Raw genomic sequence first — 288,358 nt, forward strand, 5'->3', positions numbered from 1 at the left:
TTTGTTTGTTTCTGTTTTTTAACTTATGGTCACACAGAAAATAAAGAACAGAGCTACAATTAAAACTCAGGTCCATCAGAGTTCAAAACCCATGCCATTCACTATGATGTCCTACAGTACATGGTGGCGGCAGCCATTCATGCTGGCGGCAGCCATTCATGCTGGCATCCTATACAGAAGATTTCCTCTCTAAAACTCTAGGTTATAAAACCAGTCAGTAAAATGCAAAGTCAAAGTCAGAGGACCTTCTTTCTTATTGTGTCAACTCTGCCCACCACTCCTACCCTAATGACCTCACACCAGCCTTCTCTGTCTCATGCTGTATGTAACATAATGCCTGGGGCAGGATAGCCTACAAAGTAAAGAGGTTTGACTTAGGATTCCAGTGGCTGGAGAGTCCCAACAATGTGGCCCCTGCATCCTGGCAAAAGCCTGATGTCTGCTCCTATCATGGAGAAATGGGAAGGAATGAACCAGAAGCAGAGGGGCTAGATCATAGGGTGGCTCTGCTTGGCAGTGACTCACTCAAGGCTAGTTACCCCAGGAGACCAGCACTGATTTATTTGGAGGGCAGGGGCTCATGACCTAATTATTTTGCATTAGGCCCCACCCCCTACAGTTTCCATGGTCCAAATGCCACCATCACCCTGGGGACGGAGCTTCCAGTGCTTGAGCCTGCAGGGTTGCATACATTCAGCTGTATACAGACAGACCACAGCTTTCCTTCAGGATATGTAAACCTGGGTATCCTGTATGAAGTTCCAGTTTAATCTCACTACTTTGGACTTACTTGGGATGGGCCTTTTGGTTGAGGTGGAGCCCTGTAAGTCTTCGAGTTTCTGCCTCAGGGTGGCAAGCAGAGATCTGAGCAAGAAGATGGAAATATCCAGGAAGAAAGGAATGCCACAAGATGCAGCTGGGAACCCCTCTGAGTTGGCCCCTCTAAGGCTGAGGCCATCTTCCCAGCTGACTCCCTGTGGCCGCCTGTCTGGTCAGCAATTTTGGCAGCAGCCATGGCCATCAGCCAATCGGGTTCTGCCCAGCCCTTGGTGGGCTCCCCAACTCCACCTCAGAATTCCTGGGTCATAGCAATTATGACAATGTATTGCAGTATTGCTGGGTCTTCCCTGCTATATGGCCGATATGAGACCATGGGCCATGTTTCCTTCCTCTCTGTATTCTCTGCATTCTTGTGAGCAGGGGCCCAATAAAGATCCTTAGCATGAAAGAAGGAAAGTCTGTAGTCCTGCCAGCAAGCACTCTGTGTCCCCATTTTATAGACATCAGCTTGTCAAATGACTTAGTGATAATCAGACAATCTAGAAATATGTGGCATATGTGACAGGTGCAGGCATCACGTGTCACTAGGCTGAGCTGTGCCCTCTCAAATCTGTGTCACTAGAAGAAGGGACCCAAGGAGTTCAACCCAGGAAACTGCAGAGAAAGCATTAACCTTTTAGCCTGAGAAGAGACAGCTCTTAGTGAGGAGGGGATGCATCGTTTCCTCTTTTCTTTCTGGTCTCTGGTCTCAGACGGAGATGGCTCAAGGATAGATGAAGAAAGAATGTGCTAATTCACTGAAAATGCCACATCCTCGCAGCTGCTGATGTTTGTGAGGCCCTGAGATGTGAGAGGGGACCTGCTCATCTGCGGGAAAAGCTGGGTTCCTTAGTGGAAGAGCTGTGGAAACACAGGCTGAGCCCTAACAGCCAGCACTGGGGACAGAGGACTTGGGACAGCAACCCGATGATGCTGTATGCTCTTGGCACGAGATGGAAGAGGACACAGTGTATTCAGAAACATCTAATTTGCTCAATAGATGCCTTTAGGACCAGTGGGTTCAACTGGACTCTGAGAGGCCCAAACACTGCCCTTACAGGACACGTTCCTAGTGCATGCCAGGCTACAGGGGTGCCATGTCTCCTCCATACCCAGAAAACATTTGGAAAGGTATAAATTGTTGGCAGCGCTCACAGGTGAGGTGTGGGGAACTGGGCCCTTCCAGTCACATCCTCTCCTTACTAGAAACCACTGGCCACTGTAGAAACAGTCCCAGGCAATTCTGGATTGCCTCAGCACTGCAGTCATTTAGACAGCTTCTTGCAGCACCAAGATGTCACCAGCTCCATGGCAGACTCTGGAGACAGACAGGACAACCAGTCTCAGCATGCAGTGACCCAAACCAGACTCCCAGAAAGAAGGTCTCCAGAACCCTGCTGCAGGTACGCATAGTGGCACCAGTTTCTGGAAGGGGCTCGGACTCCTTTAATGCTGGCCTAAAGAATGCTTGATCCCGAGACAGACAGAAACACTCGGAACTGTTCCGTATGTGCCTGTGTCTAAATATGTCCCAGATAGTAAAAGAGAAATATGGCTGTGGGGTTTGAGAGCAGGGACAGCCTCGCTCTGTGTGGCCCTGGGTGCTGGCTTCATGCAGGGCCCCTATGCCGCTTCGTTGTCCCGTCCTTCTTTCTGGATGTCCGGGGCTGCTTTGCTCTGCCTCCCTGTCCTCGGCTGGGAGCTCTCTGCACCGGGTACACCTGAGACGCGCTTCGCTTGAGTTGGAAGTCAACCTGCAAAGGCAAGGCAGAAGCTAAGCTCCTGTTCGGACTTTCCCCCATTGCCCTGCGTTCTAATCGTGCTGCAGACTTGGCAATTGTTTCCCAAAACAGTGGCACAGAATTAATCACTGGTGACAAGAAGTGTGTGGGGGCAGATGGATAAATGTATGGTTTTATTTTTTAAATTGTATTTATTGTATGTATATAAGTACACTGTCTTCAGGCACACCAGGAAAGACATCTGATCCCATTACAGATGGTTGTGAGCCACCATACATGGTTGCTGGGAATTGAGTCATGACCACTGGAAGAGCAGTCGGTGCTCTTATCTGCTGAGTCATCTCTCCAGTCCATGTATGGTTTTTTTTTTTTAAATACATGTATTAGCATAAAATTCTATTTACATCTCCAATCGAATTTCTACTTTCACCGTGCTTAGAGCAAGTGTGCTGATTGAAAGGGTAAATAAATGAACTTAATCTTTTCCCCTGCTGCTGGCTGTGAGTCACCGTACAAGCCAATGGGTGTCTCTCGACCTTCTGCCACCCAGCATGGCAACAGAGATGACAGAGACCGTCTGGTTCGATTTTTTCTTTTTCTGAGACAGGGTCTCACTACATAGCCCTGGCTACTTCCAGGTTGCTTTGTAGACCAGGCTGGCCTTGAACTCACAGACATCCACCTACCTCTGTCTCCAGAGTGCTAGGATTAAAGGTGTGTGCCATCACATCCCCCTAAATTCTTAAAGCCCAAGATTTCAGGGGTGTCCGTGTGGTCTTCCAAGGGCTGTGCACAACTCTCCTCCAGTAGGGGAATGCTAGTGGAAAGATGTTGTGAACTGGGCGTGGCACACTGGGTGTGGAGCCATCATAAACAGCCAAGGAGGAGGGAGTGACACCAAGTCCCCTGGGGTTTCCCTGGCAACCCCTCCCTGGAATAGCTGGAACCACGGAAGCACGGGGAGTTGAAAACACACTGCTGAGTTCGCTGCCTCTTCCATATAAAGCCATAGCCAGATTTTCTGCCATGTTCTGTAAAGGGAGGGGAGTCAGAGCCAACTGGAGACCATTCCCTACTTCCCAGTTAGTAAACACCTAAGCCTGGGAAAGGAACCAAAGAGACGGGATGGGCAAGAGGAGGAGGAGCAAAGGGAAGAGGAAAAAGAAAAACCCCAACATCCGAGGGAGGTGGGGAAAGCAGAGAAAGTTGGAAGACCTTTTAATCCTCTTCATTGTAACGACAGCAACAAACCCCTTTAGTAAACATCTCTTTTCTTCCCTCAAGCAAGTAGCTAACAGCTCTAAAATTAACACGGAAGGGAAGTAGATGGTCATGCAATCAATAAACAGACTGGTAGCTGTTACTATCTTGGAATACTACATCCAAATGACAGATTGTGCCTCTGGGTTATATTTGACACAATGAGTGGTTATGCTAGTTTATTTAAAGGAAGTGTTGTGTGGGGGGGGGGCGGGGGGAGAGTGAGCTACTTCAAAATAGGCATACCTCAATATGACGTGGAGCTGTTTACCTCTGCCAGGGAACGGGCTTGCCCACGGTAGAGGGCTTGCCCATCGTATGCTATTTACATACGAGGCTGCTGCTGAGCTTTCGATTTTAGGGTGGGACAGGGAAGAAAGAGGAGTGGCTGGATGGAAAATTGGGTTCTGCGTAATGGAAGGGTGTCTTCTCCTCCCCCGGTGGGTCACATAAAGCACTTGTCATACAAGTGCGAAGACCTGAGTTTGAGCCCCGAGACCCCTTAAAGCAAGGCACCACAGGGTGTTTCTATCATCCCAGTGACCCTCCATGGAGACTGGAGGCAGAGATGGAGAATCCCTGGCAGCTCTCAGACCAGCAGGCCTAGAGCACACACAGGGTGCAGCAACAGACAGCAAAGAGACACTGCCTCAAATAAGGTGGCAGGCAAGGATTGACAACTGAAATTGTCCTTTGACCTCCGTCATGGTAGGTCTACACCCTATTCTCCCAACACATGTTCACATATCGCACGCGCACACACACACACGCGCACACACACACACACACACACGGATGGACAGATAGACAGACAGACAGACAGACAGAGATAGGAATAGGGGTGGGGTGGTGATGACTCTAAGTTTCCGAGGAATTTTTAAAAGACCCAAAGCTCTCTTTGTGCCTTGGCTTTACAGGGTTCTGTGAACAGGCTGAGAACATGGTGAGAGTCCCTGACACACATTAGGTGGTGAACAGCACTCCCACCATCCACTCATTGTGTGATACCTACGAGTGGTTGTGAAGTTTAAAATGGGTAATTCTGGAAAGTTCTCCTGCAGTATCTGACGCCCAACAGCTACTCAAAACTTACTGAGTACTGCATATAAAAAGACACATTGAGTTCCTGGAGGGCTGACATCCATGCCCCGTTAGACTCTGAGGTTCTAACCTAATATGATCTAAAGTGAAAGTTCCAGGCTGTAAATCAATTTTTTCTTTGCTCCTCTTTGCTCCTCACCCTGTCTATAAGGAGCGTTGTGGACACTTGTGGACTGGGGGTGGCTAGTCCTTGGTGGCAGCCACGGGAAAGTAAGCCTGAGACTACAGGGTACAGTTGACTTGCAGAGCGCCACCTAGTGGTGGTTCCAGTTTATGGCCTTGAATAACAACCAGTGCTGTCTGGGGGAATTGCCAGGGCTTACTAACCTCTATGGAGCTGTGTTTTGTCTTTGCAATCCTTGAGGAGGAAGTGTGTACTGGCTGGGTTTGTGTGTCAACTTGACATATGCTAGCAGAGAGGAAGGAGCCTCAGTTGAGAAAATACCTTCATGAGCTCCAGCTGTGAGGCATTTTCTCCATTAGTGATTGATAGGGGAGGGCCCAGCCCATGGTGGGTGGTGCCATCCATGGGCTGGTGGTCCTGGGTTCTATAAGAAAGCAGGCTGAGCAGGCCAGTCAGCAGCACCCCTCCATGGCTTCTGCTTCAGCTCCTGCCTCCAGGATCCTGCCCTGTTTAGTTCCCGTCTTGACTTCCTTCAATGATGAACCTTTTTCTCCCCAACTTGCTTTTTGGTCCTGGTGTTTCAATCACAGCAATAGAAACCGTGACTAAGACGAAGTGTTAGCACCAATTTACAGAGGAAGAAGCAGGGTGAGAGAGACAGGCAGTGCCAAAGAGATGAGCCAGGAGACGTCGAGAGGGAACAACCTAGCAATGGGCCGTTTAAGACAAAGCATGACATCTGCGGATCAGGTTAAGACTTACCAGTGTTGGTCCCGCAGGCCCCACTGTCACAGTCACTGTTTTGGGGTCGTACCCCGGTGCCTTGGCAGTGACAGAGTAAGTGCCCGGAAGCAGCAGCCGGAAATAATCCCCATGTTCACCTAAACATCAGAAGGATGTAAATCAGTCAGCTGACTTCAAACATACTTCAGACCAAACCTGTCCATCAAAGTTTGAGCTGACCACCAGCCTGTTTTTTTTTCCCTCCCAGTGTGACAGCTAAACCATTCAGAAGAATGTTCCTCAGGAGGAGTCTCTCCTGGGAAGATTTCACTGTGCTGTGCCTCACACTACAGTTCATTCTGTATACTAGGTCTAATACAGACTCATGCCCAGTAAAAAGTCACTAGGTAAGAGAAAAGGTGGAAATGTCTGTTAATATTTTGCCTGAGAAACGGCGAGCCTGCTGACATTTGAGAAGCCATTTAGAAGAAAAGAACGCTTGAAGAAATAAAGATGAGTACCCTCATATCAAGGGCATGGAGGCAGATTATGCCAGAGAGAAGTAGAAACTGCTCTGATAAACAGCTGTCTTTTGGTTCCGTTTTGTTTTTCAAGACAGGGTTTCTCTGTGTAAGCCTGGCTGTCCTGGAACTCACTCTGTAGACCAGGCTGGCCTTGAACTCAGAAATCCGATAAACAGCTGTCAAAGGAAGAAAATGAACTATTGTACAGATGAATTGGTGCTCAAGAGCTGAGTTGAGACCCTGGAAAAGCTACTCAGTGCACAATCGATACTAACAACCCTGGCATCCGGGTTGGACACCCACCACCCAGGGGTGTTACACATGGAGAGTCAGACAGAATGATCACTAACCATCTGGCTTAAGACTCTTACTTTTCTCACCCCATCCCCATCTTCCCTCTTTTGAGACAACAGGGTCTTCTGAGACCCAAGCTAGTGCCAAAGTCATGATGCAGGCTGGCTTAAACCCTTAAATTCATGATTTTCCTACCTCAGCCTTCTGAGTGCTGGGATTACAAGGTGTGCTACCATGCCAGCCTGAGAATATTTTTAAGACAGGGTCTTATACAGCCCCAAACTAGTTATTTTGTCTGAAGGTGGCCTCAAATGTATCATCTTTCTGCCTTAACCTCCCCAGTTCTGGGATAATATGGATTTCAAGCCTGATTTCTACGGTGCTGGGACTGAGCCCGGGGCTTCCCGCAGACTAGGTAAGCCCACTCTCAACAGTCACGTTTCCAGCCCTTACTGATAACAATTTCTCCCATCACCTTCAGAAGAAAGTTAAAGAAAATAAAAATGAAAAGAAGCCTATTATTTTCGGGCAGGGTTGTAGAAGTTTGGTTAATGATCCTTCGTCTCTTGAGAATCAGTTGTGAAGGTGCCTAGAAAGATGGCTCAGCAATGAAGAGCACTGGCTGTTCTTGCAGAGGACCTGGGTTTGGTTTCCAGCTCCCACATGGTGGCTCACAACTGTCTGTAACTCCAGTTCTAGGGGTTCAGATGCCCCCTTCTGGCCTCCTTGGGTACTGCATGTACATGGTACAATTACATACATGTAGGTGAGACACCCATACACACAGACCAAAATGTAAATAAAATCTTTAAAAATAGATAAGCAAAAGTTGAGCATGTTGGACCCACCAGGGGAGTCAGGGGTTCAAAGCCAGTCTCAGTCAGACCCAACCTCAGAGAACAAACAAACAAACAAACAAACAAACAGACAATCTGGTTGGCTCAGTGGGTAAAGGCACTTGCCACGAAGCTGAGGGTCTGGGTTGGGTTCCTGGAACTCACACTCACTGTGGCTCACGTGTGCCCATAGAGATCCATGCCAAAATAAATTAATTAATGAAAAAGTAATGAGTACTAGAAATAAATTCAGTAAGGAATGATACTGGCAACCAGGTGTGACGGTGCACATCTTTAATACCAACATTCACTTCTGAGGCTAAGGCTCCGATCTCTGTGAGTTCAAGGCCAGCCTGGTCTGAATTGTGAGTTCCAGGCCAGCCAGCACTACATAGTGAGAAACAAAGAATGATACTGGTAGTCGTGAGGACATTTTTTTTTTTTTCTGATACTATTAAATGTCTGAAATTTATCTCTCTCCTTCCTTCCTTTCTTTTTCTTTTGTTCTTTCTTACTTTTTTTTTTGGACAGGATTTCATGTGTCTGGTCTCAACCTCATAATGTAGCCACTTGCCAGTCTTAGAAATTCCAAGAATGAGCTTGAGTCTCCCGAATGCTGGGATCATAGGATGACCCACCCCGCTGAGCTGAGTCACTGCTGGGATTGAGCCCAGAGCTTTCTGCACGGTAGGCAGGTGAGTGCTTTACCAAGCTACAGCCCCAGCCCTGTAATTTACTTTCAAATACTTTAGCAATGCAGGGTGTTATTATGTACATATTGGACAGTTTAGGTTATATCCAGAAACTGTTATTGTCTTAATTGGGGGCTCTCGCTCAGGGGTGATTAGCAATTGTGTTACAAAAGCTCCATTTCTAGGTGTTTTCTCAAAGAGGGCTTTGGCTGTCTCCGCCTGTAACCAACGCCAGGTGCTTCGTTAAGTAGCACAGTCAATGTCACTAGAGTCTAATCCTCTTAATGGATCCTGAAAATGGGGCCTAACTGTGGTATTCACTCTTACTGGTTCTGACATTTCAGAGACCTTCCTTGCCCTTGCTTAAACGAGGAAAAACCAAGCCCAGCAGCCGGTGTTCTTGGGGATGGCGCTGAAGTTTGACCCCTCCTGTGTGCAGCTGCTGGGTGGGAAGAGTCCTCATCCTGCCAGACTGAGGTGACAGAACTCTTTTAAAACTCTGCCTTTTCCTTAAACAAGCCTGTCTCTGAGGGCTCTGGGACCACCTCTAAGGACATGAAGCAGACACTTCTTCCAGCCTGGACAGACAGTGTCAGTTGTGAGATGCCTGCTTGGTAGCAAACAAGGTTGTTTTGGGAGGTGAGTAGCTACTGGCATCCATGAAAAATCAAGCCAGAGAAACTCCTAAGACTGGCAGGTGATCGATTCAGCTGGGACAGTCATCGAGGAGACAAGCCAGGCATGCCTGAGAGGCTGACTAGCTGGGCACGCCTGAGAGGCTGAGGAGCTGAGCATGCTTGTGAGGTGTCCTGACCGTGTTAGCTGAGGTGAGAGCACCTGCTATTGGGCACTATTGGGTGACCACTCTCAGCTGGGATCCTGGTCTGCGTAAGTGAAGAAAAGGCGCCTAGCATGCACACACTCATAGCTCTGTCTCCTGACTGTGGCGTGAGTTTGCTAGAAGCTTCAAGTTCCTGCCTCCCTAACCCCCCAACTATGATGGTCTAGACCCTGGAGCTAGGAGCCACAATAAGCCCTTTTTCCCCTAAGCTGGTTTGTTTGTTTGTTTCAGAGTACTTTATCATAGCAACAGCAGAAGAAACCCAGCCCATGCCCTTCCAGCATGTTCTAGGTAGCTCCAAGATTATCCACCTTGCCTCAGATCCAGCCTGGAGGAGGAATCTATTAGCTCTGCCTGAATGGACACGTTGGAAATGCCAGAGCCAGAGGAGAGAATAAACATGAGAATCATAGTCCTTCTTGGCCTCTTCCACTCCACTGTTACTAATGGTGTCTAACCCAGACACTCTCCCAACCAGGCTGTCTCCACAGCGACCCCTGGGCTCTGACCAGAGGCTCCATTCGCTGCAAGCCTACTTGCTCTCTGCTCTCCGAGCCTGCTCACTCCAGAAGTAGAAGAATTTCCTCACCCACATTTTAGCTGCTTGACACAGCGCTTGCTTTTTGCTCCCATTCGGGGCACCCACCCTCCTCTCCGTGTCCATGATGGCTGGTCTTTCTGGCTTACAAACTGGTCCCCAGTTCTACTGAAGGGGCAGAAACTCCCTTCCTACCTGAAGTGACATCGTGGTTGATGCCGGTGACGGAAATGACAGCCCCTGTGAGGTTGTTGTAGTTCTCATCAAGTACCATTCCCTTGATGCCCTGGTGAACCTGCAGGAGAGAGCGGCCACTGAGCGTCAGAGTCACAGGGCAGGGGTACAGTGGGGGAGGCTCCGGCCTTGCTCCTTTCTCACCGGTCCTCACAGTCCATGTTCATTAACACCGTGACGACACCCCGTAAACTAGCTCTTCACTGCTCCTCCTGCCCCATAATCCCTCCTCAGTAGACAGAGTGACCCTGTGACTCAGTCACGTCATGCTGCCTTTCTTCTCAAAGCTCCTATGTGACCGGGCTTGTGAGGCCACAGTCCCCATTAGCAGCCCAGCCTCAAGTGTATGGAGTATTTTGCCTGAATTGGAGTATTTTGCCTGAATGTGTGTCTTTGCACCATGAGCATGCCTGGTGCTGGGAGAGGCCAGCAGAGGGCCTCAGAGTCCCCGGGACTAATGCCAGGAGTGTTTGCGAGCCACCATGAGGCTACTGGGACTCTAACTCAGGTCTTCTGAAAGAGGAGCCAGTACTCTCAACTGCTAAGCCGTCTCTCCAGCTCCTGCTGGTCTAACCTTGGAATTTTGTTTTAATTAAGAAACTTTAGGGGCTGGAGAGATGGCTCAGCTGTTAAGAGCACTGACTGCTCTTCCAGAGGTTCAATTCCCAGCAACCACATGGTGGCTCACATCCATCTGTAATGGGATCAGATGCCCTCTTCTGGTGTGTCTGAAGGCAGCGACAGTGTACTCAGTGCATTCACATACATAAAATAAATAAATAAATCCTAAGGAAAAAAAGAAAGAAAGAAGGAAAGGAAAAAAGGAAGAAACTTACTTTAGACTGTGATCTATCGAGATGGCTCAGTGGTTAAAGGCATTTGCAGCTGATTCTGACAACCCAAGTTTGATCTCAGGATCCAGATGGTGGAAGGAGAGAACAGACTCCCTTCCACAAGTTGCTTTCTGATTTCCACACACACACATCATGGCATGGATGCACGTGTTGTCACACACGCACACACACGCACTGAATTTAAAATAAACTGTGATAAAATACTCACACTGTGAATGGTACAACCCAGTTTGTCACGCACTTTGGAACGTGTGCGTAGGATAGTGACTCACTTCTAGAACTCTCTTCATCTGCTGACACTGAAACTGCTCTCCCTAAATTGAAAGTCTCCATCTCTCCCACTCTTTACCCCATCTCTTGCTCTCCCAGGCCCCACTCTGCATTCTGTCTGTGCGACTGTAGGAATCCTATCTAAACAGAGTCATGGCTTATTGCCCTGTAACTGGCTTACTGCCCTTAGCATAAGTCCTCAGGGTCCAGCCTTGCTAAGGTATGTGCCAGAGCTTACCTGGTTTTGAAAGCTAAATAATCCCCCTTCCTGTCTGCCTGTCTTCACTTCTTTGGGATTTAATCATTCTGTCTGTCTGTCTGTCTGTCTGTCTTTACTTCTGTGGGATTTAAGAGTGCCAAATAACATGACAATTTCATTCTAATTGTGGTTACTTTTGTGGGTCTGGAAACCCAACTTTGGGTCTCTCACATGCTAAGCAGGAGCTTTATCACTGAGCTAAACATCAGCCTGGTTTTGAATTTTCCGGAAGTTCTGTCATACTGCTTGGCTTAGAAGCAACATCACTTTCTGCTCTCGGTGCTTAAGGAGTCCAGTTTCTCCGCCTCCTCCGAAGCCTCGTCTTTCCTGTTTCTGACAGAAGGTACTGCAGTACACTTGAGGCAACAGCTCCCTGTGTGGTGATGCTGAGCAGATCTCAGATGTGGCGCTTGGCTTGTTCCCACTAAATCCATTCTGGAGGACCCCCGCCCCTGTTCTAGACACCTGGCTTACCTGAGCCCCTCTGCTCCTCAGACTCCGTTTGAGAGTCACTTTCTCTGGGAACTTTCTTCACAGCACTTCTCTGTTTACTGAGTCACAGAATTCTCTTCCTTATTTTGTTTACTGTCTGTTCTGGTTAGAATGTCAGTTCATATAGACAGGGATATTTGCTCGTTTACCCAGAGTCCCCAGCTTATAGTAAAGTTTTGGACAGACAGTTGTGCTCCAGGACATTGAAGGAAAAACAATCCCAGGAGTAAAGTGCTGGTTGTGGGGAGTCAGAGCTGGGGCCGGCCCCGAGCCCAGCCCGAGCCCATGACAACCCCAGCCGCCATTGTAAGCTCCTCTCTTGCAACCAGGAGAGTTTTCAAACAGCGAGATCTTACCTGTTCCAAGAACTGGATTAAGGCTTCCCGGTTACCCAGCCACTCTCTTTGCAGCTCCTCTTGTCGGGGAAACTTGTTGCAACTCAGCTCTAGCGTGATCTCAAAGCAGTTGGTGTGGAGATAATTGAAGTCTTGCATTCCTAGGGAAAGAGACAGCGGCTGGTCTTTGTGGCGAGGGACCCGCCATCGCCACAGCCCATCTTTCTCGTCACTCACAATTTCTCCACTATATCTTTATCAGCTTCTCTTCAACCTCTTGACATCTGCTAACTTTTATTCTACATAGAGTTGTTCCTGAGTCTCAGGCTGTGTGCTTTCTCTCTAGTCAATGGTCATCCCAATCCTTTATGTCTCTCCCATTTTGTGATTTAATCCCCCCTTCAAGTGTGTGTGCTCAAGGAAGCATCTGGGGCCCCACCCTGTTAGTCTCTGACTTATTCCCTTGAGAGAGGCTCTTTCACCTGAACCTGGAGTTAAGCTCACACCTAGCAAGTATAATAAGTCTCCTGTCTTCTCTCCTCAAATGCCAAGGTGAATTTGAACTCATGGCAATTTGAACTCGGGTCGTCATGCTTGTGTGACAAGGGCTGTTACCCATTGGCCACCTCTACAACCCCTGATTTTCTTGCACCTCTTATTCCTGTCTGCCTTAGTTGAGTGCAGACATGTGCTGCTTTCAGGGGAATGGCATTTCTCTTTGAACTCTGATGTTCCGCAGACCTCAGAGGCAGATGGATGTTTGCTTTGTCTCACTGCTAGGCACACAACCATAATCTGAAAATGGCCCAGAAACTCTGACTTATGGAAAAGTGGTAGACATCTGTATTTTAGTTTTTCCCTACCATATACTGGCTTCTGCACATTCATGTTATTCAATTATGTAATTGAATCAATTGTTTCAGTATATTTCTGATTATTAGAATAACAGTTATGTTGTACATTCATGTATATTAAAATTCATCAATTCAAGGACATCTATTCAACATAAAGTGACCAACCAAATCACTGCCATTTCTGATTATTTTTATAGCGTATATAGTCTCTTAAATTTACATATGAAGTGGCTAAGATAAGACCATCTTGTCCAAACCTAATTTGGTCTGCTCAAATGTTTCTCAGTCCTCTACTGCAAATACCTGTTGTTATATCTGAAATAACTACTATGTTATTTCAAAAAGCAGATGTTGTAAGTTTACTCTGACCTTCATCTAACATTGATGCAACAATGTAGCCCTGTCTGTCTGGATCTTACTCTGTTGACAAGGCTGGCCTCAAACTCACATAAATCTGCCTGCCTCTGTCTGTGGTTTTTGTCTTTTAAAATGCCATATCTGGCCTGGAGAGATGGCTCAGCTGTTAAAGACTAGGCTCATGATCAAAAAAATGTCGTACCCTGAGCTCTGGAACCAAGAGACTTTGAGATGTGAGCTGGCTCTTGGTTGCCAGCCCAAATTAAAGGATTTTTATTCTCTTAATTGGCTTAATCAGCATGGCTGCCTGTATCTTTCTCACATGGAATTATTAGACATATAAATCTTAAAATGATATGAAATCACAAAGGACCCATCACAAAGGGACAATAACCCTGGGGGCTGGGGGGGGGGGGGGGACAAAGCTGGAGACTTCGCTTCTGATATCAAAGGTTCACTAATCAAAATAATACATACTGCTGTAAAGACAGAGTTAGGCCATAAGCTAGAAGGCAGAGCCCAGAAACTCTTGTATATATACTCAAATAATTTTTGATAAGGGTGAGAAATTGTTTACCAAATGGTGCTAGTAAAACTTGTATCCCACACACAAAAACTAAATAAAAATAAAGTTAGTTCCATGTGTAATATTACACACAAAGATGTCCATGGTGGTTCACAGCTGTGATTCCCAGCCCTCAGGAGGCCGGAGAATGAAACAGGACTCAAGTTTCAGGTCAGCCTGAGCTACAGAGCAAGACTCCGTATAAAAAAATAAGTGTCCAGCATGGTGGTATATCCCTTTAAGCACAGCACCTGAGAGGCAGAGGCAGGAGGCTCTCTATGGGTTCAAGGTTAGACTAGTCTACATAGTAAGATAAAGGTGTAGAGAAACCGGAACCTATGCACTGTTGATAAGATTATAATGATAAGGGCTGGTGAGATGGCTCAGCAGCTAAGAGCACTGACTGCTCTTCCAGAGATCATGAGTTCAATTCCCAGCAACCACATGGTGGCTCACAACCATCTGTAATGGGATTTGATGCCCTCTTCAGGCAGGCAGATGTATATGCAACAGAGCACTCATACATTAAATAAATAAAAATGAAAAAAATTATGATACACCCATATATGTGTGTGTACCATACATATACACACACACAAAACCTTGATGAGCCATGAGAACACCACATTAAGTGCGATAAACCAGCCCAGAGTCAAAAGACAAATTCTGCATGATTTCAGTATTATGAAATACCCAGACTGGTGAAGAGCATAGCGACAGCACGAGCACTGGGGCCTGATGCTCAGACTCTGGAGATGGGTGGTGCCAGCCACACAATGTTAAGAGTGTGACTGGGAAGCTTGCTGTGGTGGTGCATGCCTGGAACATCTATCCTTTAGAACCAAAGACTGGAGGCATGATATGAGTTCAAGGTTAGCCAGGTCTATAGAGTGAATGCTAGGTCAGCTAGGGCTACACAAAGAGTGAGACCCTGTCTCAAAAGACCGAACAGGAAAAAGGAACACATATTAGTCACTGAAAACCTCATGTACTGTGTACGTACGCACACACTAAATAAATAATGTTGTGAGGGTTAAGATGGAGCTGGACAGAATGTTCCTGTAGACCCAGTTGCTGAGGTAAGAGAATCCATTGAGCCCAAGGGTTCAGGATCAGATTGGGCAGCAGAGATATCTTACCATAAGAAAAACAAAGGAAGCCAGGCAGTGGTGGCCCAAGCCTTTAATCCCAGCACTTGGGAGGCAAAGGCAGGTAGATCTCTATAAGTTCGAGGGTGGACTATAGAGAGAGTTATAGGATAGCCAAGAATACACAGAGAATCTCTGTCTCAAAAAACAACAAACAACAACCAAAACAATAACAACAACACATTATGCAGGGGGCTGGAGAGATGGCTCAACAGTTAAAAGCACTGACTGCTCCTCCAGAGGACTCAGGTTAGATTCCAACACCCATATGGTGGCTCTCAGCCTTCTGTTACTCCAGTTCTAGGGAATCTGATGCCCTCTTCTGGCCTCCTTGGGCACCAGTCTCTTAAGGGTGCAAACATGCAGGCAAAAACACAGCACACACATAAACTTAGAAAGAATGGAGAAAGTTGGAGACTGCTGGTTAATCTTGGTTGAGAGTTCAACTGGACCTGGACTCAACAAAGAGACAGGCTGCTAGGCACATCTACGGGGACTCTCAGTCATCCAATGTGGAAAAGCCCACCCTAAATGGAGGCAACATCCTCTGGCAGAAACCCAGATAAAAGGAGGTTCAAGGAAAATTGTTGCATGTTGCCTGCTTGCCTTTGTGTCTTGCGGGCGTGTTCATCTACTTTGCTCTTGAGTTCACCTACTCTCTTGCTGCCACTGTCACCACCGCTGCTGGAGACCCCTGACACTAGAACCCAGCTTCTCTGGTCTTACAACATGGACCAAAACTGCCTTCAGCACCAGACTGGAAGTGCGGAGCAAACCAGGTTTGTGGGCTGAGGAGGAGATGCCAGGTCCTCCATGTCTTAAGTGTGAAGATAGCCACTGTTGGACTACCCAGACTATCCTTTAAGTGATTCTAATAAGTTCCCTTTTAACACATATTCATTCTATGGGCTCTATTCTTTTAGAGAGCCCTGACTACTCCAGAGACCAGCAACCATAACTGGACAACTGGTTTCCTCCCATGCACTAAAGGCCCCTAAAAGGCTGGAGCATCCAGCTAAACACAGATCACTGGGTGGTACTTGTGGAGTTTTTGACTCAGGAAGCACAGGGCACAGGGCAAGGGCCCCAAGTTTCTATGTCTAACAACTCCCAGGATACTGTGGTCAGAGACCACATTGCTGAGACAATCACTGTGATTGACCTAATTAATTGTTGTTAATCTTGAGGTTGTGCCAGTTTGGTTTAGGGTGGAGATTCTCTGCGGGGACATGGGCCATGCATTCTCAGAGGACAGGGATGGAGGGAGGGAGGGAGGGAGAGAGGGAGGAGGGGAGGAAGAGAGGAAGAGAAAAAAAAACCAAACAAGCATGATTTGAAAAGGCCTATCTGATGCTGCCATTCCAGAGGATGAGGAGTTGGCTTCCTAGCACAAAGGTAAAGGAATGAAAATCTACCGGAATTTTCTCCTGTGTTCAAGTAGGTTTGGAGCACAAGCCTAACTTCTCAGTACACAATGACTCCTTGGCTTCTCTCCTCTCCACTCTCCCCAGGACCAAACATCAACTCAGCCTCATCAATACGGATGGCACAGACGTGAAAGAAGATAGCCATGAACAGTGCCTGAAAGAGCCCAGCTCCGTGCTCTAGCCTCTTCTCTCCCCTTACAGCAAGAGGTTCACCGCAGACGTGTGGCCCGAGCCTATCCCAGGCAAGATAGCGTGCATAGGTGCGTGAGTGCGTGGGTACGTGCGTGAGTGCGTAACAGGGCGGGGTTCACCCACTGCTAGAGCTCCCCAAGCTTTAATTCTGAATGGCCAATGCCCATGGCACGCCCTGCTGTGGGAAGTTGGCAGTCAGGACATAGAGCCATCAGGGACCCGCCCCTCTGCTCACGTGTTGTTGCCTGAAGCCCACCTCTGTGCTGCTTTAGAAAACAGCATTTAGAAGCCAGGTGTTCCTAACTGCTTTACTTAAAGTGTCAAAATTACGAGGCGAGTGTGTTATTAGGCTTAGTTAGAGATGGGGAAGTCGGAGCACAGGGAGGATATGCAATCAGCCTGAAGCCATACAGCTGGTACACCCGCAAGATGACTCTCTAGCCAATTTAATCTCAGAGGCCACACCCTTCGCTGGGCCTCATTATTTTTCTCCTATGCTCCAGCAGATTAGGGCATAAAACACAGGTTTTATAAAACCACATCCTACGCCCTCCCTGGTCTTTCAGGATCACGAACAGGCTATAAAATGACAGCTTGGAAGCTCTCTTTCTCTAATCCCCAACCCAAGTGCAAAATTCTGGAGTATTCCCCATTGTGTCCCTGAGAAGCAGTCTCCCCCTCAGCCAGGCCATTCCCAAGACTGCTCACCCTTGCTGAGAGAATACCAGGACGCCCCGTTAGTGATGCCGTCTGGAAAGTAGTCCCCACAGTTCCAACCTTGGTGCATCCATCCGTGGGCATAGGAGTAGACCTTGGCCAGCTAGAGGGAAAGCAGAAAATGCCTGAGGGCAATCCCAACCCCAACAGGGCTCAGGCCCGAGCAGGAGAAGCCAAGAGGCCATAACGGCACACACAGTGCCTTCTATGCTTCAATGCAAGGGTCAGAGAGGTGATGAGGTGATTGTGGTGGTGGTGATGGTGGTATGCATGCGCTCACATCGAGTGTGCAAGCATCCATGTAAGTGAGCATGACTCAGAACACAGGTGGAAATTCTGGATCCATTCTTGACCTCTGCCTCCCCCCATCCCTCTCTCTGTCAGCTATCTTGAGACAGGGTCTCACTCTGTTGTCCAGGCTGGTTTTGAACTCAGTCCTCCTACTTCAGCTTTCCAGATGCTAAAGTTGCTCCTGGGAGCCCCGTATTCTAGTGTTTCCACTTTCTCCAGATAAATCTGTCATGTTGCAAAGGGAGGGATGACAGCAGACTGTCCCCTATGTGTCACACAGGGGGTCCTTTTCAGTTGGACCATTTTCTAGCTGAATTTAATGAAAGAAATCAAAGATTGCATAAAGTCGAAAACCTGTGTGTTCTGACAGACAAAAGATATGTGTTGGAAAGAGAGGTGCACGTGTAGACTTTCTGTAACTATAACCCCTATTACTTTTTAATAATGTTTAAAATTTTTGTTTGTTTGTTTTTTGAGACAGCTTGCCCTGGCTGTCCTGGAACTCACTCTGTAGACTGGGCTGGCCTCAAACTCAGAAAGAACTACCTGCCTCTGCCTCCTGAGTGCTGGGATTAAAGGCATGCACCGCCACAGCCTGGCTCTATAGTCATCTTTTAAAATAAGATTTATATGTGTGTTTCTGTGCATCTGTTGTGTGGGTGCAGCTGTCCCTGGAGCCCAGATGTCTCAGATCCTGGGAGCTGTCACTATAAGTGGTTTTGAGCTGACAAACATGAATGCTGGGAACAGAACCGGAGGTCTCTACAAGAGCAGCAAGCAACTCCTAGCTGCTGGGCCATCTCTCCAGCCCCTGCTCCACTGTTCGGTATTATTATTTAAATCTTAATTTGCACAGTCTATTTCTCATTAAGATAGACATATCATCATAAAACCGTCAATTAGATTCAAAATTCACATTTCACTGCACTGACTCTAGGACAGCATGATCAACTTTCAGGGTTGTTCTCATTGGTCACCAGCTGTAGAGTTCTGGTCATTGTAGCAATTATAAAATGTTTTGATTTAATCATTCATGGATTTACAGCTCATCATCAGAAATAAAATGTAACTTGCCGGACAGCCCCTCCCAGGCAGACCCTGCTTTTTGTAACTGTCTGCGGACTTGTTGCTATGAGGCCCTGTGTCTCTGACATGAATCTCATCTCTGAGCCTCATCCTCCCTGCCGGGACAAGCTGCCATTCTACCTACCGTCTGGAAGAGCTCGTCATCGGGTGTGGGGGAATTGGAGGTGCGATGGGGACTTCGGAACCTATGCTCAAGTGACTTGTCATACGGGTAATTGGCCACCACAGCCCCGCCGTGCATATTGGCGGAGAGAACAAAGTTTAAGGAGCGAATCCACTGGATCACCGCCCGGGTCTCGGGTTCCACCTGTGAAGAGACGAGAAGTTGGCAGCCGAAGTGTGGCTGAGTTGCCACGTAGCCCCTTTGAAAAACCTGTCAGGAAGGGGCCCATGGGGCCAGGGTACCCCAATAAAACAGCCTCCCAGACATGAGACCTGCAGCAACTCTGACCTCTGTGGTGATGATTTCAAACTAAGTATATGGAACCCCTTTCCAAAGTGAAATATGTGGATTACAATGTACAGAACAGATGTGCTGAGAAGCTTCTGCACTATAAGACAGTACAGAACAGATGTGCTGAGAAGCTTCTGTACCATAGGACAGAGGTGGGCACTTCCAGCATATCCACCCACACCAGTGGAAGCCATAACGCCAAGGACTCTCACTAGTGGAACTGTAGACTTTAGATTTAGAGTTTGGAGTCAGGTCAAGGCAGGCATGTTGATTGAAATTAACGTACTATTCTAGGGTACAGCATCGAAGGTGGGGTCTGTGTGTGAACAGGAAGTGTGCATGAACTCTTTGTATTTCTTGACTCAACTTTGGGGAGAAGAAGCGGGAAGACAGAGGCGGGCAGGGATAGGGGAAGGGGAGAGGGAGAGACAGAAAAAGAGGGAGAAGAAGGGAAGGAGAGAGAGAGCGAGACAGGCAGATAGACAGACGACAGACAGAAAAGTTTCCCAGTTTACCCTCTGTAGTGTAGCTGGGCTTCTAAGACAGCTCTGCAAATATTTAAGGCTCTAATAAAATGAACCACCTGCTAGAAGTGACTGCCCTCTTCCCCACCCCTCCCCTGCACTACTGTAGTGCCATGGAGCTCCTGTCTACGTTCTGTAGATTACACTAATTTCTACTGAATATCACTTTGCCAGTGAGTGGCAGTTTTGTAAAGGAAACTTTGAACCCACTGGACTTAAGCACAAATAATCCAGTTTCCAGGGCTTTCTTTCTCACACGGGGTCCTGTCTGGTGATCTCTTGGGGTCAATGAGCAAATGGCTCTTCCTGGACCAAGGGTCAGTTCTAAAGGCCCTGTCTTTCCACCCCAAAGGGGACTTTCTGAAGACAGTTTGGGTCTCACACAACCAGAACAGACACATCAGGTGCTAACGGGCATGTTCTGAGAAATGTCTGGCAATTCTCTTGTGCAGAATCAGAGGGTGAACTTACACAAACTAAGCTGGCTACATGAGGAGGGGATCATTGCTGCACACGCGATGTATGTTAGAGAAATTGTCATTTCACAGCATGAGCCTGTAGGACCAAGAGCTCAGGCCCTCTGAAGGCAAGCCCTTCTCTCTCCACATCCCGAAAGGCCAGCTTCTCACCATCCCTTTCCCTCAAAGAGAGGTTTAATCGCTATTTTTTTTCTCTTCCGGGTTAGGCAGAGGACTGAGCGAGAGGCTCATTATTTTGCTTTACACAGAGAAACAAGTTTAATGACTCAAACCACGGGGCTGGAGAGATGGCTCAGCAGTTAAGAGCACACACAGGACCCAAGTTCGGTTCTCAGCCCCCATATCAGGTGGCTCACAACCACCCTAACACCAGCTCCAGAGGATCTGCCATTCTCTTCTGGACTCTGAGAACACCTGCAACTAATGTGTACACACTCCACACAGACACACTAAGTGCCCCCCCCAATAAAAAATACAAATAGAACAAATCTTTTAAAAATTCAGAGCCCGCTCATGACTATTCAGAGCACTCTGGTGCAAGAGTTCAAGGCTATCCTCAGTAAGTAAGTTTGAGGCTAGCCTAAGCTATAAGATACCTTATGCCTCAGGAAATAAAAGATAACTCATGACATTCTTTTGGCTAGATACACTGAGTAGGCCCATGATCTGGTTTTGTTTTTAACTTACTTGAGTCCAAAGGACAGCAATAACCAGAAATCCAACATGTCCACATGACTTTTACATCATTTTCTAAAAAGATTTTGTTTTATTTTTACTTATGTGTGGGTATGTGTGTGTGCATGGGGGTGTGTCCACAAGGATGCAGGACATCAGATATTCCAGGAACTGGAGTTGCACACAGCTGTGAGCTGTCCAATGTGAGGTCTCTGTGAGAATGGTAGGCACTCTGAAACACTGAGCCATCTCTCCAGCCCCGTCATTTCAAGAGGACAATACTGACCCTATACACACAGGAATGCCCAACGTAAAGGCTTTCCCCTGCTTTGAGTTCCTCAGCCCAGCCTCTAATCTTAGACATTCACGAGTGTTTCGAACCATCAGAAAAGTCAGGGCTGCCAGGGATGCCCTGAAAATGGTGCTAGTTATTCCCTCCCTGTAGCAGGTCCACAGCAGGTTGGAACCATTCAGATCATCCAGGGCTTACGAAATGCTGTCTCCCATTGAGAGAGACTAGGAAGCAAGGCAAGCTTTAAAATGCAAAGGGCCATACAGAAGAAAAGAGGAGAAACCAGGAGTCAGACATCAGGAGCCTCAGTCTGTAGCTAATGTTGTCGAATATCCAGCTCATCACAAGTAGGAAAACCTTGTCTATAAAATGCTGGAGCCTTTTGCCAACAGGCTACCATAGTGGTTCTCAACCTGTGGGTCTCAGCCCTTTCATGGCTGAACGGACAACCCTTTTATAGCTTCCCAAGACTACTGGAAAACACAAACATTCATGATTCACAATAGCAACAAATTACAGTTACAAAGTAGCAATGAAAATAATTTTATGGTTGGGGGGTTACCATGAGGAATTGTATTAAAGGGCTACAGTATTAGGAAGGTTGAGAACCACTGATCAGCAGAAAGAATTTTGGAATATGAGTCAGAAGGTCTGTGTGTGTTCATGCATATGAGTGTGTACGGGCTGGTGTGTGTGTGCGCGCTTACACACACACACACACACACACACACACACACACACGCACGCACGCACGCACGCACACGCATGCATGCACGCAATATTGCACGCGCAATAGCCTGCTATGAAGGTCAGAGGACAACTTGCAGGTGTCAGTTCTCTCTTTCCATCATGTGGATTCTGGGACTCAAACTCGGGTCTTCAGGCTTAGCAGCAAGCACCTTTACCCACCGGGCCATCTTGCTGGCCCTGCAGCTAGACTTTGGCACTAGTCCTGGGGTTCAAACTCAGGTCCCCATCTTTACGGAATAAGGACTTTCCCAAGTGAGCCATCTCCGAGCCCATGTTTAGGTTTAAATATTAGCTATGTGAATTTAATTTGACCTATAAATGTAGTAGCTGTCAAACAGGGTCACTGATTACTGTTGCTTGCCACATTCATGGCCCAGCACTACAGTGACAACTGAAACCGGCTTGAAAAGAGCTCTGTGAAATCGCCAATTATCTGCTCTCTCCTCCTTTGCCACCATCCCTACCAGCTTAGTGAGCAACACAGACTTGCTGTTGGAATTGGTGATGACGGCTTGATGTTGCCCAGATAGAGAAGCTGGACAGCCACTTGTTCCTCTGGGTAAATTAACAAGGAGTGGTGCATACTTAATTCTTGATGGTTCTGTTGATATGAAGAATGCTTAGCAGGCTGTGAGTGACTCCAGCTGGCGATTTATTGGCTTCTGTTACCGTTTTCATCTCCTACCTGACTTTTCCAGTTATCGGGGAGGGGCAGGTGGTGGTTGGGGCCGCCATACTTTGCATTGTAGTAGAAGTAAGTGTTGAGATCCGGGAAGTTCCGGTTCAGGTCCACCCCGTTTGCATTGTTCCTACCAACCAGATACCCGGCCGTGTTTGGGCCCTAGGAGAAATGGAGAGGGGAAAGATGGGTGTTTAAGGCAGAGTCCTGTATTTCAAGAGCGTACTGTAACTTTAAAAAATACCAGTTGCACTACTTACTCTTCTACTTCTGTGATAAAATAACATGACCAAAATCAACTTAAGAAATAAAAATGGTTTATTTTAGCTTATGGTTCCAAAGTGGGAGGGAAGGAGGGAAGGACAGACAGACGGATGGACAGGGACAGACAGAAAGAGGAAAGAGTGAGTTCATAATGGCCCAGAAGGCAGGGCATGGTGACCTGTGCAGGAGGCTAGCCGATCACATTTAATACACACAGGAAGCAGTGAGAGAGAACAGAAAACAAAATGAGGTTATACATGCTCAAAGCACACCCCCAGCAATGCACTTCCCCCAGCAAGCTCCCAAAGGCTCCATAAGCGCCCCCAAAGCACCATCAATGGGGACCAAGTGTTCAAAGACATGAGCCTACGGGGGATCTTTCTCATTCAAACCAACACACTAGCCTTATTTATGAAATGGTGAGGCATTATCACCTTGAGGTTTCTGGTGTTGTAGGTGGGTAGGTCAAAGTTCTGGGGGAATCCCAGGAGAAGATCTAACAGGAGTGACTCCTAGGTTTTTAAAGAGACTGCATAGAATTTCTTGCTTAAAGACTACAATTCAATGAGTTTTAGTTTAGTCTCACAGAGTGAGACTAACATCATCACCATCACAATTGTTCTAAAATCCATCCACCAGCTGACAGTATATGTCAGGTTCTTAGGGCTTCTCTCCTCTCTGTGGCAGTCCCCCTAATTCTCTGGTACTTGAAAAACTGGGTCACATACACACAAGCAAAGAGGTGCAAAAGTCGAGGGGTGACTAGATGCCAGAGGGCGAGGACCAGCAGGAGTTACAGATGACAATGCTTTATATACACATATGAAACTACATCAAGAAACCCTTATGTTTAATTAATTGGAGTCACAGGTGTTCACCGCAATGCCTGGTTTTGATCTTATAAGGACATCAGTAATACTGGTTTTCGATTATGATTGTCTATAGATTCATGCTTTGGTCAGAGAAGTGTCTTTTTTTACTTTTTCACATACGCTAGTAAAACCAAATTACAAAACATTAGGAGCCTTTCTTCTGAGAACTCTTTAACTCCTGGATGCCCTGGTCTCTCTGTTCATGGTCCAGGTTTTATCTTCTTTTGTTCATGAATCCACTCACCCATCCAGTCAAAAACCATTCGCTTAGGCTTTGTCTATCCAAAGCCCTCAGACACTGGGAAAAGAGCTAAGTGAGACATTCTTCTAGCCTTATAGGAATTCATGGTACACACGGGGAAGCTAGACACATCCATGGATAAATACAAAGTGGTATAACACAGATGTGTGAAGAGTCCCATTAGGGCTGGGGCTTAGCTCAGTTATTAAAAGGGCTTGCCTAGCATGCACAGAGCCCTCTCTCTGTTCAGTACCCAGCACTACAGAAAACCAGCATGCTGGCATATGGTTCAGAAGTTCAAGGTCATGCTTTGCCACATAGCAAGTTCAAGGCCAGCGTAGGCTACATGAAATCCAGTTTCAGAGTGGAGTATGTGGGAGGAGGTCATTAGAATTACTTCGTGTGTCATTGGAAAAGGGGACTAGTGTCCACTACAGCCCTATGGACTGAGTGGGTACAGCTCAAATTGTTGGCCATTCCTGGAAATGACGTAAATCAATCTCATTTCCAATTGGAAACTCAGAGATGAACTGGCGTCAGATTTTCTCTAAGAATCTTTCTCATTCCCAGAGTTTCCCTTTTTACACGGCATCCCACTCATATTTTCTTCTTAGACTGAACAGGGAACATGACATTTTATAAAGTGCTCTTAAGTTACCTACACAATGTCTGCCCCAGTGCAAGCATTTAGCCAACTTCTGAGTTGGGGTTGCCCCTCCAGTGCAAGGGCTTTCTCATGTCTTCTTGTTCTTCACACTGTAGCTCTTAACTGTCAGTCTTAAGGGCAACAGGCTTTACCATTGATTTGTACAAAGCTGGCCATTGGTTAGGCTGGTAAGGAAGGGCTCTTCAGGACAGGGGCTGTGGCTTGGTGTCAGAGGGCTTGTTAGAATGAGTAAGGCTTCCAGATTTCACCTCCATCAGAGCCAAAAAAAGAAGGAGAAGAAAAAGAAAAAGAAGGAGAAGCAGGGAGAGAACAGGAGGAGGAAGAGGAGGAGGAAGAGGAGGAGGATGGAGATGAGAGGAGGGGAGGAGGGAGGGGAGGAGGAAGAAGATGAAGATATGAGAGGGGAGGAGGGAGAGGAGGAGGAGGAAGAGGAGGAATATCACCTAAATGAAGGTTCCCAGGTTCCCATAAACAGCAAATGGTGTAACAGATCCTACCACTGCTGCAACAAAGTACAACTTGTCTGTTTAAAACAATGGCAGCTTCTTAATCTGGAGTTCAGAGGACTGAAATGGATGTCACAGTGAGGTGACAGCAAGACTTAAAGGAGTCTTTCCCTGACATTCATGGCTTCTAGACATGATTCTTCCTCTAGAGAAACAGATGCTAGGCATAGTGGCACCGCTATGAACCCACCCACCCGGAAGCCTGAGTCAGGACGATACTAAACTTGAGACCTGCTTCGTGAGTTCTAGCCTAGGCAATTTTTCAAGATCCTGTCTCAGAATAAATAAATATAAAAAAGAAGGCTGGGGAATATTCAGTGGTGCAGTACTGACTAACATGTTCAAAGTCTCAACAGGCCAAAAAAGTCATCTAGAATTAATTCCCCACCCTAAGATCTGAGGAAAGTTTGTGCTCTTTGGCTAAAAGTACAGGAAGGTGGGTATATTTTCCCATTTATAAGGTGTTGCCAAGGAATTTCCACATCTGTTCTCATAACAAGATCTTAAGGTTAGCTGGGCTGGTGTAGGGATAAGAGGTTCAAATGGCGCCCACTTACCGCGCCTGGGCACTTACCGTCTGCCGGGCTAGAGCACATGGTTCTCCAGTCTTAATCCTTTGCCTCTGCCCCTTCCTGCACGCCAGCTGTTTTACCTCCCCCACCCCAAACTGATATTTACAATGGAACACAGGACACACTGTCTACTGGCACTCATTTCATAAGATCTTCCTCGGATTGCATACCTGGGCAGCAGCAACCTCGTAGCCATCAGGGTTCATGGAAGGCAGGATGTGAATGCGCGTGTCCTGGATGAGGCGCAGGATGCGCTGGTTCCGGTTCCGGAACTCCTCGCAGAGGAATTCCGACAGCTGCAGGAGCAGCTCACGGCCCAGCACCTCGTTCCCGTGCATGTTCCCCACATACTTGACTTCCGGTTCCACTGGAAACAGAAACGGAAACCCTCTTGAAGGAGCAGACAGGAGGATCATGGGTTCAAGGCCAGCTTTGTCTACATAGTGAGTTTCAGACTGACTTGGGACTCACAAGATCCTGTTTCACCCCCACTCCATCCCCACCATCCAGCTGCCCACCCTCCATAATACTTCCTCCCCCACTCCCACCCTCGAGTCCAACAATCCCATCTCTGATCCAAAAAGGAAAGAAAATCTCAGGCTTTTATTAGGTCTTTCCTAGCAATCCCCAAGCCCCTTCTTAGTAAATTGTAATTAGAAAATCTATAGAAATCCATGTCCAGGATAATAATGATCCCCCCCCATTTATTGGACCCCCCCCCAATTGTACTAGCCGTTCAGGTTCGCTACTGCTAATCTTAACAAAAAAACTTGTGGGGTAGATCCCATAGCCTCTGAGTGGAGGTGAGGGGTGGATGCTAAATAAATTGTCTGAGGCTGCCTGGCAATGTATGTAAGAGATCAAATCTCAGAAACTTACAGGGTTCATGGATCCCAGGGTAGTCGCTAAACTCCAGCACGTAGAGGTACCTCCCCTTCACGCTGCGCCCGATGTTGTAGAGCCGCGTGATGTCCGGGCATTGGTTGTGCACCTTGTACAGCGTCCGCACGAGGTCGTCGTAGCGGTGGTGACGAAAGGTCACCGGGGTAACAAACTTGGAAAGAAGGAGGAGGGGCAGGAAGGCTGAGGGCAGGTCTGGCATCTCGCGAAGCTTCTAGGCGGCTCTGAAATGTGCCCTCCCGATCTCCAAACAATCCTTTGCTAGTCGGGATCCAGATCACAGAGTAGCCAGCCTCGCACCGCCGCACCTGCAGGAGGCTGGGAACCGGCCTCTGCTACTCTGTAAATTATTTCTGTGGCCTCAGGATAGCCACGATGCCCTCTGGGCTCATTTCTCTTCCCCCTCCTAAACCTGAAAAACCTTTTGGAAGGGTTCTGCTCATCCTCACTTTGGGAGGCTCTCTGATTCTGGCTTACTGATTAACCGGACTGTAAACAGGCCTCAAGAAACAGCTGCTTCTAACCCTTTGATTCCCAGGGGCTTTTAAGAGTCTTGGCATGTGCTTGTTACAACTTACAAAAGGACCTGTCTGCCCCCTTTAACCCTGTCCCCCACCCCGTTCTGAAGCACCGCTCTGTCTTGTCTCCCCCCCTCAATGATTTTAAAGGTAAACAAAACAAACTGAGGAAATGAGGCATCTGCTTGGAGCAAACGATTAGAAATCACGTATTTGATAATGTATCTGTCAATTATAAATAATTTGTAACAAATGATAGGAAGATGATTGTATTTCGGCACCGGCGTAAGAAAATGGCTTTCTGAGTAGGACTCTAATAGCTCAGGAAATTAGCGAGAGACTCTGCAGTTGTGCTTGCAGAAACGGTTTCGTACTCTGCAGTTGTGCTTGCAGAAACGGTTTCGTTTCTGCATCACAGAGTATAGCCTGCAGAGCAGGAGAAAATGCCTGCCAGATATCCATCCAACAGAGGATTAATATCCAGAATTTAAAGAACTCACAAATTAAATCCCAGCTGGAATGCTCTGGCACCCATTTCTAATCTAGCACGAAGAGGCTGGAGGATTGCTGTAAGTTTGAAGCCAGCCTGGTCTTCCAGGCCAGCCGGGACTATCTGATTAGACCTTGTCTCAAAAACAAACAAACAAACAAAAAACCCTAATAGGAGCTAGAGAGATGCTTTAGCGGGTAAGAGCAAAGGCTACTTTCCAGAGGACCCAGGTTTGAGTTCTACACTCACAGGGCAGCTCACAACTCCCTGTAACTCCAGTTCCAAGGGACCTGATAGCCTCCTCTGGCCTCCACAGGCACCAGTGACGCACATGGTAAGCAGACAGACATGGGCACAAAACACCTGGACACAGGAAATGACAACAGCAGCAACAGCAAAACTAAGCAAAAGAACAAAGAGTCCAACCCTAGAGTAACAGAGCCCAACAGCTGCCTTTCAAGTCCAGATGGATAACATCTTTAATCATCAGGAAAATACAGATGAGAACAAGATTGGAAGTCAGTCTCACACCAGCCAGAATGACTAACAGCAAAGCAGCAAATGCTGGCGACGACACAGAAATGTGAATTAATCCCCAGATTTATGGAAGCAAGTACGTGTTGTTGTTATTGTTTTAATTAAAAATAGGACTGCCTTATGACCCGCCTGTCACACTCTTGGATGTATGCCCAAAAAGTTTGAGCATGGCTCAGTGAAACCTTAACACCTAAGTTCATGTCTCTGTTCATCATAGTCATGTCCTGGAGTTAGCCTAGGCTCTCAGCAATGAATGGATGGATAAAATGTGATATCCATACACGAGGTGGAATAGTATTCAGCCATAAAGAATAAGATGTTGTTGCTTTCAAGAAAGGAATGGCACTGGAGAGGATACGATGCTTATGTCAGAAAGTCAGTAATATGTTTCTTTTTAAATTATGTATGGAATCTCTAAAAAAGATATTAAATAGATGGAGGTCATTAAAGAATAGGAAAGTGACTAGTGGGAAGTAGGAGGTAGGTGAGTGTGGCTAGTAGGCAGCTAAATACATTTAAAATACTGTATGTATGAAAGTTTCATACTGCCCCTGTTGCTTCACACAATAAGTGCACACTAGTAAAAATAGTCAAAAGATCAGAGTAGACATTTTACCAAGGTACCAAGCATTTTCAAAATGCTCAGTATTAGTCATTAAAGTCTAAGTTAAGACCAAGTGAGACACCACTTCATCTCCCCTACAATGACCACAGTATAGAGGGATGCTCAGGGAAGCTGTCCGGGAGGGGACAGCGGTGCCCTCGAACAGTGCTCACGGGAAAATCAGATAGTACAGACATCTTAGAAAACAGTTCAACAGTCTTTACAGATTAAGTATGCAATTTCCATTTAACCCAACCCCTGGTTATTTACCCAAGAGAAATGAGACCTGGGTGAAAACGAATGGCAGCCTTGCTCAGCGGAAACTCAGTTCAACCCACCACGCTGTAGGAGGTTGTTGGACAATAGAAAGGAACAAAATGCTGACACCTAGTGTCTGTGTTAAATGCTGTGTCTCACAAGAGAGGCCAGATGAGACAAGTCTCCATTTTGTCATCTCCTTTTATGTGAGCTGTTTACAAAAGGCCAACGTCAATACAGAGGAATTGGTGGTCCATTAGAGATTGCCCATGGCTAGGCACAGGAGTGAGTGAGGAACAACTGTAACTAGACACAAGGTCGCTTTTTAGGATCATAAGAAGTTCTAAGACCAGGTATAGCAATGGTGGTGGCTGTACAACCAGACATGTTACAATATATATCTCTAAAAATATAGATGTAATTATCTATTTAGTAGAGGGTGGATGCTTGCATGTCATGGCTCACATGAGGTCACAAGGCAGTGTGTAGGAGTTGGTTCTTTCCTTTCAACACATGGATTTCAGCATCAAACTCAAATCACCAGTCTTGGTAGTAAGCATCTTCACCCACAGAGCCATCTCACTGACCTTGCCCCAACCCCACATGCACACACGCACACGCACACGCACACGCACACGCACACGCACACACACACCGAGGTCGTCTCACTGTGTAGTCCTGGCTTGCCTCAAGTGCACAGAGATCCACCTGCCTCTCTACTCCCTGAATGTTGGGATTAAAGGCATGCACCTCCATGCCTGGTTATACTAACATTTTTAAATTGTCCACTTAAACCAGTGATTTTTATAGCATGTAAATTATATCTAGCAAAGCTACTTTTACAAAGAAAATGTAAAAACAATTAAGTAAAGCTCCTCTCCCCGTAGAAATAACTGCAACTTACTTACAAATCAGGGTATCTATTCAAGAGTATAAAAACTTGAACTCAAGACTGTGTGCACTAGAATTACTCATAACTCCAAAGTGAAAATGACCCACAGGTCTATTAATAGAAAAGTAGACATGTAAAGGGTTTGCCAAACATGGTGGTACACACTCTCAGCACTTAGGAAGATAAAGCAGGGGGTTTAGAGTTTGAGGCCGTCCTGGGCCACATAGCAAGAACCCACCAGACAGAGTTGGAAATGTGAGAAAATGGAACATGAAAGGAGAGGAAGAAAGAAGAAAGAAGGGAAGGGAAGGGAAGGGAAGGGAAGGGAAGGGAAGGGAAGGGAAGGGAAGGGAAGGGAAGGGAAGGGAAGGGAAGAAGAATATGTGGGATACAAGAGCAATTGAATTCTAGCCATCAATAAAAAGGAATAAAATCCTTGGTCCAGTGTGACGGAACTCCGAAACCACGATGCAACACGAGAAGGAAGGTATACCACACCCTACAGTTCTACTTACATAAAGCGTAGCTGCAATGTTTACTAGAATCTACAATGTTTACTAGAAGCGGGAGATGGGAATGGGGGATGGGCAGGAGATCCTACTGGAGTTATGGGGTGCCCCAAAACAGGATGACCTGGATGGTTGCCTAGCTTGTTAGATCTACTAAAGTTATTGATGTGCACCTTGAAATCCTCTTCTCAGGTCTCCCATCACAAAACCTCTTCCTTCCAAACAGCCATCATAGCCCGAATGCTGCTTCCCCAGAAAGTTTAACCCCTGCTCCAGATCCAGCGGCATCAGCCCCTATTCGCAATGCACATGACTTAGCCTGGTGTCCTCACTGTGGAGCTGGAAGCACGGCACCGGCACCGGCTGGCTTGACTGGCCCACTGTTTCTGCCAGTGGCACTGTGTCCAGCTCCATTCACCTCTCCCACAGGAGCCTGTTGTACACACCTCCGTTTGTTGAGTGAACGAACAAACAGATTCCCTCACTGATTTCCCTACATCTCAACAGCAGTTAGCGTTCCCTGTCCTCTCAGCCTTCTCTCTGGATGCTTGCCTTTATCATGTAGGATGACAAGATCACACCAGAAAATCGTGACATTTCTATCAGCAGGTGGAAGGCAACATTCAGGAGTATACCTTGGGCCCTTAGCTAATACTCAAGAGCATCCCATGGTCTAGGGACGACCCACCCATAAAGATAACCCTTCCCTTTTGGATGTGTTGTGTGAACAGCACATAGCCTGACCAGTGTAGCTCAGAGAGGACCCTCAGGGTGGGCCCAAGGTGTATCCCTGAATGTTCTCTTCCACCTGCTGATAAAATGTCACAATTTTCTGGTGTGATCTTGTCATCCTACACGGTAAAGGCAAGCATCCAGAGAGAAGGCTGAGAGGACAGGGAATGCTAACTGCTGTCATACGCTGGTCCTTGGTCTATGACAGTATCTACAGTCACTAGTGAGGGTGTGGCCTAGTGGCCCCTAGATAACGCCAAATTCTTCCCCTAGGAAGACTCTCATGTCGCTGAAAAATGTGTTGGTAGTTCTTTATGAAGACTTCACTCATGTTAAGTCGATGGCCCCTGTCTATAGGAGAGGGAGCCCCCGACTTTCTGCAGGAAATATTCCTCGTTATCGGCTTATTAGGGTTGAAGTTGGGATATGTTCCACTGAATCCTACAGTACTAAAGTGTGTGCTTTGAAGCCCCTGGGCCCACAGTGTACTTCAAATCCACTAGAAGAGAAACACGAACTTTGAGGGTCAAAGTTTAGATTTGAAATCTAACTTCAGTTCCTTTCTTGGGTCATTTGACCTTAGGGAAAACTACTCTAAACTTCCATTTCCTTCTGCATAGCATGAGGAAATACAGCTCCTCCTTTATGGATTGTTCTGTCAATCATAAGAAGATGGGTGTACGGTCCTTTGCAGAGCCTGGCGTCTACCAAGTGCTCACTAAACAGCGAATGACAGCCACAGAAATGGCTACGGCAGCAAATCGCCAAGCATCTGATCTATCCTGGATCTCATACTAGATGATGGAGGAGTTCACCATGCATTCCGCAACTGTACGTGGAGACTGAACTGCTGAGCCAAAGACTACATGTGGTGCTATTCTCCCCTCTCAGACAAACTGAGAGGATACCAGAGGGCAGGTCAGCTGCAGTAGCAGAGTAAGTAAACTTTTCTAGCATAGATAAGTAAACTTTTATTATTCAGCAACCTTAAACATCTGTAAGACCAAGTCTTCCTCCCCTCTGACGCTCTTCCCCCTCTGGCTGCCTCAAGAAGAACCAAGAAGAAAGAAGACACCTCACCCACGCCAGGTCTGTCCCCTGGCAGTCCTGCTACAATGCACTAAATATATTTAAAAACACGTGAAATTCAGCACAGACTGAATAAGTCTGAATAATAAGGTGAATAAGCACCGAGGTGGGATGGGTGGATGCTAACCAGACGGAGGAGATGGACGTTGGGGTGACCTGTAAGTGGGAGGGGATTATTGCTTCTTTATTGTCACTCTGACTTTTGGAATCAGTTCTCAAATTCTCTCTCTCTCTCTCTCTGTCTCTCTCTGTGTGTCTCTCTGTGTGTCTCTCTCTGTCTCTCTCTGTCTCTCTCTGTCTCTCTCTGTGTGTCTCTGTCTCTCTCTGTGTGTCTCTCTGTGTGTCTCTCTGTGTGTCTCTCTCTGTGTCTCTCTGTGTCTCTCTCTGTGTGTCTCTGTGTGTCTCTGTCTCTGTCTCTGTCTCTCTCTCTTTCCCTGTCTCTCTCTGTGTGTGTCTCTCTCTGTCTCTCTCCAATGGTCTGGCAACTGCTGATTTTTCTCGCTTACTTCTACCTCTCTGAACTCAGAGTTGCACTTCCAACTGCCTAATCATCTCCACTAGGATTTGCAAATGGCGCCATGCCTAACTGCTACCCCAACTCCAGTCCCCAGACACAGAGTGGAACCTTATGAAACGAGGTGTGCCAGCCTCTCCTGGGAGACCATTATATCCCATTCTCTTCTGTGTGTAATGTTTCCTTAGCTTTAGCTGTCAACTTGAAACAATCTAGAATCACCTGGAAAGAGTCTGGGTGAGGGATGCCTAGATTAGTTTGGCCTGTGGATATGGCTGTGTGGGGTGTAGGGGTGGGTAAGGATGTTGTCTTGATTATATTAATCAATGTGAGAGGATTCATCCCCCAGCTGAGTGGTGCTGTTCCCTGGGTTTGGGCTCTGAGCTACATAAAAGCAGAAGTGAGCTGAGCATGGTCAACAGTGCATTCCTGGCATTCCTGTCTCTCTGTCTTGACTGTGGCTGTGATGTCAGCTGCTGTCTGAAGTTCCTGCGGCCTTGCCTTCCCTGCTGTGACAGACACTAACCTGACAGGGTAGTCCAAGTAAGCATTTCCCTCTCCATGCTGCTTTTTGTCGAGACATTTTATTTATTTAATCATTTTATTAGTTTACATTTCAAATGATATCCCCTTCCCTGTTTCCCCTACCACAACCCTCCCATTCCATTCCTCCTCTCCCTCCTCCCCTTTGCCTCTATGAGGGTGCTCCTTCATCCACTCACCCACTCCCACCTCCCTGCTCTAGCATCCCCCTATGCTGGGGCATCAAACCTCCACAGGACCAAGGACTTCCCCTCCCACTGATGTCAGATAAGGCCACCCTCTGCTACATATGGGTCCCTCCATGTGTACTCTTTGGTTGGTGGTTTAGTCCCTGGGAGCTCTGGGTGGTCCAGTTTGATATTGTTCTTCGTATGGGGTTGTAATCCCCTTATGCTCCTTTAGTCCTTCTGCTAGTTCTTCCATTGGGGACCACAGGCTCAGGCCAATGGTTGGCTGTGAGCATCTGCATCTGTATTGGTCAGGTGCTGATAGAACCTTTTAGGGAACAGGCATACCAGGCTTTTGTCAGCAAGCGCTTCTTGGTTAAGGCATTTTATTACTCTCTCTCTCTCTCTCTCTCTCTCTCTCTCTCTCTCTCTCTCTCTCTCTCTGTCTCTGTCTCTCTCTCTCTCTGTCTCTCTCTCTCTCTCTGTGTGTGTGTGTGTGTGTAGATCAGAAGACATGTGTGAGTTGTTTTTCTTCCATCATGTTGGCTCCTAGGATTGAAGTCAGGTTATCAAGCTTGGTGGCAAGAAAGTCCCCTTGAGAGGACCCCCTGAGTCCTCTCACTGGCCCCACCACTACTTCTGAAATTTAAATGATTTGCCTAGATCATATGATTTTATTTGGCAAGTCTGGAAATAGTTGGCTTTCAGACTCCAAGTCTGAGAGCTTTCTGTTGTCTTCCCTTGATACTGACTCAAACATCACATCGCGCCTATAAACATATAGAATTATTACTTGTTAATGAGAGATTTACCTGCATGGAGTCCATTCCCTCCTGGTGCCTCAAGGCTGGCTTACGTTCTTTGTAATGGTTTTATTTTTCTCCACTTTCTGCCTAAGCACTTCTAATTCAACCTCATCTCCTTTGGAAGCTATTTGTCTGAACTCCTCTCTGTTGTCTGGAATAGTTTCTCTTGGGCTGTTTGTTTCTCTGATAATCTTCACACGAACCCCCTTCTGGTTAGTGCTTACATTTCAACATGCCAGGCTATTTGAAGATAGAACAGAGAAGACTGGGGAGTGTGAGAATGTGCAGTCCCGACATCAGTTCACAGTTATGCTGAACAGCTCCCTGCACACGCCTCACGAGCCGCTGCATCTTGGGGCTCGGATGAGAGCACGGCTCAGGGTGACATAGTTTCCTCTCTTCCTTCTATTGTAACCTGGTGATCCCACAATTCCTCCTCACCCAACTCCACAAAGATAGATCTCTTAGATAAGGGTGCATCTGAGACAAGATGGATGACCCTAAGGTACAGGTCCAGCCCACATTCACTCTGTCTCTCTCTCTAATGGCCTCTCCATTGGTTCTCTCTGAGTGGCTTTCTCTACATTCTTTGGTTCTATACAAATGTCACCAAAACCCACAACAACCAAATATATCAGAATTAGATTCACTTGCAAGTGACAGGACACTTGTGACCTTTGGAGCCTCTGTTGCCCTGGCTCCAGCTGACTTGCTGTTCCTCCAGGCCCAACGTGCATTTCTCTTCTTGCTCAAGACAGTTCCAGACTTGTCTTGTGTTCACATAAGTCTTATGTTCTGACATGTCCTGCCATCAAGACGGAGGATATGCTCTCCCTTTAAGAAGGAAATACTTGCTCCTGCACAGTTAGTGCATGGGAAGAAATGGAGCAGCAGGGGTGGAGCATAGTTCTGAGAATCCCTAAGACTCCACCACAGACCATATCATTGCCCACCAACTAGCAGATTTCCTCTGGGGTATCTACCCAAGACTCATGGGAATGTGTCCACCCAAGGACTTACACATGAGCAAAGCAGAATTATTCAAAACTGTACCCAAGAACAGTTAAGATAAATATCCATTCACTACTGCATGAATAAATAGAATGTTTCCTATCCAAACAATGCATCCTTAGTGTACTGGCTGGTTTTGTGTGTCAACTTGTCACAAGCTAGAGTCATTAGAGAGGAAAGGAGCCTCAGTTGAGAAAATGCCTCCATGAGATTCAGTTGTAAGGTGTTTTCTCAATTAGGGATCAGTGGGGGAGGGTCCAGCCCATCAAGGGTGGTGCCATCCCTGAGTTGGTGGTCCTGGGTTCTCTATGAAAGGCTGAGGAAACCATAGGAAACAAGCCACTAAGCAGCACTCCTTCATGGCCTCTTCATCAGCTCCTGCCTCTGGGATCCTTCCCTGTTTGAGTTCCTGTCCTGACTTCCTTCAATAATGAACAGCAATATGGAAATGTAAGCCAAAGAAACCCCTTTCTCCCCAACTTGCTTTTTGGTCATGGTGTTTCGTTGCAACAGTAGAAACCCTGTCTAAGACAATTAGTAACAACAAAAGAAATTAACTGCAGGCAACAATGTGGGTGAACCTCAAAAACATGGTGAGTAAAGAAGCCTGACAGAGGGGAACATTAGTTAGTGACTTTATTTACCAGAAATGTTCAACATAAGCAAGTCTGTAAAGCTGGAATGCTGATTAGTGGTTATCTAGGACTTAGGGTATTGGGGGGCTGGAGAATGATAGATATGAGGGTTCAGCACTTCTTTTGTAGGTAATAGAAATGGTCTAAGATTGTGCTGATAGTTATCTAACTGTGAATCTAATTAAAGTATAATTTGTTTGTTTTGAGACAGTCTCTGGGAATCTGTAATCCTCCTGCCTCATCTTCCCAGGGGCTAGGATTTTCGGCATATCCTGCCATACCTGGTATGCCTCTCTACAATCATACTTAAGTAGCTGAATCGTATAGAAATTTTATTTCAATGAACTTTTTAAAAGAATAGACCTCACAGTTTCCACTTATATCCTATGTGCTTGAGTTTGGTCACATGGCCATGCCTATATGCAAGGAGAACAGATAAATATAGTCATGGTACTATATGGTACAGGCAACCATAATCCCAGCTAAAAATCAGAGATTCTATCATGAGGGAGGGAGCAGATACTGCAGAGCGTTACCTCCTTCTGTCCTTGGTTGAAATCTAATACCATGTCCATACCCATTCCACCCACAGAGGACCACTCCATGAATTTGTCAGAAACATGACACTTGGTGTCAGGGAAGATGGTCTGTCCTCCAGCATCTGTACTTGGACGAGCTGACTCTGTACCCCAATGTATTTGGGATCAAATGCACTTCATTTGGAAGTCATTTTCTTGTTTTTGTTTAATTACATGCTTTTGTTGTTTTATAGAAGGCAGAAACTTCTTTTCTCTTCGCGCTTCTATTTTGCTTCCAGTTGGTCTCAAGAACTGAAGGTGAATCTAAAATGCTTGTCACAGACCCTGGCCTCTGCTATTACTGCTGGCTTGTTTGTGTTCCTCAGTTGTGACATAAGGTGCTTCAGGACTTTGTTTCTGGATTCCTCACTCCCAACCTACACCTAGCATGTTAAGAGCAGAAAAAAAACCCCATAAACATAATAAGTATATTTTAGAGAATTAGTATATATATATATATTATTAGTATATATATATATATATATATATATATATATATGCACACTAATTCTCTAAAATATACTTACACCTCTTCCTCTAAATGCTTGATGTTCACTAATCTCAATGTGTGACAGCCTGGTTTGTTTTGTTTTTTCACCCAGCTCAGGCTCCATGCTGGGGTTTTCAAGGCTCTCACTAAACAGCTTGCTCCTCTTCACATAGCAGTCCCCAACACTCCGCCCCCACAGGGCCTGTGTCAGCCTGTCTCTGTTTCCACACTGGTTTTGTATAAACTGTGCAATGCTGTGTGTGCCAGTTCTGCGTCTTAATGTGGGGGCGAGATGTTTTCTCTTTTGCTTGTTCTTCCAGGACATCAGTTGGGATCTGTCGAAATTTGATCTTTCCCTCTATAGCTGCTCCTCCGGGGAAATGGCACCACCTGTTGCCAGTCAAAAACACTGGCACCATTCCAGTCCCTAAACCCTCTGTGGATTCTGTCTGGAGGTATTCGCTGGTGTCCCTTACCCTCCCCATTCCGACTATTGACTCGTTCTGATTCAGCCTTGCCAGGATCATGGCAACAACCTCCCACCTATCTTGTGTCCAGGGTTCCGCTCCCATCCACTATACCATGCTCCCTGGACATCTTTCCACTGTGTAGACCCTTAACTCTTCACTCTCCCAAGTCCAGAATCCTTTACCCGGCAGGGGCCTTATAGAACCCGAACTGTGAAGCCTTTCCACCATCAGACCTGACTCCCCTGCAATAGCCTACATCCTGCAAGCCTTTAAAATCCTCGTGTGAACTTGGATTGCTCGCCTCTCTCCTCTTGGAAGTTGGCAGACATCTATATGTTTAAAAAAAAAAAATAGTATTTTCTGAAAATGTGTCCTGTCACTTCCCTGGTCACTGTCCTTGCCTGACACATCCTTAGCACTCTCTGTGCATAGTTCACAGATCCAGTCTTTGCTATTGTCGATGGCTTGCTTGTCCCACTCAATTATGATATAAGGTGCTTCAAGACTTTGTTTCTGGATTCCTAGCTCCCAGCTAGGCAAATGCTCGTGTTGAAAAGCAATAGAAAGCAAGTAGCTTCTCCTGGCCTTTACGTTGCATTGACTTTAGAGCAGAATGGAAAACGACCATGTAGAATTTTAGAACCTGAGCTTCTTCCACCTACCTCCCCTAACCCTCCTTCCAAGATTGTGACCATTGGTTCGGTGGTGTGTGGCCTCAGACTGCTCTCTAGCCAATAGAAAGCTTGTGTGGTGTGGACTCTGAATCTGTCTGTGTACCAGGCTTACCTAATTTGTAAATAGTCTGTACTGCAGTAATCTTCTCTGCCAGGAGTAAAGTGCTTCTTTCTGACTTTGGGAAAATGCATGTGATGTATGTTTGCTGATTTGACTCTGTGAAGCTCTCAGGGTATCAGGCAGAAGGTTAATTGTAAACCGGACCACGGCTCTAAATGACCTGGCCATCTGAGCGGTAGGGGACATTGCGTGTCAGACTTTGAGTTGTACTATTAACTAAAGCAGGTAAATGTTGGTTCTAGGATGCCATGCTGTTTATCTGGTATTTTAATGTCTCTGGAGCAGAGATGTGTTTTTAAATAGTTGCCTCCCTGTGCTCAGAGAAATGTAGTTTTCTAATAAGAAAGTATAAAACAGAGATCAAAACTACTAGAAGCCTCTATTGTTAAGGAATGGGTTAAAGAGTCACATGGGTCATTGATATAAGCCATTAGCAATTTCCTAAAGAGTCCTGGCCTCTAAGGCAGGGCATCCCCCACAAGCCATATTGGATTCCGTTTACAAGCTTAGAATGAGAGAATTTGGATTCCAAGGGAACCAGGGGTTCAGGAGCAGCATGCGGCAGGAGAGCTGGAGGGGACATGTCCCTTCCACCTGACTAAACACAGCAGAACCTGGTTCAGGCCTCATACTGCTGTTCAGTCCTTTACAATTAGAGATGTAATGTCAGCTGAATGTGGTGGCATGCATCGTTAATCCCAACATCTGGAAAACTGAGGCAGGTGAATCGCATGTTTGGGATAAGCCTGGACTTTATGTTAACACACACACACACACACACACACACACACACGCACGCACGCACACACACACACACACGAGGGGTGGGGCGGAGAGAGCCAAATAACACTGTGTAACCTTGCCCCCAAGTTATTTTTGATTGATGAATAAAGATACCAACAGCCAATAGCTGGGCAGACACAAGACATAGACTGGGTTTAGGGTTCCCAGGCTCGGGAGTCAGAGGAGTACCAGGAGGAAGGGAGAAGGTGAAGGAGGAAGGAGAATCTGCCATGGGGTAGGTGAGTCATAAAAATGTGGCCCTGAGGGCTGGCCAATTGGAGAAAAGAGCAGCCCAGATGAAACATAGTAAGTGATAATTTGGGGTTATCGATAGGAAAGTAGATTCTAATAACATAAAGGATAGATATCTGTTCAGCTGTAGTGCTGATTAAGATTTATTGTAAATATGACAAGAGTGTGTGTCTTTTATCTGGGAACAGAATGATCAAGGCAGGATAGAAACCCCAGACTGGGATTAAAAATTTCTGCAGTAGAGAAGACCAGTGTCTTCTGACTTGATTGAGAAGATCTGTGGAATGGGTCTCTCATAGTTCATTCAGTGGATTAGGACCACAGTCCTTGTGGCTGTATAGATGAAATGGTTTCCTCTGTAGTGGGCTGGATGGCAGAGTGGGAAGCCCCACAGGCTTTCTTATCAGAGGCTGGGACTTAAGCCTGAGATCTGAGTAAACCAGGTCAATTCCTTATCCTTTGAGCATCTGGGTTTTCACCTGATGCATCATCTCACAGCACTGGAGGTAAAGGAGGAAGACAGCAAACTGCTTAGTGAGTGGACGATGCTATTTGTGATAGACCCACGCCTCCCTGTGGGAGAATGCTTTCAAAATCTCTTGAAGATGTCATGCCGTGTCACAGGACGTTCTTTGGAGCTAAGAGATGCTGTAAATTTATATAATAAAAGTAACTATATATAACTTCACAATTATCCCTGACTCATAGTTAGAGAGCCTGTTGTTTGAACTGCTTTGCCATTACTTCTTTATTCTGCTGTGATGTTTTCCATGAGAAGTAGGATAGAAACTACGAAACCAAAGCACCTGAACTAAAGGAGAGGAAAAAGGAGGGAAGGGACCATGGAAGAGAGTCAGCTTGGAACGGGGGAGTGCTCAGGGGAGGTTTCAAGTCAGAAAAATAAGAGAGTTCAAGGCTGGAGGGGGGCAAAGTTCTGGGCCATGAGGGATGTCCACAGGGACAGAAGTTTAGTTTCGCAAGATTTATGGCTGTTCTTCCTTTCCATATGTTCGAGGAATTTTCAATGAAAGCCTCTACTGCATGCACACACACACACACACACACACACACACACACACACACACCACATGAGAGGCTAGAGGTCTCCGTTAGGTATATTTCTTGGGTGCTCAGAGATGCACCTGCCTCTGCTTCCTGAATGCTGGGATTAAAGGTATGTGCCACCACCCCTGGATGTAAAAGTATTTTGCTTGCATGTCGATGCTGAGGTCTCGTTAAAGCAAATGAAGGACTTGATCTCAGGGAACTCAGAAGGCTGATTCCAAATGTCCAAGTGCTTGGGAAGAGAAGAATCTGTGTGAAAAGAGGCAAAATTCCCAGGAGCTGAAAAAAAACAAGGAGGGTAGGAGGAAGTTAAGAAACGCTTAATGTCAGTCACAATAATAGCCTAGCATGGTCCATTTGGGATAACCCCAAATCCCAGCATTCAGAGGGGAGTAGGGTGGGGATGGTGGGGACAGAAGGATCAGGAGTTCAAGGTCATTGTTTGCCACGTCAGTCACCAGTTTGAAGCCTAGCTGAGCTCTGTGAGATCCTATCACAACAAACAAAGCAAATACACGCAAAGCCACAGTAATCATGGGCTCCAGAGGGAGCTGTTCTGAAATCCTCATTTCTAAAGCTAAAAGTACCTCAGGTTCACACTTCCCACACAGTGCAGCGTTTACCTTCTTCACCACTGGGAAGCACCATTTCAGGGACACTGTGGCAACCCTCAGGCATCACATCCAGCTAGGACATCTTTTATCCTCCTCCATGAAACTTGATACCAGGTAAAGACCTGCTCCGTTTCCCCTTCCCACTTGGTAACCACTAGCCTGTCTGTCTACTGCCTTAAGTACCTCATGTAAGTGTAACCATGTTTGTCCTTTTGCAACTGGTTTGTTCTTTGATGTCCTCGAGGTTCTTCTGTGCTGTAGTATATATTTTAAAGACAGAAAGTAATCAATTGCATGTATGTGGCACATCGTATCCATCTGCTGATGAACATTTCTCCTTCCACCTTTTGCTATTGGGAATAAAGCTTCTGTGAGCATGGGTGTGTGTTAGCATCTCTCCACACCCTCAGGTTTAACTCCTCTGGTTATAAGCCTAGAAACTCAACTCCACTGTTAAAAATAAGCTACAAGATCGTTAAATAAGTTTTTAAGTCATTGGTTCCGTTTTAGATTTTAAGTGTACATGTGAGTACCTGCATGCACGTCTGTGTACCATGTGCGTGCCTGCTGCCCAAAGAGGCCAGACAAGGGCATCAAATCCCCTGGAATGTGAGTTACAGGCCTGAAATCTGCCTGCCTCTACCTCCAAGTGCTGGGATTAAAGGCATGCGCCACCACCATCCAGATTTATTTCAATTTCAAATTGAGTTTCAAGCATTGAATGTTTGAGGTAATCATCCTTACTGAGACACATCCTTTGAGAACATTTTCTGCAATTGGTGGCTTGTCTTTTCATTCTCCTGCCTCAGCTCTGTCTTTACAGTCCTCTCATTTCCAGTGTTGCCAGAGTGGTCAGGTCTGGATGTTGTCTTTTGACCCAGTTGGTGGCAGCTGCTGCTCACTAAATTCAGTTCAACCATCTCTAGGGCAGCCATCATTGCTGGTCTCTGGGTAGCCACTGTTCTCTTGGCAAGGTGTAGGCTTTTGGCCTCTTGCCCTCTTGCTCTTTGCCCCTGGTCCCACTCCTGTGTCTACCAAGAGGGCCCAGTGATGAACGTCTGCACCTTAGTCCTAGATGTAGTTTAACTTCTTAAGGATGCTCTTTGGACCACATGCAAACCAATGGCTGTAAATAGGTGGGGGAGCAAGGAGAACTCTGGGATGGGGAATTACCACTGGATTTTACTATTTATCTTCTTGTAGATTACAGGCCGAGGAATGGTTTTTTTTTTTTTTTTTTTTTTTTTTTTTCTTTTTTCTTTTTGACTTGAGATAAAGTCAAACATACAAAGAAACTGTTGTTGGGGTGAGAATTTATTTTGTGAATGTGACACATAAATGCTTTTAAGTGAGAATAGGAAAATGTGTGTGGGCCGTTACATTAATTTCTCTATTGAAACAATGTTAGAAAATAAATTCTATTTCTGAAGCCACAGAAGAGCGTGCATGACTACTTGCAGGCGGTGTCTGATGAGGGCCTTGTATGCCTGGTGTCAGTTGTACTTGGGGCCTGGTTTATCAAGCAGGTGAGGAACACAGACACACTGCCTGTGTCCTGGGTGCTTTCAAGACCCAGATGTTTAGGCTGAAACAAACACCCATGTGGTTTTAATGAATGATGTTTCTGGCCTAGGTAGTACTTAGCATAAAGAGACTTCTTATAGAAAAAGGAAACAATTACTTTGATTTGAATGATTAAAAGGATAAATTCTTATCTAGGAACAAGGCACAGCTTGTAAGGTGGTGGCAAGTTGATAATCCCAGTAACAACAGGCTTGATATCAAGGTCCCTTGGCTCCCCCAGAGTCTTTAGGGAAAACTTTTGCAGAATGGTGGTGAAGAACAGGAACAGCTCCATACGGGCCAGACTCTCACCAACACAGGACCGCTTCCCTGGAAGGAGAAAACACCCCATTAGCTCTCTTCATGTCCAAATGAGGCAGGAAGCCACTGAAAATGCCCATCAGCATCCTCAGGGGGACAGTAAATTAGCAGTTATCAAAGCGCTCCAGGGGCCGGAGGTGGCCCAGGGGTTCATCACTGGATGCTCCTGTAGAGGACCCAGGTTCCCAGTACCAACATGGTGGCTCACAGACAGCTCTAACTTCAGTTAAAGGGGATCTGAGGCTGCTCTTTTCTGGCCCCTGCATGCTCATATATACCTATAAACATAAAATGAAAAAAAAAAAAACTTTTAAAAATCCTCAGGAAATATTCATCTTAGTGCACTTCCCAGGGATTATCTGAAGGAGTTAGCAAGGTTTTGAGGCCAGCATTTGTTTCATTTTTTATGATATTGTGGGACTGAATGACGTCTAGACCTGACTCTATAAAGGACTGGTTAAGCAAAGTCTTATGAGTTTATTATACAATGCAACTGGAAGGTTTTCATGGAAGATTATTTAATATATTACATAATACAGCATACTATGTAAAAGCAGATTATTATAGACTGTGCAGAATAAGCCAAGTTTAATAATAATAAAAACCCAACCCATGCATTACATATATCATGTTCGAAGTATCTGTTCGAAGTATCTGTGATAAGACCATAAATAATTATTTCTAGAAGGGGAAACTGCAGGTAGTTTTATTTCCCTCTCCTCTTCTGGTTATGGAATTTTTATTTTGGATATTTGTTACCATTGTAGTTAGAAACGGTGCACATTAAACTTGCTGATTTGTTATTTGTTGATTTATTTTTGCAAGTCAAATCCGGGGCCTTATGTACTACAGGCAACTGATTTATCACTACAATCTTGAGCTCTGTAAACTGCTTATTTTTTAAAAAATGCTAATCAAGTAAACACACAGACTAACAATGAGAAGGGATGCAGGCTGATAATGCCAAGGAGTTTATGGCCTTCCAGTAAATATAACTGGAAGCCTAATTTGGAGAAGAAAGATGATGAAGGTTCTTTGATGGACCCTGGCTCTGAGAATCAGAAAATTAATATTATTCATAATAGTTAATAATATTAAATGAAGACATTTATATCTTGGAGCATTTTTGGAAAAGTTGATATTACAAAGGAAAATCAGCAGGCAAAATTTGCAATAGTGAGTTTCTTCATTGCCAGGCAATAGGTGACATCTGAATTTGATTAGTGTTTGTTTCCTTTAAAAACGTGCAATTACCAGTCACACAATAGTTCCTGGATGACTTAGCTGATGTGACTGGTATATAGGCTTAAATGTCTCTAGCTGGACTTGGGAAGTTAGGGCAGTTTGATCCATTGACTTTACATCAGTGGGTCACTTAAGGCATAATTCAGTGACGTTAAAAGTTGCCTGAAACGTGTATATTTACCAAGGGAGAAAGGAACAAAGTAGTCTGTTTTCTTGAAGTTGCCATTTTTGTCCAGAAAGTGTCCTGGGTCAAACTTCTCTGGGTTGGGAAACTCCTTTTGATCCAACAAGATAGAAGACAGTAGCGGAAAGACCGCGGTGCCCTGGAACCAAGAGATTGAGAACGTTGAGGTGCTTTGCCAGTTAGCTGTTAGCTCACAAGCCGGTCAAATGCTCCGAGTAACAGCAGATTTAACGAGGAAATACTCACGTGCTTCCCCGATGACCATCTCAGGTTATAGCTACTGCATGCTTACCTATTGCATGACAGTTCTCTGTGGTAAGAATGACAGTCAGCATTCAAGAATTAGTTGCTGAGAATCTGAGGAGGCAGCAGCTCATAGTGCCCACACATGGCTTTTTTTGGAGCTTCAGCTTCAAGCTGAAAGACTTACTTTGGCATGTTTACTTTTTTTTTTTTTTTTTTCTCCTTCCTGGATTCTGATACAAGCGGAAGGAGATGAGCCGCTGAGCCTCGGGTCTATACAACGGAACCCCGTTTCCCTCACTTATAAAATGTAATAAAAACTGGCCTTGTAGGATTTTTGTGATGCTTAGATTCCAGTTTCTTAAACTGTGAGTTTCAGTCCCACAGAGAGTCATGAGCATGGGAGTCCTAATTATCTTTTTTGTCAGCTTGTCACCTGAGCAAAAAGAACCTTAACTGAGAAAATACTCTAGTCAGATTGGCCTAGACAAGCCTATGGGGCATTTTCTTGACTGGTGATTGATGTGGAGGGGCCCAGTCCACTATAGAAGCTCCACCCTTGGGCAGATGCTCCTGGGGTATGTATAAAAGTAAACTGGAGAAGCCAGGAGGAGCAAGCCAGTAAGCAGCGTTCCTTCATGGCTTCAGTTTCTGCCCTGAGTCCCTGCCTTGGCTTCCCTCAATGAACTGTGACCTGGGATATGTAAGCTAACCGTAAATAAACTCTGTCCTCCCCAACTTGCTTTTGGTCACAATGTTATTGCAGCAATGTAAAGCGAGCTATCAGACCTGTACACGAGCTAGCAGCAGTAACAAGATTCTGAATACACAAGGACCGAAAATGTAATCAAAATCCAACATGTAAAGAACCTGAGGTGTTTCCAGCATCCTGAGGTTTCACTGCAGTCTTGTTCTGAACACAGAGTGTGCCCTGCACTGAGCATGCTGTCACACCACACAACTCCACAGAACATGGCCTGAAACACCTCAGCCGGGATGTAAGAGGACTGTATGCTATGGATTGCAACCTTCCTCCTGTATGCACAGGTTTTCTGCTCTCATAGACACAATGGTTTAACTACAGGAAACAAAGACTTTTCAGGTTTTTGCCTTCTGTCTTCCTTCAGCCTGCAAGTCTAAAATTAATGTATTTTTTAACTTGTGTTAGAAAGGATGGTTGGTTTTAAAAATTGCTGTTTGAGTCACCAACTTGAGTGCCATTAAGAAATTGTTAAAGCAGTTTTGGTAGGGTGGGGTTTTTAATAACTTCTGAAATAGCAGTAAGCATCTTGCTGCTTTTTTTTTTTTTTTTTTTTTTTTTTTGTGCTGAACACTTGTGCTAAGTGGTACTCTCAGCATTGACAATTATAAAATCAGAATACCAGTTAACTCTGAAAATCACCAGAGATGCTCTCCTGCCTACAGGATCAAATATTCAACTCATATTTCAGTCTTCATATAAAACTGAAAACACACTGAGCTCATTAGTATGCAAATTTGGCTGTCTTTAATACAGTGTAAAATTATATGTGTAGCAAAAATGGCTTTAAGTACATTTATGATTTGTCACCAGAAAAGGTTTAATGTGTATACCTATTTTGTAGACCTATATGCAAAGGTCAAAGGTTCCCTGGTGGAGAAGGGGTGTCAGTGGGGAATGTTCAAGAAGCTCCAGTTTAGATGACAAAATGCTAATGGTGGCCACTGTTTACACAGGAAGCCTCGCATCTGCCTGTGCTGAGCTGTTTATAAACCCCATTTAACTCTCATGCCAACAGAGCACAGAGGATGCTTTTCTGGCTCACATTATATAAACAGGGAAGCTGAGGATCAGAAAGGAGAAATGCTTGCTTGTGGCAAGCAGCACAGCCGGAACCTGGATCAAGCTCTATGTGGTCCTGGAGCCCCCAGCTTAGCTAAAAGCTCTTTCTACATTCACCCCATGTTTCTGTAAATGTTGGTGCAAGAATTAGAAATGGCATAGCTGTACAAAACTGTACTGTGCAGAAGACTGTAAAGTAAAAATATTTCTCTCTTGTTCTCTTAAGTTATTTTTGACATTTACTATAAAAATAACTTTTATTCACCTGATGCAATTGTCATCTTGGAGGCTTACTGCTGAATAAGCTCACCCCTTCCTAGTTCTTTCTGAACTCTTGCTGGCTGGTTCAACTCAGCTGTTCCGGCTCAAACTCCTCCCCAAGCTGACTGATTCAGTCTAGCTTCTCTCAGCTTCTCACTGAATGGCTTTGCTTGGCCTCAAACTAATTGTAGCAATTTGTTCTAATCTTCTGGATCTTTCGTATTCTCTGGCTTTAACTGCCTCTGCTGGCCTGCACTGAACTGCATGACTCACGAATGAACTCAGTTCCACTGCACTTGTTACACAGACTCCCACTCACTGACCTACCGACTGGCCTCCCATCATTCCCCCAGGGCTGACCTTAAATAGCCTTTCTTCTGAGAGTTGGGTGTATCCTATCTCTGACTCATTTTGTCAAATCTTTCTCTGATTTGTCACTTTGCTTGTCCCTTACTTAGACTCATATTTGGGGACTGAAGGTATGTACTAAGGGCCTGTCTGCATTCCAGCCAGATCACAGACCTAGAAGGTCTTTGGATGTGATAAGAGCAGCCATGTTGCTGGATTAAAATTCCTCTACAGTTTATCTGTTTGTTTACACCCTCCTGCCTTGGTGTGCATGTGGAGGTCAGAGGGCAGTTCTCTCCTTCCACCATGTGGGCTCCAGGATTGAACTCAGGTCACCACTTGGCAGCAAGCACCTTTACCTGCTGAGCCATCCCACTGGCCCCTCCTTCCTTTCCTGTACTGACTCTTTGCTGACTTCTAACTTGATATAATCACTGTTACCAGATTATAAGTATCCTCTGGAAGATACCTTATGAAATGAAAAAAGATACACAGTCCCCACTGTTTCCACACAGAACCTGTGGTATTCTATAGCTTGCACAGTATTCTACTTTATAGAAATAGCAGAATTTTAAATGTTCACTAGTGGGCATATTTTTAAATAGGAATTTTCTAACCCTCAAATATAAAATACATTCTATCAGTTTGTGCTTTGAGTCAGTCTCAAACTCATTATGTAACTGAGGCTGGCCTTGAACTCCTGATCCTCCTGTCTCTATCTGCCAACTACTGGGTTTCTAAGCATGTGCCTCAACATCTTGCTTTTAAATATATTTATATTACTATATTATATATAATATAATAATTATTAATAATTAATTCCATATCAAAATTTTAATTTCTTGGTTCCAGAAAAATATAGTTATTTTTATATATTAATATAAATGCATTTTATATATGTAATATAAAGATGTAATTTTATTTGTAGATAATTTTTTCTAGCCTAATATGTTATAAATCTTTTGATTTATTAAAAATTATAATATATAAGAAATTCTTATTTTGAGGAAAATCTACACTAAATGAAAGTTCTTAGCAATGGGGATGTTCTTCTAAAGCTGTGAACGTCTGGAGTTGTGATCACACAGCCTTCTACTGACATTATCTTTGGTACCAGCAAGAATTCCTGCCATTCCTCAGGCAGGACTCTGTCAGCTCTGCCACAGTCTGGACTACACAGTGAATTCTAGGCCAGCCAAGGCTACATGGTGAAACCCTGTCTCAAAAGAAAAGTTTTCTTAAACATCCCATCAATATAGTATGATAAGTTAAAACAAGAATCCATATAATTTTTATTTTTAGTCTATTCCATTCTGTGGGTGTATTTTATATATTCATTAACCATTCATAATAACCATACATAAAAATAAATAAAATGTGTAATTTTTTTAAAAACTGGATTTGTGTTTTATTTATTTGTTATTTATTTATTGCTGAAACAAGTTTTCTCTGTGTAGCCCTGGCTGTCCTGGAACTCACTGTGTAGATCAGGCTGGCCTCGAACTCAGAGATCCACCTGCCTCTGCCTCCTAATTGCTGGGACTAAAGGTGTGTGCCACCACTGTCCAGCTCTTAAACTTTATTTTAAATATTTAAAAAATTCCATATCAAAATTAGAATCTGCTAGTTTGGTTCCAGAAAAAATATGGTTATCAATATTAAATTTATATATTAATAAAAACATATCTTAAACATGTAATATAAACATGTAATTTTATTTGCAGATAACTTATTTTCCTAGCCTAATGCAGAATAAGTCTTTTGATTAAAAAAAAAATTGTGTAATTTAGCATTCTAAACTTGAAAGTATCTTTAAATCTTTAAAATCTTGCAAACTTCCTGCTTACCTCTGAGTACTTTTACCTTGTCCTTTTTTTAATTAATGAAAGTTTTCTTAGCTGGACTGGGGGTGAACACCTGTAATCTCAGCACACTAGGGATTACGGTTTAAGGATTGAGAGATGGGGGGCGCAGTTTAAGCAGTGTAGTGGGGACTAGTTCTATTAAAATGGAAGGAAAGGCCCAGTGACTCTCCTGTCTTTGCCTGCCACAGTGCTGGGTTACATGTGCATGCCGTGCCCAGCTTTATACGCAGGTGCCGGGATCTGAACCCAGGTCCTTGCGCTTACATACCAAGTGCCCTCCCTCGCCCACTGAGCCCCTTGGTTTTTCTTATGATGTATATCCTGATTTTAGACTGCTTAAGCGTTCCTGCTCAAGGTGCAGTCCCATGTCAGCTGTGTAGACTCACACTTCGGCAGACCAGACAGGAAGGGTGGTTTGAGTTTGGCGGTGTTTTGGGTCACATTTGCTATCCTTTCTACACGTTATGAGCTACGGGGGCCTTTAAATATAAATGCTGCAGGCTTTCTGCACCCCTGGCATGCACGGATTGACTGTGAGGGTAGCAATCGCCTGACCGAGTAACTGAATTGGGATTAAGGGCAATAATTTGGCTCAACATTAGAACCGCGGCACCTCGGGGAGGCCCCTTTAAAACCCACCGTGGAAAATCGGGTGAGCTTCGATTTTGGCATCGAAGGCACTGCATGTGACCCGAGATGCATTTAATGCATGTGACATGAGATGCATTTAATGCATGTGACATGAGAGTAGGAAGGGACCTGGAAGCTTCGGGTCAGCGTCCCACATTCTACAAAGTCAAAGACAAGGCCCAGAGGTGACAGAGTGTCTGTGGCTCTTTGTGTTCTTTTGGTGACTTTAACCTCCTTTCTCTTCCAGCCCCAGAACTGAGAGTCATTGCTCAACCCTGGCAGGTACCATGGTAGTACCCCTTCCTTCCTAGTCACCTTTGCAAACACATCTAACCTTGGGGATGACATAGTGCCTGAATGTCGTGTCCTGGACCACAGCGTGGGGCAGATTAGAAGGAAGGAGAGTGATGTATCTTTGAATCTCATGCAACACAGCGTCGGTATAGGGCAGCTTCATCTTGTCCTTCATGCTGGGGGGTTGATGGCGTCCAATCACACGGTCAAGTTCTTCATGAACTTTGGCTGCAGAGACACAGTGAAGGCTCCTCAGGCCTATATTCCCAGGAGACCTGGAAATACTCGCAAGGAGTGATAGAGAGTGACCTGGAGAAGGTTTTGGTAGGGTGAGCGGGGTTGAGGGGTTCAAAGGTGTGCTGCTAGGTAGCCCTGTTTTGCTGCAAATCCCAACGATGTGCCTGTGGGGAAGAAAGGTTGGGGCAAGAATGCACGCAGCTGCCATTGTGGTTAGGAAAAGACCTAGGCAGGCCCAACTGACCATGTGATTCCCAGCAAATCAGCCACAGAGGGAAAATGTTTGATCCTTATTCTGCTGAAGGCATCTTTCTCAGCTTCTCCCACTTTCCTACAGCTTGTGCTCTGAGAAATGGCTTGAGATTATCCTTTGAATTTCACTTTAAATTCATAATTGAGACCTACCTGGTGATCCGTAAGCAGTTAGTGATTGCTGTAGGAGGGAGAATTGCCTTCAGTGGTGTAGCTGCTGGTAGGCCAACCATTCTCCTGTCAGGAACCCCTTATGTAATTCCCTTCAGTAACCCCTCACCTGTTCCCAGATCAAGAGGAGTGGGAAGTGGGAGAAGAAAATAGATCTATATACATTATATACATGCATGCAAAATGAATAGGATCTGTATACATGCATGTAAAGGCATAACGAAATCCATCATTATATGTAGTTAGTATATGCTAAGGAAGAGAAAAAGAAAACTTCCATCAGAGCTAGGAATCCCCCTTGAGGGGTTGGTGTATTTTTAAGGTGGGAAATAGAAGCCCACAAGATGAAAGAGCTCATGTGAGGTCACACAGCCCCGTGTTAACAGGCCTGGGAGTGGTTTCAGCATGGAACCCATTGCATCATCTGCGCAGTTACGGCTTCATTTTTTTTTTGTCTCTTTTTTTCTAACATACAAGGTTTGATATCCATAACTTCTAGTTTTGAATTTAAATGAGGCATTAGTTCCTAAATGCCTCTCTTCCTTAACAGCACCATGGGGCATAATTCTCTGTTCCTCAAAGCATGAAGCATGGCAGCCCCCACCCTCCTTCCTCATTCACAGTACCTTGCACCTCTTGATGCTTCAGAAGGAGCAGAAGCCCGAATCTCAGGGTGGTGCCGGTTGTCTCGGTGCCCGCTGTAAACAAGTTAGACCCACAGATGGCCAAGTTCTCTAGATCAAAATCAGATTTCAGGTTGTGCTTCTCCTGCAGATGGTAGAGTTATGGGCTCTGTGAACTCCAGAAGAGGCAACAGTTTCTTCCGATCCCACCATACAAGATTCTACAATTTACAAGATCCCTTTTGCATCCTGTACTATCGGAATGGAGCAGTAAGTCGTTAAGCTGAATCTGCTGGGCTCAAATCTCAGGTTAGCCAAGACACAGATGTTGCCCCTGACATGTTACTTGATCTGTCTGTCCCCTTAGCCTCATAGGGCTCCAGCAGAGATTGGAGAGTTAATGGGCAGGAAGTTCTCAGAACAACGCCCCACATACACAAATACTTGGCAAAAGATAAACTCTTGTACAGTATTTAATGAAAGAGAGTAGTTTGATAAGCTCTGTTTGAGCACAGTGTAGGAAGGTCATTGGTGCGTGACTGGCCAGCTTCTCCTTTTCTACCCAGCGATGTGGCCCTTCTGTGACACTTACCATTGTTGGTAGCACTTGTCTGCTCTGTAGACCAGGCTGGCCTCAAACTCAGATTTACTCACCTTTGCCTCGTGAGTGCTGAGATTAAAGGTGTGTACACCACACCCTAACAGTTTTCTTCTTCCCAGAGATTATGGTCCCCTAACATTCACTGGAATGATTAGGCCCTTGCGGTGGACCTTCTTGGTAACTGAAGTAAATATAAATGCTTCAACTAACTCAGGGAATTCAGGGCCCGTGGAAGGTACAGCATTCTCTTCTCAGACATCTCTTCTAGGGAACCTGGCTATACATGTCAGCCCTCCCAGGGGGTAGAGCTTATTATTGTGGAAATATGTGCACTTATAAGAGTTGACTGGCAATCTCATCTTTATAACTGACTGGGGGACTTTTTTTTTTTGAGTCCAGGTTTCTCTGTATGGTCTTGGCTGCCTTGGAACTCACTTTGTAGACCAGGCTTGGCCTCTAACTCAGAGATCCACCTGCCTCTGCCTCCTAAGTGCTGGGCTTAAAGGTGTGTGCCACCACTGCTTGGCTTAGCTGGGGGACTCTTAACATGGACAGTGCTGAGTTTCAGAGCTGGTTTTCAGATCTGGAGCTCTAGATGTGACTATAGAACCATACTGTCTTCTCCAGTCACACTGTTACCTGTTCCGTAGCGTTCCAAGTATCAATAGCTGTTATTGGGTACGCATGACATCACTTACAGTTTATTTGCCGTGTATTTGTTTCAAATCCTTTATCCAGCAATCCATACAGTACCAGGATTACAACAACTACCTTCATGTGTGACTGCTTTCCTGCATCTTCACGAGGACTAAAATAAATAAAGAAAAGAGGTTCCTCGGGCCTGTACCTCCTCAATCTTGTTGAGGAAACAGTCGATGTAGTCCCGAGGGTTGGCAGGATCCAGGGACTCCTGGTGCTCCTTCACTTTTTCTAGAATGAATTTTTTAACATCATTAACTCTTTTTGAGAAATTTTTATGTTTTCCAGGGATATACTTCATTAATGTTGGCCATAGGTTGTACATCTGAAAACAAAAGTGAGCAAACACAAAGAGTGTCAGTAATTCCTGAGTGAGGAGTGGTGTGGCTAGCACACAGAAGGGGAGGGATGCAAAGAGGAGTGTCCGTCCCATCTATGGTTTGTCCTACCTCTGCTCAACCTCAGAGCCAGGGAGTGGAAATGTACCGAGTGGCTATCAATCAAAGTGAGTGGGAAAGCCCTTCTTGGATCCTTCCCTCCTTTCTGTCTTTAGTTTGCAGTGCAGGGCATCAAATCCAGGGCCTCACAAACATGAGGCAAGTCTCTATGACTGAGCCACATTCCCAACAGACCAGCAAGCAGAAAGGGCAAACTTCCCCAATCGCTGCACTAAATGTTACCCATTTACTCCACATATCCAGAGGGAAGGATGCTAAACTCATAGGTCAAGGGAACCCAGAGCCTTTTCCTGTGCAGTAGGCTTCCAGTAGACCAGTAAGAACCTGACAAACACAGGCAGAACCCAGGTCTTACCTGGCACCATATAGAGTTCACTTCATGAAAATTTTTATTTAAAAGATCCATGAGGTTGAGGAATGTCTTGTCGTTGTATTGGAATCGCTCGTTGAAAAGGATGGAACAGATCACGTTGCAGGGAGCACAGGTCAGGATGAAGGTGGGGTCGAAGGGCTGAGCTGGTGGGGGAAAGAATTTCAACACTGAGACTTGTTGTTTGCAGTGCTAAGGATTGAACTCAGGGCCTTGCCCATGCCAGGCAAGTCTCTCCCACCAAGCTCTAGTTCCAGTGCCTTAACAATGGGCTTTCTAGTCATCCTAAATTAGGAGTTCAAGAATTGGCCTTTTTCCAAATATATACATATGGGTTATTCCTCTAAACTTCCTTTATTAGGATGTAAGCATCTTTTAGCCATATTAATTAACATACATATATGAGCATATACAGAACATATGCTGTTAGTATATTCCATTGATCTTGCTATATCCTGAGCTCCTATACGCTCTATATAGTATTATACTATAATTATAACACATTTTGTTATTATATGTATATTGTAACAATGGCAACAAGCAAATTATAGAGCACTTATAACATTAGACATTATGCAAATGTTTTCCCCATATCATTAAAATCTTTCTTTTTCTTTCTTTCTTTCTTTCTTTCTTTTTTTTTTTTTTTTTTGGTTTTTTCAAGACAGGGTTTCTCTGTGTAGCCCTGGCTGTCCTGGAACTCACTCTGTAGACCAGGCTGGCCTCGAACTCAGAAATCTGCCTGCCTCTGCCTCCCAAGCGCTGGGATTACAGGCGTGTGCCACCACCGCCCGGCCATTAAAATCTTTCTATTGGGTTTGATTTGCAGTCTGATTTTTTTTCAAGTAATGAAAATATATCTTTGAAACGTAGTAATTTGTCCAAATGTACATCTAGTAAAGTGCCATGGCTAGAAGGTGAATCCATCTGAGGCACTGCAGAGCCCTAACTGACAGCTCTGGGGATGATGTTCCTGTCCTGGCCGATGTCTTCACAGACTGGGTAGCCCTTGGGCCATGGGACCCCACAAGGAGGAGCAAGGATTAGGGACAGGCTGTGGCTTTCACCTTCTGTCTTTCGTAATTCCTCCACAAGGCACTGGGCTTCCTCCTGCACCCTCTCTTCTAGGCTTCTCTTCCCCATCCCAAAGTTCTTCAGTGTCGCGAGGGAGAAACGTCGAAGGAGTTTCCACCTTTCTCCCCTACTGAAAATAAGTCCTGGGCAAAGAGACAGAACAGCAAGGGTCTTGTATCACAGAGGCCAACTTCCTTCCTCTCTTGCCTCCCCTGACTGAGTCTGTACTCCTTATCCCAACAGACAGCGGGCAGGTCAAAGCACATGGAACACAGTTCATGTACTCCAATGTACATGTACATTATTGGAGCATCTGTCAAAGAAAATGAAAATCTAAACTATGGTTAAAAGGAGGCAGAAGTGAACACAGAGGGCTGTTGGGTGGGGGAAGAACTATAAAAATAGTGGAAGGGACTTTTATCTGGCTCTTTAAAAAAAAAAAAAAACATCAAAACTGCCATGTGATCTCATGGAGTTCTGTTTTGACACTTGTCTTAGTTAGGGTTTCTATTTCGGCCATGAAACACTCTGACCAAAAAGCAAGTTGGGATGGAAAGGGCTTATGTGGCATGTACTTCCAGATCACCTAAGGAAGTCAGGACAGGAACTCAAGCAAGGCTGGAACCCGTAGGCAGGAACCGAGGCAGGTCACGGAGCGGTGCTGCTTACTGGCTTGATTTCTTATAAAACCCAGAACTACCAGCCCAGGGATGGCATCATACAGAATGGGCTGGGCCCTCCCCCACTGATCACTAATTGAGAAAATTCCTTACAGCTGGATCTCATGGAGGCGTTTCATCAACTGAGGCTTCTCCCTCTCTGATGACTCTAGCTTGTGTCAAGTTGACACAAAACCAGCCGCTACAACTAACCCCTTGTCAACTTGACACACAAGCACATCTCTATTAGACCACAAGTCTTCCTTTCTTATTCAGCTCCAAGATCTACATTTAAAAACATAAATAACTTTAAAAGTCCCACAGTCTTTACAAATTCAAACCCATTAAAATTTCTGTCTCTTTAAAATATCCAATCTCTTTAAAAAAAAAATCCAATCTCTTTAAGAAATCCAAAACCTCTTTTAAAAGTTCAAGGTCTTTCAGCTGTAAAAATCAAAATTAGATTAAATACCTTCTTCAAGAGGGAAGAGCCAGGGCACAGTCACAGTCTGAACCAAGCAAAACTAAACTCCAGTAATATAAATAACACAATATCCAGTGTCTGGGATCCACACATGATCTTTTGGGCTCCTCCAAAGGACTTGGGTCACTTCTCCAGCTCTGCACTCTGCAGCACACAGCTTGCCTTCCAGGCTCTGTCTGGCTCTACTCCACTGTTGCTGCTGTTCTTGGTGGTCATCCCATGGTACTGGCCTCTCCAAAACTGCTGGGGTCCCTCTCTGCAACTGCCCTGCCCTTCACCAATAACCTCTCATAGGCTCTCTTCATGGTGTCAAGCCTTAACTTCTCTGCACGACCCCTTCAGTCCTGAGCCTTCAACTGCAGCTGAGGCTGCACCTTTACCAATAGCCTCTCCCAGCCTCTCCCAGTGCCAAGCCTGAGCTGCTTTCCACAACCCCTTCATGCTTTCAAAATCAGTACCACCAGGACTCTTACCTGCTACTAAATCCGGCTCCCAACATGAGATACAACCATGGCTGTCTCTGGAACACAGCTTCCCTGTGCTCAGAACATACTTTCCAGATTTCAGCTCAGTGATGCTGGTCTCTTCTCTTTTTTTTTTTCTTCATAATTTTTAAAATTATTATTTTATTTATTTACATTCCAGCTGTTGCACCCCCTTCCTGGTCTCTCCTCCCATAGGTCCTCATCCCATTCCTCCTCCCCTTTGCTTCCAAGAGGGTGCTCCCCCCACCCCAAAGACCTCCCCTTTCCCTGTGGCCTCTGAGGCCAGAGCAGGCAGTCCTCTGCTGTATATGTGCCAGGGGCCTCAGACCAGCCTCTCAATCACTGCTAATTTCTTAGCTCCAGCTAACCAGCATCAACTGGCCCAGTAACACAAAGGTTTCACTTTAGAAGTTCTGGTATTCTGTTCATCACAGCTGATTCTTCAGCCAACTAATGGCAACTAATTCTGGAGAGCAAACGAAGAAACTAAAGATTTGAACGGTTGCCACTAGCAATGATATGAATGTTTAAAGATCAAAGAGGCAGGGAAAATATTGAGTTGATAACTACCAGGAAATATTTCAACAATGTGATTAGTTATGCACACACTGTAGCAATCTGTAGCAGTAGTTGCTCAAAGGCAATAGAAAGCCGGTTAGAACTTTAGCAGATATTCCATTGAGCAAAATATTATTCACTGAATGGCCCCCTTCCCCAAAAATACTTTGGTAAGCTAAGCCCCAGTATCAGTTATGTGACCTGACTTGAGCAGGGTCTTTACAGAAATAATCAAGTTAAAATGAGGTCGTTGGATAGTCCCTAACTCAGTGTGACTATCCTTATAAAATGGGGATACTTGCAGACACGAACTCGCGTACGTGCAAACACACACACACACACACACACACACACACACGATGTCACATCAACATGAATGAAGCAGTTAAGGTGATGTAGTTACAAGCCAAGGTGTATGAAAGATTGCCAGAAAACCACCAGGAGCTGGAGGGTAGGAATGGAACAGGTTCTCTTCCACAGCTCTCAAAAAGGAACCAACTTGCCAGCACCTTGATTTCACACTCCTGATCTCTCTATGGGACAAGGTTATTTTACTTTAGGCCCACCGGAATTTGGTGCTTTGTTACCGCATCGGTAGGGAACCGAGACACAAGGAAAAGGAAAACATTAATCAATGGCAGGTTTGTCAATGTTCACTGCTTCATTCCCGCTGCATGCAGGTAAGGACCAGTTGGGAAGTTTATAGGAAAATTGCAAGTTGACTTTCTCAAAGTCGCAATATTTGCACATTTTAGGCCAGTAACTTTTCCCCACCTCAGCTCAACCCAGCTCTGCGGCTTCCAGCTCTAGTCAAAATTTAACAGAGAAGCCCAGGAACTTCTGAGCTGGAACTGATTTGAAAGTTTCTTCTGAGAATTGGCTTTCATGGTACCAGAAGGCACCTTACAAGCTTCCAAAGGAGGGAGACAATCAATAAGGTACCACCTATGATGCCTGTGAACACAACAACGAATGCCATGGAAGGGTAACCCTAAAGAGTGGTAGTGGCGTGTATAACTCAATAGTAACCAATAGCTCTCTAATTGGAAGAAGATCTCCTCAGCAAGAGGGAAACCATGCTTGCTACTAGAAAGCTACCCCACTACTCAGGGCTAGAGAAGTCATGGATGTTGGAGACGGACCTACAACTGGCATCCTGCTAAACCAGCACAATCTCTAATGACAATGTAAACATTTGTTCTTACACCCAGAGAGAAGTGTAATCCTCACCTCTCAGCAAGGAAACTTCTTTGCACCAGACAGAGACCGTTACAGAAAGCCACAAGGAATGAAGACCAGAATTGTGGAGCCCAGTCCCAACTGATATACACACCTACCACACAATTCTGAACCTAAAGCTCAGGGATGGTTTTGAAGGAGGGGATGGAACAGGGAGTTTCCTGTGAGATTATATCTCTGGGATGTCAGAAGGGACACCCACAAAGTTTCAGCAACGTGGTTGATAAACACAACCTGAACAGGTGTATCCCTGTGTTAGCATCAATGAACACGCTAACATGGATGGGGTGGTGGTGGGGATGGGGCATGGGGACCATGAGGTCTTGAGCCTACAGAAAGAACTACAGGCAACTAAGGAATGCTGGGGACAGAAGAAATTGTCTTCCCCAAAGAAAAAGGTTTGGGTTATCCAATATCAAATGGTCAGCCCCGAAAATATATAGAGACAAGCAACATTATTCAGACTGAGAGGGTTGTATTTATGTGTTTAGGCACACACACACACACACACACAAACACACACACCACAAATGCAAATGAATATAACAACAATTAATGAGAAAAGAGTCCACAGATTTGAAGGAGAGTAAGGAAAAGTAATGGAAGGCTTTGGAAGGAGGGAGGGAGGAAGGGAAGAGAGAAACGATGTAAGTATATTATAGTCTCAAAGAAAATTTAAAAATATGAACAGAGAAGGACATAGCCAATGCAATCAACTTGTTTTGTCCAAAGGGAGGCTTGGCTGCTGCTTCATTTGGATGAATTTGATCGTGAGAGAGGATGACCCAAGCTCAGTCCTCTTGTGCACCAGCATCCTGTATCATTACATGTAGTTAGGGATTCGTAATACACTTTGAAAAGAATTGTTGCTCTTTATCTGGAATTCAAAGTTTACAATTTTAAATGACTTGAGAGAGACTCTTGGCTTTTCTTTTATTAAATAACATTTGATACATTTGATACATTGATTAAATACAATGAGATGAATTCTCTGTGAACCTGTATTCAACTGAGAGTGGGAATATGACTGTGATTGTCATGGTTACTCGCAGGGGGCACCCCTCATCCTCCCTTCTCCTTTACCATCCAGGCTGTTACTTAGTTCACAGTCCCTGCCCATTCTAGGCCTTGTTAGCTGCTACCACCCCTCTGCCCCCTCCACCCCCCCCAACCCCTGTAGGAAGCTACATTCCAAGTACTGCTTCTCTCCGGTCCCAGACCTCTGAGTAACGGCTCCTGTTATAAAAGCTTCTTATGTTGGTTTTAGCTCAGTCATGGTCACAGAATGAATTTACAGGTAACTTAACCTGACTTCATGTTCCTCTCAAAGGTGCTATACAATCTGTTGTTCGATAAAATCATGTTGTGGTCTTCATCCTTGTTTTGTTATTTTTGGAGTTTCTAAATCCAATGGGTTTTCTGGGTATAAGAAGCCTTTCTTTTATTCACTGTAAATATTCTAGATTATGGCCAAGTTTATACTAATGAACTGATTCTCAGTGAGCCCTGAATAATTCCAAGGTGAGGGCTAGCTATGCCAGAAGTAAGTTGAAAAGGTTGGGTCTTATGATATTACCCTGAACTTCTGACCTCAAGATGCTATAGGAGGCTCTGGGGAGTTAAGACGCAACCAAAGATTCACACGCTGGAAAGCTGGCTCTGTTGGAAACTGCTTACCCCACAAGCATGAGAATTGAGACCCTGAGCTTGGATCCCCAGTATATAAAAAGCTGGGTATGGCAATACACACTTAACGATTTCAGCACAGGAGCGGGAGGAGGCAGAGACGAGAGGATTCCTGGAGCTTGCGGAGTCGCCTAGCCTAGCCAATTGACAAGCTCCAGACTCAGCAAAAGATACTGTCTCAAAATATAAAGTAAAAAGCAAGGATGACAGAGGACTGCTACACACACACATACACACACACACATACACAAATACAAACACACACACATACAAATACATACAAACACAAACATACACAAACACATACAAATACACACACAAATACATGCAAACACACACACATACACACACATGTGCATGCACACACAACTTTATCAAGCATGCTCATATAATGAAATCTCAGGCTACACTCTGGACACCAAGGCTATCCAGATGTGATCATTCTTTAAACCCTCTGCATTCGGAATCCTCTAAGATCCGTTGACATGTCTTCTCAGTATGTAATGAAACCGTGCCTAGCACCTTCCTAAGTTCTATGATTTATTGTACAAATAATTGAACCTGAAGCAGTCATGGGAGTCCCTTAAATTTTAGCCGGTTGATAAGATGTGCTAGTGACCCAGCACCTCTAAGGGTCTGTCTGGCATTTGTCAGTCTTGTTGGAAACTATGTCCATCACCGATGGTATCTGTGATTCCACTTGTACTGGAATTCCAACACAGCATTGTAAGCATGAGGTTAGCTGCTATGTGCAAACCATACATGGAATAAGTTATTAATCAGATGTCTTTCCCCTAAATACCCAGGTGTCAAAGGAAGTTCGCCTGCATTTTGGTTTGAAACATACCGCGTCCCTTCTGGCTATCTTCGATAATGGGCAGAGGTCCTCTCCCAAGAAACTCATCACCTTGATTGAGTAGCGCTTCCTTCACCACATCATAGCCATGTAGGACCACAGTAGGCCAGGATCCAAAGTACAGAGTATAAACAGGCCCATACTCTTTGGCCAGCTGGAAGGAGACAGAAGCAGTTGCGTAAATGATGTTGGGAAATCTCTTTATTGGAAGCTTGTGAGTTTTGTACAGGGCTTGGCCTTTGCTCCATGAGTCTCGTGTTTGGAATTTAACCCTATGTACCCAGCATCTATTTTATTCCTTCATTTGTACATGTAGCCTCAGTCAGCAAATTTTTTACTGAGCATCTGGACTGCTGCAGATACCACACACCCTTGGAGTCATTGTAGAGTTTAAAGTCTACTGAAGTGAGAGGAAACAGTCACACTTGGGGTAGGATATATCCAACACACATTCTATCCATGAACGAAAATGTCCTTGTGTAGCACAGGACATATAGACAGTACATAGAGACAGTACATATAGACAGCACACATAGACAGTACATAGAGACATAGAGACAGTATATATAGACAGTACATATAGACATGGTGAGTGTACAATGACTATACATGGCGAAGGTAAAAAAAAAAAAAACCCAGCCAAATAAATAACATCTGTCATCCAAATGATGTGCAGTTCTATGGCAGCGATAAAGAATGCAGTACTGGGTGACAAAGAAGAGCTTACAGGCAAAGATATAAAAGATGGTAGCACTTATATTAAACCAAAGATGTAGTATACACACCGAATGGAATTTTTTTCTCAATTATAAGGAAGAATGGAGCTATGTCATTGCAGGAAAACCAATGCAACTAGGAATAGTTATAGTAAATTAATTGAGTCAGTGGAGGTTGGGAACCAAACCTATGGCCCTGACCTACATTCCTATTTCCCCCCAAAATTTATAGAAAACTTGAGTTCATGCAACCTCAGTCAGCATATATATGTTTGTATGATGTGTGGGCAAATATGTAGGGGACTGCATATTCCATAGCATATGTGTGGAGGTCAGAGGATAGTCTTGGGTATCAGTCTATTGCCTAATACCTTGTTTGAGACAGAGTCTTTTTGTTGTTTGCCACAGTACTGTATCTGCCACGCTATCTAAATCACAAACTTCTGGGGAGTCTCTTGTCTCCACCTTCCACCTCACTGTAGGAACATGGTGGTTACAGACACACACCAACTGTGCTCACCCTGCACCACTCTGCTCAGCCTTAAGTGGTTCTAAGGATCTGAATTCTGGACCTCATGTTTGCTTGGCAAGAGCTTTATCATTAAATCATTCCCTCAGCCCCAACAAACAGATATTTAAATGTAAGTTTGTTTTTCAATAATTCATTTAAAACTTGAGTATGTTTTCTTTCATTGATGGGTTCCATATTTTATATAGATGCATAAAACCATTTGTGTACAGATAATAACTTAGAAACTGTCCAGGGAGATAAGGGGGATTAGTGGGCGTGGGGAGGGGAAAGAGGACAGTGAGGTATGGGAGGAGTGTGTTCAAAGCATATTATATACTTGCATAGAAATGGTCTTTTAAGACCCAGAATAATATAACATTTTTGTTTTGTTTGTTTGATCGGTTGATTTGGTTTTTGTGGTGGTTTGAATGTGCTTGGCCCATGGAAAGTGGCACTATTAGGATGTGTGGCCTCGTTGGAATAGATGTGTCCTTATTGGAGGAAGTGTGTCACTGTGTAGGCAGGCTTTGAAGTCTCCTATGTTTAGACTTCACCCGATGCTGAAGCGCCCCCTTCTGGCTGTCTGTTGAAGACAGTCTCCTGACTGCCTTCAGGTCAAGATGTAGAACCCTTGGCTCCTCCAGCACCATGACTGTCTGCAGGCTGCCATGCTTCCTGCTATGATGATAATGGACTGAACCTCTGAAACTGTAAGCCAGCCCCAATTAAATGTTTACCTTTATAAGAGTTGCTTTGGTCATGGTATCTTCTTGCAGAAATAAAACACTAAATAAGTTTCGATGTTTGCCATTCCTGTTTCTAAGAGGCTCAACTCCTTGTTTTCCTCTGGCTCCCTGGGGTTTCTCTTTTGTTCTTTTTCTTTCAGCTCCCCTTTATTCCCCTTTATTCACTTCCCAGCTTTCTCTCAAATGGTGGACAATTCTGAGATCTTATATCATTCCTTTGTTCTCCCAAAGATAAAATTTGCCCGACCTAGAGAGTTCTTCTGTATTTTGGGATCCAGCCTGCCTGGCTTTCCTCTCCTAATCCCTCTTTGAGGTAATGACTCTTCTTTGTAGCTTCCAGAGATAATGGGGGGGGGGAGGGGGAGTTTTCACCTGCATCCACCACAGCAGCTCTCACTCACCTGAACCTCCGACCATGTGCATAGTTTTCTGTTACTGTAAATGACCATTTACGCTGAGAGCAGGCAATTTCCCAATGTGTGTACTGGGTTCTAATTCATTTGAGCTATAGTGCAAAGCACAGTCCCTCACAACAAAGCTCTGAAAAGTTGTCAAATCTGCTATCGTTTCTTTCCCTCCCCTACTTCTTCCTATAACCTCAACATAAACCCATCAACATCACTGTACTGAAAACTTCTTTCCTGAAGCTCCCTTGAAAGTTCTACTCCACTGTCTCATTTTATTGGGCCAGCTACTGGTGTTGACATGGTTAAAATAGTTCATTTGATGTACCCCTCCTTTGGGCTTCAGGACATCCCGCTCCTTGGTGGCTATTCTTACCTCACTGGCTCCTCCTACTTAGTTCTCCTTGAGACTTCTATCTGATTGACCCCTTTATTGTCGTGATCTTGAGAGTACATCTCAGTCTACCCATTCCTGTATGATCTCATCCAATTTCATGGCTTTAAGTACATTCTGTCTCCCAAATTTTAGAAAATTCAGCCCCCAACATTTAAGTTTCATATGTTAAATTACCTGCTCACATATTGAGTCCAGTCATCAGCAGGTCTTTGAAACAGCCTCTCTAAGACTGAGTTTTTCATACACTCTACCTCCCAAATACCAAATAAAGAAAAAAGCCTGATTCCATAGTCTCTCCCATCTTATTCTGTAGCAATCTGCTCAGCTGAAATTCAGCAACCATTCTTAATTCTTTATCTTATACCTTTCAACAAGCCTGTGAACAGACCCTGTTGATTCTGTCTCCCAGATACAGTTAGATCCAGCCACCCATCCTAACCTCCACTGTTCTTATGCTAGCCCAGGACACCACCATCTCCCCTGGACTATTGTGGCACAGATAGCCTGCCTCTTTTTAAGCATATTTACAATCTACCCCTAACTACAAGTCCATAGAGCCCTGTGGTTAAAACATGTTACTTCATCTAAAACCTCTGATGTCCTGTCTTTTGGAATAGAAGCTAACATTCTTCCAGCAGCCCTCAAAATATCACAAGACCCACTCTTCTGAACTTAGCACTATGGCCGACTCCTGCCCATTTTCTTATTTTATCTGCACTCACCTCCTTGCTATGCCTTGACTTGGCGAAGTACCCTTTGCTATAGAACGTTGGACTTTGTTCCTTTCATGTAGAATGCATTTTTCTCAGGTTAACTTTATGGCTTTAACTGTCATCTTATTGGGCAGTTTCTTACAAAACTAAGCATATGATCCAGTAACTGTGTGTCCTTGGTCTTATCTTCAAAGAGCTGATAACTTAGGACTACACAAAAGCAGACACAGGGACTTTATAGCTATTTTATGTGTAGTTGCCAAAGGTAGTAATTCAGACAGAAATCATTGCTAAGCCATGACAGACAAGGAGGAATTCCTAGATGCTTATTATTAAGCAGAAGAAAACAACTGGAAAAGGTTTCACTGGGTGTGACTCATCCATATGACATTTTAAAAAATGCACAACTATGGAGACAGCAGAGGAGCCGCGGTTGCCAAAGCAACAGAGGGAGTTCTAGGACAGTGAAACTGTTCAGACATTTTAAGGGCACATGTGTACCATTATACATGTGTCCAAGTCCAGCGAATGCACACAGGCAGCCACTCAAATGTAAACTTTGAGCTCTGGATGATAATGGTGAATTGATGCAGTTCCTCCATTATAAAAAAACAAACAAACAAAAACCATTCCACTGGTGTGGGATGTAAACAGGTGATTCTGTGCATGGGTAGGAGCAGGGGCAGTCTTTGTATCTAGGGCTCAATTACACCACAGAACTCACTGTGGGAGTAGGAGTAGGAACATCTTCTTCTATTGAGGTGAGACAAGGCAGTCCAGTTAAGGCAAAGCAATCCAAAGGCAGGCAACACAGTCAGGGACAGTCCCTGCTCCTGCTGTTAGGGGTCCCACATGAAGATCAAGCTACACGTCTGAGATATATGTGTGTGTGTAGGAGACCTAGGTCTGTCCCATGCACATAGTTGGTGGGTCCGTCTCAGTGAGCCCCTAGGGGGCCAAGTTAATTGATTCTGTTGGTGTTTGTTTGTTTGTTTGTTTGTTTTTGTGGTGTTCTTGATCTCTCTGGCTCCTTCAATCCTTCCTTCCCCTCTTCCACAAGATTCTCCAAGCTCCACCTAATGTTTGGTTGTGGGTCTCTCTGCATCTGTTTCCGTCAGCTGCTGGGTGAAGCCTCTCAAGGTGACAGTTATGTTAGGCTTCTGTCTGCAGCTATAGCAAAGTAGCATTGACAGTGCCAGGGGTTGGCTCTCTCTCATGGCACAGAGCTCACCTAATCCCACTGTAACTTGATGTGCCAAGGCAGGTTAATATCCATGGACGGCTGCCCCTTCTCTGAAAGGGAAGAGAGGGTGGAGGGAGGGGAGGGGAGAGGGAGGGACTGGGAGGAGAGGAAGGAGGGGGAAGTTGCCATTGGAATGTGAAGTAAATTAATTAATTAATAAAAACAATCATCTACCAATCCCTGGGGGTGGGGGGTGGTGGGATTAAAGTTGGACCAATTCAATGACTCAGCAGGAAAAGGTGCCTGCCACCAAGTTTGATGACCTGTGTTAGATCCTTGGTGGAAAGAGTATCAACACCTTCAAGGTGTATACTAGCTTCCACATGTGTCCATGGCATGTGCCCGCAAGCACAACACATATGCATATGCTCACAAACTAAATAAATGTAGTAAAATATAGTTTTAAATGTAGAGTATATTAAAAATCTGCTTCTTTCCATCTCTGCATTGTTGTTTGCTATAGTGAACGTGCAAAGACACAACTTTTCATCCGGTCTGAGTCTCCCTTATTAAAGCGTGCTTGCCAAAGGAGGGGATTTTTCTACTGTTATACATTAATATTCCCAGGATCAGAAAGATATCTTGTTATAAAATATGGACTAATCTGTTCATCTAATAAATTATTTAGTTCAAAGATTTATAATCAGAGAACTTTTTATGCAGTTTCTCCATGTTGAAGAGTGTATTTTCACACAGTGCACTTACGGAGCTATCACCCCAACTACAGCCGGAGGAGCTAAGCCATACTGTTACCGGAGAGTGTTAGGGAGGGGTAGGTCCTCTTTATAAGGAGAATCACAGTTTCCCACAGATAATTTAGTACAAAATAGCAATGTACATGTTTATGTTTGCTGAGCTTGCCTTTTGGTGTTACATACTAATGGGGCCAGCTTTCATTTAAAATATGTTCTGATCCCAGAATCTTCTTATTTAGAAGCCAACTATTATCTCCAGGTAGGTCGAGGCCTCTCACTATCTGCTCTGAAGTGATCCAGCTCTAAAAGGATGAGGATTATTTATATTTCTATAATACCAAAGAGAACACCCCAAAGAGCCTACATGGTAAGCAGACCTAAGGAGGCAGGGGGATAGCCAGCACCTTGTGATCTGAGCAGGACCAAGAGATGAGTGCTTAACCTGGAAGCGAACACCCTAGGATGAAAGCCCCTTACCTTGGAAAGCGATGCAGGGATGTCCTTGAGGTTCAATTGTAGTATATTCCCAATAATGGGAAGTGGAGTGGGGCCAGGAGGCAGTCTCCCCACAGTGTGCATTTTTGTCCACACTGAAAGGAGGCTGAGGCATGTCACAGAAACCACGAGAGCAAGCGTAGTGAGTCCCAGCAGCTCCATTTCAGCCCTGGGATGGTAACCAAGACTGCAAAGCTTAAGCGAGTGTGAGTAGTAGGTAGGAGTTTCCAGCCTGGGCAAAGGCTGCTTGGAGTTTTGGACTTGGGAAAAAAAAACAAAACAGAATGGGGTTGGGTTTGTTTGCTGAAGCCTGAGATCAAGGACTGCTGCTTTTCATTTTACTCAGAAAATCTGTAATTTTCTTCTTTCTCTTTGCGTGTATACAATGCGTATGCATGTGCACATGCGCACATTTTTGTGTTGGTCAGAGGACAATCTTGTAGGTTCTCGATCCCCACCTTGAGATACATTCTTTCTTGTTTGCCTTTGCATTTGCTAAGCTATCTGGCAGCTGAACTTGTGGTTCCTCTGCCCTCCACCTCCCATCTTGCCACCCAAGTACCAGGATCACAGATTCATACTACCACACCTAGCTTTACATAGATGTGGGAATTCGAACTCAGGTCACACTTGCACAAGGAATTCTTCCCCTTTGAGCCATCTCCCTAGCTCTTGTATTTTCTAAGACTCTCTACTGCATGGCCTTCTCAGCACTGAGAGCTCATTACATACAAAGCTATGTTTCACAGGTTTCTAAGACCATGAAGTAATTACGTTCACAAACTAGAAATAAGAAGTTAGGATGTGTGCTTGAGATGGTTTGGAAGAGCCTTCCTTAGAGAACAGGTCTCTCATCAGTCAAGTCTTTTGTGTCCATCAACAATTGAATAAAACGTGGCATATACCATTAAGAAGGGGTTAAAATTAAGAAGGGATGAAATTCCGACATATGCTACAAGGTAGAGGGAGCATGAAAACTCTATGCCAAGTGAAAGAGCCAGATATAAGGGAAAATTCTTGTGTGATTCCACTTGTATGGGGTATCTTGAATAGGCAAATTAGTGTGCCCAGGGAGTGAAAAGAGAGGTTACTATGGGTTGGGAGGAGGAGGGAATGGGAGGCTATTGTGTCATAGGTACAGAGTTTCTGTTTGTGATGTTGGACAGCTTCTGAAAATATTGATACCATTGTTGGTCATACAGCATAGTGCATGTACCCAATGCCACTGATTTACACACTGTAAACATGGCCAAGTGGCTTTTTTTAATTTAGATGAGGCTTTGCTATATGGACTTGGCTGCTTGAACTTGTGGTAATCCTCCTGGCTCAGACTCCTGAACAGTAGGACTACAGGTCCGTGCCATCATATCAGGCTAAAATGGTAAAATTTATGTTGTGGTAAATTTTACAACACTAGAAAAAAAGTGTTGATAGTTGAAAAGTTATCTTGTTTTGATTTGTATCTAAAATAATCAACCTCTGTTGAGGCCAGGTTGGCCTTAAACTCACCCTTTATTGTAGGCTCTGGAGCATTGGGATTACAAGCATGTATCACACTATGCTTGGTTCTTTAAAATAATAAATCTTCTGGTTATTCTTCGAGTGTATGGCTGTTTCATGGTCTGATTTACTGATTTTAAAAATCTAAAGATAAGTCTGCTGTAGAAACACAAGTTAAAGGCATATAGCACTACAAGTCTTAGGTAAATGGTTTCCTCTTCATGCTCACCTCAGAGCCAGCTCTGTGTTGGCCACAGTACATCATCACTTCCTTTCAGTAGACAAGTGTATCTTGGTTTTGTTTTTTATTGAGACAGGCGAATCCACAGAGCGGTAAGGCTGTTTTAAAGCTATCTAATTTATCAAGCCCTGACTATAATCTGGGCACTGGTGGCACACGCCTTTGATCCCAGCACTTGGGAGGCAGAGGCAGGCGGATTTCTAAGTTCAAGGCCAGCCTGGTCTACAGAGTGAGTTCCAGGACAGCCAGGGCTACACAGAGAAACCCTGTCTCAGAAAAAAAAAAAAAAAAATGCATGCATCTATTCATGCACCAAACACTCTAGGTAGGCTGTCCTCAGGAAGCAGGTGTGATCTGGGAAAGGGGACTTTTTCAGCCAACATAACTTTATACTACCAGAGCAGGAAGGCTTCCTACCTGAACACGAAAATTCACAGCAACAGAAATACAGCAAAAAATTTCTGGGCTACTCAGAGACAGAAACATACTGATTTCTATAGATTAGATAAACTAACACACCCCAGAAGTTATCATATGGAAATTACTATACTAGGTACAGCAACTGATTCTGCTGAAGAGATGCCCTAAACCATTTAGAAATGGCTGGTAATTTTCCATGGTTATTTCATAAGTCTTCATTCATATGGATTTAAATGCAGCTTCTAAGTCCTTTTGTTAGACTATCTTTTCTTGCACTTCAAATTTATCTTTTTGTTTTCATGAAACAAAACTGGTCAAGTCTCAAGGATCAAACACCATCTCAGTAGCTAGAACTATATACAGTCCCCAGGCAACAATATAGCTATGGTCACTGCCTTTATAGAGCCAAGGTTTATGTGATGATAAACTGTAGGCAGGTAATGAGACAGGGTGACTATTCATACTGGGTAAATGGAAAATGCTAACTCTAAGCACAGTTCAGGGTGAACTCTCTGAAGTGATGAGGTCTCCTTAGGAGTTGGCAAAGGAGAGCTGGTGCCACAAGAGAGAAAAGTAGGCCAGGACAGAACATTACAAAGGAAAATAGAGGGGAGAGCACATTCACAGACTTTAGAGGAGAGTGGCCGGCAAGGACAACACAGTTAGATTGTAAAGCCCCTGGGCCACAGACACTGGACTTAATCATTTTAAAGCAGGTAGGAGTCACAACTGCTAATTCACACTTTCTTACAGGACTGGGCAGAACTCATCTTAATACCAAAGCCTATAGGATAACGAGTTCAAATTAGTAGCCACAGCTCCCTGGTCTATAACAGCTAATGTGGAATAGGATGGTGGAGTCCCAGAAGCTAAACAAAGGGACTCCTTCCTGGGATCTCCTAACTACTAGCCCAATAGCAAGGTTGCAACTGTCTCCCTAAGAGAGATGTTCCCCAGGAGAGAATCTAGGTCTAATCCTGACTCTGGCAACCTCTGAATTAATGAATTAAGTCATGCCACAACATACCACTTACAATGTACACAGCTGCCCCATGCCTTCTTTAATGTAAATCTGTTTTCCTTCTAGTGAGGCTCTAAGGGGCACAGTGCCTGTCTTTCCTTCTTCAATCCCTTACCCCTGATTTATCCTGCAAACAATAACAAATTTGATAACCAATTCTAAGAGTTAGGAAAAAGTGGAAATGTTACCTTAAAAAAATTAAACCTAGTAGTCATTATTTTGGAAGAAGTACAAACTTCTACAGCTAAGTTCAATCAGCAGACATACTGACCTCTAGTTGGAATGGGCAAGGGCAGACAGCTTTAGAACAAGTTACAGTAACAAGAAAATATGAAGACATGGAGAAAACAGAACACACACAATCACTGATAGGAAAATAATTTTATTTAGGCTTTCTAAAAAAGTTAACTTTCACATATAAATTTAGACTTAAAGATTACAGTGTATATTTACCAAAAGGATCGTCCCTGAAGGATGGTCAGACTGAGTTCACTGAGTGGGCACAGGGAAGCTCACTCCATATGAGGCTCAAGTGGAAGTGCTTTCTTTAGTCTTTCACAATGGCTTCCCTGTTCCTCACCAGGGCCTATGACTGGTAAGAAAACCCACAACCATCACTTTGGGGCAACAGCATTTCACTAAATGGGAATAAGAAACATCTAGGAATGAAAGCACAAAGCTCAATGATCCAGATATCCCACAACAATCATTATTTATCTGCAGCAACAATATCACAGGAGTATTTGTATAGTTTAAAAATTCTTGTTTGTAAGACGGGCCAAAGAACACAAAATCTGTTTAAAAGTAATTTCTATAATTAAATGAAAAAAATTATTTTCTCCATATTACAAATGCCTCTACACTATAAGGCCTAGGGAAAACCCATTCAAATTTGGGCTTTCCTTTCTCAATAACATGTTTGGCACAACCCTTTAGCTGCTGTGAGATCCCCAGCCGAGAGGTTTCAGGAAGTGGCCCCATTACTTTTCTGTCTGGCTTCAACACAGTATACACACGAGCTGTCTACAAGCTGGGCAGACTCAGGTCTACCTGTGCAGCGCAATACTCCAGGAAAGTTAGTGTGATGGGCAAAAAGGTCTGGATGAGGTGAGCTCCTACAGCCACAGGCTAACTTTGTCGTCTTCTCATGGAAAATAAATGCAATGGCTGCCCAGGAAGTCAAGAGAATTCTTATCTCCTAGAGAAGGAGAAAGTTAGAAAAGCAACTCTGATATTCACACCCCAGGAAAGGAGACAAAGATGACTAAGGATACTGTCTAGGTCACTTGGTTCCACACTTTGTGAACTACTTTAAAGAGAATCAGTGTGTTAGTGACCATGGCAGCCCTAGAACCTTGGCCTTTAGACAGAAGTGTTGGGGTGAATGAATGTGCCCCAAATCCAGTTTTAAAAATAAAAACACCCTGCAATTATGATATAATACTGTGCAGTGAAGTAGGGATTGCACACTGCTCCTGTGTCTGGTTAAAGCCTTGTCCTAGCTTTGGTCAGCCAAGAGGTGACATCTAAGCAGTTGCCTGTGGCTAAAACCAGGCACTCGAGTCACAGGTGGGCTGGGGCAGTGAGGCTGATGATATCACCGACTAGAGGACACACAGGGCCCCACGGCTCTGGTGCAGTGCAGGCTTTATCTCCCTTAAATTTCAGCTGCTTTCTGTATCTCTGAGTCTACAAATGCGATAAACTAGTGACTGGGAATCTCTTCGAGGAGCCTCTGGTTGGGTGGCAAAGTGCGTGTCCCTGCAGGCCACCAACCTGACTATAGAAAAACAGAAAGGTACAATTTATATCAAGTAAATGGTTGTTCAACTGGAAGATAATTTCCTAGGAACCCAGAGGTCTGGCTGTTAATCACATGGAGGAATGCCGGGACCAGACTGTAAAGAGAGCCTGGGTCCCAAGTGTCTGATGACACCTGTCTTCCTTAACTTACCGTTTTCTGAAGGTCTTCTCTCTGGCCTCCTAGTTCTTGAATGTCTGAGCACACATGTCCCCAGGGACCAATGTAAACATTATTCAATAGACCTCAGCTTTTAAAAAACACAGCTTGTTATATAGTGTTTGACATTCCAGTGCAGGCAGTATCTTAGCATCAGACTTTCCCTCATTCATGAGTACCGGTTTACAGAGGAACACATACAGGACACTTGATAAAACTGTGTCTGCAGAGACCATTTGAGTGCCAGACAGCTGGGTCTATCCTGTAGTCAGCTGGCAAACCAGGACCATGACAAGAGAATCACAACAGAGCACAAATTCTCTGTGAATCTTAAGAGTCCACATAACCACTGTTCCCACTTAGCCCCTTGGGTCGCATCTTGATATGGGAGAACATTTCCACCTCTTGCATCAACCTGTGCTTTCCTTGTTTTGGATGGGGCTCTCTCCAGAGGGCTCAAGAGCCTCCCCAGGGGGAAGGGAGCCTTCTCTTCCAGTCCTAACATCAGAGTGTTTCAAAGCACAAGAGGAGTCCACGAACATGCTAGGGATGTCGCTGCCAAAGTAGATCTTACTGTTAGAAGCAATGGCCTGGTACTTCTTGAGCTCCAGATATTCTGGGGTCAATTTGTGCTGTGTGGGGTAAACAAGAACAGAAGAATTAGAACAGTTTAGGGCAACAGTCATCTCTTTTTCCCAAAGACTGTTTCTCCAATTGCTCTCCTGAGTAACATGACTCAACTTGGAATGTTTGCCAGTGACCCTATTTCATTTTGAAGTGTGGCTATCCTATGAACAGTTAAGTTCTTAACTAAAATTCCTTTAACAAACTCCTGTCTTAATGTAGGATAAGCCGTATTTTTTAAAAATAGATTCGGGGATCAAATAACATGGTGTTTCTTTTGTAGCTTATGAAGTAGTTTACATGCATTTTCTATTCCATGTAGCTCAGCTCAACCAGGAAATGACACAGAATTTCTGATCTCTTCAGAGAGGTATACACTTCAACAGATCAGTGTTAGGGTTTCCAAGGAAAAGCCTAGGTTCACAACTAGGTTTAACCAGGTGTCTTAGTGACTCAACTTTTTCAACCAAATTTGAGAATTGGTGTATGTCTAGAAATCACCTAAGCTGGCATCTTGCCTTTACCCAGAAGTTGGCTGTTTAACTGATTTGTGATAAAATGGATGTCTGTCAACAACTAGAATGGCTTCTACCAACAGTTAATGTTTGAAAATGGCCCTCACATATTTTAGGCTGGCCTCAAACTTACTATGTAGCAGAAGATGACCTTGAACTTTTAATTCTCCTGTTTTTACTGGGATTCTAGACATCTGTCATAACACCCACATTTACGTGGTGTTAAGAGACCAAACTGAGGACCAGCTATGCTTGCTAAGCGCTCTGTCAACTGAGCTGCATCATCAGCCTCCCTACTAGTATTTTGTGTCGATATTTTCAACCAAACTTGCTTTTGGTTTAGAATCCATTTCTGTTGTTTCTTAATTTCCCCAGGAATATCTAGTCATCCGCTCTCTGTCTTGAGTCTGTCCTGTCCTGTGCAGTGCCGATCAGTTCCTCTCTGCACTTCAGCATCTTTAGTCACTGCATCTCCACCCTCTTTCCAGCTGATTCTCATCCTCTGCCAAAACACTGCACTTAAATCTGATCACACAGTACAACTATATTCCTTCTTAAAGTCCTTTTAATACACACTGATATCTGAGTAGTACTTCTCAAGATGGTATAAAATGACTACCCTTCTCAGAATAAGTTTGATCTTAACAATAAAGCCTAAAGTCTTTTATTTTTAAAAAAGACACTTTATCTTTGTTTACATGTATGTTGTGTGTGCACATGTGGACATGGTTGTGAAGAAATGAAGATAGACTAACCCCTTAGAGTTGTGAGCCACCCAGTGTAGGTGCTGGATAGTAAACTCTGATCCCCTGAAAGTGTGGCAGTATCTCAGCCATCTCTTCAATCCCAACAGTAAGATCCTGACGTTTCTATCTGGCTAAATCTCCAACCACCAATTTGTACCAGTGGATGTGAAAAGTCCCCATCTTGCTTTTATCTGTCAAAATTCCACTGTTTCCTCTAAAGTCAAATTTGACTCTAAATTTACACTGTGGAAATATGTGTGAGAGAAGATGTTAAAACAAGTACCACAGGTGTGCTGCAGGAAGGGCTAGGGATGCAAATGCACCACAGGATGTGGACAGCCTCCACCAGTGGACACTGCAAGGATGTCTGAGAGCGAACACTACGTAAGTGCAGCCCCTGTCCTGAAAGCTGGCTGTCTGAAAAGCCACTCTAACTCAGCTTTCCTCGTTCTCCGTCACTTTCTCCAGAGACCTTCAACTTTTCAGAGCCCCTCCTTACAGGACACATGAATGGTTTTATGGCACTTGACTTGTGCTGGTCTTTAAACCTTCCTTTTATAAAAACAGACAACGTTCCTTCCCTAACAATGGGTATCAATGTGTCTTGTTACGTAATTGGTTGATGATGGGTCGGCCACTGCCCTTTCCTGACATCGAATACAACGCCTTCTACACACACTAGAATGAATGAAATCAAACGCACAGCACCAACAGTCACTAGGGAAGGGCATGAAGAACGGTCACCTTGTTTGAGGTGGCATATTTGTGTGCGGCATAATACTCGGCATCTGCTTTTGCCTTCTCTCGGGCCAGGAACGCAGCATCTGGCAAACAAACAGTACCAACATGTTTGCAATAAAAGAAAACTGCCACCTGATTCCCTCATCTGGGAAAGAGTATCTTTTTTACTGCTTAATATTTCAATTATTTGCCTTACTTTAAGTTATAACTTTAACAATTTAAAACATCTCAATCCTCAGGACAGCTCCCTTTTAAGGGGGATACATTCATCACTGTTACACAACAGCATTTTGAGTTTAACTCATTTTCTGTTCTAAGTGGTTCCTTTGTCCTCTTCCTCCCTCCAACTTCCCATCACCTAGAGCCTTACCCTGCACCCAGGCAGGGGACAGGCAAAACAACCATAGGCATAATCTAGAATCAATTAACACAAAAAGATAAGAAAAAGCTATATATAAATATAAAGACTGTGGTCTAAGAATATCCCATTAGCATATGCAAGGCCCTGGATTTAATAATGAACAGATCAATAAGTGATTACAGAGTTTTAGGTTTTTCATTACAATTGGACTGTATCTTTTCCCCAGGTAATTTGCTGTTATTGCTGTTGACATGTGATGAACTGGTGGTGGTTAAGTTATTATTTTAAACATTAAAAAATTATTTGTGTGTTTAATTTACATATTTAAATTATATGTGAGAGAGTGAGAAAGAGAGAGAGAGAGAGAGAGAGAGAGAGAGAGAGAGAGAGAGAGAGAGCGCAGTGACCCTAAAGGCATGCAGAAGGTATCTGATCATCTGGAGCTGTAGTTAAGAGACAGCTGAGGACAACCTAACATGGCTTCTTAGAAACAAACTCAGTATGTGTTCTTAAGAACTGAGCTATCTCCCCTGCCCTTTCCGAGCACATGCCTGAAAGCTTTTCATTTCATTTTTATTTTATGTATATGAGTATTTTACCTGCCATGTATTTCTGCACATCATATGTGTACAAGAGGGTGTTAGATCCCCCTGGGACTAGAATTATAGACAGTTATGAACAATCAGGTGGGTCTGCGGATTGAACCTGGTCCTCTGGAAGAGCAGCCAGTGTTCTTAACCACTGAGCCATTTCTCTAGATACTTATTTTGTTTTAACAAAAGATTTTGAGGAATTCTTATACTTCATCTGAAAATAAAGTGAGAGCTAAAAAGACCCACGGTAAGAAAGGAAATGAAAGGCTGAGCCACCAGTTACAGACTAAAGAGAGAACTAGAGTACACAGGTTTTGTTGTTTGCTTGCTTGCTTTCTTGTTCTTTGTCTAGAGCGTCAGGCTAGCTGCATCTCCAGACCAGCATGTCCTATGGCTTTCCCCCACAAGACAATCAGGAACTGGTCCTGGGTAGAGAGGCAGTTCAGGACACTCAGAACTTCAGCCTTTCACTGTTGTACCTTCAATTTCAGAAATGCGTTTTTCAGTTTCTTTCTCCATCACTTTCTGTTGAAATCGAATTTTTGCCACCTGTGCAATCTTCTCTGCTTCTATAATAACACAACAAAGAGAAACACACTTAGAATCAGCAGTACATGATGTAACATTCATTACATGTGGCTTTATGGCTAACCGCTTCTGAGATTTTATCTGTTCTAGAAACTACTTGAGAGGAAGGAAATTTCATTCTTTCTTTACTGTTCTATTTTGGCAGTGCAAGCTTTGAGGGGAGAAGGTTACAAAAGGTTAACAGTTTCATGAGACTACAGAACAATGGTTCACAGGCTAAAGGTAAAGACCGGTACAAAAGTGAAGCAATCCAAACCCAATGGCAACACAGAACAATGGCATACAGTGGCAAGGGGAATTAAACAAGAGGACATGCTATGGAACATAATGGACATGGCCTGGCAGGGAAAGGCCACTGAGCATAAAAGAAATTACATAGGGATCAATGAGAAAAGCAAAACAAAACTCCAGAGAGAGAGAGAGAAAGGGAAAGAGAGAGAGAGAGAGAGAGAGAGAGAGAGAGAGAGAGAGAGAGAGAGAGAGAGAGAGAGAGAGAGAGAGAGAAAGAGAGAGAGAGAGAGAGAGAGACAGAGAGAGAGAAAGAGAGAGAGAGAGAGAGAGAGAAAGAGAGAGAATATACAGGCAGACAAGAGAAGACAATAGAAAGCCAAAAAGCCCGTGTTTTGAGTGACAGGATCTACTATTAAGGGGCCATCAAGAATATGACATAAGGAAAAGCATATCAAAGAAGGAAATGAGTAACTTATGGAAACACATGTTCATGGTGAGCACAGTAGCTGCCACATCCAAGTGCATACAGGAAAGACTAAACACCTTTAGTAAACACCTGTTCAAACCAAAGATCTTCAGATCAAATAAGAAAGGTTCTAATTCTATCTCCATAATTCTTAAAATAACATCTCAATTTTCGTTTTCAGACGAAGGCTGAGGGCTTTGGTCCCTCTATGGTCACAGGTTTCTCATCTGAAGATTCAACCAAATACAGATGAAAAATACTCAGAAACAAAAAAAAAAAAAAAAAAAAAAAAAAAAAAAAAAAAAGTGTACTGAACACCAACATCTTTCTTGTCATCTCTCCCTGAATGGTGCAGTGTAACAACTGTTTCCAGAGAACTTCACTTAATAGGTGTAAGTAACCTAGAGGTGACGTGAAGTATAAAGGAGACTGTACCTAAGTCAGATGAAATTCATTCCATTTCTATAATGGGCTAGAACACCTGTAGACCATAGTATGAAAGGGGCCCCAAGAGACACTTTAGCATATCTTGTCTCTGGCTCCTGGGGGGAAAACATAAAACAAGAGAGAAATTTTCCAAATACTTTCTTTTTTTCAGAAGGCAGTATCCTTTATAAATTACCCCAGGACTCAATAGAGTGAAATCAATCTGTATTATACTAACTTAAAAATAAACTGGGACACACCACTCTCAATTTCACGGGAAGAAACCAATGAACAGCACAACCAGACTTGAAGTTCCAGACAAGTGAGAGTAGACAAATGAGAAAATTCCTTTCCGGTACACCCTAAACTGTCATGTAAAACAATCATTTTGCCTTAAAATGCACAGCAAGTGCATAAGCAAGAATAAAAGCCCTCAAGTGCACTAAGAGAGAGCTGAGCATTTGTATGGTGGCAGCTCAGGGGTGGTTATTTCACAAGAAAGAGAGGCATGTGGGCAATGCTCCAAACAGGGCCAGACAAGGCCTTGTACATTGAAACTGCTTCCAAATAAAATCAAGGCCTCCAGAGGCTACAACTCTAGAGCCTGGACTCAAGAACTCTACCTAAAGCCTAATGAGAGCCGGAGAACAAGTATTTTAAAAGTGGAAGAATGAGTACCCAAAAGAACCAGTGCAGTTGCTCATAATCACATACAGGAAGCCAGTCAATAGTGTAAACTTAGTGTGGTACAGAACTGTGAGCTGGAGTACCATCCGAGGATGAAATGACAGCACTTTTGACCAAGAAAGACTGAACAAGCTTTGCCTATACTAGAAAAACAAAACAAAAACCAAATAGCAGAAAAAGAGTAAACTGTCTAAAGCAGAGGGAAAGACTACTTATCACTTTTAAATGAAAGCAAATGTTACTACAGGAGTCCTTAGCAATGATGAGAGTAAGCGGCGAGAAGATAAAACAACATGGAGACAGTGACAGAGCAACCATGGCATGTGAGACTGTAGAAGACGGTGAGAGTTCCAGCACTTCAAAGGATTATTCCAGAAGAGGACAGAGAGAATGATAAACTTTAGATTTTACTGAGTCAGATACACAACATTTCACAAGTAATGACTAGTTGTGCATTCCAGACACAGAATGTAAAACTTCCAGTCAAGTAAAAGAAATAAAATAAATAAAGACAATTCACAATGGAAAAAGAAGTAGAGAAAAAAAAATATGGTAAATAGCACATAATTGAGTGATAACAAATCAAAGTACAGTAGCAACTACAATAAATATAAAAAGACTAAAACTCACCAGTTAAAAGACAGATTCTCACATTGGATAAGATAACAAAATCCAGCTATATGCTGTTTATAAGAGACACACCTAAAACACAATGACACAGAAAAGTTGAAAGTAAAAGAATGAGAAGATACACCAAGAAAACAGCCAAGAGAACCCAGCTATGTTATGAGGCATAACCATAGAGCTATCATTGGACAGCATTGAGTCTTATGCCACAAAATATGTTTAGGGATAAAGAATGTTCTTATAAACCAGTAACAAATCTCCTGAGAAATTAACAATCCCAAATGTAAATGTCCTTCATGATACAGGCTCAAAATAAAGAAAAAATTGTAAGCCAACAATGAATATAGGAGAATGTTTTAACACAATGTTCTCAGTAAACTGATAGAACCAGAAGACAAAATGAGAAGAACACAGAAGACACAATCAATTAGCACAGAAATCTGCATCCAACAAACAGAGAATACACACACACACACACACACACACACACACACACACACATACATATATACATGGGACATTTACAGAAAAGGGCTACAGAGCAAATTTCAACACACAACTCAATGACCCATACAACAAATGTTATTTTCTGACTGTAACTGACACTAACAATCAATAATAATAAAAAAATAGATTCTCAAGACTCACTGAACCAAAAACTGAAAAAAATACATATAATTCATGGATTAATGATGAAATTATAATAGAAATATCCTAAAATGAAAACTGAACACATATAAGCAAAAGAACCACTAAACAAGTCCTCCAAGACCAGAGCAGTACTCAGAAGAAAATGTACGCTCCTGCATGCTTCCACTAAAGTAAACAGAGCAAAACAAAACCAAAGAACCCAAACCAAAAAAGAAAAAGAAAAAGAAAAAACTGGAAGTCAATGGTTTTAATAAGCATCTAATTCTAGAATTTGTTTCTTAAAGAACTGATGAGTAAATGCATAGTGAAGAAGGAAAAAAAAATCATAGAAATAACACTGGAAAGAAAGCAATCAGTCAAACAAGCCAAAACCAAGCACAGTTCTACAAAAAACAATCAATAAGATGAACACTGAGCCAACAGAAAGAATGAACAAAGAAACAACATAAGGAAAGGGAGGGAATGGCAGACGCAGCGAAGCTGCAGTGAAGGTTACAAGTCAACATCCCCATCTGAAGTATTATATACAATAGATAATTTTCAACAAAAACAAAATTTCTAAGCCTTAAAAAGAAATGAATAATGGAGTAAACATATGCAATAGAGAAATGAAATCAGAATAGATCTTACCAAAGCACAAGTAAACAAAACAGCACCAACCATAGTAAAGCAGAATGTTTTCTGGGTTCCATGAAACCCATGAAAAGGAAACAATATGCACCAAACACAAAATGTTCTGGGAAATAAATGCTCTTCAATTTATTCTGCAGTTGGGAGAAACACGGCATACAACAAACAGCAAATCCCAACACCAAACAAAATACAAATAAGCAAAACATGGTAAGAGTCTATAAGAAAACGTAGGCTGATCTCATAAGAAACAAAAGTAAAAATTTTTAAAAATTATTAGTAAGTCTTACAAGAAATTATGGTGAACCTTCCACATAGTGACTGAGTAGGTTTAATCAAGTAACACAAAGCAAATCCAGTAATATAACATCTAACAATACAATCCACCATATTAGCAGCTTACAAATCAACTCAATAATTTAGTTTCAGTAATTCTCAATAAGGGCCCTTGGCAAGCAAAGAAGAGAAGGAAACTTCATTGACTAGCAGATGCTAAGACAGAAATTGTTACTGGAACTATAGCTGCAAAATGCCTGCTACTGCTACTTTTGGAGGCCGAAGCTTAAAGCAGTGAGGCAAGAGGAAATGAAAAGTGTGATGTTTCTATGCAGAAGAAAGTAGAATTACTGATATCTAAAAACAATACAATTCCTCACAGGAAAACCAAAAATATCATTATGGATACTAGCATTTTCAGCTCTGTTGCTAACTAAAAACCAATGGATATCTACACAAAAACAATGACAAGCTAGAAAAAGTTCCTTCATAGAAGAGTGCACTTATTACAGAAACAAAAAATTTTTTAAAGGGAAGACAGGAATGAACTGCTTTGTTTTTTCTTTTTTTCTTTTTTTTTTTTTTTTTTTTTGATTTTTGAGGGGATTTTCTATAGATTGGTCTATTCTGGAACTCATTCTGTAGAGCAGGCTGGCCTTGCCTCCCCAGTACTAGGACTAAAGGTGTGTATCACCACACCAGGTACTAATGGAATGAATTTCTAGCAAATATCAGGGATTTTAAGAATACTGTACTTTTTCCAGTTTTCATGTGTGTGTGGGCACACATGCATGTGGGTGCACAGCACAGGGAGGATGAGGTTGATACCAGGAGTCACCTCTGACTCTTCCCTTTTATTTGTCAACGAAACCAGAACTTGTCTATAAAGTCTTGCTGCCAGCTTGCTCTGGGGAGCCCGTCTATGCCTAGTGAGGCTGAAATTACAGGTGGGTCACCAAGCCCACTCTATGTTTTTATATGTTCCTAGTTTTCACAATTGCTTATACTTTACACCCTAAGTCATCTCCTTAATCTTTAATCACGATACTCCTTAAAACACATTTCTCATAAATAGAAGAGACTTGAAAGGCCCAGTATACTGGATGGTTTTGTGTCAACTTGACACAAGCTAGAGTTATCACAGAGAAAGGAGCTTCAGTTGAGAAAATGCTTCCATGAGATCAAGCTGTAAGGCATTTTCTCAATTAGTGATCAAGGGAGGAGGGCCCACTGTGGGTGGTGCCATCCCTGGGCTGATAGTCTTGGGTTTTATAAGAAAGCAAGCTGAGCAAGCCAGGAGAAGCGAGCCAGTAAGTAACATCCCTCCATGGCCTCTGCATCAGCTCCTGCTTCCTGAACTGCTTGAGTTCCAGTCCTGACTTCCTTTGGTGATGAACAGCAACCTGGAAGTATAAACTGAATAAACCCTTTCCTCCTCAACTTGCCTCTTGGTCATATGTTTTTGCAGGAATAGAAACCCTGACTAAGACACCCAGTATCAAAAATATTTCCATTCTCTCCAAATCAGTGCACATTCAACATAGTTCCAACAAAAATCCTGACAGTATTTTACAGAAGTGAGCTGGTCCTTATAGTCTCCTGGCTGAATACAGGGCCTAATTAGTCCAAGCTAATTTCAGAATAATTAAGAATAGTTAACAATTACAGCCAAGAGGAATAGCTAAGGAAAAGCTCCAGCAGAAGTAACTGTGAAGTCAGAACAAAGAGTTAAAACAAAACATAGATCTTAGCATCAGAACAAATGATATGTAATATCTTATTATATAACATGAATGACATTCAAAAAGAGAAATAATGAACTACTCAATAGTCTGAGATAACTGGGTTGCCATTTGGAAGAAGCCAAATCTGTCACATTAACATTAACATAAGTCCCTTGTGAATGAAAGGCCCGTATACAAAAAGCAGAACTTTAAATGTTTAGAATAAATGGTACTGGTGGAGGCAAAAGAACTGCTATACAAAGTAAGACACAAGCCACTAGATTTGTGATGAGCTGGACTATGTGAAAATCAAATATCTGTATCTTAAAGATACCTCAACTCAAAGATAAGCCACTGGTCAAGAAAAGATCATTTGCAAGGCATAAGTCTGGGGAAGGATCAAAAGTACTCAAAAAATACAACGAATACTATAATCAGTTCGAAAAAGCCATCAGAGAACCGGCATAAGATACTCAAAGGCAGGAAACCTTAAAGGGTTTACTTTAACCATTAAATCCAATAAACAATTACCAATAATCCCTCCATGGCCTCTGCATCAGCTGAAATTATGTGACCCTCTGTCCATCACTGAACTGGCTCACATGTTTGAAATCCGGCAACTCCAAGGGGCAAGTAGGACACAGAGAAAGGAGAACTCGGCATAGCAGTACAGAACCCAGAACTCAAACCCTGTTGACAACAGCTGAGGTGGAAGAACCAGGGAGGGAGCTGTTTAGCAGCAAGAGAAACCTGAACACACCCAAACACTGGACTCAGCAACTGCACCCTGAGGGACATTTTTTACAACAGTGCTTCTCAACGACCTACCCCAAAGTACTTTTTCCTTGAATTTCGTTCAATCTATTATGAACCAACAGATTACAGACTATAATAAAAATGAATTATTAGAATTGGACCATCAGAGCTCCCCGGAACTAAGCCAGCATACATGGGCCGGTCCATGGCTCCCTCTACATTTGTAGCAAAGGACTACCCTATCTGGCCTCAGTGGGAGGGGATGCACTTGGCCCCATGGAGCTTTGATGCCCCAGAGAAGTGGGATGCTAGAGAGGTGGGGTGGGAGTGGGTGGGTTGATAGGGGAGCACCCTCTCAGAGGCAAAGGGGAGGGAGTAGGGGGTGGGATGTTTGTAGAGGGAGGACCAGGAAGGGGGACAACATTTGAAAGGTAAATAAAATAATTAACAAAAAGTAAAACTTACAAAAAATTAACTGTGTGAAAATGCTTTAAGAATTTCTTAAATTCTCTCAGGAGTCGGACAGTTTCATTATGGCTTAGGAAAAAGATCTGGTACAGGCCTGTCCCACACCCTCTCTGCTGAGGCATGCTGCTCTAGGAAGCTCCTACATGTGTGCACAGACACACTGAAGTGCGGCAGTCAGCACACAGCAGCACTGTAGGAGGAACACACTAGAAAGTAACTGTTCAGCAGGTCACCAAATGAACGGATCCCTGCTCACAGAGTGACATCACACCACAGACTTCGAACAAGTTAGGCCACTTCATCACCTGCTGGCCTCGCTTACTTTAAAGGTTTAAGGACATCTGAATGTGCAATGAAAGTTCCAGAATTCTCCACTACACATAATGCTGTCTTATGTGCCCTCACTGTCCAACATGAAATTGCTGAAGAACAGTATGAAGAACAGTATAAAGTCACAACACCTATAGTCAGAGTCATTCATTTCACAAATAAAGCCAAGTACCTATAACAGCCCTTTTCCTCTCTGTTTCAGCTTCTTTCTCCACAACCTTTTGTTTCTGTGCAGCTATAAGAAGTTTTGTCTTCTCTGCCTCCCTGTGAAGTAAAACATACAAATCAGAAAAGGTTCTGCCTGTCCCTTCTTCCCACCACCTTTCCTCCTTTGTGGTCCTGGGGATACAGTACAGTAACATGCAGGTTTGAGAGTGAAACTCAAGCTTATCCTGTATATGACCCTTCTGAATAAGGAGAGAGGGGGCAGTGAGAGACGGAGGGAGGGGGACAAGGCAGTGAGAGATGGAGGGAGGAAGGAGAGAACCCATATGATTCATCTATTAGTGGAAACAATCAAATCTAAAGTTTAAGATACCTTCCTGATCCTTGAAAACATTATTTCTATTAGCAGCTCAGATTCATAATCTACCACTCAGCTTGACACTTCATGCTTTATAGTTTTAAAGCATAGCTCTACAATCAAACAGAGGAAATAAAACTCTGTACAACAAAAGATAGACTAGAAACAGAAAGGACTCAGGGTTATTACACTACAGAGCAGTAATACTATTCCCTTGGACCCCGAATCAATACACTTGCTATATTCTTATTTTCTCTCTTTCTCCCTCTCTCTCCCCTCCCGTGTGTGTGTGTGTGTGTGTGTGTGTGTGTGTGTGTGTGTGTGTACGTACTAGCCCTGTCCATGTCAGGTAAGCACTCTGCCATGAGTCATATCCCCAGCCCTCCCTTATCTACTATAGTCCTGATTTTTATAGCTACTTTTCATTTAGCATTTCTTATTTTCCTCCTAACAGCCAAAATTTCTAAACATGTTTATTCTTTTCATATGCACTTTGACAATATTGCTATTTCAAATATTTTAAGTAGTATCATAAAGGGGTCCTTTAAAACATTCAGAAAATAATCCCATGTCAGGCAAGTAACTTCTTTCTTTCCAGTTCTGGACACATTAAAAAGAAAAAGACTCAGGAGTCAACTCAAACTCAGGCAAAACTTCCCTACAATTATCACAAAACAATGAAAAAAATCTAAGTATCTACTCATTAAAAAAAAAAGATTTTTTTTTCCTTCCTTTAAAAATATATATGGGTGTTTTGCCTGCCTGCTTGTCTGTGCAGCTTGTGTTTGCAGTGGCCATGGAGGCCAGAAGAGGGCACTGAATTATTCCCTGGGACTTATCTATTCTTATCTTTATAACAAGGTAAAAAAGGGGCATTCTTTTCAACATAACAGGCTTCTCTGTTTTATTACTATCTCATTCAAGGCTCTATTTATATATAGATTATAGCTCCTTGTAGCTTCAGGAATCACTTTACAACAAACTGCATCTTTGAGTACTGATTTGGAAATGTCTGTACCTAAGAGAAATCTAGTAAAAAGTTACTGGGAATTAAGATACAAAAGGTAATATTAACGTACAGAAAACAGCTATTTATCCAATTCCAGATTAAGCATTTTCCATCTTTTCCCTCGACTGTTATATTAATATGTAAATAGTTCTAGATAGAAATATTAGGACCCCATGAGTGTTACTCACATTAACTCAAAATTTCTTCTTATGGCTTCTGGGATTTTGGGTTTTGTAACACGCACAGCCTAAAAAAAAAGTGAAAAGCCAAAATATGTATGAAAAGTAAGTATTTAAACTAGGCATACACATATATAATCTAAGCATGCAGAAGATGACAGCAGGAAGATTGGAAGAGAGTTCAAGGTCACTTTGGGCTACACAGGCAGACTTACCTAAGAACAACAAAACTCCAAATAGGAGGCAACAACAACAACAAAAGTCCTTTAACCACGCCTTCTACATCAGAGCTCCTCCAATGACTCTCATATAAATAACAACTGTAACACAGTTCCCCACTAACTTACACCAGGATCCCACCAGCAAATTTACAAAGTCTGTTGTCACACTAAGAGTGACTGACCTCAAAAGAAAACTACTTTACTGAAAGAACTTAAACTGGAAAAGTTCCCCTTAGTAAATAGTTTACAAACGTCTGTAGTTGGAGAGTTTTGCTTACCATTTCAAATTTGCAAACCAAAGAAGAGAAGTCAGTCAAAGGAACAAGGCTGAGAGATAAATTATATTAAAAGTAAATGAAAATCCTAGGCCAGTGTGTGCAACTAAATTCTGTGTCCAGTAAGCCAGCCAATGGTCACTTTCTAAAGTTATAATTTGTTGGTAGTACGTATACAAACAGCCCCACGCTTTAGGACAGTGGTTCTCAACCTATATAGTTCATGACTACCTTGGGGGTCGCCTATCAGATACCCTTTGAGTCTCACAGGGGTCATATATCAGACAATTTTTTACATTATGATTTGTAACAGTAGCAAAACTACAGTTATGAAGTAGCAATGAAACATTGTTACGGGGTGTGTGTGTGTGTGTGTGTGTGTGTGTCACTGCACGGTGAAGAAGTGTATTCAATGGTTAGGAAGGTTGAGAACCACTCCTTTAGGAAACAGCAACTCTGAGCTTGCACTCTCTTTGTCTGGAGTCCATTTAGAACAAAGTTTATCTGTATTTGTAGACATTCTTTACTGATACTTTGTTGTTCTAACCCCAGTGGACTTTGGCAGAATTAAGAGTATCTATTTGGAATCTGTTGCTTTTGAAGGCTGATTTTCCACACTAGGAACTTATCTCTGAAGCTTTTGCATTTGCTAACCAAACATCCTGCACCTATCACTGATAATGCACACACATAACTCAAGATTTGATTTCTCTTTGAAAACTGGCTAAATGTTTAAATAACAAAGGCTTTAAGCACATGAATCTTATTTAACTTTCAAAGCTTTCAATTTTTTAAAAGACATTTTATATTTATTTCTGTGTGTACATGTATGCAGAAGTTAGAGGAGAACTTTCAGATTTTCTCCTTCCCCAGGTGGGCTCCAGGCAGTAAGTGCCTTTCCTTGCTGAGCTATTTACTTCATCAGCCCATAATTTTCAACAATCCTTTCTGTCTCAGTTCACTCAGGGTTAACTTTTTAGCCCTGTCTATAGTAAAAATAACATCTCCATTGGTAGCTAAGCTGATCATACAGACCAAGTAAAGATTGTTTATTTTAAAAGACTAGGGAATATGCATATGCATTTGCTTATGGTTTTCTAAAACGAAGGAATCTCTAGCATGGTAGAAAAAAATCACAAGGGTATTTTAGACCCTAAGAAACAGCATCATGAGTTAGATTCCCAAGCATAAACACACAAGAAAGCATTTGTCAAGCTTCTGACAACTTAAAAATCTCAACCTCTGAGGGCTGGAGACATGGTTCAATGGTTAAAGAGATCCAGAGAATCTGATTCCCAGTACCACATGGATGGTTCAGAACTGGAACCAGTCCCAAGGTATCTAAAGTCCTCCCTGGCACCAGGCATTCATGTGGTGCACAGACATACTTGAAGGCAAAACACCCAAATATAGAAATGCTGCCTGCCATTGCATAGCTCTAAAGGAAAGCTGCTTGCTTCCTCATTTACAAATACAAGTAAAGAACAAACAAACAAAAATCTCTCTTCTTTGCTCAACTTCTAGCACTTGCTGGAGAGAACACCTAGAAAAGAACAGGCTGAAGGCAAGTGACTTCTTCAGTCTATCTGTGAAAACACATACCAGTTCCCTACTACTAAAGCTGGGACACAGAGATCACCAATTTCTGAGCCATATTTCCAGACATTTGTAAATATCTTCAAGTTTCAAAGTTGATAGTTGCTTTCAAAGAACAAATACAGAATCCTTTGTAACCTATAAGTTTATAATTCAACACATAAAATGAGTGGTAAACATCCAAACTATTGGCTAGACAAAAGGCTGGTGGATCTATCTTCTCTAACCTAAAGGCAGAGGTGGAAAAAAATCAAGTATTTGACTGATCTTTCTTTGGAGAAGTGCAGGTATTTTGAGTTAAGCCATGTTTGCCTTGGTTAGGCTCCTCGGAGAGAGAGAAGCAGAATCTAAGACAGTAGTTCTTAACTGTGGGTCGTAATCCCTTGGGGGGGGGGTGTCACATAGTAGATATCTGCATGTCAGATATTTATGATTCATAACAGTAGCAAAATTGCACTTATAAAGTAGCAAAGAAATAATTTTATGTTTGGGGGGGTCACCAAAATATGAGAAACTATATTAAAAGGTCACCAACATTAGAAAGGTTGAGCAGCATTGGTCTAAGGGCCTCCACACTTTCTGCCTAAAAAGGGTAGCTTGGTTCTTAGCTTTGTTTCACCAGAGCTCTCTTTCTCCTTATACAATGTACTTAAGAACAGGGAAATTTTCAATGACTTCATAATTGTCAAACATTTCAATAACAGCTCCCCAAAATAGCCCCTAGAGACCAGTGCCCCTCAGAGCCCCTCACAGCTCCTAGTAGATGGGCTTTTTGCCTGACTTCTACAGCAACTCATTTGCTTTAGAAAAATGTATACATCCAAAGAACCCAACAATAGGGAATGTATACCAACAATAGGGAATGTATACCAATAATAGGGAATGTATACCAACAATAGGGAATGTATACCAACAACAGGGAATGTATACCAACAATAGGGAATGTATACCAACAATAGGGAATGTATACCAACAACAGGGAATGTATACCAACAATAGGGAATGTATACCAACAATAGGGAATGTATACCAACAATAGGGAATGTATACCAACAATAGGGAATGTATACCAACAATAGGGAATGTATACCAACAATAGGGAATGTATACCAACAACAGGGAATATATACCAACAACAGGGAATGTATACCAACAACAGGGAAAGATGAGCAGGATGTATAATATAATGCTACTTGGATGACGCTGTTCTTCTGAGAGTAAGAGCCTCAGGCACGGCTACTCTGGCTCTTATTTAGCCAGGAAATAATGCATGGTGAACTACTCCCAAGTCTTCTTATTATTTGAGTTGGCTTGTTGAGCCTGAATAGTATGAACAGTTGGGGAGGACATCTTGTCTGGCTCATCTAGACAAGTCTCCATGGCCAAATGAACTAAACCATTTAATGTCTGTGGACAGCAAAATATTTTCCAGACTGGGCAAAGGAAGAGCCAGTCTTTGGAAGCTAAAGCAGAGCTCATAAGCTTGACTGAGACTATCACATGGATCTTGACAGAATGGCAACCACCTTAAAATCTCTTATGTCATGATTTATGTTCATGAGAAGATCTGATGCAGAGATGGGTAAGGCTGTGCAATAGTTCCTTTTTTTAAACAATAAATCTTAGTAGCTTTCCAAAATATAGTTTCTCGAACTTTCCAGTGAGATAATTCTTCTACCTCTCACCTAAGGTCCACAGGCACATTACCCACTGTGATCTTATTCCTCTGTTTGTAGAACAGCTGCTTCAGGGCTTAGTGGAGAGGAAGGTGGCATGCTAGGCCCCTCTTTAGATTGCCTGGGTCCTCTTGGCCTTGATGGACTATAAAAGCTAGGTGTGGAGGGGAACAATGAATGGCAGAAATCCTTTTTGAGGTACCCATAGGTCACCCAAACCCTTGGCAAATATGGCTGTGCTCAGCCTAGAGTTTAGTGAGGTACAAAAACTAAGGTGACCGAGATGCAGTCCTGACCCATCCTGGGAGGAGTTAATGGATTGGAGACCCTGTACCATAACACCCCACCACTCAGAGGGTCAAACACAAGGATTTTAAGACCTAGAATTCAAAACAACTTTAAGTGGACAAGGGGATATAGTTCAGTGGTAGAATGCTTGCTTAGCATGAGGGAGTCCTTGGGTTGGGGCCTTATGACCAAAAACCAAACAAAAACAAAACTTTAAGCAACACAGCATTTCCCATGTGAAAGAGAATAATCAAATCTGTAGGTAATACCGAGGACTGTCATCCTAGTATGAGGATCACAGTAGGATAGAATAAAGCTCTGCGGGACAATAGCAAAGATCAAAGTAAAGCATGCAAGGCCATAAGGACAATTCAGTGGCAAATTCAGAAGTAAAAAAATTTAGAACCATAATTTATGAGATAACAGGTTTCATGGTGTGAACACCAGATATAAAGGTAACTTCCACTCTAGATGATTGTGATTCAAAGAGAACCACAAGCATACTATATTTAAAGTCCCGTGAACTATCTTTTCAGCCTTATAAAAAGCATAAAATAAGAATACCGTGTGTGTGTGTGTGTGTGTGTGTGTATAGTAATTGTACAAATAATTGGTTTCATTCTGAGATTTTTATAGTGGACCTTTTAAAGAATCTGATGTTTGAGGCAGAACATGCTACAAGCTTGCCAATCTTGGGAGACCATCATACTCAGTATAGCAGATACCATGAGTTAATTGAATCATAAGATATTTAAGGAAAAAAGGACAATGTATCAAAAAATAATGACTAACAAACACATATACAAGGGAGCACATATGTATGCATACATGTACACATAGTGGCAGGAATGGTGAAGAAGCTGATGAAATGAATTTACCTTTTTTCAACTTAGTGTCAGAATATATCAACTCATTCTGTTAAATAGCACAGAAAGCAAGAATAACCATTTTCACTATTCTACCTTGCCACAAGAATTTTTCCAGAAGAAAGATGGGTATAATGACAGGAAACGGAAACAAGAACAGGGTGTTACAGACAGAGTTATGTGATAACAGAGATATTCACCAGGTATCTACTCCATACCAACTGTTCTTTTCTCTAGACAGTGGACACAGTAGTGAACAGCAAAGCAAGATTGCTCTTATGGAATTGAAATTTTTAAAGAGCCAGGAAACAAACAACAACAACAAAAAATGAGGGTGTTCCCTCGTGAAGGGGAACGACATTTGAAATGTGAATAAAATAACCAATGAAAAAGGAAATGAATGAGAAATTTTCAAGTAATTATGAGTACTACAAAGAGAACTTAATTAGGATGACCTGAAGATCGGGAAATCACTAAGTCTGGAGTTAAAAAAAAAAAAAAAAGAATCAAGACTTTGACATAACTATATTAACAACAACCAAAAAAATCCAATGCAAAACTTATTAGAGACAGTAAATTCAACAAGGTTGTAGATATTTTAAGTTTCATTTGGGATATGAATTTTCCCCTGCATCAGAAACTCTAAAAGAAACAAAGAATGGTGAGATCAAGCAAACCCATAACTATGCTTTATAAATTAAACACCAATTTAGGTAATAATAATGGCAGAAATATTAAAGGCCAGTTATTTCTACATACATGACATACCTTATCAAATTTTAAAATTCAATAAAAAGTTAAGTGAGCACAACCAACAAATCTGAAGGTCTAAACTGCATGCCAACTATTATAAAAAATATTTTGATAAGGAGGTAAAATTAATAAAAACAAAACATTTCAAGGCTATAGTAATTTTTATATGATTTTTTAAAAATAAAAAATAAATATAAATAAATTCAAGAAATCTTTGCCCCTGGCAGAAAATGAAGTACAAAAGTAGGGAGGGACCCAAACCCCAGAAGATCACTGTCACTGTCACCACCCAGCTGGGACAAAGAGGGACTGAAGCCCCACCTCATAATTTAATGCTAAACCAAATTTCATATGAATCAAAGACTTCCATCTTCAGTAAAATAATTTAGCTACCTTGTCAATGTGGCTATTAAACCATGCTCACTCTGGCCCATGTAACTAGCTCTTGGAAACACTGGATGCTCTAGCAGCCAAGTTGTATAAACACTGTCCTCATGGAAAAAATTAAATGATAAGAAACAAAGTACAAGCACAAATTTTAATTTTTCTGTAACTTAAAACCACTAAATACAGAACAACAAATTATCTTGCATAGATTTGGGGTAAATATTAATATAATATTGTCTCCACAAATTTTCACTCTTACTGTATATACTAAGCGTGACACTTCGTACATTTTAATTCTTTACATTTATCTGTCAGAAATTTATTGAATGAAACTCTAGAGAAAGCATAAGATTGCTTTCATCAAGAGTTAACCATCTCTGCTTTGAGACATTTCTGCTGAAGCCAAAAGTCTGGCCAGGAAAACACAAAAGAAACAGAAATGATGCTGGATGAGTTCTGTTACCTGTGCGATTTCTAGTCTTTGTCAAGGATAACGGCTGAGATGCCGTAGGCGTTCTCTAAACACTTTTCATAAAACCTTCTAGGAAATTATTACATCACACTAGCAAAATTAACATATTTCTATAATGTTTTGATATGTATTCACATCAGCATAACTTTTCATTAATTTCTGATCTTTAGACTTTAGAATGTCAAAAACAAAGCTACCTGTTATTTGAGGCTTGTGCATTTTTTCAAGTATTACCATTGGTAGACTATGTACCATTTTAAAATTAAATGTACACAATTGGGAACATCATAAAAATACTAGTGTAAAGTAATAGTTTCTTAATGTTATCTAAATTAGCCTTACTCAATGTAAGAAGTCACTAAAATGCTGTAAGACTTATCTTTGTGCTCTTTCTCTTCTGGTCCCAGGTGCTGCGGAAGCTGTGGCTTATTGTACAGACATGGCCAAGTCCAAGAACCACACCAACACACAACCAGTCCCAAAAATGGCACAGAAATGGCATCAAGAAACCCTGGACTCAAAGATACAAATCTCTTAAGGGGGTTGACCCCAAGTTCCTGAGGAACCTGCGCTTTGCCAAGAAGCACAACAAGAAAGGCCTGAAGAAGATGCAGGCCGACAATGCAAAGGCAGTGAGTGCACGCGCAGAGGCCATCAAGCCCAAGATGCCAAAGGGCCCCAGCCACAAACTCAGCCGCCTGCCTTTCATTGCTCACCCCAAGCTCTGGAAGCAGATCCGAAGCTACAAGGCCAAGGGTTGTAGACTCTGCCAACCAAAGCCCAAGGTTCAGACCGAGGCAGAGGCTGCAGTTCTAGCTAAGGCCCAGGTTCAGCTCCAGCTCAGGCTCCCAAAGGTGCCCAGGCCCCTGTGAGGGCCCCATAGAAAAGGCTCCGGCCAACATGAAGACAGATGGACCGCTGTGACACACCTACCTACACACTATTTGCAGATGACCAGTGTCCTATGCTGTTTTTACAAATAAACTCGAGGCAAGAAAAAAAAAAAAAGACTTATCTTTTGCAGCAGACAATTACAGAGAGCTACAACTGGTCAAAGGGCAAAGAGAAACTTATCATGGGTGTCCAGGCCCAATTGATACATTTACAAAGTTATTCCTACACCCAAGGCTCAGGGAACATTGCAGAAGAGGGAGCAGAAAGATGGTAGGGACCAGAGGACCAAGAAGTCTGTTGTGAGAATAGAGCAGGGAATCCAACTTCTTCACTTTTGGTAAGCGACAAAGATAAAAGGTATACCACCAGGGACAGAAGCCACCACATAGCAGCTAATATTCATCCAACTCCAGTTCTAGGGGCTTTGATGCCCTATTCTGGCCTCTGAGGGCACCAGGCAGAAACATGGTGTAGATACACATACAGACAAAACACCCATACACATTAAACCAAAACAAAAAAAGCAATGCACAGCCAATCACCTAATGGACAACTGGGCTAGTCAGCTGAACAGACAGTTCTCTAAGACATCCACCCAACAAACAGAGCAAACACACTGGGACAAGGGGACCCATGCTGTGCCTGTACTCAGTAGAGTGCTCCAAGTCATACCTTTCTTCTTAGAATTCCTTTATTAATGTGTTATCCTTAAACATATATCAACAAGAAGTCAAATACTCAACCTATATTTGAAAGATTTTAAAGACTCTCAGAAAATCTTAGGCCTTATAAATATTTTAGCAAAGTAGCAGGATACAAAACTGATATACAAGAATCATGTTTTCTATATACCAATAACGAATTTCTCAAGAAAGAAATTGGGGGAGGGGGCATGGGATAACATTTATGATAGGATAAAACAAAACAAGCCAAAATTAAGAATAAACCTAACAAAGAAGCAAAAACTTAAGACACTAAAGAAAGTCACTAAAGAACATTAGAGGGTGGAGAGACCTCCCCTGCTCATGGACTGGGAGAATTAACATTGTGGAAATGGCTGTGTCACTAAAGTAATCCACAAATTTAAATCAGTGCCTAAATCTCATATGGAAGAAATATCTCCCATCCTGCTACCATCAGCCAAAGAAATTATTAGTAGAAACAACAATGTTCAGTTTGTGTATAAAAATATCCAGAACTTATACAGAACCACTAAACATTAGTAGGCTAAAAATAAAATCTACCAGAAAATGAGTAAAGGATATGAAGCAACCACTAGCAGAAGACGAGCATTACAAAATATCAAAAGATGTTCAGCTTCATTAATAACCAAAGTAACGCAGATCAAAAAGAGAAGACTTCCATCTCTCTCCACAGGGAGGCCAGCATATATTTCACTGTATCCAATGCCAGTGATGTCATAGTGGCACTGCTAGTAAGTGTGCATGTGTGCAGTCTCCTTTAAAAACAATTTATCATGGTTCATGATACTAATGCTGGTTAATAAATAACTGGAAACAGAGAAATGGCGAATATTCTGAAGAAGGGAATTCTAAGTAGCTACTGAGATTTCAGCAGCATCTGAGTAACACATGCCTGGCATGAAATACTTTTTTCTTTTTTTTTCATAAAATTTAACAAAAATTTCCAGATTTATTCAAAATCTGAATTGGATCAAAGTCTTTAGGCATGCTTTCTTTAAATAGCCTCTTATAACACTCTTAGAGCAATCATCCCCCAATGAATTACCTGTGAACAAACACCCTGTGACATCTATTTTGTTTAGAACTGTTGTTTAACTTTTACATCTGAACTTCTTCACGATGTTATTGAAGGCATGATGTACTTTTATATTGATTAATAACTATTACTGTGTTTAAAAATAACTCATAATTGGTAGAAATACGAACTTAGTTCCTCTCCTAAGAGCCTTAAATTATCTTCCTAAAAACTTACAAGAAAATAACCACACAACATGCTTCTCTCTTCTGCAAGGAGGTAAAGCCAAATTACCACAGTGATTTGGTTAAGTAACTGCATAACTAGTCACATAAAAGCATTTAATTGGAAGCTCTAGAAGCTTCCCCAGAAAACTTAGGAAGTAGCTTACCTGGATAGTGAGACCTGGGGCCATGGTGTTTAAATCTTTTTGCAGGGCCTGCTTCAGGTTTTCATCTATTTGATCTGTTTTTGAAGCCAAGAACAACAAATCTCATGATATTTGGTTATTTTTAATTAACACCAAAACAAAACCAGTCAGGAGAAACCTGGATTCCAGTCTTACTCTTACACAGTGCTTAAGCAACTTGATAAATAAAGTATATACCATGTATAAATGAGATGAACACAAAGCATTTTTTTGAGAAATTACATACTAAAAAAGAAAGATGACAAATAGTCATTCTAAGTTTACCCTGGAAATGTTTACTTAGTAAGTTCAAATTTAACTTTGGGTCAATATTTATTGAATAATTTAACTTACACTTTTACTAGATTACTAATTATTGACTAAAGCAGTTTTGAATAACTGAAGGTGGTGAGTCTTTAGTTTCTTAATGCCTTACTCCTTTTACAGCTCAGATTGGTCTAAACTTACAATCGCCCTGCCTTAGTTTTCTAGGTGCTAGAATTATAAATGTACCACCACTTCTAGCCTATGTATATTGATTTTCATAATTTTTTAAATTAATCTTTATGCAAATAACTAGATGTCATTTCTGTTGGTTACCACCTTATTATCACTTTGAACTTAAAAAAAGAATTTAAGTACAGGCAGTGTAGTACAGGCCTTTAATCCCAGCACTTGGGAGGCAGAGGCGGCAGGTGGATCTCTGAGTTCGAGGCCAGCCCAGTCCACAGAGAGTTCCAGGTCAGCCAAGCCTATAGAAAGAAACCCTGTCTCAAAACCCCAAAATACAAACAAACAAGAGAGGCAAGTCTTTGAAGGGCAGATCAATTAGACCATAAGAAGCTATCACTTTACTTATCTCCCAATGGATGGATTTTTAATCACCTCAATGGCAATTTCACCATTATCAAAGCAACTGTGATGTGACAAGTCAGGCACTGCAGTAGTTGTCAGTCATCAAAAAGCAAGCAACTGGTTTAATTACATTTTGTTTATATTGTGTGTTATAGGCTCTCCTTCCACTGTGTGAAGTCCAGGGATTGAACTGTGGTCAGCAGGCTTGATGGCAAGCACCTTTACTCCCTGAGCAATCTTGTCAGCCCCTCAATTGGTAAACTTTAAATTGATTAACCATTCCTATACCTCACTCTGAGAAATAAACTAAAATTATATGAAGAAATGAACACCAAAGGCAATAAACATGATTCCTTGGTCAGAACTTACATAATCTCAACTGAAAACTTTTACAGAAGAAAGGTAACATAGCAGGCCTGGGAGTGTGGCCCTTTGTACTTAGAAGTCTGGAGAAGAGTCTCATAATATGACAGAGCTGGTAAAAGTGCCACGCTGTGCCTGTTTATACAAAGGAGTTTGTGCTGATCATTCTTTCCTTAGGAGCCTAGAAGTGTGTTATGTAGCTGGCAAAGGGTATCTATATGATCAACCCCAGTGAACCGCCGAGTGCTGAGTGGCTAAGGAGCTTGCCCAGCAGTCACCACTTCACACGTGCTTACACGCTATTACTAAGGGAATTAGGCACACCCTGTGACTCCACAATGAGATGATTGTTAGAAGCCACATGCAGTTTCTTTTTAAATTCACACTATACCTTTTACTTTTTGCTGGTTTTTATCTTTATCCTTTGTGTGTAATAATCTTAGTTGTGAATACAACTACATGCCAGGTCCTGGCTGTCCTAACAAATCCTGAATCCAAATTGCATGGAAGTGAATCTTAAGGAACACCTGTGTCTTAGTTCTTATTGCTGTGATAAAACACCATGACCAAAATCAACTTGAGGAGGAAAGGGTTATTTCATCTCACAGATTACAGTCCATCATGAAGAAAATCAAGGCAGGGCAAGAACCTGGAGGCAATAATGGAAGCAGAAGCCACAGGGAAACACTGCTTAAGGCTTGCTACTCTACTTTTATATAGCATTCAAGACAACGGTTAACTATAACCTCCCACATCAAGCAAGCAAGAAAAGACTCCATAGGCTTGCCCACAGGCCAATCTGGTGGGGGTATTTTAATTATTGAAGTTCTCTTTCCCAAATGACTCTAGCTGATGTCAAACTATGCAACTAGCCAGCATACTCCCAAATATATCTTTAATAAGCTATCACAGTAAAAATAGAGCATAGCATATGAATAGTCATTTTCTAATTCCTACCAAATTGTATAAGAAAGTATCACTTAAGTGGAGGCATGGTGGTCCATGTGTTTAATCCCAGCACTTGGGAGGTGGAGGCAGGCTAATCCCTGTAAGTTTGAGGTCAGTCTGGGCTATATAGTAAGATAGTGGAGAGAGAGACATGAGAGAGAGAGAGAGAGACAGAGAGAGAGAGAAACAGAGAGAGAGAGACAGAGAGAGAGAGACAGAGAGACAGAAATCATCACAAGACAAAAACAAAGGCCTTTAAAAATACTTGATCTATTAAAAATTCAGACAAAATGCTCAAACGGCCAAGGCTTACTAACATTACAGCATCAATACTTAAGTTAATAAGATTTCTAATTGTTAACTGTCTTCCTACATATTTAAAACAAATTAACACTTACCAAACAATTCTATGTAAACTTCTTGAAGTGTGTGGGCACTGCAAAACTGGTTCAGCTCATGGTGGATTTTATTAAAGATTAAAGTCTTGTCATAGTCTGCAGTATAGTTCCTCACAATGTCAAATACTGAAGGAGAATAAAATTCATGTTTGTTTCACCCAACAATGACCCAAATGTTTTCCAATTCAGTAATGAAAAAGTGGCATATTATCCATGAGGAAAAGCATCAACACAATAGTGAAGACATAAAGCACAACTCACAGACCTTATATTCTTGGGCTCAATTTAACATATTTTCTTGCATTCACAGCATTAACAGAAGACCCCAAATTCTATACTAAGGAAAAGACAGGTAGCCAACCCCAAGGAAGGGATGACAGTCGTTCAGATGTGTACTCATGCAGCAGTGTGAGGATGAACTGAGACGCAGGAAAGCATAAACAATTGCAAAGCAAAGCTCCAGTCAAGAGATAAAGACAGAACTGAAGAACATCAGGAGTGAAAGGAAGCTGCTGCAAATATAGACACATGCAACTTAAAGTATGTAAAAATATACATGTGCATAGTTAACTTTTCAAAGGTGGCTTTTACTTGAACAAACATTATGGAGATCAGTATGGAGATTTCTAACTCTCACAGAACTCAGCCATGCCACTCCTCGGGTATATTCCTGAAGGAGTCTACTTCCACATCCACGCTTACTGCTGCACCACTCACAACAGTCAGAAGATGGATCTAGCCTAGGAGTCCATCAACAGATACATGGATTCTCCAAGTGTAGTAGATATACACAATGGAATTTTATGTAGCTGTTAAATTAAAATGAAATAATGACATTTTCATGATGAATGGAACTGAAACATTGTATTAAAAGAAATAAACCAGATTCAGAAAGAAAAACTGCAATTTTTCTCTCATACTTAGAATCTAGATTAATATTGTGCATATGTGTGTGTGTGTGTGTGCGCGTGTGTGTGTATCATACAACTAGAAAAAAGCTCATGAGAGGTGAAAAAGAAATCTAAGGAAGGGGAGAAAGGTAAGAGTGATGAAATATACATGACATGAAAGGTATTATCTAGGAGGAACCAGCCGGAGGAGACAGGGCACACGGGAGGAGAGCCATGGGGGATGGGAGTTCATGAAGACAAAGTATAATGACATACATGAAAATGACATAATAAAATCCATTGCTTTATATGCTAACTTAAAAATTCGTAAGCAGGTATTTATTTATTATTTATTTCACTCCATATTTTATTTATTTATTTACTTATTTATTTCACTCCATATTTTATTTCCCACCACCCTCTCCATTCACCCTCTGATTGTTCCACATCCCATACCTCCAACCCACACCCGTCTCCATGAGGATGTTCCCACCCCCCCACCCCACCTGACCTCTAAACTCCCTGGTCTCTTGAGGGTTAGGTGCATCATCTGATTGAACACAGACCCTGCAGTCCTCTGCTGTATATATGTTGGGGGCCTCATATCAGCTGCCTTTTTGGTGGTGCAGTGTTTGAGAGAGTCATTAGCTCTTCTGTTTTTCAATTCTGAATCATATCCACTCCAGTGATTTGTGATCAGAGAACACAGTCAGTCATTGGTTGTTCTCTGTGGGGGCATTGGTTCTAAGATCCTCTGGAGATACTGTAAGTCTACAAATGTCTACGTAGCTATTAAACTGAGTAGTATCTGCATATAAACTGCACATACTCCTGTATACTTTGCCATGTCTAGGTGATTATACAATGTCTAATATAATTACCATGTAAACAGTTACTACACTGAACAGTTTGGGGAATAAAACAGGGGGAAAAGTCTACATATGTTTAGTATAGAGTTAGCTTTCCCCCCTCAATGTTTGATATGTGCTTGGTTGGACCTGTGGATGCACAAGCCACAGTCAGAGGGCTGACTGTAGATGAGAAAGCACGAGGAAAATAACCGTCAAAAATTATCATTCAAAACCACTTGACAATAATATACTTACAACTCTTTGCTCTGGAGTCTTTCCATTATCTGTGTCTGTATAAGTGATGCGAACTTTAACATAACCCTATATTTTAATACATGTTTTCCCCTTTCTATCATGTCTTCTCAAGTACAATGAAAACACCTTAAAGGCGGAGGCTACCATCCTCACTTTTTCGATGCTCTTGCAAATTACAAGGCACTGGTTTATTTGGCATGACATTTGTTCACAAGGATAGAGAGCAGATATCTTCAAAATTTGCAATTAAATTCTTGTGTTACACACACACACACACACACACACACACACACACACACCACAAATCAATCTCAGGTGTCATCCCCAAGGCTCTCACTAATTAGGGTAGAGTGGCTGGTCTCTGCACCTCAGGAATCTTCCTGACTCAGCCTCAGCACTGGGGTTACAAGTGCACACCACGATACTGAGCTCATGTGCGCTTAGGACTGACTTTTGGTCCTCAAGCTCGCACAACAAATGTTTTATTGACTGAGCCATCTCCTTCCACAGGACGTTTTAAATAACGTGGATCTACTTTATCTCTGAGGTGTCCATGCTTTACTTAGAAAATGCTTCCTTGTACTATAAACTTTCAGACTGCTTTGCAAGTTATGGCAAATCACAACTAGAAAATGACAAATGAGTGTGACCCAAGACAAGTGATCAATTATAGATCTTGAGGACAAAAAGAAATTCTTCCCCAACAAACTGGATATAATGTCTTTTTTTTTTTTTCTAGAAACATTTGCTTTCAGAAACAGTAAATTCAGGGAGGAATAGCTCACTAGTTCCTGAAAACTCATTCTGTCCGGAACTTGTGACCTGTTTATACGTCTATTTCCTCCAAATAAAAATACTTTCATGATCATTCTTCTAGAGTCATCGGTAATCAACGAGGGAGTAAAACTTTAAAAAGTACCTTACTCTACTTCCTCAGTTGTAAGTACCCTGGTTATAATTATAGAAACACAGTAGAGAGCTAATATTACCTGCATAAGGAGCCAACATATTAACCACTTCTATTCGGTCAATATAGATCATGACTCCACCACTAAAAACAAACAAACAAAAATGAAAAATGTGAGCCAGAGCCACAATAAAAATAAAGCAAACAAAGAAGCTATAGATAGACCTAGAGAGAACTTCATAATCTAACCCAAAACCTAGGGAGAACTTGACATATTAGCTTAAAATACAAGAGAGTTTTGTCCCTTGTAAAAAGCATCTGTCCCTCTATAGGTGTCAAAGGTGCCTTTGTAGGTTTGTAAAAGCAATACTTTTTAAGTCATTTAAACTAGGTAATTAAAAAACTGCCTCATATTTCACATTCCTCATTTGATACAATTTAATTCAGTAAGTATATTTTAGTGATAAACCAGCCTTGTTTCCTTTCTTGACCTCAACCTTTTTAGGACAACAATTCTTAGAGGCTTTTAGAGCAAAAGTGCAAAAGTGTAATTAGGAACTTCATTAGAAACATAAATTCTATCAAAGACCTACTTACTGACTCAGAAACTCTCAGATGTCATTTAACATTATAAAAAGAAGTGAAGTGATTTTGTTTAAAGTAATCTTTTATTGAACATCAATTCAGAGCCAAGTTCTGAGCCATATACACAAATTCTAATCCTTACAATAATTTTAACATAGGTCTTACTCCCTGACTTAAGAGACTTAAGCTTAGAGAAGCTAACTGAGGTATCAGAGGAGGGCAAAGTCTATGTGGAGCCTATACTTTCTGCTTCATTTTCCTGTCAATTAAAATAGCAACACAGGTGTGATAATGCTAATATATGAATAGTCTGCTAGCTCTGAAACTCCAATTCAATAATATCCTCAGAAGGAATGGTTTCACTTGTAGCTTCATTAAAATATCTCACAGCACATCAGTTTCTGTTGCTGTCATGTCCATACACTAGTGTCTTAGTCAGGCATAGTGACATATACCTATAATTTCAGGGTTTCAGAAGCAGAAGCAGTAGGGTTATTTCAAGTTTGATGCCAGCCTAATCTACATACTAAGTCTTAGGCCAACCAAGGCCACATGAGAGTCTATCTGATTCAAAAACAAAACAAAATGTAAACAAAGGTTTCTCAAGTGACTAGAGCTCTAAGAACTTCCTCAGAACTACAGAAAGTAAAGGGCAGCGGCTCACAGACAAGGACGCTTACCTTGTTCCACAAGGCACATTTTTAACTTCATCCGTTTGTAGTGTTGTCTGGGAAGAAAAAAACAGCTCATCAAAATTCATCTTGAAAAACAAAACAATAACAAAAAAAAAAAAAAACCCCTGCTGATCTGGCAAGGCATCATGTCGAATGACTTTAATCCCAGCACCCGGAAGGCACAGACAGGTGGCTCTCTGTGAATTCAAGGCCAGTCTGGTCTACAGAGTGAGCTCCAAAACTACGTAGAGAGACCTTGTCTCAAAAGTAAACAAAACAAATGAACAAACAAAACACACACTGCTGATCCCAGAGAACAATCTCTGGAGAGCTGCTGCCACTGAGTACAAGAAAGCCAGCCCCTCCATGATTTTAGCCTCCCTCCAAAGATCAGCTATTAAGTTAGCCATTTTTCTATGTATCTAGAAAAACTTGAGTACTACATGTCTTATAACTAAGACTGGACTAAAAAACCACTAGGAAGTATTCAATGCCCAATCTACTAGTAGGCTGAAAGTTTTTCTTAAGCATCTTTTTGTGTAGAGCTCACCCAAGATCACAAACCACACATCTCACTTTCAGCACACACTATGACCAAGATCTGTGCTCCGAACTTTGATTCCTGGCTATTACATTATTCACAATGATGATAAATGAGTATTTTTCCACACAAGTACTTTATGAACCAAAGCTATCTTTTAACTTGCGAGCACAGCTAGTCACTGTTTTGCTTCAGGACCTAGTGCTCTCACAGGTTTGGCTCAGTTTACTTTTACCAAGAGTGCCAACACCATCCCTCTTCCTTCTAGTGAACCAATAAACTGATTTTAAGTGTTCTTCATAACCTAATGTCTCAAATAGGTTAGCAGTGTATTCTGGGACAAGTTACACCTTGTTAAGGATACAAAATATGGTCCCTGTTATTTAAACATCACAATCTAGCATAGAAAATAAAATTCTTATAAAGAAACATATCAGTAGGTACAAAAATAACAGTATAAGTTGAGCTTTTAGGTATTAAGCTGAAAGGAATGAAATACTAGTCTTAAAAGCTCTCTTAGATAGTTCATCAATTAAAAGTACTCAACACTCTTTCACAGGTCTGGGTTTGGTTTCTAGCCCAAATAAAGTGGCTCACAACTGCCTGTGACTCCCATTCCAGAGCATTCACCTCCTCTTCTGGCTTCTGCAGACACTATACAGCATGTGGTACACACAGACAAGTAGGCACACACAAATACACAAATTAAAAACTAAAAAATTTAGAAGATCTCTGAAATTAAGTATTAATAGTCATATCTAGAAGAGGAGAATAAGAACTTAAGAGGGACATCTTAAGTTTAATTAATGTCCTATTCAAATACACACAGCAAAAACAAAAGTACACACCCAAAGCAGACTGGCTTGCCTAAATCAGAAGGTGCTATTCAGATGAGTGGGAAAAGAACACAGTGTTATTAGGCTGAGGGCCTTGAATATTTGCTGAACAGTTTAAGTGCTGTTTAATCCCTGTTATATATAATCATAAAATGAATCTTTCAGGAATACTGTCAGAGCTGGGAGTGGTCATGCAAACCTATAATCCCAGCTATGTGAGAGGCTGAGGTGGGAGAAGTGCAAGCTCCACACTAACCTGGGAAACAGCGAGGCCCAATCTGGGAAAAGAAAATACAAAAGGTGTAGGCTCAGTGGTGGAGACCTGCCTAGAATGCTCAAAGCTCTGGGTTTAAGCCCTAGGGTTGATCTCTTAGCACTGGAAAGAAAAAGGTATTTTCCTTAATTCCTCTGATCATGTAATACAGGTGTTATTCAATCTTGGAGACCTAACAAAGGAAGGAGGTGATCATTGGTTGAACATACTATTCCAGCACAGAAAGAATAAAGTGTGATTCTTTGGTTGAGAGATTAGCATGATGGTAATATCAGAGAAAATTCTGGATAAAGTCAGGGGAGAAGGCTGATAAATGAGTTCAGTATATTTTATTTCTTTTAAAGCATTAAACTAAGGCAATTTTCACTATTCTGTATCAACTTTCAAATCAAGAAAAACTAGGAATTAAACAATAACCTTTCAATTTAATATCCTATGTACGTGTACACACACACACACACATTTTCCAAATATGAGAAAAATATTGGCACACATGTGTAACCATAGCCTTAAGGAGACTGTGTTGCAAGTTTGGCTTTGGCCTGTACTATATAACAAATGCAAGGACAGCCTTGGCCACACAGTGGACTCTGTCTCCAAAAACTACAGAAAACAGTAAGTCTACACTTACTTTGTAAAGTATATAAAGATGGAAGGTTTTAATATAATTTCTCTAAGCAATGCTTTGTCTCTGTACTTATATACGGGATTTCACATTTATTAATATAAGTCCTTTCAAGTATTATGTTAAACCACAGAACTGTATCCTCTAATGTTCCCCAAATTCCAAAACATAAATTTATGACTCTGTTCTCAAGAAAAGTTTCTTAGAAGGGTTTGTTAAAGTAATTTTTGAATGCGACCTTTTTTTTACATAAAAAAGACATTCCTATTTGTTACACTGCCTCTAACATTTAATTTTTAATTAATAATCTAAACAGAAAATTATGATAGTTTATGTTGAAATCTTTTTATTAATTTCACTTATTTCTCATGATCACAGAGTATATTTGCTATATACATATAGTTAAAAATCTATTTATTATTATTGCCTATATCTACTTTATTTTACTGCTGCACCATACTGCTTAGCTTTGAACAACATCTAAGAAAGAGCCCAATCTCTCAATCTGATGATGCCTCCGTTAACTTGGGGATTATCAAGAACTGTTGGTGAGCTAAGGTCAAAAGAGAACCTGGGATGAGTCTGAAACAGGCCAGCAAGACATAGGCAGCACAGGAAAGGAGGAAGGCATGGTGAATGAAGAAGTGACATCAACTAAGACATAAATGAATACAAAGTACTAGTCACTGGAAACATTTGTCACACTAACCCATTTAGAAAAAGTAATATAAAATAATTGTTCTAAAGGAAGAGGTTTTATAACCTAAAATATTTCCCTTTTTTCTTTTGTTTAAAATTATACCAATTCATTTTACTACAATGCTATTTAATGTTAATTGTATTGCCATACATAAGACATGATTTTTAAGAAAACCTTCAAAAGTCTGAGTAAATATGGGAAGCCAATCTGGAAATCACTGTGACTAGAAAAAGAACACCATGTTCACCATGCTTCACTGGAATAGGCAAAATCCTTCCCTAAGCCATTATAAAGGGAGCGCAGAGAGACCTGGGAGAACTCGCTATTCATAGTTACTCTCAGCAGAAAGTTGAAGACTAAAATGATAATATTAATCCTTGTTTCCTGAAAAATCTGCATATCTTACATAAAACTGAACTCAAAGATTTATAGTTCCACTGAGTTTACAAAATTAGTTAGAGCCCAATCCTATTTTGCAATCTTGTTATATCAAAGTATATTTATTAAGTATGGCATATGGCCAAGATACTTTTTACAAGAACCAGATTCTTATTTCAAATATTCTGAAATAATGTCAAAGTACCACATTCATTCAGGTTCCTCATAAATTTGTGTTTAATGTACCAAGCAAAAAAATGTGAGTCTGAAAAGCTGTGTATAAAAATTAATTCCTCCATGTTATCAGTAGGCTGGGAGCCTGCCTCTTATAGAAACCAAACAGTTCTTACCCAAGGAATCATTGATTTGTATTCCTAATTGTGTCCTCAATTCTTACTTTGTTTTGGCTGCAGTAACAGAAAACCTGCTAATACCATTAACCAGATGGCAGAAGTCAGTCCTGACAAGTGGCACTTTTCATTTCAAGGCAAGGTGGTTTGAAATCATTACTTGTGCTATGACAGTTGTACTATGAACTTTCACTCCACATCTGAGTAAATACCAACATTTGCTTAAGCAATAAGGAAATCCATCTCCACCCACAAGTGTGGCAACTCCTGTCATACCTGTCTATCTGGGATCCCTAGGAATCACTCACCTGCACAGATCTGAATGTCGTAATGAAAGGCAACATGATATGGTAGCCTGGTCCACTGGGGCTTGTTAGTAAAGCTCCTCCCCTGCAAAAAAATGTTTCAGTTGACAAAACTGTGAAGACCTCTTATTAATTTAAAATGCTTTAATAAACATTCACTATTACTCGTGTTACTAACCTACTACCCTCACAAGAGAGTTATTCAATAACTGCTACTCAAAACATTCATCACATTTAAAAACGTGACAATTCATCCAAGTCCACTGCCAGTATTGCACCCTGTTTCATAAGCTCAACCACACCTCTGGGTCTCTAGCACTGCTCTTGGGTTCAAAAGATTCTCTCTTGTCTTTAGCTTTCCGATAAATACTTATGGAAAAATTCTAATGACTTTCAATTAAGGTTTCTTAATTGCACATAACAAGAGACAAGTCAAAACAATACATTTAATTGCTAAGTTTAAAAAAGGAAAAATCCCAAACTTTCAAGGAAGAAGAAAATTTCTGAGGCTAATGGTTCTTTCAATACATAAGTAAAATCCTGGGAACATATTCTGTATAAAGGTAACAAAACCTAGCATGGAAAGATGGATAGCAGAAGGGCTGAGATTACAGGCGAGAGATGGGTCTGTTTATCAAACTCTGAAATATGTGAACTATGAAAACACCCCCTGAAAATTAGGGACAAATACAACAAAAAGTCCTATTTTACACAACGAATAGTAAATTCACAAAACACTGATCTTTGCCCTAAATATATGAACAGGTTTGAAAGTCATAATTAAAACGATTAACATTTTCAGGTTCATTAGCCATTTTTTGGAATGGTATCTTGATATGTTCTCTTCGTGCTTTTCCTGTCAGAAGGATAATGACAAACTGGATGGAAATGTGAACCAGGCTGGCATTTCTTATGCTAGAACTCCATCTGTTAAGGCATACCACCAAAACTGTGTATTTTCTAGGATTCTGGACAGATCTAAAAGTAGAAATACCAGTTTAGGGGGGATGACAGAAATACTCAAAATCTGCTTGTTTCAGAATAAACCACTATTCCAAGTTCCCCACAAACTGGCCACTCTTACCAGTGGTAAGAGCTGGTGGTAATTTATACCGAAGAGTAGCTATGCCAAGTCAAGTGGACGGCAACTGAGTCCACACTCTTCCTCACCTTGACTTGAAAAATGGTGAGAAAGGTAACCTGCAAATGTAATTTTTGTCTCTTAAGCTTTAGGGATATGATACTGCCATGGTCATTAAGACTTTGTGGGAACATAACCAGACAATGGGAGGTTTTTAATGGAGGAGGAGGAGGAGGAGGAGGAGGAGGAGGAGGAGGAGGAGGAGAAGGAGGAGAGAAGAAAAGAAGAAACAACAACAACAACAACTTAGTGCTGGGGAGAACTGTCATAAATAAGACCAGAAAGCCTGAAAACGATCCACAGTGGCAAACTAAACACCTGCACAGTTGTACAGACTCTAAGGAGTCATCTCGGTTGCAGTGACTACTTCCGTCCCCTCTAAGGTGTCTCCACTTCTGCACAGAATGAACTTGGCACTAAACTGTCCGACACCAGAAAGGTGCTCTGCCAAAGGTTAGCTCCCAGCAGCTGGGATGAAACCACTTCCCAGGGCTGGAAGCGCTCCCCTGACACCCCGGAAAAGAGCAACTTCCCAGACTCCACTGTGACCATTGGACCCGGTCTCTGTGCTCTAGAACCATCGCTGGCTGCACAGGGCGGCGCTCACCTGTAGTACACGGCCAGGTGTCCTTCCTCGATCTTGTGGATGGAGGCGTAAAGGAGGATCGCCACCAACCCCACCACTGCAGCCACCAGAAGCCGGGCTTGAGTCATATTCATCCTTGTTCCTCCTGAACATGGGGAGAAAAGGAACCTCAGTCCCTTGAGTGACAGGCCAATCCCCACCCAGTGAAGAGCCCGCGTACGGTCGCGGGCTGAGGCGGGAAGCCCCGCGCTCCGGCCCCTGACTCTCTGTCTGAGCTAGGGCTTCCCTCACCAACCCCCTGCGCCCGCGCCCCCGGCTTGGCGTACGTCGTGACACCTCTTCCCCGGCTCCCCACGCGTTAGGTCCCAACTGAGGACGGCCTTGGTCTCAGGCACCCGGAGAACCGCGACCCCTGAGCCTCGCCTCACCGGTCAGTGACGCATCGCCCCCGCCCGCACGTGCAGCCACCACCCGGCCCCGCCAACTGCTGCCAACAGCCGGCCCCGCCCACCTGTCCGGCACTGCGGCTGCGCGGGGACGCATGCGACGCAGCCCCCGCCCGCGACTCGCGAGACGGTGCGCGGGCGGGACAAAATTGGCTCGGGTGCGCGCACAGCGTAGTGATTCCAAGCCCCAGAAGAGGACTAGGGGAGGGCTTGGGGTGGATCACTCGGACAGACTCTGGTCACGACGTGCTAGTGCACAGCCCCTCAGTGTAGGAATTGTTTCTTCATCTTTCTGTAGTTCATCACTGATCTAACTGGCAAGCGCGTTCTACAGGTACACACCCTGCACTAAGGAAACTACCAGACCAGTCTCAAGGAATGATGGGTTGAATATTTATTTTGTGCCAGAACGCTACACCAGAGGGCTTTCTGAAAGCCATGCGCAGAGACAAGATCAGAATGATATACATATGCTGATTGTGGGGTCTTGAACAGTCTTGTCAGTAAATGCTTGATTTTCCATGATGCCGGTATGGTTGAAAGGACTTCTATAGTAGGTTAGGCTAGAACCACATTTGCGAAGTCTTCGAAACAAAACAATAGAAGAAAAAGAAGCTGCAGATAGAAATCAGCCGTAGAGCTCTCGCACAGTGACATGCTGGGCTCAATGGGAGAGTTGGGGGCACAAACTTGCTTTGAATCTAGTACCCGTGCTTACCGGTTTATTCTTGATTCCTCTTAATGTTGCCTATAGAATGAAGTATATACAGTTGATAACTTTGATTTTAATTCTGAAAGTTGCTACTGAACAAAAAATGAGAGTGGTCTACTAATTCTTCAGAGTTTGGGGTGATCTTATAATATGCTCTGCCTCATTTCACCTAAGTCATGTAGACTAGAAGGTCCGAACATCATTACGATCATGCTCCATCAAAATGGACCTTGAAATATGGCAAGTCTTTGTGCTAATGATAGTTTAAAAAAAATGCATGATTTCTGGGGGGGAAAAACTGAACAATACATACATGTTAAGACTCCTTTACTGAATTGCCAGAATTTGTTTGTTTGTTTTTTGTTTTTCGAGACAGGGTTTCCTCTGTGTACAGTATTAACTTTCAAGTCAGCCAGGTGAGGTAGCACACACCTGGGAGGCAGAGGAAGGAGTGTTACTAAAGTTTGAAGCTAGCCTGGTCTACATAGGGAGTTCCAGGCTGTCCAGTGAGATCCTGTTTTAAAACAACAGAAATAAACCCAAAAGTTCTTCTGACCTTTGCATGTAGGCTCCTATCTTCTGAACAAGAAGTACCTAATAGATGTTTGCTTATTAAGAGCCTCTAGAGCTAATGAATGAAGAGTCTGCTTACCATTCAGTTGATAGGGATAGAATTACTATCTGTAAAGAAACTTTGACACCTGATAATTTAAAAGACAGAAGATAGCCACATACATAGATGTACAAGATAGCCATGTATGCAACATACCCGTAGCTAAGACTTCAGGGATAAAAGAGACATGGCAAGTTTGGACTAGACTAAGTTAATAGTGAGACCTTGTCTAAAAACCAAGACAACTCCAAGCTTTCAGATTTGGATGCTAGGAGAATGGCAGCATAAATGGGATGGGAGGGCTATACAATCAGTGTAAATGACGAGATCTTAATGCACACAGAGACACACAGAATAGTACTGGTACCTCCTAGGTAAAAATACCACCTTAAGGAAGCTCCTTAACACTTCCTAGTAAGTCTATTCAATTCCAGAAGAAAGTACATGGTTGGGGGAATGGCTTGATCAGCAGAGCATATGATTTGCAGGCAGGAGGATTTGAGTTTGGTTCCTCAGAATCCATCTAAAATGCCAGGCATGGTGGTAGGTACCTGTAGTGGCAAAAGTAGGCAGGCAAAGACAAGACCACGTGACTCACAGTCTCCCCTGTTGGGGGCTGACTTTTAGCAGAAAGCGGCTATCAGCTTTGCAGCCATCTTGAGCCATATACCCTGACATGAGACTTGGATTACAATAGCCTACAACAGCTGAGCACAGTCCGATAATCTTGGTTTAGATACCTTGAGATTAAAGGTGTGTGAGATTAAAGGTGTGTGACTTAAGAGTATGACTTAGAAGTATAGAGATCAGAGTTAGAGACAAGACCTAAGGGCATGATTAAAGGTGTAACTTAGAGGTGTGGCTTAGAAGTGAGACATATAAAAGGCAGAGACAGAACAGATCAGAATCAGACTGAGATCAGAGAATCAGACACATCAGACATTAGGAAGAAGACACTTAGCTCCAGACAGAATCAGACACAGCAGACAGAGGAGACAGAGAAGGAGACACTTAGAGGAAGAGAGACTGAAGAATAAATGGGATTGAATCACACCCTGTCTGGTCTCCATTCTTCGAGTCTGCCCTCACCCTCGATCTTGCTGAACCCCGACCCGCAGGCCAGAGCGGCAGCTTGGGCAGGGATACAGTGGCCGCCCAAACGTGGGTCAGCCCGGGCCTCAATATTTTGTCTGGGCTGTCTCCCCAACCTACCTTAGTTGATAAGCTCCAGGGAACTGGCAGACTCTCAAAAAGTAGGGCAATATTCCTGAAGATTGCACCCACAGTTGTCCTCTAGCTTCCACACACATGTGGGCACACACAAATAACAAGGTACAAAGAATCTATGTTGTTATTTGTGCTCTTAACCTATCACATGACCCTTTATATTTTCTCAAACCATATTAGCCTATGGTACCACGAACTGCATTCTGGTAAGGAGTAGAGATTCAAAAATAGTTTAAAAATCATTTAATATGCAAAGTGTAAAACTAGAATATAAAAGCATTTCACATTTTTTAAAAACAAAATAACACCTTCTAAATTATTTAACATAAGGCAGAGATCCACAATCTTTTATCTGAAACCCCTGAGTCTAGATGTTTCAGAATGAGAAATTTTCAGATTTTAGAAAGGTAATTCTATGCATACACCATACTACATTAACCCTTATAAGAGTCTGTGGCAACACACCCCAATTAAAAAAAACACAGTAATATTTATGCGGAAAAATAAAGGAATATTCACACTAAATGGGATAAGCAGATTCAGTATCAGATCAGAATAGATCCAGACGCAAATGAATTTGTTATCAAGCTTATGAAAACCTTGTTTTCAGAACTTCTTGGATTTTGAGGCTATAATTACAGATAAAGGAATGCAAACCTTTTGAAACATGTATGACAAGACATAAAAGATTATTTAAACAAGTGACCCATTTTTACAAATGCAAAAACATACAACCTTCAAATACATTATAAATTAACAGGCACCTTCTCTTTGATATTATTAAATGTACACCTTAAATACATATACACATAACACACAATTCATTACAGTCAGCTGATATCAAAGGCACATATGTCCAATCCCATACATAAGAAAAGGATTCTATTAAATGTGCAATTAAAGATGAGATTCATCTAACTCAATGTGATGCCAAGAAGAGCACTTGCTGAGAGCAACACAAGAAGGCAGGCTTAGTCTTCAGAAAGCCCAAGTTAACTTGTGAGCATTCTCTTCCACAGAAACTCCATAGACAAGCTTTACTTAAAATGAACACTGGGCTTTCTGCAAGTTCGCTGCAGCTGTGCAGGCTTGAATGGTTCTCTGTGTCCTGCTCTGAGCTCTGCTGTCGGGTGCTGTGAGGGGACTTCAGGGAAGCGGTGAAATTGAGACATGTATGCAGTGACTTTTGATGATGTGCATGTGAACTTCACTGGGGAAGAGTGGAATTTGCTGGATCCTTCCCAGAAGAGTCTCTACAAAGAGGTGATGTTGGAGACCTACTGGAACCTCACTGCTATAGGCTACAACTGGGAAGATCATTGTCATATTGAAGAACACTGTCAAAGTTCTAGAAGACATGAAAGGCAATTTTCACGTGCAAGCTGATACAAATATGTCTCTGAGGAAATTCTAATGTGTTCTGGAAGCACTAAAGAAAATGAAGTGTGTAAAGTATCAGTCCTTTAATTGTAGCTATGATTATAATATTCTCACAAAACCATGTACCTCAATGTGAGTTATCTGATTTGTTTTTGCAAGGCATTCCTCTAAGAAAGAAGACAAGGTTAACAATGCCTTAAGAGATAGACTTGATTTGTATCTTCATTAGAGCTATGCTATGGAATTACCAATCTGTATAGTCTCATAATATTTAGATGTTGCACATTGACTAGTGATAAATATATATCTAAGACCTTCTAATTAAAAAAAAATGAACACTGGGTGAAATTTTCATCTCTGTATACTAATACCATGTTGGGCCTTATGCCTAAAATTTAGACCTTTAGGTTATCTTTTTAATCAGCTAAATTGGTAGTATTTTTCCAACTTTATAAGATAAGCAGGTCACTAATGATCTCCTTAATTAGTTGCAGTGTTGAAAAGAATAATTAATTTCACTAATTTGTTATAAAATCCTATCTGTTCAGAAATCACAATTATTTACAAAAAAATAAAATAAAACAGCAAGCTACTGTGCTCGTAAAGTCATTCGTAGTTTCTGCTCACAGCCCTCTCCTCCGTGGACTGGTATGTGAAGAATGGTTTCCACAAGTAAAGATGACTTTAGAGGAAGTGCTGGGACAGCATCATAGGCTCAAGACAGTGAACAAATGTCGAGTCATTCTGCTAACCAACTCCAATCAAGACTCTAAAAGCAGGCATGCAAAGTCACAATTAGCAGTTATTCGAATGTAGAGTTCACTTTTTAAAATTGTTTTAATGTTTGGTTAAACAATTGTTTAATTGTTTTGATTATATCATCATATAATCAAAATTCAAAAAGTTAAAAACTACAGAAGTTACAGTTTGAATTTAGCTCACTTTATCTTCTGGGAATCTCAAAAATATTTTCAAGTTATCATAAAAATCTGAGTAAAATATTCTTAAGTAGAAAGACAAAGAGTTGGTATTGAAACTAAATACAGTGAATCTGCTAAGATTTTAGAGTTGCTTCTCCCAGTTTTAACAAGTCAATAGTTTAAAGCAACTTAATCTTGATACAACCACTTTTATTATTAGCTCAATCGGTCTTATATGCATTTAATACAGTAAAACTATCATCTTACTGAAAAAACCGTATTGCTGAAGCAAAAGGGTACATGCATTCACCGTGAAGAAAGCTTACTCTGACTGTAGACGCTACTGTGATGTTCACTGATGACATGATACTACTAATGCAGGATAGTAAGTTTTGTAGAGTTGACATAACCTAGAATCACCTGGGAGGAGACTCCCAAAGCCTGATTTCATTAACTGATATGAAAACACCCAGCCTAAAAGTTGGCAGCGCCATGCCAAGGGCTGAGCCCTGTACTGTATGAATATGAAAAAAGTGAGCTGAGTACTGTCAGGAATGCAGACCTTTATTTCTCTATGCTCCTGACTAGAGCTGTTACGTCTACCTATTTCAAGTTCCTGCCTTGACTTCCCTATAATAGTGGCCTGAGGCCTTTAATTATAAGCAGAATAAACCCTTCTCCCCTAAATTGCTTTTCTTAAGGCTATTTATCACAGTAACAGAAACTAGGATAAACATTCCTGCATAATAAAAAGATGGCAATTTGAGGTTCAAAATATTTCTCAAATGTTCCTTCCTCTGAGTTCTATTCATATATGTGTATATGTGTATACACATACCTACACCCCCCCCCCCTCCAATGCCAGACATGGCCAACATGGAAAATGGACCATTTGTATCCAGCGTATCTAAACACCAAACTTACCATCATACTATTGCTCTGGTCCACATTTGCTTCACGAATAATAGTACTTAAATGGCCAAGACAGTTCAGATTTTCTTCTATCATTTGTGCTAACGTCTCTCTGATGGATGAAAGAACAAAACCATTTCAAGTTCACCAGAGGAGCCCCTGAGTGTTGCTTACTTTCTGAGTTTCTAAGTCAGGATTACCACTTTCTGCAACCAAGCACTCCAGCAAAGCTGGCTGCTGCTGTCTTTAGTTTCTTTCTCCCTCTTACTCAGAGACAGTATCCCACTTCAAATAAGCTACTGCATCTGTCTATTCTGCCCACTGGAACTCTAATCAGATTTTCTTTTGAAATAAGTAATACTGGTAGCAGCCTCCCACCCTCCCTGCTGAAGAAGTAAGTACCAGATTAGGGGGAGGTCCCTTGGTATAGACAAATAGAATACATTTTTGTCTATTTGTTTTTGGATTGTTTCCTTTTTCTTTTACAGACAGTAAAATACCACCATGCTCACTTCACACACAAACATAGGGTAGAGATTCAAAGTGGAGTCTGATTCCCAGAGATCCAGGAAAGAGAAAAACTGGTTTGAAACCACAAACAGTAGCAATGAAAACAAGCAAGCCAACCAATGAAAATAGCAGATGAAAACAGAACCACAAGTGTCCCTGGGTTCTTGTATGTGAAGGTGGCTTTGACTCTAGCTTCTCCCTTCATGCTTCCTCTTCTCTATGTCCTCTGCCACCGTCCTTCACCAACCCTCAGTCCCTCCTTTATCACACTGTAGGTCATGGGTAACAGCCACTGTTGGCTTAAAACTAAGTACTGATTCAGAAACTTTCATGTTAACAATTTCCTAATCTTTGGTAATTACGTCCCAGAGGTATATTATAATCAACGTCAGCTTTCGTTTATCAGGAAATGTATTTTCTGATCAAGATATGCTGTTGGAAACAAGCACACGCTCAGACTGGAAGTCACCTATAGAGCTGCTATTTGGGATTAGCATCCTACCGAGCCTGAATGCCTTTAATGAAAACAAAGGGTTAGGATGCACTAAACTGTACTTCCTTCAGTTCTAACGGAGAATTTTCTGAAGTCTGTAAAACCACAACCTCCACTATACTTGTTTCTGTATTCATACTGGGCCACTTATCTAGTGACCCTGAGGTCTACCCTGGAACTTGCTGTCTTTCAACAAGGAAATACCTGGGATCAGCTTGCCTTCCTGCCATGTGCTTGTTCTCTCATAAAAGCAGTAGAGTATGCCACTGAGTGACCTCCTGGGCAGCCATGTAACGTGAGTGCATGTCTGCAACTCAGTTATGGGCAGACTTCCAAGAAGTGCTCGGTGCTGTGGAGGCTCCGTGCGTTGTGAGAGAAGCGACAGTACACAAGCTAGCAAAGAGCCTCCTGACCACGGCACACCTTATGCTGAGAAGGTAACAGACGGACAGACGGCACACCTTATGCTGAGAAGGTAACAGACGGACAGACGGCACACCTTATGCTGAGAAGATAACAGATGGACAGACGGCACACCTTATGCTGAGAAGGTAACAGACGGACAGACGGCACACCTTATGCTGAGAAGATAACAGATAGACAGACGGCACAACTTATGCTGAGAAGGTAACAGATGGACAGTCATCCAGCTTTTGGCAGAAGAGCAGGAACTAAAGACCAAATGCAGGGCTGCAAATCTGAGTTCTTATTTGCAAAATAATTTAAAGAACTAAAAAAATTAAATTTAAGAAATAGACCTCACTACTATATTAAAAGAGAACTTGAGTACTAAAAAATACAAACTGAAAAAAGTGTTAACTTCTTGCTGAGATAAGTGGTTAAGGAAGGAGTACAGTCTGGGTAAAGGAAATTGATATGTGGGAACAGAGATGGCTTAGAGCTTGGATTGAGTCAACACTTATTAGTAACACTTACTGAAATTCATTTCCAAGCATTTACACACAATGTTCAACTGAATTTTCACAGTAATTCTGTAATTCTCATTTTAAAGTGACAATATATGAACACTGAAAAAAACATTACTCAGCACTATTAAAGAGATAGTCAGAACTGAGCCCTGGTCTGAAGGCACTGTTAACTACCATGCTTGCTGCCCTGTCCTGCCCTTTCCCTAAAACACAACTGCCTATTGTTACAAAGTAAACCCACCCATCTTGAGGAGTTACCACACATGTCAGAGGATGTTCACGGTCTGCTAATGTGGGGGGTAGCCATGTTGATACTGGAGGGGTTACTGTGCCTTCTAGACTGGATCCTACAAGAGAGCGGGCAGAACTCTGTGTCTGAAGGAAAAAACACAAACACACACACAATAAGTTGCAGGCAAGCACCTCTTGATTCATATCATTAAAAAAAAAAAAAACATACTCTTAAGATTTATAATTCGCTTATTACTTGTACAAAAACTGGACAGTTTGTAAACAAAACTATTCTCACCTCTACTAACTATACCATCTCTGGTCCCTTTTCTTCATTGACTAAAACTGAGTGTAACTAACTACCTAGACTAAAACTAAATGAATCTAATTCCTCTAATCCAGCTTTTGTTTGGAGGAAGGGAAGAGCTGAACAAGGGCTGACCTATTAACAAGTTAGACGCATTTACTCCTAGTTGGGTTGGGCAACCATAGTGATACAGGGTAGGAAAAACTGTAAAAGAGGGGACTGAGCTGGGTGTGGTGGCTCACACTTCTAATTGCAATTGGGAGGCAGGAAAATTGCTGTGAAGTAGTTTAGCTTCTAGTCTAGGCTAGAAAGAGCTTTTGTCTCAAAAGAAACAAACAAAAGCACAGACATAGCACCAGCACCAGCACCAGCACCAGCACCAGCACCAGCACCAGCACCAGCACCAGCACCAGCACCAGCAGCAGCAGCAGCAGCAGCAGCAGCAGCACCACCACCACCACCACCACCACCACCACCACAAGCAGCACTGGCAGCAGCAGCAGCAGCACGACTGGAAAGGAGAGTGATAATACAAACACCCTATCTCTAATTACTTGGACACTGAACAAGAAATGGGTGGATCCGATATAAAGTATAAATATTCAAAGGACATACCATAAGTGATAAAAAAAAAACCCCTCTTTGACAGAAAATGACAGAAAATAACAGTAACTCAGTATTACATTCACTAATAATTACTTACACAGGCAATTTTAAGGAGGTGCCAAATTTCTTTCTGCCTCTTTCCCTGCATAAACATGACAGTATTGTCAGCTTCTTTGATGTTACTGAGGGCAACTTCCACCTTGGGGAGTAGATCAATAATCTTCTGCTTGCAGCCCAACAACTTGCTGGAAGGATTGAGTCAGTGTCAGATACTTGTCACATCCCTCAAGACTGTGTAACACATGCCACCCAAACCCAGAGGAAACAAAGCACAACCAGCATCCTATTTAATGGATGATCTCAAAAGCAACGGATGTAGGAGCCAGACAGATAGTTCAGAGGTAAAGAGCACTGGCTGATCTTCTAGAGGACCTGGGTTCAATTCCCAGCACCCAGTCACATCCATCTGTAACTCCAGCTCCAGAAGATCATATGCCCCTTTCTGGCCTCACACACATGGAGCAAACATTCAGGCAAAACACCGATACACATAAATAAAATAAAAAGTAACACATATGTTCAGGACTTACAAATCACCATGTTTTGTAAGACACTGACAAAATTATTTACCAAAGAAGAGTATTATAATTTTAAAGGAACGCAAATATACTGGCATTTAGGAGGAATAAAGCAATTTTTCTACCTCAGGTGACCAAACAGCTCCTTGAGAACACGGTCCTGACTCTGCACGGTGTGCACAATGATCTTCACCATCTCTGTGCTGTCACTGTATGAGTGATCTAGAAACAATTTCAGTTAGTAGTTTATAACCTCTCTGTTGCAGAACACATCAACTTCCAAACAGGAAGTTCCTTAAAGACTCTTAAAACACTGCAAGTAGTCTACAAAATTTCTCCATTTGTTGTAGAACACTGTTCTTGAAGTGTGACATTGCTGTTGCCTTAGCGAGCTCTCTGAAGCTGTGATTACATAGTAAGGCTAGGCTCACTAACAGTCTGCCATGAAACAGAAAGGGGTACATGAGGCCTTACCCCTTTCCAAGAACCTGAAAGAGGTTATCTCTTGCAGAGAGACAGAAAGAGGAGTGATTTTCTTCAGAAGTGTAGCTCCTGAAGCTCCTCTAAGTAATACTGATGAAACTCAGATTTGTCAAACAAGACCAGGACAAAATCATTACTTGTCTTGTCACTGGTGTCCTATTTGGGGTAAATCGACTGTTCGCATCTCTCCATGAAAAAATACACCATTTAAATTAACATGTGGCTTTAAAATTTTTTAAATTAACTATAAATTCTAAGACATTGAAGTATAGTTCAATGACAACTATACATCAAAAAGTAAAGTTACAAGGCTAGGTACAGTTGTTAAGAGTCCTTGCTGCTCAGAGGACCCAGATTTATATCCCAGCACTCAAGTTAGGTGGCTCACAAGTGCTTTTAACATCTCCAGGAGAATCTCATGTCCTCCCTCTTCCCGCTACACAAATGGGATACAGATATAAATATCTTCTAAAAAGTAAATTTATGCAAGGTTCTATGTTTAATCCTTAGAGACTTACGTTGTCTATGTTTGAAAGAATTGTCTGGTTGATTTAACCCACACTAACCCAAATTCTGACACAGATGCCCTTGGCCAAGAGACTACTTCTCTTACTATGACTAACCTGCTTACTTAGAACAGTGAGTCAGGCTTTCACTGCCCTAACAGGTTGTTCGCATTTCATGCTAATCCGTCTGTTTATAGCTCAGAAAAATTCCATCTGAAAAAATGCTGACTTAAACCAAATCTGAAGTACTAATAAAAAGGATCAGTAGACACCTGAAATTCAACTTAAAGCCAACTGGCATCTGGCAATGTCCTCAAATGGGATGGTTGTTGATTACACTGAGTTTTTAAGTGACACTATCTCAGTTTTTAAAACTACTAGCATCAGGTGTTGTTATTTCAGAAAATGGCAATTTGAGTTTAGAAGAGCAGAAAATTGCTGATGTATCATCCCAGTGTTTTCCTGAATAAGCCTGAAAACAAAAACATCACTACTGCTTATCCTTGCTACTAACTGCAAACTCTTCTCGTTCAGTGTTCTTCTGTATTACCCCGAAGAAAACTATGCAAGGAGTTTCAAAAGAGGTTTGGGAAGCTTGAGGGACTGGAGCACAGAGGAAGATCAGTACCTGCCGGGCATATACAACGCTCTGGGTTGGATCACCCACTACTGCAAGAGGGGATGGGGGAGAGAAAACAAAGAAAAAGAAAAAAAAAATCTGTCCTTTCTTAATCATTCCAGAAACTTTGACTAGCTTCATTCCCAGAAGACTCTCTCCTCTCTCTTCTTTTCTCTTCTCTCTTTCTCTCTCTCTCTCTACACACACATACAGTCTCACTGAGCAGACACAAGGTTCAGAACCTCTATATGACCACCTGTAACCAGGTCTAGTTATTCAACACTCTCTTCTGGCTTCTATGGGCACTGCACACATATGGTACACTGATATATATATACAGGTAAAAAACCCACACACAGAAAATAAAAATATAATCTCAAAAAAACAAAACAAAAAAAAAGTACACCATTCATGCATGTTGTTTTTTAAGAACAGTATAAGTATTATATAAAGTTGCTATATGTTTATAATTTTCCAAATTTAAAACCTGAAAACTTTGTTATATAAAACTTTTAAAATAATAAATATATCCCAGAGCACAGATATCCCTTATTACTTATGTAATCCTTCAAAATAAATACATTTTAAATAAAAGTGATTACCATGTATATACCACCTTATTATTTTCAAAGTATTTTCATAGATATGTTCTCAAATACACTGCCAAAGCTTACAGAGTTAGAAGGCTAGTTTTTGACTGTTTTGCACAAAAGGAGAATAGAAACATGGAGATGTACTGGAGATTAGTCAGTAAAATATCCAATTTAGAATTCAAGGCTTCTGGTTTCCAACCTACATTCCTCCCAACAATAATGGGATTTGGCAATGTTCAATATGAACTGTCCCCTGAGGATATGCGCAGTGACCAGTGCTGGTGAAGGCAAGGTTTTTTGGAACAAACTGCTTCTGCATCGACTGCAGCTTTTTCTCTTTCCATCCCACCCAGAACCCATTCTGTTGAATTCTTTCCAAGCTCTCTTAAGTTAAGCAGCATTTCCCCTGTGTGTGTATGTATGTGCGTGCGCACGCGCGCATGTACTTCTTCCTTTTTGTTGGGGAGAGAGTCACCTTCACATATCACCCTTAATGGATCTCTCTAAATCTTAAGCTTGCTGTTTCAGCTAGACTGGCTGGCCACTGAACCCAGGAACCCATCTGTCTCTGCTCTCCCAGTACTGCTGGGACCACAGGGGTGTGCTGCCATGTGTGTGTTTATGTGAGTGTCGAGAATCTAAACTCACTGATCCAGTGCCAAATTCCCTTTTTTTCTTCTCTACTTTCTTTTCACTTCATTTTAAAACTTTCCACTTCAATATCCTTATTACTTTTCCCTTCTAATCTTTTAAGATCTTATAAATATAAAGCTATTATGCCTCAAATGTTGCAAAAAGAATCCCCAAACAGGATCTTACTATGAAATTAAAGATTAGAATCCAGCCACCCTGTTCAGTGAGGGTGTTTCCTAAAACACCTTTAAATCCTGTGATTGAAGTCTTACCAGTAGGTCTGTGCTTTAGCTGCTTATAGAGATCAATGGCACGCTGTTCCCTACAAAAGAGAAAACCAAAAACCTTTCTGTATGTGGAAGTAACTTAATGATTAATAATACATGACTTGAATAATAATTGGTTATTAGGACAAGATCCAATTTTTTAGCAAGTACAGATCATCAAAGAATATTTTACAGAGCATTTCACTGAATAGTAAGAATACAAGTCCCTAAAACTTGGAGCTTTAAAACAAAACAAAACAAAACAAAACAAAACCCAATTGTGTCTCTGTATGTGGGTGTCCACTTGCATATTCCATGTGAGGAGGTCAGAAGATAACCTTGAGTGTCAGTCCTTGCTGGCTACGTGAGTCAGGTCACTGGTGTGTGCTGCTGCCTGTGCTAATCTGGCTGGACTGCAACTCTCCAGCGTGTGTCCCCCTTGCTGTAGAAGCACAAGGACTGCAGACCTGATAGCATACCCTAGCCTCACATTTGGGTTCTGGGAATTCAAACTCAGGTCCTCAAGCTTGGGCAGCAAGTGCTTTGACATGTCCCTAGTTTCCAAAACATAAAAGTTTTTATATGCTTCAGATCTGCTCTGCTCTTCCACCACAAATGTAATACCCATGCGCGAGAACATTCAAATGAGGGAAAATCATGGCTTGTGGTCAGAGAGAAAATCTGAAGTTTCTAATCTAGACACTTAGGAAAAATTAACCTCAACAGAGGAGTTAGGAGATTATACCTTGGACCAAAAGAGAAGTATATGGGGAAATCATTTGTAATTTAAATATATATTAAACACACATACACACAAAGAAGATTTTTCTTTTAAATAGTAAATAACAATCCAGAGAGTTATTTCCCAAATTACCTATGACTAAGAAATAGCTTCCTTTTAAGATATTCTAAGTGCTGGAGAGATGGCTCAGAAGGTAAAGGTGATTACAACCAAACTTACAACCTGAGTTTAATTTTTGGGCCTACTATGGTAGAAAGGGAGAACTATCATCCCACAATTTTGTCCTTTGATCTCTACATGTACACTGTGATGTGTTGCATGACACCTCTTCCCAACAAAATAAATGAGTGTTTTTAAAAAAAAAATATCATAGGAATATATTAGGGGTAAGAAAAACCCAGATATAAGTAGGAAGAACAAAACACAAATTATAGACTCAAGACCAATAGCACAGATACATTCTTACAGAGATTCCATCAAGTCTCCCTGGCGTCTTCCATAGGGGCTCTTCTGCAGCTCCATGATTTCAGTGTGCAGAGACATAATTTGATCCTCAAGGTATCCAATGACACCAACCTAAAATATGACACAAACCAAGAAAATGACAGGCTTGCTACCATATAAAACAAGGCTTGGGTCTGAAAGGGAGAGCAGGATCTGTTGCAGCAGAACTGAATATTCTACCACAAGAAATTCTGTTAAAGCTAACCATCTGTTTATTTACTGAGACAGTGGCATTACATAGCCTAGGCTGTTCTTGTAATTCTCCTGTCTTACTTTCCTCAGTGCTGGTATTACAGTATAAAGCACACTAGACTGGTTAAAAAGTATTTAAATAATAACAATAACAATAATAATGATTTAATAAATTTTTGAGAATTTCACAGGTATATATAATGCATTTTGATATTTACTCCCCACTATTTCCCCTAACTCCTCACATATCTGCCCCTCTATCCCCCCTCTCACCCTTCCCAACTTCACAGGGTCCAATATGTAATGATCATATACTAATGAATGCGAGGCCATACAATAGGACATAGTCAAACTACTAAGGACCATCTCCTTAAAGAAAACTGACTCTCCTTTCTCCAGCAGCCATTACTATTAATAGCTCCTCAGCTATGGTGGGGGCTTTGTTATGCTTTGACAATCTTTCATATAAAAAACACCTTATGCTAGGTGCAATGGTGCACATCTTTAATCCCAGCACTCAGGAGGCAGAGATAAGTGTATCTCTGTGAGTCAAAGCCAGCTTGGTCTACATAGTGAATTCCAGACCAGCTAGGGCTTGAGACCAGTGAGACTTGTCTCAAAAAAATAAATGAATGAATGAATGAATGAATGAATAAATAAAATAAAAATAATAACATTCCTACATCTTCCTTCTAACCACAGTCAACTACTACTAGCATTCACTTTGGCCTCTGGAGAAGCAAAATAACAGAAGTGCCATTCACAAGACAAACTAAGTGGTCACTGAAACCACTGCCATTTTTTACAATATCAGCTCCACAATACCAACTGCCCTATTCACATCCTCAGTGTTAAGTATGAGTTGGCACCAAGGAAAGTGAGTGCAAAAGACCATGGACATGCAGAAGAAAGGAACATGCCACCTAGAGAATGATCTATACCTCCCTTGGGAGGTGTATGTTCTCTAAACCGATACAGTTTTGAGAATGAAACAGAGTACTATTGATAAATATGAGAAGACATCAGGTATAAATAGAACTGTCCCATTTAAACTAGATGTGAAGCCATCTTACTTAAACCAGTAAGAAAAATACTAAGGATACATCTCATTACTGACTTCCATTTAATGTTCACAAGCCTATTAGAAAAGATTGCCACCCCTAATATATATATATATATATATATATATATATATATATATATATATATATATATATATATAATGTATATGTATGTATATATAGACACACATACATATATGCACATATGCATATATAAAATGGAAACTGGAGTTTAATGAAGCTAAAAAAGTTTACCCAGTGCCTTTGGATTTTGGTTTTATAGCCCACAATAACCTTCCCCTCTCTATTCAAAGCATATATAAGATATTTGTCTATATTTCAGGAATAAAAAAGATAAATACTTTTTATATGTCAAAATCAAGGATAATTTCTAATGGAGACATCAAACACACAGAATGAATTCAATGATTCTACCTCAGAATAGTGAATAGCCTTTTCTTCCATTTCTTTCCATGCTTTCAGCATTTTTTCTGAAGCTAAAAAAAGAAAAAAAAAAGAGAGAAAAAGAAAAAAAATCAAGTCTAAATTGGCTTCCCCTTAAATAATTATCCTTTTAAATATTAACCTGGCTACTTTCTTGCTGTATCTATCAACATCAAGGCTACACAATGGGCTGGAAGTGTCTTTCCCAAATAGGCATCCTATATTCCTAAGCCCAATACCTTAGAAGGTAACTTCCCTGGAAATAGGTCAATGTATAAAGTTAATCACCTATGTATGTATGCACACTAGACTAAGCTAGGCCTTCCCACAGTGTGAGTCTTTTCCAGTGTCCTTAGAGAGAACAGACTCAGGGAGGAGGGGGATACAGAAACACAAAGGAGACTGCTAGATGACAACTAAAGTGATGAGCCAATCAACAGGAAACACGGCTGGTGATCCTAGGGGATTAGGAAGTAATCATTTTTTTGCAACTTTCAAAGGAATCATGGCATTGCTAGCACCTTGATTTTTAAATTTTAGCCTTGAAATTCTGAGCTTTTATATCTATGTTGTTTTAGGCCACAGAGCTGTTATAGAAGTTCTAGGAGAATAGTATGAATTTTTCCCCTCCAAAAAAAAAAAACCAAAAAAAAACAAAAAACAAAACAAAAAAAAAACTTAGCTTAAAGCAATGCATAAACAAGTTTCAGAAAAATTACATGTTGGCTAGGAATGTAGCTTAGTAGAAGAGTAGCCTAGTATACACTAGGCTTTGAGTTTGGCTACACATGTTTTAATTCCAGATTGGGAGGCAGAAACAGACAGATCTCTGGGAGTTCAAGGCCAGCTTGGTCTATGTAGTCAGTTCCAGGCCACTCAAGGCTACATAAAACCTTGTATCAAAAATAACATAAAAGTCTAGGTTCAATTCCAGTACTGTAAAAATAAATAAAAAGGTATAAAAAGTATAAAAAGGAGAGACTACCTATCCCCTCTACTCCAAGTGTTCTCACTAACGTGACTGTTACAAGATATATTTTCTATTCTCTCACAAATAAGGAAGACAATCTCATCTGTGCATGCTTTTCCCCACCATTTAATTACCACTGTGGTTGTTTCATGAGAATGGCCCCCATAGGCTCGCATATTTGAATGTTTAGTTCCCAGAGGATAAATTGTTTCAAAATAGGAGGTATGGCCTTGCTGGAAGAATTGTCGGTAGAAGTGGACTTTGAGGTTTCAAAAGCCCATGCTAGGCCCAGTCTTGCTCTCCCTGCCTCCTGCCTCTGCATCAGAAAAGCACTCAGCTACTGATCTGGAGCCATGCCTGCCTGCCAGTCACCATGCTGGTCATGGACTCACGCTCTGAAACTGTAAACAAGCCCCCCAATTAAATGTTTTCTTTTATAAGTTGCCTTGTGCACTACAAGAGAAAAGTAACAAGACAGTCACTGTTAAATATTCTAGCACAACTAGATCTATTTTACTATGTTAATAGTTGTATAGTATGCCTAACAAGTTAAAGATGCTTTAATGAAATAGTTATGTTTTGTCATTCACAAGAATGCCTATAATATGCAAACACAGAAATAGTACTGGAGGATAAACATATTCACTAACTAGACACTTCTGACCACCAACTGGACACTAACTAGATATTCTGAGATATCCATATCTTTGTCAAATAAAAATATAAACAGAACTTACTTCCTTTAAAAAGATATGAAGTAAGCAAATTCAGTTTATTTGAATTTTAATTCTTTATAAATCCTTAACACATGAGGGAAGATAAGATTGAGTCAGAAGACTGTGTACAATAAGAAGACAGTAGCTAGAACTCCAGAGCAGATGGATTAGAAAAAAACATGACCTTGGAAATTGTATATATGTATGTATATATGTATGTATATATGTACGTATATGTATATATACATATGTATATATGTATATATGTATGTATATATGTACGTACATACATATATTTAAACAGAAAAAAATTAATTTAAGATTCCCCTGGCTGTGTTATTCCATTTGAGCTGCTACACTGCTAGAACAAAACCAAATGTACAAATATTCCACAGCGTTGGAACTTGAGAAGATTTGGCTCATAGATGGCTGCCTTTGTGTTCTCTCATGGCAGAAAGGGCAAGGGAATCTCTCTCAGCCTTTTGTTAAAGGAAACGATTCATCCATGAAGGTTCCTTTGTGACTTAATCACTTCCAAGAGTTCCCACCATTATCTGAAGGATCTTGATGTCAGTCCCCCAATTGGGGGAAGCACACATTTCAGTGCAATATTTGCTTAGAAGTCATCTTAGTATAGACGCTGTATGCCTTTTAAAATAAGACTTAAAATTCACCGTCTTAAGTCTCTTCTGTATTATTCATCTTCTCTAGAGTTAAGTAATTTTACTACAATTATGAAGTTGCTCAATTAAGGGATTAAATGAGCTAACCCTCAAAACAAAAACAGTTTGATGACTTAAGTTATCCGGCGTATTGTTCTGATGTAAATTTAAATAACTGGCTATGTGTCAACAAGACAAAAGAGCAGATGGTTTTGAGACTAGACATTCCTTAAAAAGACACTGCAGCCAGACACTTACATATCCCATAAGTCATCTGCTCACTGTATCTCTCCAAGTCAAGCTGAATGCTTTTGCGAAAAAACTCCAATTTAGCTTTGAGTTGCTGTGATGCTGAGATCAAAGTATTCTTCATTTTTGTCAAGTTAGCATTATATCTAAGAAGACTTAACCTAAGCCATAGCAAAACAGAACAAAATTAACATTCACAAACATTAAATAACAATTTGCAAACATACAGTATCCAACCTCCAAAACCTAAATTTTAATTATCAATTCATAAGAAATAGCTGACCTATTTCCTCCCTGTGATGTCTGTGATAAACAATCTTCTTCAACTGAGATCACTCAGCAACTACTACTTCCAATTTTTAAAAAAAAATTTTTAATGCTGAATATTTTAGCCTTGTCCACAATCCTGCTCAGTGAAACCTGGCAAGAATAATTCTTGAGTACATGATACACATGGCATTATGCTTAAAAAACAAACAAAAAACCAAAAAAAAAAAAAAAAAAAAAAAAAAAAACAAAAAAACAAAAAAAACCCACTTACATTGCTGCTCTTTGTCCTTGAAAGAGCCTGCTGTAGTCTTCTTTCAGCCCAGATACATAGTGCACTGCTTCAGCCCACACTTTGCGCAGCTGTATAATCGGTAGCTGTATCTTGCTGTCTTGTACTGTGAGATGGTAGTAAGGGAGGTAAGCTACTTTCAAGGACACTATATTTCATTCATTGTGAGTTCCTTTCCAAATATTAATCCCATAAATGCCAAAACGAATCTACTGCCTGACTCTAGCTCTAAGGACCATATGACTGACATAACTGCTTCTCTCAAGGAGCTTGAGATTTTTCCTGTACATTTTTATTTTAACCTTGTTTCTTTCTAGTCAAGAATATGCCTTTTCTCTCTACTAATCCTAATTCTTTACTTCTTTCAAGTTTTAAATCAAGTTCCATCTCCTCCACAGGCCACCAGGATTTTCTGATTCTGAAAAATAGCTATTATCTCCTGAACCGCTAGTTCAGCTTCATGAAATTTATAAAATAAGCTGTGTGAATACATATAATAACAGAACAATTAAAGAGTAGGCTTAACTAATAGTGGCTTTCATTGTCTCTACAAAGCCCTAGGAAGGGAGGTCTTCTACAGGAAGGAGCTATAGTGATTTAACTCTACCTTCACGCCTCCCAAACTACACTAAATCTACTTCTAACAGCATATGAAAACCTCAGATACTGACACTAAACAAAAACATTAAAAGACCATGTCTACTAATCATGTCATCTCAAGATTAAAGTTCAGCCACTAACTGGACTCTACTTACCAATATAATTTACACAATCAGATAAACTTCTGGATGCAAATGGTCCTTCATATACAGTCTTACTTTTATCAAACAAATAAACCATGTAGCTATCACAGCCTCTCTAAAAAAGAAACAAACCAAAATTTGAAGATTCTTGAAAACGCAAAATTTTATAAACCCTGAAGCACCACATTTCCTTCTTTGAAATGTAATGAACAAAGTCAATGTGCACTCACAATCATACTTTATAGACTTAGGGCCCAAGGTTTACTCTAGGGGGAAAAAAGATATATTGTCCAAAGTAAAAAATAATCACCAGACCCAAAATAACAAATACAGAAGGTATGAAAGAAGGGGGTAATGGAATTCATGTGAAGACAAAGCAGGAGGGGGACTGTTTGGGGAGAGGAAGACCAGCAAAAGAAGGGCAAGATGGATAAGGAGGTATATGAAAAATTATGGTAAATAAATATACATTAAAATGCTTAACAAACGCCATCATTTTGTTTGCTAAAAATTAAGAAAAACAGAAAATAATAAAAGTTGTTCTAGTTTTAGCAATTAAGAGCCAAAACAACAACAACAAAGGTGTGTATGCAAACAAACACAAAAGGCTATACCCATGGAATAAAACTATGTAGTAATCAAAAAGAAAAGGTTAGGTGCCAGAGTAATCTCAGTACAGGACAGGATGAGGAGACCAGCCTGGGCTACATAGCAAGACTTTTTTTAAAAAAGCCAAACAGGAATGGAATAAAATGTTTACACACACTGTACCACTGATAAAACTCAAAATATAATGCTAGTTGGGAAAACAGTTCCAGCAGTATTGTTAAACAAGCATGGAGACCGGAGTATGATCCCCAGAAGCCACGGTTTATACCAGCTTAGCCTTATCACTAAGTTGCAGCCTGTGAGAGAGCCTGATTGTTGTTGAGGAATGGCACTGAGGTTGACCTTTGTCCTCCCATAGGCACATATGTACATGTAGATACTCATAAATGTATATACCCACACAAAGACATACCCATACACATACAGACATGCAAATCTAGAGGCAGAAAGTAGGTTAATGGGATGGATAGAATGGAAATCTAACAGGTAATGAACATGAGGAATAGAAATATTTTTATACTGATTTAAATTTATTTTTATAAAGTCTGAGTTACAATTGAGATGGTTATATTATATGGCATGCAATATATACATCTATAAGAAGAAACAAAATATAAGTTACAAAAAACCTTTTTTGAAACAGTCTGTCTCCACAGCCCTGGCTGGCTTCGAAACTACTAAGTAGACCAGACTGGCTTGGACTCACGGGGATCCAGCTGGCAAATGTAGAGAATCAAAGGTGTGTACCACAACACCTAGCTATATGTGTGTGCATCACATTTTTATCCACAGTTCCTACAGGACATAAGGATAACTACAGTCTATATAATAGTTATATATTTTAATGTAAGTAAATGAAGAGTTTGCACGATCCAACACACAGAAATGGAAATAGCCAAGAAAATGAAACTGTTTCTCTTAGAGTTTAGTCACTGCAGAGTATACACATATATTGAATAACTATAGCGTAATCCATAAATAGAAACACTAGTCAACTAAAAACAAAAAAAGCCCTGTGCAGGCAGCTCAGGCCTGTGATTTCAGTTTCATGAGGCAGAAAGATTGGAAGTTAGAGGTCATTCTGGACTATGTAGCAAGACCTTGATCCCCAGCTCCCCCTACGCTCCCCAAAGAACTTACAACTCCATCTAGAACACACTGAGAGGCTGGTTTCCGAGGATCCAGAGAAATTCCTGTCTCTGACAGAAGTTCTTGAGAACCAGTATTTATTCCTGTTTCACGCTCAATTCGAGACTGTAGTGAATGAAGACTTTCATCACATGGTAACAGAAAAGAAATGATTTTTGCAGAAGTCATATTTAGGATGTGTACTATCTGTATAAATAAGAAAACATGTTTATTGACCATTTATCACATAGCAATTCTGTGAAAGATACTGAAGGGCGGATCTAAGCACAGGAATTACTTCGGGACTAGATAAGGCTCACTCCTTCTCCAAAGCAATAGAACCTTCTATACTTACAAAATGACACTTTACAAGAGCTAGGCTCAGATTTGTTTTTCTAAACAACAATATAAGGTTGTGGGTTTGGTGTTGTTTGACTGGTTGGTTGTTGTTGGTTTTTTTGGGGGGTGTGTGTGTGCATTTTGGCTTATTGATTCAGGGTTTCTCCATGTAGCCCTGGCTGTCCTGGAACTCACTCTGTAAACCAGGCTGGCATCAAACTCAGAGAAATCCTCCTGCCTCTGCCTCCCTGTCCTGGGATCAAAGGCATGTACCACCATGCCCAGCCAAATATTAGTTTTATCAAATAACATTTTGAAGTTCTAGGGATTCACAAAATAAAAAAATAGAAATTTTACTTTAAAAAACTTATTTCAAGAAACAGACCTAGAATGAAATACTCCCTCTTACAAAATATCTCATAAATGAAACCGACAGAGTAAAGAGCTCTCACTCAACAGCCCTGTGCTTAGAGCCTCGGATCTCCCTTTTAGCAAAGGAATAAGTCAGACTTCTAAGAAGGCAGGTCAGGCTTCTAAGTTTGTTAGCGATGAATGGTAGAGCTTGGATCTGAACTCTAACTGCCTCATGTTGCTTCAGGAAACAATCATCTAATAGAAGAGGCTGGTTTCTCTTTCCACAGGAATAGCAGTACTATTCTCCTGAAGCAACCAGACCTTGGGGTAATCTGCCCAAGGCCAGAGTTGGACAAGACAACAGTCTCAAGCTCACTCAAAGGCACAGTGAGAGAAACACATCAAAATTTTGGAATAATTAATGGTAATAGAAAAAAAGATATATTTGAAGAGACTGCCTAAGAATGAAAAGGTATTTCAGCTAATGTCATCTCTGTTGCATCCTGGGAGCCTCTTGCTTTCCTGGCGTCTGGGACTTTCCAGTCCCCCATTCTCCACTGCTATACCTCTGGTCAATTTCCTGACCCTCTGTCCATCTCCTCCCACACCTAATCCTGCCCCCCTCCATTTTCTTTCCCCTCTCCCTCGAAAGTCCCTCCCATCCTCTACCTCCAGTGATTATTCTGTTCCCTCTTCTAAGTAGGGATGAAACACCCACACTTTGGTCTTCCTTCTTCTTGAGCTTCATAAGGTCTGAGTTGTATTGTGGGTATTCCAAGCTTTTTGCCTAATATCCACTCATCAGTGAGTACATACCATGTGTGTTCTTTTGTGACTGGGTTACCTCACTCAGGATGATGAAAAAGTAATATACAAGCAAAATAAAGGAAGGACTCAGGACATAGTTACATTAGGACCACAAAGGGGGTAAAAAAAAATTTTTTTTTAAAAATTTATGCTAGGCATGGTAGCACACCCCTTTAATCCCAGCACCCAGAAGGTGAAGACAGACAGATGGCCTGGAACTTGCTATGTAGACCAGACTGACTTTGAATTCAAAGAGATCTGTCTGCCTCTGCCTTTTTGAGTTACAGGTGGTTTGTAAGCTCTCTGATGTAGATGCTGAAAAGAGATTTTGGGTCCTCTGTAAGAGTCACACACATTCTTTAACAGCTGAGCTATCTCTCTAGTACCTGAAGCATAAACTGTTTTAGAATCTCTAAAGTGTTTTCTTAAAGAAAAATGTTTCAACAACTATTTTATTCCTATGAAATCTGACAGCATATGCCTTCCTGGTATAGTATATCTAAAAATACCTTAGAAAAATGTCCAATCACAGTAAACTGCATTGTAGCTCATGCTCCTGTATTTTTGTTCAGTGTATCCCCTGCCTATAAATCTCTCTTCTCTTTCCATGCCTACTCTTCTCTTTCCCCTATTAATAATTCTATAAAATTTATCCTAGTTTCAGCCTAGGAAGTATGCTTAAAGCCTCCCAAATTCTATGAACAGTACTCCACAATTTCCTTACTCATCTAATGTAGCCCTGGTTGGTCTGGAACTTGGACCTGCAGACCAGACTGACTTTGAACTCACAGAGATCTGTCTGCCTCTGTCAGCCTCCTGAAATTGATGCATTGAGAAAGTATCAATTTACTCAAAATAAAGAGAAGGTAAATATTTGCTAAGATTCACAGACAGGAAAATAGTAGTGCTGTAAACTGGAAGTTTATGAACCACAAATGACATGAGATGGACTACTTCTCCATACTCTACAGCAAGCAAAGGCTCACAGACCCCTTCAGAGAGGAAGATGATGAGCACCAGGCACCATGCAGATGTTGCAGACACAGCAAAACATTCATATAAATAAAATAAAATAAGTAAGTCAACTGAATGTGGTGGTGGCACACACCTTTAATCCTAGCACTCAGGAGGCAGAGACAGGCAGATCTCTGTGAGTTTGAGGCTACCCTGTTCTACAAAGCAAGTCCAGGACAGCTATAGAGAGAGTCCAGGGCTATAGAGAGAAACCCTCTCTCAAAAAACAAACAAGCAAAACAAAACTAGAAAACAAAGACAAAAAATTAAATCTAAAAATAATTATTTTAAAAAGCAGGGGTGATGCTTTGATTAGTGTAAGCTGGGTGGTAGGAAGGGGCAGGTGTGTACAACTAAATATTTTTAATGACAATACAGAAAAAAGAGGCTAACCAAGCTCTGCACTGCTTGCACACCAAGGAATGATTTCTCTTTGGCACAGTACAAGAAGCCAGGATCAGGCTAGGCATGGTGGTGCAGACCTTTAATCACAGCACTAGGGAGATAAAGGCAGGTGGCTCTCTGAGCTCAGGCTATCCTGGTCTACAATTAATTCCAGGACAACCAGGCTACACAGAGTAATGATCTAGAAAAACAAAAACAGAAGGCAGATATCTTCAGTTTCAGCTAAGAATAGAATCAATATGTCCTACTCTGAGTTGATGTCAAGATTGGACTTCACACATTTATGAGTTCTCAATCCAATTTTAAAGCCTAACTATGGGTCTCAGCTCCTTAAACTGTGGGTTATGACACCATATATAGTAGCACATAACTGAATCTCCAGGTCACAAAGAATTTGGTACCCTAACAAGTGTTATATAATCAAATGCATAATCCTTCACAGCATTCTCAGTGGTACCCATTAATGTCACATTGTAACATCACTGGAATCTTGTTTCTGAACATAAAAACATGCAAGTTACACTGTGCCTGCCTTCCCTTGACATGAAGCCAATGACTGCTTCTTGGACTATCTGAGCTGAGATCTTAGAATACTGCATAATATGGACTGCAGCATCTTTTACTGTACATATAATCTTTTGTCCTTATAAAAACATAATGGTTTACTTAGAGAAAACAAAGATTTTTAGTATTTTCCTACCATTAGTTCTCATCCAGTATCAAATTATTATGTTTAGATTGTATTTACTATAAATTTTTGCTCTTTTAAAATTTTTAAAAATTATTAAATGAATTTTGGTTTGAGATTAGAACAGAATTTCCAATTTCTGCAATGTTCTTCAATATACGTCTGTCACTTTGTACTGAATACTTATGTGAAGAAGCATTCTCAGCAATGATCATAATAAAAGCACGGCATTAACCAACTCTAAAATTTGCTGATGATATATTCTCTCCTGTAGTATCAAATACTCAGCCAAGACTCTTTATGTAAAAATAAATAAGCACATCCGTTTCATTAATTTTCACATTTAATAAAAGGTAAAATTTATAAATGCATATCAAAGAAACATTTTAAACTAAAATTCCTTATGAGTAAATGTCTGATTTCATGTGCTGTATATACCTATATTTTCTAGCCAGGGAAAAATTTCTCAGACAAAATGGAAAAAATATTTAAAAGTTCTGTTATATAGTCAGTAATAAATGATTGCAAGTTAAGTTGTTTCCAGGCATATGGTAATAACAGAACTATCTATACCTTTCATTCACATCAGTAAGTATGTATTGAAAACTTGATACATGCCCTCTTGGTACTGAATGCCAGCATATACAACTATTAATAAAACAAATTAATCAGTAAATCATCATAAATATTTATTTATTGTATAAATATACATAATTTGTTTTAATATATATTTATATTTTGTTATAAAATTTATATACAGTATATATTGTATAATAAGCACAATAATTTATTCATATAGGTATATATTATACATATTTTATAAATGTAATATAGTTTATATACTTATATATAAATGTATATTTCTATATAGAAATGTATATACAATATATAAAATGTAATATATAATACAGAAATATGAAAATAAAAATAAACATATAAATACATTATATAAATAAAACAAAAATTAATAAAAAAAAGCATTAAGAAAGAAAAATAAAAAGCTGCAAATAGCCTAGACCCAGTCCTTCTTTAACTTTTTCAACTGATTTGAGATGGTTAGCCTATGAGTTAAGGGACTATAGCAAATTCATGGCTTGGAGTTTATTGTTAGGGTGTTTTCTATATTTTATTTAAAAATAGCTGACTGGAGTTAACAGACAACAGTCCAGATTGATTACCTTACATGGATAGTTGGTTTTCAAAATGTCAGAAGTCCACAGAATTGACATTACAAACATTTCTGTATTAATGTTCATTTTGATTAGAGACCTGTCTGCTCCTGACAGCTTCCTGTATTGGATTCTAAGAAGAAATTGAGCATCTTTGGAGTTACTCCAGTTGTGGTGAGACAGCCACTAGGCAAGAATTGCCTCTTTCCATCTACAGACAAATTACTGTCCAGAAAAGGACACACTTGCAGAATAGTCAACTGATTATATCTGCCTAGACAGAGTAATCAGCCCTTAATAATTCTGCAGCACTAAGGTCTGTCAGATGATCCTGGGCCAGAAGGCTGGGAGATGAATTCCTCAGAACATTTAAAAAGTTCCCTCATCTAAGTTTTAGAAGCTATGCTTTGTGCTTCCCACAATTTTAGTTAACTCAGTCACTCTGGATTTCTGACAGGGTTGAAAACTTATAGTCTCATAGCCAATCCTGGCTATTTACTTTGAGAGAAAAGATTTGAGTGGATGGTTTTCAGCTGACATTCATTCTAAAGCCAAGAAAAAAGCCAGGTTCAGAACTAAGTGTTTTAGTTAGGAGAGATGACAGAGGTTCTGGCTAGTCAACAAAATGATGGACTGGGTATTAGGAATATCTTGTACCTCGCTGGTACAAATTGGCATAATTATGCTCTAATTGTATTTTGAGAGAAAAGTTTTTTTTTTAACAGGAAGGGTGATATGTAGGAGGAGCTAAGGTGGGAGGGGTACAGAGAGGAAGAGAAGGAGTAAGGAGAGGAGGAGAAGAAGGAGAGGAGAAGCTAGGTGATGAGAGAGACAAAGAGAGAGAAAGAGAGCGGGGATATGGAGGCAGTTGTTCACGTGTCTCCACCAGTCAAAGATAGTTGATATATCTAGGCTGGGTATTAGGTTACACTTCTGATTGAGCAACACCAAACTTATAAAGCCTTTGATTAACATTTTAAAAAAGTGTATAAAAACAAAAAGAAAAAGGGGGCATGGGATAGGGATTTTCGGGGGGGGGGGTGTGGAATGGGGAAAGGGGATGGCATCTGAAATGTAAATAAAATATCCAATAAAAAAAGAGCTGCAAATAAAAGGTGAGAAATACTTAGAGAACATAGAAAATAATAAGTGACTAATGGTGTGACAGAGACCTCCTAAAGAAAAGTAACTGAAGATATACTGACCAACACAGGTGAAACGTGCAAAGCATAGACCATTCTGGGCAGAAGGACAGAATGTGTCAAAGCACAAATAGAGACAAAGGGTTTGATGTCATGAGCAGCAGTGAGTGACAAGATGGTCCTGACTGAGGAGGGAGAAGTTAAAAGATTCAGGTATGAGTCATGTGCTGATTACAAGCAGATCAGTTTAAATGAAACTTGTCAAGCAAAAGGGAAATGTGTTAGTTTCTTGGACATAGAAATAAAAAGACTTTTTCAGAAGAGGCAGTTATGTTGCACTGACTGTATTAATACAGATGCGAGCCAAGTGGGAGCCTTCTCACCAAGCCAAACCAAGTACAAGTAAATCTAAAGAAATGAAGTGGTAATGACACCAATCAATGTCATGAGTGGAAAATCCCAAAGACACCTGTGTAGAGAAATTTAATCCAGCAGCATTGCTGCTCTGACAAGGGATCACATACAAAGACTTTCTAGGTCTATGTGATCCAGCTGGAATGCAGACATGCTCTGGATTACAGTATGATCTGGCTGCAATACAGACATGCCCTTAGTACACACACCATTAATCCTTAACGATGTGGGTGAAGTTAGTTCGTAGATGCAAGCAGTCATGTTGAAAAGTGACAGCTAATATAGTGGCAGACAAAGTAATGAACCAGAAAAAGATTGGACAGAATGAGACAGATAGGATATGTCCAACTCTCACAAAAACAGACAGAAAAGAGAGGGAGAGAGAGAGAAAGAGGAGGAGGCAATTTTACTTGGGCAGTTTTATAAACACAGGTTGCAGGTGAAGACAGAGTGAGCCAAAGAATGAGAAGAAGATTAGAACAGATTTCCAGAGGTAGAACAATTTAGTCAGAAGTAAAAAGAAGCCAGTTTGAATTAGTCAGCTTGGAGAAGAGTTTGGGCCAGAACAGTTAAGTTCAACCAGCAAGCCAGAGTTCAGAAAAAGATACAAAGGGTGAGTTTTTCAGCAGTAAGCCTTCGAGACAACAATTATACCTGGTGAATAAAAGTTACTTTTTCAACCTGAAAAACCCGGCTAAAGAAATAAATTATCTACTTTAAGGACACAACATTCATTTTTAAATGGACACCAGGAAAAGATAGCTAAAATAAATTTATGCTCATTTTCAACCTGTTAAAGTCAATGCAGGTATTCTAAAAGGCAGCCCATTAAAACTGACCTTTAAATTGAGAATGTGATCCATTAATACAAAACATCTTGGCTGCTTCAAAGTAACATCAATAGGTCCCCCTCTCTGCTGTGGGTCCCAATTCAGCATCAACTGTAGCCAGCTTTCCATTGGCTCTACTATTAAACTGTAAAATTAATAAAAACCAGGTGAATATCATTATGTTCCAATTAATCGGACAACTTTACAGGTTGCCCATTGCCTTGCCATGACTTATCGGTATCAGTTTATATCTTACTTTCAAATAATTCATGTAATGACAAGAAACAAAATTTCTTCCATAAAAACCAGCCTCCATTCCTGCATCACTTCGTGACTGGCAAATCCAAAACCAAGTCCAGCCTTTAACCTTCAGGGAAGGCATTGAGTTCTCTATTCTGTGGACTTTCTTAGCTTCAAAGGCAATCTGCTGATTGGCAATAGTCTCAGTTCCACATCTGTTATCCAATAGAATAATCACTAATCACACTGTTATTTATATTTACTACTTACTGAAAATTCAGTTTCTCAGTCACACTAACTACTCTCCTCCACCAGCAAGGCATGTACCTCATGTGACAGACAATGCTTTCATCCCCATGAAAAGGTCTACTGGATAATGCTACCTGAAACAGACACTCTCAAAACTGTCTGTCTTCCACACTTACCTACAGAGGCTGTTTGGCTGAGGTAAGTGGCTACTAAACCGAACTTCTCCGGTCATCTCTTCACATGCAAATATACACTTTGGATCTTTCTTCTTAATCTTCTCATGCCTGTAAAACCAAGATACATTAGTTGACAACCTGATTCTCACAAATACTCTCAAAGTTTCTCACCACGTAATCTCATTCAATTCTGAATTAAAAGATAATTTCATCACTATAGAAAGAAACAGAAAAATAAATAACCAAAAATTTTCCATTACCATTAATTATGCCAAAGTTCTCATCATTTCTTACCAGGTAAATGGCTGTAGATGATGCAAAAAAGGCCTATATCCAGCAATACATTCAAACACCATAGTCCCAAAGCTCCAATAATCCACAGTGGCTGTGTATGGCTTATTTTCAAAGAGCTCTGGGGCCTTAAAATAGAAATTGCTTTAAGTGCCAACATTGTAAGAAAAGAGCTACTATTGTTTTGAACTACTTAAGAAATAACAAGGAGAATTTTAAATAATCAAATAAAAGAAATATTGTCTCACCAAATACTGTAATGTTCCCACAAAAGATGTACAGAGACTTCCTTGATCAACATCTTTGGCATAACCCAAATCAATTATTTTATGTATTATCTGTGAATAAGAAGACATACTATGAATTAAATTGCTGAGATATCTGTAACAGGATGGAAGGGCAGGGGTGTAATTTAGTGACAGACGCTCCCATTCCTTGTATAGGGGTCTAAGCACAGCAAAACAATAAAAAGGTGAACTATTGAGAGGGCTCGGCTGATAGAGGCGCCTGACATCAGGTCTGATGACCTGAGTTTGAACCCCAGGTTCCACCTGAGAGAAGAAGAACTAGCTCCTGCAGCTTGTCCTGTTATCTGAATACAAGTTACAGCACATGCATGCACGCATGCACACAAAATAAATAAAACATAATTTAAAAAAGAAAGGTACCAATATTTTTACAAACTGGAGAGAGGATGGGAAAGTACCTGCGCTCCCGAAACAACACAAGTGTTAAGTCTGACAGCCTGACCACTATTCAGATGTGTAATCTGTTGTTAATTTTTGAGACAGGGTCTCACACTTGGCCCATCAAACTTACATCAACCTTCCTGCCTCAGCCTCCCAAAAGCTGGTATCACAGTTGTCAGGCAGTATGCCTGGCTAATCATATAACCTTGATCAAATTATTTAACTTCTGGCAGTTTCCTACACAATTAGGTTAACATTCAAGTCCAGAGATGAGCAAGACAGATGCTTCTCTAAGAAGCCACTGTTCCATAGAGAAGAAAAAAATGGAACCACAAAACTACAGTTCAGGGGCTGGGCAGTTGGCCAAGCAGTTACAAGCACCTGCTACTCTTGTAGAGAACTTGAGTTCAATTCTAGTCACACAATGGTCACAGGCATCTGTAAATCTAGACCCACGGACTCTCATGCCCTTGTGTCCTCCACTAGCACCATATGTAGTACACATACACATAAAATAATAACAGCAAGAACAACAACAATATATCTAGAACAACAGCAATAATAAATCTAGAATTTAAAAAACTCTACAGTTTAATTCAGTGAAGACTGCAATAGAAAAATTATAAAGTACTATGTGTATATAATTAATAAGGACACTAAAGTCTCTAAGGACTTAATGTATCAGGGAGACTACAACAATAAGCATGAACGCTCTTCAGGTTTCACCTACCTTCCCACCAACATCTTGAAGAACTATATTTTCAGGTTTTAGATCTCGATGTATAATTTTGTTTTCATGCAAATATCGAATCCCAGATCCTAAATAAAATTTCAAGTGTATTGTGAAGTAACAGAAAATACTGTTTAAAAAAAAAAATCACACCACATTTTGTTGTCATTGCTAGTGTTTTGAGACAGTCTCATGTGCTCCGTCTGGCATGGAATCCCTATGTAGCCGAGGATCACTTCTAACTCCTCATCCTCCTGTTCTTCCTCCCAAGTGCTGGGACTGCAGCCTGGTCCTGTGCACTCAGCTTTCTCCTAGACAGGGTCTCACTGCACAGCCCTGGCTGGCCTGCTGGTCTTGATCTCACAGAGATCCTTCTTCCTCTGCCTCCCAGTGTTAGAATAAAAGGTGTGTGCCACCATGTCTAGCTACAGTCAGTTTTTAGTTTATATTTTGTATAGATCTACACTGATGCAAAAATTATGTCCAGAGCCATTATGGAGATAGCTCAGTGGATAAAAGCGAGTGCTATGAAAGTCTGAGGACCTGAGTTCAAACCCCCGACACCCACATAGAAAATCAAGGATGACTTTGTGTAACAATAACCCCAACAGGGTTAAAAGTGGGGAGAGGCAAATCTCAGGAGCTGGCTGGTCAGTCAGTCAGCTTAGTTGGAACATGGAGCTTCTAGTTCAGTTGGAGACCCTGTCTCAAAACAATCAAGTTAAAAAAAATGAGAACATCTGCCATCCTGCCCTTGCCTCCAGATGCATGCTCCTGTGAGTGTGCACCAACACTCACTCCACAACACCCTCACATACCACAACACCCCAGGTACCACACATACCACAACACCCTCACATACCACAACACCCCAGGTACTACACATACCACAACACCCCAGGTACCACACATTCCACAACACCCCCACACCCTCCTACATAAGATCTATCACAGCTGCATCACCATTAGAGTAATTCAGATTTTCTTCAACAGTTCAATAACAAGTAAACACTGAAACATAATATATAACTTAATTTATATATTTATATTTATATATTTATATTTATTGGAATCGATATTAAAAGCAAATGGAATGATTAATTTTTGTGGAAATACCTGTAACCCTTAAATCACATTCTTAAACTAGACTTTATTGCCCATGATCCAGGAAAAGAAGCAACACCAAAACACATAGGAAAATTAATTCTTGGTTTTTGAGGTTTCTCTAAAGGTCTAAATCATAGTTATTTTAGGATTTTTTTTCAGTAGTAATTTCATCCCTAGATAACTTGAGGACCTATCCCTCTGAAAGATGCAATTCTTCTATAATCGAAACTACTACTTCAGTATTGAGGGGAGGTGTGAGAGGGATGAAATAAATGCTGTTTCATACCATTTTTGTAATCATTGGACCATCTATTAGACAATGATACATATCCAAAACCAAACAACAAACAACCCCCTTCATACATAAACAAATGCCAAAATGAACTAGTTTTCATTAACATCCTAAGAAATGGATATTTCTAATTTTTTAGAGATGTTATAAATCCATGTGCTTTGTAAAGTATAAACAGTTCTCTGTCACGTCTAAGCAGTACACAGAAGTTTCTGTATACCAAAGGGGCATTAAACCACAATGGTATTTTAATATTAGTTACATACCTATGTCACTCAGTAAAGAAAGTATCTGGCTTTCTTTAAGTCCACAACAATTTTCTGGTTTGTTGAGTAGCTAAAGAAAAAAGAAAAAAGAAGTCTACTATTGCTGAGTAGCAACAGCAAAATCATCAGTCACTATACTGTTAGAGATTATTCAAGTGAAAAGAGTCACACTAAAGAAATTATAAGGACTGGGGCATAGTGGTGCATGTCTATAAAGCCAGCACATGGAAAGATGAGGCAGGACCATGAGTTCAAGACCAGTATGGGCTACACTGAAAGTCTGTTTCAAAAATTGTAACAATGACAGGAGATATAATGGTAAAAAATAACCTGAAATCCATACTGAGGCTGAATAAATTTTATGAGAAGGCTCATAAGAAGTAAAGCCGAGGGCAATAGCACCTGAAATTGAAAATACTGACGAAGAAATACATTTAAAATTAAATAGCAAGAATGATTATAATATAAAAGAAAATTTTTTAATAAGCCCCACAAATGTTAATACTTTTATTTAAAATGACCAGCATGGAAACATCAGTTAAAAAAAAAACAAAAAACAAACAAACAAAAAACCACGTCCTAGGCTAAGCATGGTGGCACATGTCTTTAATCCCTGCACTCAGGCAGAGGTAGACAGATCTCAAGGCCAGCCTGGTCTACAAAGTGAGTTTTAGGCCAACCAGGGGGTCCATAGTTAAACCCTGTCTCAAAAAAACTGAAGCCAACCAACCAAATAAAAAAAAAAAAAAAAAAAAAAAAAAAAAAAAAAAAAAAAACCATAAAACAAACAAACAAACCATAAACAAACCTAGGATGGATATAGTTATTAGGGGTTTTGTTTGTTTGTTTGGTTTTTGGTTTTTTGCCAACTTGGCACAAGGTAGAAGAAATCTCATCTGAGGCAATGCCTCTATTAGCCTGGCCAGTAGACAAGTCTGTGGGACATTTTCATGGTTAGCAGTTGATGTAGCCCTGAATTGTATAAGCAAGCAGGCTGAACAAGCCATAAAGAACAAGCCAGTAAGCAGTGTCCCTTCGTGATTGCCACTTCAGTTCCTGCCTTGCTTCTCCTCAGTGATGAATTGTGATCAGAATACGTAAAAACTTCTATTTTCCCAGGTTGCTTGTGTTTGTGGCCTTTATCACAGCAATAGAAAGCATTAAGACAAAGGTTAACAAATATTTTCTGTAAAGAGTCAAATATTAAGTACGTCAAGCCATGGAAGTCCTATAACCTCTGTTCCACTCCTCACATCTAGAGCTGATCATAGCAGCCATAAACATGTACAGTGTTGTGTTTCAATAAAGGTGTATTTACAGAACGGGTGGCAGGATCACAGTTGTCTATCTATCCTTGTTCTCAATGACCGGATCACAGATGACTCAGAAACTGCTAATGTGATTTGTGATTTACTATCTCAGTATCTCAAAACATCCACACTACCTTCCGGAGGTCCCCACCAGAACAGTACTCCATTGCTAGAAGAGGCACATCATTAATTAAAAAATTCAATTCCTCAGGAACATCACAGGCCTTTACAACATTTGCATGGTTCAACCTAACAAGGAAAAAAAGTTACAATAAAAAAATGTTTTCCAATGAAGAAGGACTGAATTTGAAACAACTATTGAGATAAGATTGGTTTTATTTATAAAATTCTAAATTCTGATTGTACTGCAGTTAATCTTAGCTAAAAGGCTATTAATTTCTGAATTGCCTGATTAAAACAAATTTATAAGGAAAATACTATTGCTGTTACATTTCTGTGTGCCAAACAGTATGTTCTTTACAATATATCAACTAATTTATGTCACAATAATCTTAATACAAGTTTAGCTGCTAACAGTATCATTCATAGCTGGGCGGTGGTGACGCATGCCTTTAATCCCAGCACTTGGGAAGCAGAGGCAGGTGTATTTCTGAGTTTGAGGCCAGCCTCGTCTACAGAATGAGTTCCAGGACAGAAAGGGCTATACAGAGAAACCCTGTCTCAACCCCCCCCCAAACAAAAACAAAAACAAAGCAGTATCATTCATGAGAAAACTGAAGCACAAATTGGTTAGGTAATATAAGATCATGTGGCAAGTGGCAAGTAGGTTGTCAATGAAGATTTAAATCTGACCCTAAGGAATACTAAAAATCTAATAAACAGATTTCATTCCAGTTTTAAATTTAAATACAAATATATTTGCTTCAATAATTATAAATCACATTATTTAATGACTTCAATAGTTCTTAATTTTTTTTTAATGTTAGCAAAAGGCATTGGATCCCCTGGAAATCGAGTTAGAGATAGCTACCGTGTGGGGACTAGAAGCTGAAAATGAACCTGGGTCCTCTACTAGAGGAATAAGTGCTCTTTACTGTTTATCTCCTTCTTTAGCCCCATTTCTTCTGTCTGTTTGTTTGTTGGTTGGTTGGCTTTTAACATAACAATCTTAATCTCTGCACTCATCATCACAATGTAATAGACCCTAAAACAGTACAGCATCTCCTGTCCCAGGAACTAAACAACTAGTGCTGATTATGGGATCTGAGAATTTACATTATTAGTTTTTCCTGGTGACCCTGCCACTTTGCCAAGCTTGAAAGTCAAAATAAAGTGAGTTGAACACAAAACTCAAGTCAGAAAATGCTTACTTCAACTCCAGTACCAGCCTACCAGCTATGTGATTGTGTCTTCCTTCTTATCTACAAAATAGGGCAATACACAAAACAGAGGTGGGCCGACAACTACAAGAATGATAGATCTGTAAAGCATATTCCTCGTGGGAGCACACTATTAAAGTTAAAATATATCCACTGTCCCTTCAAAAGCTCAATTCTTTTCTCCTTAAGCACATGCAATCTTCTTAGTGACTCATTTCTAACAATGCAGTGGGAAATGAAATCCGACTTCAAAGGCAACTTTTGAAGAAATGTCAGCTTTTTCCTTGCTCTCCTCATTCAGAGCATTGTTCTGGGGAAGCCTGTTGTCATGCTATTAAACCGTGTGCATTTCCTACAGAGGGGCACCCTTACTGAAGAACTGTTGCCTCTGGCCAGCAGCCACATAAGTGACCCTGGAAGTTAAAACTTTAGCCTTAGTCAAGCCAAGGCGATGTCTCAGGAGAGGCCCTAAGTTAGAGCCACAGTTAACTCAGCCACAAACTACAAATACTAAATATTCAGAGTTTTGTGCTATAAAATTTTGGGATAACTACAAAACTATGGATGTATTATTTAATAAAAGTTAAGTACAAAAAGAAATTTTTATATACTAATCACAAAGTTGCCCAATATTCAAAAGCAAGATTTAAAGAGCCAGGTTGAGAGTGATATCTAGCTAATGTAAACTATAATTTCCTTAGCTGTAATGTGACAGACTGTCTAAAATAGAACACACATATTTAATGACGAAATCACATTCCCAAAAAGGTCTTGAGAAAAGTGGACTCCTGACCTCTTTCCCTGCTACTGAAACTGGGCTGCAGAACTGAAGTGCCTAAGTCATAGCATACACTTACTTTTTCATGATCTGGATTTCATGGCACCATCGCTCTCTGTTTTTGGTACTTAGCTCTAAGCGACAAGACTTAATTGCTATTTTGAGATCAAGTTCCTGTCAAAGTAGAAAATATAAATAAATTAGGTTCTACAGGTTTACTTACAATCAAAAAAATGTCAACCCAGGGAAATAACACTCTTTTTAGCTTAACTAATTAAAATACTACTCATAGCTCTTTAGCCAATGTTTGATACATGAACCATAATACTATTATACCAATATTTGAAAGTGACTGTCAAATATACCATAGTATATAAGCAAAAACTGACTGAGGCAGATCCTACAACAGGTCTCTTCAGAGGATTAGATATACTACTTAATACTTTAGAATACTGTCTCCAACATACTACTAGAAATATATCAAGATCCCATTTCCTCAACAAGTCTTTTTTCAAGCTTAGTTAAAACAACAAACAAGGGCCCTAAATTCCAGATAAACAATATGAAGAAGATAATTCAGGGCTCCTTAGCCTCAAAACAAAAGAAATACTTTTCATATGACCAGATCTACTGTATAGCAAAACCAAACAAAACCCTCTAAACCTAGATCCCAATCTTTACATTTCAAATGACATGGAAAATCATCCAAAGAACAGTACATCAGTTCACACATGTATAATACAAACTAAAGACCTCTTACCTGAGACTAATAATATCACTGATTCTAACTGAAAATTAAACTATCCTATGCACACCACAGGAAGCAGCCAGACATCATATCCGGGAAACATCGACAATGTAGTCAGAAGAAAAAAGGCTATACTATGTTAAAAACTCCAAAGAGCTTCAAAGATGTGACATCTCTGACACAGCCAAAGGTGTGGTAAAAGCTGTGTGAGTAGTGAGAAAGGACCAGGGGCCAAAAGAGGAGCGGGGAAATGGGGAGCAAGGCTTAGCTTAGGTGGAATAGTCTGAACTAGGAACCAGGAAGAGGAAGAAAGCCAAAAGGTTTACAGTTTCTAGTGAAGAGTTGGGGCTGAGAGAGACTACAAGCTAGCTTTCCCACCAGGCTCACTCCTTTCAGTTTTGTTATAAGCAGACAGGTATCTGACAGTTACATCTTATATAGTGTTATCACAACAAAGACGATGAACCCTAAATTCTGATATGAATGAGGCAGAAAATTATCTATTTGATAGAGGTCCCAATCACAAGAGATCCTTCAACTCCTTAGTTTATATTTTACCTACTCCAAGAAACTCAATCTTTTCAAAGAGAATATTCTCTTGGGAAATTCATAGTTGCCAAACAACAATAAAAAGATGTTTTTTGTTTTTCAATGAGACTAAGTTGGGTATGATGACCCCCCCATAGTCTTGCATGTTTCAATGCTAAGCCACAGACAGTGGCACCATTAGGTGTAGCCTTGTTGGAGGAAGTGCATCACTCTAGGGATAAGCTTTAAGGTCTCCTAAGCTCAAGCTATGCCCACTGTGGGACACAGTTTCTCCTTGCTGCCTTTGGGTCAAAATATAGACTTCACAGCTCCTTCTCTGGCACCTTGTCTGCTTGCATGCCACCATGTTCCACCATGTGATAATTGACTAAACCTCTGAACCTGTAAGCCAGCCCCAATTAAGTGTTTTCCTTTATAAGAGCTGCCTTGGTCACACTGTCTCTTCATAGCAATAAAACCCTAACACATTAGGTATGGTAATATGAGTCTACTGTCCCTGGTATTTGAAAAAATGAGGCAGGAATAAAGTTTGAAAACGCTAATTTCTTTACTTTTTTGAGCTTTTAAATTGGATTCCTAATTTGAATAATGATCCTCCAAGCAAAAGGACTAACATATGTAGCACTATCCATGTATGTGGACAAAGTAAAGTTGCTCCTCAACACCCAGATTGCAGCTTCTAGGACCTCCAAGAGAATGCTGAAATCTGTAGAAGTTAAGTCCATTACATCAAAGACTCTGTAGTACTGAGGACAGAACCTAGGACCTTGGGCATGTATGTTACCACTGGTTATATCTCTAGTCCATATACTTTTGTTTAAAAAAGGTTCTCACTCTACGGCCCATGGTGGTTTTGAACTGAAGGCAATCCTCCTACCTCACTCTCCCAAGTGTTCCCATCATGCCTGGCTTCTATATTCTTTCTTTAATGGATTCCATGGAACTAGGTTTTTCAAACACCCCTATGCAAAGTTCTCTGATATGGTGGTTTGAATAGGTTTGGCCCCCATAGACTGATGTGCTTGAATGTTTGACCCACAGAAAGTGGCACTATTAGAGGTGTGGCCTTGTAGGAGTGCCTGTGGCCTTGTTGGAGGAAGTGTGTCAATGCGGGAGTGGGAACTGATGTCTTCTATCTCAAGCTGCATCCAATATGGGACACAGTCCCCTTCTGCTGCCTGTGGATCAAAATGTCGAACTCTTGGCTCCATGTCTGCCTGTACGGCACTACGCTTCCCTCCACGATGATAATGGACTAAATCTCTGAAACCAGCCCCAACTAAATGTTTTGCTCTATGACCAGCTTCCCTGGTCATGGTGTCTCTTTACAGCAATAAAACACCAAGACATCTTTCAGTGTCTAGGATATCAAACTGTACTTATGTTTATTTCTGAGACAGGGTCTTCTTATGTAAATGACACTGGTCTTGAGCACCATATGAAGGCCACCAAGCAGGCCTCAAACACGAAATCCTGTTGCCTCAGACCCCTTGGTACTAGAATTACAAGCGGTGCCACCACGACCAGCTGTACTTTGCTCCTATGCTCATCTCTCTCTGAAATGGAAAGCTCTTTCAGAGTAGAAAATATTATTCTTATTGATTTGGGTACCATCAGCACCCAATACACCAATCAACTAAACCATTTCCTGTTCTTTCTCCTGTCCTCAAAGGTATATATGAAATACTGAAACTACTTCTACCAGCGAGTATACTGAAAATATTACTAAGATGTCTGTACGTGGCTCATTGTTGTTCTAAACATATTTCTCATATATGATGCTCCAGAACACCATTTTTATCTTACTGCTCCTTTCGTAAAAGTCCAATTAATGAGGATTACGATAACATGACAGTAGAGAGCTATCAGTGGGCAACTATAGTACCTACCTAGTACTTACTAAAGTCTCTAGTACCATGTGACTTAACTCTCAAACAGACCCAGGATGTATGTATATTCTTCTAAACACTTTACAATCAACAAATCCCATATTGCAATGAATAGTTTTCAAAATCTATTCCTTACATCCTTCAGGAAAGCAAAACCCTCAATAATAATGCACTGGTTTGTATTGACATTATTTTTCTGGAGAAAAGATGCATAATTTTTTATTGACTAACCAAAAGACCCATGACTCAAACATGGTTAACTAGGGCAGAGGATGTAACCCAATGGTAGATCATTTGCCTAGCATGTGCAGGGTCCTGTGTTCCATTAACAACAACAACACATTAAAGTAAATAAAATTTGAAAATCTTTTAAAGGTACAAGTAACTGCTATTGCAGCGGTTTCATGGTTTTCGATAAATCAAAACGAATTTCCTGAGCCTGACGTTAGCTGTCTTCTGCAGAACAAGCCCCTCATCTTTCCGTCTAGTTCCTTTCCTCTGAAGCAAAGAGCAGCTTCCTCATCTCACTTACCTTCATCCTGGTCTTTACCTGAAACGCTCCAATTCCAAAGTCTATCAATGTTTCCAAAGACTCAATTCTGAACACCAGGAAAATTCCTCGTCTACTCCAGTCTCCAGTGGATCACACCGCTCCCGAGGGGGTGTGAGCAGCCACACACACGAAGACACACACAACACACATACACAACACACACGCACGCACCCGCACTCGACTTTCACACAGGCTCAGCATCACACACAGCGGCACCAGCTCCCTGTCACCCATTGCCCAGGGAAGTCGGACACACCTGGAACACGGCCACCCAGGCTCACAAGCACAGGATCACCCGCACTCGCTCACTGCCCCAACCCCCAGCCCAGCCCAGGGTCTCGACGACCACCCCTCCCACCTTGACTGACAGCCCGTGTTCCAGGGACGCCCAGACAGACACGGCGCCACTGCTCCCGCCCGCCGCCTCACCCGGTGCTGGTACAGACTGACGTTCCCAAAGCCGCCGGTTCCAAGCCGCTCCCGCATCTCCCAGGGGCCGCCGGCGCCTGGCCGCAGCCCCGGGGGCCGCTCCATGGAGCGGGAGCGCCAGCCGCCTCAGGCACTGCCACCGGTCCAAGGCCGGTTCCGGGCCGCCAGGTTTGTGAGTCCTTCGTCTCGCGAGACTACGTCACTTCCGCTCTTTTCCGCAGGGCAAGTCCCGCCCCGAGCTCCTCGAGTCACCCTGGGATTGGTGCTGACGAATAGGCTGAGCAAGAGCGGGTTGCCCTGTGCTGTTTTAAGTGCCCGGGGCAACTTCCAGGCTGTGACAACCATCGTGCGTTATTTTGTTTTTGTTTACATAGATAGTTTTAATTAGTTCTTTGAGGGTTTCATACAACGTGTTTTTATTTTAAAATAGATCTCTCTCCAAACCCTACATTTCGCATTGTCCCTACCTCGTACACACATTTCATCTTTTTGAGAGCCCTGCCCTCTACCCCTCGAATCCTACCACACTCGCCGGTCGGTGCCGGTTAAGGACACCATTAAGTAGGAAAGAAAACTGCGCTAACCGCCCCGTTGATTCATTAGCCTTCTAAATCAGGTCTCCTATAATCCCAAACCACCTAAAGATGTGACGTTATTCGAGTGAAAACTCTTCTTCCGGACTTTGTGAGTTTCCCTACCGACCTTATAGCTTATTAACCTTGCTCTTTCAGACTTGCCAACACAGTGGTTCTGAGTGATGGGTTGCACAGGGAAAGTCATCCCACCTAGCCATTTGATTGGGTTAACCGCTTCATGGACTCTAGCTGTCTTGTTCTGAGACAGGACCTCAATACAGTACAGCCTGGTCTAGAACTTGTTGTGGGTCACTAATAGTGAGTGGTATTCGATAAGCTGGTTTCTATTATTTTCATATCTGCCGTGGAATTGGAATATCAGACTTGAAAGTAATAGAAATGAGCCTCTGAGAGAACATCTCTCGAGCAGAGGAGACTGCCATGTAACAGTATGAAGCCTCATTTGCTGTGCATGACAAGAGCTGGGAGTGATAGGTGTTCCCGTTTCCACAGGTGGGATGTAGTTTCCAAGAGAGATGCTGAAAACTCCAGCCAAGATAATGTTGACTGGGTTAACCAATTTTTTTTTTTTAAACTGTAAAGTGGTTTATGTCAGGATCCACAATCTTCAGGTTTCCAAGACTGTTTTAGTTTTTTTGTTGTTCAGAAACAAAATGGAGGTCAAGAGATTTTTATGAGAACTAAGTGTAACTGTTCGTGGTCTATGCCAGAAGCGCCCAACAAGGACCAATTCCTTTCTTTGGCGTCCGGTAGGGAGCATTCTCCAGTGATTACAGTGGTGCTTCTCCAGTGCTGCTCACTGGAGCAGTTTCCTTAAATCATAGTCACAGAGAGAATCTTTTGTGCAGTGTATGGCAGCAGCATCTGTCAATAAAAAGCCTATGGCCAATGAGCTGAGGCAGGACTAGAGGGTGGGACATCCAGCAGAGAGAGAAAAGGGCATTGGGGGCTGGGGGAGGGAGGGAGGGAGGGAGGAGGTGCAAATAAATGAAAGAATTCTGGGAAATAGTCAGGTTGGAAAGATTGGCCCTAGAGCTGCAGCAGAGGGAAGCAACTACTTGGCAGGACTTAGGATAAACAGGTGATTAAGTTATGAGCTAGCTAGGGAACAAGCCAAAGCTTCTGGCCTAGGAATTTATTCATTAAATATTAAATCTCAGAGTCCTTACTTTGGGGAGCAGAGGCCAGGAGGAAAAGCTCTTGGTTACAGTGTTTGCCCTTTTTACTTTGTAAGTTCACTCTGGTATGTACCCTGATAATTCCCAAAGCTTAGTCACCAACCTAGATCTGCATGAGTTTGAGAATTATCTACCTGCACTCTGGATACATCTGTGAGATAACACAGGTATCTTACACTCATGAAACATGGAAAATGCAGTCAAAGCCCTGTCACCAATCCTGATCTGCATGAATCTGAGAAGCATCTAATTGCAATCTGGACACATCTACTGAGTAACTCGGGTATTTTAAACATATAAAACAACATATTCAAAATAAACTCATCTTAGTCCTTAATCTGCCATTTCCTTTCAAAATTAGACTCTAGACTCTGTAACAATAGACAACACACTGGGGCACTCACTAGCTATACTCCTGCAACTTAGAACATGCCCTAGCATACCAGAGTTAAATATCTGTGTTGGGGGCCGACTTTTAGCAGAAAGCGGCTATCAGCTTTGCAGCCATCTTGAGCCATATACCCTGACATGAGATTTAAATTACAATAGCCTACAACAGCTGAGAACACTCGGATAATCTTGGTTTAGATACCTTGAGATTAAAGGTGTGTGAGATTAAAGGTGTGTGAGATTAAAGGTGTGTAATTTAAGAGTATGATTTAGAAGTATAGAGATCAGAGTTAGAGACAAGACCTAAGGGCATGATTAAAGGTGTAACTTAGAGGTGTGGCTTAGAAGTAAGACATATAAAATGCAGAGGCAGACAGTAGGATTCAGACATTAGGGAGCCGAGAGAGATTCATACACATCAGACATTAGGTAGAATCTGCCCTCACCCTCGCTCTTGCTGAAACCCGACCTGCAGACCAGAGCAGCAGCTTGGGCCGGGATACAGTGGCTGCCCAAACGTGGGTCGGCCTGGGCCTCAACATTTTGCCTGGGCTGCAACAGATGGACTCTTATGTGAAGAAGATGCTATAAGAAAGCAATAGTAAAGGCCAGGCTGTGTCACTCTGGGATAAGTGCTGGGGATAAAACTCTGGCCTCTATCACATGTCACACGCACGTAATATCATTTCAGTGGCCATAAGCAACAGAAGACATTTGTCAACCTTAGAAAAGTGTTCCCTTTTTATTATTTACAAGATTTGGGGGATTTTTTTTTTTTTTTTTTTTTTTTTTTTTTTTTTACATTTTTGGAGGGTAGGGATGGGGAGTTGAGATGGGTCTCATGCCATAGCCCAGACTGTCCTGAAACTCACTGTGTGGTTCAGAGTAGCCTTGACTTCATAGCAATCCTCCTGCCATAACTCCTCAGTTTCTGAGATTAAAGGCATGAGCTACCATCCCCAATCTGAAAGATTTAAAAGTCTGAGGATGTGGATAAATAGAGCTGTTCTTAGAAATACCTAGCAGACATTCTTTTAAAATATCGTTGCATCTCCGAATGACTTCCTTAAAAAGGGTCAACCAGAGGCCTCCCGCTGAAGGCAGGTCCATGGGAATATATTGAAAGGGTCAGGGAGGCAGCACCCACAGGAGACCATAGTTTCACTTTAAGAACAGGCTGGAACAATCTCCTGTGCCATCAATGTGACCTGTGGTGTGCACTTCCCTCTGGCTAGTCATCCAAAGTGAAATCAAAGGGTTCAAAGTCTTTCCGGAAGCGGCGAGCCAGGGCCTCCTCCTCATCCTTACTGGTTTGACACTGCCTCCAGTCAGCCTTCTCAGGAATGTTGAGAATAGCTTCGCTGGCCAGGACCTCCCTGCAGAGAGCAGAGAGAAGAGAAAATGAGAGTAGTAACTGAAAGCCACCCTTCCTGTGCTCCTCTCCAGCCACCAGCTCTCCTCAGTGTCATCTGAAGAGTATGCAGATTGCTTACAACTCACACTGGTCTCCTATCCTACTGTGACTACATCTCTGCCATCGTATCTATTGAAATCAGATTAAGTGTGATCTCCCACCCACTTATTTCTCCTTTCCTAGAACAACTGTGAACCACAATATTAACACTTAGGGAAGAAACACTACATACAGACTAGAGGACAGCCTCTGGTGTCAGAAAAGTCAGAGACAGAGACATGAAGTACCAGAGTCCATGCTCTGGTACTTCATGTCTATGACTTCAATACTACTTCATCTCTTAGCCTTGATTTCCTCACTTACAAGATCACCTTCCTTAGAGAATTTCGCACAAAAGCTATATAATCAAAGCACATGCCCAGCTTTGATTCTATCTTGTGTTAAGCTATCGTTTCACATACTGAGTAGACTGAGTTTGCTGAGGGCATATGTTATACCCATTCTGACTTAAAGTTCTTCTACCTGTCCTCCTAGCCCCCTCATTTGTATGAGTACACGAGAGAAGTTCAATGTGAAGAAAACAACTTATTTAGGTACATAGACAAGCAGCTCTAAGTTCTATATTTTTACTTACTTTAATATATTAGAAACAATTCTATTTGGCTCATTTCAACTTTGATGGTATAATAAATAGAAAAGTCAGGAATGAATCACAGTAGTCCTCTAAAACTTAAAGGACCTAAACTCTAACTTGGGTTTGCCTGGCAAACTATGAGCATTGTTTCTTCATTTATAAAATGAAGACACAACCATTTTCTCTATTAAGTATAAAATGTATCAACTGTATATTGGTATTCTGAAAAGTTTCAGTGCTGAAACATAAACGACTACCATAGTCACAAAAAGATGTGACCTGTGCATGGCTGTGTACAGTGGCATCGCCTGCCTATGTCCTCACTGTGCATACCTACATCTGATGCTAAGGCAATAAGATTAAGAAAAGATAATAACAAGAACAGATATTATTCTCATTTATCAATTATTTATTTTTAAAAACCTGTATTTGTTGGACTTATCCAATGGGGCAACCTCTTGAAGGCTTTCTAAATTAGTCTAGGACTGGCTGAAGGCTCATTCAAAGCCCAGTGTAAACCACTGGGAGTTGTCAGAGAACAGCTGCGAGTCAGAGATCAGCACTAGACAACACTGTGTGCATTTTCTGCTTCCCTCCACACGGCCTTTCAGAATAATGCAGAATAACAAGGTTGAAGACCTCCATCTTGGTATTCACCACACTAGACTGAACCTTCAACTGTGTGACCATGGGCATGCTCCTTAACTTACCTTAAGGTACAACATCCAGTAGAAGAGCCACTAGCTAGGTGTGGCTATTTAAATTTAAGCTCACTTTCATTTTTTAATTTTTTTTTACTATATCTATTTATTTATATGTGGGTTCATGCATGCCATAGCACCTGAGAACACATGGTTGGGCATTAGTTATTTCCTACCATGTAGGTCCCAAGGATCAAACTCTGTCACCAGGTGTGACAGCAAGCCATCTCACCTCACTGTCCCTCAGTCTCATTTTCAAGTAGCCAACAGCATGTGTAGCTTGGGATTATTGGATTAGTGCAACTTTACAGTGCATTTTCATGTCTGTATGAAGTTCTACTGGGGTGACAGGATATAAACCAGACAACTGGAAGGTTGAATGGAGCAATGCCTGGGAAGCTCTTGCCAGTGTCTGACCCAGCACATGCTCAATGGCCACACTGGATTCCACCATGAGCACTCTCATGGTGTCTTTCCCACTCAGTCTCCCTTATATTCACGCTCAGCCTTTCACAGAGTCTTGAATTTGGTAGAAATGAGTCGTTCCTTCCTAATCTAAGTTTCTAAAATATAATGTTCCTCAAGATCTGTTCATGGTACATCCAATTCTCCAGCCCAAGGCTGTAGCAGTGATCTGCTCTAAGATTCTAAGCTTCTTGGGGCTGGACCATTCCCTAGTTGGTTTTCACTGACTGTCACCATGTTTATAACAGGTCGAATGAAATACACTAAATACAGCGAAAATATACAAACCTTCCAAATTGCAAAGGAAAATTCTTTTTAATTCTGTGAAAAAGCTTTTCTCCGGTGTCCAGCTCAACATAAAAATACGCTGCTCCTGGCTGTGCAATCTGAAGTAAACAGAAATGTATAAGGACAAATAAGCAAGAGTGCAACACATAGGCCAGGCGGTGGTGGCACACGCCTTTAATCCCAGCACTTGGGAGGCAGAGGCAGGTGGATCTCGAGTTCAAGGCCAGCCTGGTCTACAGAGTGAGTTCCAGGACAGCCAAGGCTACACAGAGAAACCCTGTCTCTAAAAACCAAAAAAGTGCAACACACCACAGGAACTGGTGTATAAAATGCCAATAGACTTCCAGTGGTACCCATCCTTCTAAGGTCCCATCTTAGGAAGTATCTACTTTCTTTGTTTAATTTGTACGTGTTTATATATGTGTACCTATTCTCATGTGTGAGATTACATGTACAGGTGTGTTCATGTGCCTGTGGAAAGCACAGGATGACACTGGGTGACTTTTTCAGTTCTTGCCACCTCATGTTTTGAGGCAGGGTCTCTCTCACTGAGCTTGTAGCTTTTCAATTATGCGGAGATGCTCTTGTCTCTACCTCAACAGCACATGAATCACAGACACATGCCCCAGCTTATGACCTTTACATGGCTACTGAGATCACACTGAAGTCCTCACAGCCATCTTCCCAGCTCCAGGAAAAGTCTAGTTCCTTGCTCTTCTAGGAAAGCACGGAGACTTTGCTATGATGATATCTTCACCTCTAGTCTTACCAACAATCCTATATTCTAGTACCAAATGGCCCACTATTTATTTAGTACCTCTGGCTCAAGAAGCAGATCTTAACCCCTCCCTGAACATTACCACCCCTTCCTGATTCACCTGTTTGATGTCTGAGTGTTCTGGAATTTCCAACAGCTCTATCTGCTGCTCCTGGGCCTGGGTAATGAAGGCATCTTTAATGTCATCTGTAACACAGCAGCTGAGGGGCACAGGAATGACCTGAGTTGGTGTGGGAGGAATAGAAGAAACTCTCGGTATTGGTTCCAAAGAAGTTGAGTCTTTAAAGTCTTGAGGAAGTAGCAAACCCATCACTGGGGTGGAGAGACACCCCTCAGCATAGCTTCTCCTCAGGCCAAACAGTCTCCACTGGATTGGCTGTAGGACTTAAACTTATGAGAGCTGTCACATGTGGGAGCCAATCTGTTATTAGGAAACACTCAAGAGAGACTTCTTTATCTCTAAGCCTCTGCCAGCTCCTCCATAATGTATGTGGCAGAGTCAGGCCCATTTGAACACTTAACAAATGCGCTAAGAAGACACTACCACCAAAGAGACAAATCACTCAACTTCCAAAGTACTAGCCCCATGTTAGCTAGAAACCATTTCCTGCCTTTAAGCCTTCATTCCTGCTGGGCTTCCACATGACCTAGCCACCTCTTACCAGCAAAGTCCATGCACTCATCTTCCTCAGAACCTTTCTCAACTACTCAATCTTTCTGTACAGGGCACATGCCATCCTGCTGTTCAATTACCTCCAGCATGAACTTCTCTGGGATTATCAGCAGATATTCCCAGCCCTCTAAATGACAACTATTCAAATATTATCATGAAAATAATAGTAAATGCTCTAAGTATTACATTAAAATTAATTACTAAGGTCATCATTATTTAAAATTTATCAATCTCAAGATCCCCACGGTGACTTCCAAGTTCCCGGGCAGAAAACACATACCTGAAGCTGGAGGTGATGGCTCCTATAATTTCTTTCAAATAGAACACAACGCTTCCCTCGACTCTTAAAGAAGCGTTTCAGAGTAGCCTTATACTTCTCCACTTCTTCCACCACCTCTGCCGAAAGCTCCACAACTGACTGGTAGTGTCCAATGGGCAGGATGAGGACATGGTCATCAGATAAGCCTCCTTTGGCCAGGGCAAGGTAGCACTGAAGAAGAATCACAGAAGCAAGATAGCAAGCCTATGTGTATGATCATCCAGAGAGAAAAACCTAGACACACACAGTGAGCTTAAGTACAATAGAAAATGCTTACAATGTTGCCCCATTCCATCCTGGACAGCAGGACAGGATCTTGCTATGTTGTACAGGGCAGTCTCAAATTCAATGTTCTCGGCTCAGCATCCAAGCTCTGAGACTACAGCCCTGTACCAAACCCAACCCCAAATTATCTGTTTGTTTGTTTAGTTGTTGTTTTAGTTTGGTTTTTTTGTTTGTTTGCTTGTTTTTTGTTTTTTTGTTTTTGGAGATAGGGTTTCTCTGTGTAACACCCTGGATGTCCTAAAACTTGTGTTATAGACTAGGCTGGCCTCGAACTCACAGAGATCTAACTGCCTGTCTCTGCCTCCTGAGTGCTGGGATTAAAGACATGACCCACCATACATGACACAAGATACTCTTAATAGAAACTATATTTTAAAAGATTTGATTTTAAAGGTTAGAACAGGAGCTAGAAAGATGATGGCTCAGTGGCGAAAAGCACTGGCTGTTCTTCCAAAGGATCCAGATGCAACCCCTATCATCCCCATGGTGGCTCGTAACCATTTGTAATGCCAGTTTCAGGGAATCCAATGCCCTATCTGGTCTCTGCAGGCAAAAGACATACACATGGTGCACTGACAAACCCATATACTTAACTAATACATACATACATACATACATACATACATACATACATACACATGCATGATTTTAAGAGCTAGAACAGCATTTTTAAGTATCTTCTGAAGAATAGGATCAGTTTTAACAAATTTCCATGAAAATAGCAAATGAACTAAAAGCATACAAAAAGGGTTTTGGTTTTAAATGCTAGAGTTCAAAAAGACTATTTGGGGTATCACTCCTAGGATCTAAACTTTAAAGCAATTTTCAGTTACTATCACTTTCTCTTCAACCACAAAAGGATACTATTTCTTATTTCAAAATGAGTCCTTCCTTCCTCCCCCAGGATATCCAACCCCACATCTCTATCCCCAATACACTTCTGGGCTCACAGAAAAGTTATAGTAACATGGTCAGCATGAGTTTTCTTTCTGTTATGAGGCGCTAACTAAATTCCACAAAGGAAAAGAAAAGAGGTATACAACCCAATAGTATGGAAAGAAAAACCTCAAACTCAGACATACACAAAGAGGCAGAAAACTCTGTTTTCCAACAATGATGTCAGTTTTTAATAGCAACACACATATAAGCATGCACACAAAATAAATAAATAAATAAATAAATAAATAAATAAATAAAAACCCTGTATATCAGGTGAGGAGGCTCACACTCTCACCCCAGCATTCAGCAGTGAGGTGTTCACACTCTCACCCCAGCACTCAGCAGTGAGGTGTTCACACTCTCACCCCAGCACTCAGCAGTGAGGTGTTCACACTCTCACCCCAGCACTCAGCAGTGAGGTGTTCACACTCTCACCCCAGCACTCAGCAGTGAGGTGTTCACACTTTTACCCCAGCACTCAGCAGTGAAGTGTTCACACTCTCACCCCAGCACTCAGCAGTGAGGTGTTCACACTCTCAGCCCAGCACTCAGCAGTGAGGTGTTCACACTCTCACCCCAGCACTCAGCAGTGAGGTGTTCACACTCTCACCCCAGCACTCAGCAGTGAGGTGTTCACACTCTCACCCCAGCATTCAGCAGTGAGGTGTTCACACTCTCACCCCAGCACTCAGCAGGTAGAGGATGACAGTCCAGCCTCAGCCCTGGCTAAACCAGTAACAGTAAAACAGAAACAAAACCATCCAGACACGAGGTGCTGCTCTAACCGTCATTGTATGACAGGAAGATCCTCTGACTGAGCAGGCAAAGGGCCAAGGAATATCAATACAGGCAAATACACAGGACAGTATACAAAACTACACTTTTAGTGTGGTGTCCCAAAGCTAAGACTGAATGAGAAAGTCCAATGGTAACATATACACTTGCTATAAACCAAAGCATGCTCCTCCTTGATCTACTGACAGAGAACTAAACACATCCACAGCTCATTTCCCACAGGATTTAAGTTCACCAAAACCTGGAGGACCAGGATATGGTGATACACACTTGCAGTTCTAACTACTCTGGAAGCTAAAACAGAGGAATCTCAAATTTAAGGCTAGCCTAGGAAACAGAGGAAGAGCCTCATTACCAATAACCAAACAACATCCTCCCCAAATCCTAAGAGGCATTAAAAGTTTTCATTGATATCCATTTTTATTGTATTTGTTTGACAAGGTTACTCTAGAAACCTTTATTTTCTAGCCTTTACTTTGTCACAGGCCACTGACACAGACATCAGCTTATATGGTGATGTGTATTCTTTAGCTATTTAAAGGCTAGACTAAGCATCTGCCCACACTTCTAACATACATCCAGTTCTTGTGAACCATTTCCCACTTTCCAGTTTGTCCCGCCCTTTCAAGCTCTTCTAACTGTTTTATACTTCAGTGGTCTCTAACCATGTGAATGGATAAAAGGGTCTAAATGAATGTTCCCCGTGTAGAATACATGGACTTGCCATCGGTGTTCTGGACTCAGCAGACTCTCCTCTTTACCACACCATTAACATAATCTATGTACCTTCCTAAAGGGAGGAAAGCACAGCAAAGGCAGAGAAAGCCTCGAGGAAAATATAATAAAGGAAAAGCAAGAGGAGTGGCCATGAGAAGAGACTGTGAGCCCTTTGCTAGAGACTCAGAAGCCCAGAAAAAGTGCAGTGCAGGGCACCATAGATTTGACTACTAGGCAGGTACTAGTCTAGGAGAAAATGCTCAAGGCCTTCTTCTCTGCACTTGGGAGCGCAGTCAAAAGCATGCCTGAAGACACCTTTTATTGGCCTCAAACAGAGGAACAGTTTCCTTCATCATTCCCAGGCCCATTTCCTGGAGAATAAACTGTGGCAAACAAAGAAAGAACTTTTCTCCCCAAGGCCTAGAGGAGCATGAGGCCAAGCCATCTGCTCCAACCCCTCCTCCTCTCCCATGGGCTCTTGAACCTCTTATGCATCCCAAACAAAAGGCAGCTCACAGCCTTACTCACTACAGGCTATGTCTGAGAGAAGACTGGCAAAAGGTAATCCAGTGAGAGGAGCCCAAAGCTGATCTAAAAAGAACACACCCACAGAAGTAAAAGCCTATCAAGCTTGCTCTCAGAGTTCATCCATAGCCTTACAAGCCAACTGTATGTGTCACAGGCCTTGACTCCAGAATATGTCCTGGACAGGGTGCTAATAATTAAGATGCAAAACATAAATAAGTACGTGTAGGGCTCTTTAGTTTGAAAGGAAGTGAAAATCAAGTGAGGCTCTAGTTGGTTTACAGAAGGCCACAAAAAAGGAACTCTCAGATTGTTAGGATCAAGAGGAAAGTCACCTTTAGAAAACAAAATTAGAAGAAATCAGTGAAAGCCAGATGAACACCACCAGTCTGCAGAAGTGTTACACAGGAAGTTTAGTCATGGGGGGCTAGAGTGTAACTGTAACTCTGGTGATTAGCAGCTTCACCACAAGTAAAAGAAAAAGACTTAACTTTATAAAGCCCTTTGAGAAAAGGTATAAAACTGAATGACTTCCCTGAGACACACGGTGTTTGCCATCTGAAAGGATTTCAGATTAATCTGAAGTAGAATAATCTACTTCTACTCTTTGAATTGTGAGAACCCCGCCTGTAATCTGTGCCATGCCGTCTGCTAAAAGCCTGCATAAGAATATGGAGGAAGGAAGCTTTTGCTCTTCGTTTGCTTTCACATTGATAACAAGTCTATTTCTTTACTAGCATTAAAGTCTACTTCTTTGGGATTCCAAAGTTATACTGAAGGCCACTTAAGCTGTCCAGCCTCATGGACTGAACAATGACTAGATTCTTTGACCTGCCACAGGTAGATAATTATTGTTGGATTAGATGGATAACAGCCTCTAAGTAATTTTAATCAACCCTCATTCTACATATAAAGATTTATTCTATAATGTTATTCCAGAGAACCCTCACGAGTACAATCCTTGACTGGCAAACTGAATTTTATCACTTTAATTTTTCTTATGCTTAATGAACTTCAGTTCCTAGGGGTATTTTTTATTTGTGTTTGTTTGTGTGTTTGTTTTTAAAGAAAAAAGCCTCACTCTGAAGCCCAGCCTAGCCTAGAATTCTTTAGGTAGTCCAAGCTGACCTTAAATTTGTGACAATCCTCCTGCCTCAGCTTCCTGAGTGCTGAGATTACAGGCATAAGTCACAAGACCGCACTAACAATATCAACATTTTAAATCTTAATACTTAAAACAGGGAAAACTGAGGAATATTTAAAACACTGAGAAATTAAAAGAACCAACTCAATATTTCATGAAACATAGATGAATCTAAGACATATACAGAAGATTTATCTATAGAGGGAGATAGAGAAGGAGTGCTTATAAAACTGATTCCATAAAACTATAATGCCGATAATCAGAAACGCAGACAGTAGCTAAGGATGTAACTCAATGGCAGAGTTCTTGCCCAACATGCACAAGACCCTGGCTTCAGTCTCCAACACTATTAAGAAGGGAAGAAAAGACTTTAAGCAATATTGACATGAATATGGAAAGGCAAAACTTTCATAATGTTGCTGACAAGAGCATAAAATAATGTAGTAATTTTGGAAATCAGTTTGACAATTTCTTTAAAAGTTAAAACAGAGCTGGAAAGAGAGCTGAGCAGTCAAAAGCACATACTACTCTTGTAGAGGACCTGAGTTCAGTTCCAGCACTCATGTCAGGTGGCTCACAACTTCCTATAGTCAGCCCCAGGGATCCAAGGCCTGAATCCTCAGGCTCCATCATTCACATGCATATACATATAGTAACACACAAATACACACACACACACACACACACACACACACACACGCACACGCTATTAAAAACAAAATATCTTTTCTTTGTTAAGTTTAAACACAAATTTGCCAAATTATTGGGAGACTCTATTTCTTAGTATCTATCCAAAAGAAATGAAAATGAGTTTGTTTCACAAACACATAGAAATATTATCCAGGAACATTATTCCTGAGAGATATAAAATGGTAATAAACCAACTGTTTATAAAGTAATAAATGAATAATATATCTATTTAACACTAATTAGCAATAAAACATTTATACATGAATTATAAATAAAACTTAAAAACATGATGCTAGTCAAAGCAGACAGACAAGCAGACAAACACACACACACACACACACACACACACTGCATTACATAATTTCAGTTAAATGTCTAAAACCCCACACATCTAAAAAGATTCAAAGTACGCAAGTGGTGGCCAAGGCTGAGAATGAATACTGAAATTAATATAAATGTGTTTAAGAAATTTTACTGGACTGATGGAAATTCTCTAAACCTCTATTCCATATTTTCTTTTTCTGAGACAAAGGTCTCTGGGTGGTGCTGGCTGTCCTGGAAGTTGCTATGTAGACAGACTTGTCTTGAACTCAAGAGATCACCTACCTCTGCCTCCTGAGGACTGAGATTAAAAGCGTGCAACATCACATCGGGCCTCTAAACTGCTATCATGTGATGGTTGCATAACTCAATAAGCTTACTAAGTATCCATGAACTGTGCACTTAAAATGGAAGTTTTGCTTCACACCTTTAATCCCAGCACTTGGCAAAGACAGAAATAGGAGGATCTGTGAGTTGGAGGCCAGCTTAGTCTAGTGAGCTCCAGGACAGCCATGGCTATGGAGAAAGGCCCTGACTCACCAAGAAAGGAAAGGAGGGGGCAGGGTAAATTTGATTCACAGATCATATACCATGGAAAGTTAGTAAAAACCAAGTAACAGGCATTTCCTTCTCTGCTGCCCATCTATGGGAGTAACTCACATGTGTGCCAATGTTGACCACCAGATGCTTTTCCACTTCAGGGCTGGCAAGGCAAAACCAACAAGGTCCTGGAGGCTGAGCTTCATAGAAAAGAAAGGCAAGCCTTATTATGATCCAATCACAACAGACATAATCACCCTCCACAATCTTCCTCGTGGCTGGAGAGATGGCTTAGCAGATAAAAGCAATTGCCACACAGGCCTGACAACTTGAGTTCTATACCCAAACCCACAGTGAAGGAGAACCCACTCCAGAAAGTTTCCCTCTCACTCCACAACATGCATGCATGCATGCACACAAACACACACATATATCGACAACAATGCCAACAAACACTTTCAACAGAGAATTCACTGTTATTCACTGTTGTCTCGTCTATAATCCACAAAGATGGGAAAGACTGCCACGAGGAGCTGGACTTGTGTTTCTCACTCTTGACTGCCAAAGCCTGGCACCAATGTCAATGAAACTAGACCTCCCTTTGAAGCCCCCTGAGTTGATAACCGACCCACAGGTAAGTGATCCACAAATCGATCATCTAGTGACTAAAGCAGCATACAAACTGGCAATAGGCTACAATGAGAAAACACTGACCTGAGTGGGGGGCAGTTAGGCACCCCAATTCTAGTCCTAGCTCTGACATCAGCTAGCCACATAACCGTGGGTCTACCTTCCTAAGTTCAGATTTTCCTTTTTAAAACAACAGGGTGAAGAAGATCTCAATGAAGCAGCCTGGAAGTCCTTCTCCTTAGCTTGGGTCTGCTATTACTGCATGAACTCACATCAGTTTTATACTTACCATGTTTTACATAGACAGAGAGCTTTTCTCTAGTCACTACAGGAAGAGTCTCAGCCCAGAGTCAAGCCATTTTTATACCATTCTATTCTCACTTTGCTCCTAATGGCTCCGTGAAGTTTTTCTTTGCCAGAATATGCTCGTAATAATGCAACTTTCCAAACAATTCCCCAAAGAGTTACTGCTCTCAAGGGAGACCAGAGTACTTACGAGGCTTTCGAGGCTGCTTAGCATGAGGAGGCTTGTTATCCCTGCCTGTGGATGACCGTTTCCTTCCCTGCTTCTCATTCAAATCAAAGAAGAATTGACAGGCTGACTCTTCCTGGAAGGGTCAATGGGGAGGATGTTACTCAGCAAGCCCACCGACAAGTAACCGAGCAGCAAGCAGAAGGGAACTTCCTTGCCACTCACATCTGCTTCCTCTCAGCCCTTCCTTCCTATTCTAGGGAAGACAAATATACACCCACCCTGATACCTGTGGGGCTCTCAGGCCCACATCTCAGCCATACTTATTATCCAAAACCATTACCAAATCTATAGCTTCTGAAAAATAAGTTAAACTCGAGATAAAGAGCAACATTTCCCTAGGCCGGAGCAGTATGAACCCAATTCCATTTATCTCCTTACTCTCCCAATGACATAAGCAGCCCTGAAATTTCAGAACAAAGCAAATCTGATCCAACTTCAACTGAAGAGGAGAGAAGACGAGCTACTCGGCGCAAAGGCAAAAGAGGATTCAGGAAAAGGTTTTGGAGTGGATCAAAAAGTCCAAGAAAACAGACTACAAACTCTAACAAGGAAACGTGATCGATTGGCCTTGCTTTAGTGGGGAGAAAATTATTTTCTAAAGTCTGCTATTAACAAACTTCTTCAAAGTAAATCTTCTTCATCTTCATCTTTTTTGTTTGTTTGTTTTCTTGGGACAGTTTCTCTGTGTAGCCCTGGATGTTCTGGAACTTACTCTGTAGACCCTGCTAGCCGAGAGGTCAGAGATCTGCCTGCCTCTGCTGGGACTAAAGGTGTGGGCACCCACTGCTGGGCAGGATCTTTTAAATGTTATCATGATTTGCCAAGAGGAAAAACACTAAGAGTCAAAACCTGAAGTTGTTCAGTGTATGAAACTATAAGCAGGAAAGGCACACCTACCGAGAGCAACCGGCCTGAATGCCAGCCAACAGCTGGAGCTTACCTGAGGGGCAGGAATCCGTTTTCCTGCGGCCGCTTGCTTCCCCGGTTCTCGGTAAGGGTTCTCAGTGACGTCCGGAGGCTGCTTTACCAGCTCTGCCGCAGCCATCAGCTTCATGGGAACAATACTGAAGGCATAAAGATACTGCAGGAAAAACAAGAGAGTAATGTCAGGGAGTGAAGTAAAATCACAAGCCTGTCGCAGTGACACAGCAGTGTAGCAAATGCCAGCCTGCCAGCCTCTGCAATGGCTAAGGAGGCTCACACGGTAACGAGTAACAGATCAAAGCTCCAGCCCTCAGACAGACTAGGTTCCTCACTTGGAGACGGGTACAGTGACAACCCTTACTATAAGGCTCAGGGGGACTTGCTCTGTAAGCCTTGAAGACAAAATGCTCCTGTCACTGCATCTTTCGTTTATGTGACCTTTGTCAACAGAACTGTGGAACTCCGATTCTATCTTCTGAATGACCATTCCAACTGGAAAGGTAAACCTCCCCTCTCTGACACAATTCTCACAAATGCAGATACCTTTCCTTAGGGACTAGCAGCAACCAAGAAAACAATTCATATGTATTTTATACATCGTGGGCTAATGACAATAATACATGTTTTACCTCAACAAAATAATGGAACTTGAAGTCATAAGGATAGATTTTTACGTTCTGTTTAATTGAAGGAGGGTAACATTTGGTATACCAGGTCAGAGTATAGAAAAGGGAAAAACAAAAATATTCACTGCTGAGAAGGCTGTAGATTAGAACGAAGTCTTGAGATGAATGGTGCTTGTCAGAGTAACACTGTGACTACAATGAGCTGCCTTATGCGTCTCTGAGACTGAGTAAGAAACTGAAATCACAGAACTCTGCTCAGTGAGAAAGGTCACCACAGTCTAGCCTTCAAATCTCAAAATATAGAAAAGGGGCAGGAGTTTACTTATCTCACGAACACTGTCTCTGACGTGCTCTAGAGGCGCAATCAGCCACGGAGGAAGCTCCTACCTATTCCCTCATTTCACTGCTTACTCTGTATTAGCTGTCTCACTCAACAGTCCAACTTTTAGCATTAGCAAAGCATTCCAAGGAAGTGAAAAATACATCCTATTTTTCTGGATAATTTTCTTTCACCATCTGCACTATTTTCTAGATTCCAGGTATAACTACTAATTCAAAAAGCCAAGGAAGTACTAATATACATATATATACATACATACTTGTTCTGTTTTGCTTGTTTGTTGCTGTTGTTATGGGGTCTTTTTATGTAACCTTGGCTAGCCTGGAACTCACTCTGTAGACTCTGGAACTCACAGAGATCTGCCTGTCCCCACCTCCTGAGTGCTGGGATCAAAGGCATGCCCCACTGTGCCTAGCTTGAATATTCCCGACAGGATTTTATTACTTCAGTTCAGTGACGCTGCTAGGAGGTGTGCATATCATCTGAGGCAAGCTCCCGTGCAGCAACAGAGGCAAGCACATGGATGTGGAAGGAAAGGAAGGCCATGTCCTGTACTGTCATATCCCAGGGAACCATGCCTTTCTCTAAGACCTCCTAACAAACCACTCAAGGAAACCTAACCTTTACAAGGAGTCACTGAAGCTGTTGGGACTCAGGGACTACGGAGGACTTCTGGAGGCCAGAAGCTCTGAAGGCTGAGTAACCAACCAACCCCTGAAATCTTTACCTTCTTCTTTTCTGGATTTCCAACATTCGCCAGCGCTATGAAGCGAGTGGCATGCTGCGCGCTCTCTTGTAGAACAACATGGTTTCTGAAAGGTATGTGAAGACAACACATCTCTATCACTCTCCCTCACAGATGGACGGCTCTCATTATGGCATGCTCATACAGGAATCTTTAGACTTTGCTGTAACTCCTCCCCCTCCCAGTGCCAGCAGCCCCTGGTTCTCTCCCCTTCTCCTCTTTCTTTCATGTCATCCTGATGGGACTAGAGACAGTGCTGAGGGATGGAAAGGGGACCTTTAAATGCTGCTGGTGGGAATGTGCAGCTGAGCAGCACTAAGGAGCATCTCATGTCCCAAAGTCAGAGCCAACACATGACCTGCCGCACCACCAGGCCTATGCTCAAACACCTCATCATGTTTCCTGCTACACTCTTCACTTGGAATAGTGAAACCACCTCGCTAGCCAGTACAGGAATGGGTTTTAAAAATGGTGCACAATGGGATTCCCAACCATAAATAAAAACAAAAGCATCACATTTGCAGAAAATGGGATGAACTAGAAATCATTATATAAAGAGACATAAACTTCTTAGAAAGACAAATACTACACATTTTCTCTAAAACATAGATTTAAAAGTGTGTGTGTGTGTGTGTGTGTGTGTATGTGTGTCACATGTGTGCTTATGTGAAACCAGAAAATGAGAGGGAGGGAAGACTCTTAACTGGAAAGGATGAAAGACAGAAACAAGGTCATGGACTACCATTCTACTTTTGATTTGCAACTGTAAAGTAGGTAAGATTCCACAGGGTCATGAGAAGAACGAAAGTCTTGAATTCACCACAGGTCATATGACCTTAAAGAAGTTACCCAGCATTCTGGTGGTTATGTATCCCTAACCTCAAAGGGCTCATGAAACAAAGAAATAATATTATACCTGTGAAAAGAACAAAAACATCTACATCTATTTAGAGAGTTGCAAAGTGAACAAAACGATGATTTCTGGAGCCAGATGAGGGCTCACAGATGATGATGGAGGTGTGAGGGCTCACAGATGATGATGGAGGTGTGAGGGCTCACAGATGATGACGGAGGTGTGAGGGCTCACAGATGATGACGGAGGTGTGAGGGCTCACAGATGATGACGGAGGTGTGAGGGCTCACAGATGATGACGGAGGTGTGAGGGCTCACAGATGATGACGGAGGTGTGAGGGCTCACAGATGATGACGGAGGTGTGAGGGCTCACAGATGATGACGGAGGTGTGAGGGCTCACAGATGATGACGGAGGTGTGAGGGCTCACAGATGATGACGGAGGTGTGAGGGCTCACAGATGATGATGGAGGTGTGAGGGCTCACAGATGATGATGGAGGTGTGAGGGCTCACAGATGATGATGGAGGTGTGAGGGCTCACAGATGATGGAGGTGTGAGGGCTCACAGATGATGATGGAGGTGTGAGGGCTCACAGATGATGGAGGTGTGAGGGCTCATAGATGATGGAGGTGTGAGGGCTCACAGATGATGATGGAGGTGTGAGGGCTCACAGATGATGGAGGTGTGAGGGCTCACAGATGATGATGGAGGTGTGAGGGCTCACAGATGATGATGGAGGTGTGAGGGCTCACAGATGATGATGGAGGTGTGAGGGCTCACAGATGATGGAGGTGTGAGGGCTCACAGATGATGATGGAGGTGTGAGGCTCACAGATGATGATGGAGGTATGAGGGCTCACAGATGATGGAGGTGTGAGGGCTCACAGATGATGATGGAGGTGTGAGGGCTCACAGATGATGATGGAGGTGTGAGGGCTCATAGATGATGGAGGTGTGAGGGCTCACAGATGATGATGGAGGTGTGAGGGCTCACAGATGATGATGGAGGTGTGAGGCTCACAGATGATGATGGAGGTGTGAGGGCTCACAGATGATGATGGAGGTGTGAGGGCTCACAGATGATGGAGGTGTGAGGGCTCACAGATGATGATGGAGGTGTGAGGGCTCACAGATGATGGAGGTGTGAGGGCTCACAAATGATGATGGAGGTGTGGGGGCTCACAGATGATGATGGAGGTGTGAGGGCTCACAGATGATGATGAAGGTGTGAGGGCTCATAGATGATGGAGGTGTGAGGGCTCACAGATGATGATGGAGATGTGAGGGCTCACAGATGATGATGGAGGTGTGAGGGCTCACAGATGATGATGGAGGTGTGAGGGCTCACAGATGATGATGGAGGTGTGAGGGCTCACAGATGATGATGGAGGTGTGAGGGCTCACAGATGATGATGGAGGTGTGAGGGCTCACAGATGATGGAGGTGTGAGGGCTCACAGATGATGGAGGTGTGAGGGCTCACAGATGATGATGGAGGTGTGAGGGCTCACAGATGATGATGGAGGTGTGAGGGCTCACAGATGATGATGGAGGTGTGAGGGCTCACAGATGATGGAGGTGTGAGGGCTCACAGATGATGATGGAGGTGTGAGGGCTCACAGATGATGGAGGTGTGAGGGCTCATAGATGATGGAGGTGTGAGGGCTCACAGATGATGATGGAGGTGTGAGGGCTCACAGATGATGGAGGTGTGAGGGCTCACAGATGATGGAGGTGTGAGGGCTCACAGATGATGATGGAGGTGTGAGGGCTCACAGATGATGATGGAGGTGTGAGGGCTCACAGATGATGATGGAGGTGTGAGGGCTCACAGATGATGGAGGTGTGAGGGCTCACAGATGATGATGGAGGTGTGAGGCTCACAGATGATGATGGAGGTATGAGGGCTCACAGATGATGGAGGTGTGAGGGCTCACAGATGATGATGGAGGTGTGAGGGCTCAAGATGATGATGGAGGTGTGAGGGCTCATAGATGATGGAGGTGTGAGGGCTCACAGATGATGATGGAGGTGTGAGGGCTCACAGATGATGATGGAGGTGTGAGGCTCACAGATGATGATGGAGGTGTGAGGGCTCACAGATGATGATGGAGGTGTGAGGGCTCACAGATGATGGAGGTGTGAGGGCTCACAGATGATGATGGAGGTGTGAGGGCTCACAGATGATGGAGGTGTGAGGGCTCACAAATGATGATGGAGGTGTGGGGGCTCACAGATGATGATGGAGGTGTGAGGGCTCACAGATGATGATGAAGGTGTGAGGGCTCATAGATGATGGAGGTGTGAGGGCTCACAGATGATGATGGAGATGTGAGGGCTCACAGATGATGATGGAGGTGTGAGGGCTCACAGATGATGATGGAGGTGTGAGGGCTCACAGATGATGATGGAGGTGTGAGGGCTCACAGATGATGATGGAGGTGTGAGGGCTCACAGATGATGGAGGTGTGAGGGCTCACAGATGATGGAGGTGTGAGGGCTCACAGATGATGATGGAGGTGTGAGGGCTCACAGATGATGATGGAGGTGTGAGGGCTCACAGATGATGGAGGTGTGAGGGCTCACAGATGATGGAGGTGTGAGGGCTCATTTTACTACTCTCTCTTATGTAAGTAAACATCAAAACAGTGAGACTAAAAGAAATATGTTCTACGTTGAGCAGATATGTATCAAGCACTAATACATGGTATACTTTGATTTTTAAAAAATGGTTGACATGCCATACATAAGTGGTAAAACAGTTTGTTTGTTTTTAACTTTTTCTATGTTTAAAAGTACTCTATACTAATCAACATTTATAACTAAAGGAAGGCAAATATGAGTAAAAGAAATTTTTAAGATGCTGGAGGGTGAGTATTGATACAAATTCTTGGTGAGCAGAGATAAACACAATGCCTCAGTCTATAGCCCAGGCTGGACCTGAACTCATTGAAATCCTCCTACTTCAGCCTCCAAGAGTAAGGGATTAGAGGCAACAAACACCACATACAGCTCAATACAAGTTCCTGATTCTCAGATTAAAATTTCACATTCCAAAGTGACTGTGCTAACAGTTGAGTATTCCAGACTAAAAAAGAATAAATCCTGGTTTGACCTGATGAAAGCAGGACCTAACCAGGTACAGTAGTACATGCCTTTATCCCAGAACTCTGGAGACAGAGCCAGGTGAATCTCTGCGAGTTCAAGGATAGCATGGTCTACAAAGTAAGTTCTAAAACAAGCAGGGCTACATAGAAAGGCCCTGTCTCAAAAAAGAAACAAAAAGCCAGTACCTAATACTCTATAATGATCACCCAGCACTGTAACAGTAAACTATAAACTTTTAAAGAGTCTTATAATCTATCGCCTTTATTTCAAGTTAGGAAACTTATGAGTGTGGTTCCTGAATGGGCAATGGCCTCCAGAGGATCATGTGGTTGTGAACACTTGATCTCTAGTTTGTGGCACTATTTAGGGCAGTTTCTGGAACTCCTCGGGAGGTGGAGCCTAGCTGGAGGAAATATGTCATGGGGATGGGCTTCAAAGGTTTATAGCCTTGGCCCATTTTCTGTGTTATCACAGATAAACTTCCTGCTCCTGCTGCTATGCCTTCCCTACAGGACGGGTTCTCCTGGACTTATAAACAAACCCTGTTTCCATAGGTTGATATTTACCACAGCAACAAAAATGAAACTAACATAGTGCCTTAGGACTTGAAGGAGCCAAGATACATGGCTAAAAGTGAACAAGAAGATGTGAGTTTATAGAGTCAACCCATAAGGTGTTACTCACCGGTACGGAAGTCTCTCATAATATGACTTTTCCAAAGCAGCAAAATGATACCTCGGTTTCAAGCTTACAGCAAGGCTGGAGATCAAAGCAGAGCCACATTTTTTGGTATCTACCTCGCCCTAGTAAATGGGAACTTGGTTATCCACACGGAACTCAGAAAAGATTTTGAAATATCTTTCAAATTTAAACACAGATGCAAATTTGCAGTGAACTGCAGACCCAGGGCAAACAAACATAAGAACACTGGAATATTATAATTACAGAAATGGCACAATTGTTGTAAACCAGAGTGTACAAGGTAAGACACTCCTTCCATAGGACCCTCTAAAACAAACATTAAGACTCCTTTTTGAAAAGCAGTCTCTCCCTGCAGCCTATAAACTACATCTGCATAGTACTCTTTATAGTGCACAAGTATCTGACAGTAGTAACTCATTCGCATTCTCAATGGAGAATGGAAACCTAAACACTACCACTCAGAGCACTCAGGCTTCAGGGAACATTCAAGGGCTTCATAACCACACAAGCTGTTCTTTTGTTCAGTCAAGGAAATGGCACAGCCACACCCATGTTAAAGAGCTTACAGGTGCTTTAACCCAGCACTTGGGAGGCCTAGGCAGGCAGATCTCTATAAATTCGAGGCCAGCCTACATGACAAGTTCCAGGACAGCCAGGGCTACATAGAGACCGTGTCTCAAACAAAACAAACAGAAGCTTGCAAGTAAAATATTTTGTCATGGTAGATTTGTTCACAGAACACTCCAAACTTTTGTCTTACGTGTACCTTCTTCAAGCTTTTGCTAAAGAAAGGTGACTGACCTTGAACTTAGTTGTAGTGTCACAAAGATAACTAAGTATATTATTTTCTTCCCCATAAAAATCTTCTATGATTGTTTACAAACTTTGACCAAAGTTTCCACTCTTCTACCCCTGCTGACTCCTCTCTCCCAGAATGAGGGGCTTCCTTTCTAGAAGTGGAGGAAGCACAAGTTGGTAGGCAAACTAGGCTCTTTTCTGTTTAACACTCTCCCTGATGACACTGGCATCTTGCTGACTTTTATGGTCGCAGACACTTAGTGCTGAGTCAGCAAGGACTGATCTACACACAGGACACTCTGGGACATAACTGAATTCGGGATCTAGTTGTGAGGGTTTATTCTCAAATTCAGTCTTACATTTCCCTCCAATGAGGATCAGCTGATGCTCTCTACCCTTACACAACCTTTCCCAGATCTTCTTCGGCCATGTTTACCTATGTCACAGTTTAGTGGTAACTGCCCCCTTCTCAGAACTACTTATAAAAAGACAGGGAGGCTTCCAGGGCATACCAGATTAGTGTCCATAACAGAAATTAAGTCTTAGCACCTTGTTCTCCACCTGTAAATATTTACACTACTAGACTCAATCTCACAATGACCCAATTTTAAAATATTTTGATAGTCAAACCCAATATTCTGGAACAGAAGGGGAAATAAATGCAACCGAAGGGGTGCCAACAGCTGTAGATCTTCCCACTGGGAATTAATAAACTTATAAAATATATAAAGAAGGCTAAGGGAGGATGCTTGTAGAGAACATAATTCCAGGAACCATTTGCTTATAATTAAGATTCTGCAATCTTATCTGAAAATTATATTTTTATGAGATCAACTGTTTTCGTCAGTAGATACAGCTTATAGAATCTTGAAATTTTTTCACAAAATGTTTCTAGTAAAAGGCACTAAGAGTAAAAATATTCAAAATAAAGAGAAAAACTTTAAAAAACCAACTTAAGCCAGTGAAATTTGTTTAAAAACTGCAATTGAACAAGCACTACTCACAGAGGAGTTTCCAAAGCTGCCCACAGACTTGGGCCATGGGGACGTGAGTAAGAGATCAACACCCTTGAACTGGGGTACAGAACACAGCATGGTTCTCAGGGAAGACACATGCTTGGGACTAAAACTGTAGGCTGGGACTGGTTCGTCTAAGGACTCTGTCCCACTGAGGTATACAATCTGCAGCCCCGAGCTTCCAGTGAAGACACCTTTTCGACCTAGGTTCAAAGAAAAATGAATGAGTTAGTCCAAGCTGCAGGAGGAAACTTGGCATTTCCTCTCTTTCCCCAGCCTCCATCTCCTAGCCCTCTGCCTCTTTACTTGCTTGAATGAATGTGACTCCCACAGCTCCACTCTACCTGCCAGGGAGCCAGGCTGGCTGGCTCTCACAATACTTCTGTTCTCTAAGTTTGAAGACTTCTTCTGTGACGGCTGCTGGTCACTGAATTGGAACTGCCAGTGGCCTCTTACCCCGCACTCAGATTCTATGAACTGGAACTGCCAGTGGCCTCTTACCCTGCACTAAGATTCTATGAACCGGGTGTCTACACCCTAGAGCACCTGTCTTCCTGCCCATGACAGCCTGTCACCAGAGTACTGTCACCTCCTGGCTTCCCCTCTCTACCTTCTTGGCAGCTTGACCCTCTTCTCAGCTTTATTTTTCATGGTTATGTTATCAACTCCCCAAATTTTAATCTAATCAATCTACTGTAGAAAGAACGATCAAATCATATTCAGCTGCAGTGCTTCAAGCTATCACAGTCCAACAAGACCACTGCTGAAAGATGTGACTGAGTGAAATTCACCTAATAAAATGGCTGACAAATATAGTAGTGTTCTTAATACAAACTGAAAAAACACACTGAGGATTGTGACAAGTCAGACAGATGTTCAGATTTCAAAATGTCTGTCTCACAACTGCAACTAAAAATAAATAAGCAGAAGGCATAGAAAAGGCTCAGGCATTAAGAGTACTGGCTGCATCCTTCAGAGGATCTGGGTGCAGTTCCTAGCACCAACATGGAGGCTCACAAAAGTCTGCAATTCCAGTTCCAGGAGACCTCCAAGAGAAGCAGGCACACATTTGGTACACATACGTACATATATGTAGGCACAGAAAGTAATAATAAATCATTTTTTAAAAGCAGGGCTTGTGAGATGGCTCAAGAAAAGGTGCTTGCTTTGCAATCTAGAACCTGGGTTCAATCTTTAAATCCATGTAAGGTGAAAGAAGAGAACTAACTCAAAGTTGTTCTCTGACTTCCACACTCACACTGTGGTAAATGTACACATACACACACACACACACACACACACACACACACACACACAAAACAAGCACAGAGACTAGAGATACAGTTTAGTGGCAGAAGACATATTTAGCAAATGTGTGAAGCCCTGGGTTTGATTGCCAGTAACATAAATAACAATATAATAATAAATCTTAAATCACATTACAAAAGTTTCCCTCAACATTCTGCCTAAAGGAGTCTCAAGAGTGGAGAGAGCTAAAATTGCTTCTATGAGGGCCACAACTACATAGAGGACCAGAGGCAATGCCAGACTATGGTGGGAATGGTGAAGAAGGCACTTCTAACAAAGAAAATACAGGTGCTTTCTAGAGATCAAGGACCACAAAAAAATGTGAAGGAGCCACTTTAGAACATAATGAGTTGAGTAATGATTAGGTAGACAGCAGACTAAGGCAGACAGTGGGAGGGAACAACAGCAAAACTTGACAACTGCCTTGTCCTGAAACTGAAGAAATGCAGAGGACTATGAGCAGCTTTAACCTGGAGTCAGAGTGTCCCTAAAAAATGGAAAAAAAGACAAAAGGAATGAAAAAAAAAAAAAAAAAAGGAAGAAGAAGAACCCTATAAACATGAGCTGCCAGAGCCTTAGACTAAGCCTAAAGTAAAGCTAGTTCGAAGCCAAATTATCAAGTAAGGTTTAAGTATACAGCAAGGCCAGTATAAGGGTGTCGTTTCTTTTATTTGAATGTAACATATATCTTAAGTTCTCCATATATTGTGGGCAAGGGATTGGTCACTCTAGATGGCTGAAAGAGTGGTTCAAGGTTCAGGAACACAAGGAGATTGGGGGGAAACAGAAACAATGAAGAAACATCACTGTACAAAGGGCTCTAGACACAGACTGTGAGGAAAAAATCTTTCCCAAAGAGAAAAACAAAACAAAATTCTTATTCTCTCAAGCAGTAATGGCAGAAGAATGCAGTCAAAACTTTTCCTGAGAAATTAATTTCTGAAATTGTTTTTACTAAATTCATTTAAAAAAAAATTAACTTACCTAGGTAAGTAATGTTTTCAGCCAATTCACAGCCATCAGCATCCTGGAAATAGCTTACTGTTTCCTGGTTATTGGCACCAAGCACATATGTCTGAATAGGAGCTAATGGGGAAACAGACATGCCACCACATGGTTACTGGATCTGCTCTGAAAACTGAGAAATGTTTCCTCATAGGAAAATGGTCATGGCAAAAGTAAAGAGCCTGTGCATTCCTTCCATAGCCAGCCTAAATGTGGAACACGCTCATCACTAAGGATTCCTAATCCAACCCCACGGCTTGACTACTAAGTGATGTCACCATACCAAAAAATTGTCATCTTAAATCGTCAATGTATATATAATGGAAAAAAATAGCTTAAAATAAAAGCACTTGATAAAAAAAAATTTTAAACTGAAAAAAAGAGAAAAGAAAAAAAAGAAACAACATGCTTAGCTGTACTTACTGAGTTCCTGCCACTCTAAATGAGCATCCTTTCAAAATGTCAAAACCACGGATCTCATATACATATATGCATTCTTTCAGCTCAATGCAGAGTTTAAGAGAAACATACTACTCTACATCATTTTATTTTAGACAGTCTAACCACATAGCCCAGGCTGGCTGGGTAGCCCAGGCTGGCTGGTCATGGGTGTATCACACTCCTACCTTACCCTTTCAAGAATTAGCACTGTGGGCATGTGTCACCAAGACTAAGACAGAAACTCCCCAAAAGCAGCTATGCTCACCAATGTATGAGAGAAACCTTCAGCAACTAATACGCGAAAAATGACACAACAATAACTACAGCTCCTGAGATTTTGTTAGAAATCGTACATTAAATAACAATAATTTCTGTACCTTTCTTGTTGCCAGTCTTATACTCTTCCCACTCAGCATCTTGTGTAGAGCCAAAAAAATTTCCTACACACAACAGCAGCTAAAATGAGTTTTTTAAAGATATATGAGATTAAAACAACAAAAAAAATAACTATTATATTATTTACTGTAACATTCAGCTAATTCCTCTATTTAATAGTCACAAACCAAGTATTTATTCAATAATTTAATTAACTGATAATTCTATGAATTATTAAACTTTGATGCACTCCAAAGTGAGGGTGGGAGAGGGTAAAGAAAAAGCTTTCAAAAGGCAGAATGTATATGCTTTCTAAAGGTTCCCAGGGCCTCTCTCTCCTCCTTCCTTGGAACATACAGCAATGTTGAAACAGACACTTAAGCAATCTATCCACGAAATACAAAACTTCAGTGTTAGACTTCAGAAATACGGCGAGTAAGAACACCACATTCGCTGCTCTTTTTACTTATCCCTTAACCCAACAAACAAATTCTCCCTATACCTACAATACTCACACAACATTCATTCAGCTCCTTCTTCGGTAAAGCATTTGCACATCTGTTATCTGATTTGATGCATAGAGCACACTCATGAAGCAGACCTGGGTTTATCAAACCCAGGCGTCAGAACTGGCTAGCTTTGTTCAGTTTGTTTGTTTGGTTTTGGTTCAGTAAGAAAGTAACAAGATTTCAATTCTAACAGTGAATAGTAAACAGACCTTCTCCCTCCTCCCATCAACCCGCAGCTTAGTGTTCATATTAAGGACAAAAAACCCAACCTAACAAAAAATGGAAAAGTCAATCATAAAATTAACAAAGAATCAGTACTTTAATGTTTGACTATAGTAGTAAAATTTTAATAAAAATGATCCATCTTACATCAAAGTTCCCACTTTTCTTCTGAATTGTCCGAACTCTATTGAATAAAACATCGAACTTTCCTTCAACATCTCCACAAGCCAAGCTGCAAACAAGAGATAAACAGCGATTCAGGAAACACACATGCATCTGCTAGGTAGGCTTGGTATACATGTACTTGTCTTTTGGATTAGATATATGATCCAGTCCAGCAGCTATCTTCTGACTTTTGGTCAATATCAACTAACAGGCAATATCTGCCTGCTACCAATATCTGCCACCAGGCAGACTTTTCTGAATATCTCAACAATACCCCCAACTCACCAAATCTAAAATCTAGCTCTTCATGTCTTCAAAATTGAGTCAACCTCTTTTGATTCCTACATACTGAGGGTGGGTTTATCACCAACTTGGTCACTAAGAGTCAGCTAATCCCTTGTTTAATCTAAGTCCAAGGAGTCTCCAACCATGTTTCATACCTATTCTATTTTCCTCAGTTCCACAGCCTGTGCCTTGCTACATGGCTTCAGTCACCATTCAGCAAACATCAACTGGACAACTACACTAAGCAAAGCTCAATGTGCCAAATACTACCTAAGAACATGTTAGAATCATAGAAGCATTTAGACTCATGGAAAGTCTCAGAGTTGACAATAAGGGAAGGGAGGCTCAATCCTAAGTTTATATGGAAAGGCTATGATGAGAGGCAAGCATAATGTGTTATAGAGCAGGAAGGGGAAAATGACAAGAGTGGAGGTTGATAAGGAGGTCTATCCAAGCTGTGAAGTGACTTGTTCTAACATAAGTTCTGACTTTTAAAATTCTGGTTTACATCGTTTCTGTTTGTTTTTACTTTAGGGGAGGTATTGTATTTGGGAGGGCATACATGTGCTACAGTGCTCATGTGAAGGTCAGAGAACCACCAAAGAGTGTTCTCACTCTCCACCATGTTCGTCATCAGGGACTGGACTCAGGTCACCAGGCATGGCAGGAAGTGCCTCTACCCACTGAGCCATTTCACCAGCCCTTACTTATTTTTGTAACTTCTTTTAACTCAAAATACTATAGTTTCTATTGTTTTGTCTGTATGTCTCTCTTGTGTTCTTTTATTGTTCCTATCATTAACAGTTTCAAGCAGCATAATAATATGATTGTACATGTTTCATCAATACTTCTAATAACAGAGAATGACAGACTGGAGGAATAGTCAAACTACAATCGAACTGTAAACAGAGAAAATGACCAATTGAAACAGGGACAAGAAAAGCAGGTGAGAAACTTAAGGTCTGAAGACAAGGTAAGGAGAGAAGCAGGATGGGAAGTGAGGGAGAGGTAGGAATGGAGGGAAACAAATCTGAACAACTCAAGAGGGGATGGAAGAGGTAGAGAAACCTACTTTATCTTGTTTGGGAGATAAGGTAGACTTTCTGGATCTCCTAGTGCTTTCTCTGTTTCAGTTTAATGTTCTTGCCTAAAAATATTACAAAGTGCCTCATTTCCTGCAGAAACAGTTTTCCTCCAGTCCTGACCCATCTTTCTAGTACTTTCTCTTAAGTTTTCCTAACTGAACCCTCTCAAAATGCAGACTGAGCACTCTCTTGTCTCTGCTAGGCTCTAGGAAAGTTCTCTTTCCTAACAGCCCCATTGTGATCAACCTCAAAGCTTTCCCATCCATCAAGGTCTAATAAATCTCTGTAGCTTTCCTGGTGGCCTGAGAGAGCCACTTTCTCAAAATCTCAGAAACCCATATACCATTTCTGAACAAACTCTGTCATAATTATCATTCAGTTGAATTTATTCTCTGGGAGCCTCTAATACCTTTTCAGTCCCTATTAATTATCAATTCCTGAGAGGCAAACTCAATATTCACTATCTGGTCTGGGCCCCTTTTCAGCATTTTTTGATCCCAATGACTGAGGATGGAAATCTATGACCTTACAGTGGAACTTTCTCACAATCAAAAAAATCACCAAGTCCTGCGAGTACACCCGCTTAGAAAACTATCAATTCCTGAACTTTCTCTCTCTGCCATTACTTTACCTAATCCTTATTGCCTTCTACTTTGGCTCTGATTTGTTTCCCAACTTTCAAGCAGGATCGCTTTCCATAACGAAAATTGGATTACACTAAGGAGCTTTTTAACGTTTCAATGACTTCTCTGGGTTAAATTTCCCCATTCGTTAACACTTGTTCCTCTGGTCCGGACTATCAGCTATCAAAGTAGGAACTCGTTTGTGCAACGCACGCAGGACACACTGCCGCTGCTCAATACAATAGTCTTTCTGAATGATGTCTTGTCTTCGCTAACTGACCGAGCAACAAAAGTACGCCAGGGCAGGGCAATGATTATCTTGTCTGCCAAAACCCATCAATGCACCCAATGTCTGCAAGTTATTTGGCTAATCCATACGTGCCACGAAGGGAGAAATGAAAGGGAGATGATGTGTCGCAGGCAGAATAGGCTTAAGAAAAAGGAAGTCCGTCTCAGCAAGTTTTTAGCTCTCACGAAGAGACTCTAAAGACACCAGAGCAAAACTGAACTGGGACAGGAGAGCAGGAAGCCTCCACTCGTGTTCCCAGCAGCCCAGCGGTCTCCCCTCCATCTTCCCCTTCCGGTCTGGAGAAAGACAACCCCCCACCCGCCTCTCTCCCTTTCTCCTATGTGATTAAGTCTACCGATGCAAGGCCACTCACAGACGCAGCGGCTTCTGAGCCATCGGTAATGACAACTTGTGCTGGGACGGCCACCAAAAGCAAGAAACACGAATGCGCGCTCAAGGTTGGAACGCCAGAGCGCAGAAATATGACGTCACAACTCAGCCAATAGAAATTACCTACCTACGGAGAGTGTAGAGGGATAAAAATCTACGCGGTTTGTTTGTTTTGTTTTGTTTTAGCAAAGGTAACTATAAAGAGTGAAAAGGATAGAGGAATTAAAAAGGAAAACATGTTTCTTATTTTGTTTATTTTAGAAACATTTAGAGTTACTGAACTGTACGCGTGCGTGTTTGTATTCGCGCGTGTGTGTGTGTGTGTGTGTGTGTGTGTGTGTGCGCGCGCGCGCGCGCGCGCGCGTATGTTGGAATCAGAAGCGGATGCTGATCCTTTGAAGCTGGAGTTACAGGAGTTTGTAAGGCCACTGACACGGATTCTGGGATCCAAACAATGAATCCCATGACAGCAAGCGCTCTTAAGAGCCCTGGCTGGGTTTTTTGTTTGTTTTTGTTGTTTGTGTGTGTGTGTGTGTGTGTGTGTGTGTGTGTGTGTGTGTGTGTTTACACGTGTGGACACACGCTTGTCTGCATGCAGGTTCCTGTGGAGGCCAGAGGTTGACATCAGGAGTCTTCCTCCATTGCTCCCAACCTTATTTAGTGAAATAGGGTATCATTTGAACTCAGAGCTCATTGGATTAGACTAGTCTAGAAAGCCATATTGTCCAAAAGATCCCTTCTGTTTTCTGAACGCTGGCCCTGAAACTTACCTGTCCAAATTTATATGGGTACTGGAGATCCAAACTCTAGTCTTTATATTTTGTTTTAAGGGTGACTGAGACATCTCCCTAGCCCCTAAAAAATTTTTTTAAAAACACATTTAAAGAATAACAATCATACCTTTGATTCAGCGTGTCAGCATGTTGCCAAATTTGCTGTCTTGCTCACTTCTCATCATGTACCCAAGCCCTTTAATTCTCACTGAGTTATTCGAAAGTGAAGTGTAGACTTCAGCATGCACCTCATAAATAGGTAAAAATAGCCTCCCTTGCCGGGCGGTGGTGGCACATGCCTTTAATCCCAGCACTCGGGAGGCAGAGGCAGGAGGATTTCTGAGTTCGAGGCCAGCCTGGTCTACAGAGTGAGTTCCAGGACAGCCAGGGCTATACAGAGAAACCCTGTCTCGAAAAACCAAAAAAAAAAAAAAAAAGCCTCCCTTAAGTAACCTTAGTATTAGCACACTGAAAAAAATTAATTCAGTAACAAGACACAGATTTATGTACACAGATGTTAGTTTGCTATAATTGATTGTACATGGGGACTATTTTCATTCAGGAATTACACAAATTTTACATTTTCATCTGCTCCTATCTCTAGTCTCCTTTTTGCTTTCCTTTCAGTACACTGATTTTTCTGAAGGGCCCGGGTCAATTAGCAACAGGGTGACAGGGACCTGGAAACTACTGTCTTGACAAAGGAAAGGCACCCAAGTTATCAAAAATCAAATATGTTAAGAAAGAATTGCAAGTCTGATTTTCTCACAATTTCTGCAATGCTTTTGAAAGGGATATTAAATTATTTGCTTCATATATACTAATACCTCTACTTTGTTGGTAATTTAAACCTTTTTCTTACTTTTTGGACAATATAGCACTCATTCCAGGAGTGGCTTTCAAGACTGAATCTTGAAGACAAATTTGCCAATGTGAACAGCTAATGATTTCAGAGATGATAAAACAACAGCAAAATATGAAAATTTGTCTGTGAAATTCTGTATTATTGTTGCAACTTTCCTGTAGGTTCAAATGAATTCTAAAAATGAAATTTATCCACAGGAATGGAAAATAGCTGAAAATGGCTTAATACACTGTAAGTATAGAAATTATATATATGAATATATATTATATATAGTATATATTATATATATAGACATATATATCATATATGTGCATATATAATATATATGTGTATATATATAATATATATATTATACATACACACACATCCGTGTACATTAGGTCTTGTTACTGATTCTTTTTCAGTGTGCTAATATTAAGGTCATTGAAGAGAGGATATTTCTACTTATTTTATAAAGTGCACACTGAGGTCTGCACTATATATAGTAGACCCCTTATATACATAAGAATTCTAGTTTTGGGAGGCTGGAGAGATGGCTCCATGGTTAAGAGCACTTTTGCTCTTACAAAGGATCTGGGTTCCATTCCTAGGACTCACATGGTGGTTCATGACCATCAGTAATTCCAGTTCCAGGATTCGACTCCCTCTTCTGACCTCCATAGGCACCAGGTACACACACATGATGCACATATATATGTAGACAAAACATGCATGCACATACATCTTTTCTTATTTAAATAAAAGGCCAATTACAGACCAGAGATGTAAGGATAAATGACAAAGGTCTACAGCAGCCAGGAGAGGTGGAAGGAGAAATAACCTCTCTTGGTGTCCTAGTCAGGCACTGTTCTAGTGCTGGGAAGAGACACCATGACCAAGGCAACTCTCATAAAAGATAAAGTCTTTAATCGGAGCCTACATTCAGAGGTTTAGCCCATTATCATCATGGCAGGAAGCATGGCAACCTGTAGGCAGACATGGGGCTGGAGTAGATGAGAACTACTTCCTGATCTACAGGGAGTCACTGGGCTTGGCATGGACTTTTGAAACCTTAAAAACCACCACCAGTGACACATTTCCTCCATGGCCATACCCTATAACCCTTCTAATTCTTTCAAATAGTGCTACTCCCTGGGAACTCAAATATGATCCTCTAAGGGCCATTCTTACTCAAACTACCATACTTGGGAATGGCATGGAGAACATTAAGCATCTTGCTAGGTAACAGCTTGTTACTGTAGATAAGGTTATGTTGCTTCCCAATACGAGCTTTTTATTCACCCCTACCATCTGATGTCTTTAGGCAATTGAGTTCTCCAAAATTCCTCTCACCCCATACATACTAGTAGAAAATGTTACAAAATGCTTTACATATGAATGCTACTCCCTGCCTTCCCATCTAACACACACACACAATCTTGTCTCTCACATTTCCAGAATGGGACAGACGTAAAGGCCAATGAGCTCAGCCTCCAAGAAGGCTGATGTGGGAGGGTGGCAAATTTGAAGCCTACTGAATTCCTTGGAGCGGTGGTCCTCGGCTTTCCTCACACTGAGACATTTACCACAGTTAGTTCCTAATGTGCTGACCCCCAACCATATAATTATTTCATTGCTACTTCATAAGTGTGATTTTGCTACTGTTATAAATCATAATCTGACATGCAGGATATTGACCCACAGGTTGAGGGCTACTGCCTTGGAGCTCTAGCTTAAGAATCAAAGTGAAAGGGCCGGGGAAAGAGCTCCCTGGTGGAGCCCTGTACAGGACATTCAAGGCTAAGGTTCAGTCCCTGAGTGGAGGAAGAGCTGGGTGGAGGGACACTAAGTTACTGAAATACTCCCTTCCCTCCTTCTGCTCAGCCTTTAAGACTTGGCTTGGAATTGCTTTAGGAGTTTCTGTTACTTGCAGTTACGGAAAGACAAATTACCGCCACACGGAGTAGTAAGTTGCAAAACAAAAACAACAACAAAAAACCCCCACATTTGTTTTGTTTTCCTTTTTAATTTAGAATCTTGTTAACAATACATCATCTCATCAGTAGAAAACAAAACAAACAAAACAGCCATTTTAGAAAATAACATGCCAACTGCCCAATACCAGGGGAAGCAGGTCCCCTTGCTGGACTCTACTGGCAAGCCCAGGTATGCACTGAACTCTAGAGTCTCCATCTTGGATGGATGGTGAAGCATTCAAGTAAACAGTGAGGAGTTCCAGGTGTGGGTTTCTGAGAGGTACCGCCTCAGAGGAGACTCCAGGGCAGCCACGGCCCTCCAGTTCATCCAGTATTGTGTGGCCTTGGTACTAACTAGCCATTTTCTTCTGAGGAACTGTGATGATTCGCCAGCCTCGGGATTTAGTGGTTATAAAACATCTTCCACATTAACAGACACTTGAGCCACAGGAACTCGACTCTCATCGCTTCTCCAGCTTCTTGTACTTGGCTTCTGTTTGGGAAGGACAGGAATTGTATCTTTTAACACGAGCACTCACAAAGATACCTTTTAGTTAGATTTTTCAAGCAAGTTCAAATACACCCATTATATTCTTAAGGTGGTAGCTTCAGTTTCATCATCTGTACAAATATGGAGATCGTAGGTCTGCACAACTTCAAGGAGTCAACACAAACCCTGACTGCGAGCCTAAGCCCCACACACTAAGTTCTAACTGTATCAATAACACATGTTCAGATAGCTCAGACAGAACGAAGCAGGACCCACTGGCACTGGCCCTACTGGCAGCTTTAGTAAATCTTAGAAACTAACCTTCCAGGAACAATCCCAGAGAGCCTCTGGAAACAGTCTGGAACACTCAGGAAGTATAGATGTATGCTTTTGTTTTTATGTCTGTTTCACTTCTCCTCTCCCTACCCTTACCCCGCACCCACATGGCCTACACAGGTCTCACAAACCCCAGGCTGGCTTCAAATTCACTATGCAGCCAAGGATGACCTTGACCTTCTGATTTTCCTGCCTCCACAACCTCAGTACTAGAATTACAGGCATGTACGACCATGCCCTGTTTGCCCAGTGCTGGACACATACCCAGGACTTGGAATCCTTAGTGTCCTGGTGACTAAGATTTGGTGTCCTTAATCCTAGGATGTCATGAGTGGCAAGTAGGCACTCCATCAAATTAAGCTGCATTCCCAGTCTTTCTATATTCTTATTCTTTTTTAAAAAAAGATTTATTTATTTATTTAATGCATATGAGTACACTGTCACTCTCTTCAGACACACCAGAAGAGGGCATCAAATCCCATTAATAATGGTTGTGAGCCACCATGTGGTTGCTGGAAACTGAACTCAGGACCTCTGGAAGAGCAGTCAGTGCTCTTAACCACTGAGCCATTTCTCCAGTCCCTTATGTTCTTATTGTTATATCTTACTTCAGGAAAGCAATTGGGAAAGATAGAAAAACCTAAAGAGACTTAAAATGTCATCAAATAAGCCTAGTGCTGTGACTTTGTTTGTTAACACATTTTTCAAACAGCTTGGGCTGGCGAGTCTTGAACTCCTGATCTTCCTGCCTCTACCTCCCAAGGAATTACAAGCATGTGACACCACACCCAAGCCTTTTTTGGCTTTTAGAATCTTAAAAGCCCTTGGTATGATGTCTTCTACACGGTGAGGTTCACAGTAAACACTTACTATATGTAACTGGAAATAGTGAAACTGACTCGTGATTACCCCACTAAACAGTGACTGACAACCAGGAGCAATCGCAAAAACACAAGAACCCATAAAGGCTATTGAGGAAAGAATCCCTTCACTGTGCTGTGCCCAGCAGGTAACAGGCAGAGAGGGCAAGCAGCACTAAGGGCACCTCATCGCTCGACATGGTGAAGCACAGCAAAGAGCCGGGCCCTGGTCAGACACGCACGGCTCCCCCATGCGCTTTTCCAGCTCTGTGTCTTTAAGCAAGTTACTTTGCCTCTTAAATCACAGTTACCTTCCCTAGAAAGTGGGAAGATTATAGATTTTTTTTAAAAAAAAAATTTTAAAGTTGCCTAGCATATCGATAAAGTTCTTTAACCCCAGTACTTGGGATACAGAGGCAGGTGGATATCTGTGAATTTGATGCCAGCCTGTTCTACACAGTCAGTTCTAAGATAGTTAGGGACACACAGAGAAACCCTATCTCAAAAAACCAAAACAAAAATCACCTAGTAGGGAATAAAGAATACAGTATGTGCAAATCATTCAGAACAGTGCTTTTAAATCAATGACTACAGAAAATGCTATTTATTACATATTTAATTCTTCAAGTTTTATTTATTTGTTTTTGGGTTTTTTTTTGTGATATGCTCATTGTATAACCTGACCTGAATATGAATTTACAATCCTCCTGCATCAGCTTCAGGAGTACTGGGCTTACCAATGTACATCACCATGCTTAGTGCATGGTGCTCTATAAAATCAAGGGGGCTGGAGAGGTTGCTCAGTGGTTAGGAGCACGTGCTGTTCTTCCAGAGGACCAGGGTTCAATTCCCAGTACTCACATGACAGCTCAGAACCACTTATAACTCCAATTCCAGGGGATCCGATGCCCCCTGCTGACCTCCCCAGGCATTGCATAAGTACGGGCAGAATATTTATAAGACAGCATAAACGATCAAGATAGGAGTAAAAATGATTACCCAGTTTTTTTGAATAAGCATCCAACTTGTAGGCTGCCTGCTCGAGAGCTGCCACCTGCTCCTCAATCACGTTGATCTGATCCAGATATGGCTGTAGTTCAGCATCTAGAAAAACAAACCGCCATGTCCAAATATGGTCAGCAAATATAGAGAAGGAGGAGAAAGTTAGAAGCTAAGCCTAACAAAGACCTGGGCAGATGGCAGACGCTCACCCTGGGAAGCCATAGCTGACTTATCAGAATGTCAGTGACCAGGCAAAGCATTTCCTCTTCTGGTTTTCCTTCCCAGTAAAGTTCTTATTCCTTAAGCAATCCTCCTGCTACTGAGTCTGCATCTTGGCCACGCCCACATCAAGGGTGTCCTAGTGTCAAAGGGCATTTTTCAGATCACTACAAATTAATTAAGTTAATATTTTCTTTCTTTCTTTCCTTCCTTCCTTCCTTCCTTTTTTGTTTGTTTGTTTGTTTGTTTGTTTGTTTCTCAAGATGGGACTTCACTGTGTAGCCCTGGCTGTTCTGGAACTCATTTTGTAGACCAGGCTAGCCTTAAACTCACAGATATCCACTTGCCTGTCTCCCAAGTGCTGAGATTAAAGGCCTGTGCTGCCACACCAAGCCTTAAATTAGCATTTTCAATTTGTAGATTTGGGGCTTATAAAATAGTTCTTTGTGGATTTGATTGTTAAACCAAATTCACTAGACTCTCATCTGTCCACTCTCCTTCTAGGAATATACTGACTAAAAGCAAGGTTTAGAAAAAAGTTCTAACAAAGCCACCTGCCTGCAGAATGGAAGAAATCCCCTAACTCGAGCATGCTTTCTGCAACCCGAGCTGGCTGGAGGCGGCAATACCCTGGGCCCTGTTCTTGGGCTCTAAGCACTAAGAAACATGAAGTACAAGCGGTGCCTGCTCGAGCGATGCATCTGAGTACTCACACTTCTGGTTTAAGTCCTTCAGGTTTCTGCTGATGTTTATAGCAATATCTTTCATTTCAAGGTACTTCAAGCTTGTCAGCTTATTCATATTTTCCAGGAGTTTGTAGTCTTCACTGGTGGCTTTAAAATAAACAGAAGATGGGAGACCTTTAATTTGTCAGCAGTTACTGGAATATAGAATTTCAGGTCAAAGGAGTTAAGGAAGGGAATGCAGAAGCTCAAGGGAGGACCCAGGGAATGTCAGAAGAACAAGCTGCTTCCACCTATGACGTTTACACTTGGCCTATACCCTGAATGTCTGAGTAGAAACCAAGGCAGCAATCAGCAAACTCAACTAAGAAGGTCTAGAAGAGTTTGTGTCATGGTTACAAAAGAAAATGGTAAACCCGTTTCTTAGGAAGAGAGGTGAAATCATCTTGGTACTTCTGTAGTAGAAAAAATTATATAAGCCAAGCAGTGGTGGCTCACAACTTAATCCCCAGCACTTGAGAGGCAGAAGCAAGTGAGTTTGAAGCCAGCCTGGTCTACAGAGTGAGTTCCTAGACAGGGAGGGCTACACAGAGAAACCCTATATTAAATTATAATGTGTGCATGTGTGTGTGTGTGTGTGTGGTGTGTGCGTCTGAGAGAGAGAGAGAGAGAGAGAGAGAGAGAGAGAGAGAGAGAGAGAGAGAGAATACATCAACTAGAGACAGAAACCTTCTATGTAGATATGTGTGTATGTATATATGGCATCAACTAGTGTGTGTGTGTGTGTGTGTGTGTGTGTGTGTGTGTGTGGTCAATGGGTCTTTCTCAACTACTATCTCCCTTATTTTTTTTAGACAAGATTTCTCATTGACAGTGGACCTTACCAATTTAGCTAGATTAGCCAACAAGTTCCAGGAATCCCCCTACCTCTACCTGCCCAGAGTTCAGGTCATCTTGCTTGTGCACAATCAATCTCCAGAACCCAAAGGGGAGAAACCAGTGTTATTTCTCCACTGCTGTCATGCTCACTTGTACACAAGCTTTTCGAAAAAAAAAAAAAACCAAAACTGTAATTTACTAATTGGGCACGCAGGCGCTGTGCACCTCATGCGTGGAGGTTGGAGGACAGCTTTGGGAGTCAGATCTCTCCTTTCACTGGACAAAACAATCACTTTGCCTATGCAAAGCTCTGGGTTCAGTCCCCAGCAATTCAAAATGAACTGCTCCCTTTCCTGAGATGGCAATCTAGGTCCAGAAGAGGTCCGTCCAGAAGAGGTCCGTCCATAAGCTCTTTCTTAGCAACCTTTCTGAATAGTCTCCACCTATGCCACCATGCAGGTGCCCCCTCTGCTCAGGTCAGTCTCAGCTCTGGACTGCTACTTGGGTGTTCCAGTAACGGATACAAACAGCTGAGCAGGAACTGAGTTCCCCACAGAAACACGGTTCCTCTTGTTAGCTTCCCTATTTTGGTTGTTGGTCCTGCCCACACTTAAAAGTTCCTTAGCCTGGTCAATACCAGATAAAGCCTAAGTCTGTAATGTGCTCACGTCCAGACTCTCATTCCGTTCTTCTTATCTTCACTTTGCCTCAGACTCTCAATACTTTCCGGACAACTGCATCTCTGTTTCTGGTCTCTCTCCTCCACAGTTGTTCTCGAGGCTTTCAAATAATAATCTCTCTAAAACAAGGGCCACACACTTGGAAGCCGGCTAAAGAAGGTGTATGGGCAGGGTAACAAGCGCGTATATAATAAACACACAAGGAAATCACTCTCCTCCTCAGAGAAGCATGTGCCCTCTCAGCCCAGCACTCTCTACTGGTTCTAAGGCACTGGTTCAGAAAACTACACCTCTAAACTACAACAATAAACAAACAAACAAACAAACAAACAAAAAAACCAGAAAAAGAACAGTGTTAACCTGCAAAGGCCACAAGATCATACTAAAGGATCAGCAAGTAGTGAAAGCAACCAAAGGCTGCAAAATGCTAGTCAATAGAGCCTGACAATGTAAGTCACTACAGCCAAACTTCAGACTCTTCTGGGAGAATCCACAAATCTGGATTTTGTTACTTGCTTTCTCTTGCTCAAAAATGAATGATCAGGCTGCTAAATCAGCGACTTACAACCCCCAACTTCTCTACTACGCCTTTCCTCATAGATCCCGGTTCACAAATAAGAGCTCACAGAAAAATTTCTGGGGGTGGGGGCCTGTGAGAAGGCACTTGCTACCAAGCCTGGAGATCAGAGTGTGGTCCTCGTGACCTACATGGTATAAGAAGAGAACCAACTTTCACAAGTTGTTCTAAACCTTACACACACACACACACACACACACACACACACGGACACAAAATGTATTTTTTCCCCCCATGGAGAAGTGAAATGATGTAAGTTCTTATGACACCCCACAAGGTCCAGACTATGCTTTCTGACTGTACCTCAGACACAGGTGCAGGGACACTAAAATCTACCTGTGTCCCAAGGGTAGGTCACCAAATCTTCTGACTAACCTTCTGGTGTAATCAAACGCTTGGTTATTCCAGCTCTTTTACTAACTGGCTAGTTTCCCCATTTTCCATTTTCTTCAAAATTGAGATTAAAATACAACTCCCCCAGAGAGGCACAGTGTAGAATCCTTGTTGTTGGCCTTTATTACAAGAGGCCTGCAGATTTGCGCTTCAAAAGTGGTTGGTGTGCTTCCCTAGGGAAAGAAGAAGGCGGGCGGCTCCTTTCCTCCTATTCAACCGCTGACTGACAAGAGTCTGCTAAAGCACCTCTCAGGTTTCTGAGAAGCCAAATGCAATTACACAACCGGGATCAGCCAGAAGGGGCTGCGTCTCACCTGTCAGTTCCCCAGTCAAATATGTGGCCATTTTGGAGAACATGTCCCGGCAGAGCTCACTGATGTCAGCTTCGGCAGGCTCCTTTGCTTCCTCAGCTGTCTCCACCGCAGCATCATCTGGCAAGGCGGGGGTGGGGGTTGAGGAGTAAATGTTTTACACCCAGATCTAATCCAGCCTAAGAGGACTGTTCCGATGTCCCTCCCGACTTGTGCTCCCGTTGCCTGCATTCTCCTCCTGCCATCATTCCACCACCCTCCCCTCGCACCCGCCCACCTGAACCGCCAACTCTGTTCCCTTGCTCAGGAGTAACTTTCATCTCAATGCCCTGACGCGGCAGACAGGTACACCGGCTCCCGCATACGGACCCAGCCTCCCCACCAGCCGTCGCGTCTCCATCCACGCCGGGTAATACCTCGAGGCGGCTCCTCCCGTCGCGTCGCCGGGACGCCCTCCGCAGCCGCCGCCATGCCCGACCCAAGGCTGCTTCCGGTTCTAGAGGCGTCTGCGCGTGCGCCCCGCGGGTGCCCCGCCCCGTCGCTTGCTCTCTGCTTCCTTGCTTTGATCGGCTTGACCGAGTCACACCTACAATAATGACCTTTTGTCAAAGTCCAAGCGTGAAGCCGAAACTGAAGCTAAGGCTATTGCGAATTAGCCCGTTGCTGAGATCACAGTACCTGGTGTTGGCAATGTGCTCGTCCCTGCAGCCACACTCTAGAACTTGTACCAACCACGGCCTGTCTTGGGCCCCAGAGTGGACCCATAACTTGTCAGCTGAAGTCATTGCAGAGAAGTGGCTTCCGCCCGAGACCTCAGCACTCTGACATGTTTTGTTCACCAAAGAAATGCTCAAGGATTCCACGCTTTTGCAAGCTGTCTCCTACAAGATTTCGGTCTTGATTCTTGTTCTCTCCCTTACCTTTCCCATAGGCTTTGGACTAATATCAACACTCTGACTCAGATCTCTTGAAGCACAAGCTAGCCCCTAATGTTTAATTGAAAGGACCTTTTTGAAAGGAAGCTTCCAACGTTGTTGACACATAGGTTATCTTGATTGTACTTAGTTGTTGCACATGTCTCATAGGTTTACGGGATGTTTAGGGGGGTGAGAACAGGTGGGGGTGACAGGGATGACTGAGAAAAATGTAGTGAGGAGCAATGGAAGGTACAGAGTAGGAAGGAATGAGAGTCACTGGAGAGGGGAAGGAGGTGTGTAAGAGTTTTTCAGTATGTGCATCCAAAATCTTGGTGTAAGAGTTTTGTTTTTTATTTTTATTTTTATTTTTTTTTTTACTTATTCTTAGTTATCCTCCAGCCACTTGTGCTTTTATGCTTGTGCACACACACACACACACACACACAAACACACACACCACAGCTGCCCCTACCCCCTAAGCCTTCCTAATCCAACTATCTCTTCTCTGAAGACTGATTCTCCCTAGGTGCCTTTTCTCCACTCTTTTTTATAGAATAATCATAGTATCTACCATTTCAAACGCTCCTGTGAGCCAGGGCTTCTTATTTCAAGACTCTTAGGAGAGCCAAGCTCCCTGACAGTGACATGACTCCCAGTATGTTCCAGAGAGTGCACATGAATGTCTTACATTTCTATTCTCCTGTCTTCTCTCTCTTTTCCCAGAATAAAATGCAAAGACCTGATTTTCTAAAGAGTTTTATTGATAATCATAATCTTGGAGCCTCACATTGTCCTATGATGAATAGAGCCAGAGACCATCACATATTAGTCCAAAGATCAATGAGTCCAGATACCATCTCTTGCGTGATTCCTTCAGGTTCTGTGTGATTCCAGGATTGAAGTTCCCTTGGTTCCAGGTAGTCAGTGGAACATCAGAAGCAGAAGACAGGCTCCTCCAGAAGAGCTTTCATTGATCACTCGTAACTCCTCGGTTGGAATCTCACCACACAAGAATCTTCTTTCCTCTATGGCTTCCTTTTCTCTTTTACAGGGAAACTCCATGGGATAGAGAAGACCCCCTACACACAGCCATACATGCCAATGGTAGATATTGTGACACACATGGGAGGAGGGTAAGAGTTACTGGAATGTAGGAAGAAATATCCATCAGCTACTCTTGGACTTCTACCTTTTGACTAACCGTGGCTGTCTGAAATCTTCAGGAGAGTCACTGCCATCTCCTGCTTTTTCTTATTTGTTATTGGTGTCAATCATTACAGCAGAAGTAAATGCCCAGGAAGAGAGAGGCCAGGTAGGAAATGCTACTTTACAGAACTGTGCAACTACATACAGAAACACCAAGGGACAAGCCTAAGCATGCTTGCCCAGCTACACACAAAAACATTGGCTCAAAAGGCCAGATACAGGGTGGAACTCCATAGCAGCTATCATGAGACATGCTGCCCTAGAAAGGCAGGGGGGAGGTGGAGAAGAGGCTTGTGGGAAGGCAGAGAGAGAGGAACTTGCTGTCTGTTGCTTTTGGAGCCCCCTTTCCATCCTCCAGCCCACCCTGAACTCCCAAAGGGCTGGAGTGACACCTAGGATGGATTATACGAGTTCTCCCAAACAGCTGCTCCTCCTGTTGGAAGCAAAAGGAATAGCTCATTTGAAGGAGAATTTATTTTTCTCTGAAACTTATTAACAAAGAATCTAGATTGCTATAGACTGATGTTTGTGTCTCCCCAAAGTCTTATGCTGACATCCAAATCCCCAATGTGACAGTACTAGGAAGTGAGGCCTTTGGGGAGTGATAAGGTCGTGAGTGTGGAGCCTTATAAAGGGAATTAGTGTCCCCCACTTTCCTCCCACCACACGAGACTATATCAGCTGAGTGGTCCATGAAGCAAGAAACTGGCTTTCACCAGATCCTGAATCTCTAGTAGCTTAATCTTGGACCTCCCAGCCTCCCAAACTGTGAAAAACATAATTCAGTTGTTCATAAGCAGTCTATTCTTTTATAGTGTCATAGTTGATTATAACAACTCAAAGACCCTCCTAAAATGTCAAGGTAATCTATAGGCTGGTATAAGCAACTTCTGAACCTGTCCTCCATCCTCACCTCCACAGAGAAATGACTGCCGTGAGCATTGCTCCCCACATCTTTCTAGAATGTCCTCCCTAACTGTCTAGAAAATAAGATGGATTCCAGCTGTAATGAACTCAGAGGATCCAACTGGAAGACACTCACCATTCATGGGGAGGGAGCCAGCTCCCCTTTCCTCTCCAGCATCTTCAGCTTTGAGCCCACAGCCTCAACCTGGGATACAACTCCTTCCAGAACACGCTGCAATTGCAGAACTCTCCTTGTGAGCCTGAGTAGAATTTGAGAAAGATCAGGACCAGCAAAGGGAATTAGGAATTGTGGAAAGAGTCTCAAGAGAAGATGTCACAGTCAGCCATCCCTGGGGCCCCTGCCTCCACATACATGTCGAATTCTTCTCCAGAAACCCAGTTTCGTCCTCTGGCAGCCTCTGTTCCCAATTCACCTGGGGGACTGTATCCAACAGACCGGCCTAAGTTCTCAATCTCAGCACTGAGGGTCACCTGATCGGGAAGTCAGATGTTAGAGGAAAGATGAGTCTGGAGAGTCACTTGCTTTTGTTCCAGCCTCTGCTGTGCATCACAATCTTAGTCTTGGGCTTCTGTCCTCTGTTCATCATCCTTATGTCTGATAACACTGCCCTTGAGTTTTCTGACCTCCACTTAATAGGGATGGAGCAGGCATAGTAGGATCAATTTCAAAATTCCAAGGAAACAAATCTTTATAGAGGATTATCAAGGATTATCTTGAGAACTGGTCCCTCTTGCAAAGCAATGGTTCTGAACTTTGACTGTATGCTGGAATCACGTAGGAAATTGAAGAAAGTTCTCATGTTTTAGCCCTACCACCCAGAGCATTCTGATCTGATTGATTTAGGTCATGGGAACCGAGAGTGAGGGTGTTTAAAGGCTTTCCTGAATATTTAATATGCAGCACTTTGAGAACCATTATTCTAGAGAATTTTTTCTCTTTTATGGGAGGGCATTCAACTTGGATTTGGCTTGGGTGTGGTGGGGAGGGAGGACAAGCAAGTGATGTGTGTACACCTCTTCCCCACCAAACGGTCCTGCTCACCCTCTCCTCTTCCAGCCCCTGTTGCATCTGTTCCTGCTCCTCCTCATCTAGTATGTGATCTCCATCCTGATCAAACCTGCTGAAGGCAGCCGTGATCTCGTGCTCCTCGTGCCCCAGTCTAAGAAGAGCAAGGGGATGAAGCAACTGTAACCACTCAAACCACTCCCAGCCCTTACACCAGACTCTTGATCTCTGAGTGCTGCTTTCTGGAAAAGAAGAGGACCACATAGAAAAGCCAGGATCTTCGGGGTCTTGTGATTCTACACCTCCTCCAACAAGTTCTTTCATTTCTCCTTCATGTTCTGGCTCTTACTGACTAATTTAGGACCTCAGGATCTTATACAGATATTATTCCATTTCTTTGCCCCTGGATAACCAGCTGGGTTTCCTTTTCGCTCTCTGCTCCTGAAATCTACCCTCCATAAAGAGAGTAATCAACATTTTGAATTAATAGTACCTGAGCATGGTGGAAGATGTCTATGATTCTTAGGTATTTGAGAAGCTGAGGGCAGAGGAAGAATCAAATCAAGTTTGAGGTGAACCTTGGTACTAAAGTGAGACCCAGGTCAAAACTAATAAAATGTAATAGAAAGTACACACCCAAGGTTCTCAGATTTAAAGCCCCACTAAGCATCCTGTTCCTTGGATCCAGTGGTGATGCTCCAGGCCCTTCCTAGCATGGCACTCTCACTGCCTCCTATCCCTCACCGTGAGTCACTGGATAGCTTAACAATGCTCAGCTCTCACACTGGCCTTCCTCTGCTTATCCACGTGTAAGCTAGGCATTCTCCAAACCCCTATCCAGTCAACACCTCTTCCTGGAAGCTTTCCTTTAATCTCAAAAAGGATTGATAACTTGCTTTGATCCATGCCTCCCTTTCTTCATGTCACTTCTGTTCTTGAATTTAGTCTGTGTCTTGGCTTATTTGCATACATGCCTTTAAGCTTCTAAGAGACAAAGATTTTTGTCTCATTTAATTATGTCACTCCCTACTCATGCCTGGTCCACATATGGTCCTCACAATATACTTACCCAATATTGTGGGTGGAGTATATATAATAGTAGGATAATTATACTGTTATATGGGGTGTAAGAGTTGTTCAACAAGCCCAGAATTTGTATAGACTATGGTCAGAGATCTGTAAAACAAGGTCACAATTCTGAAGGTCAGGAGTCCCTAAGTCATGATCACAGGTCTATAGACCAAGGCTTATCAGCAAAGTTGAGGATTACAAACTTTTAGACCAATTTCAAAGAAGGTTGGATCTCCATTTGCTCACTCCCTCAAGGTGTTGGTGAAATCTTCAAACTGGATCTCCGGTTCCCCACCCTTCAGGACCTTCTGCACATCTGAAACCCGCTCTTTCCTCAGGTGCAGCCTTAGTAGGGTCTTGTTGTAGCTCTGAAAGGGAGAGGAAGCTGACAGACTTGCTCACAGGGTTCTCAGCACCATTGCCCCCGCTCCCACCTCCAACTGAAGATCTCAAGCCCCCAGGTACAAGTCAAAGGCATTCAAGAACACAGGCACCTGCACCAATCAAGAATAGCCCACCATGGCACAGCACCTTAGAACCAAACCCAGACATAGAGATGCTATGCAGAGACTGTGTGGTCACCTGCTTCAGGAGGTCAGAAAGCTGAAACTGATCCTTCTGGCCAGCCAGCTCCTCTTTGACCTCTGAATATGTGTCATTGATGATGGCCAGGAACATATTCTAAAGGATAAAGTAGAGACATGGTTGCTTTTGTATTTTGACACAGATCTTTCTATATATCCTTGACTATCCTCAGACTCCCCTTGGACTCACAGAGAACTACCTGCCTCAGTCTCCCCTGCTGGGAGGGTGTACCACCATGCCCTGCTTTAGGTTTTCACCTTCAAACCCACTAAAAGCACTGAGCCCTCTTACCCAAAGTTCCACACATAAACTTTCAACTTCAGAACTCAAGTCCACCCATACCTGCCTCTCAAGAGCCTGAAAATCCTCCTTTGGGCACATATCTGTTAAGGACAGACCATGTTCACTCACTGACCTGAGATTTCTCATTCTCAGATACTACAGTAATCTTTCTAAGCATCAAGCTATCCCAGCATGTGGTATGGGCCTAACCTATAAAAGGGCCCAGCAATCACTGAAGTCGTCAGTTTTTCAATGTGAAGGTACAAACGTGCTCTCTTCTTTACCATCGACCCCAAATCCATGCCTGCGTCTCCTTCAGTTGATCAAATAAGGACACCTTCTGTTAATATTAATAAAAAATCCCTTGGAAAGGCAACTTGTCACTGAAGAGCACTTGTTGCTCTTGCAGACAGCCAGAGTTCAGTTCCCAGCACCATAGCTCACAACCATCTGTAACTCCAGATCTGTGGGATTCAACTCCCCCTTTTGACCTTTGCAGGCACCAGGTACACACGTGGTGCATACATGCAAGCAAAACACATACACGGAAATAAAATCTTAAAAAATTCAAAAAAGTAAATCCATGGCATTTCCCAGTTGGCAAGAAGAGGGAATCACCACCAAACATTGGCAGTACAAGCCATCAGAAACTCCCCAGAGGAAAGGGTCTCTTAGAAAACAGGTACGGAAGCCTCAGAGGTCTCTACTTCTCTTTATAAGGCACCCCTCCCCTTTCTTTGGAAGAGGAGGACTTGGTTTTCCCCGAAGAATCTGAAATTTCCTGTATCCACACCACCTGGCCATCTGGTATCATTGCTACATTAGCCAGCCAGCTTTCAGAAAACGCAAAAGATCACACATATGTACTTTCCCCTGTGCTGTGAGAAACCAGTTATAATCCTAAGTGGAAGACATGTGAAATCAAAACCCCACCTTGAAGATTGTCTATGTCACCAGCCCACAGAGGGACCCTCACCAGGAGCACGAAGAAGACGAAGAAGACATAGGTGACAAAGTACACAGGGCCCAGGATTCGGTTGGCGTTGTCAATTGCATTGTAGTCAAAATCTCCAAGGATTATCCGGAACTGAGTGAAACTAAGAGATGGGACCTGGGCTTCACCCAGAGCCTAGCCAATATTTGCTCCAATCCAGACCCCACCCCACTTTCCTAACCAAAACCAGACCCCTCATTGACCTTATACAATACACCCAACATAGCAGACACAGCAAGTGGAAAAATTACTTGAGAGCACACCCAAGTTTTAGGACTCGATCAGATACCTTTAAGCAGTGATACACCCTACACCTTCCCTTCTTCCCCAAGGTCACACACACCCTGGGGGCTAGAGGGTGAGGGACCCAAGGGTTGGGGCAGGGCACACACATGCACTTGACGAAAGTGCTAAAGTTTTCCACTTGGGTCCCGAAAAGCAGGTAGCCAAGCTGGGCGTAAGCGAAGAAGACAACAAAGAACATGATGGCGAAGCCCAGGATATCCTTGGCACAGCGAGCCAGGGTGGAGGAGAGCTGGGTCATGGTCTTGTTGAAGCTGATGTACTTGAATATCTGCAAGGGCCATGGTGAAACAAGTGAAGGAGAAAAGGTGAAAAGCATAGAATACTCCAGGAAAGGACGGGGACCACAGATGGTAGCAAATGAGGTGAGGAAAAGGAGATCTACCCAGGGGGAGAGCCTTGGGGGCAGAGCTGGGATGCAAGTCCCAGGTACCTTGATCCAAGCAAAGAAAAGGTTGACCGCATTCATGTTATTGTACTGAGTCTGCCAGAAGGCCAGGAACTCAAAGTCTGCATACGTGTCTGGCTGCTGCAGGAGCTTTCCCATCAGTCGGTTCACTTCCAGAGTTCGGAATATGTGGAAACCCACAGCCACGATGGAGAGCTGCCACAGAGGAGTCATGGGGAGTGTCAGAGGAGTCAGGAGGATCTTAAGGAATGTTCAAAGATGAGCTCCCAGAGGAGAGCCAGGCCAGGAGAAACCATCTGCTGGATGTTCACTAGCTGAGGTCCAGATGGAACAAAATAGAAGACCAGGGAACAGCTTTAATGTCCAACAGCCCAAGAGAAGGCTTTGGGGCCATTGGCAATATGGAGGTTGCAAAGAACTATGGGGAAGTGCTACCTAGGAAAATGATATCCTCCAACCCTCCCACTCCTAAGCCTTGTTTCCAAAGAAATACATGTGTAGGCTAGCAAGATGGCTCAGCAGGTAAAGCTTCTTGCTGCTAAGTCTGGCTACCTGGGTTTGTTTGATGTCTCTCTCTCTCTGGGACCCACATGGTGGAGAGAGAACCAACTCCCATAGGTGTCTCTGACCTCCGTAAGCACACTGTTGTATGTGCTCGTGTGCACAAGCACACACACACACACACACACACACATGTGTTCACACAAATAAATGTAAAAATAAAACGACAAAATGGATGCGTCGTGTTAGTAGAACAAGATAACAATGGAAGGAACAAGGTATTCAAACAGAGAAGAGGATGGCAGGGTTCTCAAGAGGTCAGGTCATAAAACAAAAGGCAGAAGAGACCCAGAATAGATCCAGATCTATTCTGATACAAAAGGGAAAAGGAGAGCCCATTCACAGGTGAGAAAAGAAGATGTGTAAGACAAGATTTCCCAAGGTCTGAGCCAGGAGGCTTCAACCTTTCTCTGTGGGAGACTTGGCACAGGACTTGTAGTAAATCAAAAGATGGGCTTACACCTCTAAAAGGAAGAACTCAGAACCCCCCCCCATCAAAGAAGAGTCTCTCCACCCTCCAGTATGTCCCTCATCCCTCACCAAGATGACCACCAGGTCCATAATGTTCCAGACGCTGCTGAGGTAGCGAAACCGATGCAGGTGGATTTCCAGGATTTCCTCCACCACATAGTAGAAGATGAAGACACAGAAGATGACTTCACAGCCCACAATGAAGAAGTCCCAGTTATTCACGTAGCGGATCAGCTTAACTGTGCGGATCTGCCAGGACGGGATGGTTCCTCCTGTGGCTGGAAACTCTACCACCAGTCTGTGAGGAAAGTGAGAAGGCTAGCATGCACCGTACTGAGACAGCTCCTCCTGCTTCCCTGGCTCCCACACTCAGCATAGGGTACCTGGCAGTGAAAGGTCTCAAGTACATCAGATGAGTCAGGAACCATAGACAGAGAGATGCAGTGAGGGAAGGGTACTTACCTCAAAATACAGAAAAGATTGATGTTGGCATTATACACGGAGAAGTCGATAAAGACCACCCGAGTGCCCCTGTCCAGCCATAATCCCTCCTGGAGTCCTTGGAGGGCCTCTGCACTGGCTTGTCGGGATCCTGGAAGATCTAAGTAGTAGCCACCCCCACTGTAGCTTGTGAGCTTGCCCCAGTGGGAGGAACCCCCCAGCTCATTCTGTGAATGGTATGTCCACCTGTCGGAAGAAAAAAAAAAGACCATTTGAGAAAAGAGATCAGAACTAGGCTAAACGCTCACCCTGTAAGGCAATTATGAATTGCTTGGCTTTACAGTTCCACATGCATTGAGTATCTATAGATATTTACTGTACTATGCATGTATACGTGTGCTTGTATTATATGTGGTTCATACATAATTTTGTGAGAAGCATATCTTATATGCCCTATAGGTGATATCACATATAGAGCACATAATATCACACATAATACATGCTTTACATATGTCTTTTTTTTTTCTTACTAAAACTTGTTTGGGAAGAGAGGGAAACTACTGTCCGTATTTTACAGCAGAGGAAATTAAGATTGGGGAGTTCCAAGACAGTCAGCTATTTGGCGATAGTCCCTGAAACTCAAACCTAAGTTTCTTTTTCACTAGGTAAATGCACTCTTGGCACCAGGCTGTGTAGTTACATGAAGGAAACACTTGGGCCATAAATTCAGACATGATCTTTCTAGTTCCTCTGGTTCCACCCCAGGATTCTTCCTTCTAGAGCCCCCATCATTCCTCCCCCGGATTTCTTTCCTGCCTACGCCTTCTCCTTCCCTATCCTCTCTACCCTCTTCCTCTCCTCTCTTCGTTCTTCATCTATCTTCCATCCCTTATTGCTTCCTGCATCAAGTCCCAGGAGTCAAGCTCTCCAACCAAGGACTACTCTCATGGACCACACCCACCAAGGGACTCTGCCTTCAAGAAAAGATGGGACTGTCAATTTGTGTGTGGGAACAAGGTCAGAGGCTGTCTTTTCTGCTAATCTGTCTCCTCTACACTTGAATGACACACACCAAAGTGTGTGTCACCAACGACTTACTGATGGACTTAGGAAGAGGTCCCAAGTCTCCTGAGGTGCCCACCCTTAAGGTTTTTTTTTTTTAAAGTTCAGTAGAAGTGTTTTCCACACCCTGGAGGGACTGGCAATCTCAAAGGGGTGGGGCCTGCAATTTTGGCAGGGGCTCACTCACGCTGTGCCATTGAGAGGTCCAAAGGGGAGCTGATCTTCTTTGTCCGGAGAGTAGACATCATAACAGTTCAAAATGTCCTCCCGGAAGTCTTCATGAACCACACAGGAGTCGTTGCGCACCCGCAGCTGCCGCAACCTCGGGGCCCCCAGGAGCAGGTTCTCATAGTAGATGAAGGAGTGGGAGCCATGCCCCAGGCTTTGGTTGTTGTACCACTTTGTCCAGTACAAACTGTCCAGGAGTGGGCCCTGAGCAAACTGGACCAGCAGCTGGGTTGAGCATGGTCCAGCCTCCTGCTAACCCTAATACATGACCTTTGCCCTCATTCCCTGGGCCCTCAACTTGCCTCTATTTTTTTGGATCCCCACAGTTGACCTTCCTAACTTGACCAGAATACAATTTAAAATATTGTATTTTGAGATTTAAGCTTCCCTTATGATTTAAATGCTAGTCTGGCTCCTGCTGGTCAAGCCCCAGATGGATACCCTCGTCTCTCTCCAACCTCCTCCACCTGCACTCCAGCCCTATCTGTTAATTCAGGTTTATCCTTTAATTTGTCCTGGTTTCAGACTGACCTCCCTGGACTCTACCCTGTGTCTCAGGCCATTAAGAAGGAGGGCCTATGGGTGGGGTGGGGTGGGGGTGGGGGTGGGGGTGGGGATGGGGATGGGGATGGGTTAAAAGCAAGGCCATCCGTACTCACATCCCAGAAGTCTGACATGCTGCTGATGGTCTGGAAGGAGACTCCAGAGTGCGATGGGGTTTGAAGGAACAGCTCAGACATCACTTTGGTGTAGTAATAAGCACTGGAACTTGTCATTCCGTAGGTCACTAGAACACAACCCAAGGGGCATGTTCTCAAGGTTCATCTCCCCAGAGGAGTTAGGAAAGCCCACTGCCCTGGGAAGCCATCAGAAGTTCCCTGAAAGTCTGGGGAGGGTGGTGGTACCACTGGGGTTCCAGGGGATGCTTTAGGGAAGGGTGTGGCTGCAAGGTCATTAGCTGGAATAGCTGCATCCCACTTGGTAATTCAGTTGGCATGGACATTCTGAAATCTCACTTTTCTCCCTAGACTCAGCTTAACTGCCTAGTTCTTCCATGCCAGAGCTAAAAGATGCCAGCACAGGGAAAGTTTTCTTTTATTTGTTTTTGATTTCTGCTTCTTCTAAATTCTAGAGTAAGACTCAGGCTAAATGTCTTGTAATGGAGAGGAAACCTCCTGACTTCTAGTGTCCTAAAGCCATGGGAGTAGCTGGTAGGCATAGTGGGCACCATAGTTGGTGCCAGCATCTCCTGGGCTGGACTGATGTTTCCTTGTGATTACATTCAGGTGATGGGTTTCAAGAAGATGGTCTCATGGGTGATGTTGTGTTCATCATAGTGCATCATGAAGAAGATACAGGTTGTCTGTTGATGCCTTACTACTAAAGTTAATTCTGATTCCATATTAAGATGATGCTTGCAGTGGTGGCACAAGTCTTTAATCTCAGCAATCAGGAGGCAGAGGCAGGCAGATCTCTGAGCTCAAGGCCAGCCTAGTCTACAAAGTGAGTTACAGGACAGGCAGAGCTGTTGCACAGAAAACCCTGTCTCAACAAACAAACAAACAAACAAAGATGGTGCCTACTATATTTCTTCAATGTAAAATTATAATTTTCCTTTTTAGAATTAATATACATTTTGGGATGTAGAGTCTCACACTATAAATATCTTATTCATCTTTCATCTATGAGATGCAAGTATTCATTGGTGAATTTTGTCTAATTCTTACCAAGATGATTATCAAATGGTGAGTTAGTTCTCCATCAGTTATTTAGCCAATTCTGATTGTGGTTGTTTGAATAATAATTGCTGCCGGAGGCTCATATACTTGAACAACAACAGGGAGTGGAACTGTTTGAGAAGGATTACAAGGATTAGGAGGTGTGGCCTCGTTGGAGGAAGTGTATCACTGAAGGTGGGCTTTGAAATTTCAAAGCCCATGCCAGATCCAGTTTCAGTCTCTCTTCCCCCTCCCTCCCCTTCCCCTTCCTCTTCCTCACCCTCTTTCCACCCTCTGCCTACAGATCAGGATGTAACTCTCAGCTACTGCTCCAGAGCCATACATGCCACCATGTTCTCTGCTATGACGATGGTGGACTAACTCTGAAACTGTAAGCCAGCTCCTGGTTAACTGCTTTCCTTTACAGGAGTTGCCTGAGTCATGGTGTCTCTTCACAGCATTAGGACAGTGACTAAGTCATTTGTGGTCTTTTCAGGAAGAGATTTTTTACCAGTTTGGACTCATAAATGCTTAGTTTTTCCTCCTATGGGTTCTAATTAGTAATTATTATTTATCTTATTACTCAATGGATTTTTTTGTTTGCTTGTTTTGTTTTTGAGACAGGGTCTCTCTATATAGTTCTGGCTGCCATGGAGCTTGCTATGTAGATCAGGCTAGCCATAAACTCACAGAGCTATGCCTGCCTCGACCTCCTGAGCACTGGGTCAAAAGACATGGGCCACCATACCGGCCAAGTTTTTTGTTTTTAACAAAGTGGAAACCTAAAAACAATGTGTAATCTGAGCTTCTGAGATGGGACCTGGGTTATATGCTCTCTTATGCTAGAACAGCTATTAGTAAAGTAATTGGTGAAATTGTAATAAGGGTTGTTCATCACATGGCAGTACTAGATCAATGACAATATCCTAATTTTGTCAACAAATTATTCCCCATCTTAAAAATATACACATTAAGGTATTTGGTAATAACGAGGCTTTATATCATTGTCTTTAAATTTACTTTCAAAAGACAGTGGGGAAAGGGTGGGGCTGAGGAACATCTTCATATTTAAGTATTTAAGTGAATCTATGAGTTCTTTATGTCTTTATTATAACTTCCTGTATGTGGATAATCTGGTTAGAATTTTAAAATAGGATTTCTCAGCCTCTTGTAAGCAATTCCTTTAAAAAATGTTTTTCTCCAGTGGAACTCAGATACTAATATCTGACAAAGTTGACTTTAAATCAAAATTAATTAGAAGAGATAAAGAAGTTTACTTCATATTGATTAAGGAAAGGGGTCATTAAGAGGTTATACCAAGTCTAAACATATGTGCACCAAACATTATTGCACCCAATTTCATAGAACAAACATTACTGAATATAAAAGCATAGATTGACCTTAACACAATAAAAATGTGTAGTGAGAAGCAACAATTAATGATTAAATGATTGGAGAAACAGCTTGTAGCACAGGAGGAGTCCTTACTAGCTGCACATCTAACCAAGTGCTAATACCAGGAAAATATAAAGAGGTCTTTAAATTAAATAATAAAACAGTCTCATCAATACATGTGCAAGTGAAATGGACATTTTGAAAGGTGAGGTACAAGAAGCTAGTTATATGAGACTATCCTACATGCTTTAGCATCAGAGAAATGCCAATCAGAAGGACGCTGAGATCCCCTCACACTCTAGTCTGAATGGCTCCATTAAGGAAATAACAGCAACAAATGCTGACAGGAATGCAAGCAGAAGGAACTCTCATATCCTGGGAATAGGAACATAAATTTGACCATCCACTGTAGAAATCGGTGTAGAGGCGCCTCACAAAGTCAAAACCAGAGCTACAGTGTGTCCTCGCTGCACGCGCCTAGGAATGTCTCTTAAGGAATCCAAGCTAGCGTGACAGAGTCACCTGCAGGCTCATACTCATTAGAGCAGTGTTCACAGCCAAGTTATGCAATCAGCCTGAGTGCCTATCACCTGATGAGGGAAAATACAGCACATATACTATAAAGTCAGTGGTAAAGAGGGTTGAAGTTATACCATCTGTAGGGAAAGTGATGGAATTGGTGATCATTAGATCAAGCAATTAGACCCAGAAAGAAAAATACTGAATATTTTCTCTCACATGTGGATCCAAGCTTGATTTTACACAATCACACACACACACACACACACACACACACACACACACACATGAACGCACACGCGCGTGCGACACGCACACATGCCACACACAAGCACACACACAGGGAGGTTTGTGTATAAAGGGGAGGTACAAGAAGAAGAAAGAGGAGGAGGAGGAAGAAGAGGGTAAAGGGGAAGGTTATTTTTAAGGGGTGAGTTAATCACAGTTTTTGATATACCTGAATGACTGTATCTTTATGAGGGATGGAGAAAATGTTTCAGTGGGTACAGAAACTTGAGATAAATCCTGAAGGCATGAGTTCAGTTCTCATCACCCACACAACAGATGGAGAGGACCAACTCCCCACAAGTCCTCCGACTTTCACATACATGTGATGGCATGTGTATGTATGTATATACAAAATAAATTAAATAAATAAAATACCATGATGTATATAAATATACACCAATAAAAACACTAACTTTATTTTTCTGATCCACTTTTCCCTCACATCCAAGTTAGGAAAAGCAGGATCTGGGTGAACTGGAGCTTGTTTAGAGCGATCTCTGGTTACAGCTACAGACATCTTACTTCACCGTGGATGGACATCAGCAAAGAAAGAAGCATTGGCCCTCGCATTATCCCATTCCACTCTAATAACGATGCCTAAGATATGTCCTTAGTCCTAACTTGTGTCTGTGATTACCTGTCCTCAGTATCTGGAGAAAGGCCGCAGCTGCTGAGTGAGATTTGAGTTCAGGAACTTTCCCTGCCGACCACAGGCTAAGTTGTTATACTGACGAATGGCCACTAGGTGGTACTCTTCGCCCTGGGGTTTTTCTAGTCCAGTCTAAAGCCTAGAATTGTTGTAGCTCTCAATCGCTGTCAACTCTTTATGGGAGCTTAGTAGCTTCAGTCTTTTGTCTGTTTTCTTGCTTGCTTGTTTTGATACAGAGTCTCATGTAACCCTGGTTGGCATTGGAAGTCTATGTAGATAAGGCTGATCTAGAACTCCCAAACCTCCTGCCTCTACCTCCCAGGCGCTGTGATTATAGCTGCCCCTGCATCTGGTTTTGCTTTTGTTATTTTTCAGTGCTGAGAGTTGAACGCAAGGCCTTGACTATGCTAGATGATTATCTACCATTGAGTGACTGGCCCCAATAATCTGATTATTTTCTTAGACAGTAAAAATTATGTTTTCTAAGAAAAATGCCTTCAGCAGGTGAAATGCTTATTGACACACATACATTCAGTATTCCTTCTTCTTTGTGACTCTTTAAAGTTTGTATGTGTAAAAAAGCAATAAGCTGGAGCCTTAAAATCTTTCTAGATAAAAGCCTAAGCTTGGTCTCCCCCATTCAAATGCTTTTAATTCCTGGGAGCTGGACAGATGGTTCATACTTTAGAACATTTATTTCTATATCAAGGTTCAGCATCCAAGTGGTGCCTCACAACTTTATCTTGGGGGGGATCCGACGCTCATGTTGACCTCTGAGGGTACCAGGCATGCATGTGACACACATGCACACATCCAGCCGGAACCCTCGTAAGGAAATGCTTGGTATTCCTTGTTCATTTTTATTTATGAACATTGAGTACTTTGTTCCAAAATGTACTTCAAGGTAGAAACAATAAAACATTATATCTCAGTTACTCTTCAATGTGTGTGTGTGTGTGTGTGTGTGTGTGTGTGTATAGAGGGGAAAAAGAGAAAGAATGATAAAGTGAATAAGAGGTGTTTTCTGTCACCACTTAGCCAAACGGTTTGAAATCCTATTGATTTTTGGTGTAGAGTGAACTATCAACTCAGATTATTATAAAGCTGCTTTCTATATTAATTGTACAAACACTATTTAAAGTCTGGTGTGCAAAATACTTTGCTAAGTGTCATGATTTCAAACCTCAGAAAAATTCTATTGGAGAAGATGTTCCAGAATGATACCTTCTGTCATGTAATGCCGGGGACAGCATACGGTGACATGCCAGCAGTGGGCTGGGATGGAGACATCTCAGAAGCCCGAGGCAGCTCTTTGTAGAAAAGGATGGTGTCTGGGACCCTGAGAAGCAGGAGACACATCCATCCAGGGGACCAACCATCTGAAATAAGGTACTGCCACAGCAGGCCGGGATGGAGACATCTCAGTAGTCTGTGCAGCTCTTTGTAAAAACCAGTTGTTCCCATTTCTCCTAACCTTAGCCCTGGACAATGGCTGTACAGATTTCATTTGTGTGTGACTGTTTTACAGTTGGCCTTGGTGTGCATAATTATTCTATTATATCTGACTTTTCTACTCTTTTCTCCTCCTGCTCTGGTGAGTTCTGTGAAAATTGATGTTCCTTGGTGTAATGATTCTTAAACAATTAAAAATTCAGGCATAGGGGCACAGTACAGTCCTAATGGCCCAAGTGCATGCTGTGTGCTCACGTCTTGGAAACAATGCAATAACTACACAATGGTAGTGTGGGATTAATGTTTGACTTGCAAAGAAAGTATGAAAAAATCATATTTAGAAATATTAGAAAATGAATCAGAGCCACGTACTGCTAGAGTCATACAGGGTCCATTACCAGAAAGTGAAGGAATTTACTGATATTATAAAAAAGCATTAGTACAGGAGACACAATCATGGAATAAGGGGAAAATGGAATAAGGGAACACAAACATGGGATACTTTAGTTGAGAAAGGAAAAAAAAACTATTGATGTCATGAAATGAGTTTTACACATTTGAGAGTGGTTCCTGGATAAGCAAGCATAGAATGCATAAAAAAATATATATATATTAGTGAAATTAAGTCAAAACACCGGGACTCTTAGGAGACTCATTTGCGCAATGTGCAGAAGCAGAAAGCTAGCGGAACTGCTGAGTTAAGGGTTAACTTGTTTCTTTCTGGCCACTGCCTGGCAGCTTTGCCCATGTCATTTATCATTAGAGCTTCCCAAGAAAATGTATGTAGCTGACCTTGGGGCTCTGAGCTCTTAAGTATAATAAGTCTAAAGTTTAAATAATGACAAGTTTGCAATTGTTATTGTTTTGGCCACAGGCCTGGGAATAGGGGAAGCCTGAAACTTTGGGGAATAATTGTAATTCTTGATTCTTTGTGGGCTGTGGTTATTCTTTTGAATTTGATTTGGCAATGATTATACAATGTCTTTTTTTTTTTCTACCTGCTTTTGGAGAAAGAATAAAAGACTGGGGCAAGAAAAAGGCAAGAGAGCTAGTAGAAAGAAAATGTGAGGGAACACTGTGGAGCATGTGTGTGTGTGTGTGTGTGTGTGTGTGTGTGTGTGTGTGTGTGTGTAAGGAGAGTGCATGTGGTGTGTGTGAAGAGTGTGTGTGTGAGTGAAAGGGGAACGCACAGAGGTGTGTAGGAGAGTAGGAGTTCCAGGAAAGAAAAGCGCACAGGAGAAAAGCAGAGTGCGCAGAAGAATGCAGAGTGTGTGCAGCCTCAAGCTGCAAGCGAGAGAGAAAGAGACAGAGACAGAGAAACAGAAAGAGACAGGGACAGAGACAGAGACAGAGACAGAGACAGACAGAGACAGAGACACACAGAGAGAAAGAGTAACCCTAAGCCTTGAAATTTGTCTATCAGTTTGTACCTAAGATAGTTGTCTGTGTGTGTTTATTATGCGCCTTCCAGATATCCCTGCTTCCAGTTGAGAACTTGGATCCTGTGTTGAGGTTGGACCTTGATGATATAATAGAATATGAAAGCAACATATTCAGGATGCATGGGGTATAACAGGTGCCCAGTAAGTAACTAAGCTGCTCCATTTACCCTAGCTGTATGTCCCGGGGACAAGGACTTTATTTTGTTCATTTTACACAGTACTTGGGTTAAGTTTTGTGTGCGTGTGCATGTGAGAGAGAGAGAAAGAGAGAGAGAGAGAGAGAGAGAGAGAGAGAGAGAGAGAGAGAGAGAGGTAATTATGTAGCCCGGCTTGTCCTGGCAGTCGCTGTTCAGACCATGCTGGCCTTAAACTTACAGCCTCTGCCTCCCAAGTGCTGGGTTTAAAGGCATTGTCTTTAGTTGGGGTTTTATAGCTATGAAGAGACACCATGCCCAAGGCAACTCTTCTTATAAAAGAGTTAATTGGGACTGGCTTACAGTTTCAGAGTTTCAGTCCACAATCATCATGTTAGGAAGCATGGCAGCCTATAGGCAGACATGATGCTGGAGAAGGAGCTGAGAGTTCTACATCTCAATCTGAAGGCAGCCAGGAGACTGATTCCATAGTGGGTGGAGCTAGAGCACTAGGAAACCTCAAAGCCTGCCTACAGTGATGCACTTCCTCCAACAAGGCCACACCTACTCCAACATGGCCACACTTACTCCAACAAGGCTACACCTCCTAATAGTGCCACTCCCTGTGGACCAAGAGTTCAAACACATGAGTCTATAGGGACCAAACCTATTCAAACCACCATGCTCAGTAAATATTCAGTGTTTAATGGGCTCTCAGTCAGTATTTGTTGTGCTGGACAAACAGTAAAAGAAGGTTTATTTTGTTTTATTATTTTTAATTATGTGTATGTGTGTCTAATGTGGGGATATAAACAGGTGTCCATGGAACCAGGAGAGTTGGATCACCTGAGTTGGAGCCACTTGATGTGGGTGCTGGGAATTGAATTCTGGTTCCCCAGAAGAGCGCTGCATATACATAATCACTGAGCTGTCTCTCCAGGCCTCCCCAAGGAAAAGATTGTTTAAAAAAAAAAAAACACTAAAATACAGAGTAAAATGAAATAAATCATTTTAAAACTATATTTGACTCACAGTGTCATCAAAATAGTTGAAGATTACATGTGTTTAGTAGATTTGAAAACAATCTGGCACATTCCTTAGTTCAAAAGAGAACAGTAATTCATTCAAGACCGGAATAAGCCTAGTAAAGCCAGACTTAGGCTCACCTAACAGGAATTTTAGTGGACCAGAAACTTCACACAGTGTGAAGTCAGTCCACCTAATGGTCATTCAGGAAGCTGAACGGAGACTTGGGATATTGCTGAGTGGTAGCACACTCATCTAAGACGAGCCAGCCTGTGTTCAATGCCTAGCTTCTGTGAGGACTTGCAAAGAAAATACAGTTTTAAAAGCAAGCATCAAATTTGGAAGCTGCTGTGGTCTGAATCCAAATGAATATCAGAGACACTGAGGGTTGCTTCATGGGACAGTGATTTCCGTGCCTTTCACATCTGTTCTTCTTTATCCTACCCATAAGCAACCAGCAGCACTGGAAATCTGGAAAGCTTGCTAAAGGACATATTGCTGGGTGGGGCTCAACATTCGTGTTTCTAATACGTCCCCCTGCACCAGCGATGTGGAGGACCACTGCTGTGTCCTGTTACAGTCGGATGGTCAGCCCTACCTGTCCTCCATGGAGACGTCGAGAGGCCCTGGGTTTCCCATCTATTTCAGTGATTCTCGTGGCTGGGGTGGAACAGAATCAATCGTACCTCTCCCAGAGCTCTTACAACCTCCCTGGAATTTGAAGGGCCTTTACAAAGTACACAGATGCTTAAAGCATGCCCTCCTGACCCCAGAGGAAAATCCGAGTTCACTGCCCACCTGAACCACTAGGGGCCACAGCAGAGCATCATATCCTCAGGTCCATTGTGGTGGGAGAAGATCGGAAACAATGTGTTGGTTTTCCTTAGTGTCTCTCCACTGTCTCCCATTAGTTTCTATTCCGGTAATAATAATTGCAAGTTGACATTTTTGGGGAAAAGTAACTTGTCGAACTGGAATACCTGGCTCAGAGATTTCTGAAAGGGACTCAACAGCACCATCCCACGATCTTCCTTTTCTGTACCATGAAAAGCAATGACCAGAGGGTCCACTGCTGTGTCTGGACACTGACTCTGTGCCCTGTGCTGGGCACTTGACACACTTCTTCATTTAGTCGGACAAGAAACTCTATGGTGACTGCTACAACGATCCCCACTTTCCAGCCTCAAGTAGGGCGTCTCTTGCCCCAGGTAAGAACTGAATAATGTCCAGCTTCAAATGCAAATATGCCGTTGACTGTGTGCTGTTCCAAGAACAGAACTACATTCAAGAGTGGATTTATGGGGCAAAAACTCGGGTTCTGTAAAATACAGACCTTCTGAGCCACTACTGTTTTCTGATATGAAGTGGCCATCATCCAAGCACTCCTTTTACTCCTGGGACTGCCAATAAGGGTCAGACTGCTGCTCCACCTGCTCTGGTTAAAGCTGTCCTTCCTGATCCTTCAAGATCTGGTGAAGGAGTGTGTCTTAGGGCTTAATTGTTGTGAAGAGATACCATAGCCAAGGCAACTCTTTTAAAGGCAAACACTTAACTGGAGCTGGCTTACAATTTCAGAGGTTCAGTCCATTATTATCATGGTGGGAAGCATAGCACCGTGTAGGCAGACTTGGTGATGGAGGAGCTAAGAGTTCTACATCTTGATCCCTAGGCAGCAGAGGGGGACTCTCTCTTCTGTACTGGGCAGAGCTTGAGTACAGTGACCTCAAAGCCCACCCTCACAGTGACACACTTTCTCTAACAAGGCCACACTAACAAGGCCGAATAGTGCCACTTCCCAATGGCTAGGCATATTAGAACCACCAGAGAGTGCATTATTGTCTGTCTTCCAAATGGTGACAGTGGATCAGGGAATAGAAGCAGTCAGAATTAGAGATAAAATACTGAAGAAGTATTTTATCTCTAAGTCCCTCTACCTTCTAGGGCATAATTCCAGGCAGATTTTAGGGACTACATGATGACTTTATGAGATGCTATAGAGGAGAGTCAGTGACCGGGAGGATTTATGACCCAACACCAAGAGTAGATAGCATCTTTCTCCTTTTTATCCCCTCTTCTCCTCCTCTTCTTCCTCCTCCTCTTCTGGGCAGAGATGAAATCCTCTGCCAAACCTACGCATTCTAAACCATGTTTTATATTTATGACCTCTAGGGTCAAACTCACAGTTGCACAGCATAGAAATAATACCATGACTGCTGTCTAGTATACATTATTTACCACAGCGCTTACAAAAACCTGGGAAAGTATGAACCACCATCTCCATTTTACGAAGATAAGCTGAGGTCAAGAATGTTGTTACTAGTGAGTTCCAGGACAGTCAGAGCTACAGAGACAGACCTTGTGTGTGTCAAGAGATAAATAAATACCTAAATACTTAAATATCAGGCATTCAGAGTCTCATCTCTCTTACCATAGACACTAGGGATTTTTATTTTACTACCATACTGTACTACATGAATGAACCACTAACCACACTAAATTCTTCTGACAGAATATTCTGACTTATAAAAATTAATCCTTAGAGAGGGTATGGATCTGGGAGGAGTTGGAGGAGGCAGTAAAAGTGGTCAAAACTCATTACATGAAATTCCCAAAAATTTAATTCAAAGAATCAATCCAAACACCCAAGGTTATGCAAGTTTATAAGGTTCCTCATGAGCAAATGCCAGCATTTAGTATCTAAGTCAGAAAGTGAGTTTCCACAAGACCTGGTAAATTCAAAACTTCACTACCTTAAAAGTAATGTCAGATCAATCAAGACATTTTTAACTTTACTAATGGGACCCTCTGACCAAAGGAACTGTTGGTAAAATCTTATGTGCATGCTGTTATGCATTCTGAGCATTCTCAAGTTGCTGTTATAGGTAAAGCCAGATCTTCACAAAGATATATATATATATATATATATATATATATATATATATTTTATGAGTATTATACATGGATTATGAGAGGCAGTTGTAAAAGTAGCTTTAAATTGTAACATTTTAAAATCAATTTAATCAATTTAATAGTCCATGTACTATATATAAAAATGATCAACACCAACTCTTCTGAAGTTTATTTACATCTTGTTATTAATCGATGTATTTTTCTTTTTTATTTCCATACTCAATAATGGAAGCTATGTTAGTTACTTGCATTTTCTTCCTTACTTTAACTGCCTGGGAATCTCAGGCATTGTTCTCTTTAACAGTCTCTGTTTATTGTAAGTTTTCCGGCACAATTTATCTTCCTCTCTTACCTTTTCCTAGTTCTTATGCTAAGTCTTCTATTATAGTTGTAGTGGGTTATGATTTATTATAGCTGTTCTTTTTAATGTTCTTATGCATGCCCCACCTATGTCCCTTTTAGACATGGGCAGGGCATAAAAATACATTGTTATTAAAGAAGTCTGAGTGTTGTAATTATTGTTAGACATTGCCATCATCATGAACTTGAGTAACAGCATGATTTTATCCTCTCCTGGCCTTGGAGTCTAGTCCTCCCTTTTGAACTGCTGGGAAAGGAGCCCAGCTCAGAGCAACAAGCAGTCACACAGTGCTGTGGCCTTTACTTCCCCAGGGACTGCAACCCAGGACACCTAGTGCTGCAGAGTGCCTTCCCGTCCTGTCCCCAGTTACCACTGAACAGAACACAGCTGTGCTTTGTTCGATAGCCTCTCCTTGGGCAAGGTCAGGATCCATTTCCCACATGAGCTGGCAAGACCTCTGAAGAGCTGGGTCGCCTAGAAAGCAAATGTCTAAATCTTTTATGGACCTGTTCTATTCTTACATCAGAAAATGAGTGTTTCCAGCTGGCAAGAAGGCTTGGTGGTTTAAAGTGCTTGCTGTAAAAGCCTGGTGGTGAGAGTCTAGTCCCCTGAAGCCAGAAAGGAGAGAACTGAGTCCTGACAGCTGTCTTTTGCCCTTCACATGTACAGTTGGCATATGCATACCTGCATGCAACACCACACACACACACACACACACACACACACACACACACCAACCATAGTAACAATAAATAGAAAGTGAATGGGTTTTTTTTTTTCTGTAAAAATGAACCTTTGTGCACTGTGTGGTTATGAATCTTGCTTTTTTAAAATATATTTTTATTATTTTTTTAGTTATGTGTATGGATGTGTTGCAGAGGGGGTTATGGAATCCCCCTGGAGCTGGAGATACAAGGCCTATGAGCCACCTAATGTGGGTGTTGGGAATCAAATTCAGGTCTTCTGGGAGAGCAATAAATGTTCTTCCTTGCTGAGCCATTGCTCTAGTCCCCCGGGGGGGGGGGGAGGGTGCTGGGGGGAGAAAACCTTTTAAAACAGACCACCAACAGCCCAGAAACTAACCCCAAATCTCAACAAATGGATTACATGAAAACAAACAGTTTCTGTATAGCAAAGGAAGCAACCAGGGGAGCTAACAGACAGCCCATGGAGTGTGAGGACACCTTTACTACTTCAGACAAAGGGCTAATACCCAGATGTCTCAAACAACTGCAGAAATTAAATTGCAAGGAAATGAAATGTTTTCACATTTTGAGACCCCAAAGCCCTTTGCTCTTTCCTAAGTCGAGGAGGATGTTTACATCACAGTTTCTCTGGTCTGGGATCTCTTCCACCCTGACCCTGATAGCCACTCTGCTTGTACAGTCCCCACTGTTCTGCCATTCTCTATAGCAGTGGTTCTTCAACCTGTGGGTTGTGACCTCTTTCAGGGGTTGAATGACTCTTTCACAGGGGTCACCTAAGACCCCTAAAATATTTACATTATGATTTATAACAGTAGCAAAATTACAGTTATGAAGTGGCAGTGAAATAATTTTATGGTTGGTGGTCACCACAACATGAAGAACTGTATTACGGGGTTGCAGCATTGGGAAAGTTGAGAACCACTGGACTAGGGCCCAAGGAGTCGACATTTCTCTATGTTCCACAGCACCCCTCAACGCATCTTCTTGAACCCCTCTTGGTACTTGGCTTATTGAGAAGTTCTCAGAAAAGATTGCCTATTTCTGGGCAAATTGGACTCAATGAAGTTTTATCAAATATGTAATTAGGGCTGGGGAGAGAGGAGGGTAACTCTTTCTAGTTTCTAGTTTCTAGTTTCTAGTTTCTACTAGAAACTATTTCTAGCTCCTATTTCTTGGAGCAGTATCTATAGTCCAGAGTTCCCGTTTCTTAGGTCTTCCCTACACCTTCCTTTCACAATACCTTCCCTAACCAGTGCAGCATTCTGTCATAGTAGGAAGAAAACAAAGCTTTCATCTATCCCCCAAAGATTGTTATCTTAGGAGGTTTATTTCAGGCAGTACTCCAATGTCTCCAGTTCTGTTTACCATTGCTTTCTCCCAGTGCCAGGATACAGACAATATCTTATTCATTTATTCTTCTCATTTTATCTGGCACAGAGTGTGACTTTCGAATGTCTTCCCTGCTGTTCTTCATCATAATATAATTTTGAATGGGGTTTGTTTCTGTCCAATCAAATGCCACATTACAAAGCTTTCATTGTATCTAAGTATGATCATCATTTAACTAAGATCCAGGAACCAGGATGGGAGTGGAGGGGCAGACTTCCACTTACAACTCCTGTTTATGTCATAGAAGTGAAGGACACGCCTTCTTCTCAAATTTTCTACTTCCTGTAAGCTGCAGTATATGGCAAAGGTCTTACACATTCATAGTCTGCAGCTTTAGTGGTTAGTATGTCATCCTCCAACACACAGTATATCCAGCTAAAGAGCCCACTCAGAACAAACAAACAAGCAGATGGCAGGGACATTGGGCCTCCCTGACAATGCTTCCTAAGATTTAAATGGGTACTGGTCCCTGGGACCTGCAAGATTTCCTGGGTCTCCTGTGGTTACTTTGTCGCCTACATCTTGACATGGTTCTGGAGCAGTCTTCCATTGCAGCACCCATCACAACTGTGATGCTTTGAATACACATAACCCCCACAGATTCATGCATACGAATGCTTGGCCATAGAGAGTGGCACTATTAGGAGTGTGGCCTTATTGGAGGAAGTGTGTCACTGTGGGGGTGGGCTTTGAGGTTTCCTAAAACTCTGCCCAGTGTGAAATCAGAGTCTCTTCCTGGTTGCCTTCAAATAAAGATGTAGAAGTCTTGGCTCCTCCAGCACCACGTCTGTCTGGATTCTGCCATGCTTCTTGCCATGATGATAATGGACTAAACCTCTTTAACTGTAAGCCAGACCCAATTAAATGTTATTCTTTATAAGAGTTGCCTTGGTTATGGTGTCTCTTCACAGAAATGGAAACCCTAACTAAGATAGAAGTTGATACAAGGGACGGGGTATTGTTGTGATAGGCCTGAGCATGCTTTTGTTTGGAGAAATGTGAATTGTTGGACTTTAGAAAGCAGTGGAATGCTTTAAATGGGTCTCAATGGGCCATCCCAGTAGAAGCATGGAAGACAGTGGTGCTGAGGGAGATTTGAACTGTGTGGGCCTGGCTCAAGAGGTTTCAGAAGAGAAGAATTTTAGTATGTGGCCTAGAGACTGTTCTGATATTTTGACAAAGAATGCAGCTGATTTTTGACCCTGTTGAAAGAGTCTGCCTGAGACTAAAGGGAAGAGATTAATTACGTTAACAAAGGAAATCTCAAAACAGCCTAGCATAGACTATGTCTTGTGATTAACTCTTATGAAAAGACCTTTCGATCAGATGTAGCAAATTGAGAAATGAAAATTACAAAATATATGGTTTGAAGATTAAAAGGGTACCAGGAAGTAGAATGGAGCTAAATTCTGTGTTCAAGGATATTAAATGGAATTAAGGGAGTGGTGACCTAGGGGCAGGATCCCACCCAGCTAAGCTTACTGTTTACGAATTTGAAGTTGAACAAGAGATAGTTATATCATGTTAGGCATTATTATGACCTGATTATTATTTTCATTTGGACATAAGGAGATATGAGTGTGTGTCATATTGACAAAGGATTGATTCTGATGGCTCTCTTCAGTTGTCAACTTGACTATATCTGGAATGAACTACAGTTCAGAAAAGGAGGGCACACCAGTGATCCAGATCTTGAGGCTGGGTGACACAGGCTTTCGATCCAGATCTTGACATGGGATGACAGAAGCTTTTGATCTAGATCTTGAGGCATACTGTCCATGCTTATAAGGATCTTATGAGAAAGAATTTTCAAAAATCTTAGGTCCAGGCATGGTGTTATTTGCTTTTAATCCCAGCACTCAGGAGACAGAGGCACATAGATCTGTGAGTAAGATGTAATAGAACAAAGGGGCTATGTTCTAGCTCCAGCAAGCAGCAGAATCTGGCGGCTTTGGCTATGTGGCTCTGGCTTTATTGTCAAGAATAGAAGAACCTACTGGGACAATTGATGTTGGTTAGCTGCTGCTAAGACATTAGTGGTGATTAAGAAGAGACCAGCATCACTGACATGAAATTTTCTGGGAAGTGTTTTCTGAGAGCACAAAGAAGCTATGTCCAAAGATAGACCTTGTGCTCTCAACCATACTTAGTAATGTGTAGAAATCACCCATGTGGAACTGGTTTTGAAAGCATGAAGAGATCATGGAGAGCATCTGGGGCTTGGCACTGTGAGAGATCAGGAAAGACCACTGGTAAAGGTGCAACCTCTGTGGCAGTTAAAGGCCTAGGATAGAAGGGGTCATGCAAAGAAGTTAAGGCTTGGCACCATGAAGACAGCCTATGAGAGGCTATTGGTGAAAGTCCAGCCTAGCTGCAATGGAAGACCTCGGTGTATCAGAAATGCCAGCACCATGGGATGACCACCAAAACCAGCAACAGCAGTGGAGTAGAGCCAGCCAGAACCTAGAGTGCTATAGAGGGCAGAGCTGGACAAGTGACCCAACTCCTTTGGAAGAGCCCAGAACATGTGTGGATCCTTGGAACAAGAAGCTGTGGAGTTGAAACTGCTTTGGAGACCCCAAAATGTTACAGATGCTAGAGCCATGGGATGCCTGCCAAAGAAAGCTGCTAACCAGCCCGAGACAAAGAATTGTGTTGTAATTAACAAAGTTGAAATGAGTTGGACATCAGATGTGAAGATGCAGAATTTGGAGTTTGCCCAGCTGTTTTTTTTTTTTTTTGTCTGGCTTTAGTCCAGTATTTCCTCACAATGATGTTCTGGAATCGTATATCTTGTGATATGGGAATTAAGTGATATGCTCTTTTATTTTATAGGGGATTACAGTTAAGAGATTGCATGAATCTCAAAAGAGGCTTTGAACTTTGGACTTTAAAACATTGTTGAGACTGTGATAGACCATGAGGACTTTTGAAGTTGGATTAAATACATTTTACATTGTGTTATGGCTACACACCTTTGGTAGCCAGGAAGTACACTGTGGTGTTTTGAATAGGTTTGGTCCTCATAGACTCATGTATTTGAATGCTTGGCCACAGTGAGTGACACTATTAGGAGATGTGGCCTTGTTGGAGGAAGTGCGTCACTGTTGAGATGGGTTTTGAAGTCTCCTAATGCTCACATTCCACTCAGTATGAAATCAGAGTTTCCTCCTGGCTGCCTTCAAATCAAGATGTAGAACTCTTGGCTCCTCCAACACCTTGTCTGCCTAGATGCTACCATGCTTCCTTCCATGATGGTAATAGACTAAACCTCTGAAACGGTAAGGCAGCCCCAGTTAAATGTTATCTTTGATAAGAGTTGCCTTGGTCATGGTGTCTGTTCACAGCAATGGAAACCCCAGGTAAGAAAACAATGGATGCCACTGTTAATTACATGTCAGAGTCCCTTGTTCCTTAAAGGCAGATCTGTCTGATGTATTTCACAGCTCTTAACAGTCATCCTAGGGTCTAGCACATAATAAAGCATCCTAAATGCTTGAGTGAATGAATGTGTGTGTGAATGGCCAGGATCTCACTCATGTCTCATTTGCTTTTCCCTCCAGACTATCAGGGAATCTCAGTTGACGGTCTGAGGATGTAGCTTGATGGCAGAGCACATGCTCAGCAAGGGTTAGGCCCTGGATCCCATCCCTAGCCTTAAAAAAAAGATGATAGCTGGGCTGGAGAGATGGCTCAGCAGTTAGGAGCACTGACCGCTCTTCCAGAGGTCCTGAGTTCAGTTCCCAGCAACCACACAGTGGCTCACAACCATCTGTAATGGATCCAATGCCTTCTTCTGGTGTATCTAAAGACAGCGCTATATTAAATAAATAAATAAATAAATAAATAAATAAATAAATATTTTTAAAAAGATGATAATCAACAGTGCATGCATACATAAATAATATTTGCACTTAAAACCACTATATTCTCTAAAAATAAAAACCACTTTTTAAAAACTGAATTTGCCTGTTCCATAGTATTCAGCTTAACAGAACATAGCTCAGTTCTCATATTGACTTCTGCAGGCAATGTGTTGCAAATCTGTTCCTTTGGCCAAGAAAGGAGAGAATAGGACCTTACACAATTATGCCATTGGGTAAGAGAGGCCTTTACACTATCCCTGGAAGGGTCATAGGAAGCCCCAGGCTCTGCCAAGCACACCTTTGAGAACTGTTGCCCTATCCCTTATTTCTGGGACTCAAGCCTCTACCCTGACCTGAGGCATCACCGTAACCTGTCACCTACTACTGCCATCCAGAGCACTGACTTTGTCATTAGTGTTATTAAGAACCCCTTTCCCGTGTACCTTATTTCATAGTCTCCAAGATTTTTCTACAGACTATCTCCCAACAGCCTGGCAGACATGGCTGATGATACCATCTTACCCATTGCTAGAATCCAGCCGAGACTGCTGCTCAGACCAGTATGCCTACAGCAGCCTTTTTCACTGCCCCTAGCATTCCATCTCCCCATCAAGAGCCTGCAGCTGTGATTCTTTCTGGAGTGAGGTAGCTCCTCTCTAGGCTGATTGATTCAACCTGGCTTTTCTCAGTTTCTCCTGATTTACTCTGTTTGACCTCAGACTAACTCTAGCAATCTGTTCTAATTTTCTGGCTCCTTCTAATTCTCTGGCTCCTTCTATCTTTAACTGTGTCTAGCTTGTTCTCTCTTTAACCTGTCTGCAAAACTCACCTGGTAAAGCTGCCTCCTCTCTCTGTCTTCTCTCTGCACTGCCCCCTAAGCAGCTTGCTTCCCTTTCCTCTCTCCTCTTGTGAGAGTTGGCATATCCTACTTTGTCAAATTTTTCACTTGTCTGCCACTCAATTAGACATCACTTTCAAACACAGGTGCTTTCTCCTACAAACTAACTTTATACCTTCACTGTCTGGGATTAAAGATTTGTGCTAAGGGCATACCTGTATTCTAGCCGAAAGAATTAAAGGCGTTCACTAAGGGCTGAGCCACACCACAATAAGGAATAGGTATTTTCAGTAAACAACACAATTTTGAGCTTCATAGTGTGATTAAATATCCTGTAACAGCTACTGGCTGGCTTCCCATGGCTTGCTTAGCCTGCTTTCTTGTAGCACCCAGGACCATCAACCCAGGGATTGTACCACCCACAATGAGCCGGGTTTTCTTCATCAATTAATTGATCAATCATCAATTCAAAATATGCACCACAGCCTTTCCCACCAGCCAACCTAGCTGGGGCATTTTTCTCAGTTGTACTTCCTGCTTTCCAAATAATGTCAGATTGGGTCAAGATGACATAAAATAGCCAGCTCACCACCCTACCACCTTTCCGATGCTACCATATCTTACCCCTTTTCCTGTTGCCTGCTGGGGAATCAGAGACAGCTTGGCTGTGGACTCCTTCAAGATCTCTAAAAAAAACTATCTCTACTCTGCCACATGAACCTGAATTCTTCAGAATCTTTGCCATGCTATCTATTTATGGTGCTGAGGCCTGAACTCTCCTCAGAGCCTCTACCATGCAGCTGTCTGTCTGTCGGTCTGTCTGTTTACCCACGGTGTTAATAACTCTTCTAATAGACCTCTTTGTTGTTGTTGTTTTTTAATTTCTTAAGATTTTATTTATTTTTATTTTATGTGTATGGATGTTCTGTCGGAATGTATGCATTCAGTGCCCATGGAGGCCAGAGGAGGATGTTAGATCTTCTGGGACTGGAGTTATAGATGGTAGCGAGCTGCCACCTGAATTCTAGGAGTTGGACCTGGGTCCTCTGGAAGAGCAGCCAGTGCTCTTAACCACTGAGCCACCTGTCCAGCCCTAATAAACTTTTTTTTTACTCCAAAATATAATCTGCCTCAGTGCCCCTCTTGAACCTTACACCCAAGACCTTTGGACTCATAAGCAGAGTTCTCTGTGAATTGTATAGCTCAGTATCGGTGCTTTGCTCAGAGTCATTCAGCGTGGGAGATATGGAGCAAGCACTCAGACTGGTACCGTATGGTACAAGCAGCCTCCTTTTAATCCCTGGCCACTTATGCCAGTGGGACCAGAGCCCAATCGCACCTACAGCAAGCCAGAGTCTGGGGATTTCAGTACCTACCGTTCTTACCTGTGTTTTAATGTAGAATGACAACTGCTATCTGTCGAGGGCCTAATCCAGGCACTGAGTACCCTCTTTGCTTCTACCAACAGCAAATAGGCAGACATCAGGTTCTCTTGAGTAGGAGGTCAAGGCTCAAAGAAGTTCAAGTATCCCCACCTCTATGGCTAATAACTGGGAGCATCATTCCTTGAGTCAGGTGGCCTTACTCCAGGCCATGCTTCCTCCAATCACTGATGGCATGGCCCCATGTGACCAGTTAACTTATACTATCATAACAACCACTCAGGAGCTCACCCTCATTGGAGCTCCCACAAACATTCTGTTTCTTGCCTAGTCAATTCTAGAAGTGTGCAGTTACGAAAGGCAATTTCCCCTAGTATTCTGATGAAGTAAAACTCTACCTGAACCTTGAATCCTACTGAAAGAAATTAAGAGTGATGGCTTGGTGAGATGGCTCAGAGGGAAAAGGCAACTGCCACTGAGCCTCATGGCTGAGCTTGGCTCCCTATAACCCACATGATGAAAAGAGGGAACTGACTCTGGCAAGTTGGCCTCTTATCTCCATGGGTGCCCCAAATACATGTTTAAAAAACAAAACAAAGCAAGACAGAGTAAGGGAAGGCAGATACGCTTCTCCAGAGCCAGCAATGACAAGGTGCTATCAAGCCACATTTATTGATGAGTAGACAGGAGTCATAAAAGGCTGAGGGTCTCTATACTCCTTCCCAACTCCATGGTAACCAGAGCCAGCCTAGGTCATGGCTCAGAGCCTCTCCTATATAGGGACAGTCCCAGGTGCACCTTTGAGATAACAAAAATGCTTCCTAAAACAAACAGCCATTGTTTCTACACAAAGACTTCAGTGTTTCCTCCATCAACAAAAGACCATAGCCGTTCCTCCAAGAAGACAAAGGGATGGAAACTCTTTTATAAATATCACGGGAGGCAGTGAGGTGGAGGGAGGGGCAGGACCATCATTCACTCCCCTGATGTCCCTGCTGGACAATGGTGGAGACTGGATGGACGCCACTAACGTAGGTCTTTCTGAACGGTGGATCACTCCTGTACTATTCACGAAGACAAGGATGACGTTTTCTGATCTTTCGCATGGAAATAATGATATCTATCTCTTACAGAAGTGCAGTCATGGTCAAGTGAAGTCACAGGTGTGGGGTTCTTTGTGGGGTTTCAGGGCTGCATTATGACATTATTAAGAGATTGATGGCTCCCCCATGTTGCCTGGCTAAAGAAGATAGCTCTGTGTTAGCCAAATGAGTCACCAAATAGTCATGGAGTTCCTAGAGCAAAACATAAGGGAGAGGGCATTGGGTTGGCATGGCTGTCTGCAATAGTTAGTTCTCTGGGGTTCATCCCAGGCCCAATTGCTATGCAGGTGATGTCCAGCTTTGTAGACTACTTCTCCCACTCCTAGGATTCCAGTTTTTGAAATGAAAGTCCTCATTGTTAAACCATTCCTGTCATGGTTTAACAGTTCTTCATTCCTAAAACCTCCCTTTCCCCCGACAATGTCTGTCTTGTGCAATTTATACACAATTGGTATAAATAACAAAGGAGACATAAGAAAACTGTTTATCCCTACTATACATCAAAAGAAGAAAATTAAGGCAGATTGTTGTATCATTTAATACCTACTTAGTACTGATACTTACGAATGAGAATATCTAATCTTCATAGAGTCTTCCACTGCTGTGGTCTTATAGGCATAGCATTGTAATAAATGTGTGTAATGCTTAACTAAGGCAAATGGCCACACAGCATTAAGAAGATATTCTCATTTTGGGGCTTAGACATGCTCCAAAGCTCCTTAGACATGCCCTGGGAACAAATTTAACAGAAGCAAGAGAAGGCAACAGGTCTGGACATATTTACCCATAATAAATACTTAAGTAGTAAGGGAAAATTTTAATTAGTGAATCTTAATTTTAATTTAATATAGCTGTGCTAATCAAATTAAAATATATTAACTATTCAAAAACATAAGAGAATATGGCTATGTGAAAGGGTAGAATGTGTATACTTATGGATAAATGTTGGTAATATAAAAAAATTAGATGCCCTGGACGGGATGGAGGTGAATTATAAATAAAAATGTTCTTATTTTTATTTTATTTTTTGTTTTTTTGAAACAAAGTTTCTCTGTATAGCCCTGGCTGTCCTGAAACTCACTCTGTAGACCAGGCTGGCCTCGAACTCAGAAATCCGCCTGTCTCTGCCTAGTGCTGGGATTAAAGGCGTGCACCACCACGCCTGGCAATAAAAATGTTCTTTAGGCTGGTGGTGACAGGGCTTTTAATCCCAGCACTCGTGAAGCAAAGGCAGGTGAATGTCTGGGAGCTCAAGGCCAGGCTGGTCTACAAAGTGAGTTCCAGGACAGCCAAGGCTACACAGAGAAACCTTGTCTCAAAACCAAACCAAACCAAACCAAACAAAAGTTCTTGTGTTTTAAATATAGCAATAGAAGAAAGAGTGTAGGTAGCAGTGTAGCAGCATTCTCCTAAGGTTCTACTTCTGTTAGGGTAGGGAAGGGAGCTGTCAACTAGATGAAGATGGGATGCTGATGGGATGAGGATGAGGATGAGGATGGGATGCTGATGAGGATGGGATGCTGATGAGGATGGGATGAGGATGGGATGAGGATGAGGAAGGGATGCTGATGGGATGAGGATGGGATGCTGATGGGATGAGGATGGGATGAGGATGAGGATGGGATGAGGATGGGGTGCTGATGGGATGAGGATGGGATGCTGATGAGGATGAGGATGGGATGCTGACGACAAACAGCACTTCTTCCATAGCACTGAGTTACGATGTGCTGGGTGACAATAAGGTAATGTTTGCATGCAGGACCCAGGGTGCTCACTCAAACCCTCAACCTTGGAGGTGGGCAGCTGGTTTCCTGCTTCTTCTCCTCACTTCCTGTCCACAGGGAAGCTCTTTGTCATCCAGAAAATTTTCCTTATTTGTGAAATGGAGTACAAATTAAACTAGTTTTGCAGAAACCTTGAGAGAGTTGGTGACACAGTTGCTTCTGAAACTGATCAGTGAGGCCCACTGTTTCTGTTCTCACCAATGGAGGTGGTAAACTGAGGCCTTCTGCAGAAATTGCTAACCTAAAGGGCTGGAGTCTATAGAAGGATCCTCTAATAATACTGTTTCTCTAGGTAGAACCAAACACAATTTCTAAAGGCATTTTCATACACAGTATTATCTCTTTGTGTTTATTTTATGTGAGTGCTTTCCTACACATATGTAAACGCAGCACATCCGTACAGCACCTTTGGAGGCCTGAAAAGGGAATCAGATTCCCCCAACTTCGGTTATAGATTTCTGTGAGCTGCTCTGTGGGTGCTGGGACTCGAACCTGATCCTCTGCAAGAGCAACTGGGTTCTTAACCACTGAACCATCTCTCTCATCCCTTCTTTATTTTTAAAATGACAGATAATTCTTGCATGAATAGATGGGGCATCGTGATGTTTCCTTACTTACCTATGCTATGTAAAACAGCCATTACATCCAATACTTGTCAAGATTGTGTGTGTGGTGTGTGTGTGTGTGTGTGTGTGTGTGTGTGTGTGTTTAAAAAATGCTTAAAACTTATTTAGCTATTTCAAAGTTTATAGTGCTTTTTAAATTAACTTTACAGTTATTTTTGTTGTTTGAGTTTGTTTGTTTGTCTGTCTGTCTGTTTGTTTGTTTGAAGAGGTTTCACTATGTAGCTCTGGCTGGCCTGGAACTGGCTGGGTAGTCCAGGCTAGTCTCAAACTCAAGCAATCTGCCTGCCTCTGCTTCTTGAATGCTGGACTTAAAGATGTGTGTCAGTTCTCCTGTCCTAATGAAGGCTACGTTTAATAAATACATTTTAAGAAGTAAAGACCAGCAGGATGGTTCAGCAATGGGGAATTTGCTTAGCATGTATGAGGTCCTCCTGGGCTTAGGACTCGGTACTAAGTAAAGCAGCAACACAAACACTGAGGCTGATCGCAGTACTCAGAAGAGAAAGGCTAACCTGGGCTGCCTATCTCCACAAACAAACAACAGAGTAACTGAATAAAGCTAGACTTTTGTTTTGTTTTTTGCCTTGTTTGTTTGTTTTGAAACAGGATTTCTTTATAGTACTGGCTGTTCCGGAATTCTCTGTGTAGACCAGGCTGGCCTCAAACTCATAGAGATTCTCCTGCCTCTGCCTCCCTAGTGTTGGGATTAAAAGTGAGAACTACCATGCCCTGCCTGTTTATTTTTTTAACAGCAGTTGTAGGTTCACTATGTAGTTGAATCAAAGGCTCAGAGATTTCCCATAGTCCTCTGGCCCCATGTAAACAGCCACTTTCTGCATGAAAATGCCAATCAGAAAGATACACTGGTTGTAAATCAAGCCGACACTGTGTGACTGACACATGGAGTTGCCCGGAGTACTTTTAAAACCCTCTTCGTCTGTTTATCTCTCTCTACCTTCAACCCCAGTAACCCTTGACAGTTCGTGTTTTCTAGACCACCATGTAGTCGGAATCCCAGAGTATGTAATGTTTTCACAGACTTCTTTCTTAAAAGGCTTTTTAAAAAATTATTTTAAAAGCTAGGCTAGGGGACCATGTGGAAGTGTTATAATTCCACTTTTGAATAAGAATACAGGATAATTTTTTTCAGAGACTGTGTGATGTACTTCCTGTATGATATCCCCAGATGTAATTTAGTTATACTGTATAGAAATTTTGTAGGTTTGTAGAAAGGAAGTTGAGCTGTATTACCATTCAGATAAAGTGTCAGGAGACTCACAGCATCAGGAGAAATGAGAGAGCAAGGCTTCGGGTCTAAAGAAGCACTTCACGAGGAAAGAGAAAGGCATCACAGCCACCGGGGTGAGGGAGCACAAAGGGTGAGGCAGGTGAGGCAGGCGAGGCAGGCGAGGCAGATCCTTCAGTTTAGAGAAAGCTAAGAGGTTTTCATGGAAATGTATGTATAAGTTCCATGACATGAAGCCTCTGTGAGACTAAGAATTCATAATTAAAGCCTGCCTTATGCTTGGGCAGTAGGGAGCAGGGCAAGTTGGTAAACGCATAGAGGAGGGAGAGAATTCAGTCAGATCTGTGAGAGCTACCAAGTCATAACATGCCTGCTTACAACAGAAGTAATGACGCCACAGGGCACCGTGCCAGTCAGATGCCTTTTGGTATATTCCAGTGAAGGGCATCAAACTGATCGGAGCTTAGATAGGCAACTGCACTGTGAGCACTCTGAAACTGTTGTCACAGCATGCCAGCTGAGCAAGTGACCCATATAATGGCCACATAGCCCTGCTGGGTCAGGTAGGTACAGAAGGGGAAAAGACATCTAAAGAAGTTACGAATAGTACAAGGTCCCCCAAGAGGAAAATGACAGTGGCGTGTTTGAACCTAAATCTGCAAACTCAGAGCCCAGACTTCAGTCTCTACCTAAGCCACCCTTGGTCACTGTGTAACAGTGACTCCTTTGATGAGAAAAAAGAAATTCCCGAAGTTGGAGACCAGGCTGCCTAAGAGCAAAGATGATCACTGCACATTCATCCCAACACTTGGAGCTGCGACTTTGAACAGTAACACAGACACATAGAGTGCAAAAGAGAAGAGTCTAGAAGTGACGTTAGCTCTTGAAACAGAAAGTCGAGTATATGCCTCCTGTCTAGTGTTTGGCAGAGACAGGGGCTCCATACTTGGAGAAAGTAGAGCTGTCCACAGTGAAATTGGCTTCCTGTGAGAAGGAAAATACTCTTTGGTATCCCCAGAGCTGGGCTGGTGGGATAGCAGACAGAAGCCCATGGGAGATGTCATGATGAAGTGATGCTGAATCATCTATCTACTTGACTGGCACCGCCATCTAAATCATCCTCTAGGATTCTCTAATAGTAAGTGATCCTGGCCCAGGAGGCAAACTCAAGCCAGTCCCAGACCACTGGTCCTGATGAGAGCAGTGAGCTCACAAGACTTAAAAATACCAGGCAGACAAGGCTCATGCTTCCATCCCCACCCTCAGCTCCCCCCCCATACCCAGGAGTCCAGGATGGTCAACAGTGATCGACTCTGGAGAGTTGGGAAACTGCTAACCCCATTCAAAAGCTTATGTATCTGGATGGCAGTCACTTGCACAAAGAAAGGGCTTTGTTTCTGAGCTTTGGCTGTTGTGACAGGGTGTAAGGAGGGGAGGAGCATCCTGCCCTGACAGATGGTGACCACAGAAAATCAACACATCAAGTCTCTCTGGTAGTCATGTGCTCAAAGGGTTTGAATGGGGCCCACAACCTGTGTCCCATCACCTCTGATTCAAGCTACACTGCTTGCTTTAGGAGGGAAAGACTCCAAGAAGCACAGGGTAGCCCCCACCTCCAGCACATCTAATCAACCACCAGAGGAATTCGCAACTATGGTGGCAGGCCCAGATGAAGCTTCCATTCACACCTCTTTTATCAGACCTTTACACTCACTTGCCAATGATTCGGGCATCCTAAGAAGCTCTGACAAGACAGATGCTGCAGTTGAGGTACAAGCTGCAGCTTTGGTCACAAATGCCAGCTGCTCTACAACTCTAACTGAATACAGCATGGGTCCCCTCACCTACAGGCCAAGTAGCATCTGTGTGTTCCAGCTCTCTCTCAGCCTGCATTGTGGTCTTTCTACTTACTTCTCTGAACCTGGACACCAACGTTCCCCAGCTAGCATGCCCACTTGTATGGAGCAGGCCACACTATTGAACCCCAACCCTCTCCTCAGGAACTCTCTAAGGCCTGAATCATTTTCTTTTCCCGCCCTAAGAAACATGGATCATATGTTACACAATAATCCAATCACACAAAACCCACTAAATAGAAAGGGGGACCCTCGGCCCTTTACAAAGGGCTAAACATTTCCACCTGTCGACACAACACTGCGGCTGCTGGCTCAGTAGTAGGCACTTGAACTTGAAAATCAGGTTACCAGGCTGATGAGACGGCTCAGCTCAGCTCACCAGTACCAAGAGTACCAACTGCTCTTCAGGAGGTCATAATTCCAGCAACCACATGGAGGCTCACAACCATCCATAATGAAATCTGATGCCCTCATATGGGTGTCTGAAGACAACTACAGCAGACTTTGGGCTGGAGTGAGTGGGGGCCCGAGCAAGTGGGTCCCAGAGGGTTGGAGCAAGAGGGAGAAAGGGAGGGAAAAAAGAAGGAAATCAGGTTACCTAGTAATTTGAGAGGAATCTCCTTTTATTAACAATATTTCTTCCCACCAGGTTCCCTCCATTGAACTCAGTGTGAGAAACCACAGCAATTGTATATTGGTGTATTCACAAAGTTCCCAGCATCCACCTGCCTCGAAGAAATGAATGTTGTTGCCCTGGAGGTACAGACATTTCACACACTCGTGCCTCTCACAGGCAGATGTCCACAGGACAGTGGCTACTCACACAGACAGACATCCACGAGGAACACGATGTACACCACAAGCTCCCTCAGGGTGGTCTTGACATAAAGCTCTCTGTTCTCGGCTGTGTTCTCAGTCAGCGTTGTCCCCCATAGTCCTACGGGTGTAGAAAGAAGCCCGGAGTCCCCAGTAGCACATCTTTTTAGTTATCCACTCCTACCTGTCCCTACCCCATCTCCACTGGTCCTTCCTCATCCATCCAGTAACCCCTGGGATCTTACTACAATGCTCACACCCGTCTGCTCTCCTACAAAGTCCCTGTGGGAGATGGGGTGAGGATACTGGGTCTGAGTGAGGCTGTGAGCAGGGTGTGCATCTATTTCAGGTGGAATGGTTTAGAGCCTCCTTACCTCAGTGTTCCATACACCAATCACACTCCCCTACTACCTCTGATCCCCAGGTAATGACTGTGCTAAGTGAGCTTTCTAGAAGACCAGGAGCCAGGTGTCTGTCCTGGGCAAGGAACTCTAACACAAGCAAATCGCAGACACCAAGATTTCTTCTTTGGGTCATTTTTGTCCCCCTCTCAAACCTAAGGTGGTCCCTTCTCTGACTCTAACTCCCCAGGAAAACCTCTCCTCATGCTCCGTACCTCTGATGCTCTGACAGATACAGAGACAGCAGCTGGATACCAGGGTTCTCTGTGTCCTCTCCTGGCGTCTGACCTCTGGCTTTTTCGGTTGAGTCTCAGGGAAAGCCACACTGGAGACAGTGCAGATCCTCAGGGTCCCATTTGGGGAAGGAGGGTTGCTGTAGGCAGGATTGTCCCAGGCTCTGCTCCCCTGTGTTTGCAGCTCCTGCTTCTTGGGACTTTCCATAATGTCCATGGGGACAGGAGGTAGAAACCCACCACCACAGGTGCCCACTCTCACGGGAACAAAAACCCAGACTGACACAGGCAGCAGAGAGACCAGGGGGTGGTGTCTAAGAGCAGCTGCTCCTGTCAGCCTCTGTCTCTTGTCTGGGTGGGGAGGCTGAACTCTCACAGGAGAGGGAGCAGGACACCAATGGTCATCAATCATTCAGATCTCTCTCTCTCTCTCTCTCTCTCTCTCTCTCTCTCTCTCTCTCTCTCTCTTTCTCTCTCTCTCTCTCCCTCTCCCCAGGACACAAAAGAAGGGGAACTATAAGGGAACTGGAATTGGGAATTAAAGTGAGGAGAGAAAAGTGTGTGAGGATGTTATGCAGACAGACTAGAAGGAGGAGGGAGACGGGCAATGCTAGGACCAGACAGAACCTACAATAGGATGTTCAAACTTCCAACTGTTGAGTTGGTCAAAGGGTGGGGTCAGGGGTGGGGGGGATTAGGGGGAGAGGAGCTGGGAGAAGAAAGGGCTGCAAATCTGTGTGGGCGTGGTCTAATATCACTTTTTAAAAAAGGCTTGAAAGGACTATCATGGATTAGGGTGAGGACCAGGACCAGGGAGGGGCAGTGCAGGAGGTGCTCCTTGACAGCTCAGTCAATAGTCTCCCAGGCCCCACAGTGTGCCTCCTTCAGCTGTCCCCTGGTGACTGGAGAAGAAGGCTCCCAGTGCACCCTTCCCTTATAGTTCAGTGAAAGACATAGGCGAAGGGAAGCATAGTATCAGATCTTAAGAGACAAGGTCTCTGCTGGTGATGGCGACAAAAAAGGGATACAGAGTTCCAGATTGGCTCTATTTTCCTGACATTTGACTTTATAGCTTAATGGTGACACATACCCCTAGAGGTGGACCTCTTGAGAATGTAGGGTCCATTTTAGGTACAGTCTAGTAAGGATGTATCTCAGGGCCTAGGGTAAGGGTGAGGCAGCATCTCTCCGTAACAGACAATCTGGTCATCTTTGCCTGGGATTTGGCTTAGCACTAGAATTAGAACTGTAAGCTTCAGCATGAATTGGGTATGGGAGCTATCGAGACTGGTTGCATCCCCTCTTGCTCGGCTTCCTGAATGGAGACTTGGCATGAACCTCTGGTCCTGCTTGTGCCCAGCTCTGGGCTTTGCTCGGTTGCCCAGGTTTACCTATAAGCAAGAGCTGTGGCCCAGAACAGTGCTCCTGCTGTTATGTTGGTAGTTATTCTACACGCCCTCCTCCAAGGTGCTGCAGGGGACTCTTTTAACCAAGGATCTTTGTCTACAGTTACTTTAGCCACATTGGCTTGAAGCCTACCTTCAAGGTCAGCAAAGCATAGCAGCCTGGAGGAGAACTCCAACTTTAAGTATTCCCAGAGGGAGAGCTTGACCTGGTTTAAGCTCATCCCCCTGATTAAACCATGTTTCCTAAGTTCTAAGACAGGGAAGAAAAGTTAGTTGTCATGCCCTTGAACCTGTGACATGAATTTCCTGCCCAAGGCCTGGACACTGGAGAGGGGTGACTCCCTTCACGGTCTGCATCTGAGGGCTGTCTGACCCTCTCTAGAAGGACAAGTGTCCATCTCTCTGCTGTTCCAGACAGTGAGATGCACTGAGGTGCTGATTTTCCTTGGAGAAAAGGGTGAGAAGCTGGGCCGGGGCGGGGGAGCATCTTACATTGAATCAGCTGAGCAAGGAGGGAGCCAAGAGCTTTTTAAGCAACTGCACAAGGACTCCTGACAAGGGTCAGGAATGGGATGACAACACCATGGTCCCTTAGAGGCAGAGAGAGGAACATGAGATGGTTTCCCTTTCCCCTGGCCAATCTTGAATTCTGGAGGAGGCCTGATATCAGCAAGGGTCTGAGTGGACTTGAGGACATTCCTCGTGTGACAAGTCTCCTCATATGACAGAGCTCCAGGCCTTGATCGACTGCTTTATTCATTGTCACCCTCCTGGAACCCATCCAGTTGCTTTTCCTGCTCAGTACTGAGTTCTTTATCTCATGTGAGGATCGGACTATACCACCCTATGGGGCAGGCTGTGCTGCACGAGTTGAGAAACCCCAGAAGAAGTCACAAATCAAATAAAAATTTCATGGTGACTTTTGTTTGATATTTCTCCAAGTTCTCAAGCCCCATGAGTTCTTGACTCTTTCTGTTAAAAAGGGCAAACAGTATGGATGGGGGAAGCTCAGGCTCAGGCTGCCTCGTGACCTCAGACTCTAGAAAGTGAATTTGAGCAAAACTCCCGGGTCAAACACTGCCTCTCTAACTCACCAATGGTATGTCTCAAAACAAGAAGCTATTGAGACTAGCTTACTCTCGGCAAGGTGTTAAAGAAAATAGCTCCCCTGTCTCTGGATGGCTGTTTCAGGGCTAAACCACCAAACGTCGTAGGCTTTATACGCTGTGTTCTTAAAGAACAGGCCAGACTTCACAACCTCTGGTAGCATCTGGCCCTGATCAGTTCATTCACACAGCTTTAAGGTAGACATGTTCAGCCAGGACTGTGTTGACATCATCTCTGAGTGACATGGAGAACAGGCTGTATCCACACAGCTTTATGGGATGATGCCTATGGGCTGGAGGAATCTGAAAGCTGTTAAATGAGGGAGCTCCTGAGGGAATTATTGGCCTATCAGTACCCAAATCACACCTGGTCAAGAAGTCCATTAATCCCCTCAGTAAGTTGGTCTCCTTGCTCCATTGGCATGAGAATTTGGTGCTATCCTATCGTGGAGCTGCTAGGATGATCACCCATGCTAGCAACCAGTGTGTTCCAGTTTCTTGCCATGGCCACCTTGAAAACCTTCTTCAAAGCCTTCTGGGTTCACCAGACTCTGACAAGCTGGGATGTGCTGTGTGTGACAAGAGCCACGTTGAGAGGAATGGAAGCTAACTCTCGAGTGGTGTAAGTTTTTGTTGCCAGTTAAAGATACATGGGGATCATAAAGAGAACCTCTTCCAGAATTAGTTAACAGGCTTCAGAGAATTAATTATTCAGGGACCCAATAAATTATGTCCTTCAGGGGAATGGCAGTACATAAGGGCTTTGTCCTCTGTGACCACTAGGTGGCAGCAGGATGGGGGGGTGCAGTTCTGGCCTCAGTACAGATTGAGGCTCTCCTGAAAGAAAATCAAGACAGGCCAGTTTGGATGCCTGTCTACTCACGGGGGTCCAGGTGCCTTCCTCCTCCCCTATCTCTTCCTGATTCTTTTTATTTGCCTGTGGGGGAACTGAGGGCTCTTGTCTGAATCTATCAATAGCATATGTCTGGATTGGTCATTCCAGAAGCTGCCTCACTATCTCTGTGGAGCTAGTTCCTAAGAGAAGCAAGCTAACATGCAAGGCGTTTAGTGAGGATATCCCTGTGAAAAAGCAGAGGGTGGTTGAGTTTACCGTGCATGCATGCATGCACATGTTCATGCGTGCGTGCGTGCGTGCGTGCGTGCGTGTACCGGTCCTGATGCTCATGTCTGTCCTTGTGTGAGGGAGACAGAGGGACAGAAAGTTAGTGGATGGCTGCAGTGTAACCTAAAAATGGGTTGGTGGGGCCTTCTGGGAAGCAAAATATCGGGGTCCTGGGTTCAGTGCTTGAACCCAGGCCAAACCCAGGTTGCTCTTCTAGAGCACAGGTTTAATTCACAACACCCACTTGGTTGCTCATGACCATCTGTACTTTCCATTCCAAAGCCCTCTTTTGGTCTCTGACACCACCAGGCACACACAGAGCGCACAGACATACATGCAGGCAAAACACCCATACACAAACAACAAAAATAAACCTTTAAAAGGAAATAGATCACCAAACAACCCCTGTATCCCTGAGGATTGGGCTTGCTCCCCTCCCTGATTGGCCTCTCTGCTCCTGAGCTAAGAGCTATAAAGGAGAGCATTGCCCCAGGTAAACAATCTTGCTCATTTGCTCTTCTCCCTGTAGTTGAAGACTGAACAACATCAGGTCAATGCCCTTTCTGGATACCCAGTTTCTCAGGTCACTCTACCCTGAGTCAACAATGAGGTCACTACCCCGGTGTGCTCGCTAGTTTTATGTCAACCTGGCACAAGTTAGAGTTGTTTGAGTGATAAGATCCTCAATTGAGAAAAAAATGTCTTCATAAGATTTGGTCGTAGGCAAACCAGGAGGGCATTTTCTTAATTAGAAATTGAGGGAGAGGCCCAGTCTATTGTTGGTTGGGCTATCCCTACAGGTGGTCCTGGGTTCTATAAGAAAGCAGGCTAAGCAAGCCATGTGGAGCAGGCCAGTAAGCAGCACCCCTCCATGGACTCCGAATAAGCTCCTGCCTCCAGGTTCATGCCTTGTTTGAGTTCTTGTCTTGGCTTCCTTCAGCGATGGACTTTGATGTAGAAGCTCAAGCCAAATAAACTTTTTTCTCCCAGGTCTTTTTAGTCATGATGTTTTGTCACAGCAATGGTAACCTTAACTGGGGCACCTGAGCAAGACCAAGTAGGCGACATATCAGCCACAGCTTTGCCAGGTGGCCCAGAGTGTCTGGAGGCTGATGCCACAGATCAGTAATATGTGGGTACTAATATTTGTCTGTGGAAAACAAAACTTTGTAAGCAGAGTGATGGGGGATGAGACACTGGCTGCCTGCCTCATTCTAGGGTGGCCACAATTAGGGTCCCAACTTCACTCTGGGCTTCTGTGAGTGCTCCTGAAAGCAGAAGTTCTGTGGTGGCATTGAGGGTCCCACTGAGCATGGGTCCTGGGCTTAGCTCTTCTCCAACTGCTGGTCCTCATCTAAAAGGAGATAAATGAAGCCAACCCTCTGCTGCTTTAACAGAGGACATGGAGAAGCCAGGGACCCATGACTGCATCTGGACCAGAGAATATTGAAAATCCAGAGTCAACCCTGAACTTCGAAGGGGAATTTCCCCAGACCTGGCAGCTAAGCAAGGAAGCTCTGAAGCCTGGAAACGCACCAGCTTGCAATCTTGTGTGCTTTGGGTGCCAAAGGAAAAGCTGAGGGCATGGTGGGGTTTCCTTTCTCCTTGTGAGCAGGAAGAGATACGAAGGTAAACAAAGTCAGAGAATGGGTAGAAGACCCCTGTAAGGGGAATTTCAAACTGTCTCTTGAGGAAAGGTCAGAACCACAGTTCCCAGGGTGTCTGCATCATGGAGTGGGTCCATGGGACAGGTGTGGGTGGTGGGATCAAGAGAAGCGAGGCCTAATGAATACAGTTCAAACTTTCTGGTTCGAAATAGTTACATGTCCAGCTCTGGAACCTTCTGTGGAATTCTCAATGCAGGGAACTTGTCTGATATTTGCAAACATCTAATGTGTAACTAACCATGCACAGACTCTCAGACCTCCCAGTCCCATGCACACAAGAAGGAATTTTAAAATGCTGCCCCATTCCTTCACTTCGAGCCTGCTCCCTTGTCCTGCCTGATTCTGGGAGTTGCTCTACTGAGGCGGCCCTTCTCCTACGACCCCATTTAATACACTTTGGTTGTGTTCTGTACCGTCACAGTCACATGCGGGCATATACAGCTTGCTTTGGGCTTTGTCCACTTTATCTTAGAAACGTGTGTGCTCAAGTTGGGTGTAGTGCCACATGCCTGCAATATCAGCATTTAGGACGTGGAAACAAAAGAATTGGGAGTTCAAGACCAGCCTCGGTTACATAGAGTTCAAATTCAGTCTGGGATACATGAGACCCTGTCCAAAAAAAAAAAAAAAAAAAAAAAAAAAAAAAAAAAAAAAAAGACAGACATGGTAGACCACACTTTTAATCCCAGCAGGAGGTGGAGGAAGACAAATCTCTGAGTTCAAGGCCAGCCGAGTCTACAAAGTGAGTTGCTAGAACAGCCTGCCTAAACAAACAAACAAACAAACAAACAAATAATGCAAAGAAACAATAGAAAACTGTGAGCTCCCAGGGATGTCAGTGAACTTGGCTTAGTTGCCCCACATGAAAAAGAGCATTGACTTTCTGCTGGGCACATGGGAGTCTCAGTCAGCACCCAATCGACAGGCAGCTGGTTACCTTGGTGCAGAGGTATGGGATGGAAAAATGGAAACTCTCAGCCAGGAAATGCACCCGAGCTAGCTTAGGTCTGGTCAGATCAGGTCAGATCGTGGCCAGCTACTCTCTGTGGCCTTCTGAGTCAGTGCAAAGCAAGGATGACATCAGAATAATGAGGTTCCTAGAGGGTAAGAAAAGGTAGGACAGTGGGTTGGCTGCCCCTGCTCCTGGGCCATCTCAGTACACAGAGAGAAAGCAGGGAGGGGGAGAGATTGAGGAGGCGGCAAGATTGGACCCCTAAGGGACCAGAATCTGTTTCTTGCACCCAAGGGAGAAAGGGGGATATTGCTTCAGGACTCCAAGAACATCTGATACCTCCTTCTGGGCTCTTGGAACCACTGTAGGAAGCCAATAAGAGGAAGTCACTGGAGGCCCAGGGCCCATGTCAGTGTGTATCCATAAACACGGAAAGTTTGCCCATATCACAGGCTGGTTCTGCAAACTGGGGGAAATCTCGGAAGTAGCCTGGTCCCTGAGAAGAGGGGTCAGGCTACCATCGGCCCTATCCTGAGACCTTTGTCCTTGGTCTCAGCTGTGCAGGTTGTCAGCCCTTGACCATATACCCTGCTCCTAAGACATTCACTCTGGTCTGCAGAGCTGGTCCAGGACTCAGAGGCAAGTGGTCACAGCCCCGCAGAGACCATTCCCCAGCCCCATACTTATCTGCCACACCCCTGAATGACCTGGGAAGAAGTAGGGAGAGACAGACAGGAGAAAGATGGTGGACCACTCAGCATGGTATGGACAGACCAATGTCTCAAAGTTCAGGGTAAGTTTCACTGACCTCTCAGCCATCAAGGCTTCTAGCCTGGGCCTGAGAAGAGCCACACATCAGTGTAGAATTACAAAATACCACACCACAAACTTTTCTGTGTCTCTTCCTCTGCTGGGATCTGAAGCAACCCCTATTCCTCTCCATGCCTAACACCACTGGCTTCTTAGGATTTCATGCTACCCAGTCATCCAGACTGTCTTCTTGCTTCTCCCCTGCTGGTTTGGCTTCTTCTTTTCTCCTGGAGTTGATGACGTCCCCGCTAAGCTCCCTCAGCTGGGGAGATATGGAGACTCCCGCCAAACAAAGCCTGTGACAAGTTCCTGGGAGGCCCATTCTTACCCCTGTGCCTGGGATCCCACGGATGTCCCATGCTCATTTTCAGATTTCTATTCAATCCCGGTGCAGAGAGCCTATTGCTTATTTTCCAAAAGCAGGCTTAAGCCAGAGCCCCAACTCTGTGAGTTGTAGCACACCAGCTTTGCCCACTCACCCCAAGAAAACAAACTTAAAGGTGAAAAGATAAATAGTTATTTTAATTCAAGTGGCTGTCTTAGGGTTTTACTGCTGTGAACAGACACCATGACCAAGGCAACTCTTATACACACATTTAATTGGGGCTGGCTTACAGGTTCAGAGGTTCAGTCCATTATCATCAGAGCGGGAACATGGCAGCATCCAGGCAGGCATGGTGCAGGAGGAATTGAGAGTTCTACGTCTTCATCTGAAGGCTTCTAGCAGAATACTGGCTTCCAGGCAGCTAGGATAAGGGTCTTACAGCCCACACCCACAGTGACACACTTACTCCAAAAGGGCCACACCTCATAATAGTGCCACTCCCTGGCACTATACAAACCAACACAGTGGCCAATTTGGAATGACAGAAATTAAGCATTTCTGCCCATCTTTGGGGTACTGATATTGACATTAGATTTAAATAGAGGAAGAATTGAGGTGGGTTAGGGAAAGGCAAGCATACACATGGCAGACTTGGTTAAACTGTGGTTCTGTACACCAGTTTTAGTTCTGAAAGATAGTCATAGATAAATCCCTGTCCCCCTGAGAGGACAGCCTAGCTTGCAAGAGGTGACTGTTTCTACTTTGGGGTAGTCTCGGCATAGGGTGATCTAGACACATCTCTGCTGCTCCTGAGATCCAAGGTAGGTTTGGGACAATGACTGGAGCCTTTGCAGGGGTCTGGGGAAGGAAGCTGACCATGGTGTACCTTTGTTTCTCTTCCGCTTGTGCCTCTGGCCTTGAAAGGTTTAAGTATGGGTGGGTTATACAGACTCCTTGAAGGACTAACATAATTTATGCAGAGTCAAGCAGATGGCTGACTCAGATGGACAGACTCAAAAGGGAAAGTGTTTATACTGTTTTCTGGTTTTGTTTTTTAACCTTCTGGGCCAATATGAGGAGTTAGAGCTCTTTAGCAGAAATATTTCTAAGTGTTTGTTAAAGGCTGGCAAGATGGCTCAGAGGTGAAAAACACTTGTTGCTAATCTAAATGACCGAAGTTTGATCCCTAGGACCCACATGGTAGAAAGAGGAAATCAATTTCTGAATGCTGTCCTCTGGCCTCCATCTGGGCTCTGTGGCTTCCAAACATACACACACACACACACACACACACACACACACACACACACACACACCTAATGAAGTATAATTAATTTAAAGCACCTATTAGCATTTCTCTCGCATCTTCTCCAGAAGAACCCAGTGGTACCCAGACAGGCTGTAGAAGGGACGCCAGCCTAGAGTCTTCCCTGGACAGAGAGGGCACAGTCCACTTACATCATCTCCTCTGGCTGTCACTTAGCTTGGGACTCTGCCTGGGACTTAGCTTGGGTCACTGGATAGGGAAACACTCACAGTCCCAAGAGTCCATGTCTTCTGTCCCTTCTGACCCAGAGAACTGTCTGGGACTGACCTGGGACAGGAGCAGTGCTGGCTTCCATTCCTAATTCCCTGTTGCCCTCCTCCACAAGGTCCAGGGTGATGAGGGCAGTTTCTGCAGCTCTGACCTATTGTCCCAATGCCATGAGCCATACTCCATGTGGATGGAAGGATCCGTGGGACTGCTTGCCTGACAATGAGTGTGCTTGTTTATTTAAGAAAATTGACAATCTCAGCATCTGCACTGGTTTCACCAACAGCAGCAGGGTTTTGGTGTTTTTGTTTTTTTTTTTTTTTTGAGATATAATCTCTAGATTATAGGGTTCACCTACTCAAATAAAACAATGTAAGGACATTTAGCTTATTCTTAGATGAATCCCCACACCCTCAAGAAACCCTGCGTCCCTTAGCCATCCCTATAGCCTGCAGCAACTCTGCCTTCCTTCTAAGTTTCCAGCAACTTCTTAGCTAATTTCTGTAACTTTCATTTTTTTCAAACCTTATTTTTAATTATGGTTCTTAAATAAAGGTTCTTAAACCTCCCTTGTAGCCCACCATCCACCAGAGGTAGTGGAAAGAAAGGATATGGGGTAAGTGGACCTGTGTAGAAGGGTTCTTTGGAGCAATTTGGAGCAAGTTGTCTGGAAATCAGCAGTCCAGTTCACAGGTCAGCAGGCGACAGCAGCTCACTCCACTCACAAGCACTTCAGGGATACACCAGCAGTCCTGTTTGGTAGAATCGGGTTAGCATCGGCGGGCGGCCTCAGCCTCTGCACAAGTCAGCAGGAGGGACCAGGAGGAACACCAGGAGAAGTTCTCAGCTGTGCCTCTCTCAACAAAGTGAAGATCAGCGAAGACACAAGACCCACAAGCGTTGCACAGCTAGCTGTACCAACAAGCCAAGCTCAGCCTCTGTCACTGTCCATCGAGTCCTATTTATATCCTCCAGACATCATGTGTCCTCCACGTGCCTTGCCTCAGCATGTGCGTCCAATCTGCCCAAGTCTGCAGAGTCCCAACAAATGGAGCTCAACTATGAAAGGTAAGGCGGACCAATACATGCGTGCCATTAGCAAAGAACACTTCGTCACATGTCCTTTCATGTGTTTGCTTTAGCAGAACATCCTCTCTCCTGTGTCTGCTTCAGTGAAACATTCCTTCACCAGTCGGCCTTAGTCTTCCACCTGTGTCCGCTTCAGGAAAACACTCCTTCATGTTTGCCCCAGCAAAACACCATCCAACACAGCTGACTCTCTGAAGAACCCTTAAGTTTCTGCTTCAAATTTCCGTCTCTGTAAAGTTGCCTTTCTGAGTATTTCCTACAAACACAATCGTGCAGCCTGTGCTGCTCCACTCTTGGCTCCCTTCACTCATCATTTGGCTTTCCTGGCTCACTTGTGTTTTAACATATGTTCCATGTTATGGCCAAGTAAATACCTTATCATTTATTACCATCCTTTACCCAGTGGACTAAGGCTTGTGTTGCTTCCATTTTGGATGCTATGGAATCCATTGACGTGTGTGTGTGTGTGTGTGTGTGTGTGTGTGTGTACATCTGTTTTCATTTCTATATAGTATATACCTGAGAGTAAAATTTTCAAAATATGAGTAATATTTTTATAGCAGAGTGGAAGAGAGTTGGCATGGTGGTTTGAATGAAAATGGCTGTAGGGAGTGGATTTATTTAAAAGAATTAGGACATATGGTCTTGTTGGAGGAAGTGTGTCACTGGGAGTGGGCTTTGGGGTTTCAGAAACCCAAGCTGGGCCCAGAGGTTCCCCTTCTCTAGCCCCTCAGATCCCCCCTATCTGCTGCAGATTCAGATGCAGAATTCTCAGCTACTCTTCAGCCATGTTTGACTGCGTGCCACCATGCTTCCCACCACGGTGACAATGGACTAAACCTCCCAACTGTAAGCCAACCCCAATTAAATAAATGCTTTCCTTTATAAAGTTTGTCTTGGTTGTGGTGTCTCTTCATAGCAATAGAACATTGACTAATACAGGAGGAGATAGAGAGTGTTCTTGGAAGTTAGGAGTCGTTACTGTGTCTCCCCTTGTGGCTAAGATTAACGGTTGAGATTGGTGAGAAAGCTGGGTGTGGAGGAGCTACATAACTAATCCTGGGGCCTGAGAGGCTGACTTAGGAAGACTGTGCATCAAAGGCCATCCTGGGCTTGGTTAGATAAGATCTTCTCCCAGAAACAAAGTATACAAAACAGCAGACAGAAATGGGGAAGAAGAGAGAAGGAAAGGAAAAAAAGAAAAGAAAAAGAAGAGGAAGAGGAATTGGTAAGGGCAGAACTTGATGACTTAGATTCCACAAAGCAGAAAGGGGGGTTAAGTCTGAGAAAGACATTCCAGGTAAAATCATGGAGTAATTTGAACGCCTAAGTAAAGGAGTCTGCATGTAAATGTAATAATAGCAATGGCCATTCACGGTGTGATTGTACCAACCTGCTAAATAGTCAGAATAACCTTACAAAGCAGCATGGAATCACTCCCATCCCAGAGATGGTGCACATAGTAAATTGCCCACGGCGAAGCTGCTGTTTCATCTCAGCAAGTTTCAGGAGTAGGAGCTCAGCCTGGTATTTCTCTTCTTTTCTTTTTTTCCTTCTATAGAACTATGTTACACTGTTGAGATCACATAGATACATAAGACTGTGTCCTGCTGGGCTAGAAAGATGGCCCAGCGGTTTAAAGCATTGGTTGCTCTGGCAGAAGAGCAGAGTTCACTCAGTTCCCAGCACCCGAGTGGCAGGCAGCTCACAGACATCTTTATCCAGTTCCAGGGGATTTGATTCCTTCTCCTGACCTCCTCAGGCACCAAGCTCACATATGGTGCACATGCATATATGCAGGCAAAACACTCACACACAGAAAATAAAATACACAAATTTAACTTAAAAAAAAAAAAAGATTATATCCAACTTGTGAATACCACTATAGCATGAACAAGAGTTCTGGAGGTTTGATCTAGACTGCAGATTCCAGAACTTTGAGAAATACATTTCTGTGCTGACCCAACTCCACCACAAGTGTTTGGTGCAACCAAAGGCAAGCTTTCTGACCTCTCCACATCTCACTTTCCTCCTCTAGACAATGCACCCAGGGAGTACCCACTTGCCAGAGCCCCAGTATGGCTCAACAAACTGTCTCTTGTGAGTCAGTTTGCATGAGTCATTCTATACCTGTTCTCTGTCTTACTTTTATTCCACACACTGGTCCTTTAGACTATTTTGGGTTAAAACGCCTGTCTATACTTCCTGCCCAAATTCCAACTGAGGGCTGAGGCTGGGGCTGGGGCTGGGGCTGGGTCTGGGGCTTAGGGGTAGACTGTGTGCTTGACCTGTACAACACCCGGTGTTCAGGCCCCAACACCAGCAAACAAAGCTAACTTCCAACTCAACGGGCAGGAGAAGCTCACTAGCATGTTCTGGAAGTGTGGGCACAGGATTGGGTTTGCTGAATAGCTCCTGGTTGGAGGTGGTCCCCTGCACAGCATTCCTAGTGGTCAAATGGAGGGCTCATACACAAACACACATCTATGTGTTTGTCTGACAGTGTTGCCACAACTCCTAGTCCTGGAGTCAGTAGACAGTGAATACTGCTTGGGCCACTGGCATGTGACTTCTAGACAGCAATAGATAAAAGGAGAGGCAGGTTTCACCCACACCTTTGGCTCATGGCCTGGATTTGGAGCCCCTTCCCAAAGGCTGAGGGGAATGAGAAGGCACAGATGGTGGGCAACACTTGGTTTCCTGTTCCCACTTGGGCTGTGGAACCCCAGTGTTTGTGGCGTGTGTGGAATCATCCTAGGCTTGGACCCAACCATAACTATTGGACTACAAGCTCTTCCATAAAAAAGTCTCTGATGCGCCCCTGAAGCCATGGGGTGACATTGAGGTCGTGGAGGCCAAGAGGTTAATAAAAATAAGAAGGGGAGGAAGATCAAGAATATGACACAAGAGGGACTAGAAGATTACATTCAACCAAATGGCGGCAGTCAACTGAGGTGGCACCAAATTCTCTTTGACTGGTGATAAGGCCAGAGTTGACAAAACACCAGTGACATTTTGTCATGGTAAAGAGCGGGGGTGGGGCCGTTGGGATGATAGTGTCTGAGGCACCCCATCACTCTGGCTTAGTCTCCATCTGATCGTATTGCCTCCTGGCCTCCCGCACACTCACCTCAACCCAGGGCTGGACTTAGGCCAGTCATCTCTGCACACCTTGTCCCAATACTGGCAGCAGATGAAAGGTACATGAGGAAATACATGAGGAAATAGGAGGCAGTCACTCAGTGCCAGCCAGAGCCCTTAAATCTGCTGCTTTTGGAGAGGACACACACAATCACACACACCCTCCCAAGGGTGAACTTGGACAACCACCTGGGTGGAAGGCACAGGGGAAGGTTTTGTGGCAACACCTAACTTGTTTTGCAGAAATAGAATCTGCTGCAGAAGCCTCCTCTGCCCTGCAGTCCCAGACGCCACAATTTTAAGTCCTTGGAAGATCTTTTCAGCATCCAAGAACGAGCAATGCCAGGGCACTTGCTGCAAGAAGAGGTGAGCTTCCATGCAATGAATCCCTTTCAGTGTGTGCAAACCCAGACTGAGCCTCTAGTGAATTATCTGGTGTGGAAGATTTGAGAATCCCTTTAAAAGCTGTGTCGCCTTCCACTGTTGGAGGATGTGGGGCTCTAATCTGCAAATTTGATCCTCCGACGTTTTTTTTTTTTTTTCTTTTTCCTCTTTCATGTGTGTTTGTACTGTGCATGTGTGTGAGTGTGTGTCTACATGTTTATAGGTATATGTGTGTGGGGATGTAACTGCTTGTATGCAGATATGAGTGTAGAGACCCATGGTTGATGTTGGGAGTCATCGTTGATCATTTTTAAGATTTATTTTCATTTTTATGCATATGGGTGGTTTTTCTGCATGTATGTGTGAGTACCGCATGCATGCCTGGTACCCAGATAGGCCAGAGCAGGGCAATAGGTGTTCTGGAACTATAGTGATGGACGGTTGTTAGCCTCTATGTGGGAACTGAACCTGGTTGCTCTGCAAAAGCATCAAATGCTTTTAACTGCCCCATTCCAAGGATTCTCTGATTCACTGAGGCAAATTTCCTCAGTCAAGCTAGAACCCACTGATATAGCCAGTTTTGTTTTGCCATCCACCAGACCTTCCATCTGGCTGCCATGCCCAACAGAACTTATATGAGTTCTAGACAGCTGAACTCCAGTCCATGTGGCCATGTGGCAAGCATTTTAACCACTGAGTCATGTCTCCAACCCCCAACCTGTGTTTCTTAAGCTTGTCAAAAAGAAAACCCACAACACACTTACAGATCTAATTGGAGAGCCTTGCATTCTTCAAAATATGGTAAAGGCTACTCTTGAGCAACTGAAAAACCCTGGATTTGACAAGAAAGAAGCAGATAAAATTAAAAAGAAAACTGTAAAAATGCACTTGACACATGATTGCTGCAGCCTGGACTTAAGGTTTGTCTCTGGGGAAAAGCTATGCATACTAGCTAGCCCTTGGTAGTTAGCTCATCAAGATGCCACTCTCTAAGAGAGTCCTGACTAGGAGATTTAAGTTTATATGTGTTCTTTAAGTGGGTAACGAGAAACACAAATGGATGCAGAATTTTAAAGAAGGAAAAGGAAGAGCCAGGTGGGGGTGATGCACGCCTTTTATCCCAGCTATCAGAAGGCAGAGGCAGGCGAATTTCTGTGAGTTTGAGGCCAGCCTGGTCTACAGAGTGAGTTCCAGAACAGTCAGAGCTATAGAGAGAAACCTTGTCTTGAAAAACAAAGAAAGAGAGAGAGAGAGAGAGAGAGAGAGAGAGAGAGAGAGAGAGAGGAAGGAAGGAAGGAAGAAAGAAAGAAAGAAAGAAAGAAAGAAAGAAAGAAAGAAAGAAAGAAAGAGGTCATAAAATATGATGAATTTTATGAAGGATCAAACAGTTGAGCCTACAGGTAATTCAGAAGCCTGTTAAACAAATCAATTAGGTGCCAAAATGATTTATCTTGAGGAATTGGTTTTCCAATTTAGCTGCTTCATGTCGCTTTCTGTGCACGTGCGTGCACATATCACAGAACATATAGGTCAGAGAAAAACCTCAGGTGCTGGTCCTTACCTTCTGTCTTTTGTGGGTTTGTTGTTGTTGTTGTTTTGAGACGGTCTGTTTTTCCACTTCATATGGCAAGCTAGCTAACCAGCAAGCTTCTGGGAATCTCCTGTCTCCACCTCCCCTTCCTGTACAAGTACAGGGATTCCAGACATTTTGCTACTGTTGCTGGCTTTTTAAGTGGTTTCTATGGATTTGAACACAGATGCTCACACTCCCTCAGTAGACACTTCTCCCCACTGAGCCTTCTCTGCAGCCTTATAAAGGATCCTTAAGAAGAGGCAAAAAAATTTTTGTTTAACATTGTTCCGGAAATTTCTGAACATAGACAGGTATCGCGACTGACCTAATTTGAGTCTTTCTTCCCCCGGGCTGCAAATGAACCCATGTCCTGGCCTACACTAAGCCACTTTCGCTGGTATTTACAGGTTCTAGTGTCTGATATTGAGATGTATAAAAAAGTAGCTGTAAAGTGGAAAACTCATTTCTTAGAAATTAAAAGATTCCATTTTGACAGTGAATCTTGGGTCTCTCAGAGCTAAGACTCTAAGGAGGAAACACCTTGGAATTTTGGTCTTGTCAGACTTTCACAGTATTCCTTCATTGCGAGGGTGTTTTCTCAAGTCCTATTCTGTTCCACATATCTTCTGCCTGAGGTAGAGTTAATTTTAGTTGACATGTGTCTTAAATGCTCTTACATGTTCAAAGCAAGTCGACTGGTCAACCTATGATTTAGTTCTGAGATCTCCTTGACATACTTAGCCAGCAACTTTTCCTACCTAACTAAGTAAGGGATATATCTAAGAGTTAATTGCACGGATGCAACATCTACAACATAGAGAATTTACCTAGGACCCAGCACCAGGAAAAAACCTAACTGCAGCTCACATCCAGGCAGTAGAGTAGCCAAGGCCCCTTCAATTCCCCGAAGGCAACTGCAACCCGAAAATATTAAATCATCTAGAAGTAAATAATTCAAAAGTTTGAGTGTTTTGAGATAGGCCTTTGATATGACCCTAAGGTTGGCCTGAACCTGTGATCCCCTGCATCAGCCTCCTGAGGGCTGGGAGTAAGCACACTGCTACCATGACTGGCCCATCCATTTAAACTGTACATGATTTTTGTCAGTAGCCCCGAGGGTCAGCTGTTTAGCTTCACGTTGTCAGTTATAGCAGCCTGAGGTTTTGGGGTTTTTTTGTTTTGTTTTGTTTTGTTTTTGAAAGGTCCCTACTCAGGGGAAGTGAGAGTTTCCAACTTTGTGGCAGAAAAGGATTTCAGAATGAGTCTGTATGAAGCAGGGTTGGAGATTATTTTTATTTTATTTTATTTTATTTTTATTTATTTTGAGACAGCATCTCTCTGTGTTAGATGAGGTGAGCTTCTATCTCATAAAGTTCTGCCTGCCTCTGCCTCTCAAGTGCTGGGACTAAAGGCATGCGCCACCATGCCAAGGTGAGTCAGAGCTTATTAAGAGAAGGTTTTAATGATGGACACAGTGGTGCACATCTGTAATCCCAGCGCCCGGGAGACATAATCAGGCAGACCTCCATGAGGCCAGCCTAGTCTATATAGTGAGTTTTATAGTGAGACTTGTGGCAGAATCTGTCTCAGAAAGCAACGGCAACAAAATTGTTTCGATTTAGCTTGGTGTGTATGTGTGTGTGTGTGTGTGTGTGTGTGTGTGTGTGTGTGTGTGTGAAAGAGAGAGAGAGAGAGAGAGAGAGAGAGAGAGAGAGAGAGAGAGATTACACCATTCAAAGAATTTTTACAGAACTTGTTTTCTTCTTTTACTAATTGAGATCATAGAGTAGTGTCTGAGGACAGTTGTGTTTAGATGAAAATTAAAAAGCAAAGGCAAGTCAAGGGTTAAAGAAAGGCATCCTTACTGTATTAGGTCACAAGGGAATTAAAACATGTTTTTACTGTAAACAAAGTTTATTGTCTTGTTTGTGAGATTTTCAGAAAGTTCTGGGTTTATAACTGGCTGGGAATAAGTTAAGATCACATATATTTTAGCTTAAGCACTGCTATTTCATTACTCTTATTTGAAATATCCCTATGAAAAAAGAGAATCTTGTTGCTGGGCATGTGTTTGTGGTTAGGAAAATCACAAGAGTCCTTCAGACACATATGGCTGTGGTGAGTGTGGTGTCCAACCTAGAACACCTTGGGGCTAATAGGGGAGCATGTAGAGAATGAATCAGGTGTTTGTCCCTTCTCAGTAATCTTTCCTAGCTCAGGCATGGTGGCACATGTCTTTAATCCCCGCATTCGAGAAGAAGAGGTAGGCAGATGTCTGTGAGTTCCAGGCCAGCCTGGTCTACAGAATCAGTTCCAGGGCATCCAGGGCAATGTAGAGAGATCATGTCTCAGAAAACAATAACAAAACAAATTCTTCATTCTTCTTGTTCGGTGTTATTACCAATTAATTTCTCCAGAGACAAACCCTAAGACCATATAGGTGGCAAAAATTAATCTTTATTCTGCCTCTTTTAATATGCTTTTTTGTGCATGTGAGCCTGTGTGCTTGTGTGCGTGCATTCATGAATGAGAACGTTCATGTGGACATCCAGCCGGAATCCATTCTCCCTCCCACCGTATGGGCCCTGGAGAAGGAATCAGGCCCCCAGCCTTGGCAGCAAGCACCTTTACCTGCTAAGCCGCCTTACTAGTGTAACTGTGAATAGTGAAGGGTCTGCTCTGTGCTCCCTGGCAGGTGCACATATGCCTCTACATCCACCTAAGAGCTCTGAATTCACGAATGAAAGACACACATTCACAGCGTTATTTTTAATAAGCCTTACTAGCTCAGTGGTTGGGCACATCCAAATCTTCCTGGCTAGCACACACTCCCTCTGGTATTCCTGAGTTAACATTTCAAAATCTCTATTTTATCTTTGCTGCCCTGATTCCTTCTGGGCCACCCTGCCATGAAGCCGCTTTCCCTTTCTACCTACATTTCGGCCGTCTCAACTCCCCCACCCCACCCCATCCCCCCAACCTCTTTGTGGCGTGGTCAGTCCTTGGTTTGTCCTATGCCCCTCTCAAGGCAGAATCCCTTCTTCCTTCTCTGTTTTTCTTGCCCAGGAATTTTAAAACTCCTGCCTCTGTCACCGTGCCTAGCCTGGCCACTGGCTCTTTACTGATCAATCAAAAACCAGCTGGGGACAGAGACCCTCAGCATCTTGACAGGTGCTGAACAGGTCCCTCATGATTTGGGGGACCAAATTAAGACAAAGCATTAGAACCAACCCCCAATATATTAGCCCTTTGTTTTCTCATTATTAGCATCCATTAATTTACAGATGTTGTACTTTGTTGAAGTTAAGTCCCGGTTCTGCCTCCCAGCCCCAGGCTCCCAGAAGTAAGACCCAGATTCAAATTATATTTTAAAAATACCTTGGCCATATAGCTAGGCTCTCCTCTGACTAGATCATAACTGAAGATACCTGTTTACTTTAACCTACATTTGTCTCATGCCTGGTCGTCTGTGCCCAGGCACCATGCGGCCATGCACCTGGCTCTTCATTTCTTTGTGGGCTCCTCTCCCCACCTCCTACTCTCCCAGAGTTTTTTCTCCTCCCAATGTGACACTTCTATTTCCTTCCTAAACCACAGGCTGCAGGGTTTTTAATTGACAGGTGAGGCATCCATACAATACAAAAGATAATCTCTCTACAGAACTTCATTGACATTTTCATATATGTGTAGAGTATATGTTAATAACATCCCCATTACTCTCTTTTTTCCCACATCTCTATTACCTTATTCTTCCTAACCGCCCCCCCTCCTCCCCCGGGTGTGCATGCATGTGCATGTGTGTGATTAGTTTAATTAGAGCTGCTTATATGATCGTGTGTAAGTGAGGGGTCATTTACAGGAACATGGGCAATTACCATTGGCCTACACCAGTGGAAAAATGCTGCCCAATAGCCATTTACTGCTAACAGCTCCTCAGGGAGGAGCATGGCCTTATGAGCTCCCCACCCACAGCAACCATTGATAAATCCTATAAACAACCCCCCCATACCTTTTAATTTACATTGTTAAGGCCAGCTGAGGGTTCCTAGGGACTTAGAAAGAACTTCATTAGATTTTTTTTCTGTTAGTTGGGTCATCTGTGGGGATGTACTAGTGTCTTGCTGGCCCTATATCAGGTGTGGCTTGCCTTAGAAGTTCTGATGGCATTTCTCTCTGCAATGACCCTCCTCTGCAAAATGTACCCCAACTAGTAGACTTCAACCTCTGGAGTCTCTATAGTGTCTCTTATCAAGAGAATGGGTGACTTACCTGAAGTATAGGATCCTTTCAGACGTATCTCATCACCCTACAGGAACTAGACGACCTAAAACAGAGGTAAAAACATTGACTATCTGCTTACCTTCTTTATCCTCATGGGTTCCTAAGTAAGGTTGTGAACTACCCAGATGAGTAGTAACAGTAGTCTTCAAAAAAATTTTTAGGGAATTTTATATATTATGTATGGTGTTTGTATGTGAGTTATGTGAGTGTGTATTCAAGTGCCTGTGAAGGCCAGAAGAGGGCATCGGATGCCCTGGAGGTGGATACCAGGCAGCTGTGAGCCCCCTGATGTAAGTGCTTGAAGCCACAATCCTTTGCAAGTGCAACAAGCACTCTATCTTGGAGTTTCTATTGCTGTGATAAAAGATAGCATTGTTAATTGGCTTAACTTGTTGTGTAACATGACCTGATCTCACCATGAATTTGTTAAGTCAGTCATAAGCAGGGGTCCTGCTGCTGGGAGACAAAAGCCAACAGGGTCTTTGTTTTAAGCTGCCAGGTTTTAAATCTTGAATTAGGAAGGTGAGGAAGAAGTTGGCCATATTGGACATTTGCTACCTTTTATTATCTAGCCTTGACCCCTCTCCCTCTCTGCTTGTCTATCAGGGAGTCTATCTAAATCCTAGTCTCTCTCTGAGGAATAATCACCTACTTAGGTGAGAAACAGGGCATTAAGATTGCCTCTTATAGAAGGGGACAGTTTAGAAAGCCTTGAGCTAGATAATCTGAAAATAAGATTTAGCTGGGTGCAGATAGTGTCACATGCCTTTAATCCCAGCATTTTGGAGACAGAGACAGGCAGATTTCTGTAAGTCAGAGGTTAGCCTGGTCTAGCAGAGGCTAGCCTGGAACATAGTGAGATCCAGGACAGCCAGGCCAGGGCTATATAGAGACACCCTGCCTCCAGAAGGAAAAAAAAAACCCTAAGTATTTGACACGTATGTGTACAGGGAGCTCACCACTCAGACACAGCTTATAGCAAATTGCAATTCTTTATTCCAGCTGGCTGCAACTACACTCAGGTATTCAGGCCTGAAGTGTAGCATCAAATGTCCAGAGCACAAGGGGTTTGAAGGCAAAAACAAGGTCTTATTATCTTGCTCCTGCTCCTTCTCAGAAGCAAACAGTTAACAGAAGCTAAGATAAGCAGTTAGCTGGAGGGAGTTCCCTACAGGCAGGCAGTCTTAACAGAAACTAAGGTAAGCCAGCTGGGACATCCTGGCCTGGGGGGTTCCTAGAACACGGTTGAGCAGTTTGCTGTGGAGTTCCCCATCAAGGAGATTAAAGTCTAGACAAACCTGAAATGGCCTCAGCAGGAATACAAGATGGAGGAGCTTCTGTCCTGTCTGACCCTGTCTCAGTCCTACCAGGCAGTTCAGCGTGTCACATCTCCACCTAAGACCATATACAGCACTCAGATCCTGATATTTGATTTGGGTCAGTAATCAAAATCCTGAAACTTTAGTCCATGGTTTTACAAGCTATTTTAAAGAAGGATCCAACCACGATGACCCTTAGTACTGATATTTAAGTAGCCTCCCAGTACTACCCAGACCGGCTCATTTCTCATACCAGAATTCTAGGGAAAAGCCTCAGCTTTAGGTCCCACTATATAACCCTGGCAGGAAGAGAGACTTTCCAAACACACAACAGTATCCTTCCTTTTGGTTACATACCCCAAAGAGTTAAAACATCCTCGGGTATCCCATGCTGAGGGAAGGGAAAAGTTGTCTTCTAGGAAGAGATTTCACATAGTATTGACAACAAGGGGTCAATACCGGGGAAGATCACACCTGACTGGGGCTGTATTATTACCCAGTTCTTTCCTTCTGTTTAAATATAATCCTCATGTCAATACTCAAAAAGATAGGTTGGCATGGCTGGCAATGTGTGACCGGATTCAGGGTCACCAACTGTGTCCCAACACCAACTGTGTCCCAACAAGCCAGGTTCAGCTACCTACTCTTAATAAGCTAGTCAAAAGAGTCAAGTTAAGGGTGAAAAGCAGAAATTGGCACGTACTCAATGTGGCCATGTTGGGATGAAAATCAGGAAATTCACTAAGCCCGTTGTCAGAGTCCTGATATGAGGTTGAGAGGTTTAAAGAGAAGGCAAGAGATATGTGTGATTAAATAGTTCTAGTCATGGTGTGGTCCTGCCTATCACTGACCCAGCACTGTCCTGACTCTGGTATTTTCTGGGGAGCCTGAGAAGCTTGACACTGTTGGAAATCCCTCCCCCCTCTTCAAGAGAGGGGAATCTAAAGATGTTTTACCTTTTCATTTGGCTAGCACTGGCTGCTTTTTACCACTGCTGTCCACAACTTGAGGACCCGGATTCTCTTCTTTTCTCAGCCAGAAGTTTTTCCAGGCTGTTCAGCTTCATTCTGAGCTAATTTGAACTTCCGAGATTTGTTCAATGGGAAGACTGGGTTGCTTGTTTGGTGGGCTCTTCTGAGCCATCAGGGTTCTGCCGAACCACTTGGGTGACTGCCATTTGTGTGACAAGCCTAGTCTTTGTAAACTTAAATCCTACCGAGCGATGTAGGCATCTGCTGGGAAGCAAGCTTGAGCTGTGTTGGTTATCCTCTGTCCCACAAAGGGATATAAGGGACAGAGGAGAGCTCTGCTGTACTTTGTGTAGCTGTGAAAAATATCAGGTCTGGATTATCTTGGTTCAGTTTCTTTAGTAGTCAATGGTAATAGAAAATGAGATATCATAAAAAATGCTTTGTGTTAATCAAAATACCTTTAAATAGTGTACATTAAATTATTTTTGAGACAGTCTTACTATGTACCCTGCATGACCTGGAACTTGCTATGTAGACCAGGCTGGCCTTGAACCCACAGAGATCTGCCTGATGATTCCTCTCAAATGCTAGGATTGAAGGTGAGGATCACCAAAGCTGGCTTAAAAATTTAAATTAAATTTTTGATATAAGTTTCTTCTTTAAGAATATTCATATATGCAGTGTATAAATATGAGATATTTATTAAGACTATAATTCACATAAAATAATATTATTGGTTTAAAAACACAACTGACTTCTCCAAGGGGATAGGAGAGAGTTTATTCTGGAGCCAAATATGATTGACTATGGCCTGAGAGCACTGATTTAGGTCACCCCAATTTCCATGTCCCCACATAGAAGTAGTTTTAGGAAGTTTTTTTACAGTAACAGGACAAAGAAAGTCATAAATCAAGATGTTTTCTCAGTACATTGTGGAAACACCAGAGAGGCAGGTTTCAGCAAAGCAGGAAACTCTGGGATAGGCCTCAGATGCAGTCTCATGACACTCTTGGTCTTGGATAGGTGAAAGCTACCTGATAATCACAAAAGAGGTTAGAACATGCCAAGAGGTGGAAAAGCTATAGCTAGCTAATAATGGGATAAAGATTCCCTTGTAGGTAGGGTGTGCAGACGTAGTTGGGCCATACCCATTATTGTGGGTTCAAGCACCCAAAAGATGAGTCCCAATTAATTTACAATTATATTTGCTCTCATTATAAGCAAGTTCTGTCACATGTGTATGTTGATAGTCCACATGGCATATTAAATCCTGAATAAATATCAGGGCTGTAACCCACGCTGAATAGTTAAAGAGAGCCCATTTGGGACTCTGGGTAGTTAGAGGAACCTGCTTCCAGAAACAGGTTCAGAAGGATGTAACCAAGCCATTGGGTAAAACAGCATAAATCCAGAAGGCATCGGACTTACCAGCTTGGATCTAATTGCCACTATAGCTGCTGGGTTGTTTGAGACAGGTTGTTTTAAAAAATAAAAAATAAAAACTGGCTAGCATTTAAAGTAGCCAGGATTTTCCCCTTTGGCTACATGCCTTCTCTGTCTAGTTTCAGCCATTGCTGGCCTCCATCTCATGCTTGGCTGTCAAACACTGCTGTCAGCTGCTAAACTGGCAGCCAGCTTACACAGAAAGGCTGCTGGGAAAGGGTCATCTCAGCAGCCAGCCCTGACCCATAACTCTCCTCCTCCCCGTTACACTCTGAGGTATCTGCCCTTCTTTGAAAACTCTCCCTACTTCCCACCCGCCCCTCCCCCACCCCTTAATAATTTCTGTGGATATTCCAAATGAAACACATAAATCTAAATATTCAAATCTAACACCAAAGAAAGGAAAGAAAGCAGATGACATTTGTCTTCTACGTCTGGATACCTGAGTTACCTCAATCAGAACTGTTGTTTCCAGCCTGCTCTATTTACCTGCTAATTTCATAACTCTATTCTTCATAACATCCGAATAATACTCCACTGTGTAAATATACTACATTTCATTCTCCACTCATCTGTTGACTGACAGCTAGGCTGGTTCGATTTTCAAGCTATCATGAGCAGAGCAGCAATGATAATCAACTATCTCTGTAGCAGGATTGTCGTCTTTTGAGTAGATGGCCAAGAGTAATATAGCTGGATCATGTGTCATGTCTCTTTCTAGCTTCTTCTTCTTCTTCTTCTTCTTCTTCTTCTTCTTCTTCTTCTTCTTCTTCTTCTTCTTCTTCTTCTTCTTCTTCTTCTTCTTCTTTTTAGATTTACTTACTTATTTTATGTATGTGAGTACACTGTTACTCTCTTCAGACACACCAGAAGAGGGCATCAGATCCCATTACAGATGGTTGTGAGCCACCATGTGGTTGCTGGGAACTGAACTCAGGACCTCTGGAAGAGCAGTCAGTGCTCTTAACCACTGAGTCATCTCTCCACTTGGTTGTTTGCTTTTTGAGGACTTCTGTACTGATTCCCACGGTGGCTGCACCAGTTCACATTCCCATCAGCTGTGAATGTGTGTTCCCCTTTCTCCACAACCAGGACTGGTCATCATTTCTTGTTTGTTTATTTTTATCTTAGCCATTCGGATTGATAAGATGGTAAGATGAAATCTCAAAGCAGTTTTAATTTGCATTTCTCTGGTGGCTAAGAATGTTGAACGTTTTAAAAATTGTTTTTTAAAGATTTATTATTTTTTATCTCATGTGTGTTGTCTGTATGTAACATATGCACCAGATACATGTCTGGTGTCCACAGAGGTCAGAAGAGGGCATCTCATCTCTTGGAACTGGAGTTACAGATGGTTATGAGCTGCTGTGTGGGTGCTGGGAACTGAAGCAGGTCCTTTGCAAAAGCAACAATTACTTTAATTACTGAACCAGCTCTTTAGTCCATGTTAAACTCTAAAAAGAAAATTCTTAGTCATTTGTATTTTATCCTTGAAAACTTTATGCTTCATTTTTTCATGCCCCACTTTTAAATTTTGATTTGTTTCTGTTTTTTTTCTGTTTTTTTTTTTTTCTTTCTCCATTTATTATTTTTTAATAAGTAAGGATCTATGTGACCCTGGCTGTCATGGATATCAGCATGTGAACTAGGCTGGCCTTGCACTCAAAGAATCCCCCTGCCTCTCCTCCCAAGTGCTGGGATTAAAGACAATTTTTTTAAATGCTTAGGTTTTGAATTATTTGTATATTCTAGAGACTAACCCTCTGTCAGATGTGTAGTTGGTAATAATTTTTTCCCAGACTCTGGGATGCCTACTTACTACAAGACGGTGCCCATTGATGTGTAGAAGTCTTTAGTTTCATGGTGTCCCATATGTCATGCCTGAGCTACTGAGAGCCCGACCAGAAAGTTCTTTCCTGTGCCAAGTTCAAGAGTATTCCGAATTTCTTTTTCTCTCTCAGTTTTAGGACATCTCAGTTTTAGTCCATGATTCACTCAGAGTTGAGTTTTGTGCAGGGCTAGAGAAGGATTTTGTTTCATTTATTTTTCTCCATGTAGTTATCCAGTTTGACCAAGCACCATTTACTGAAGATAGTGTCTTTTCTCAAGTGTGTATTGTTGGCCTCTTGGTTAAAAATTAGTGGCCTTAGGGTTTTGGACTCATATGAAGATGCTCAAGTTTATTACATTAATTACTGTGTCTGTTTTTATGCTGGTACCACAGTCTTTTTATCACTACAGCTCTGTGGTCTAGCTTGAAATGTGGGATGATGATACCTTCAGCAGATTTTGTTTATTTTGTTTTGTTTCTATTCTTTGTCATTTAGCTCTTCTTGTTCTTCTTGTTCTTGTTCTTCTTGTTCTTGTTCTTCTTGTTCTTGTTCTCGTTCTCCTTCTTCTCCTTCTCCTCCTCTTCCTCCTTCTTCTTCTCCCTCTCCTTCTTCTTTTTTAATTTAATTTTTATTGAATATTATATTTATATTTCAGATTTTATCCCCTTACCCCATTCCCCCCACCACCCAGGAACCTCCTATCCCATCCCCCCTCCTCATGCTTCTATGAGGATGTGGCCCCACCTACCCTCCCACTCACACCTCCCTACCCTCGAATTCCCCCCCCCCTACTCAGTGTTCAGCCTTCATGGGACCAAGGATCTCCTCTCCCATCTATGCCCGACAAGGCCATCCTCCCCTACATATACAGATGGAGTCATGGGTCCCTCACTATGTGCTCCCTGGCTGGTGGTTTAGACCCTGGGGAGCTCTGGTTGGTTGGTATTATTGCTCTCCTCATGGGGCCACAAACTCTTTCAGCTCCTTCAGTCTTCTCTCTAACTCCTCCATTGGGAAACCCTTGATCAGATCAGTGGTTAGCTGTGAGCATCTGCCTCTGAATGTGTCAGACTCTGGCAGACCTCTAAGGAGACAGCTATAGCAGGCTCCTGTCAGCATGCACTTCCTGACATCCACATCAGTGTCTACCTTTGATGACTGCACATGGGATGGATACCCAGGTGGAATGGTCTCCAGATGGCCTCTCCTTCAGTTTCTGTCCTACACTTTGTCTCCATATTTGCTCCCATGAGTATTTTGTTACTCCTTCTAAATAGGACATCCACACTTGGTCTTCCTTCTTCATGAGCTTCATGTGTTCTGTGAGTTGAATCTTGGCTATTTCACGCTTTTGGGCTAATATCCGCTTATCAGTGAGTAGATACCATGTGTGTTCTTTTGTGCTTGGGTTACTTCACTCATGATGATATTTTCTAGTTCTATCCATTTACCTAAGAATTTCTCGAATTCATTATTTTTAATAGCTGAGTAATACTCCATTATGTAAATGTACCACATTTTTTGTATCCATTCCTCTGTTGAAGGACATCTGGGTTCTTTCCAGCTTCTGGCTATTATAAATAAGGCTGCTATGAACATAGTGGAGCATATGTCCTTGTTATATGTTGGAGTATCTTCTGGGTATATGCCCAAGAGTGGTATAACTGGATCCTCAGGTAATGCTATGTCTAATTTTCTGAGAAACCGCCAGACTGATTTCGAGAGTGATTGTACCAGCTTGCAAAACCACCAACAATGGAGGAGTGTTCCTCTTTCTCCACATCCTCGCCAGCATCTATCACCTGAATTTTTGATCTTAGCCATTCTGACCAGTGTAAGGTGGTATCTCGTGTTGTTTTGATTTGCATTTCCCTGATGACTAGGGATGTTGAGCATTTCTTAAGGTATTTTCAGCCATTTGAGTTTCCTCAGTTGAAAATTCTTTGTTTAGCTCTGTACCCCCTTTTTAATCAGGTTATTTGGTTGTCTGGAGTATAATTTCTTGAGTTCTTTGTATATATTGGATATTAGCCCTCTAATCCAAAATGTAGAATTGGTAAAGATCTTTTCCCAATCTGTCGGCTGCTGTTTTGTCTTATTGACAGTGTCTTTTGCCTTACAGAAGTTTTGCAATTTTCTGAGGTCCCATTTGTCAATTCTTGATCTTAGATAATAAGCCATTGTGTTCTGTTCAGGAAATATTCCCCTGTGCCTGGGTATTCGAGGGTCTTCTCCACCTTCTCTTCTATTAGTTTCAGTGTATCTGGTTTTATGTGAAGGTCCTTTATCCACTTGGACTTGAGCTTTGTACAAGGAGATAGAATGGATTAATTTGCATCCTTCTACATGTTGACCTCCAGTTGAACCAGCACCTTTTGCTGAAAATGCTGTCCTTTTTCCACTGGATGGTTTTAGCTCCTTTGTCAAAGATCAAGTGATCATAGGTGTGTGGGTTCATTTCTGGGTCTTCAATTCTATTCCATTGATCTTCCTGCCTGTCTCTGTACCAATACCATGCAGTTTTAATCACTATTGCTCTGTAGTACAGCTTGAGGTCCAGGATGGTGATTCCCCCAGAAGTTCTTTTATTGTTGAGAATAGTTCTCACTATCCTAGGTTTTTTGTTATTCCAAATGAATTTGCAAATTGCTCTTTCTATTTCTTTGAAGAATTGAGTTGGAATTTTGATGGGGATTGCATTGAATTTGTAGATTGCTTTTGGCAAGATGTCCATTTTTACTAAATTAATCCTGCCAATCCATGAGCATGGGAGATCTTTCCATCTCCTTCTTCTTCTCCTCCTCCTCCCCTTTCCACCTCTTCTCTCTGCCTCCTTTCCTGCCTCTTTTTTCTGTTTCCATATAAATTTAAGATCAACTTTCTGGTTTCTGTGAAGAATTGCTTTGAAATTTTGATGGAGATTGCATGGAATTCATAGATTGCTCTTTCACAGTATTAATCCAATAAACACAGGAGGTCTTTATATCTTCTGATATCTTCTCTAATTTCTTTTTTCAGTGATTAAAATGGTCATTGTACTAGTCTTTCACTTCCTCTTGCGAGGCTGTCATGACAGTATTGTTTCTCTGATTCTTTTCTCAGGATCCTTGACATTTGTGTATTGGAAGACTAGTGATTGTGGATTAAAACAAAACTCTAAAACATTTAATCAAAAAGGAATGGTTTTATGGAAGCTTCCAAAGGATGGAAACAACCAGTGGTCCTGTCCAACTATGACACCTATGAACCACAATAACGACCAGCATAGCATGATAACCCTAAGAATACAGTAGTGGCACACACACACACACACACACACACACACACACACACACCTTGGTAGTAACCAACAGCTCAATAAGGAAAATCATATCTGGTACTGGCAACTCAGATGACTAACTACTCAGGACGAATGAAGTCATGAGTCTAGGAAAAGAACCTACAACTGACACTTTACTAAACAAATATAATTCCTAACTACATTCTAAATATTTGCCCTTGAACCCAGATATAAGTATAGTCCTCACCCACCCCATCAAGGAAATTTCTCTTTGCTACAGATACAGATCATTATAGAAAACTACAACCAATCAAAATACAGAGTTACAGAGCCCAGTCCCCCAAGAATACATCTTTTAATGCAATACATCCACAGAGCAACACTGTTACGCTTTCCCATTTTCTTAGTTCCATCTCAAAAAGAGTAACTTTCTCTCTCTCTCTCTCTCTCTCTCTCTCTCTCTCTCTCTCTCTCTCTCTCTCTCTCTCTCTCTCTTGTTAGCAACCAAAACCCTAAACAAGTTTTTCCCAGACAGTTTAGACTTTTCCCTGGTTTTCTGAGGTACTCAACACCACTGCCTTCACCAGGCAGCAGCTTGTCAACCTTATGCATTCTTGGACCCTGACTTGGGGCCTTTTCTCCCATCGTCTCCATCTTCCTCCTCTTGGTAGTTGCTGAGATTTACAGCCTGCCTGTTTTGCTGTTTTTCTTTCAAAGGCTAATAAAATGGTCCTTAAGTTTCCTTTTGTGGCTACTTTTAACTATTAGCCATACTAAAACTCAGCAAGGGAACCCCAATTTCTATAGTAACAATATGGCCTCATGAAATAAATCTCCTGTCTCATGCTCTGTACTACGGTCTCTTTAATTGGTGTGCTGGGGACAGATGGCAGATGACCTAGCCTAGCTTGCTGGGGGCTACTAACAAGTCTAGCGACAGCCTCACTTTGGATTGGTCTGCTCTGTTGGGAACTAGTACAAGAATTCAATCCACAATGATTTTCCCTGTAGGGCACTGGAATCTTGAGTTGATGCTCCCGGGACTTGCAGGTGTCCTGTAGGTGAAGGAGAGACTGTTGAAAACTCCTGGATCACTTTTTCTATGTTATACTGCCATCCATTGGCCGAGATGTAGATGGCGTTTTGGACACTTAATTTCCAATTTGTTTGTTTGTTTGTTTGTTTGTTTGTTTCACAAGCTTTAAAGAATAACCTGGTTCTGTCTGTACCTTTGTGTGTACATGTGAGGCTTTCTTTTGCTTGCCAGTGATGTAAGAGGTTCACCCCTTCACCTCTACGTTTGACAACCAATCTCGGGGATTCGACGAGACCTTAGGGAAGGGGTCGAACGAATGAAAGGACAAGAGACACAAAGAATGAGAGCAAGTCTGAGGTTCTTGTCAAGCTCTGAAACTTTAATTTTGGGGGCAAGTTATAAAGACACAGCAAACCGGGAAGTTTGGGCAAGGGTCATTGCTTAGGGCTATCCTACTAGGGAATCCTTATCGCTCTAGACCTTCCCACTGTCATAATCTTATCACCCTAGACCATTCCACTGTCATAATCAGCTCCAAGGAAATGCCAGACGTTCTTTAAGTTCCTGGGACCTGAGACCTGTGAACGTCCTTTCTTAACCTTGTACTGACTAGAAACCTTGTACTGTTTCTAAAACAGCAGGTAATTTCCTGAGTTTGGCTCCCGGCAGACTTCCTCTTCCACTAGCCCTTAATTAAGCCAGACCCTGGAGTAGAGATTGGACCTCCAATGCACCCTGATGCTGTATGCCAGACAGAAGCGCCTTCTTCTGGAGTCTGCTCTCCTAATCCTAGTCTCTTCCCACTCCTTTCCTCATAGATGACTCCTTCCTACACAACCACCACTACCATCACAGCGCCTCTCTCTGGAGTCATGGAGAAAGGAAGAGAAAAATTAAAGACGATGCCTCTCTACCTGGAAGAAGACATCCGTCCTGAAATGAAAGAAGATATACACGACCCCACCTACCAGGATGAGGAGGGGCCCCCGCCCAAGCTGGAGTACGTCTGGAGGAATATCATCCTCATGGCCCTGCTGCACGTGGGAGCCCTGTACGGGATCACACTGGTTCCCTTCTGCAAGGTCTACACCTTGCTCTGGAGTAAGCACCTTTCTTTGTTCTGGGTTAGTGGGTGTCTCCAGTTTCCTCCCCTCTCTCTTATGAAGGGGTCTTGTAATGGGCAGTGTCCCCTCTGTGTCCAGGTTTCCCTTACCTTTTTTTGGTAAACTAACTGAACACAGCCTGGTTGGACTAGGAAGCAGGAGTGTCTGTTTTGTTCTCTCTCTCTCTCTCTCTCTCTCTCTCTCTCTCTCTCTCTCTCTCTCTGTGTGTGTGTGTGTGTGTCTGTGTTTGTTTCTGTCTCTCTCTTTCTCTGTCTCTCTGTCTTTCTGTCTGTCTCTCTCTCTATCTGTCTCTCTATTGTCTGTCTCTGCCTCTGTCTCTCTAGCTGTCTGTCTCTGTCTTTCTGTCTCTGTCTCTGTCTCTCTCTGTCTCTGTGTCTGTCTCTCTCTCTCTCTCTCTCTCTCTCTCTCTCTCTCTCATGAGACAGGTTCTCATGTGGCCCTGGCTGGCCTGGGACCCTCTCTAGCAGAGAATGACCTTAAGTCTGATTTTCTGGGTCTATTACCCAAGTGCAGGCATTATAGTGTCCATCACCACAACTGGTTTGTTTTCTTTGTTTGATTTTTCAGAATCTCATTGTGTCACCTAGACTGTCTTGGAACTTTCTATGCAGTCCAGGCTAGCCTTGAACCCATGGTAATCCTCCTGCTTCAGCCTGCTGGGATTATATCCTGAGCTAACCTCTCTAGTAAAAGTAGCCTAGGGTGTTTTGTTGTTTGTTTGTTAAACCTATGACCTCGGGCATACTAGACAGGTACTCTACCACTGTGTCATATCTTTAAATATTGGGAGTACTTTAACGTGAGTGCTGGGGACCAAGCTCTGAAACCATGTGCAGGGTCCGCTGCAGGGTAGCAATGCAGCACAGAGGTAACCAGCAGCCCTAGAACAAATTTTTGTATCACTTACTTGGTTACCTGTCCCAGCTCTTCCTTCCTGCCACAGAACCAGGTTCTACCTAGGGGACATGGGAATAAGGTATCATACCAACTCCATGGGCTACATGCTGAGCCCAGTCAGGAAACATACACTGAGTATACTGCAAAGGAGCAGAAGCCATTAAAAAGGAAAAGTACAAAAAAGGGGTTGGTTATCCTTACAACCATTCAGATGGCCAGATCAGGCTGGCTTGGCCTGGAGGAGGGCGAGGCAAGCCCCTCTAACACGCAAGTGTGCAGGTGTGTGGCTCCTCTAACACGCAAGTGTGCAGGTGTGTGGCTCTGCTACTCTAGGTAGGTTGTCAGGGTGCAGCACATGCCAGTCAACAAGATGCTCTTCAGATATTTACATTACAAAATGTTTCACATTCTACTCTCTATCCGGCCTGCAGCTGTCCCTTCTTCCTGAAGCCCTCTGGACTAAGACCTCTCTGACAAGACTGAGAGCCAAAGAACAAACCTTCCTACCCCTCACCTGAGGGGAAAGCTCTCTGGTCACCAGTGTGGACACATATAATCCTTCCCTGGGGACAGGAAAAGGACCTATGTGACCTAAGCTATTGGCAGACTAAAACATGACTCAGTGTCACAAGGACTGTCACTCAGTTCCCCTGTTAAGATAGCATTGTCTGTACTCTGGCGCCAACACACCTTAGTGATCCGCAGTGCGGAGCCCATTCAGACACTTTTCTTGGTACTCTGGCTCTGCTCCACGCCTTCCTTTCCTCTCCTCCTGTGACTTCAGGGTTTGTCCTCCAGTGGCTTCTCTGTACAGGTACAGTCAGATTCTCTTCATGGGAAGACCTCAGTCAACACAGAGTCAGAGGCTGCAAGTCATCTGAGGACTCATTCCAGTTCAGAAGGATACAGTCAGCCCTTCCCTAGGACAGACATGGTCCCTATGGTTGTCTGGGGAGTCCTATAGAAAGACCAGGATGTCACACAGGGGGCAGAAGAGAGGAGGAAAGAGACCACTTAGAAAGCTGTAAACTCTTGATGCAGAAGGACACATAGCAGTTTGTACAATGTTTGGTGTCTCCAATCTTGGCTAAGTTCTGTAACCCCTGAGGTTCTATGGCTTCCAGATGCTCCCTAGGGTACTTTATAGTGCTTCTAACAAGGCCTCAGCCCCACATCCTAGTTCTACCGATCTGAGAAACAGACAGGTACACAAAGTGTCCACTCCCCATTAGAGAGACGGATCTTGTAGGTTTTGAGTTGAGGTGCTGTGTTCCCAGGAAATATATGATATGGCTGAGACTGAATCGGTGCTCTGACCCTGCAAGAACACTTGGTTTTTAACTTCATCAACATACTCACCCCGCTAGTAAATAGCTAGAGACTGTTGGAGTTCAGAAATTGCCACACAAACCATGTGAACACTAATCTCAGTTAAGCAAAAGTAGTTTATTGAATGTGCACCTTAATACTGGTCAGATCAGAGGCATAGCTCAGAATGATCTGAACTATGGCAACAGATATCTTTTTCTGTCAGCTCATAAAGGATAAAACCACAAACCTCACAATGAGTTCATACACAGGAACAGGAAGTACCACCCAGTGGTCAGCTCTGACTCAAGATATTTCAGACACAATAGTTCATATTGACCTTTGATTTGAGGGGTCCTATGTAAAGCCTTGTGGAATTTCTTAAAGTTAGCAAACCTCATACAGAACATCCAGAACAGACAGAACAAAACAGGGTGTGTGGTCAGCATGTCTTTGCTCTGTGCCAAGTCACGTCTCTGTGTCAGTGACTGGTAGGCATGGTACAGCAACAATAGGAAAGAACTGGTGGGCATGGAACAAAATAGCTACAGCTATGCTTGGAAAGTGGGGAGTATCAGACTGTAACATTCCCTCCTTGTTGAGTTGTCCCAATGAGTCAAATCATTGACTCAACGTTTTCTTTTCTGAGGTCAGGAGGACAAACTTTTATAGCAATCATTGTTGGCTTAAATATTTGAAATTTTGATCTCCCTTAATAAGTATTGCTGCTTTCATGCTGGCAGACCTTGCTATGCTCATGTTCATTAGAAAGGGTGTTAGTATTGGCACTGCCCTTGCCATCCAGGAATGGTGTAGAAGTCCCAGGAGTTCCTAATCTTCTTCTGCAGAGTAATAGTACACTAGAGACAAGAGATGTACAAGTAAGCAAAAGTCAGAAATTCCAGTGATGCTAAATGAACTGATATAGGAAGATAGTCCCGAGCTACAAGCAAACCAAGTGCACATTAAAAAAAATATGAGTCATTATAACTTCTCTTTTTGACTCTCTGTTCCACAGGGTCTAAAAACTTGAGGCAAGGCAGGTTGTCCCATCTGGGATATAGGCAAGCAAAGGTGGGTCGGGAACATATGTCCAATGCAGTTTTTAATCACTATTAATTTGTAGTACAGCTTGAGGTCATGGATGGTGAATCCCCAGGTAGTTCTTTTATTGTTGAGAATAGTTTTCACTATCCTGGGTTTTTTGTTATTCCAAATGAATTTGGAAATTGCTCTTCCTAACTCCATGAAGAATTGAGTTGGAATTTTGATGGGGATTGCATTGAATCTGTAGATTGCTTTTGGCAAGATGGCCATTTTTACTATATTAATCCTGCCAATCCATGAGCATGGGGGATCTTTCCATCTTCTGAGATGTTTGGTTTCTTTCTTGAAGTTCTTGTCAAACTGATCTGTCACTTGCTTGGTTAGATTCACACCAAGGTATTTTCTATTATTTGTGACTATTGTGAAGGGCGTTGTTTCCCTAATTTCTTTCCTCAGCTTGTTAATCCTTTGAGTAGAGGAAGGCTACTGATTTGTTTGAGATAATTTTATATCCAGTCACTTTGCTGAAGTTGTTTATCAGGTTTAGGAGTTCTCTGGAGAAAGTTTTGGGGTCACTTAAGTATACTATCATACCATCTGCAAATAGTGGTATTTTGACTTCTTCCTTTCCAATTTGCATCCCGTTGACTTCCTTTTGTTGTCTAAATGCTCTAGCTACAACTTCCAGTACTATATTTAATAGGTAGGGAGAGAGTGGGCAGCCTTGTCTAGCCCCTGATTTTAGTGAGATTACTTCAAGTTTCTCTCCATTTAGTTTGGTGTTGGCTACTGGTTTGCTGTATATTGCTTTTACTATGTTTAGGTATGGGCCTTGAATTCCTGTTCTTTCTAAGACTTTTACCATGAAGGGATGTTGAATTTTGTCAAATGCTTTCTCAGCATCTAGTGAGATGATCAAGTGTTTTTTTTTTCTTTGAGTTTGTTTATATAGTGGATTGTGTTGAAGAATTTCCGTATATTGAACCATCCCTGCATTCCTGGGATAAAGCCTACTTGATCATGATGGATGATTGCTTTGATGTGTTCTTGGATTCTGTTTGAGAGAATTTTATTGATTATTTTTGCATTGATATCCATAAAGGAGATTGGTCTGAAGTTTTCTTTCTTTGTTGGATCTTTGTGTGGTTTAGGTATGAGTGTAATTGTGGCTTCATAGAATGAAGCCTGATAGAATTCTGCACTAAAACCATCTGGTCCTGGGCTTGCTTTTTTTTTTTTTTTTTTTTTTTTTTTTTTTTTTTTGGTGGGGAGACTTTTAATGACTGCTGCTATTTCTTTAGGGGTTATGGGACTGTTCAGATGGTTTATCTGATCCTGATTTAACTTTGGTACCTGGTATCTGTCTAGAAAATTGTCCATTTCATCCAGATTTTCCAGTTTTGTTGAGTATAGGCTTTTGTAGTAGGATCTGATGATTTTTTTTTTAATTTCCTCGGTTTCTGTTGTTATGTCTCCCTTTTCAGTTCTGATTTTTATTAATTTGAATATTGTCTCCATGCCCTCTGGTTAGTCTGGCTAAGGATTGATCTATCTTGTTGATTTTCTCAAAGAACCAGCTCTGGGTTTGTTGATTCTTTGTATAGTCCTTTTTTTGTTTCTACTTGGTTGATTTCAACCCTGAGTTGACTATTTCCTGCCATCTACTCCTTTTGGGTGTATTTGCTTCTTTTTGTTTTAGAGCTTTCAAGTGTGCTGTCAAGCTGTTAGTAGTGTATGCTCTTTCTAGTTTCTTTCTGTAGGCACTTAGAGCTATGAGTTTTCCTCTTAGCAGTGCTTTCATTGTGTCCCACAAGTTTTAGTATGATGTGTCTTCATTTTCATTAAATTCTAAAAAGTCTTTAATTTCTTTCTTTATTTCTTCCCTGACCAAGTTATCATTGAGTAGAGCATTGTTGAGTTTTCATGTGTATGTGGGCTTTCCATTGATTTTGTTGTTATTGAAGACCAGCCTTAATCCATGGTTATCTGATAGGATGCAAGGGATTATTTCAATTTTCTTGTATCTGTTGAAGCCTGTTTTGTGACCAATTATATGGTCAGGTTTGGAGAGTACCATGAGGTGCTGAGAAGTGTCACTACCCATTCCAACCCGCAGAAAGGAGCGACACAACACGAGATTCTTCCCAACACAGCTTTACTCAGGAACCTTTCTTACAATCTCTCTGGAAGCCCCCCATCCCAATTTCCCTTTCCCTTTTATCCCCATGCCTGGTCACTCAGAGCCTGCCACGTGGGCACACACCATTGGCACAAGTCAAATGGCCTGATACTACGTGGCAGTGAGTCTGTACAGTGTAAGCTGGCGGCTGAGTGTGATGAAGTCAGGCACCATTCATAAAATTAGGTGGGTGCCATTCATAAGCTTAGGTGCCATTTTAGCTGGCCGAGGCACCCACTCCCTACAGAAAAGGTATAGTCCTTTGTTTTTAGATGAAATTTTCTATAGATATCTGCTAAATCCATTTGGTTTATAACTTCTCTTAGTTTCACCGTGTCTCTGTTTAGTTTCTGTTTCCATGATCTGTCCATTGCTGAGAGTGGGGTGTTGAAGTCTCCCACTATTATTATGTGAGGTGCAATGTGTGCTTTGAGCTTTAGTAAAGTTTCTTTTATAAATGTGGGTGCCCTTGCATTTGGAGCATAGATGTTCAGAATTGAGATTTCATCTTGATTTTTCCTTTGACGAGTATGAAGTGTCCTTCCTTATCTTTTTTGATAACGTTTTGTTGAAAGTTGATTTTATTCAATATTAGAATGGCTACTCCAACTTGTTTCTTGGGACCATTTGCTTGGAAAATTGTTTTCTAACCTTTACTCTGAGGTAGTATCTATCTCTGTCACTGAGGTGCATTTCCTGTATGTAGCAAAATGCTGGGTTCTGTTTACATATCCAGTTCGTTAGTCTATGTCTTTTTCTTGGGGAATTGAATCCATTGATGTTAAGAGATATTTTAAAAAGTGATTGTTGCTTCTTGCTATTTTCATTATTAGAGGTGAAGTTATGTTTGTGTGGCTATCTTCTTTTGGGTTTGTTGGAAGATTACTTTCTTGCTTTTTCTAGGGTATAATTTCCCCCCTTGTGTTGGAATCTCCCCTCTATTATCCTTTGAATGGTTGGATTTGTGGAAAGATATTGTGTAAATTTGGTTTTGTTATGGAATATCTTGGTTTCTCCATCTATGGTAATTGAGAGTTTTGCTGGGTATAGTAGCCTGGGATGGCATTTGTGTTCTCTTAGGGTCTGTATGACATCTGTCCAGGACATTCTGGCTTTTATAGTCTCCGGTGAGAAGTCTGGTGTAATTCTGATAGGTCTACCTTTATAAGTTACTTGACCTTTTTTCTTTTCTTTTCTTTTCTTCTGCTTTTAATATTCTTTCTTTGTTTTGTGCATTTGGTGTTTTGATTATTATGTGATGGGAAATTTTTCTTTTCTGATCTAGTCTATTTGGAGTTCTGTAGGCTTCTTGTACATTCATAGGCATTTCTTTCTTTGGGTTAGGAAAGTTTTCTTCTATAATTTTGTTGAAGATATTTACTGGTCCTTTAAGTTGGGAATCTTTGCTCTCTTCTATACCTGTTAGCCTTAGGTTTGGTCTTCTCATTGTGTCCTGGGTTTCCTGGATGTTTTGGGTTAGAACCTTTTTGTATTTTGCATTTTCTTTGACAGTTGTGTTAATGTTTTCTATGGTATTTTCTGCACCTAAGATTCTCTCTTCTATCTCTTATATTCTGTTGGTGATGCTTGTGTCTATGACTCCTGATCTCTTTCCTAGGTTTTCTATCTCCAGGGTAGTCTCCCTTTGTGATTTCTTTATTGTTTCTACTTCCATTTTTATGTCCTGGATGGTTTTGTTCAATTCCTTCACCTGTTTGGTTGTGTTCTCTTGTAATTCTTTAAGGGATTTTTGTGTTTCCTCTTTAAGGCTTCTACATGTTTACCTGTGTTCTCCTGTATTTCTTCGAGGGAGTTATTTATGTCCGTCTTAAAATCCTCTATCGTCAACATGAGAAGTGATTTTAAATCGAATCTTGCTTTTCCAGTGTCGTGGGGTATTCAGGACTTGCTATGGTGGGAGAACTAGGTTCTGATGATGCCAAGTAACTTTGGTTTCTGTTGCTTATGTTCCTGAGCTTGCCTTCCACCATCTGGTTATCTCTAGTACTACCTGCACTCACTGTCTCTGACTGGAGACTCTCTCTCCTGTTATCTTGGTTGTGTCAAAACTCCTCAGAGTCCAGCTGTCTCTATAATCCTGTGATCCTGAGATCCTGGGTGTAAGAGCTCCTGGGAGTCAGGCTGCTTCTGGGATCCTGAAATCCTGGTGTGACCAAACTCCTGAGATCCTGTGATCCTATGATCTTATGTTCCTGTGTATGTTAGAGCTCCTGGGAGTCCAGCCTCCTCTGAGGGTTCTGGTATTGGGTGCAGAGCTGGCACCCTAGGTCTGCTCAGGGCACTGGCACAGACTGGAAGGAGCCCGCGCCACTGGGAGAGAGTTTCTGGGTCTTCGAGAGTCCCAGTTACTCCTTGTTTGGGGGCGTGTCATGGCCTTCTCACCTAAGATCCTGTGATTGTTAGAGCTTCTGGGAGTCCAACCTCCTCTGGGTATTCTGGGATTGGGTGAAGAGCTGGCCTTAATTCATTTTCCAATTATCTTTCGAGTTTTTTTAATGTCCTCTAGCCTTTGTCATTTGTATTATCAATCTTAATCATTTTTAGACCTATAAACACTCTTTTCAGATCTTAAGTAAATTTTAAATTTTATATTTTTCCATTCAATAACTTATTATGAGATACAGGCAGTTGATGTTGAGAGTGGTTGTTTAATATGAAGCCTGTGAGCAAGGCAACCTGTTTGCCTTTTTAAGTAACATAGTTTTAGATTACATTGAGGTGAAGAGTTAGTTGCTTATTGGGTTTTTGTTTGTTTGATTGTTTGATTATTTGATTGATTGATTTTTCTTTTTAACTGTTAAGCTATCAATGTGATCAGAAACCTGAAGAAAGATAAGTTGTAACCTAGATAGGTCTATGTATCAATTAAAATGACAGAGATTAGTTCATTTTTTATTACTGAGACAGTTACCAACCCAGGCTCCCATGTCTCAATGGCACCCAGGGCAGAGGCAGTCTTTGATTATGAGGCCCAGAAGATGAAGAGGTTTTTTTTTTTTTTCCTATGGAGGAGGAACATGGGAGAGACTGACCTCACCTTGAACTTAAGCAATGTGTGGCAGTCAATTCTCTAGTTGTCCTCTGTTTATCCACAGTTCAGGCTAGGCTCTGGCAGTAGGCAAGGCATTGGGAAGTTATGCCCAATGGTTATCATACCATAATCCCAACAAAGTCCTTTGTCATTGTGCCCATATCTTCTTGAAGACTGTAGGGGGTCAGTGTTATATTTTGGGAGTTTCTGTCTGTCATAGTAAGTTTAAACATATTAAATGCCATATTCAGCAAATCTCTGACTGGTTTGAGGGCTAGTACCTACCTAGCATATCTGAGTTAAGCAATCTTTGTCTGTTCTTAGTTTTTTTGCTCTAAATTGTACCTTACAAACATTAAGCAGGAAACTAAATAAAGCTCTAACCTTGTAATTAACAGTGCTAGTACTCAGCATGACTTGAAATAGATTTCTGAACACATTAAAGGATTTGATCATCTTCAAGGTTACTGATATCAATCTCTGTTAGGTTTGAATCTTAAAAATTACAGCTCTGAATTGAAGCTCCTCTAGTATCAAAATAAAAAATTTTTAACCCATAAACATATTCCTTAAAGAGAATAGGAAGATTTTTTTACCTTTATTTTGTAGAATATAACAGAACATAACAGTTTCCCGTATGATTTAGTTTAAGCTGAAGCCAGTGTCAGGACAGGAAAAGGTTAACAAGTTGGGGAAAATGGCAAAGACCTTGTCTAATAGGGCTCTTATCGGCTTGGCTCAGCTCCTTTGGCTGAAAAGAGGGAACTGCTGGAGCCTGGCTGAAGCTCAGGTGAGCAGAGAGGAATTGGGAATAGATTTCACTAGCCAGTGATTCTTAACCTTTTTGATATTGTAAACCTCTAAAAAATATTTTTAAATGAATAAATTCCTTAATTTTTATTCCTGGTATAATTACCATAATTTACACAGCAATATGTACCTGATGTAATGAAAAGAAAAAGACAAAATTAAAACAGATAAAAAGACCTCAGGAATATATATCATATACCTGACATCTTATGTCATTAATCAATAGCTGCATTTTTTTTCAAATGGCAGCTATGACAGTCCTGAACAAGAGGGGTTTCCTGTTTAAGCTGCAGTAACTTTCCTGACCATGCATCATGGTTCCTTCTGTGGCAGATTTTTACAGTTCCTCTAATGCATTTGAGATGACTGTCTCAAAGTAACCACAGCTTTCTTGACATCTTCTCTCTCTCTCTCTCTCTCTCTCTCTCTCTCTCTCTCTCTTTCTCTCTCTCTCTCTCTTTCTTTTTCTCTCTCTCCTAAGAACTGCAGCCATTTCTGTTGTATTTGAAAACCTTCTGCCAGTACATCCACCATCAGAACAGTCCACCATCACAAGGACTGCCCGAGCTTTTTCTTTTTTCATCATAACTGTCGCCCCTTCATGTGTCTATAATTTGATTGCTGCTGTCCAGTATAATTTCTAAAGTTATTATAGTTTTTCCATAACATAGTCATTTTATATATATATATATATATATATATATATATATATATATAATTTATATATATTTATAGTCATTTTCATGAAAATTTCCTCCTCCATTGTAACCAACAATATTAATAAAGACATTCCAATAAAATATTTAACAAAATTTAAAATTTTCCATGGCTTTATATATTTAACTATAATTTTTAAAAGTTCCCTTTGCAATATCAAAATAAAGCATCTTTTAAAAAAAAAAAAAGAACAAAGTCACATAGCATAACCATAATTTTTGGAAGACAAAGCCAAGTTCTAACAGGGTAACCATAAGTTTAGAAGACAAAATCTCTTTTTTTTTCTTTTAACAGATTAAACAATCCAGGGTTTCTAAAATAAATATCAAGTGTATTTTGTTGTTGTTGTTGTTGTTGTTAGAAAATTTACCTATCAGCAAGAAAAGTTCTTGTATACCAATGCATGAGGGTGCAGTTTTAATACCTCATTAAAGAAACATTGTTTTAAATCCTATCTTTTATAAGTCTGATTTCTAGGGCAAAGTTGCATAAAATATTATCCCAATTTAAAAGTATCTTTAGAGACCTGTTTCCTGAGTTGGCTCATGTTGTGTGTTATTGCCCACCTTTTGGTCTCCAAAACCAGAAGCAAAACAAAAACAACAACAACAAAAAAGAACTGAGCAGGTGCAGGAAACTTACCTCCTTGTGGAGAAAACTGCTTGGTGGCATTTACTATCAATGACTGAGGAGTGTTCATGGGTGTGTTCCCGGCCAATGCACCAAATGTTGGGGTTCAGGATCACCACACAAACCATATGAACATTGATCTCAGGTAAGCAAAAATAAGTTATTGAACGCACAACACACCCTGATACTGGTCAGACCAGAGACATAGCTCATAATTATCTGAACTATGACAACAGATATCTTTTTCTGTCAGATCATAAAGGATAAAACCACAATGAGTTCATATGCAGGTACAGGAAGTACTACCTGGTAGTCAGCTCTGACTCAAGATATTTCAGACATAACAGTTCATATTGTCCTTTTATTTGATGGGTTCTACCTAAAGCTTTGTGGAATTTCTTAAGGTTAGCAAACGTCATACAGAACATTTAGAACAGACAGAACAAAACAGGGTGTGTGGTCAACATGTCCTTGCTCTGAGCCAAGTTACTTCTCTGTGTCAATGACTGAGAGGCATGGTACAGCAACAATATGAAATAGTTGGCAGACATGGAACAAAATGACTACAGCTATTTTGGGGAGAGTTGGAGGGTGTCCACTCATAACAAAGATAAGTAAGATTTTTCTATTCAAATATACTGAGGCAAGGACAGTTTCTTGCCCAGTGGCAGCTTCCCACATTTGAAGCAAACTCTATAAGGAGGGTCTTCAATGCTCACCGTCTTCTTTGAAATAGAGTGGGATGCTGCCAGTAACTGATACGTTTCATTGAAAAAAAAAAAAAGTCTTAAATTAATAAAACATCTTTAAATGCCCTTGGCTCAACTGCTGACAGTATGCTGTCCAAGCCGTGGACAAGTAGGACACAAAGAATGTCGGCTGCTGAATTCTGCCAGTACTAGACAGAGAAGTCCTTCATAATTTCTTCTTCACAGGAAAATCTGTCTGATATTCTGAGCCGGTAGGCTGAAGAGACAGATGCTCCAACATTGCAGAGGAATCTTGGGTGATTGTCCAGGCAGCCAGCAGTCTCTGTCATTTCTATAGTTTTAGAAGGTGTTTACTCCCCACTTCCTGTTTATTCAGGTAATATTTATCCTTCTCAGGTCTCTGATAGGGTTGAAGACTAGATAGTTACAGTCTCACAATTAAGCTTAAGTTGTTTAGGATTTATGAAAGTGTTTTAAGATCTAAAAAGATATTTTTAGGTTAATAAATGCAAGTTACAATAGAAAATGATTCAGGTACAGAACTTTGGACTTATCAACATAGGATAGATAATAGAAGACTTTCTCCGAGGCTGCCAAATACAAATGGACTAGACATTATGAATGTAATTTTTACCAGATAGTATATAATTTATCGATGCTAGAGGGTATTTTGTTTTACATAAAAGGGGAGAAATGTTGCATGATATTTGATCACACTGTGTACCCCAGGATCGTGAACTGGAAAAACCTTATTCTGTAGCTCAGACCTAGCACAAACCTTTAACCCAAGCGCTTTCTGTAGACAGGGTTAAATAGAGTCAATGATGGGTCAAGAGGTGGAGCAAACAACCATTTGACAGGGAGTGAACATAAGAAAGCCTGAGAAAGAGAAAGGGGGGTCTTGGGGGCTGGAGAGATGGCTCAGCTGTTAAGAGCACTGACTGCTCTTCCGGAGTTCAATTCCCAGCAACTACATGGTGGCTCACAACCATCTGTAATGGAATCTGATGCCCTCTTCTGGTGTGTCTGAAGAGAGCAACAGAGTGCATGTACTCACACAATAAATTAATAAATCTGAGAGAGAGAGAGAGAGAGAGAGAGAGAGAGAGAGAGAGAGAGAGAGAGAGAGTCTCTGAGATGAAGGGTATTTAAGATGGTGTGGAGAAAGAGCCATTTCCTTCTAGGATGTGGGTGGAGTAAGAAGGACAGCTGGGTGCTTTCTCCACCTCTTGACCTATCATTGACTTTCATTAATCCTGCTTACAGAAAGCTCTTTGGATTAAAGGTTGTGCGAGGGCTGAGCCACATCACTAGAAGGTTTTTCCAGTTCATAGTCTTGAGGTTCACAATGTGATCAACTATCCTGCAATGCAAGATAATGTTAAGGATCAGTGAAGCTTGAGCCTCTGTGTAAGTGGGACTGCGTGCAAGGCTGACTTGTGCTGAGACCCCTGCTACAGGCCTGAAATGCTGCAGTAACAACAGACTAACAGTCATAGCCCCATGACCCATGAATCTCCTCTTCAACAGAAGTTAAGCTCTGACTGAAATTTTCTGAACATTCTTGATTATGTATATTAGGTCTGGAATAGTTGATGACCTGGAACCCCTTGGGGACATGATCTGAAGGTCAAAGGGCATAGAACTTAGAAAAGTGTTGCAGTGATCTGACAACTAAAGTGAGATAACGCTGTGGACAATGCCAACAACCTGTCTTCTTTGCAGCATCCTGTCTTTCTGCCCACTTTGTGCCTGGGTCTTTCTGACTCACATCCACTCCTAGGTGGAGTGGTTAGAGATGATGATTATTTTTTGCAGGGCTGAATGCTGTGATGTCTCAAAGAGCAACCCATAGACTCCTTCAAACCCTAAGAAGCAAACTCTGGTATGGGGAGGGTGTTCTTGGACACTTACCAGTTAGCTGACTCCTCCATTGTCCATCTCAACAGCATTCCTTTGCTTCATGATCAGTATTGAGGGCATTGGAGCCGGGGCTCATCGCCTGTGGAGCCACAGAACCTACAAGGCACGGCTGCCCCTGAGGGTCTTCCTCATCATTGCCAACACCATGGCGTTCCAGGTAAGAAGCTGGTGCCGTTCTTTTTTGTGTCTCTGCTCTATGGATGATCCAGAGCAGAGTGGGAGACATCAGAACCCAGAAAGGTAGACTTCAGTGGTCTTCTCAAGTACATGCTCAGTATAGAGATTCCCACAGCATGGGATATCTCAGGGTCACTGGGAAGGGAAACAGGAAGTTGGTAGGACAGGTTCTCCAGGCATAACTTTTTCTGAACCCAAGCTTCCTGAGTTATGGCTGCTGTAGTCCTTTGGTTTAAAGGACTATAGAATATCATCAAGACACTGACTATGGTTCCCTAAACACTCAGACAACAATAAATCATGCTTCGCTGTGACTGTCTTTGAACTCTATTATAATAGGATGTGGGATGTGTCACAGATTCAAGAACTCTTTTGTTTCAGGTAATAAGAGCAAACATTTCTATGTGTTGTTGGACATTGAGCCAGCATTTGACATGGATTAACTCCTTAAGTCTTCACAACCAGGATGCCAGGAAATAGGCCTCATTGTTCCACCCACTGAACAGATGAGGAAACCCGATCACTGAGACATTAAATAAACTTACCTTGTTGTCCTATCAAGGGCTACCTCGATGGATAACTCAAGCATGGAGGATGGTGCTTGCAACAAGTTTATAGCGAATATACTATAGGAAATTAGGAGAGGGACACTCACCTAGTCATGGGCTGTTGCTTAAGGGATTTGGCTTGGAAGGGGGAAAATACTAGAAAACGAATTAATTACTTTGCCTTGGCAATATCTGAGGCTCTTATCCTGTGTGTAATCACCTCTCTCTGACAATGTATATGGCGAAGGCTCCCAGTCTTTATGTTTAGAGGACAAAAAGAAGATGCACATTAGCATATGCTTGAAGGAATGGATAAAGTTCAGAGATGCACAGAGGTCATTCAGAAATGTGTTCAGGCTCCTAAGTCATACGTTGGTCCTCTGGGGTTGCAACCCACTTGTGATGGCAATGACATAGAGTTTTTGCAGCTTTACAACAGAGCAGAACATTGGAGCCAAGGCCATCTGTTTCATAATCTCTCTGCCCCTGATCAATACCTTGAAAGGAACCTTGTCTCATGTTACTTGCATAAAGAAACACCATGTTCTCTGCTGATGAAATTCTCTGAACATTAAGACCCGACTTCCATCTACCCACCATGCAACCTTGGGAAGCAAGAGTATTCTTTTGTTCTGGGTCTTTAAATTGTTTTTTCACAGAAGCTCCAGGGGCCACTGTGCAGGAGAGGGTGTTGCCAAGGCCTCGTTGGGAGACAGAGTGCCTAGGACTCTGAGAGTTGATCTGAGAGTCCCAGGGCCTTGCAGATATCTAGGCCCTTGCATACTCCTTGGAGGGCATCTCTTCTCAACGTTGGGTTCCTCTTTCCTGTGCTTCCAGAATGATGTGTATGAATGGGCCCGAGATCACCGCGCCCACCACAAGTTCTCAGACACACACGCTGACCCTCACAATTCCCGCCGGGGCTTTTTCTTCTCTCACGTGGGTTGGCTGCTTGTGCGCAAACATCCGGCTGTCAAAGAGAAGGGTGGAAAACTAGACATGTCTGACCTAAAAGCTGAGAAGCTGGTGATGTTCCAGAGGAGGTGAGTGGGGCATGGGGGTGGAACTCGGGCGATGAGGTTTTAAGATCTCATTTCTCTTACCCCCTTAGAATAGCTGAATGACTTTCCAGGTTTATCCGTTCAATGGCATCATTTCAGCCAAGTGGACCTGTGATCCCAGCATTGGGAACATGCAGACAGACCTCTGTGAAGTCCAGGCCAGCCAGGGCTACATAGTGATACCCTGGGGGCTGAAGAGATGGCTCAACAGTTAAAAAGCACTTCCTGTTCTTCTAGAGGACCCTAGTTCAGATCCTAGCATCCAGGTTGAGTGGCTTACTCCCACAACTCCAGCTCCAAAGGATCTGACACCCCATTTTGACCTTCCGAGACACAGGAACGCATGGGCTATTTACTCACACAGACCTACACACATATACATCAATAAAAACAATGAAAAACAGTTTTTAAAAACACATTGGCCAGGTGTGGTGGCACACGTGTCTTTAGTCCCAGGATTTGAAAGGCAGAGGCAGGTGGATCTCTGTGGGTTTGAAGCCAGTCTGGTGTGCATAGTGAGGTCCAGGACATCCAGGGCTATATAGTAAGATGTTGTTTCAATAAAACAAAAACAAACAGATCATTTTAAACCCTAGTTTTTAATTGCTTGGATATGCAAGTCATGGAGGGTTGTTGTTCTCTCTCTCTCTCTCTCTCTCTCTCTCTCTCTCTCTCTCTCTCTCTCAACAGATTTCATTAAACCAGTTAAATGTAGCCAATATTCATAAACACAGTGAACTCAACTAAGTTCTTACTTTCCAGGAGATTTTAGCATATACCGAAGATACCATGAAGGAAAGCAAACTACTGTCTGTATTGTGACAGGCAGAAAGGGTCAGAGACTGCCCAGGGAGAACAAGAAAGGCTAATGAAAACACAGCATCAGAAACAATGGAAAGAAAGATGTGCGTACAGAACAAAAATAGAAAAATGAATTAAAGCTTCCCACAGGATCCAGAAATAGTTTGTTTCCTTGATCTGCAAAAGATATGACAGGAAAAAAGGTAACACAGACTTAGCAGTGCCTCAGCCACAGATAGGTTCAAAGTGGTTGACAGTGAGTTTATTTCTCCAACCACTTGTGGTACAGAAACAAAGCCGTGCTTGCAAGAGGCCACTACAGGTCAGGTGGAGAAGACATGGAGCTAAGAGGTGAAGGAAGGACGTGAGTTAGTGAGTGGAGAGCATTGTGTTTTATAAAAAGATAAAAAGAGAAGAAATATGTTTGGTGGAGGTGTAGTCAGGTATGGGGGAAGGAGGTGCCTCCGCGGGCCCATGCTGAGGCATCCCTTCCCCCTGAGTGACCAGCCATACAGCAGTATAGGGCGTGGGGAGGGGTAGTTAAGAGGGTAGTAGAGACAGAGAAAAGCAGAGAGAGAGAGAGAGAGAGAGAGAGAGAGAGAGAGAGAGAGAGAGAGAGGCAGGCCAGCCATGAGCACATGTTGGGGGGGGTATTGGGAGAGAGGGGGAAGGAGCAAGAAGGCAAGAGCAAGAAGGGGGGGGGAGGGCAAGTAGTCCTTTTTATAGTGAGTCAGGCACACCTGGCTGTTGCCAGGTAATTGTGGGGTGGAGCTTAGACAAATTGCTAACAGAGAGGACTCAGTTAGAGAAGGAGCACAAGAATGAGAAAGCTGAATGCAGGTCATGCCAGTGACTGGAAAGTTCAAGAAATCACTGCTGAAGGGACACCAATTCATTCTCTCAGAGAATCAGTGGTCTGTTCTGTGTGGAACTGAGATTGGGATAAAGCCTCCAGAAGGACAGAACCTGCTGGTGGTCAGGACGTTCACTATGGGCCTTGACGGGAAAGGCTAGAAGGAAATGGAGAAATGCCAAAGACCCCATTATATCCCCAAAGAGAAAAAGAAGCTCAAGACCAGGTGCCTCAGCATAGACTGGCTGAGAATGGGATTTGGTCCTGATTTGTTGAGTAACTGACCTCATCTCTCTGTGAGTAAGAACAAGGGTGTCCATGCTTTATTAACTGGTGGGATTAGTTTAGGACAATCTCTGCTCAACACAGACTTACCATGAAAATGATAACATTCTGTACTGAGAAGATTTTCCACCTCGTTCTTTCTTTTTTTTTTTTTTAATTAGATATTTTATTTACATTTCAGATGTTATCCCCTTACCCCATTTCCCCCCACCCAGGAACCCCCTATCCCATCCCCCCTCCTCCTGCTTCTTTGAGAATGTGCCCCCCTCCCCACCCTTGAGTTCCCCCACACTCGGTGTCCAGCCTTCATGGGACCAAGGATCTCCTCTCCCACCTATGCCCAACAAGGCCATCTTCCCCTACATATACAGATGGAGCCATGGGTTCCTCCCTATGTGCTCCCAGGCTGGTGGTTTAGATCCTGGGAGCTCTGGTTGGCTGGTATTGTTGCTCCCCTCATGGGACTTCAAACCCTTTCAGCTCCTTCAATTTTCTCTCTAACTCCTCCATTGGGAACCCCTATCAGTTCCATGGTTAGCTGTGAGCATCCGCCTCTGAATATATCAGACTCTGGCAGACCTCTAAGGAGACAGCTGTATCAGACTCCTGTCAGCATGCACTTCCTGACATCCAAATCAGCGTCTACCTTTGGTGACTGCACATGGGATGGATACCCAGGTGGAATGGTCTCCAGACGGCCTCTCTTTCAGTTTCTGTCCCATACTTTGTCTCCAAATTTGCTCCCATGAGTATTTTGTTACTCCTTCTAAGAAGGACCAAAGCACCCACACTTTGGTCTTCCTTCTTCATAAGCTTCATGTGGTCTGTGAGTTGAATATTGGGTATTGCGAGCTTCTGGGCTAATACCCAATTATCAGTGAGTGCATACCATGTGTGTTCTTTTGTGACTGGGTTACCTCACTCAGGATGATATTTTCTAGTTCCATCCATTTCCCTAAGAATTTCTCGAACTCATTGTTTTTAATTGCTGAGTAATACTCCATTGTGTAAATGTACCACATTTTTGTATCCATTCCTCTGTTGAAGGACATCTGGGTTCTTTCCAGCTTCTGGCTATTATAAATAAGGCTGCTATGAACATAGTAGAACATATGTCCTTGTTATATGTTGGAGCATCTTCTGGGTATATGCCCAGGAGTGGTATAACTGGTTCCTCAGGTAATGCTATATCCAATTTTCTGAGAAACCGCTAGACAGATTTCCAGAGTGGTTGCACCAGGGCTCCCACCCCACCCTTTCACTCACACTGTAAGAGGAAGATAGCAGCCCTTCCCACTGAGAATAGCCAATCCAGATTAGGACCAGAGTCCTCTCTCCAGACTGAGTGTGTGATCTCTCCATGCAGGTACTACAAGCCCGGCCTCCTGCTGATATGCTTCATCCTGCCCACACTGATGCCCTGGTACTACTGGGGGGAAACGTTCCTACATAGCTTATTCGTTAGCACCTTCTTGCGATACGCTGTGGTGCTCAACGCCACCTGGCTGGTGAACAGCGCCGCCCACCTTTATGGGTACCGCCCCTACGACAAGAACATTGATCCCCGGGAGAATGCCCTAGTTTCCTTCGGAAGTCTGGGTAAGTCAGTCAAAAGTCCTATGATAGTTTAACTTTCAGTGGTCTCCTTATTCCGTGAGCGTCGAGGAAGGCCTGAATCATCTGTTCTTAAAGGCGCTTAGCGTCTCATGCCTCCCACTGTAAAACTCTGAGTTGTGATGTTGGGGAAAACATAAGAGTCAAGCATCACATTTTATGTAGGAGGGGAAAGGATAAAAAAAAAAAAAAAATCCTGCCTTTGATTGGAAGGTCAAAGCAAAACAAAAGCCTTCCAAATGAGCCTTTCTCAAGTCATCTCTGATTCAGTTCTTGGGACTGGGCTATTCCTGCTTGGAGCAGGTGATTCATACATAGAACACTAGGATCAATGGAGAATACAATAAGCCTCATCATGCCATATGAAGGAAAGAAGAAACAAGCGTGGCTTTGTTCAATTGACTTAAAAGTGAGCCATTCTCAGAGTACTGGCTCCTCTCCCTGGTGTGGTTTTATGAACTTCCACCCCATCCGGGATTCAGGGACCACCAGCACCACCACCACTACTACCACCACCATGCATGCTCTTCCATTCACCAATGTTTAAGTAATCAACTATGGACTGAGATGTATTCTGTGAATGCGTGCTCCCAGCTCCAGCATCACTGTGACTTCGATATCCTAGGTAGTGGCCAGCGCCTTGCTTTGTCCCTGTTGACACTCCTCCTCTGCTCCTTCTCATCCCTCCCTGACTTCATCTGCTGCTCTCCTATTTCCTGCCAGTCACATCTCCAATTTCTTCTTCCTCTCCCTTCAGTTTCTCTCTCTCTCTCCTCTGCCCTCTCTTCTCTTTCACATTCATCCCGCTCCTCCTGAAGAACTGAGGATGAAACTTACAGCCTTATGCAAATGCTGTCCTGAAACACATCCCCAAGCCCTCTATACAGTTTTCTACATTGTGAGACAGGAACTCACTAAGTAATCTAGGCTGGTCCTGCACTTACTCTGTAGCTCAGGTTGACCTTGAATTTCTACCAATAAGCTATTTGTCTAGCTCTTTTATCTTTACCTTAGAAATACAGTCTTTCTAATTTGTCCTGGTGAGACTTGAACTTTCTACCCTCCTGGTTCAGTCTCATGGAGCTAGGATTACAGGCAAGTGCCACTTAAAATATATAAATCCAGACCCCAGAGTAAAGGCGTTTGCCTGTCTTGTTATAGCTCATTAAATATCTTTCAATGGTTTTTCCATTCCATAAAATCTGGCACTTTTACCTGTTGATGTTATCTAATCTATATTCTGTGCACACAGAAATTGTAAAAGGAAGTTAGACTTTTATACTGGGAGTTGGGGTGGGGTGAGACAGGGTTTCTCTGTGTATCCCTGGCTGTCCTTGAACTCACTCTAGAGACCTGGCTGGCCTTGAACTCGGCTGCCTCTGCTTCCCAAGTGCCAGGAATAAAGGCATGTGCCACGAATGCAATTTTTAATTCTTCTTGAAGTCACAGTTTATATTTCTTACAATGTCTTTGTGTAATATTCAATTTACACAAATGTGTTACAAAGATGGCACATTTTAATCCAAATAAATTAGAAGTTTCAGAAAAGTGTATTGAGTATGGCATTATACAAGGAATCTTTGTGTGTGTGTGTCTGTGTGAGAGTGTGTGAGTGTGTGTATGTGTGTGTGCATATCAGTCAGGGTTCTCTAGAATAAAAGAACTTAGAAAATGAATATATATGTATTATATGTGTGTAATATATAATATATATTAGAGTGACTTAGAAGCTGTGGTCCAGCTAGTCCAACCATGACTGCCTATGAACAGAAGAGCCAAGAACCCAGTAGTTGCCCAGCCTAAAGGCTGGAGGTCTCAGCTTTTCTTTCTTCTAGCTGGAATCCTGAAGTAGGCCAGTGAAGAGACAGACTTGCTAGGGAGGATGAGAAAGTACAGGCAGCGTGAGGAGTTTCCTTCCTCCATGTCCTTACCTGAACTTCCAGGTGTGGCCCAGGCTAGAGGTGAGTCTTCCCACCTCAAAGATCTGGACCGGAAATGGATCTTCCATTGTCAAATGACTTACTTAAGCAAAAACTCCCTCACTGGGGTGTCCAGTCATTTCAGAGTTTCAGTTAATTCCAAATATTCTCAATTTGACAGCCAAGAATAGCCATCACAAACCAGGCTTGGTGGTGCATGCCTTGAATCTCAACACACGAGAGGCAAGCAAGTGAATCTCTAAATTCAAGGCCAGCCTAGTCTACAGATCAAGTTCTGGGATAACCAGAGCTACACAGAGAAAAGTTGTCATGAAACCACTCCCTTCCACACACACTGCAAAAAAAAAAAAAAGAATACCCATCAGAGTGTGTGTGGCTGACGAGAGGAGGGTAATGATACATGCCGCAGTGCCTGTGTGGTGATCAGAGGGCAATTTTTCAGTCAGTTCTGACCTTCCACTTTTATGTGGGTTCTTTATATCAAACCTGAGTTGCCAGGCTAGCTCCAACAGTTCGCATATCTTGCAATATGTTTATGTAAGATATTGTATTAAATATTCAGGTTTGTTTCCTATACAAGTAACTGCCACTCAGAAAATCAGAAATTTCAGAAAAAAAAAATAGATATCAGATAAAACAAGAAATCTTTATTAAATTTTATTAAATGATTTTATCAGCACTCCCCTGCACCAACCACCCTCCCGTACCAGGGAGAAGCTCTGAGAAACAGTAGCAACAACTGCCACTGTCATCCCCTGTGGCTGAAGGAAGTCCCACCTTGGCTAGGCCCTGGTTCCTCTGACTTTGCCTTTTCTGTTGCAGCTGTCTCCACTTACGGGGTACACAAGTACCACGGGGACAGCTAGCCTGGTCATCTCTGTAGAGCTATAGGCACTGATCTACCAACGGACCTTCCCCTGCTGGTTACGTGGACACACTCAAGGAGCCTACAGTATCTCAGCGTATACTGACATTGCGGCATTTTCCAATGTAAACAATATCTCCCCAGAATAATCTGCTTCTTATCTTGTTGGCCTTGGAAGCAAATTTTCTTCCAACATGCTTTCAAATAGTAAGGACAACCTTTCAGCTCACTGCTTCAGAGTTGAAGGCCGTGGGTCAGCCAGTCACTCACCTGCAGTCCTGAGTCCCCAAAGTCTGAGGAGCCCACTGGGTAAGAGGTGTGTGCAGAGGAGGAAGCAGCAATCACTGAGCGCCCTGACTGCTCTCCTTGCTTCTGTTGCAGGCGAGGGCTTCCACAACTACCACCATGCCTTCCCCTACGACTACTCTGCCAGTGAGTACCGATGGCACATCAACTTCACCACCTTCTTCATCGACTGCATGGCTGCCCTCGGCCTGGCTTACGACCGGAAGAAAGTTTCTAAGGCTGCTGTCTTAGCCAGGATTAAGAGAACTGGAGACGGCAACCACAAGAGCGGCTGAGTGTGGGGTCATTCTAGTCAAAAAGCCAGCTGTTTTTTAAATGCTGAAAAGAAGCAGCCATGTTGTATAGAGTCCCATTTTAGACAGTCTTGTAAAATATTCAAATATTAAAAGGCCAAAATTTTCTTTTATGATGCTAAGCAGAAATTCTTCTGCTCTTTGTCTTGTGTTCCAGAGACCTCTTTATTGCTTAATCCTACTTATTACTTTCCTGCCTTTCCAGGAGAGCTGCAAGTGAGCAATAGGGTTGGAATAGAACTTTGAAAAGGCAGCAAAGGTTTTAAATGAAAGGACCCCACCGATAGCACTCTTTCCTTGAACTCTCTTGAGCCTCAAGGTAGGTGTCTAGAGCTAAAACTCCAACCAGATCTGTTCTCTGTCAACTCCCATCAGGCCATAGTAAAAATGAAAACACACACACACACTACATACACACACACCACCAAAAAGACAACAAAAAAAACCTAAACTTTCCTTGGCACTGAGCTTGCATTGCTTTAAAACACCAGGGAGGCGAGCTACCATGCCAGGGAGGGTCCTTAAGCAGGCATGGTGTTACATGGAGTGAGTTATAAAAACGTTCTTTCTGTGATCAGACCCAGATGCTTCCCAAGCAGACATGGAACCCGCCACACAGCATCATTCCTTTCTGTCTTGAGCCCCAGAGCTTGGCAATGAAACTCTTCCTATTTCAAGACAGAGATGGAGAGGTTGAGGGATACATAGTGTTGGTAAGCAGATTCTGAGAGATAACTTTCTCAGGAAAAGCTGTTCGGGTTGAAGATTTCCTGAGTAGGAACTCAATGTCCCTCTGAAAGAGTTTCAAAGCTGGGTCCCTTTCTTAGTGCAGTTTGCTCCTTGGGTTGATAAAATCCAGGGATTCCTGCACAGTGTCTTACTTATTGCCTCGATCCTTCCTATGATATTCTTGATTATCTTGGGTCAGTGGATCTTTGTTGCATATAATTGGTTTAATGAAACAGCTGAAAGATGTTAACGCAGGCTGCTTTGGGAAGGAGTTTCATCAACAGTCTTTTTCAGTTGTGGCTGCTGTATTCAACAAACTGACTGGTCAGGCAGTGTGTCCACCGGTACAATAGAAGCAAGTCTGGTAGGTGGGTAACCCACTGATTCATGAGTAGACATGAGACCCACTCCCTAGAAGGGAATTTACCATCAGAAAGCCTGTGTCTGGGGGATAGTGAGATGGCTCATCAGGGAAAGGGGCTTGCAGCAAAAGCCTAAGGACCTAAGGCCAATCCCGAGACTGTGTAAAAAGCTGAGTGCAGTAGTGCATTTCTGTAATTCCAGTACACTCATGGAGAGATGGGAGGCACAGAAAGGAGAGCTGACTAGAAGCTTGCTGGCCAGCCAGCTGGGAGCAGCTGGGCAAGAAAGGCCCTGCCTCAAAAACAAGGTAAAAGAACTGACTCCTAAAAGTTGTCCTGTGACCTGCACATGTGTACCCCACATGTATATGTATGTATACTGCATATAGACACCACACACACACACACACAGAGAGAGAGAGAGAGAGAGAGACACACACAATGCTACTAATTTAAAAAAACCCTACAACTGTGGAGTTCCTAGGCTTTAGTGGGGAAGCTATTATTGTTATTTCCTATATGTAATGCATCCACCGAATTGCCTTCTGAACAACTATGGTTTTGCCCATAGATGTGTGCTGCAGGATATTTGATCACACTGTGAACCCTGAGATTGTGCTATTTACTGGAAAAACCTATTTCTAGTTGTGGTGTGGCTCAGCCCTAGCACCCACCTTTAATTTAAAGAGGTTTCCGTAAACAGGTTTAAATAAAGTCAACCATGGGTCAAGAGGTAGAGCAAGAGACCAGTTGACAGGGACATACACAGGAAGTAAAAGGGAGGTTTTGCCATGTCGTGGAGGAAAGCTTGGTCTTTTAGGATGTTGGCTATGGAGGTGTGAGAACAAAATTTGAAAGCAGCATTGTAACAATAACAAAAATTCATGGTCAGCAAAGACCACCAACAATTTGTTAAATATAGTCATAATAAAATATTAAGTCCCTCCAGGGGCAGGGTGACCAAAAATGAAAAGGCATGCAAGGACGTGCCCAGACAAGTCCAAACAAGCCCAAGTGAGTAGTGGGCTATCTGGTGTTACTTTTCTCTCCCCCTTTTCAAGAAGTCCAAGGTTTCATGGTCAAAAGTAACTAGTCATCCTGCCAGCTCACACGTAGCCGCTTCTGCAAGTTGCTGATGTTTGAAATATCCAATCATATGTAACCGCGCCAAATTTTCCCGCTTTCCCCAACCCCTACCCATAAATATCCCAAGTTTCCTGGGTTCTGGGTCGGAACCTCTATCTCCTGCGTGAGATATGTTCCACCTCGAGGGCCCTTGTCATTAAACCTCCTCTGTAATTGCATCAAGAAGGTCTCTCGTGTGTCCTTGGGTTCATGCAGGTCCGGACTTGGGTGAGGGTCCCCTTGTGGGGGTCTTTCAGAGGAAGGTCAGTTGGGTGCTTTCTCTGCTTTTCTGAGCTAGCAGGCTTTCACCCCAGCATCTGGTTCCTGAGTCTTTATTGGTAAAATCAAATGTTTGAGGTTTTGTTAAAGGGAACACTACATGCAGCTTTGGTCATTGGCTCTTTTAGAGTGGTCAGTAGTAAACTCAGAGCCTCACAGTTCACCTGACACTGAAAATCTGTGACTGTGAAGGTCACAGCCCTGAATGTGACATGGAAAACGTCACAGTGAGTATGAGTCCAATTTTGTGACCTATATTAACTTTCTATGATACAGGCAAAGACTTATTCTGCTCAGTGAATTTGGAGCAAGGGACTCAAAATAATCACAAGGTACAAGAAATGGAGAATGTACCTTGGAGATATTGGGAACAAAAAGAAGTTCCTCCTTGGGACAATCTGCTTGTCCCACTCCACTCCCCTCCCTAGGCTTCTCTATCTGAGCTATAAAGATGCAGGTGGGCTGTGCTGACTCCAGGTAGATCTGGGCCCACGTGAGGACCTGCTCAAAAAACCCAATGAGGATCTCATTCTGGGTCATTTCTCATAGGAAGCAGTAATATTTCTGGTCAGAAAAAAAAAAAAAAAAGGAAAGTGATTTCTTTAAACTGCCAGCAGAGGGCGCAAGAACGCTGGTAGGTCTTACAAATTCTCAGAGAATTCTAGATGACCTAGAAGACACCCCCCAGCCCCTTTTCTCTTGGTATAGCCATTTTAAATGATGTGGATTTTCACAAACCAAAATTAGCCAGTTTAATGTGGACAACGATACAGACCAGCTCCACACAGTCCTGGTGTGCCTGAATTTGCCAACAATCTGCTGGGTCTAGATTCACCCTTGGGTGCAGTCAGTGCCCTGCTGTACCCAGGTCATCATACACGCTACTGGGATCCTAGGAATTTTATCCTGTTGAGTTTCTTTCTCCATCCCCATTAAGACACTGGTATACACTATGATAACTGTAAATCACTTTTCTTCTAAAGTAAAAATGATAAAAATTGAAAGTGAACAATTCTATGATATTAGTACACTCACAATGTTGTAGACCTGACACACCTACTTTCAAAACATGCCCTCACTCCAAAGAGACACTACAGCACCTAAACACTGACCCCTCTCCTCACTCACCTTCCAAGACCACTCCCCAACCCTGGCAACAGCCAGTTTCTCTTTTTCTCTGGACTTACTGCATGCTTCACAGGAACAGAATCGAACAATCTGTGAGCTCCACATCTGGCTCTCTTCTTGAAGCATGTTTTGTACATCTGTTGACAGTGTAGCACCAAACAGTACCGGAATCCTTTCATTTTTTTCTTATTAGCACCCCATTGTGTGTGAACAATGCTCTTTATCCACTTCTTCAGTGTTACCAGGCTAGCTAGCTAGCTGGCCAGGCAAGCGAGCGTTCATCTGCCTCCCCCTTCTATCTAATAAGATAAGAGCCCTTCATAAGAGCCGACACATCTGGCTTTTCTTGGGTTCTGGAGATTTGGAAGCAGGTCCTCAAGCCTGTCCCCCAAGGACTTTATCCACTCAGCCATCTCCCCAGCTCAGCCTGTCTTTATCCCGGGAAACAGTCCCCTTCCTCCAGTTAACCCTGTTCACAGCTGTATTTGCCTGTTTGTCTTTGCCCATTCTACAGATTTTAAGATGTACAGTGGGAAGGAATGAAGAGCCCTATAGTTTTGGTCAAACTGTAAACAGGTCCATTTTCCTTTTCCAAAGTCTATTTTCTAATTCCTTGGAGATACAGGTGTATCTGTTTTTTCTCCCAACTATTAACAAAACACCTAACAAACAAGGAAGGAGGCTTTCCTTTTGGCTTGCCTGGAAAGGTATGGCAGGGAGGCGCTCCGGCTCTGTTAGCAGGAGCATGAGGTATTACTTTGTCTGAAGTAAGGAAGCGTGGTGTCCAGCTGCCTGCGACTTCTTGCCTTTTAAAAAATTCAATCCAGACGCGCCCCCCCCCCACGTGTGTCAAGATGCCACCCACATTCAGGGTGGCTTTCGCCCTTCTCAGTTGGCCCATTCTGACACACTTAAAAAGTATATCTCGGCCGGGCGGTGGTGGCGCACGCCTTTAATCCCAGCACTTGAGAGGCAGAGGCAGGCGGATTTCTGAGTTCGAGGCCAGCCTGGTCTACCGAGTGAGTTCCAGGACAGCCAGGACTACACAGAGAAACCCTGTCTCGAAAGACCAAAAACAACCAAAAAAAAAAAAAAAAAAAAAAAAAAAAGTATATCTCTCTGGTGATTCTCAATCCTGTCAAGCTAACAATTAAAATTAATCACAATGAGAAAATTGAGGTGGCAATTTTATGGCCCTGTGCACCTGGTGACACTGCTATGAGCACTGTGCACCATTACTGACTTAGGTGTGTAACAGGAGTGCAATGGTGTGTGTGATCTTGCGGTAATTCTTCAACCTTTCATGGGGACACCAACCTGTTTTCCACAGCGGCTGAACCACTTTCCATCCCCACCAGCAGTGTTTAAGCGCACCCTTGACGTTGCGTCTTTGCAAAAGTGTCCCAGGACGGGTCTCCAGGCTGGGGGAAGCTGCCTAGCCTTTTCCAGTTTAAGGCTGTTTACAGAAGATCACTCCAGAGTCACTAAGGCATAACTGCCACATCTGCTCGAGGATCTATAAACTTTTTTCCTAGAGACTTCCACTCAGCCTCACAGAACCCCACTTACAAAGCTGGGGCCTGAGGCAGAAGGAAGCAGCTGTGCTCAAATGCTTCAGTCTAGTTAGTCTTCCGATGCTTGCTCAGTCGCACTCAGCCCCGCCTCCGCTCCCACGCCCAGTCTCTGCCCAGGCAGGCCTGGCGGGCGGGAGCAAAGAGCCGGAGGAGACAAAGGGAGAGGCGTGGCGTCCCTCTCGGGGTTACTCTCGGTCAGCACCCGCCCACAGGGTCACTCGCGTTCACTCGGCCCACAGCGCCTGACCCCGCGCAGCCAATCAGCGACCGCGCTGCGGCTCTGCCGGAGCCCGATCCAATCAGGAGTCGCTGCCCTTGCAGTCGGCGCCTTGAAGTTGCCATCGTAGGTGAGGCTAGGGAGAGCCACCTAAGTATTCAGTTTCTCTCTGTCCTTGAGACAGAAACGCTGAGCAGTGGGCTCGGTGTGGCCAGCCCTGTCAAAGGGCATAGGGCAGTAGGGTGGGCCCTCAAGAGCTTGGGTGTCAGCTTCACGAGTCTGCTCTGAACTCCTACCACAAACTGGCTGGTGTGACCATGACCAAGCTATTTGATCACTCCACTTCACACTGGACTCTTATTTAAAACAGAAGTACGGAGTAGCTGCCTCAGAGGGCGGGACCTCCACCAAATGAATCTCTCGGTGATCTTTCCATGCCTGCTGTCCTTACCCCATAGCCTACTCCTTCAGCCTGCTGCTGGGTACAACACCTGTCTGCCTCCTGCCTCTTTTACTCAAACAAAACAAACAAAATCACTTCGAAATTCTACCCAGGGCTTCGCAAATCTCTCAAAAGTCCCGGTAGGTTTCTGAAGGCATAGACAGAAGTAGTGGACCTAAAAGAAGCCAATGCCTACTGATTCCTGGCGGAGTCCTTACCTGGCAGATGCTACCCTTTGACTAAGTATGGGGTGTGCATATGCACTTCTTATGTCAGAGAGAGATAGGAGAGAGAGAAGAGAGAGAAATGCTGCAGGGTTGATAGCATTCAGAGTTGGTTGGAGGCCAGTGCCATCATTTTTCCCTGAGCTAGGAACTTTCCCCTCTAGATGATGGCTACAGATGAGCCTTTGGTTCAAAACTCATTGCCATTCCCCATGCCGTTCGGGGGCGGGGGGGTACGGGGGGGCTAGGTAGGCAGCTTGGAGTTATGAGTGGTCATTATCACCATGGCTTTCTCACTCTCTCCAGCCTTAATTTCCCCATTGCCCATGTGCCAGGGTCTCCCGGGGCTTGGATTCACCCTAATTGCTGACCTAGGTACTGTTCTGTAGAATGAAATCTTAAGTGCTCCCACATGCACCGGAGAGGTTCAGTGGCTAGGGAAAGAGAAGGCAAGGAGGAGAAAAGAGGGGGAAGGAAGGAAAAGAGGAGATGGCACAGGCAAAAGCAGATGAAGCTGAGCCAGGAACATCAGTCTTTGATGAGTGAGGAAAGCAGGATTGACGAATGTGTCAAACTTTCTTGTTGGAAAAAAACCCGTTTTATCTGTATGGATGTTTTGTGTGTGCGCATGCGCACACTTGAGTACCCGGTACCCTCAGAGGCCACGTGAGGGCAAAGAGCTCCCTGGACTGGAGTTACAAACAACTGTGAGCCATTATGCAGGTGCTGGAATCAAACCTAGGGCCTCCGGAAGAGCAGCCAACGCGCTTAATCATTGAGCTATTTCTTCATCCCCATGTACCATTTTCTCATGGGGAAAGACAGGGGAAGGATTTGGGCCTGTGTTATATTAGGATTACCTGTAATGCCCTCAGCAGCACATGGCTCTGACTTAGCCAGTGCCTGCTCTTTTGTCTCACTCTCTTCTTCCACCCTCTCTGTCCGGAGCTACCTAGGCCAGCTACCTCTGCACACCTTACCCCTTTTATCAGGAGGTGAAGGCTTACAAGGAAATTGTAAGCCTTTAAATTCAGCCTTTAAATCTATAGCTCTGAGCAACAGCCCACATGGTGAGGCTGAGCCTGGGCAGCCAGTCTATAAATATGAGGCTCAGAACAGGTTTTGGGGGCAGCACCTGACCTGTTTCCTAGCTCCACGCTCTGAAGCAGAAAGCCAACTTCGGTTCTGGAAGTCCTGAATTCTACTCCATGATCTCAGCTCTGGTAAGTGCTGGGCATCTGAGAGATCATACTTGGAAAAGGAGAAGGAGAGTTTCTAAGCAATGACTCCTGTCAGTGGGGGTAGGCTTTAAAAACATGGGATCCGCTAATATACTAGTGGCTAAAGTGATGTCGTGCTTCTGGTGGAGCTTAGTCAAGCTCCCTGTGAACCAAATCACCTAAAATCAGACAGACCAATCAATGGTCATGGGAATGTTTGAGTTTGACACGGCAGATCAATATTGATTGATCTGAAATGAACTATACAGCAATATCTTGTGAAGTCAAAGAGGTAGAACATGGCAAAGAAACAGGACCAAGGTGGTGATCCTCCACTGTGGGGCGGAGTTTTGTTCTCGTAATTTTGAGACCAGCTCTCTACAACACAGAATTGCCACATTTTGTTTTGTGGTATAATCAGAATGTCTCTGGTTATGTATGACTAGTTTAGTAAACAGTGTGTGTGGCTCACACGTCAGGCAGGAGCGAGCCTTCCAGCTTCAGCTTAGAGGGCTTCAGGACCCCAGTAGTCCTTAGTGATTGGCTGGGACAATATTGAAATGAACTCACTGGGACATATTTGGGACACCTAAGAAAAAAAACAAAGATGAGAGATACGATATCCGATGAGGAGTGCTCTGAAGCGTAATTTTACTCTCTACAGCCAACGTGTGTTTTTCATAATACAACTTTGAGAGTTTATGTTAAAAATTGAAAAGAATAAAAAATTATATATATACATACACACACATACACACACGTATATATATGTATATATATACACATATATGTATGTATATATGTGTATATATATACATATATATGCTGGAGATATGCTTAGCCATTTAAGGCTAGGCTCACAACCAAAAATATAAGAGTTGGGTTTCCAGCACCTACAGCTGTCTCTCCAGCCATGGTGTGTGTGTGTGTGTGTGTGTGTGTGTGTTTCTTATTTGCATTTACCTAATTACCTCATTGTTAACATTTTAAAAATTGTTTCTTCCAAGTTGGGTTTTATTATTGTTCTTGTGTCTTGTTTTGAGGAGTGGGTAAGGAGAGATAGGAGGAGATAGGAGAGGGTAGGAGGAGGTAGGAGTCAGTAGGAGGGATAGGAGGGGGTAGGAGAGGTAGGAGGGGGTAGGAGGGGGTAGCATTGCAACCATGTCTGACTCAGTTCTAGTTCAGATTGCTCAGGAGCTGGCTGATAGGACATCCTGGCTACAAACTCATGATCATCCTGCCTCTGGCTCTGTAGCGCAGAGAACAGAGGTAAACCCAGCAGCTCCAGGCTTGTTATTTTATGCCAGATCTGAAAACTATCAAAAATAGTGGTGTTTTCCTGAAATCTAAGCACTCAGGAGGCTGGGATGGTGAGATTCTGAGATGCAGGTCAGATAACACAAGGCCTCATCTAATCACAAAAAAACAAACCAAGTAGCTCTCCGACCCATATAAAGCATAAGATAATACAGCCCCTTCCTCTGCTTCCTACCCCGTGACTATGGTGTATCAAGCGTATTATTCTCACTGTACAATCTGTTCTTGGTTGGATTTTAATTCAAGGGGACTTTTCCTTCCAGCTAACTCTGCTTAACCTGGGCACTGAAGCAGGACCTGTCCTTGTACGCCATTTTTCCCTGACCTGCACTGGAGAACATAGGTTCCCTTGCTGCTGAGAGGATGGCTACTCTCAGCTGACTTTCTGCTCCCTCTTCTGACAGTTTCCCAGCTCCTAGATGACCACCAGGACCACCACCACCACAAAGCCTCTCTCTGGGGGGTGGGAGGGCTAAAGAATGAAGAAGAGAAATTAGAAAAGATTCTCCAACAATGGGGAGGAAACATCCGTCCTGAAATGAGAGAAGATATCTATGACCCCACCTACCAGGATGAGGAGGAGCCCCCACCCAAGCTGGAGTACGTCTGGAGGAATATCATCCTCATGGCCCTGCTGCACGTGGGAGCCCTGTACGGGATCGCTCTGGTTCCCTCCTGCAAGGTCTACACCTGCTTCTTTGGTGACCAGTGCCCTTTGTCTTCAGCCAGTGCTCTTGGTTTTTCCTTTTCTTTAATGAGGTCCACTCTGACACGGGTCAGCAGCCATGTTTTGTATAAGCATCTCCATCCTTTTCCTTTTGGATCCTTAGGGATTGGCTGGGCTAGAAACAGAGCCTAGATGGATGCAAGAGTGTCCGTTCTGGGTGCCCCTTAGCGTGGATGCTGAGACTATGCACATGATGTCTTGGAGGAACAGACATGAGAAAACACTTCAACAGTCCCTGAACAAACTTTTCTGTGTGAGTTCCTTGCTTGTCAACCTGTCCTATCTCTGCCTGTCACAAGAGAAGTAGGCCCTCACCAGGTACTGGACCAGGAGCTTTATGGTCTACACATTGAGCCCAGTCAGGGGACAAAACAAAAGAGTGTACAGGAGAAAACAGGAGAGGGTTATCCATACGACTATTTGAACCTCACCCCTGTCTGGATGAGGCTGGTTTGCCTGGGAGGAAGATAATACAGGCTTCTAGACAACTCAAGGGCACAGGTGTATGGCTCCTCTATTCAGGTCTCCAGGGTACAGCATATCCTGGTCATGATGTTTTTGGACTGAATCAGATTGCAGACGTGTCTCACGTTCCATTCCCCATCTAGCCTGCTGCTTCCGTCCTTTCCAGTGTTATAGACACTGCACTAGTCTTCACAATCCCCAACACACAATTCTTTGGCAGACGTTATAAACCTTGAGCAGCCCAACCTTAGGGCTACTGGACTCAGGGACACAGTGTGGTCCCTGACGTGCCTTAGCTCAGGCCCACAGGGATTCACAGACCAGGGCCAAGAGCAGTGCTTCCCCCTGGCATCCTGACATCAACAGATGAGCTTGGTAGGTAGTTTCCTTTGTAACCTCCTGAAGCCTGAGCCAGGGAGAGTGAGCCCGACCTGTGTAGATGCAGAGGTACTCACTGCTCTGACGAGTTCTCTTCAGGAAGATCCTGGGAGGTTGCCTGGAGCAGTGTCAGCAGTGGGTTCTTTCTGGGCACCCTGTCTTG

At 42.7% G+C, this 288,358-nt stretch overlaps 8 protein-coding genes, 3 long non-coding RNA genes, 1 other non-coding gene and 1 pseudogene across 19 annotated transcripts; 4 read left to right on the forward strand and 9 right to left on the reverse strand.

The window, feature by feature from the left end:
- Positions 1-1,790: 1,790 nt before the first annotated feature.
- On the reverse strand, positions 1,791-26,879 carry Cpn1 (carboxypeptidase N subunit 1). The gene is made up of 9 exons (XM_034510880.2): positions 26,430-26,879; positions 25,721-25,917; positions 22,435-22,590; positions 18,700-18,882; positions 17,190-17,301; positions 11,960-12,099; positions 9,690-9,789; positions 5,809-5,927; positions 1,791-2,573 (listed from the first exon to the last, which is right to left on the reverse strand). The coding sequence occupies exons 1-9, from the start codon at positions 26,650-26,652 to the stop codon at positions 2,430-2,432; spliced, it is 1,374 nt and encodes a 457-aa protein (XP_034366771.1). The 5' UTR covers positions 26,653-26,879; the 3' UTR covers positions 1,791-2,429.
- Positions 7,893-12,097, forward strand: LOC143437105 (uncharacterized). 2 transcript variants are annotated; one of them, XR_013106776.1, is made up of 3 exons: positions 7,893-8,118; positions 8,460-8,942; positions 9,188-12,097. It is a non-coding gene; the product is annotated as an uncharacterized LOC143437105 (long non-coding RNA). The 2 variants fall into 2 exon arrangements; XR_013106775.1 differs by having other exon boundaries at positions 8,460-12,097.
- Positions 25,726-33,252, forward strand: LOC143437092 (uncharacterized). 2 transcript variants are annotated; one of them, XR_013106768.1, is made up of 3 exons: positions 25,831-25,993; positions 27,775-28,071; positions 31,611-33,252. It is a non-coding gene; the product is annotated as an uncharacterized LOC143437092 (long non-coding RNA). The 2 variants fall into 2 exon arrangements; XR_013106766.1 differs by lacking the exon at positions 31,611-33,252 and having other exon boundaries at positions 25,726-25,993; positions 27,775-28,119.
- Positions 33,253-42,098: 8,846 nt separating this feature from the next.
- Positions 42,099-66,182, reverse strand: LOC117714760 (cytochrome P450 2C44). The gene is made up of 9 exons (XM_034511384.2): positions 65,933-66,182; positions 60,022-60,184; positions 54,057-54,206; positions 52,975-53,135; positions 52,310-52,486; positions 50,865-51,006; positions 49,619-49,806; positions 44,113-44,254; positions 42,099-42,695 (listed from the first exon to the last, which is right to left on the reverse strand). Exons 1-9 carry the CDS (start codon positions 66,110-66,112, stop codon positions 42,514-42,516), a joined length of 1,485 nt encoding a protein of 494 aa, XP_034367275.1. The 5' UTR covers positions 66,113-66,182; the 3' UTR covers positions 42,099-42,513.
- Positions 66,183-69,494: 3,312 nt separating this feature from the next.
- Positions 69,495-106,791, reverse strand: Erlin1 (ER lipid raft associated 1). Of its 2 annotated transcripts, none has more exons than XM_034523609.2 (12): positions 106,690-106,791; positions 106,283-106,406; positions 104,538-104,619; positions 100,532-100,578; positions 99,349-99,410; positions 96,364-96,489; positions 93,782-93,855; positions 84,253-84,311; positions 82,705-82,796; positions 75,152-75,241; positions 73,722-73,801; positions 69,495-71,724 (listed from the first exon to the last, which is right to left on the reverse strand). In XM_034523609.2, exons 2-12 carry the CDS (start codon positions 106,393-106,395, stop codon positions 71,503-71,505), a joined length of 1,047 nt encoding a protein of 348 aa, XP_034379500.1. In that variant the 5' UTR covers positions 106,396-106,406; positions 106,690-106,791; the 3' UTR covers positions 69,495-71,502. The 2 variants fall into 2 exon arrangements, with proteins under 2 accessions (XP_034379500.1, XP_034379506.1); XM_034523615.1 differs by having other exon boundaries at positions 106,588-106,770.
- A 2,696-nt stretch (positions 106,792-109,487) lies between these two features.
- Chuk (component of inhibitor of nuclear factor kappa B kinase complex) lies at positions 109,488-146,813 on the reverse strand. 3 transcript variants are annotated; one of them, XR_004607343.2, is made up of 21 exons: positions 146,603-146,813; positions 142,514-142,608; positions 140,451-140,565; positions 139,007-139,076; positions 137,342-137,430; positions 136,171-136,260; positions 135,926-136,050; positions 135,632-135,739; positions 134,976-135,111; positions 127,817-128,011; positions 126,080-126,182; positions 125,307-125,430; positions 124,775-124,926; positions 122,160-122,221; positions 120,434-120,543; positions 119,232-119,281; positions 116,251-116,347; positions 115,645-115,792; positions 113,679-114,778; positions 112,484-112,583; positions 109,488-111,408 (listed from the first exon to the last, which is right to left on the reverse strand). XR_004607343.2 is itself a non-coding variant. In XM_034509004.2 (21 exons), the coding sequence occupies exons 1-21, from the start codon at positions 146,705-146,707 to the stop codon at positions 111,379-111,381; spliced, it is 2,238 nt and encodes a 745-aa protein (XP_034364895.1). In that variant the 5' UTR covers positions 146,708-146,813; the 3' UTR covers positions 109,488-111,378. The 3 variants fall into 3 exon arrangements, 2 of the variants coding, with proteins under 2 accessions (XP_034364895.1, XP_034364913.1); XM_034509004.2 differs by having other exon boundaries at positions 114,645-114,778; XM_034509022.2 differs by having other exon boundaries at positions 114,662-114,778; positions 146,603-146,794.
- Positions 110,430-110,645, forward strand: LOC117712841 (zinc finger protein 431 pseudogene; annotated as a pseudogene).
- Positions 146,814-149,674: 2,861 nt separating the features above from the next.
- On the reverse strand, positions 149,675-177,067 carry Cwf19l1 (CWF19 like cell cycle control factor 1). Of its 2 annotated transcripts, none has more exons than XM_034491048.2 (14): positions 176,953-177,067; positions 174,280-174,364; positions 173,404-173,482; positions 172,565-172,666; positions 170,261-170,475; positions 168,441-168,559; positions 163,777-163,861; positions 162,100-162,240; positions 161,121-161,232; positions 160,115-160,194; positions 154,000-154,209; positions 153,147-153,266; positions 152,269-152,366; positions 149,675-150,142 (listed from the first exon to the last, which is right to left on the reverse strand). In XM_034491048.2, the coding sequence occupies exons 1-14, from the start codon at positions 176,973-176,975 to the stop codon at positions 149,998-150,000; spliced, it is 1,614 nt and encodes a 537-aa protein (XP_034346939.1). In that variant the 5' UTR covers positions 176,976-177,067; the 3' UTR covers positions 149,675-149,997. The 2 variants fall into 2 exon arrangements, with proteins under 2 accessions (XP_034346939.1, XP_076778190.1); XM_076922075.1 differs by having other exon boundaries at positions 173,404-173,466; positions 176,953-177,038.
- Positions 153,452-153,597, reverse strand: LOC117701924 (small nucleolar RNA SNORA12). Its single transcript, XR_004605898.1, has one exon. It is a non-coding gene; the product is annotated as a small nucleolar RNA SNORA12 (small nucleolar RNA).
- A 3,545-nt stretch (positions 177,068-180,612) lies between the features above and the next one.
- On the reverse strand, positions 180,613-187,518 carry Bloc1s2 (biogenesis of lysosomal organelles complex 1 subunit 2). 2 transcript variants are annotated; one of them, XM_034512014.2, is made up of 5 exons: positions 187,409-187,518; positions 186,996-187,112; positions 184,183-184,302; positions 183,248-183,352; positions 180,613-181,055 (listed from the first exon to the last, which is right to left on the reverse strand). In XM_034512014.2, the coding sequence occupies exons 1-5, from the start codon at positions 187,461-187,463 to the stop codon at positions 181,024-181,026; spliced, it is 429 nt and encodes a 142-aa protein (XP_034367905.1). In that variant the 5' UTR covers positions 187,464-187,518; the 3' UTR covers positions 180,613-181,023. The 2 variants fall into 2 exon arrangements, with proteins under 2 accessions (XP_034367905.1, XP_034367911.1); XM_034512020.2 differs by lacking the exon at positions 187,409-187,518 and adding an exon at positions 187,270-187,401 and having other exon boundaries at positions 180,879-181,055.
- A 1,179-nt stretch (positions 187,519-188,697) lies between these two features.
- Positions 188,698-225,900, reverse strand: Pkd2l1 (polycystin 2 like 1, transient receptor potential cation channel). Its single transcript, XM_076922079.1, has 14 exons — positions 225,579-225,900; positions 224,970-225,083; positions 198,115-198,242; positions 197,415-197,668; positions 196,187-196,411; positions 195,794-196,022; positions 194,373-194,887; positions 193,963-194,083; positions 192,702-192,800; positions 192,366-192,487; positions 191,085-191,202; positions 190,395-190,513; positions 190,158-190,281; positions 188,698-189,548 (listed from the first exon to the last, which is right to left on the reverse strand). Exons 1-13 carry the CDS (start codon positions 225,811-225,813, stop codon positions 190,161-190,163), a joined length of 2,400 nt encoding a protein of 799 aa, XP_076778194.1. The 5' UTR covers positions 225,814-225,900; the 3' UTR covers positions 188,698-189,548; positions 190,158-190,160.
- A 13,020-nt stretch (positions 225,901-238,920) lies between these two features.
- LOC117716910 (acyl-CoA desaturase 3) lies at positions 238,921-280,396 on the forward strand. Its single transcript, XM_034514029.2, has 6 exons — positions 238,921-239,115; positions 255,687-255,969; positions 269,292-269,422; positions 270,828-271,033; positions 274,357-274,589; positions 277,791-280,396. Exons 1-6 carry the CDS (start codon positions 239,089-239,091, stop codon positions 277,988-277,990), a joined length of 1,080 nt encoding a protein of 359 aa, XP_034369920.2. The 5' UTR covers positions 238,921-239,088; the 3' UTR covers positions 277,991-280,396.
- LOC143437217 (uncharacterized) lies at positions 266,098-283,532 on the reverse strand. Its single transcript, XR_013106834.1, has 3 exons — positions 282,949-283,532; positions 270,098-270,960; positions 266,098-269,577 (listed from the first exon to the last, which is right to left on the reverse strand). It is a non-coding gene; the product is annotated as an uncharacterized LOC143437217 (long non-coding RNA).
- Positions 283,533-288,358: the final 4,826 nt, after the last annotated feature.

The sequence above is a fragment of the Arvicanthis niloticus genome, chromosome 1 (assembly GCF_011762505.2).
Source record: "Arvicanthis niloticus isolate mArvNil1 chromosome 1, mArvNil1.pat.X, whole genome shotgun sequence".
NCBI lineage: Eukaryota > Metazoa > Chordata > Mammalia > Rodentia > Muridae > Arvicanthis > Arvicanthis niloticus.

What these genes read in the sequence shown, in the direction of transcription:
- Bloc1s2 (XM_034512014.2), bottom strand. Translation starts at nt 187,463, where the DNA reads ATGGCGGCGGCTGCGGAGGGCGTCCCGGCGACGCGACGGGAGGAGCCG. An exon ending in GAAGGACTTAAACCAGAAGT is followed by an intron (nt 183,353 to 184,182) that starts GTGAGTACTCAG and finishes TTGTTTTTCTAG; the next exon opens with ATGCTGAACTACAGCCATAT. An exon ending in TGCTTATTCAAAAAAACTGG is followed by an intron (nt 181,056 to 183,247) that starts GTAATCATTTTT and finishes CTTCCCAAACAG; the next exon opens with AAGCCAAGTACAAGAAGCTG.
- LOC117716910 (XM_034514029.2), top strand. Translation starts at nt 239,089, where the DNA reads ATGCCAGGGCACTTGCTGCAAGAAGAG. An exon ending in GGCACTTGCTGCAAGAAGAG is followed by an intron (nt 239,116 to 255,686) that starts GTGAGCTTCCAT and finishes CTTTCCTCATAG; the next exon opens with ATGACTCCTTCCTACACAAC. An exon ending in AGTTTCCTTCGGAAGTCTGG is followed by an intron (nt 274,590 to 277,790) that starts GTAAGTCAGTCA and finishes CTTCTGTTGCAG; the next exon opens with GCGAGGGCTTCCACAACTAC.
- Pkd2l1 (XM_076922079.1), bottom strand. Translation starts at nt 225,813, where the DNA reads ATGGACATTATGGAAAGTCCCAAGAAGCAGGAGCTGCAAACACAGGGG. An exon ending in GGACCTCTCAATGGCACAGC is followed by an intron (nt 196,412 to 197,414) that starts GTGAGTGAGCCC and finishes TTCTTCCGACAG; the next exon opens with GTGGACATACCATTCACAGA. An exon ending in TGGACCTGGTGGTCATCTTG is followed by an intron (nt 194,888 to 195,793) that starts GTGAGGGATGAG and finishes CCTCTGTGGCAG; the next exon opens with CTCTCCATCGTGGCTGTGGG.
- Erlin1 (XM_034523609.2), bottom strand. Translation starts at nt 106,395, where the DNA reads ATGAATATGACTCAAGCCCGGCTTCTGGTGGCTGCAGTGGTGGGGTTG. An exon ending in TATGTTGGCTCCTTATGCAG is followed by an intron (nt 96,490 to 99,348) that starts GTAATATTAGCT and finishes ATTCTCCTTCAG; the next exon opens with TATTTGACATTGTGAGGAAC. An exon ending in ACGCATTTCTGAAATTGAAG is followed by an intron (nt 73,802 to 75,151) that starts GTACAACAGTGA and finishes TTTGTTTGCCAG; the next exon opens with ATGCTGCGTTCCTGGCCCGA.
- Cpn1 (XM_034510880.2), bottom strand. Translation starts at nt 26,652, where the DNA reads ATGCCAGACCTGCCCTCAGCCTTCCTGCCCCTCCTCCTTCTTTCCAAG. An exon ending in CTGGTATTCTCTCAGCAAGG is followed by an intron (nt 12,100 to 17,189) that starts GTGAGCAGTCTT and finishes CTCTTTCCCTAG; the next exon opens with GAATGCAAGACTTCAATTAT. An exon ending in GGCCTGCGGGACCAACACTG is followed by an intron (nt 2,574 to 5,808) that starts GTAAGTCTTAAC and finishes TTGCCTTTGCAG; the next exon opens with GTTGACTTCCAACTCAAGCG.
- LOC117714760 (XM_034511384.2), bottom strand. Translation starts at nt 66,112, where the DNA reads ATGGAGCTGCTGGGACTCACTACGCTTGCTCTCGTGGTTTCTGTGACA. An exon ending in GGAATTACGAAAGACAGAAG is followed by an intron (nt 53,136 to 54,056) that starts GTGAAAGCCACA and finishes TTCCCCCACCAG; the next exon opens with CTCAGCCCTTCGACCCCACC. An exon ending in TGAACTCTATATGGTGCCAG is followed by an intron (nt 52,487 to 52,974) that starts GTAAGACCTGGG and finishes TTTTGTTTTCAG; the next exon opens with ATGTACAACCTATGGCCAAC.
- Chuk (XM_034509004.2), bottom strand. Translation starts at nt 146,707, where the DNA reads ATGGAGCGGCCCCCGGGGCTGCGGCCAGGCGCCGGCGGCCCCTGGGAG. An exon ending in TCAGTCTGTACCAGCACCGG is followed by an intron (nt 142,609 to 146,602) that starts GTGAGGCGGCGG and finishes CTACTTTGACAG; the next exon opens with GAACTTGATCTCAAAATAGC. An exon ending in ACCTCCTTAAAATTGCCTGT is followed by an intron (nt 114,779 to 115,644) that starts GTAAGTAATTAT and finishes TTTTTCCTTCAG; the next exon opens with ACACAGAGTTCTGCCCGCTC.
- Cwf19l1 (XM_034491048.2), bottom strand. Translation starts at nt 176,975, where the DNA reads ATGGCTCAGAAGCCGCTGCGTCT. An exon ending in GCTCAGAAGCCGCTGCGTCT is followed by an intron (nt 174,365 to 176,952) that starts GTGAGTGGCCTT and finishes TCTTGTTTGCAG; the next exon opens with CTTGGCTTGTGGAGATGTTG. An exon ending in GCAGCTTTGGAAACTCCTCT is followed by an intron (nt 168,560 to 170,260) that starts GTGAGTAGTGCT and finishes CCCATTTACTAG; the next exon opens with GGCGAGGTAGATACCAAAAA.